The 282,956-nt window shown below is 40.4% G+C and overlaps 3 protein-coding genes across 3 annotated transcripts in view; all 3 read left to right on the top strand.

Moving 5' to 3' along the window:
* The first annotated feature begins 3,188 nt into the window (after positions 1 to 3,188).
* Positions 3,189 to 114,253, top strand: VPS41 (VPS41 subunit of HOPS complex). Its single transcript, XM_075704791.1, has 28 exons — positions 3,189 to 3,222; positions 18,617 to 18,724; positions 21,712 to 21,789; positions 43,852 to 43,926; positions 49,591 to 49,653; positions 50,794 to 50,859; positions 60,523 to 60,642; positions 63,824 to 63,970; positions 65,145 to 65,211; positions 74,079 to 74,176; positions 76,575 to 76,704; positions 78,432 to 78,547; positions 80,125 to 80,181; positions 82,510 to 82,571; positions 83,223 to 83,304; positions 87,513 to 87,605; positions 88,110 to 88,237; positions 89,146 to 89,290; positions 94,053 to 94,094; positions 94,224 to 94,274; positions 95,529 to 95,666; positions 98,629 to 98,683; positions 99,806 to 99,946; positions 101,465 to 101,601; positions 109,268 to 109,367; positions 110,204 to 110,248; positions 111,707 to 111,786; positions 113,921 to 114,253. Exons 2-28 carry the CDS (start codon positions 18,707 to 18,709, stop codon positions 113,999 to 114,001), a joined length of 2,415 nt encoding a protein of 804 aa, XP_075560906.1. The 5' UTR covers positions 3,189 to 3,222; positions 18,617 to 18,706; the 3' UTR covers positions 114,002 to 114,253.
* Positions 114,254 to 141,496: 27,243 nt separating this feature from the next.
* Positions 141,497 to 264,505, top strand: AMPH (amphiphysin). The gene is made up of 22 exons (XM_075705120.1): positions 141,497 to 141,565; positions 200,425 to 200,505; positions 211,780 to 211,834; positions 218,552 to 218,646; positions 221,222 to 221,317; positions 222,696 to 222,803; positions 223,190 to 223,275; positions 225,177 to 225,252; positions 226,152 to 226,234; positions 228,895 to 229,033; positions 230,552 to 230,680; positions 236,151 to 236,258; positions 239,525 to 239,548; positions 241,216 to 241,239; positions 243,853 to 243,885; positions 245,288 to 245,338; positions 247,410 to 247,526; positions 253,935 to 253,991; positions 258,075 to 258,224; positions 259,479 to 259,745; positions 261,550 to 261,651; positions 264,398 to 264,505. Exons 1-22 carry the CDS (start codon positions 141,497 to 141,499, stop codon positions 264,503 to 264,505), a joined length of 2,058 nt encoding a protein of 685 aa, XP_075561235.1.
* A 16,735-nt stretch (positions 264,506 to 281,240) lies between these two features.
* The window catches only part of TARP (TCR gamma alternate reading frame protein), a 46,982-nt gene continuing 45,266 nt past the window's right edge, over positions 281,241 to 282,956 (top strand). Inside the window, exons 1-2 of the mRNA XM_075706336.1 lie at positions 281,241 to 281,283; positions 281,394 to 281,699. Of these exons, the coding sequence (XP_075562451.1) occupies positions 281,241 to 281,283; positions 281,394 to 281,699 (349 nt within the window). The remainder of the gene's footprint in view (positions 281,284 to 281,393; positions 281,700 to 282,956) is intronic.

The following is a 282,956-nucleotide window of genomic DNA, read 5'->3' as shown; positions in this document are numbered from 1 at the left end:
ATTAAAATGAAAGCAAGAAGTGAAGTGCCCAGTCCTTTCAGATACTTTCTCAATGTGTCTTTGCTGAGCCAGCACTTTGGTGCGCAGCTAAACCGTGTGATGTTCTTCTGTCTCAAGTGCCTGAAGGTGGGAGAGTCTTAGAATTACCTCAAGGGAGTTGGCCTGAATTGGAGATGGGCACCTGGTTTCCACCTTCCCAGCTGTCAGGGGTTTTGTTGGGAGGGACTGGCTTCTATGGGGGAGGCTTCACCCCCTGGTGTGGTGAGTTTTTAACTGTGGCAGCATTTGAAAGGGTTCTTGGGCTAAAACTCTGACAAGTCGTCTTATCTTCTCTAATAATATAAGAATAATAAGCAGCCTGTGTTTTGCTCTCTTTGGACTATGATAGGAAAGTTACCTTATTAATTTATATTTATTTCCCATGGGGAGATGCACACCCCTACTGAAAGGGATCTGTGTGTTCTGCATGTAGGTGAGTGGTGGCAGTTTCTTTGAAACCCAATTTTCATGGTTTTCCCTTCCCAGCAGCTTTAAATTATGGGCCGAAACATATAGTGGATAGCATCTCATGTTTGTAAAGGCAGGGCAGGGAAAACCCTATATCCATCATAAAGCCCTATATCCATCATATTGGAAAGCCAGTTTAAGACTTCATTGAGAACTTATGTTGGATCTGCTAAGCGAGAGATTATAATGGCAAGAGATTACTTCACATTTCTGTGGCTTCCTCATCTGTGTTCCCTTCCTCTGTTCTAAGGCTACTTGAGCAACAGCATTTGCCGGGTGGCTTAAGTGTATAGCTGATTTTCCCCTAGAGCCTGAGACCTACCAATGACAGCTATTCCTACATGATTTGGGATTCTGTTCATCTACAAATCCCTTTGGAGGGATTTCCTTTTCACAGTTACAAGGCTTCTAAAAAGTAGATGTGGGGGATAATCCTGTCGGTTCATGCATTTGGAGGGAGGGGAGAGGAACCTAACAAAACCCCAGGGCAGTCATAACTGCAGTTTGCCCTTCCAGTTTGCCTGTGGAGTGGGGAACTCGGGCAAAAAGCTTTTCATAGTAAGTTGCTAGCAGAGTGAGTTAGTAGGTAAGGTCAATTCTAAGCACCTTCAGCTAAGTTCTTGTCAGGGAGCAAATACAGTTTCTGTATTTCTTTTCTAAGCCAAGACTCTCTGAGTTTTTGTGTGTTATTTTCTGCAGTAAAACATAAAGGCCATGGAGCATTTGCCTGAATTTGTGTGCTGTTTATGAAATTTAGTAGCTGCAGTTGCAGTGGCTTGTGAATACAGTAAGGATACCAGGGTACATGTCCCAAATCAAAACAGATTCTTGTCACTGGCTTTCCCTACATTTATGTTCTCCTGAATAGCCAAAGCAATTAGAACTGTGGGGGGAAAAAATGTAAGTGGTATAGCGCACTAGAAAGCGTTGTGTGTACCAGAAAAAATGTCACTTGCTGTAATTCTTTATTTTGTTTGGAGAACAGATTTTTTTTTTTTTTTTAACCAAATTCTCCTGTTGGTGCAAACCATGTGAATTGTATCAAAATGGCACTGCTAGTAGTTTTGATCTGTAAAGGAGCTGAGTAGGCAACTCTTGGTATTCAGGAGAGAAAGGCATTTTTTTATTAGGAATCTGGTGATATTTTGCATTGGACTTCCTGTGTTGCTCTAGCTTGTCCAATAGGCTGACAGTGTTACACCACAATATTTTAGTTCTGTCCTCATTTGATTATTGTTAAGTAGAATTCAAGATGCACAAAGATTATATGTAATAAAATTGTTATGAGTAGAGCCTGTGAGACTGATGGACAAAGAGTTGTACTTGCAAAGTCAAACCTAAGCTTGAAAGGATGCCAGGATTTTACTCCCTCTTCATTTTCCCTTGACTCCCATGTTCTTTCTACTTGTGATTTCCTAACTTATGTCATGAATATAGACGAGACGGATAACCCTTCTATGGGATGTGTGTTCTAGAGGTGGACTTGGCTGTAGTAAGTAAAATGAAGGAAATGGATGGCAGTAATCATGGTAACACCTTGCACTGAGTTTCAAGTAGCAAGTAGAAATGCTGCTTTTCTTCTCCCCCATCCGTATCTCTAGTCTGTTGTGATGGTCACTGTGGTCACTGAAGGTAAACCTCCACTAATGCAAAGGAGGCATTTGGTTTTTGCCTAGAGGTCACAATCAGTGCATTTTATAAACATGGAAAATAAATAAATGTGAAACTAAAAGTGACACTGGTTGTCAGTGCATTAAATTTTCTTCCCTTTTCTCTTTAAACTGTTGGTAACTGTCTCTTTTTGCCTTCTCTGGTGAAATTCTGTACCTATTTATCTTACTGTCCAAATACTACTTCATAAGATTTGAAATGCTGCCTTTTCTCTTGCTTGTTCTTTGTTTATATCATATTTTGTTGTTAAAATCCTTACATTCACTGTCAGCGTATTAGTTGTAACCTTTTATTGCTGTTGATAACGATAAATACGTTAAGTAAATCTTCATTTTGCTGACCTCTTTGAGGAGGCATTGCATCAGCAGATTTTCTCAGTGGACAGGTGAGAGATTAGCAGGAGTTGACTTACAAAATTTTTTTTGTAGGACAGTAAGAATCATTGTCTTGCCAGAGAGAGGTGTTTTAAAGGTACAGTTGCTTCAAAGGCAAGAGCAAGCCACATGGCTTGCACTGGTATGGGATGGGAAGGAGAAAGTTGTTAAATGCTGGATTTCTGTGGAAAAAGGTTTGGAATTATTTAAGTTTAAAATAAGCCTATATTAACAGTTGAATACCAAAGTTAGTTTGTGGATAACTTGAGAATGCTATTCTGCCTTGCAAGCCAAGACATGGGCAGTTGCTTTGCAAGACTTGCTACCACTTCTGGAAGGAGGGAAAATTTCACAGGGGCAAATTGTCAGATGATCCAATCACTCTCTCTTTTAGGGTAGCTGACAATAGTATCACAGTCAACTGGTGCCACTGAGTGTCAGTGTGGCCCTAGATTGCAAGTGCAAGCACAAGTTGGGTATGAATGGAAAGGACGGGAACGCTGAACTTGAGTTGCTTCCACTTTGTCTTTTGTCTTTTAATAAAGCTTAAAAAAGTACTTCAAAAGGGAAATGCTGCTCAGTTATGTATGTGCTTAGCTAATTTTCCCTTTGTTCTTTGTGTCATTTTCAGGAAACCAGGTCTAACGAGGAATCAACTGATGAATCTGAGGTAAGCCTGCTTAAAATGCTTCGTACTTGGATCTGTGTCAGTGCCAGTTCTTTGCCAGTATGGAGGGAAAAATACTACCTCATTGGTTGTTTTTAGAAGCTTTGCCGGTATTATGTAGCAAGGAATGTTAAGCTGGGCTTAAATTATGAAGAAGGAGCTGTGATTTGCTATTAGAAGCTTCTTTATATATTAAAAAACCACAATCGCCCCATTATAGTAAAATGAATTCTGTTGGGAGACAAAGTCAAGTGCATGCATTTCTGTTTTCATCAAATGAAAATTTAATTGTCAGTATAATCATAGATGCAGTAATACTACATTTGAGTAATTACTGTGTTATTAAAATAACTTCACAGTCTAGATTTAATCATATTCTGTAGAGTCTCTGTTCTTGAGATGACATTTTGTCATCAATTGTCTCACGTTCTGGAGAGGTCTGCCTACCCTGCTGTAGGTGCTGAAGAAAGTGGTCCGGGCGCGAGGAGAGAAAGGGAGCTACAGAGGGTTCAAGAATTTGTCCCTGAATAGTAGTGTACTAGCTCCAAACTTGCTGTCATTGAAGGAACCATAAGAGATCTGGAAAGAGATACTTGACTGTAGTGTGGTCTAGGATGGCTACAGGAAGGAAGAAATAAGGGTAGTTGAGCAGCTTCAGTTGTGGCCAGCAGCAAGGAGAGATGATACAGGGCAGGGTATTACCTTGACCATTATGTATCTAAATGGAAGTGGCTTCTAGACTTCCGAAACGTTAATGGGTTTGCTGTTAGGAAGATTTTCTGTTCTTTACATAGGGAGAAATCTTCATGCTTGGGATCTGGGTTTAAGCACTAAGCAGGCAGAAATCCTAATTTCGAAGACAGTGGCTACTGCAGAGACTGCAGTGGTGGATTTTGAAAAAATTTTTTTGCAGAGGATGGTGGCTTTGTCTCTTGTGGGATATTTTTTTTCCTTCTCTGCCAGTGGCTGTCTGCAGTGGCATCATAGGGCCTTCCTGGTGAGCAGCTGGGATTTCTTTGGCCCTTTAACGTTGCTTTGTGAACAGCTGCCTGGACCAGACTTTTTGCCCAGTGTGAAATGGTTTCCTTCTGGATGTTGCTTTGTGATATGAAGCACACATAGACAACGACTGGGCAACGACTCAGTATTTAGTAGAATAGTAATCCTCTCAAGGGTTGACATTAACAGCATAGTGAACACAAATACTTACCTGGCTGGGCATGTTTGTGGGTTTTTTTTTTTTTTTTTTCTTCTTTAAAGCCTGTTGCAAGCGAGAGCTTGTTTTAGTGGCCTTTTTAATGGCCTTTCAACATTTCAGCCCATAGTAAATAAGTTTTTACAGCAGAATTAATCATAAATGGGTTGCCAGGTTGTCGGGGTTTTGTTTGGTTTTACCTTAAGTAAAAATAGGCATCATGCAGCTTTCACAAAATTGAAAGTCATACAATTTCAACAAGACCGTTGTTAAAGTTGATGTCTATTTTTAACGTTAATTTCACATGCACAGAGAAGTGAAAAGGAATTTTTCATATTGAGAATGTAGATGTTGGATCTAAACAACACTCCATTTGTTATTCTAATGCCTATGAAAGCACTTTTCATAAGTTGTCTTTGAATAGTAAGTCCAGTTTGTAGTGTCTTGACACTATACAGGTAGCTCATGAAATGAAACTTTGAAACCATGTTTAGAAAGTACTTAAAGGAAGTAGTGAACAGTTTTCACAGTCTTAGTGTTGACATCACTTATTAGGCTATTTCTAATGATCATTCAGATAGAAAACAAAGATAGTTGTAGAATCACAAAGTCTAAATGTTGTCAGTGCTTGCTTATATTATTTGAAGTATAGTCAGAGATAAGATTGAACTGATGGCTTCACTCAGCTCTTGTGATCATAAAATTGTATGATTTCTTTTGGGTGGCTCATAGTTTGAATAATCAAGGATGGATTTTATGGTGGCTAGAATCTGAGACTCTAATCCTTGCAGCCTGTGTCCTGTTTTACCCATTAAAAAAATATAATATTTATGGCATGGACTTTGTAGACATCATCATAGTAATAAAGATTTTTGCATATACAATCAGTCTTGCACTTAATTTAAATTCTTCCCATAAAATTGAAAATTATTACTATTGGTTTCAGAGGGTACATGACACATATCCAAGTTATACTATAGAATTCTTTTCTATTATGGAGGAAGTTAATTTTTAAATTCCTGATTTTGAGTAACTGATGTCCTTGTCTGAACTGGATGTGTAAACAAACATGGATTTCCCACCCCCCCCTTATTTGTTACACTGCTGTGCCATTATTTTAGTAAAGAATCAAACATATAGTGATTCCCTTTTATGCAGCAACTCTCTTAGTATCATTCCTTTAGTAGCTCCTGGTAAATAAGATGCTAATTCTAACTTGCTACCTGCTTGGTTTGGTTTGAATGACAGGCTCTTTAACAAATGCCAGGGTGCTTATTTGCACAGAGTTGGTGGTAGAGCTTTATAATAGGCCTCAAATGTGTGAGTCTGCAAAAATTGACTGTCTTGAATGTACGTCAGCTAAGAGCCCTTCATTGTAAATTTGGTTCCAACTCTTGCTTCCCAGGAAATTGAGTTCCTAAGGCTGCTTAAGTGTTTAATACTTTCACCTGTTTAAATCAGAATGTGTAAAATTCAAAGGTGTTAATTAGCAGAGATGGTGCGTATGTTCAGATGTTAAGCAGACCTTTTGGTGTGGAGATAGTGGTAGTTACTTGTGTCAGTGCTTGTAGAAATGTAATAGATCTTTCCCGTTAACTACAGTACAACTTACACTTTTATTTCATATCCTTATATATGATATGGGGTATTATAAGCTTTTTCTTTTCCTATAGACAGACTGCTATATATTATACCATGATATGATGAGGAAGCAGTGTATCTAACAGAGTCTTTTAATTCTCAATAGAATAGAATAGAAAAAACCTACTTGGTTTGCTAAGTAATTCTACTGCAGTCTTGAAGCACAATTATTTTCTTTTTGTATCTTCAGGTTTTGGTTGTTTGGTTTTGGTTTTTTTAATTGTGCTTGTGAAGTATATTTGCTTTACTTCTCCCAACTCTGTCTAATCATCAAATATGCTGCATTTAGGACTGAGCCTGAGCAGGTTGGTTTGGCTGAAAAGTCCTAGTGCAGTGTGGTTTCATTGGCATATTTAATTTTATTTTACAGCACCTGGAGCTATGTGTTTGGACTGTCACATTTGATGAGATCTTAAAAATAGACAACAAAGTAATCTGACTTTTGGCTGTTTGTAAACTGTGGAGGAAAAAAGTCTGCATAAATATATAAATACAGCCTGAATCTGATTTTCTGTTTACAAATTAATTTTCTTCCATGCATTGTGTCTGTTTCTGTAAAAACTTACTTTTCTCGGTTGAGCTGTTTTCTGTCAGGCAGATACTTGTATTTTGCCAGCTAATTAGCAAAAGATGACGTTAATAAATGGCTAAGTAGATAGTTAAGCTTTTTTCAGTAGCAGTGCAATGTGGTGGTAAGGTGAGATGCACAATGGTATTTTTTCTTGCATTTAACTTGATGCTGCTTCTCAGCTTGTAATTTTGTCTTTGAAAGTTTTGCTTTTAGTGAGAGAATCCTATTATATTACATAATGGACTGTTGTGGAGTGATTTAAACAGAATTTTATTTTAATTTAAAACAAGTGATCTTTAATTTAAAACAAGGAATAATTAGAGTACAGTAGCGCACACAACAGTATGCATTGTGAAATACACCCATGAGCCACTTGCATTCTGTGAAGAGAGGAACTGGTTTTGTATCTTTTAGTTCAAAAGAAAGCTTATTAAAGAGCCAACTGCAGTCTCCCTAAACCTCCATGCTGCTCTACACTGTATTGCTATAGAGTGTGTTTATTTACAGTGTGTTGTAGTTGCACAGTATGGCAGAGTCACCATTCATTATGTTACACTATGTTATGCAGTGCACAAAACATTCCTGTTGAGATTTAATTTGTACTGATAAAAGCATCTATTGTGCCCTGGAAAATTGCTGGTCTGCATAAATTAGTAACAGTTACTTCAGGTAACTTGCATGTAGCAGCAAAATGTTTGGAACCATGCCTTGCGGTCCTGGGACCTACGGCTTCTGTCCCAACCTTAGACTTCATGTGCAGGTTAATTATGTTTTTAATTATTTTTTCCCCCCCTTATGAAATGGAGCAATAGTTTCCTACCTCTGAGAAGTAAAGAGAAGGTTTCAAACCATTTGTGAGTGTGAGGTACTGATAAAATTAAGTCATGATGTATCAAAAACCAGAACCTTCCTACTTGATGAGGAAATCAAAGCTAAGTTATCATCCTGGAATTTGGTTAGTTGTTTGTTAAAGTTTTCTTCTCCTTTCTAATTTACTGCTGGGGCTATGAGCAGATTGCCCTGTATCTTCTTTACAGGGAGCATCTTTTCAAGAGCAAGTGTCACTGGAATCATAAAATGAGTGCTATCTCCCATGAAATGATCCTGTGATTATGTAAGGGGTTTCGCTGATTTTTTTTTTTTTGGGGGGGAGGTGCTGCTGCACTACAGGCTAAATGTTTTGTTTTGTATTGTTGGCCTGTTAAAGGAAATCACCAAAAAAAAAAAAAAAAAAGGCAGGTGGGTGCAGATGTTCATTTTCTGCAAAAAGTTATTATAAATAATATTTTTTTTTCAAAGTTGCGTTCATATGTGCATTGCTGTTTTTTCACTAGGTACTTGTGTGTGTTAGTCATCAGTGTTGCATGTGTTTCCATTCTAGCACTTCCATTTTTATATCATCGGGTCTTAATTTTTTTGGCCTGTTTTCTGATCTTTGATCACTGGTACCCTGTGAAACAGATATGTTTGTTCATTTAGTTTATTCTTTTAGGTATTTAAACACTATATTAATAAACTCTATGAGAGTTTGTAGAGAGGAAGGTATTGTAGAAATTCTTGGTTAACTCAGTGCTCAAACAATTTATGGTGGCTTAGAAATATCCCTCACTGACACACTTCTACCACTGAAATTGATAGTGGTTTTGTTCTTTAAGGTTTTGAAAACTGCTCAGAGCAGGAACACAGTTAGGAAAAACGTAAGCCTTAAAAAGAGGCAACTAAAAAGCCTTGATGTTTTCTTTTCCTTTTCAGTGCACTCCAGATCTTAGTCTTGTAGGTTGGGTCTGGATTAGGTCAAAGCAATTAAATCATTTCAGGTAAATAAAGCATCTGGTAAAAAAGACTCCTTGTCATACTCTGTTTCCATCAAAATGTTCTCTTAACATGGAGTGTGGAGCATTGGGCTGGAAGAGGTGAGCTTTTCTGTGGCTAGTAGCTTTTGAAGGGGCATCACTATTGCAACAAAAAATGGATGGTTGAAATGCAGATTTGGCTACTGTACCTCAGTCCAACTTGCCTTTTTTTTGTCTTTTGTCTGACCTTTGGCAAAGTACTTCTTTTCCTCATGCCTCTTTTCCTCATTAGGGAATAGCTCTACACTAGGTTGCCATTTTTCTATTCCAGTTGTTTTAAAAATATAAAACGGGAGAAAAATGCTCAAAAAGCATATTCTGTTTCATATACCTGAGCAATCTGAAGAGAAATTGCTTCCCCCTGCATGGCTTTAAGTGAAATTGGCCTTTTAAATGGGGAGAATGGAAGGAAAAGATATATAAATTCCAAATAGAAAGTTCTCCTTATTAATGAGAAAATGTATCATGCAAATAATTTATCAATTTGAGTCAGTAGGATGAGCATAGTAAATTATTTATTGAAGTTTAAATGGAATCTTTTCATACATTAATTTGAAAAACAAGTTTGCAGTGACTAGTAACTAACATTATAATATACATCGTTAGAGGATTGACTTGCAGGAAAAATGGATTATTGCTATATTCTTTTAATATCTTCTGGTTTTGAGTGAAAATTAGATACTTCATTTAATGAGCTATTAATATTAACCAGAAGTGCCTGTTCTATCTGTGTGTTGTGGAATACATAAAAAGTAAAAATGCTGCTGTGTGTGCAACATAAATTAAATGGCAATTGCAAAGCTAGTGTGTTAACAGAGTATGCAGATGTGGATTTTCCAAAATACTAAATGTATTCATGTAGGTGGAATAACACTCTGGGCTGGAAAAAGGAAAGTAGCAGGGAAATTAATCTATTTACCATCTAACTCTTCCACGGTGGTGAGTGGGTGAACTTTAAATACTACAGTTCCCAAAACTGCACTGTAGGGTTTTCATATGCAGTACATCACAAGGTGGCAACTAGGCTGCTTGAGTAGTGTTCACAGGGGAAACAAATGTTTGCCCAAGTTCCTTACTCAGCAAAAGGAAAATACAAGTAGAAATGCTTAGTTTCATTGAGATTTGAACTGTGTTTGGATTTTTCAGTGTTGGAATTGGATTTGGGCATGGAAGATAAAGCAGCCTAGCATGTGCTGCCTCTGTATGGTGTACTTGATGTGGATGGACTGATCCTGTGCTTTTGAGCACTGAAGTGGATTTGAAAGTTTTCACATGTTCTTTGCTATGCACAAAACTGCCAGTAAAACAAATTGATGGAAGTTGAAGTGAAACCAAATTGTACTATCTGCACTTTTTACTACGATTTTTTTTTTTAACATGCCATTTATGATTGCTCATGTGCAGTATGTCATCTGTGTGTTACTTCTGCTTCACAACTTGGCTGGTGCCCAGCTCCTTCAAACCTGTAGGAGTGAATCTTCAATTCATGTTCTGCAAATATAGTGTGACATTCTGTATACCACAACAGTTTTGCGAAGAAATAAAATGCTCTCTGCTTTGCCTTTCATCTGTGTGTCATTTCATACTGTGAATGCAGCCCATTTTGATACATATTCAAAGGCAGCCATATCATTTTAATTTCTTGCTCCTGGTGTGTATCTGCATTTTCCCAAAGAGGTCAAGGTATTAAATAAATCCCTGTGGAAAATGCATGGGGAGAACAGAAAACTGCTGTGTGAAATTTTACCATCCTAATCCATGTTTGCCAATTTTACAGCCAGATACTGGGAACGTATTGGTGATTTGCCTTATGAGGAATCATAAAGGAACTGGGTGGGAGGTTATTCACTTCACTTCCTTCACTGAGCTAACAATACTGTTTTTTCACCGTAGAATTAGGGGAAAATATTTTTAGCAGCATAAGTCACAGATGTGTGTTCATGGTTTAGAAATTTCAGTCTCCATGCCTTTTGTCATCTTGCGTAGCAATATTTGCAGAATAAAAACTAATTCTCATACAGGTTGGAAACTTGAATAAGTTTTTAGTATTTATTCTTACTGATTGTAACATTTATTCCAAACTATATTACTTCTCACAAAACCTGTGTTTATAATAGTGTTCAAAGTACAGCAGCCTGTGCTCTTTTGCACTGTCCTGCAAGTGTTCTACAAAACTTGAGTAAGTAATCAGTTTTTTTACAAAGATAATGATATGTCCTCCATGCCCACCTCAGTAATTTGCATCTTTGTTGAAATTACTACCCACGTTGTCCCTTGAGATCAGTAATTTTATAGTATTGCTCTCTTTTTATAGGAAATAGTTTGAGGGATTTTTTCCTTCCCCCCCCACCCTGCCCCCCAAATTTTGGCTAAGCAGGCTAATAAACAACACCATGGATGTTTCTAGCTTTTATTCCCTGTTGCTCTACCAGTGACTTCAAGATGAAATGCTCTTTGCTGTTCTTATTCTTAAACCAACTAATATTTTTTGCTTTGTTAAAATTTTCTTGTAGGAACAAACTTTTTAATATGAAAGTAACAGAAGGAAAGAGATTTATGTTCTCTCAGTAAGTTTTAGTCTCCAGAGGGTCTGGTAAAGTGCTCCATATTTAAATTCAGCACAGTAAATAAAACAACAACTTGCAATAAAATTGTGTTCCAATTTGTGCACTACCGAGCAAACTGAGCTTTTGAAGGTTAAAGGCCTTAGTCTGAGTTTTTCTTGGCAACCCTTTTAGTGTTAAAGATTTGATTGCATTGAGAGAAATTGAGTCAGGATCCTAATCCTGAAAATAGCATAGGTAGTCCCTTTATCATTGAGACAGGAACACAAGTCTGGAAACTCTGTCCTAGGGATGGAGAAACAGTAATGATGAAGCTGCACTTTGCAATAGTTATGTATTCTTCTACTATAATTCTCCTTGTTTGCTCTGTGTCACTTGTTTCTTCAGCACAAGTGGATATATCTGCCAAAACTGCAGAGGACGGAGTGCTTTTTCCTGGTTTGCTTTTGGCTTTCTTTTTTCTTTTAAAAGTAGGCAGGGTAAGACCTAGAAGTGGGCAGCAGGGAAGGTGTGGTGTTTGCATCATTTTAGAACACAGGAATCTTTTTAAAAAGCAAATATGGCCAGATCTACTTGAAGATCTTCAATACATGACTTTGAGGTGTTTATCTTTTTAAGGACTGAATGGGCTTTTAAATTGCACTTCATGTGTTTCTTGATTATACAAAGTAACAATCCACTACTGTTTTTGCAATAATGAAAACATAAATTTTGGCAAATCTTTGTATTGTGAATTGCCAGCTATTTTTATCAGAAATAATGATTCTTTCAATTATTTTTCAAAACCAGTGTTGAGGTTCCAGTTGTTGTGAGAAGAAACCTGAGCTGGGCTAGGCGTTTTTCTGACTCCTATGTCAGAATGGTGGGCAATAGGTTGTCCTGTGGGCAGTTTCCTTCAAAAATGTCAGAGGCAAACACTGAAGAAGTCAGGTGTTAAAATGCAAGAAATTTGAGTAAATAACTACATCTTTTACAAAGATAGTGATATGTCCTCTTTGCCTGCCTCAGTAATTTGCATCTTTTGACAAATTTGACGTCTAAAAATTTCCAAAGGCAAACCTCCCTCCTCCCACCATTTGTAACCAGGACTAGCCATCATCTTCAAGTAAGGTGAGCTTTCCAAATGGTGCTGAGGAAGAGTAAGATGCGACTGGCATGCGCACTCAATGCAGCACGTGTTAATGGCAGGTCAGGTTACTCAAAGTTGCTGTAAGGAAGCAAAAAGCGTGTTTGCTTTTGGGGTAAAGGGAAGTGGACAAATGTCCAAAAATATTCTTGGATCCCTTCTTATATCAAATAGAAGATACACCAATTCCAGTTTCATATATACGGTTCAAAGCTTTTACCTCTCATCGTTAAAGTACAAGTGATAATCTGATGCCTGCAATCATAAGGCAAGAGTAGGATTTATGAAGACTGAGTGTTTTGTGACTGTTAAATGGGAGTATAACAAGGAAGAGGGAGAGAAGGCTGATTACCCCGTCACAGATATAACCAAGGTGGTGTTATACTTTAAATTATCATACTTAAAATTATGAGCATAATAAGCCATTTAGTAGATAAATCTTAGGAGTTTTTCTTCATTTTTGTGTTCTCAAAAAACAAAACAAAAAACCTATTCATTGTTATTACCAAATAATACAGGGACTTTAAAACATGATCTGGGATAGAAGTTGAAGGGATCTCCAAACTGTGTTGCGACATTATGATGTTACTTCCTTAAATTCATCAACAGACATTAACAATTTGTTACAACTTGCCTTTTAATATTTTCTAAAACAGCTTTAAGAAAATTAATCCTCCTGCATGTGTTATGTCATGTGTTGCTCCCATGTGATGTTTTCACTTGTGGCAGATATTTTGCTTAATTTTTTAATTCACTAGCCATATTTGTACAAACATAGGTACAAAAAATACGGGAAGTCTCAGTGTTTTAGCATGCAGATATTAGAAAAAGTAAATATCTCTGTGTGAAATGTGGTAAAGCAGGAAGGGAGAAATGATGCACATGAGTATTCCTGGGGTGGTACTGGGAATATGAGACTGAAAATAATCATCATTTCTTTACCAGGCCAAAGGAGGCATTATGACCCATGGGGTCCAATTCCCAGGTGTGGTAATGAGGTCAAGGTTAAATAAAAAATTTTAGCTGTATCGTTTTTTGGGTAGTACTTGCTTCCTCGTGGAAATCTTGCGACAATTATCCTAAAGTTTGTAAGGGGCTTGTTGGGCCCCCTTGTCCAAACTGAGGTTTGCACAGCCTCCCTGGTGCAGTCCTGCCCTCCCAGGCAATGCTGGTGATAGGAAGGGTTTGCAGATGGCCTGGGGGTCAGGGGGTAAATCCCCACTGATGATGCATCTTTCGTAGCAGTGTGCTTAGAAGTCACCCGTTCCGCTTCTCAGCGGGGTACCAGCCACTCGGGTTAAGTTCTCATTGCTCCCATGTCAATTAGGGGATTTGTAGAGGAAGGATCCTTCCCAGTCCACTGCCCCATAAGCCCTCAAAAACAAAGCCGAGACAACCAGTCCAACCCCCTGATTAAGACATCATTTCCATAAAAAAAACCTAACGGTTGGAGATGGTTACGCTTTGGACCAAGTCAAGATGCCGAGACCAAAAAGGTAGTACATGATCTTGGCAACTGAGTTCTGCTGGGTATTTTGCTGCACTTTGTGCTTCTGTACGTATAGAAGAGAAGTAATTCTCCCTGGAGACAGCATTCTGGGGCTTGAAGGCTTTTTATGTTTTGTTTTGTTTGGTTTTTTTTTTAATATATTTGTTGCTGAACTTCTGTAATAAGTGAAGTGGCCCCCAGCAGAGCACTGAGGATGTGTTTATTCATTTTTGCATAACTGAGGATGTTCTGTGAACCTTTATTTTAACTCAAAAATAATTGGACTTGGTTTCTTTGGTTCTACTGGAGATTTTCACATTATTGTAAATTAATAATTCTGGAGCTCTAACTAGTTACTTAAACTTTTTCTTCTGCGTGATAGTGATGACTTTAAATAAATAAAAATGCTGATTTCTTAGTAAGTTCTATGTGGGTTTCCAAAGATCTGGCCTGTATTAAATGTCAAGGAGAGTCACTCTCACAAATTGCTAAGTAGCCTCTTCACACTTTTTAGCAATAATGTTGGGTATGCACTTTGGCAGCGGAGTGTTTTTCTTTTCTTTTTTTTTTAACATGAGGTTTTAGAATGTGTCCTAAACATTAACTATTCAGATACACAGAGGTAGAGCACTTCTAATGGCCTTTAAGCTAGGAGGAAATGAGCAAATCTAACATTTTCCTTCTAATCTCTGAAGTTGAGTGAACTTGAAAGAAAGAACGAAAAAATTGAAAATGAGCTGTGTGTGTTTGTTTGTTTTGTCTTTTTTCAAGACATGGCCTTTTAGGAGGGCCCGTGACACCGAGGCCTTGTTGCAGTAGGGTATGAGTGTAGCTCCTTTGAAATTGCTTGAGTGATGGACCTCAGGTATCTTTATATTTGAATTTAAATGCTTTGCAGGGTCAAAACTTGCAGGCCTAAACAAGGCTGGAATGGCCGTCTATAGTAATTGGAATTCTAGCTGGGACTGGACAGAAGATGTGCGGCAAAGAGGAAGGGCACTTGCCTTACAATGTATGCATCATTTATTTCCATAAAGGCTTTGAAAAACTTTGAGGGCAAATTGTGCGGGAAGGATGACAATTTGCCATCAGTGCCCGTAACGTAATTAAGAGTATCTGCAATGAGTAGAGCATGTAGTTCATGTGACAGACTCTCTGCTTGGTGCAGGAGCAAATGGGGGGTAATGGAGTAACTCCAGGAACTGCCCACAGGTTCCTTCTGGAAATTTTTTTCGTGAGGACTGATTTCAGATTCTGCCCGCCCCACCCCCCCATGATTCCACCGCAGTTGTTCCTGTAGGCAAAGCTGGGGAAGACGGGGCAGAATATCTGAAGGCGGCTGCAAACCTGCGTTCAGAAAGGCAGACGAGCATCCCCCACAGTAGCACTGGCCTTTTGAGAGCTTCTTGCACACTTGCAGCTCTCCTCAGTTTTGTAAATCTGCTCCGGAAGAAGAGTTGGTAGTGAGTTTCAGACTAGTGTTAGGTGTGGCAAGAGGAATTTGTTTTCAATTCAGGAGTTCAGCAATGACAAATGGAAGAGCTCTTGATAGAAAGGGGATTGTATTAGTCTTACTGGTTAATTTAGACTATTTCATTCAATTGGAAATACGCTTTCAATGGGAAATGTTTATGGATACCTGTTCTTTACAGGTTCTTTACAACGTATTTTTAGCAATTTGACTGCTAGCTTCAGCAGTAGAAGGCAAGTAGAAAACTAACTGGAATATGAGTTTCAAATTAGCATTCCTGTGGTTGAAAAATAGTCATTATTTATTTTACAACACCACAAAGGTAGCTTCCTCCTGTCAGCCCCGTGGGTCTCCGTCCCTTTCAGAATTTAAGGCTGCCATGTGTGGAGCACTTTACACATTTTGTGCAGTATATATTTCTTTTTCTTTTAATACATTTGATGAAAATTTCAAAATTCAGTGTTGTTGGGCTTGTTTTGCTTTGGTTTTTTTTAGGCATAAAATACAGAAGTATTAAGCGGTGGTACAAGAAGCAGCGCTATAAAATTTCTTTTCAAATGTTTAGAATCCTCCAGGATGATTTAAAGGAGTTCTCTTTAATTAAAAGTGCCATACACTTAGTAAAAATCCATGTTAGTTGAGAAATTGATATCCGTCCACCCCCCCCACCCCCAATAAAAAGGAAAGCTGTGAGTTTTCTTGTATGGGGTAAATGTCACTCTGTTTATATCTTAGCTTTGCTGCAAGTCAGGACTTGTACTATTCCTCTAGGTTGTCATAGAAACGCAGCTAACTGTCATCTCAACTCAGGCTGCTGATGGTTTTATTTGTAGGTTTTCAGGATTATTAAAATTTAACAAAAATTATTGATTTGCTTTTTATTAACACTGGCTTGTGTTTACTTTAGAAGTTCAGACTGCATAAAAGCTTTTCCTGATAGACAAATACCTTTAAAATTATTAAACTCTGATACTCTGAATAAGAGATCATCAGATGCATTTAATATATGAGGTAGAGTCTGAAGCAGTAGACAAATCTTGCATTTTTGCAAATCACCTTTTTCATTTCCTTTTGTTTACAGCAAGGTCCCCCCCACCCTATTTCAATTCACCTTTTAGCTTGACTTTTACTTAACATAAAAGATACCTGTCAAGAAAGCGTGAAATGGGTACATCATCGTGCCTATAGTTTGAAGTTTTCATTTTATTTACTTTTTTGAAGCCTGGCAGAATGCTTCGGTGCACTGACTTTTGAAAGTGTATATTTTTGTGTATGCATGTGCAGGAAAAATGACTTAGTTTTCACTCATAAATAAGACAGGCAAAACTTATTTACAGTAACTTTATCTAATGGTCCATGGATGAATGCTTTTATGCAAACTACTCAAGAGACTAGAATTAACTTTTCACGTTGGTTGCACATTTGATGTCCAGACTCCAGCAACATGTGGGATCTTATAAAAACTAGATGACTGGAGTTCAATTTTTGCTTTTGTGAATTTATTCAATGATTACCCATGCATTTCAAGTGTAATATTTGTAAGCAATATATAAAATGCCATAATGTATTAATTGCTGTAAAATGGACACATACTTCCTTACGTCCTCCTTCCATCATGTGTATGCTTTTTTCTTTGACTTTTCCTCCTCCCTCTACTCTGTAGTCATTTATTAGGGATCTCTAGGTGCAAGGAATTTGGCTGATTTATACACAGCCAGGTAATTTGACATTGTCATTCTGTCTAGTAACAACTTTGTTCAGTGTTAGATTTACTGAATAAAATTGTTTCTTGGTGGACACTTTGACACCTCACTTCAGACTGCTGCGTCATGGACTGCTGACATCCCTATATTAATCTCATTTGTATTCTGTCATAAAACTCTCAAATAACATTTTAAAAGGGCCTCTCTTTTCAGCATGTTTATGTAAGCATGGGGCTAAATACTGAATGTTTCCATAGGTCCGTGTGGCTTTTATGTGTTTTGTATGAGGGTATGTACATACTACAGTGTGTGGTGGTAGCACACACGGTAAATGGCTGTAATATTGAACTTGGGAAAGACTGGCTCTAGTACTTCAAAGGCAGTTTAAACAAACTATGTTTTATTAACATGTTAACATGTCTCTTTTCCAAATTTATTTTTCACGTCATTGGCTACAAGAAAATGTTGCACAAATATAGTTCTTCTGTTATAGGCTGACACTGTGCATTTTTATTTTCTGTTCTCGGGACTGGAAAGCAGTGGTTGGTGGAAAGTAAAGGTGCTCCTTTACTAGAGCACTGCACTGGTATATTCTGGTTGCTTAGGAGTGAAAGACATGTTTTATGTGGGGAAACACACTCAATGTTGATGTGTTCATTGGAGCTAATAGTGGGTGTAGGAGACTATTATTGCAGATATACTGTTTCCCAGTGAGGACCAAGGGATGTATGTGGGTTTGTGTATGTCTATGCATGTATAGTATTAACTGAAGCTTACGAAATCTATCTCTGGCATTGTACTTCAGTAGACCGTCTGTTACAGGTAGATGCCTATGACCAGAGAGCTGTTTTGCACCTTGGATTTTCTTTTCCTAAGAGAGGAACGTGTTGGGTGTTCTTTGATCAATGAATTTGCTGCTTGTGTTTTTTTAGCTCGGTCTCGTTCCTTTTCACACTGTGCCACTTGATGCATCATCTTTCTTTGCATCTAAGTAGTGATTGGGTGATAATACCTAACATGCTTGAAAAGAAAAGGAGAGGAAAGCTTTGGTATTTACCAGAAAAAGTTTCTAACATGCAGATGATATGGGTGATCCATAGGAATACACTGTGTCCAGATCCTTTTCCCAGACAGTTTCGCAACAACATATTTATACTCTTTTTTTTTTTTTTCTTTTAACCATAAACCCATTGGTGTGTTTTACACAATTAACTCATTTCTAGTGGATTCTTTTTATTTTTGTTCACAGCATTTTGCCTCTATCCTTTCTACAGAGGTGCAGCATCTTGTAAAGGTCTTGAAGTTTCTTGTAATCTGCGTGCTTCAGCTTAGAGCTAATTGTAGCTACAGAGGCACACTTTATTTTATCATTCGTTTTTCCATATCCATCCCTTTTATATTTTTCTTCTACATTGGGAGTGACTAACTTTATGTTACAAAGTACACATGTATGTTTTTTTCCTGCTTTTTAGATATCAACTAAGTGCCTCTTACAGCTGAATTGATATGCTGCTATACGGTCGTTGTTTGCACCCAGAACTTTGGAGTAAAAAGAGAAATCAGTAACAAAAAAGCACAACTGAAGCCCCCTCCAACGATTAAAACATGGAAGTTTGGCTTTTGACTGTAATGGCTGTTGTTAAGATATAATAGTGATCCATCTTTGCCTGTTGCTGTGTGATAGTTTTGGGGTGTCTTTTAATTTGTTTGTATTTAATATAAACTTCTAAACATTTGTTCGTGTTTTCTCTTGCTCCCTTTTCCTTACACTCTTAAAAATTTAGGAAGATGAGAGTGAAGAAGAACCTAAGCTGAAGTATGAACGGCTTTCTAATGGAGTGACTGAAATTCTCCAGAAGGATGCAGCCAGCTGCATGACGGTGCATGAAAAGGTATTGTGTGACTTTGTGACAAAGATGGAACTTCTGCTTGGTTTTATGTATTTATCTGTGCTTATAATGCATCAGTATATTTCTGCGTAGAAGTGCTGCCAAATCTAGAGGTGCAGTGCAAGCCAACACTAACATAAACAAAATTCATGGTAAACTTGTGCTGCACAGTGCATACTTTCTCAGTGAGAAAGTGAGGTGAGAATTCAAGGTGCAGGGATTCGTTAGATGGGATGTTTACATAAGCTACTGGGAAAATGCTCACTCGATTTTAATTATGGACAGTATTATGAACCAGAATTGGGATACAGTTGCGACTTTCCTTTATTCAGAAAGGAAATTGGCATCTACTGTGCTCATTTGTAGAGCCTGAATCACTGAAGACAGCCTTGATCATGCTAGGGGCCAGCTTAGCATACGTTCAGCTGTGGAAGACAGCCGAGTTTCTGTTAATACAGTGTAGAAGAAAGTAATTACAATATTACTTTTTTCTTTGGTCCTTTATTTTTGGGGGGGGTGTCATACTAACACTTCTCTGTTCCACTTCCCTGATTCATTATGTTAAAAACAAGAAGAGGGAATGCACATGCTCTAGTACTGGTAAGGTTTGAGACATGCAAGAGAATGAAAGGGAGAAAGTGATGGACAATGCAAAGTAAAGAAATTTTACGAAGAATCATTCCTTTGTTCTTACAAGGAAGGAACTTCATATGTTTCTTTAGTGATTTAAACAATTGCTTTTTTATTTTCTGAGTTTTCTTCTCTTTTATAAATACTAAGTAACATTTTTAAAATATTGAGGAATGTTGAAGAGCATCTGAAATTATGAGTTAATGATTTGTCAAGTAACTATTAGTATCTAAAACATAATAGCTGTTTTCTGAATGCATAATTTTTCACAGCCGGTAATAGCTTCTTAACAGTTATTGTTGAGGGATCTATCTCTATTATTTGGCTATATTTTTAGATTGACTTGTGCTGTGTTTCTTTTCCTCAAAGGACTGTTGCCATGGCTCAAGAGGCTCTTAAGATGAAGCTTGTATTTTAACTGTGCGAATGAAAACAATAAGTCTTTTTAAAATGTTTTTGACAACTTAGAATTACACAGATATTTGGAAAATTGGCAAACATTTCCTCCTGGTCTGTGGCCTGTTTGTGTTACCTTTTTTTTCCCTGAGACTCAGGTAAATTTTGAAAGGCAGGAGATGAACAGAATTTTTCTGTAAGGATGTGCACAGATGCAGCTTTAACTATAGTGTCACAAAGAGTGACAATACAGGAAAGCTGTTTAAGTATCCCAGCACTTTTAGGTTTTCAGCAAACTAGACACACTATTTATGAGAAGGATCAATATTGTTAGAAGCCAGGTACTGGAGTCTTTTAGGAATAGGTCTCTTACAACAGAGAGCTTAAAAATGAAGCTGGGTTATACGTTTTGCAAGAGTGTTTTCTGTTTTGCTCTGGTTTGTTGTGTCCGTTCCTCCCCCCAACATCAAGAGGAGGAAAAGCCCTGCTAAAGAGTCATCATTAGCAAAATTATACAGTACTATGTAAAGTATGCCTCTGATTAAAGCAGTTTAACTTTGCTGGGAGTCCTGAAAATCTGGCTTCTGTATTCAGACTAATTTCCCTCCAGAATTATTTTTTTCTTCTTTTCACTGCTAAAGCATCATATTTTCACCAGGCTTGCTGTCTGCACTGGATGACTAATCGTCATGGCATCTGGTGCATTCAAGCAGGCCTGTGCAGTGGAATAGTCATACCTAGTTATGTCTGCACACCTGATGTTTTATTAACCAGTATTGATTTTTTTACCCGGGGGACTTTTTTCTTCCTGAAAAAAGGCAACCTTGCAGGAGTGAAAGGCATTGCAGGGGATGAATTTCTAATGAACCCCTTCTTTCCCTTTTTTGACTCCTTTTAATGTAGCTTCATATTTTAAGTGCCTGAACTGAAATTTCATTTTAAGCAATTCCATTTTGATAAATCCTTTTAAACCTTGACTTTCTGTAAGGTTATTTTTTAAAGATTGTGCTGCCTGACTGACACGCTTAGCAGTGCCTGTAAATTTGAGCATTTCATTATAGGTTGCAATGAAGCATGCTCACATGCAGTGAAATACAGAGAATTGAGGAGCCTAGACTATTTGAGTAATGCTGAAAGGAGGGGGGGGAATGAAAGAAACCTCTGTCATAAATCAAGTAGTATCGAAGTTCTTCCTTTTCTGTTTAGGTGTAGTTCACACGGTTCAATTAACAGCAGATCTCTCAGAATCAATTCCCTTCTTGTTTGTATCAAAATAAGTTTGTGATAGCATGCATTTGTGTGGAGATTTCTTTATTTTGCTACTATTTTTTAGAATGAAACTCCCAAGATTTCTGAGGAAAAGTGTATTTGTCTTGAGAGTGTTCAATGTAGGAGTGTTACTATGTAAAGGAAAACAGACCCAGTGGTTATCTGTGTGCTCAAATGCACTGTCAGAGACCTTCCATAATTCAGCAGTATTTTACCAGTGGCTTACCGGTGGCCTTTTGCTGCGCTTGAATGTTTTGGTTTTATGTTAACAATGAAGAAGAATTAAAAATAAAGCCCAAAGGAAACCATTATGATTGAAAGAAAGCTGTGGAAAGGATCTAGGAACTATTTCGGATCTGTGTTGGTCCTTGCTTTCATGCTGCATTTTTAATTTGCTGCCACAGTCCATCAGGCAGTGTGTACGGACTGCAGACACACCATTAGTTGTCAGTGGATGAGGGTCCTCATGACTCATTCTGACAGCTAACTTGCACTATCACAGTAATATGGGCTTGAAGCCCTGTTTTATTCTTTAGGTGCAGTTAAAATAAGCTTTGTCTATAGAAGGTGGTGGGTTGTTTTTCCCCAGTGCTGCTAATCATTAATCTGTTAAACATCCCGGAGTTCATTTAGCGTTGCTGTAGTTTTGGTTGCAGTGTCTTTGTGTTTATGTAATCAGTCTCTTTCTTTTACAGTTTTTGGCACTGGGAACGCATTATGGCAAAGTTTATTTACTTGATGTCCAGGGGAACATAACACAGAAGTTTGATGTCGTAAGTATGGCATTATTCAGAACACATCTACTGGGATGTAAAAATGCTGCAATGTACTAAGTAATAAATAAGTTAATGCTCTTGCTAAACCTGAAATTTTACTAATGCATTTCATGAACTCCCTCCCCGTACATAAGAGGTAGTGTATGGTCCTTGCAAAAAGAAGTTACACGGGATGGTTTTGTGATGAGCACATCTCAGTTTACGTATAATAAAATTTCTTTATGAAGGCAGAAGAAGAAATACATATTTATGATTGTAAAAGGCTATTATTAATTATGTAACCCAGAGGCTCGTGACTTCCAGAAGGCATGAGCCTGCTCATTAGGTGACTATTGTCAGTTGTTAATGTGTGCGCTATCATCTTATCTAGTTGCTACAAGTAATTGAAAATTGATTGATTGCCTTGCTGGTTGAGTTTATCTACTGCAAATATATAACGCTAATATTTTATGTGAATGTTTTGAAGCTTGGACTCTTAAGGGATTGTATTGATTGAAGGAGAAGCAGCAGACTTTTTCCTTATTGTGGTTCCTGATATTAGAGGATGAATGAAATGCTAAATGTAAAGCTCTGTTCTAGAGTATTAAATGTTCCTTTTAATTGTGAATACTTATTGATTATTTTTTTGGTTTGCTTTTTAGTATCTCATTTTCAAATTCCCTGTCTTCCACAGGAAGTGGAAGGAAGAGAATTAGCAATTTTTTTTTCCCTGTCATTGTCACAAAATCTAGTAGCCAAGCATTGGTTTTTCATAGCAGTGTCAGCACTTGTCAGAGTATCCATCACAAGATGTTGGCATGTTTGCAAAGAGAACGTATGTTCTAAAGCTGACACAGCTAGCTGCATGGGAGGGGTGAAAGGTTTTGTTTGTATTTTTGAAAAATCTAATTATGCAATTGTGCAAGGGAGTGGAAAAAGTCACAGCCAAAACCTAGACTCCTAGGCACAACCTTTGGAGGAAATTTTATATATAGCATTGGTCAGATTGACAATGACCTTACTGGGTATTAACAAGTGTCAAGCTAATTATGTTTTTCTGTTTCTTTTAACTTCGTATGTTCATCAGTCCCACAGATGAGATGCTGACTGCATTTCAAAAGCAGAAAACCTTTGGGTGTCTCCCTTACAGTTCTGATTACTTTACATGTGTGCTACCTGCTAAAGATACAGCTTTGTTGTCTCTGAAGTAATCCATTTGGGGCAGGCTGGATTAAAGTGTACCCGAATTCTTCTCTTCCATCTCTGCAGTAAGAGACTGACTCAAAAGACGCATTCTAATGAAGTGAATATTTTCTAATGAGTCAGGCATTAAGTGTCTTAGACTTGTATTCATTCCACTCTGTGTCAGGTACTTGGAAGAGTTCATTTGTAGAACTGCCATTTGTTTTCCTAAGTGCATCACCAACACCCTGTTCTCCCACACTGGTTCTGAAAAGTGAAATCCTCCTCTTGCTGTAAAGACTTAGAGCACTGCCTAGGTGTAGAGCAAGGAACAAGGGGAACTGTTGTCTACTAAAGACTATAAAACCAAATCCCTGCATCGTCTTTATACCCACCCACCCAAACCTGTTATTCTTTGCTTTTCCTTAATAAAAAGTCCTACCAGTGCCTGCTGGCAGGGTGGTTTCTTATGATGAAGTTAGGGTTGGGCTATATAAACCACTTTCTACTCTTGAGTGCTTACTTGGTTATCCCTTTTCCAAACTTGACCTGCTTCAGGATGAAGATTTTTGTGCTGTGTCTTCTTAGAGATGGCAATGATTTATTTTTAAACTATTGTTTGAGTACAAAGTGCTTTTTGAGATGGAGAATAGGAAAAAGAAACGTTTCTTGGATTCTATTCTTAATGTTTCCGTCTCTTTTTGTAATGTACGTGTCTTCAGTGCAACAGACAAATTATATCATGGATCAGGTGGAAAGGGTGCTTTTTTTACTTTTTTTTGTAGTTTGAAGAAAAATTATTTTGATCTAGGACCACTGGTCTTTAAAAGAAAAGTTTTCCAAGGAACTACTAGGTGTTGCAGAAAAACAAAGCAGCTCTGACATCCTTGGCTGCTTAAACGGAGAAGTTTTCTGAATGAATGTTGTTGGCTGTTGAACCAATAGACAGTTTATTCTGAACTGGCTGCTGTATGTCAGAGTGTTTTCCTTCTGACTGAACTTTTCAAGATCTTGGCTGCAGACTACAGGCATCTCTGTCGAAACATTTGGTGGGGTCTTCCTTCTGTTCTCTCCTACCAACATCTATTTACTGTCTCTCCTGGGGGATTTGCATTAGAGCATTGCCATGTTGTAAATCCCAAATAAAACCTAACCCTTTCTTGAGAATAGAGTGAGTCACTTCCAGAAGTCCTATAGATGCGAAGCATTCCTTGTAAATGTGCTGGGGCAAAGAGTATTTTCCCTAGTGGTATTTTCTCTGGTTCTTTGTTGGGTCCAGAATGAGCAAATTCCTTCTGAGAAGCGTTTCCACTAGTGGAATGACAGATATGGTTTTACCTTGAAGTTGTAAGTAGGAGAAGTATCAGTTGTTACTAACTGCTGGAAATTAGTAGTATACAAAAACTGTTCCAAGTAAATAAAATAGTCTCTCATTAAAGAGCAAGCAATATTACCACTGAAATTTTGTAATTGTTTGCAGTAAACAGTGTACCTGGGGAGTGACTTCTACGTATTTTTCTTTTTGAAAGAATCTTTTCAGCAGATGTTTTCTGTCTTATGAGATGGCAGAAATGAACAGTAAGGATAGCAATGTGAAGCCCTTTGTCTGGAAGAAATCAGTTATGTAATTCAAAGAATTGTTCTGCATTTGAGTCTTTATCTGTATTTTTCAGGTGTGGTTTTTTTTTTTTAAAGCCAAGTTGGGAAATAAAAAAATTAATTACATTTCTATACATCTAAGTCTGTTAAATGTGTAAATAGAAAAAAACCAAACCATACACAGGAAACTTTAAAAGTCACTGGATCTGAAGTAGTGTTAGTATGTGAATATATGTGAATTATATGTGAAATAAACCAGAATGGAGAGAGGGGTTTTTATTTTACTCTTTTTTAAAAATTTATTTTAATGGCAAGCTCATATTAAGTATATGTAGGAAATCACATTACTGCTACCATAGTCCTCTTGATTTCCTTTTTTCTTTCCTAACCTCAGGTAACCATGTTCAATAATATAAATGGACTTGGAAATTGAAGAAATAAGAATTTTGTTTTTATAATAAATAATGTATTTTCCATACTGGCTCACATCTGGATTTGAGCCAAATTGTAAAACAGAAATAGGGACTGATCTCAGAGGATTTGTAGCATAATTACTTTATCATGTCTCCAGCCCCTGTGAACTTTGAGGGAGAAAGCTCACAGGTATGTTGCATAATCTCCAAAATGGCTAATTTTTGAATGATGGCCCTCCTGTTGAAGGCTGAATGCATTTAGCATTTTAAATTGCTAAAAACAGCTGTAACAAACACAAAAATGTAAATCCTAGCATCCCTAGAAGTTCTGCTATTGTAACATGCTTTTTTGTTTGGTTGTTGTTTAAAAAAAACGTGTAGGACTTCACTCTGTGACATCTGTAGCAGCAAAACAATGTGGGTATCCTGAATTGCAAATACTGGCCCTAGTGCTGCAAAGACTTAATCATGTGCTCTACTTTGATCCATAAATATTCAGAGAGGCTTCTGTGGAACTAACAGAGACAACTAAAAAGTCATTTCAGAAGAGAGTCTTGCTCTCATCCTGCCCTTAAAATATCTGATGCTGGATCCTGTGCCAGGTGGATGACTAGTCTTTTCAGGTTTGCAACTCCTCTTGTCAACAGCAGTGAAAATATGTGCTTTGAAACTGGTGTGGGAGACTTTTGGTTTGGGGAGAATTGAGAGACAGGAATTTAGGGGCTTTGGCCTTGCATAGTGCTGGTTTCTCAGCAGGCACGCTTGTGCTCTCACATGATCCCCCTTTCCTCCTTGTGGGTTTTTAGCTCTCGCCAGCATGGCTGTCTTTGGCAATGTCAGCTGCCTAAGATTAACTGATATGCATCCTGAAATAACGTATGTTTGACAAACCGGTGTTCTCTTGTATTAGGGTTCAGTGCATTGAGTGAGATGAAATGTGTCAAACGCACTGAAAATTATTACTAAAAGGCAACAAGAAGGGGGGAAAAAAAGCCTGCTAATGCCACTGACAAAGGATGATGCAGGACTGATTCACAGCATGTTAATTCCAAGTGCCTCTCCATCTTTCTTTTCTTTTTAGACTGTCTACAATTTATTAATATAATTATTGCCTCAACTGACATCTTGTGGATTAAGGACTTGTAGATATGAAGAAAGCTGTACAAACATGTTTAGTTAAGTAACAAATCAAAAACCTTTCAAAGGGCAAGAAAACCTGCCCCCATTCTGGTCTTCTAATAAACATCAAGCTTAAAGCAAAAATGGTAAGAAGTCTTGGCTGGTGCCAGTGATATTCTGTGAGAATGGGAAACATCACCTATTTTACAAGTAGGGGGATTTAAATGTTAAATGCATTCAGAGGTGTTTCAGAGACGATGCATGAGCCTAGAAAACAATGTAAATAGCATTTTAAAGCCTCTATTAGTGCAAAGAAATTGAAGTCCTTTTAGCATGCAACATTTGTGAGCTATTCAAGACTGCTGGAGTTTCAGAAAGAATGAAACTTTACGTAGAGGCCCCTTCTGGCAGCATTTCTTTTTAGCACATATTTGTTTCCTGGCCTCACCTTTTTTTTTTTTTTCTAATTGTCTCACATTGCGTAGCACTAAACATTTCTTTATGTTTTTTTTAATTGGAGTGGCAGAAATCCAAAATCATTAGGTCATCTCTTCTACCTTGAAAAATTAAAGGGGAGTTCCTTCTGTGGTGGTATTGTTGCCCTTGGGTGTATTGAAGTTACAGCACTCGCCAGCCTCTGGAGCAAGTGTGTTGCTTGCTTGAAGGTCAGTCAGTGGCCTGTTGGTTTTGCTGATAACTCAGCACGTTGCAAACAAAATGTCAGAGGTTTCTGTTGACTTGATGTGCTTTTGAAAGAGTTTAATTGCTAACGAGAAAAGCATATTTCCGATGAAGAAACAGCTGTTGTTAAGCACGGAATGCTGTTGCTGGAAATGATGTGGAGCCCACTAACTGCTGTGAGAGATAATGCAGCATCTTTCAATGGGGAAGGTAACTTTTAGCATTTGATTGTATAATGAAGAAGTTACTTTGAATGCAACTTTACATGAGAGTTTAAGATGATATAAATGTCACTTATTTTGACAGGCTACTTAAAATTCCCTGTTTATTACTTTAACGACATCATTTTAGTTGTCACTGTCAGACTATGAAAGAAGACTTAGTTGGGAAATGAAATGAAGCAAGAGAATTTAGAGTAAAGATCTGGGTAGCTGTGTGTTAGTATTTGCAGGGTGTCATTGTGCCTGTTAAATTTGAAGCTGAAATCGTGTGTTTTCTACCAAACCAAGCGGGCTGCTATAAATGTAGCTCCAAAAATTAAGGTTTTGATAGGAGTGAGTGTCTATGCAGGGGATAGGTTTCCTTCCCCTCCGTGGGACCTCCCACCCAAATGGGTGGTGCAGTCCTACAGCTTAAATGCTTTAAGTTAACCCCTAGTTCTGCCCAATGGAAAAACTGGAGAAAAGTTACATACTTTGGGATTTTGCTGTTAAGACTTGGATCTCTACACCCAATTTAATAGCCCTTCTTTTGTTTCTGTCTACCTGTCTTTTCATTTTAACTGCAGATGATTTGGAAATCCAGAGGTTTTTACAGTAGTTGTGGGAGTAACTCAGATGGCCTTTTGAGTCTGGCTTTTTGGTTGTTATAAAAGCTTGGAAAGTATGTCTTATGATGTTTGTTCTGATACTGTGCTTATTAGGTTGTTTGTGACCTGGAGTGTTTCCAATGGGAACTGTGGAACTATTGAAGATTAGGACCCTTCCTTGGCTGGAATCATGGTGTACCTGGGTGTCTGTCACTGGATGAGGTAGCTTGCCTAGAACAGCGAAAATTGTGGTGTCAGTGCTGTTAGTCCACAGGTCTAGAAAAGTTTCTTGTCTGATGCAACTGAAACAAAAAAAACCCCTGTCATAGATGTTTTGCACATATATCCGCTGCATGTAATTTTGCTTTGAAGGGAATGTTGCTTAAATTTTTACTTAAAGAGATCAGATGGATGTGGAAGGCATTCATTGTTACTAGAAATGTTGCTTGGAGTATGGATGAAATATGGGAGTTTTAAACAATTGTAGTATCATGTATGATTAATTTTTATAAGCTTGAAACTGAGGAAAGCACAACCATTTCATTCAATTATTCTTTCAAGCTTGTAGCTTGCAATAACTGTAGCTTAGTGCAGAATAATGTGAAAAGTTTAGTTGGAAGTATGGGTTCAGCCACAGAAAGTCGTGTATGGTCCAGCCATGTATTTCTTGAATGCTGTTAGCTCATAGAAGTCAAATGTGTGCTTGTGCAGTCACAAACAGTAACATGTATGCTGTAGATGAAATTTATTTCAGTTAAAGTATAAAGCCTATGTACTTTATCAGCTGTTTCTGGGACTGCAATTGTTTCTGCCTTCTCTTTTGAACTTGTCACTAGCAGCTATGTTGCCCATGTGCCTTCTTTTGAGAAGGATGTCAGCCCCATCGTTAGACTGAATGATCTTTCTACAACTTGATTACTCTCCAAATGCATATTGTTTTTCCTCTGTTTTTTGACGTTGTGGTTTAGCCCCAGCCAGCAACTAAGCACCACGCAGCCACTCGCTCACTCCCCCTACCCTGATGGGATGAGGGAGAGAATCAGAGGAGTAAGAGTGAGAAAAACTCCTGGCTTGAGATAACAGTTTAATAATTGAAATAAAGTAAAATGGTAATGATAATAATAACAATACAATAATTATAATAATAATATACAAAGCAAGTGATGCACAATGCAATTGCTTACCACCCGCCGACCGATACCCAGACAGTTCCTGAGCAGTGATCACTGCCCCCCAGCCAACTCCCCCCAGTTTATATACTGAGCATGACATCATATGGTATGGAATAGCCCTTTGGTCAGTTTGGATCAACTATTCTGGCTGTGCCCCCTCCCAGTTTCTTGTGCACCTGGCAGAGCATGGGAAGCTGAAAAGTCCTTGAGTAGCATAAGCAGTACTTAGCAACAACTAAAAACATCAGTGTGTTATCAACATTCTTCTCATCCTAAATCCAAAACACAGCACTATGCCAGCTACTAGGAAGAAAATTAACTCTATCCCAGCCGAAACCAGGACAGATGTAGAAGCATAGGAAGAAGTTTCCTTTTTGTTCTCTAGTATCAATCACTTTTCTACAGAGTAAGTATCCTGTTGTCTGTCAGTTGCATTTCATGACCAACTCTAAAGGTATTACATTTAAGGTACCTTAACAGCCCTCTTTAATGTCACTGATTTCAGGAAGAGTTTGGTAATGTCACCTCTTAATGAGACAAAGGGCTGTGACCGAATACGGTTTTGTCACAGTCATCTAGACAGCAAATAGTGCACTTTCTTTTGACTTGGTAGGGTCCTATCATATTCTGCTTGTTTTCTCACCAAAAAAAAAAAAAAAAAAAAAAAAAAAAAAAAAAAAAAATCTGGAAAATTCTAGGGGAAAAATATCTCATTAAGGGAGAATGCTAAACATGAAGGACATTACTACTATAGTATTTAATACAGCACTGTTGGTCAATGAAAGGGCAAAGTCCCCAATGTATTTTTAAATTTTTTTTCACCAGACCTTGTAGGAACTCTGATTCTATTTTTGTGAAAGATCAAGTAGAGTACCTTACTGTAATTCTGCTAAGTGAATTTACATGTGGCATTTTCAAACATTTGTGAACAAAATTATTTGTGACATTATGCAGAAATATCAAAATCATCAAAACAATTCTTTTTTTTTTTTTTTTTTTTTCTTCTAACTCTTTCACCATCAGGTTTGGTAACATTTGCTGTTCGAATGCATACTACATCTTGTGATTATTTAGAAAATGTAATTTGTGTTTGCAGCTATTACTGACCTTTTCTCTAAAAAATTGCCCTATGCACCATAATTTGACAACAATATTAGGCAATGAAGTTTATTTGCTTTTAAGAAAAACACAGAAACGTCGTTTCTAATTTCAAAGACATATTAAACAACCATGCACAATAATATTTTTTCATCTCTGATTTAAGCAAAAGATTACTTTTCTAGAGTGTAATTAGCTCTTAAAAGAAAGCCTCAAAAGACTTCCAACAAATTTCAAACAACTGCTAAAAAAGGGACATACTTTTCTGTACCTTCCAGAGGCTTAGTCCCTGACAAGAAAGACTAGGTGCTGCTAGGTTGTTCTGTCTTTAACTACTTCTAGGTATTTGAAGAACCACAGATTCTCACCATCAGGGATGTCCCTGCCCTGCTGGGAACTTTCTGGTTTGACCAGGTGATGTTGACTGGCATGAGACATATGTTCAGTGATTCACCGCTTCCTTTTTTCAGTCATCCCAGAAGTGTATTGTGCCACATCTGTCTCATAGTCTCCCTAAATGCTCTTTGCTGATATATAGCTGGACCACTGGGCTAAGTTGCTCTAGAGTTTTTATTAGCAGCAATGAAACAGCTAGTTTCAGGTAGCACTGATGAAGGCTTTTCATAAAAGACTGATAACACAGATGTGCATTTTCTAAACCCTAACAACCTTTAAAAGCATAGGGAGTATTTGGAAAGGTTTGATTCCTAAGAAGCTAGTACACTGCTGATTCCTAGAGCTGTTTTCTTTTCAAATGGCATATTATACCTGGATGGCATTTTCCTCTATATGGAAGGCAGGCACTTGCGTGCGCGTATACAAAATAATAGCAGTTTGCTTGTCAGAATTATTCAGAGTTCTGGCATTAATAAAATATTACTTGCATTAGAAAATGTTTTCCTAGTTAGAAAGTCCAAAGCAACTGAGTTCTGGAAGACAATGGTTTTTATACAAGTTGACATTAATGATAGAGCTACAGCCCTTTGTTTCTATTAACAATAAAAATGCAGCACTATTAAAAACACAGAATGACATAACAGGGGCATAATATGATGAACAAAACATGAAAGCAAAACTAAGTATTTTTTCCCATAGGGGGTAAGATATTATTGATAATGAACTTTGTAAATCTAATAAAGATTCCTTTCTGAAGGATGAGACTTATTTGTTTTAAAAGACATGACAGTGAGTATAGCAGTTGTTCACTGCACTCCTGATGGAATGCTAAACATGGCCAGTCCAGATTTGACCAGTCTTGGGTATTAATACCCTCAGAGTAGCTGCTGACAAAAGTAGCCACTTTCAAGCTGGCCATCTCCACTGTGATGCTGCTGAAGAAGCTAGTTCCACTCGGTGTCCTGTGACACAGAAAAATAGGAGTATAAGAAATTTCAGAAATCAGTATTTTGGTGTTGGAAGGTTCACCACTGTAACCCTAAACTGGCTGCTAATTGAAGTCTGTAGTTGCTGCAGGTCTTGGCAGTTTTGAAGATAGAGGCTGTGAAATGTGAGCAGTGTAAAAAGATGGAGGAATGAATTAATGTGTTTGCTTTTTTGATCTACTTTATTTAAAGGTTATTATAAGCAATCGTCTACACTTCACTGGTATTGAAATAGAGCCTCTTTGTATGTAAATGCATTGAGGAAGTTGCACAGGATCAATTAATCTTCACATTTAGCTTTCCCTGTGTTACTGTCACAGTGAGGGTATGGCATACAGTATGCTACTTACGGTAAGTTACAGTGCACTTCATGATCCATAGTTTCTACTTGTGTGAGTACTCTCCTCCCTCTCCCCCCATCTTTTTGATTTGCAGATGATTTTAGGATCCTGTCAAGAATCAGACACCCAACATCGGTCATTGTTGAGTATCTCTGATGGGTTTGTGAGACTTTCCCAGATGATATAATTGCAAATAAAGGAAGTTCCAGAGTTGGTGTCCAAAGAGAATACAATGCTTTCAGTAAGCAGGAAATGTATTTATTATTGCATATAGCTCTGACTTATGCCAATCTGTACCGGTGTTGATAACGGAATGTTTACATGGAAAATGGCACTTGAGCTCTAGCTATTGGATGAACTTCAGCACTGATCACCCAGTCTAATAGTTAACTATGCCAGGAATACGACTAGTTATGTCAGTTTCAACCAGGAAAAGGAATTCCTTCCCTTTTAATATTTCTGCTTCTGTCTAATTCCAACAGTGAAAGATCTTTTCACTGATTTCAGTAGCCATCAGTTTGGGATAGAATCATAGAATGCTTTGGGTTGGAAGGGACCTTTAGAGGTCATCTAGCCCAACCCCCCTGCAGTAAGCAGGGACAGCTTTAACTAGATCAGGTTGCTCAGAGCCCCATCCAACCTGACCTTGAATGTTGCCAGGGATGGGGCCTCTACCACCTCTCTGGGCAACCTGTTCCAGTGCCTGACCACCCTCATTGTAAAAAATTTCTTTCTTATGTCTAGTCTAAATCTATTCTTCTTTAGTTTAAATCCGTTATTCCTTGTCCTGTCACAACAGGCCTTGCTAAAAAGATTCTCCCCATCTTTCCTGTAGGCCCCCTTCAAGTACTGGAAGGCTGCAATAAGGTCTCCTTGCAGCCTTCTCTTCTCTGGGCTGAACAATCCCAACTCTCTCAGCCTGGCCTCGTAGGAGAGGTGTTCCAGCCCTGGGATCATTTTGGTGGCCCTCTTCTGCACCTGCTCCAGCAGGTCCATGTCCTTCTTGTGCTGAGGGCCCCAGAGCTGGACGCAGTGCTCCAGATGAGGTCTTACCAGAGCAGAGTAGAGGGGCAGAATCACCTCCCTCGACCTGCTGGCCACGCTTCTTTTGATGCAGCCCAGGATACGGTTGGCTTTCTGGGCTGCAAGCGCACATTGCTGGCTCATGTCCAGCTTTTCATCCACCAGTACCCCCAAGTCCTTCTCCGCAGGGCTGCTCTCAATCTCTTCATCCCCCAGCCTGTACTGATATTGGGGGTTGCCCCGTCCCAGGTGCAGGACCTTGCACTTGGCCTTGTTGAACCTCATGAGGTTCACAGAGGCCCACCTCTCCAGCTTGTCCAGGTCCCTCTGGATGGCATCTCGTCCTCCTGGTGTGTCAACCGCACCACTCAGCTTGGTGCTGTCTGCAAACTTGCTGAGGGTGCACTCGATCCCACTGTCTATGTCATTGATGAAGATGTTAAATAGCACCGGTGCCAGTACGGACCCCTGAGGGACTCCGCTTGTCACCGGTCTCCAAGTGGACATCGAGCCGTTGACCACTACCCTCTGGATGTGACCATCCAGCCAATTCCTTATCCATCGAACAGTTCACCCATCAAACCCATATCTCTCCAATTTAGAGAGCAGGATGTTGTGGGGGACTGTGTCGAACGCTTTACAGAAATCCAAGTAGATGACATCCATTGCTTTTCCCTTGTCCACCGATGCAGTCACTCCTTCATAGAAAGCCACTAGGTTGGTCAGGCAGGACTTGCCCTTGGTGAATCCGTGCTGGCTGTCTCGAATCACCTCTCTGTCCTCCATGTGCTTGAGCATATCTTCTAGGAGGATCTGTTCCATGATCTTCCCAGGCACAGAGGTGAGGCCGACAGGTCGATAGTTCCCAGGGTCCTCCTTTCTTCGCTTTTTAAAAATGGGCACAACATTCCCCTTTTTCCAGTCAGCAGGGACTTCACTTGACTGCCATGACTTTTGAAATATCATGGAGAGTGGCTTGGCAACTACATCAGCCAATTCCCTCAGGACTCTGGGATGCATCTCATCAGGTCCCATAGACTTGTGTACATTGAGATTCTTCAGGTGGTCTCGAACCTGATCTTCCCTTACAGTGGGAGGGGCTTTACCCCCCTGGTCCGCATCTTTTGGTCCATCGATTCGGGAGGGGTGAGGAGAGAAGTTGCCGGTGAAGACTGAGGCAAAGAAGTTGCTGAATACCTCAGCCTTCTCCTCGTCCATTGATACAAGGTTGCCTTTCTTGTTCATCAAGGGGGGTACGCTTTCTTTAACCTTCCTTTTCTGGTTGATATACCTGTAGAAGCCCTTCTTGTTATTCTTTACGTCCCTTGCCAAATTCAGCTCCATCCTCGCCTTGGCCTTCCTGACCTCCTCCCTACACAACCGGGCCGTTTCCCTGTATTCCCCCCAGGACACCTGTCCCTGCTTCCACTGCCTGTGCAGTTCCCTCTTACTCTTTAGTTTGACCAGCAGGTCTCGACTCAGCCATGCTGGTCTCTTCCCTTTCTTGCCTGATTTTTTACACTTGGGGACTGATAGCTCTTGTGCTCTATGGAAGGTGTCCTTAAAGATCTGCCAGCTCTGTTCCGTTCCCCTGTCCCTGAGGACTGTCTCCCAGGGGGTCCTTCTGACTAACTCCTTGAAGAGCTGGAAGTTTGCTTTCCTAAAATTTAGGGTCCTGACTGTACTCCTCGCTTTTCCCATGTCCCTCAGGAGCGTGAACTCCACCAATGCGTGATCACTGCAGCCCAGGCTGCCTCCAGTCTTGACATCACTGATGAGCTCAGTTGCATTGGTGACCATCAGATCCAGTATCGGCGTCCCCTCGGGTAGGTGTGTCTATTACCTGGCTTAGGAAGTTGTCATCTGTGCATTCCAGGAATCTCCTGGATTGCCTACAGCTCGCCGTGTTGCTTTTCCAGCAAATGTCGGGGTGGTTGAAGTCCCCCAGCACGACAAGAGTCTGCAAGCGCGAAGCCTCCCGGAGCTGGAGGAAGAAGGCTTCGTCAGCAGGCTCCCCTTGATCAGGCAGCCTGTAGTAGACACCAACCACAAGGTTCCCTTTGTTGCCTCTGTCTCTGACTCTTACCCGTAAGCTTTCGACCTGCTCGTGGCTATTCTTCAGGGACAGCTCTTCACACTGTATTGATTTCTTTATGTAGAGGGCAACGCCTCCGCCCCTCCTTCCTCGCCTGTCCCTTCTGAAGAGCCTGTGGCCATCAATAGCCGCATTCCAGTCGTGGGATTCGTCCCGCCAGGTTTCGGTTATGGCAATCAGGTCGTAGCTGTCTAGTAGCACAGCAGCTTCCAGCTCCTCCTGTTCGTTCCCCATGCTGCGTGTGTTCGTGTAGAGGCATTTCATCTGGGCTGTTGGCCGTGTCACCTTCTTAGTGGAACATCCCTTGTTTCCCTCGGGTGTTTCACGAAGGTTTCCTTGTGAGCTCTAACTATCTCAGGAGCCCCCGGCTCATCTCTGCCAGATCAGTCTGTAGTGGAGTGGCTGACAGGCTAAGATAACTGGAAAAAATACTTAGTGCAGTTTTTCACTATAGGAGCTGATAGAAGGAAGAAAACCATGTAGTTGTGGAGAAAATAATGGCTACGTAATGGAAATGGAGAAGCAGGAATGCTAGGATCCATGTGGTTATGTCCTCTGTCCTGTCTTAGGTCAGGGAGGGGGATGAGCGTCATGGCTGTTGTGAAAACTTTCCTGGAAATGATGTTGGCACAACAATGCGTGACCCCTGAGAAGAATAGCCAAGAGCCTCTGCTTCTTTAAAAGTTGTTTGGTCAAAGCACCAGTAAAATAATGTCTAAAAAGAAAACCTGTGCTGGCAAGAACTTGCGCTGTATAACCTGGTTGGCCTCTCATCAGTCACCTCTCTGAAACGTGGCTTATCAAAAAATGGAGAAAAGTCTCATACTTTCTACTTTGGGGCTAGAATTCTACAAAAGCCTGTTAAATACGTTAATGGTGGTGGTGGTGGTACTGGTGGTGGTACTGTGTTAGAAACAAGCTGTGAAAGTGCCCCACTAAGTTTCATCCTCAGAGGTCTGGTTATGGGTTTTTTTGGATTGTTCTTCAAAGCCCACTTTATAATTCAGTAGCCTGTGTGGAAGGTTAATGCTCAATGATGAGCAAGTTCATTGTGCTTGGGGAGCTGTTCTGAAAAGAAAGCAGTTAGAGAAATCAGTGAGGTGAACCTCCAGATTGCCTGGTACAGTCTTCTCCCACGCTGTGTTGGGCCTTCTGAGGAAGGTGTGTGTAGTCATTGCCTGCAGCCCGCCCTTAGTCCCTGACCTGTACTTCAGCCCTCCCCATGGGTGTGTGATGGGGAACTGCTTCATGTTCTCAGATGACTTTAATACGCAGATAGCAACAAAGAAGTAGAGGCAGGCTTAGGACATACCATCGTTGAAGCCCTGCAGTTATACAGCAGATAGCAAAAGGGAGCCTGGGGAGAGAAGGAATCATGGAATCATTTAGGTTGGAAAAGACCTTTTAAGATCATGGAGTCCAACCACAAACCTAACACTGCCAAGTCCACCACTAAACCATGTCCCTAAGCACCACATCTACATGTCTTTTAAATACCTCCGGGGATGGTGACTCAGCCACTTCCCTGGGCAGCCTGTTCCAATGCTTGGCAACCCTTTCCGTGAAGAAATTTTTTCCTAATATCCGATCTAAACCTCCCCTGGTGCAACTTGAAGCCATTTCCTCTTGTCCTATTGCTTGTTACTTGGGAGAAGAGACCGACAACCACCTCGCTACAACCTCCTTTCAGGTAGTTGTAGAGAGCGATAAGGTCTCCCCTCGGCCTCCTTTTCTCCAGGCTAAACAACCCCAGTTCCCTCAGCTGGTGCTCATAAGACTTGTGCTCTAGACCCTTCACCAGCTTTGTTGCCCTTCTCTGAATACACTCCAGCACCTCAATGTCCTTCTTGTACTGAGGGATCCAAAACTGGACACAGTATTCGTGTGGCCTCACCAGGAAATGGGAGTAATTTGTTTACTTTGGTACAGAGCTCCCAGGAGGGTATCTCCTTACACACCAGTGTTTTAATAGAAAAGAGATTCTACTGTGGATCTGTCAGGAATTAGCTAACAGTTAAACTCTGCTCAGAAGCAGTGTAGGCTTTCAGTATAGATTTGTTTTCAGTAATAGTTCCATCATTCCTAGACAAGTATTCTGATTATCTAGCAACTATTGCAGATTTAGGGAGATCCCTTGTTAATATTTTTTCCCTTGGATTTTTTTTTTTTCCCCCCTTAGTCCCTGTAGTTGACAAACAAGATTAAGGGATTCACTGATGTGGAAAATATTGAAATCACTGTAGGCTTTTTGGTCTTTCTCACTTTCTCAGACTATATATGAGAGATTCCTTGTCCTCGTATTCCCTTAATTTTAGACAAGATTTTGAGATCTTTCTTTTGTAGGCAAGGTCTGCCTTCCTGCAGACAAAATAAAAGTTAATGTTGTTATTGTTCTGTGTCCCAGACCTTGTCACTCTCCTCAGCTTTGCCTCCTCCCTTTTTTCTAACCAATATAATCTCCCATTTTTCATTTGGAGAATGACAGATTCAAGAGTGTTATAGGAAAAGCACTGGAGCAGGAATCCTCACTTACTTACCAGAATTTGGCTGCCAGTATTGTTGAACAAAACCGTGTTGGTGTGGATATTAGTAAATTTTCATCAAATGAAGATTTAAGTGTTGTAAATTCAGAGTGTACTACTTCTATTGCAGGCAGTGGTGAACAGCTTATTCTGTAACATTTAAAGCTGCCTTTTCAATTTAAACCTTTGTGTTATTACATTATGTTCCTCAGTTGTGTATAAACATAAGTATGTGTGTACTTTTGCCTGGTAAACCATGATACAGCATCACAATTTGCTTTTCTGAGTTGCTTTTCCTTCTATTGTATCAGTAAAACTCTACAAATATGCAAAATATGTGTAAGCCAGTGCAGCACTGCAGCACCTGGGGCAAGAAAAGTGCATGGGTTCAATTTCTTCCTTTTAAATGTAGTTCCTCAGTACAAGAGATCTCTGGGCATCCGTGTTCTGAAGTCAAAACAGATGGGACAAACAACATGTAATATGCTTGTGCTTAGCTGTTGCATGCCTTCCTTTTTTTTTTTTAAAAAAACAAACAAACAAACAAAAACAAACAGTTGAAGACTCTTTCACTATCTAGTTTATTTGCTGTCACCTCCTATCGCTTCCCAAAAGGAAAAGACCCTGAAATTAGAACTCCTTTTTTGACAAATTAGGTAAATTAGGCTTTCTTCTAGGTGGGCTGAGGGTATCATTTTGGGTTGGAAAGGCACCCTTGGAGAAATAGAATATTTAGTACTTGCCTAGGTTTTTTTTTCCCTCCCAGTAGTCTTTGCCTCATAATTCATTGGTGTCGATGCATATAGAAAGTCTTAATTTATGGATGTAAAAGCTGAAGAGCTAGGGCTCTATTTAAAGTAAGTTCCTCATCCTACCTAGAGCAAGGCTTGTATTTTGAGAGGATCTTAGCTTAGTTATGACAATAACTGAGGCAGTTTCTGTTTACAGATCAGAATTTTGTACTTGGATACCTCCACCATGGTGGAAATAATACAAACATAAAAATGGTAGTCCTTACTCCAGTTGGCTAGCTTTTTAAGCAGTGGGTTGATTGGTCATATTGCTGTATGTTGGAGCTTTAAATGCTTGTTTTATGTGAAAGTCCTGCAGATAGGAACACATGAATAAATGAAAAGTAGGCACTTGTAGGAGACAATTTTTTTTTTTTTTTAATTACAATTCAAACTCTGTGTACATATGATTTGCCTTAGTATAGAGCAGCTACGTAGTGGTTATGTAGATCTAGATTCATATTAATGTAGCAGAAAAGACCTATGGGTGTTTTTCTTCTTTGGGTATATGTGTGTGTGTGTGTATAGAGAGATAAATAAAAATGTTTGGGATAATTTAGAAGAAGTTTTTGAAAATTCTTTTTAAAGAATGGATGAAAACACTGCTTAAGGGGGTTGTATTAGCGATGGGAACCTCTTGAAGTAAAATGAGCTTTGCTGTAAGTATGATTGAACACTGCTTTGCTTTTCACACTCCTAATGTGTGTGTTGCTTGCCTGCTAACCATGGCTAAAAGGCATGAAGTCACAGGCAACTATTAAAACGTTTAGATTCCTAGCTTGTAAATATTGTATTTCTCACAGAATTGGAGTGAAACCCAGTCTTATGTTTCTTGTCCATTCACTTCATATCCATTGGGATGCAGCATTTGTGAAAGAATCAATTATCCATTTGTTAGTCAGAGGAGCTTTACAAATTATACATTAGCAGATTGATTTCTCAGGGTCACCACTGGGGGACTCATAGTATAAGGTGGGTTGATGATGAGCGTCAGGGGAGAAGATGCCACAAAGAACACCATTAAAAGAAGCTTTCTGAGTGGCCGTGAATTTACTCCTAATTGAAGAGCTGACATAATCCATAGTAAGTGCGTTTATTTCAAGCATTTTACATTAGGTAATTGATTATCACATGAGGTACATTTGTTGGAAGATACTTGATTTTATTTTCATTTAAATTTAGGATTTTGCAAAAGCCTGCATTTAGATCTTTATGTGCAAGGTGCTTGCTAGCTTTTTCTCCCTCCCCCTAAACTTTTCTTTCTTCCATTAAGGTAACATTTTTTTGTTCTATAGTGTCAGCTTGACATTATTGATTTTGAACAGTCAAACTTACTTATGTTGTCCAGAATTCCAAACTTGTCTCCATCAGAAAGAAAACTGCAGCTAATGGAAATTCAGCTGAAGGCATTTCTTCCTTCTTTGCCAGAACTTCCACACTTTATGAAATTTTGAAGCTGTTCCCAGGTTAATTATTTCAGTGTATTTCCCTCCCTAACTAACAGGATCCTCCTTATTGCCAGATTTGAATTATGTTGCTTTAGAAATACTATGTGTGTTACTATTATTTATACAGTACTGGAAGTATCATTGTGACCACAAAGAAGTTGTGTGTTTTTACTTGTTTGGCCTAAAGCTAGGGGTCCTGATTAGGTTAAAAAAAGACTATCCAGTGTAGTGCTAATTAAATCATTATTAATAATTTCCTCAACATTTTATATGCAGCTGCCTGTGGTTTTATAGCATGGGGTTTAAAATTAGATCATCTCTTACTTGAGTAATATTTACATAGATGATATGTTCCTAGCTTTTAGATTGACACTTTGACTTCAGATAGCTGTTGTAATTCTTAATTTTTTTTTTTTTTTTAAAATATGATGCCTGTAAATTTGGACAGGTTTTTTTCCCCACCCGTTTAAAATACTTTTAAAACAGTCAACTGACCAAACCCCAGAGCGTGTCCGAATTCCAACTGTATCAAGTGATCAGTCCTCCAGATTGTGATGAGTTAGTGACTACCTGTGTCCTCTTTAACCTTGAGTGATTCTTCATCTTTTGCAACCTGTAAAGGGGGATGTTACAGGAAGGGCATTTATTCTGTACTGTAAAAACCAAAATCTATTTTCTTTTGCTAGGCAAATTAAACTCTTCAGTGGGTTAGCTGGAATAAGGTTTAAAAAACCACAAGGGAAGCACAGTTGTAACTCCATGGCTGAGTTGATAAAGTTTAATTAATTAAAAAAAAAAAGCAGGGTGAGGGAGGGTAACCCACAAAATTATCTGTGCTCCTCTTTTCTGAAATATCAAAATTATCCACAGGGTGTTGGCAGGGTGTAAATAGAACTAAATTTTAAATGGTAAGTAACTTTGCTGACTGGCACAGCAGTACATTTATAAAAATAATTTATATGAAAAGATGAATTGGAGCTGATTCTAGAAGAAACACTTTGGTTTAGATAACACACGTACCAATTTTATCTGTGGTCTTTCATTTCTGATTTTGTGGATAGTTTTAGATACAAATCTTAAACAGCTTTCCAGTGGAATGCACTTCTGGAAATGGCAGGCTTGACTGTTACTTAGCTCTGAACAAGAAGATCCTGGCATTGGCTATTCTTGCTGGAACTTTATTTTTAAATGCATTTAGTATTCAGCCTTGACTGTTTTTAAGTTCATGGTCTGTCATCACTTTCTGAGCTCCATAGAAAGTTCTGACTGGTAAAGTCAGTGAACAGGCTAGTAGCCAACAGTGCCAATTCAACTTGAGAGCTGAAAAAACTTTGTGTTTGCTTTGCCTTGTGTACGTCATCTAGAGTAGTGCCGTTTGTTGGAAGTTAGCTGGAGGTTTGTGTAAGTGAGCAAGTCTGCTTTTAGTTGAATTTCTGTCTTCCTTGATTGTCATCTGTGTATAGTGCAGACAACAGGAAAAAAAGAATCGGAGAATGGAGAAGTTGAAAACAATTGATAGAGGTGTTGGGCATACAGAAGGCTTGTAACAAGTTGCCAGTTATATACAGTGTTATGAAATACCATATAATCAAATTTCTACTTAACAAACAATTCTGAAGTATCATGCGCAATTTTGAATGTGGGAAAAATGCAAATACTGTGGAATCACCTATTCTCCCATCGACAACATTCTGTGTGTATATAACGAGAGGTTTTGCCTTGCTAGGCCCTCTTCAGTTACCTGAGTGCAATCACACATTTAATCTCCAAAGTATGCCATGTGGCTTTCAAACCACAGCTTAACAGATACAATTCTATTATCCTGCACTTCGTCTTCAACTCTTATGTGAAGGTAACTTACATAGTCTGCCTTGCCTACCTCCTGCACTTCATTTTTTCAGTGTCAAACTTTATCGAAGCCATTTTGCAGCAAAATGGGAACAGTGTGGACTGTAGGATTGAGCTGTTGACTCTTCTAGTGAGTCCTGTTTTGTTTATTTTTGCCTTGGGCTTTGTTGTAGTAGAGTATCTCCAAGAACGCCCATCACACAGGACTGCTCCTAGGTCTACTGTTGCTGTCTTGTCAGCCCTGATGGCAGATGTAGGTGCTGGAGAGATGAAAAGAACGTGGCCAACTGAACACTGTAACTTAGCATATGATCCTGTGTCAAGGTGGGGCTAATCAAGATGGACTTTTTGCCTTTCCAATTGTAGAGTAATAAAAGAAGAGAAGAACCTTCGTGAGAAAGTTGTGGCAATGGCAACTTAAGATGCAGCCCAGAACAAAAAAACATGTCACTTCCATGATTAACTCAGTTGAACTTTCTGTGCTTGTCCTTTCAGAGGGCCAGAGTTGTTTCTCATTATAGAGGGAATAGTGGAGATGTGCTGGCATTTCTTTTTTTTTTTTTTTTTTTTTTTTTTTCCCTCGACAAAATATTCTTTTACACCTTGATGAGCAAAACAGAAGTTTAGAAAGGCATTTTCAAGGTAAGGCTGGAATAAAAGTGCATGCTAGCAATTTTTATGAAGCTTCTAGAAAGTGAGACTGACAACTGACATTTCTTGCCTTACTCAGCATACTCAGCCCTGTAGTTAGCCAGCTGTGTGTGTAGCATCTGAGAATCAGAGCTTTCACAAGGCTGTTGACCACACCAGCAGGCTGATGGGCTTGAGCTGTGCTCCTCAGCTGACACCCTCAAGACATGTTGGGAGGAACGCAGCTAGGGAATGTGCATCAGCTGCCTGCACTGCCAGTGATGCGCTCGCTTCTGATTTTGAAACACAGCAAGTCAGTGCAACCGCTCTGTGGCGAATGAAAGTATGTCTGGAGCATGTAAGGAAAGTTGGTTTGACTTCTTCCTTGGCAGTGCACTTTTTGACAAACAATGCACAGCGGAAGGACACTTTGTGATGGGCAGTAATTGTGATGTTTCCATGTAGCATGTTGTGGTGACGCAAAGTGAGACCAAGAGTGGTGTCTCCTGCACGCAAGGAAGCGGGAGAGCAAAAGGGCTGGCAGCATCCTTTTCCCAGCTTATCAGGCAACTGTTGCAGTGCAGGGCTCAGTTGTTCAACCTTGATTAGAAAGAAACTTCTAAAAAATGAAATGTGATTTGGGCATATATTCTTTTCAAGGTGGAAGAGAGGAAAACTTCATTTTCCTGAGTTGGAATTTTTTGGTGTGTGAAAGATGATGGGGAAAAGCTTTCCAAAGGCTGTGAGAAGACCTCAGTTTATCTCCTGTAGATAGTCCATCTGGACAGTGTGTTTTTATATAACTTTTTATGATCTACTCTTTATGTAATTCCAGCTTCCCTAGCATATATAAGGACTTGTGATATTTCAGACACAGTTGTGTAACATCTAATATGACCCCACGGCTCCAGCACTGTTCCAGTGACACTTTCTTTTCACACAAACATACGATGGATTTCTCTTCTATCATGCTCATAACCACAGAAGCGATCTGTTTTGTGGTTCAATCCGTTCAAAATTTTATGAGAGTAAGAAAAGTTGTTCTTGAATGTGTAAGAGAGACTTACTTGGGTGAAGATCCTTCAATGATGCTTGAAATGATGAGATATTTGTTACAGAGGGTGAAATCAGGATCATGGTACATAAGAAGGTTCTTGGTACTTGAGTATAATTGGATGGGGTTTTGTATGGGAGAGGATATGCATTGCGTTACCCAAATGATGTTATAAGTTAGTCCTCAGTACTTAAGGTAAGGATAGATGTTTAAGCTAAAGTAAACAGTAACAGGTGCCGTATAACCCTGTAGATGAGAACCACAAGTATATCTGGATAGGGAAAGGAAAATTTATTAAATTGGGGCAGTCTTCAGGCTTTTCTCAGCATTTGTCTAAGAATGAGTATACCTATGTTGCACTTCAGTACCTTCTAATACTCGCTTCCAAGAACACTATTAGAGGCTAAAATGAAAGCAAGAGAAGGGATTTGAAGGAAGAAATAATTACCAGTGTAGTCATCAGACCAAACCAGAAGAATTTTCAGTTGCCTTGATGCCTGTGTGGTCAGTGTGTTTTATGCTGAGTTTTGGTAGTGGGAGAGGTTCTTAACGAACAGCTGTGTTGTGCAGGTGCAGATGCTCAAGGTCTGGGAGCCTGGTACTTCATGAGAGCTCCAGAGCCCTGAAGTGTGTAACTGCAAAAAATGTCAAATTTCAGTGTTAGGCAGAAGGCTGGAAAGAAGGCTGTCTTTTGGCATTGCCGTAGAAATACCTATTCTGTGGGGGTTTTTTTTGATTCATGCAAATAAACATTACACAACCGTTAACACATAAATCTCAGGAAGTGTGGGGGGTGTTAAAGCATGTGATTGGTGATTTAACTTTAAAGTCAACTTTAAAAGTCTTTTTTCTTTCTTTTCTTTTCTTTCTCTAGAGCCCAGTGAAGATAAATCAGATCAGCCTGGATGAAAGTGGAGAACACATGGGTGTTTGCTCAGAAGATGGCAAGGTACAACAAACCCATTTATATATTTAATGAGGTAGCAGGCAGTCCTCACTATTACACTTGAGATAATTGTGATACCTGTGGAGTTAAATCCTGCATTTAGCACCACCACTTTGACCATCCATTTTGAGAACTGAGCTCACCTTTGAATACTCAAAATTAAAGTCAAATATATTTTGCACAAATGTGCCGTAGGAAAAGTAATTACAAGAATGTCAATAATGTAACTGGTATTAAGCTGATTAACAGCTGTGGCAGGAGGACATGTCACCTTAATCATTACTGCTATGCCAGTTATACTTCAGTGACTACTCTGCTGTTCCTGCAAGACAGTAGTTTAATGCCTTTCTGCTATAAATCCACAAAATTGGATTTTGTGGGCATGATTTCTGTGGGCTGGTGGTTTTCATTTTCACACACGTTATGAATGTTTCTCTTGAATTATAGAATCTTTTGATAAGCAATCATAGTTTATCAGAAGAATAAAGTGTCTTACAACAGCCACATTAAATAAATGTAAAATCAATATATGTACAGTTTCCTAAAAAACTGGCACCTACTTCCTTGACTGAGGACATATATCATTTGTGCAGTGTATAACTAACAATTATCAGTGCTTCTCTGGAATGTTGAGCTGTGACATTTAGTGGTTTTGGTGATTGATTTTCCACTTATAAGAATGTCTTTTTTGTTTTTAAGTCGATGGCAGTCTTTTCTAATGTTGGTTTGCAATGATAAAATTCTAATGCACAGGGTGTATTTAAGCTTCTTTTTTAATATAATGCTCATATACAAATGCAGTGCATTAAAAATCATTTAAATCATTTCTCAATATCTGTCTGACTTACTGAGGAGGACGTTTCTTACAAAGTAGATTTGGGGGGAGGAGGAATGTAGGTGATCCTAATGGATACATCCCATTCAGTAGAAGTTCTAGAAATTAAAAATAAAATTGGATTTTGCAGTAGGCAAAATGGGGAAACAACTCCTTTAGACTGTATGTGCTTGGGTTTTTTCCTTCCAAATAGGTGGGTTTTTTTCCTCAACAGGCAGGCAGCCAGTTTATGTATCCAAGCCTTTTGTTTCTCAGAGATATCTTGATGTCAGTATCTTGACACAGTAATTGGGATACTAGTGCCTATCAAAGTGGGTTGTAGAATTTTACAGCCTGTGAGAAACACAGCAAGAGTGTCCTAATTGTCTAAGCAAGATAAGGGAAGGGTCAGTAATTGTGCAAGGTAATAAAAATGTTGAGCTAGCATTGTTGGTTCGGGTGTTTTGAGTGCTGGGGGGAAGCAAGCACTTGCTGTAAGGGCTCCTCAGATGTGACTGTAGATTACTGACTTGAAATACGTATGTTGCAGTGAGACTACAAGCCACAGACATTTTTCATATATTAAATTAATATTAAAAATACATATTTGATTTCAGAAATGTTCAAAAATCCATAATCCCTACCCTGGTGTGGCTGTATTTAAAAAGACTCCAATACTTTAAATGGTGAATTTAGTGAAATAGCTATTGTGGATCCTGTAAGTGATGTTACATGCTATACAAGGCAGTCTAAACTATGGTCTCCAATCTAGGGCTAATTCTGGTAATGTTTTTAACACAGGACTGGAGTATCACAAGTACAATATTCATCATATTTGTGTTCATAGAGTCCAGGGACATTGATGCTTTACCACATTCTACACTGGAAAGCTCATCTGGAGATTTGAAAGATCTGGATGTTTTAGAAGTTAGACTTTCCACTTGACCCAGAAAGGTGTGTGTCTATGAAAGAATCCACCCCTAAAATGGGTGAAAACAATACTTGTATGTTGTGCTACTGTATAAGAAAATGGCAGAAATTCCTGGCCAGATAATGTAACACTTCTAGGTTCTGGGTCAGAATAAAACTGTAACTTTACACTCCTTATAGCTCTTTCCTTACGACAGTGGAAGTGTTCATATTGTAAGAGGTTAAACACTTGTACAAGTGGTTGCAAAGTCTTCATTAACTCAGATAAGTAAGTAAAAATAGTGAAATCCTTTTTTTAGAAAAAAGAGTGAAACAGCTTAATTTTTTTAAATCAGTTTTAAACAAAAAAAATTAGTATAATAGACACCTGTGAATTTTGGGCTAGCTGGGTTGATGCAAGTATTTTCTGCCAATTAATGAAGATACGTCCTCTAGACCACTGCAGAAGATTTTCGCAGTAGGCAGGGAGTGCGTTTTCCCATATCAAAGTGGATCCAATTTGAGGGAGATAGAAACCATTTGTCTTCTTGAAGGAAGGCCTTATGATGAGAACCCCCTTCTCATATCTGTATTGCTGTCTGATGTATTTTATTTTACTACTTTTTTCTTTCTTTTCCCACTCTCAAACTAGATTTGGACTAGCTACATTGAGTGGGCGGGGGGCATAGCAGCACAGTGCAATTCTCTAACCCTCATCTTGTCGGGCGGCATCCAGACCTCATGTCAAAACCTGGCACCTGTATGTCATACATGGCCAACAAGTGCTTTGGGAGCCACTTGCAACTTTTCTGTACTGCATGTTTGGTTCTTTGAAAATCTTCCTTGCCAATGGACTCAACTGCAGCTGGTTACCAGTGGCATGGAAAGGAACAGATATCAAAACCACCACTGTTCTAGGCTGGCCAGTGGCTGGGGAAAATGGCTGGGTGTTGAAATATTAGGGTATAAGAGGAGAATTTTGGTGCTGGAATAAATAGGAGGGGAAGCAGGCTTGCAGCTTTAGAATTGTGGAGGTTTTTTAGGTTAGTTTTTTCCCTACTGTATGCTGTCTTGAAAAACCTGGATCTGACTCCCAGTTTTGCTAAAGCGCTCTTATGTCATTACATAACAGTGATATAATTTGTACCCTTACTGGCTTGTAACTTTTTTCATATGAAGAAATATAAATTATATTGAAAACCCATATACTTACATGTTTTAGTGTCATGTTTAATGCCTGTAGCAACATTTATGTTAAGAATATCCGTGAAGTATTACATTGATAATTTTTCAATAAATGTGGCTTGTAGATAAAATGTGTTTCTTTTCCTGCCTTTTGATCACTGAAGGTTGGCTGCTGCTTCCACATGTAGAAGCAAAGAAACAGCTAGCTAAGTCTGGATGCACTGGAGTGGTGGGTTCTGGATATTTAAAATTGGACGGGACTGGCAAAATGTAGTGGACTTCCGTCATGAAATCCATTTTCCAGCTACCCAAAACCATCATGAGCTGAGTGGGGATAGAAAGTAGAAATAGATAAATCCAATATAGGTTTGTAATATCAAAAGAATCACTTTCTCTCTGAAGAATAAAAGACGTTAAGAAGTAATAAACTGTTATACTGTGTCCCTAGAGTAAACATGATAACATGTATTTTATGCTGAGTCGTTTTTTCCTCTTTAGTTAATTGGCTCCATTTTGTTTTCATACTCTTCGAGGAATATCATATTGCCATGTTCGATGCAGTGTTATGAAAATGTTGAAGACACTGTTGCTAATGTTAATTTTGATTAATTAGTTTTAATTTGAGAGGGATGTTTTGTTGTTTTTGAGGATTCTGCTTCCATGGAATTTGCAGTGCTGTGTTTTAACCACGTCTGTTCTTTTTCTTCCTCATTTTTTCTGTCTTATTTTCTCTTTCCTCTGTTTCTTATTTTGTTTAGTCTGTTGCATTGGATATGCTGCGCCAACTGATGAAAACAAAAACACAGAAAACAAAATCCTCTAGACATCAGCCCGAAGGTTTTCTAGGCTTACAGCCAGGCCCAACTCAAATACAACAACCCTTTGGTTGGCTTACATAATCACAGCTTTGCGATACATCTCACTGTCTCCAAATATTGATTTTCCGATCCTTTGGAGCAGTAGCTCAGCCCTACACAGTGCATGCAGCAGTATTTTTAAAGCGTGTTGTTAGAGGCAGTATATTCGCTAATGAGTAATGGACAGAGCTGATAATGCTGCTTAGGAGATGTATCCAGGAGACAAGCTTGAAAGGGAGATGAGGTGGTTTGAGATGTTTTTAACTTCACTGAGACTGCTAAACTTCGAGCCACTCTGAGGATGGCTTAGTTCCTCTTGTAGTTTACCTAAGTCTAATTTTTTTACTCTGTCTCCTTGACTGTCTGCAGGAATTTTGGGGGTTCTTGTCCTCTGAACTTACCTTTTTAGAGCCATTAAGCCTCACTTTTTGTGACCCATTACTGGTATTTACTGGCTTTGTCCTGCAGATTTTTGTCTAGTGGCTTTTTTATTTTTTGTTACTATTATTTTTTTGTTTTCCCCTGAAGGAATCAGAATGGGGATGGGGAGAGAGAAAGAAAGAAGGTTAAAAGATCTCCTAGGTCTTTGAGTCCAACTTGTTGAATGTGCAGAGCAGAGTTTCTGAAGGGATTACCTTTTCCAGAAAATAAGGATGAATGAGTAAACCTGCCTGAGAACCTTCTAAAGTAGATTTGCTGTCAGATACAGTTTTCCACTGATCACTCCATGGGATGTTCTTTTCTCTCCCTTCTCCCATCAGCAGTGTGCATCCCTGCTGGGGTGATTTTATTCCAACAGCTTCTGGCAGTGGGAGGAAACTTCTTAAAATCATAATGAAAAAGCAAGCCAGTTATTATTCTTTGTGGAAATTGTGATTAGTAAATCAATTACTAATTCCTGGCCATAAGTCTTCAACCCTATTTTACTCTTAAGTTCTGCAGAAACTGAGTTGTCAACTGTCTCATCTGAGAATTGGGGAAGGGAATGTTGCATGTTGGATGAAGACACATGAGCCCAGAAGAGGGCTGTACTTACTAAAAGCTTGAGAAACCCTATTCTGTAGCCACAGCATCTAAGTCTAATAATATTTCTTAACACTTGATACCTCTGTACCTGTTCTGTAAGTAAAGGGAAGAAAACATTTAAAAATCTCTAATTCTCTTGACAGTAGAAACATACTTTATTGGTTTTGGTTTTTTTTATGTTGAGCTGTCTTCAGATGGATTAATTCTGATAGATATTCTGATGGCCTATGGTTACAGCTTCAGTGCTGACTATTAAATGTACTGAGACATCAACATAGTTAAGAAGGGAGGAATCTTCAGAGAAAGATATTTCCAGTGGTCATGGAATAAAACAAAGTAGCACTGAATGCACTTGGGAGGAGGAGAGGATGCCGAGAAACATATGGGATTTGATTTTCAGGCTGGTTTTGCTTTATTGTCACAAATTTCTTTTTTCTTATGTAAACCCTGTATTGCTTGGAGGGGAAAAAATCCTACAGTTCTTTCTCAGAGAGGAAGAGTTTTTAATTTATCTTCCCCGAATGTTATTATGTTGCTCTTACCTTACTTAGATCAGTATCTGTTAAACAGATTTGATCAGCCTAAAGCAAAAGGAACTTGTAGGTTTTGCTGTGTTTGTAACAAAAAAAAAAAAAAGAGAAAAAGAGTCAAGTAAGTACTTTCGCACTGCTGCAGATATTTAGAGATATGCCATAATAGAAGCCCAAGATGTCTCAATTAACTCTGAATTGTTAAATATGACTTTTTTTCTTTAGGAAAAAAGGTGTAACTGTTAGTATTCAAATTAATCTTCTAGTTGTTAGTGATTTGCATTCACCTTTAATTGTCAAGTGGTTATTAGGTAAATATTTTTTGGTTTTTTATATACTTCTTCAGGTGCAGGTGTTTGGATTGTATTCAGCAGAAGAGTTTCATGAGACGTTTGACTGTCCTATTAAAGTAAGTGCTTGTTTTAATCTTTAGTAATTGTGTTTTTGTCGTCTTTAATAACAGAAAGGTCACATTGAATCTAAATGAGAGAGAAGAATATCACTTCCTTGTAATGTTATTCAAGTCACTAGAAAACAGCTATCTATCTCAATATAAAAGCTTTTGATCTGGTTAGGCAGGAAGAAAGCCGATCTTGGTTTTGTAAGAAGTATTATTGAGTTTTTCAAATACAAAAGGCAAAGTGAAAGAGAAATTGTCCTGTTTCAGCTGTTACCTGTCTCAACATATTTCTTTCTTTGTAGATCTGTGATACAAATTCTGAGGGTTCTGCTAACTGTGAGGTCAATATTTTGCAACCAATTCATATCTGTTAAACCTACCTTGGGATAAGGCAATGGGTGGCAATGCTGATGTACCCTGTTTGAAGGGAAAACTTCAGTTATGCTCTGCTTAGAGACATGTGGCTGCCTGGCTGTTGAAAAAGCACCTCTAGTAGGTGTATGGGAAGATCTAGCTTTTTTTAACAAGAAATGTTTCTTGCAGGAGGAAAAGTGGTGTGGTCAAATGATTGCGTTTTTCTGCTTGGGGTCTTCCATGTTGCAGCTGCTCTTGGGAGGGGGAAGGAATGGGGTCATTAAGGTTTTACACACATCAGATGCAACTCGCTTGCCTCCTAGGGCCTTACCGCTCTTACTGCTGGAATTCCCACACTTGACACGTAACACGTAAGGCAAAGAAGCTGTTTAAGGTGTGTTGATGCTACACAAGGTTGTTCTGCGACAGGGCTGAGGTGTGTGTGCCCTCTAGGCAAGCCCCAAACAAGACTTAATTGGGGCAACCCTTGCTCATGGCAGTCCTGTGCTGCACGGTCCTAGTTCTGCTGCCTGCTGTGCAAAAATGTTGAGTGTAACGTGGCCCTCAGTGTCAGGCATGTGACATGTCACATGCCATATAATATGGAGAATTTCCTTCTTTTCTAGGAAAAACAGAGATGTCTGAAACAACTAGGCTCTACTTCAGAGAAAGAACTTGGCTGTAATACTTGATACTTGGAAAAGGGCTATCTAGTTTAAAAAGTGATGTGGTGCTCCCTGTAAACTCTTACTTAAGCCACAACTGTCTCTTTTTCTCCCGTCTCCCGCCCCCCAGATTGTTGCTGTTCATCCTCATTTTGTAAGATCCCACTTCAAGCAATTTGTAACAGGAGGGAAAAAGGTAAGCAGTCATAGTGTAATGAACTTGGGCTATCTTTAAACAGCTTTTAAAAATAGCTCAGAAGGCTGTGTATGTGATTTTTTTTTTTTAACACTTAGAGCAAAGAATTCTGCTTTTTCTTTCTCTTTATGCATTGTATTCCAAAACATTCTTACTTAATTAAGACTAATTCCAGGGAGAAGAAAAGTGCATTTTTTATGTTAAAACCACGTTGCAACAAGCTGAGCTTCAGAGCAGAAATATTTCTATCTACATAGTCTGAAAAAAAAGTCATTTACATTTCCTAGGCCAGATTTTCTCCATTCATTTTAATTTGTTGAAGTGGGAGCAGAAATTAGACCTTAATACTGATCTTCTACAATGCATGTTAGTCTTGGTGTTTGGTATTTTTCTTTTGCTTTACCAGTGGGTGATTTTTTTGGGTTTTGTGTTGGGGTTTTTTTTGTGTTTTTCTTTTTTTTTTTTCTTTAGTAAACAAACCCAACTATCTTCATCATTTCTTGTTCATACTGTGGGGTTTTTTAATTTGTTTTTAGAGTAATTCAGGGGAGCTCTTGGTAGAGTAGAGCTCCCACTTTTTGGAATACTCTTATCTGTGTAGTTTGATTCTTCTGCTTGGGGCAGTTGTTATTTTAAATGTGCATTAGGTGTCTTATTGGTGTGGGGTGCAATTCTGACTTCCAGATTACAGCTGTTTCCAGGTCCTACAAGTATCTTGTATCATATTATATATTTTCAAAATATGAAAAGTTTAATTTGGAACAGTTTCTTGAATTCATGGAATTTTCTTGTTGCCTTCTCTTATGAATTAAGGATGAACAATCCTCACTTATAGATGCATCAAACTGAATGCCATGGTTCTCCCTTACCAGCATGTAAGAAATACAGACTTCTAGGGCTGAATACAACATAATTTTCATTAACAGTTCAATCTGTTTCAAAGCACAGCTGTGTTTTATTTTGCTTTTTAAGTAGCATGTGTGCTTGACAGCTTTTGCTGGCTAGTCGGAGTTGGTGTTGTCCTTAAAATAATGCACAGTCAGTGTATGTCTTTGTCAGCCACCAGTTTGTGAAGCTTTTTAGTGCTGATAAAAGGGGTATGGAAGGAGAGATGCAGGGAATTAATAGAACAGGGCTCCGTCAGGTGGTAAAAGAGCTTGCATTCACCTGATGCTGAACAGAAAAAAACATCAGGGAGTTAACACATTCTCTTTGGTTATCTTTGATTACTTGACAGGTTGTTTTATATTCTGTCCTCTGGGGAATGGTATACTCGTTCTTAATGCATTCATTTTTTGCTGAGGAACTTTCCTCTTCAGGAAAACTTTAATTGACATCTTAACATAAGGTATTTAGCATTGAAATAAATGTCCCTCGACACCTGTAATTTGATTTTATTGATACATAAAACTAACAAATAAAACCTCTTGGCCTTGTGGTAGAAACCCTTCCCCTTTTCTCCCTTCCTTATATAAAGCCAACAACAAAATGCTCTGTGAAAATTCAGAAAGTTAAATTCCACCTACTTATTTATCGAAGGTTTTTTTTTTTCTTTTTCTGAAAAGAAAAAGGCCTTGAAAAACTTTCCTGCTTTTTATTTACACCTCTCCTTAAGTGTAGAGCCAAAGAGCTGTATGGGAGCAGCAGGCAACGGAGAGTTGGTCCACAAGAGCGAGGAGAAGCAGGCTGAAGCATACCACCTCAGGCTGCGGACCTCGCACCTCTCTCCCTGTGTCTGGAGGTTGTGTAGTTGGGTGAGCTCCTTCGGGGAGGGGGACGGGACCTCCTGTGGCTCCTGAGGTCTCTGCGCTTTTAGCCTTTGCATGGACGCAGCAAGTTCACAGCTGATAGCTGGCGGTGGTGGGAGGCATGCTGCCTGTCTTCCCCACCCTCACCAAGGCAGGGATAGCAGTACGGATAGAGGTAAGGCTATCCTCATTTAGGATCAAGCCTAAGAGAAAAGCTTTGCTTAAAGCCCTCATGCTATGCTCCTTGCCTGAGCTGCATTCAAAAACATGGTGTGAAGTGTGTGAACTCTTTGTTCAAGGGGTTGCAGGGTCTGTCTTTGTTTTTTGTTGTTCTGGGAGATGGTGACATAATATATATTAGCATTTTAAATATTGTTTTTTTTAAAAAATTGTTTGCTAAGGTAATTTGAGCAGATAAAAGGGCCCAGAAAGAAATTTGGTCTCTCCTCAAACCCCTCTAGTTACATTACGAACATTGTTGTCTCAAAATATGAGAAGGAAGTTCTTGATGTCCTACTTAGATTTCATGCTGATTTTGGTTTACAGTGAAACAAAATAAAGAAGCCAAGCCACACGTGCACACAGGAAGCAAGAAATTGCCCCCCTGACCTTAACACTCTGTTTTGTCTCATCTCAAAAAAACACTTTAAGATCTGCTTAAATTTATTAATTTTATAGCCAAGCATCTGCCTCAGTAGGATCCTTAATGAATGGGGTGGGAGGTCTATAACTCTAAATTGCCACCTGCTTAATTTTTTGAGAAATACACAGTTCTTCATAACAATCTGAAATGTATTAAAAATACACTTTTCAGTTCAAAGACCCACTGCAGAGCATTCTGCAAATGTTCAAGGTGAGCAACAATCTCCTTAAAAAAAAAAAAAAGTAGAGAGAGAGGGGGAAAAAAAGCTAAGTGACATGCTTCAGGGGTGCACAGTGCAGGTCCTCAGTTCCCAACACAGGTGGACATTTGGAACTTGGGTGAATTGTTGTGTGATGCTGGGATTTGCCATGTCTTTGAAGATCAGCTTGACCTAAAGCCGACTTAAGAGCAGTGCTCCCTCGGGTAACTGTTTAAATCATTGCAGATTATTGGAAGCTTAACTCTACTGTGCATGTGTTTATACAGTTGCTTAACTAGGCATGTACTAGTGTCCTTTAAGAGTGTTTTTTCTCTAAATTGTATTATGAACTAATTAACCAATTAAATTGTTTGCTTACTAAAGCACTAGTTTTCAAAAGTAAAGAACTTTCATTAAGCTTGGGATAATGTCATTGCCTTCTATTTTGGGCTAGAAAAGCTTTTTGTCACCCCCTTTTTTCAATGAATGAATGTTATCTGTGCCTAGAAACAAGGCAGGTTCTGTGGAAATGTTGACAGGATTGCAGTGAGAAGCAATAGGTACCATACTAAATAGACGCACTTCCCTGCTCCCCTCCCCTTTATCTCTGCAATTAACTACAGCACCATCGTGATGACTTGGCAGGTGATGGTAACCCTGTAATAATAATACTGTATATTGTAAATAACAGGGCATTCCTGTCCAGAGCAGACAGCAGAGCTTCAAAGCAAGGGAAAAGACAAATACTGTGCTATTGAAGGCCATAACCTTCTACCTTTTAAAAAAGGGTCTAATCTTAAAAAATAACAGGGTGAAAGCCAACTAAATGAGGGTGGTAAAGCTGAAAACAAGGTGTTCTTTATTTAACCGTTAGAGTGCTGGTCTTTCCCAACACAGCAACTAAATGAACGTTATTGCAAAGTTTGAGTTTCCATTATACCCAGAGGGTTAAAGAGGCAGAACTAACAAAGAGAGAGGACTGAATGATATTTCAGTTCCAAAGTCAAGGTATCAGCTACCGCATCTTATGTAAAGGTAACTTAGGAGAGCAGGACAACTTGAGGTTTCTTTCTTGGCAGAGGCATTTATGAGACTCCCTATTTCATGTTTTGATTAACATCAGTGACCAGACACGAAGGTTTTTGTACTGAAATTCCTAGGAGAGTGAATCCTCTGGAGTAATTGAATCACTCTGCTGTATTCTATGATGTGTTAGTAATTAAGGTGGTTTTGGAGGGGGGGGGGGGGTGGTGTCTACCCAGCATGGTAGTGGGGACCCAGCACAATTAAGCAAATGAATTCTAAAGCCAGTATGGAGTAGGATATTCAGTATCTTAAAGAATTGGGCTCCTCATTTGCCTAGGACATGCATTTTGTATAATAAATGTTGATTTGAGTATGCAATCTGAAACATTTTAAGGGCTAGGGAACCAAAATAAAACTGGAAATTTACCCTGTGACTGTCAGCAGTCACATCTTTATATCTATCTGTGTCTATATCTACAGAATATATTTATATTTTTTATATATATATGGTTGAAATAGATATAAAAACATTTTTAATGGGATCTGTATTTCTTTTGCTGGAGAAGATACACTATAAAAACTGTTCTTCAAATGCAGGTGTGTCTGAACATGTTTGTCCCATTTATCCTCACAGAATTAGCATCTGAGCATATCGATGCCCATGCTTAAACATTAGACTCTCTTTTCTTAGTCTGTTATAAAAGCAGAGAGAACTTTCTGTTACCTGGGACAACTTTCTCATTATTAAAAAAATACTGTTTCAGTGTTAGAGTCCTGGGCTGGACCCATGGTGTCTCCTGCCTGAGACGTGAACCAAGGTGATCTGAATTCCTTTCCACTCCAGGTGGAGCAATGTCGTATACAGAGAAAGGATAGCTATTGTGAACAATGCACAGGCAGAAAGAGAAATAGCATTCTTGGGGATTTGCAACTGCTGTTATGGGTAGTGGAATTTGGATGTTAAAATCAAGTCTGCCAGGGAATGTCTCAGATTCAGATTTTTTTTTAATTGTCTGCTTTTTAGTGTCAGCAGATGCACTTTGCTTTGTGAGTAAGTAGATGACCTTTACCTCTGAACCCTATGATATGTAGTTCATAATAACTGGTTGGACTACTTTGACAAATTATTAAATTGTCAGGATGCTGTTTGCAGCACAGTCCATTTTTAGAAAGCAGATAGTCAGCTGTTTGGCATTATGTTGGGTAGAAGAGTAGCAGACAAGAAAGGCAGATTGCTTTGTAAGCTATAAAATGTCAGTCAGTAAATACTATGGCAATTTCTGTACATGCATTGGATAATTTACCATAACTAGGAAACAAACTGTAGGAGCAAGCAAGCCACAATAATACAGGTCTGCGATTTGCTTGTTGTGATGTATAATGCCCGGATGTTTCCCATATTACTGAGCAGATGAGACTTTGATATGTAGTGATGTGCTGTTTACTTAATAAGCGGATTATTTGGCTTACATTTCTTCTTTATTATTATTTGGATGTGCATTTCTTCTTTATCACGAAAAACAAAACAGTCTCCTTGTGCTGTAACAAACAAATTTGGTTTGCGTAAAGGGAGGATGGATCATAGTCCTGTGTGCATGTAATCTATAGTTGTGTGTTTTGCAAATGGTTGCATAGAAAACTTTTTTCATTGCCTGAGGTGGCAAGCAAAGAGGATCTAAATATATGAAATGTGTGAGAGCTTGTGCTCTGCCTGCAAGGCTGCAGGACTCGCTTTCCAAGGTGTTAATTCTGTAGCTCTTCGTGAATAGGCGACAGCTGGAATCTAGCAGTTGAGTTATTAAAAGTACAGCCTAATACAAGTCCTATGGCATTTGTTTGTATTAAACATCTCAAAATTTCTAGCTTCTCTGTCCATGAGCTACAGCAGCAGCTCCTGTTTCGTATCTCACCATTGCCATCACTTACCTCCCAATGCTGCTGTTGTCTGCCACTGCCTCCTTGCTTGATTTCCCTTGACTGCACCTCCTGCCTTCCCTTCCATCCACACCCCAAATCCTTGGACAACAGTGTTTTGTGACGATGTTTTGAAAACTCAACTTCAGTTGAAAACGTGAGGCTTACATTATTCTCTGCCTTGTTTGAGCTCATCCAGTCCATCGCTGTTCCAAACAGAAGTGATAATTTTTTATTGTTGCTATATATTTTCCTAGGGGTGCACGATTAAACAGTAAGTCTTCATGTGGCATGCTGTTCTGTGTTACTCTCAGATATCTGTTAATCTTGGCTGTGCCTGTAAATGTTTTTATGCTGAAAACAATAAATACCTATAGTGATCACTTGTAACCATGGCAGTAGCATTTTAGGTTTTTGTGATCTTGCCTGGCTGAGGGCAGAGCTGGTGACACAGGTGCCAAAAACCAGAACAAATGCCACAGGTAGGCACATCTTCACACTCGGGCAAACAAAGAACAGGACAAGGAAAATACAGGGAGATTTTCCTAATTTTTATTCTGTGAAATAAAAACTATTCCAATACTGCTGCAATAGGGAAGGGAAGGGTGGCTCTTCAGTTACAAATTTAAGTCTCAGCCCTTTTCTTCTGTGAAACTCCTCCAGATCTTTACGGAGAAGGCAGTATGTTGAAACAAAGCAGTGATGCTGTGCATAGTGCATCAGTAAAAGTGTGTTTCCTTTGAACTTTTCACTGCGTGAGAATAGGCATATTTTATTTCAGTGTTTTAAAGGTGGTATTTGGTAGTGGGATGAAATTGAATTGAATGACTTCACCGTATTGATACTACCAAAGCTACAATCACTGGGCTCTTTGTTCAGAGGATTGAGAATTCCTGTACGTAGTTTAAAGACTGGGATTACATGTAATTAGTGTTAATGCTAATTGCATGATAAGCTCCATTAAATCCAAACACTAGTCTCTTCTCTTTAGCGATGCACTCTAAAACAGAGTTCTGAGCTTGTTTTGGAGGAGGTTAATCTCCTGGTAGCAAAAGATGCAGAGAGATGTATTCACTAATCCAAGAGAATTATATCAACTTGTTTTTAAAACCAAAGCGTCCTGCACCATCCTTGTCTCATGCATTTCAGTGTGTCTTTTTTTCTTAATGATCCAGTGGATAAGCATAAGCAGTTAAGAAGACTCACAAAATAATAAGTAGGGAACTATCAGAAGATTGCAATGTACTATGAAGGAGTGTGGGTGGGGACCCTTGAAGTCAAAGTTTATTTTATTTTCTTTTAGCTGTATTACCATGTCACGGTACATGCAAGAGGTGCTGGAAGTGCATTCTAAGCACTACTATATTGTAACAAAGGACTAGAAAGATTTACCAGATCAAATAAAAAAGGGGAAAATATAAACTATATTGCAGAGAATGCAAGAAAGTTATTTTTGTGGCTGCTGTTGAAATATAAGTACTGTGAATGCTGACTGCCAACATACGGGATTTATGGGAAATAAAGCCCTAAAATATTTTTGCCCTACCAAAAAGAGAGGGAGGTGGTAGGAGGAGCCCCTCCAGAAATGGTAGATATTTGCTATGTGTCTAGTTTCTCTTGAAGTTTTAAATGGCTTTCTGGTGTGATAAACATTATGAAGACAGAAGGGAAGACTAAGGAATAAATTAGGCTGCTTATTTTAAGAGCGATGCATTCAGTAGATAGCAGTTCCAAAACGTATAGCAAAGTTCTGGGTTCAGTAACTCAGTTTTCAGGTGTCATTGCTGTAAGAAATAATAAATCAATCATGTCATTTTATTGATAAAATGCAGATAATTCCATTGCAGATAAATTAGCAAAGCATGTTTTGAGATGAAAATCTTTGGTTTTTTGAAGCCAGTGTTGCATATCCTTTGTCCTCAGTGTTGGACCTATTGCACTTGCTGATATGAAATGGGAAATTCTGGGTGCTGCAGTGATTCAGATTTACTTCCCATCTTTATTACAGGCAATATCAGACTGTTGTCTTCTACTGCCTTGGTCTGAGAATTTAATTAAGCATGTGCTTAGAGTTGAGCAGGATTTTTTTTTTTTTTCTTTTCTCCTCACCAGTTCTGTATCTCATAATTTATTTTCTTGCAGCTTCTTACTTGGGTAGACAGTCATGAAAAGGATGATGTTCACAAACCATGGACAGTAACAAAATAGCTGCAAAGTGTCATTCCAAGCTCGCTCTGGATCTTGTGTGTAATAAATAAACTTAAATCACAATTCACTCACAAGCAGAAAAGATTCAAAGTTCAGTTAATATAATTGACATCAGCTAGTTTTAACCTTTCACATCATGCACATCAGTTTTCGCAGCCTTGTCCAGTAAGTTCAGATGAAAATACTATGTTCTTGCTGCTGTCTTTGTTGGACTGTATTGAAAGAAGCATCCGAGTGAGTTCTTTTTCCATCGAGCCTCTCCTTAGGAGTTTGTGAACTAGGAAAAAAGTAATTTTCAAGTCTGGATCAGCACAGAACTTAGTTTCTGATGACGTCCTTAGCTTCAGAGTGGAGCTGATTAGTTTGGGCTGAGGACTGCTCCTGTGTTTCACATCCACCTACCAGCCTGCTAAGGCACATTCCTCTGTATGGCACTGTCGTATGAACATAGATGTATCAGACTGTTGGTTGCTGTAAAATAGCATATTCTGTAAGAGATTGAGTAGCCTTTTTGTAGGTGGGGGAAAAAAAAAAACCCTAGACTTTCTAAAAGGTAGGTCTTCATGTGAGCTATGTGAAGGACACGGAGTCATTTTGGGTGGGGTTAAAGTGGCAAGTTACCCTTGAGTGAGAAGTTTGATGTCTGCAGTGCACTTCACGCAAAAATATCTTGATAGACTCTCCTAGGCAGTGACTGGTTTAAACTTTTGGAGACAATACTTGTCATTTGGTGCCATCTTGTGGCTTTAGGAGAGTGAGGCAGTCTGTGCAATTGCTGTTAAAAATCCCTTATTTGTTAAAAGATCTTATTTTAAACAACTAGTCTCTTACCATTTGATGTATTTATGCAACTATGGGCAGGGGGAAACCACGTATAAAAAAAAGTATGTACAACTGGATCTTAGAAAGGAAATATTAGCAACATAGGTACTTGATTTAGGTTTTAGCATGGTAAAAGTCCTTGCAGGTAGCAACTTTACACCTCTTAATGGCCATTGTGCACTCATGTGAGCTCAGGTTCAGGTTGTGCACGTGCCTATACGTGGGTGTACTCATGCAAAAGTTGGCGGGACTGCTGGTACCTTAGAGTATGATCTTCGTAGATGCTTCACCTTCTTACTTGGGGTATCCCTCCAAGCGCTGCACTTTGCATTACTCAAAGCGGTTCCGTGTTATAATCCTATTAAATAACTTCCTAAGACCATACAGGAACTGGTAAAAGAGGTGGACTGTCATGCAAACTGTCTGCATGTAGCTGGGTTTTTCTTTGCTGCTGCTGCAAAGCATTTCATAATGTCTCCTATGCATTTAGATATTCTAACATACCCCATTTGCAGAACCTGGGATTCCCAATCACACGAGTTTTACAACCAGCAGCACTTGTGGTACAGTGCAGTTTGCATGTGTGGGACTAACATACAGCATCTCTAGAGCCCTGTGGAAGGCCATGTAGTTCCACATGGGGTCAAGCAAAAGGCCAAAGCCTTGTGGGTCTTTGAATACACCAGGCATATGGGAGGCTTTTCCTATCTGCTGTTTTTTGGAGGGAAGAAGGACCCTATCACCAGATCAGCGGATAGGTGTGAGGTGGCCTGGTTCCTTTACTGGCTTTCTGAAGTGTTGTCACTAGTGCTGTAGGCTTAGGTTCTCAAATGCCTTAATTTCTTTATCCTTAAAATGGAAATAATTATTCTTACTGTTCTCTGGAAAAACTTGAAGGAAGGCGTGCTAGTTAATACTATTATTAAAGTAACTTGAATTCTGTAGTATGCAAGATTCTCAATGTATATGTACTATATGAAAATGTTTGATTGTATTTGATTTTGTTTTGTGATAGGTGTGTATTTTTTGTTGCCCTTGATAATGAAGCAAAAAATACCTCCTGTGTTTACATACAGCATATTTCTTGTTGCACTCCTTCATAGTTGCTGTTATATGAGAGAGGCTGGATGAATAGGTGGAAGCCTTCGGTTTTACATGAAGGGGAAGGAAATATAAGAAATGTAAAATGGAGAGGACACTTAATTGCTTGGGCCAATAATATGGTAAGTATTTGTTACCTTTGTTAAATGAACAAAAATACTGCTGTGTTACACTGTTTGAAATGTTTCAATGTTAATTGCCAAAATATTCCATTGAAAAATGGTACATTTGAAGAATCAAGTATAAAAGGCATTGAAGGATAGTGTTTTAGATCCCATTTCTTTGTTGACATTTCTTCTGGCGTTTCCTGCTGGCTAGTCAGTGTTCTCCATACTATTGCCACTTCTGAGGAAATTAAGAAAAGTAGCTCTACATACCACTGTTGGGGGTGGTTGCTACTGTACATTATTGTCTAGCAGAGTTTTGACCAGTGTGATGTTTCAAAGCAAACTGTCTGAGGAAGGAATGTCAATGTAACTCCTCTTTCAAACAACAACAAAAAAACCCACCCAAAAAACCCCCCAAACCCCCCAAAAACCCAAAACTTCACCATCCTCACCATCCCAAACCTGTCTGGATTTTGTAGTTTGTACTGAAGTGACATTATCATATGCACTTAATGTTGCAGATTATAAAAAGTGATAGTTACAATTTCTCATTTTGGTGGTAGGCTGCTAGAAAAGGCTTAAGAGAAAATAGGCCCTTTTTCCTCTAAGTGTAGTTCATATTTTAAAGGGAACCATTGCATTCATGCTGAGTGTTGCATTTCACCTATCACTGTATATCTAATTGATGGGTCAAGGTCTGTGTTTTAAAGCTCAGCAGTGAGGGATATGTTAAGTGAGTATTATGTCTAAATTCCAAAGTCTTATTTTAAAATGTGGGGAAAGTACTTCTGAAACACTAGCTTTTTTCCTTCTGTTGTTTTTCTCTGCTGAAGGGAAGTATTTATTAAAATATTTTAAGGCTATTGTTCCTTTATTCCTTTCAAAACCAGTTTGATATGAAATTGTTAGAGGTGGACTTTTGTTGATTTACTCCCCTTTAATATCTGCATTAGAATTGAAACTTCACTGAGTGCTTGATTGTCATAACATTAGCCCTTTTGAAGGTTTTGTTCTTTTCAGAGCTGTACAATTAAAATATATATTCTTGGTGAATCTGCTGGGAATAGATAGGACAGTTGAGGAGAGCTATCCCTAGAGACGATGTGCCACATCAGAACACAGAATACTAATAAAATGTTGAGAGCCATCTGTCAGAGACAAAAAGTCATGGTCAGGGCCTATCTTTCAATGAAAAATGAAATGACACTTGCCCTCCAAAAGATTAATATATTTGGTTATTGGCCTTTCCCTTCCCCCTTTACCTTTTTAAAAATTTCTCCATCCTCTAGCAAGGTTTTGTGTTCCATTTTTTCCTTTCAAAGTCAGCAAAGTCAGAGATAATCTTTATAGCCTTGTTTCTCAGTGTCTGTGTGTGGCTCCCTAATGTTTATTTTCTTACGCTTTTTTTTTTTTTTTTGGACACACTGTATGTGAGCTTGTTAGACGTTGGTGTTCTGAGATGAGCTTCAGGTTATTTAGGCAAGGTCTAATTCTGCTTGTCAGATGCTCAGGTAACCCATGTTTGCTGCTGTGCACTCTTGTCCTTCCTCCGTGGCCAAGAGTGTAAGTCTTACAAACTGAGACACCTGAGGACCAAATCCTTAGAGGCATTAGGCTAGGCTCCTTGATGATAGGAAGTTGACTCTGGAAGTCCTTTTGGTTCATGATGCAGATGGCATACTTTTAACTATAGAGGATCCTATGCTATTGCTTTGAAAGGCACTTGAAACGTAAGCTAGCCTATCCCATATAGGATTTGCTGCCTTGCAGAAAAACAGAAGGTGTGATATGGGTCACTTTTATTTGAAAATCATCCTTGAAGACAAAGTGGTAGGATTAATAAGACACAACTTTATTAAAATGCACTTCAAGCAGGATTGCAAATGTTATCAGATGAGCTTAGAAAACACAAAGCGTAAGCTCCTTGTTTATGTTACCCAGAGATCTGGGCTCTGTATGTTGCAGATGCTGTGTGTAAGGTTGTTTTTATTTTTTCTGAAGCCTTGATGGCTGTTAACCTAAGAGATGCCAATAGGAGTGTGTTCCATGCTCACAGTTCTTCGGTGACAAAGATCACTGAAAAAAAAACCCCAGCCCACCCACATACCACTTACTGCTTCTTGTGATTCTTTCTTTTTAAAAAAAAAAAAAAAAAAGAGGCAAAACCTGGCTTAGACCATGACCCCCATGTTTAGACTCTTTGACTTACAAACAGTTGAATCTGTACAGCTGGGGACAGAGAAACTCGCAGTGGGGGGGAACAGAAACAGGCAGGGGGATCTTTTAAATCATTTTTCTCACTAGAAAAATCCTAACATGGAATGGCATCCTGGACGCTGACCTTTCAAGGTCTCTTCCATCCCCTTTTCTGTGATTATGAGAGTTATTTTTTCTGCTCACTGAGCTTAAAGGAAATAACTATTCAAATGCTTTGTTTTATTTTGGGGACTTTTGTTTTTAAATCACTAAGATCAAGTCATTACTTAACATGAAATTTATCTCCATTTTGCTATTGGAAAGGTTATACCTCACCTTTTCTAAAGTGGCATGGAAAAATCTGATTAATGGCTCCTTATTTTTTTTTTCTCTCTCTCTCTCTCAAATTACTTTAATCTTCCTTCTTTAAACTTCTTGTTCTGTTAGTTTAGGATATTTCCTGAGGAGGCAGAGAAAAATTTCAGCATACAAAACCAAGCATCATTTAAATATGCTTGCTTTTCTGTTTTAATGTAAACGTAGAAATGCATTTCTGGAGAAGTACAGATTGGCCTCATTTATCTTAATGAGCTGTTTCTTCACATCTTTTCTTTTTCCAAGATGGAAATTTCTGCTTCTCTGCAGGGGCTGTTGTAGAAAAGCTGGGATTTTTTCATTTCTCCAGTAGTAGCAGCAGCCCAACAAGCTGAACTGACTCATGATTGGAGTTGCTAATCTGTCACTCATTCACTTATTATATCTTTTCATTTGGTGTGCGAATTTAAAATATCTAACTTACTCTAATCCCTTCATTCCTTCTGTCACCTCCTGGGTTAGATGGGTCTTTGTATCAACCACTTTTTTTTGTTGGCACGCTCAGCCGTACCCTGAAACTTAGGCCATAAACTGCTATGACTGCCTTAGTGTTCAAAGTAATATGGGATGTGGTGAGTAGGAGTTTGTCATACTGAATGAAGTTCTCTTGTATTTAAACTTTCAGGGCGTGAAGATACTTGACATGATCTCCAAGCAAAGAATTACCAATGTGCCTAGAGATGACATAAGCCTTCGCCCAGATATGTATCCCTGCAGCCTTTGCTGGAAGGATAATTTAACACTGATTATTGGCTGGGGAAATTCAGTAAAGGTGCAATTACCTGTCTTTGTAATAAATGCTTTCTGTTATCACAGACAAACAGAGGATTATTTCTGAAAAGCAAAGACAATCGAAAAAAATAGAATTTGGTTTGACTACAGTGTGCAGAACTCCTGCTGCCATAGAAATGTCATTGAACTGACCCTCATGAGGAGGAGGAGTGATAGACACCCAGCGGTCAGACAGATCTCTGTGTGTGAGCACACAGCAAATGTAATCCTCAGGGACACTTCTCTCCTCTGTGCCTTGGAGAGATTTCCTCTTTTGAAAGCTTTTAGTGGGCTGTTGAATTCATTTCTTTTGATTAGCATTAAGGAAGAACAACTTACCATGAGGTATTTTTGAAGGGGATTGTTTTGGGGGCTGAGGAGGTTTTTCACATGGCTGAAACAGCCACATAATTTCGGTGAACCATGGCGGGGGGGACAGGCTGCTTGGGGTTTTGGTGTGCTTTCAACAGGGAACTGGCATTTCGAACTTGTGTGATGCAGACTGACTATGATTTGCTCAGACCAGCACCCGACATGAGTTTGTTACAAGCCTGTTAGCTGTTTTCTAATAACAGACTGCTGCATCACTGCACAGTGGGAAATTAAAAGTGCTCGGGAGGCGTAGGTGGAAGGGGAGGGTAAAGTGAGATAGGTGAAGCATAAAAAGTTTTTGGAGCATTAAACTTAGAGTTTTACAAATGAAGAAGTTTGTCCTAAGTTTGGCATCTGTCTTCTCCCTTGTATTGTGTGTGTTTCACAACATTTCTTTATATGTACATACTCTCCTCCTGTTATTGGGAGTTGCAATAGAATATTCTTATTGAAACTGTAAGGTAATGAGATGCAAAGTGTGAGAAGATACCAAAACCAAACCCACATATATGCTACTATGAAGAAATCATAGTGGGCAGACGTTGTCAGGTTTCTCTCGTGTGGTCCATCTTCTTTCTCATCTCCCAGCATATTTATAAGGCTGTGGACTACAGCTACAACTTTCCTGTCTGGTTTTCTTCTTCAGTGATGCATTGTCACTGTTTTACAGCCTGCGTTTTTTAAAATAACAGCAATGCATGTCCAAGAATGCCTCAATCAGAAAAGGAATTTCTGGGAAAAGTTAGTATCATTTTAGGAATTACAGTTTGTTCATCATAATGATCCAAATTTCTGTTTCCTAGATTTGCTCAGTAAAAGAACGGCATGCCAGTGAAATGCGTGACCTTCCAAACCGCTATGTGGAAATAGGTATGATTGTATAAATGCGGTCTTTTTCAAAATTATATAAGCTTTAAAGGTCTGTTTTCACATTCTAGCCTGAAAAAGCTGTTACAGTTCAGAGGCGACATGTAGTCATAACATAAATGTCTCCTCATTTTTAGTTGATGAGGTTGTCATAATGTCCTCCTGTATAGTGGCTGGGTTTTTTTTTTTCGTATTCATAGAGAGCTTAAATTTTGTGATCATCTAAAATCAGAGATCCTTGTGTGAAAATTGGATGTCTTAACTTTTCCTTCACACAGATTCCTGTGGAGAACTTGGTTTTTCATCTTGGTTAAATGATGATCAGTGTAGTAGTAAGGAGAAAATAGACACAACTTTATTTGATTATGTGTTGTGTGACTACACTTCTCATAACTTTCCTCTCTCTCTTTTTTTTAATACATCTCTGGTATAGTGCTAGAAAATTGACTTGAATTTCATTTTGTTGCCTTCTTTGCTTCTGCATTTTAGGTTCTCCTTTGCTTTCTTATTTGTGTATTTTAGGTGATGTGAATAAATTTCATTGTTGCTGATGAATGGAAAAGGTCTTGACAAAATGTGTGTATTAAGTAAAGCTTGAAGTGGAATCCAAAGGAAATTTGGAGAGGAAGAGGGGATGTAAACAAAAAGTCACAAGTGTACCCAGACATATTTCTGGGGAAAGGAAGTATCTATGAAGAGGTGGTGCTGGGAGGATAAACAGGCCCTCTGGGACTCTGCAGATCAGAGTGGACAACAGTTTGTAAACTTTGGTAGTTCCTTGTCTTGACTATAATGACATGAGATTGTAGAAAAGAGTGTTCAAGCAAGATCCTGACTTAAGTCAGATTAGAATGGTACATGGCATAGGTATATACTCTGCTTTCTGATTTCAGGAAAGAACCATTTTAAAACAGTTTCTGAAAATCAACTAGGGGTCTTGTTAAATTCTGTAGGAATTCTGGATACTGAGAGACAGCGGCATGCCTGACGATAACTGAGAGCTGAAAGCTATTTGTTTAAGATTACATAGTCCCAACAGAATAATTAACTATGGAATTCTAGGATATTTGGGAGAACATTGTCGAGGAGAAGTTCAGTCTTGAGTTTTAGCCTCAGATCTTTTATATATCTTTTCTGTACCTGTAAGTAGCTTTTAGAAAATAATTAAATGGGGTTGTTTCCATATGACAAGTGAACAGAGGCAACGTCTACTTCAGCTATAATGTGTCTATGTGGAGGGAGCTAGTCTTACGTGACTATTGGAACTTCATTTATTTAAAAAACCCACAAAAGACCCTGTCATCAGACTATTTAGGTGCAGACCTGAAGGTTAGAGATTTTTGCGGAAGTAACTTTTTCATCTTACAATTTTTAGCCTAAAATCTTCTCTGTATTCTTGAGGACTGGTGTTTTAGCTCACTTAACCTGTTAACAATGTGCTTGAGATTTTTCTTTGTGGTTTCAGGTCAAAGCACTGAAACAGCTCTGCCAAATGCTGTCAGCAGCACTCATTGGAACGTGGATATTAGATTGGGAGGGAAAAGAGGGAGACATTATTTGTTCAACTCTCGATATAAATTACAATAGCTTTTGATGTAATCACATAGAAGGTCTTCTTGAGAGCTGTGTGTCATGCCATAGCATCTATTTCAATTTTGTTTCAACTTCACTTTTCAAAGGCATAGCTGGAAGGTCTGTTGTTGTTATTAATGGGCAGACTAGCAGCCAGTATAGTTTTTTTTGCAAGACCACTAATATCCTAAGTGGATGCGTATGCTGATACACTCTCATAATGTAAAGAATTTACACAAGGCAAGAATATCCTTCAGTGGCAGGATAGCTGAATATCCTTTAGAAGTTTTGGCTCATAATATCTTGGCATCATACTTACGAAAAATGAAACCCATAGCAGTATAACTTTTGTCATGTTTAATGGGATTTTTTGTTTGTTTGTTTGGGTTTTGTTTCTTTCTTCCTGCTCTTGCAGTTTTGCAAAATCAGAGGTGAAGTAGCATACTCTGTTCTCTGCTCATCAGGATAATACCTATGGAGGCTATGACAATATAGTGTTTTCTCATATCTCAAAGGTTTCAGATTTACACTCTTTTAGAGCCATTCTGAGGGCCTCAAAGTTCCACAGTAATATCATAGTAAACCATGATGACATCAGTAGATTGTAAATGTTTCTTCAGTGGTTTGCAGCCAAGTGAATAAGGAAACAGAGCATTTCCTGCATTGCAAGTTAGGTACATAGGGTCCTGTGTAACAAGGTCCTCCTTATCTTCTGATTCTGTCTTGACACATAGCCATATGAATTCTGAGGCAGGAAATAAATATGGTATCTACTGTGATGCTAAACGAGATGGCCCATAATGTGGGAAAGTAACACCACTGAACTGTTCTAGCTGTTTTATTTTAAAGAAGATAATGTGATTACATTTAAGAGAAACTAGATGAATCGTACAGGTCTCATGCACTGAGATCTGCATGGCATTGCTAATTTTATTTAAATCTTTCAGTATATTAATGGTGCTTTATCTTCAGTAATCGTTTCCATTGTCTGTGGTTATATGCAGTTCATTGCCTACGTGGGTCTTCATTCAGTGTCAAGGATAAAGTCCAGTGAAATGTTTCTATTTAGTTTTAAATGTATGTTAGCTGAGCAGATGCTATCAGTTTAGCTCTGTCAGCTACCGCTGTGAAGTAGTGTATTGATTAGAAAGTATTGGTATTGAATTACAGGCTTAACGTGGACTAAATGCCATTGTGATCCTTCTTAAAGAGTGCTTGACCTCTGTGCTTGCTCCTGATGTTGTGTACAAAAGCTGTAATACTGGACAACTTCTGGTCTGAACAGGGAACCCTTCCTCAGCTGAAGCCTGTGAGAAGGATGGTTGCTAAAGAACTAATTTAGATGCCTTTTCAAAGTGAAATGGGGCATCTAGTCTTCAATGGCCCTGTCGAGTAGCTGGGAATTTTACATATTTTTATAGAGAAGTACTTCAACCCTGCCTCAGTTACTCAGGTCGTTAGTGATAGTGGAAAATAGAGATTAACACCGGAAGTCAGTACAGGACTTGAAGTCGATTAGTCAGTTTATTTTAGCCCAAATTTTATCTGAGGAATATCAGCTTAATTCCAGGTGTCAACCAGCCAGCAATGCCTCTTGAGCAGTTGTCTGCCCTCTGCATTCCCGCAAATTCCCCACAAAGTAGAGTTCTGGTTTAAAAATTACATGTGTTGTGGATATGCTTGTGTAACAACACATCTATATGTTTTGTGAGGGAATAGCTGTATAACTGCACAGCAAGTTACCATCAAGCATTGAGATTGCACATTTTTATCTGGAAAGAAAACATGGGAATATTTTTTTTTTTGGTTTGTAAAGTGAGATATTGGAATCTACTATACAAGCATTTTTCTCTTTATATACATGGAATTTAAAGCTTAATTAATGAATGTGTTGAGTGGGAAATTAACTGTGACTAAATGTCATCAATTTTATATGCTGATTTATGGAAGTGTTTCATTGGAGCAAGTCTGCTACACTCTGAGAAGCAAACTGACCAAAAAAAAAAAGAAGGAAAAAACCCAACCAATTTATATAGCTATAGCACTTAGACTTCTGCTGATCTTGTTTTGCCACAAGCCAAATGGATCATTCATAAATTTCTTGATAAAATTAGTCAAGACTGTCAGACTCCTGAATATTTTCCCTGTTGGTTAACAAAGTTTTCTCAGTTCAATGTGTAATGGGAAAAAGTTTTTCAGAAAATCAACTTTGAAGCTTTGAAACTTAAGCTCCTGACTTTACAGTTGTCATCAAGGATTCCACGGAATTTTCTTAAAGGTTGTATTTGTCTGTAGCTAGAGAGTTGTACAGGCAATGCCATATTTCTAAAGATGATTTTTATTGCTTTGTGAGGTGGAATAGGGGTAAGATGATTTCAGCACCACGGTAGCATTTCTGTTTCACACAACCTGTCTGCAGGTAAAATAGCAAATTGTAATGCTGCTTACAGTAGACAAAACATTTTTCTAATTTAATTGAAAGAGTAGACCTCACCAGATGGATGATTACTGGCATGATGAGGTAGTGGGCTTTTTTCCTGATGTTTCTGATTAGTATGATACTGTAATTGAGAGAAATTGTTTTGTTTTAGTAGCAAAATTCTTGCTCATTTCCATTCTGTGCTGGTAGCAAGAAGTAAGGCAACAGCTTTCAGTGACAGAGGCTTTACAGAGTTTTCGTTTTAAGCCTAGGTGGTGGTTTTGGTTTTTTTTTCCAGTGATCATATTCAATTAACAGTATCGTTTTCATTGCCCTGCTTTGCTGTAATGAAAATGCTCATCCTCTTTGCCGTGTGGCATTCGAAGTTATATATAGAATGATTGATTAATGGTTGCTAAACTTTCTCTAAAGCTTTTCTGAACCTTCAACATTCGAACAAAAATAAATTTGAATATGACCTTTTCAACCATTTTTATTACAAATAAATAGTAGAGGGTGTGAATTCTGGAAGCAGGAGTTTTTTGCTAATCATTGATGTATAGGACCTGCCATCGTTAGTCTTACCCTACTGCTCTTCCTTCTGAAATTCAAGAAAAAGGATGGTCCATTAAAATGCCAAAATATGTACATGATTAGGTAAATAGTTGCTTGATTTCACATATAGTGGTATGGTTAGAAAATTTTCAGGCAGTTCTAAGGATATTCAAGCCCAAATAAAGGACCTTCATGTGGGTTACTTCACTGCTCCTCCTCAGAAATTTACAGTTCCTTTTGAGTCGCAGTTGACATTTCTTTAACTGGGCACATCATAGAATGCTTTGGGTTGGAAGGGACCTTTAGAGCTCATCTAGCCCAACCCCCCTGCAGTGAGCAGGGACATCTTTAACTAGATCAGGTTGCTCAGAGCCCCATCCAACCTGACCTTGAATGTTTCTAGGGATGAGCTTTCTGCTCAGGCTTCTAGTTAGAGGTAGATCTGCCCTGGAAATTTGATTATATGAAGGCTGTTGCAGAGTCTTATGGGAGATAGAAACCGTTTGTAAGGATTTCCTAGCACTTAAATGCTAGGACAGGTGTTCATATATGAAGATTTTCAGAGAAAAATACGAATGTTAAAAAAAAAAAAAAAAGAGTTTTGTATTTTCTTCAAGGATTATGTTGGATAGTACACCTAAGAGTAAGAGTATTCTTTCGTTTCAATAAAAATATACTATATATATGTTTATGCTTTGTGATTTGTGATTTGCTTCTATTCATCTAAGACAGCTTAAGTGATACTTAGAATCATAGAATCGTTTAGGTTGGAAAAGACCTTTAAGATCAACCAGTCCAACCATTAACCTAACATTACCAAGTCCACCACTAAACCAATTAAGGGTAGAGTAGCAACCCCACGCCTCCTGGCTTGGTGGCTGGATCATTTATAATGAAAGTAAAAACTAGGAATCATTAAGATTGGAAAGGGCCTCTAAGATCATCCTTCCAATCATCAACCCAACATCACCATGCCCACTAAACCATGTCCCAAAGTGCCACGTCTGCCTGTTTTTTGAACACTTCCAGGGATGGTGACTCCACCACCTAGGCAGCCTGTTCCAATGCTTGATTACTCTTTCCGTGAAGAAATTTTTCCTAATATCCAATCTAAACCTCCCCTGGCGCAGCTTGAGCCCATTTCCTCTTGTCCTATTGCTAGCTACTTGGGAGAAGGGACCAACACCCACCTCGCTACTTATATGGGACCTTTTCTGGTCCTCTAGCTGGAACTGAATGCACATACCATGGAAGAAAACAAAGAAGTCTTTTTATATTTTATATCAAATGCAACTGCGTGACCATGACCATAGCTAATTAAAACATGCCATTTTGTATACTATTTTGTTTTGCATAAATAACCTAGCTCAGTAAAAACACTGGTGGTAGAGGTACCATCTTGAAAAGACTGAAGGGTGTGCTGTACTGTGGCCTACAACAATGACTGCAGATTTTGCAGATGTGCCTGAAGTAGTTGGTTAAAAGGTAATTTGGGAATGCATAGCAGCATTACTCCAGCAGCTAACAGTGCACCAGAGTTCTAGGTAAGCTGGGCCAGTTCATGGTGCTTTGTGGCTCTGCTCCTGTTGATATACTAGTGGGCTATCTAAAAATTAGCTTGTGTGTTGGCTTTTCCATTTCTTTCATATATCATACGGAATTAAAAAAACAAAAAAAATCTTTCTTTTTCTCTACATATTAAGTTTCATGTTAATTCTCTGCATGCTAGTTCAGCCTCCTGCTTACTTTCCCAAAAGATAATGTTGAAACCTTGGCCCCATTGAAATCAATGGCCAAAACCTCTGACTGTAACCAGAATTTCACTCTATAAATCTGCAGTGGAAAAGCAGGAGCTGCTTTTTGAGAGCTGATTGAACGAAATAGACTCCTTTTAGTTTCAGTCCAGTCTGTGGATCTTTAAATTCCAGAGAAAGTTTGGGTAAATAATGTAGCATATATTGGTTTGTTTCTGTAGTGTGGTATATTTCATACGTTTTGTTTAATGAACAGGCAAAAAAGATTTACAGGTTTCTTCGTTTTGCTTCCTGGTAATTTGTTTGACAGCTGTACATAGATGCTGAACATAGAGTAGATCCACTGTCAGCATATCTTCCATCTTCTCTTATGACAGGCATAAACACATATGACACATGGCCATACCTCGGTCATTCCCATTTACTTCAATACTATGTTTGTTTTAATTGTTTTGGATCCTTTTCAAATTAACAGCATTTCTGCAATACCTGTATGTTGGATTTTTTTTGCCCCCCCCTTTGTCACAACAAAGTGTCCAGAGAGTAAGTCAAATTAACCTATTAGTGTTCTCTGCAGCTGTAACTTCTATAATTTTTTTCAGTAAAACTTTTTTGATTAGCTGCATCAAAGGTTTTTATCAGGTCAAGAAGCACTGTCTATGCCAGCTATTCTTTGTTCAAGGCTGTAGCAGCAGAGCTAGAGCATTGTGTTTCAACAAGGCCTCTTGAGGAGGATGAGCTGAGAGAAAGCTGGAAGTGAAACAAGGGAACTAAACTCTACTTAAAAACAAAACTTGAAGTGATGATTTTTATTTGTTTATTTTTGTCTCGCAGAACAGTACTACCGCTTGACCCTAAATACACCATCACGTGGACGTTACAAACATTTTCACTGGCAAAGGAACTGAAGTTCCAGTGAAAGTCAAACACACATGTTTTTTTAAAACTGTCCCCATAATCTTTATAAAGGTACCATTCACCATGCTGTTTTCCTCTCCAAATTCAAACCACAATATTTTATATGCCTTTGATAGCCTTCTCTTGACAATTTTTAAAGCTGAAATTTAAGTTTCTTTGCTTGCCCCTTCTAGCCAACATTAAGGATTTGTCTTTTTTTTTTCCATTTCCATGTTTTTCCTCCTGCCTTCCATATTCTTTTAAAATGCCAAATACTAAATTGTGGACTGGGAAATGAGATATATTATGTAGATGTTTCTGACATGGTTTGTTTAAAATCATCACTCAGAGCAACATGTGACACAGTCGAAGTAATATCAGTCTTGCAGGCTAGAACAAAATAATTATGTACAGGATTACAAATGTGAACCTATTCTCTCCTAGAATAGATTGAGTGTTCTACCCTTGTGCCGTGCTTTGGTCCCCCAGTGATGTCGAAGTGTCAACAGTCATTAAGAGAAAAACAGTATTTGCTTATTCATTGAGAGACAGGTGTCAAATCTGTACTGTACTTGACAGTATTTTTTTCTTCTTTAGCAGGAGGATGATTATTTCTTCTGTTCCTCCTTATTACCTTAGCTAAAGAAAATTAGCTTTTTTTTTTTTTGGTGTCATTATACTGCGTTTTCTCTTTGCTTTACTAAAATAATTAGTAACTATTTTAGTAAATAGTGGATATTAGTAATGTAGCATGCTAAGCAGTAAGCAAGGAAACTTTGTTTCCACTTATGCTTAGGTTCTCCTTAAACCATGTTTTAAGAGAAAATGATGATACATCCGATGTTTCTGTAAAAGCTTATAGGTGTAAGTTTTTCTAATATAAGCACTTGGATGATTCCTGTTTTGAGCCCCTTGAGAGAGGAGCCCACAGGAAGGGCTTCCCAGATTTTGGATGCCTGCACTGTAAATCCAGTAGAATAAAACTAAATAGCTATTTCTGTGGCAGAGGTCTGCTTTAATGAGCATTTGTGTCAATACAGTTCAGCTCTCTTTTTCTTTCTCTTTCTCAAAATAGCCATCACATAACTGTCTCGATTTTTAGGAAATTACATTTTCAGTTTTATGAACAAGAAAAGGGACTATTTAACTGTATGTTTTCTTTGTGATGAGGGTATCTGTAAATCTTCCTGTGATGTTTAAAGTGATGATAAATAAATAATGATCTTTGTGTTTTCATATATAATACCAATAGGTGTAGCAGGTGTGATTCTCTTATGGCCACATGAACTTGCTGCGAATATGCAAACCATTGAAGATGTTCTATTTATTGCCTATATTATTGTGTTTGGTTTTGCTTTTGCTTCCTTTTTTTCAGTGTGATTACTGAAAATCAGGCTGTCCGTTCATTTCAAATGTTTCATCTCTAGCATGTCCTGGAGCACAAACATTTCTTCTTGCAAGCTTTAATGGAATTTAATCTGTTAAATGTAATTTTTCATCTTGCTGATCCAGGTGGGAAGTCTGTACGTTTGTTATATGTATTCAGTCTTCATTTCTCTGAAGCGCTACTGCATGCTGTTGATTGCCACTGAAAATCAGTTGGGTGTTTTTCTTAGGGAGTAGTTCATTCACATTCATTTATTTAACAATCTGTTGTCTTTCCTGTATTTCAGTTTTCCAGTTTGACACCGAATTCTATATCAGTGGACTTGCACCTCTCTGTGACCAGCTTGTTATACTTTCATATGTAAAGGAGATTTCAGAAAAAACGGTAATTGTTTTTATGTTACAGTTTCTTCACAGCACTAAACTGCACTGTGAGTTGAGGCTTAAATTAGTCACATAGATCTGATTATCTGTGAAAGAATTTGCAGTCCGCTGGTAGTGAACAGAAACTTCTCTGACCTATAAAATAAGGTCAGTGGAGGTGATGTTGAAGACTGGTGTACTTACCTTTCAGAAGTCCTGTCTGGGTTCCTTTGTTTCTTGCAGGAAGTAGAGAAGGGCTCTAGATAGTCTTTCTCTCTCCTTTTTAAATCATTTTAATCCCTCTCTCTTTTTCTCTCATTTTTTCTCTCTCTCTTTGTGCTATTTCTACACCAGATGAAATAAAGAACCTTTTTTAGCTGTAAGAGGGGCTTGCTGACACTGCATCTTAGAAGAAATGAGAGTAGTGAAGTTGATCAACTCAAGCAATAGGAGTCACTGTGGTGGGGGTTGAATGCATCATTGCAAACAAGTGGCATCATTGTCTCCCTTGCTTCCAAGACCTTTAGTTGTGTATAGCCAGATATGTGTCTACACATAGGTAGAAATTAGAATTCATGTCAGCCGTTTTTACTGCACACAGGCGAGTGCCGTGTCTGTCTCCGACATTTATTTCGTATTGCCAAATAAAAGGCGAGGCAGTGGAGGAAATCCTTGAAGTTGCGGTGTGAGAATGGCAGATGCTCTTGATCATCTCTTTGATAGTATGTCTGCATTAGACAACCATCACCATAGTAACCCTAAGCAACTGGGTGCACAAGTTGCTAGGCAATGAAATGCTGTAGGTTCAAACAAATGCTCAAGCCTGCTGAAATCAATAGGGTTAGCTCCTAGCTCTGCTGCAGGATGTCAGATTATTATTTCTTTATTTATATTAAGGAGAAAAATAATGTCACAGCAGTGTTTCCCTAGAGAGCCAGTACAGTAGTCCTCTAGTGTGAGAGAGTTGGTGAAAGAAAAGGAGGCAAACAAATGGGATAAGGAAGGGGGAAGAAAAGGTGGGTTGAAATGCTAGGGAGCAAGGAAATTGGGAAGCCGCTGTTAATGAAGAAGTAGCATGGGAAAGGAGCGAGTATAAAGGAGAGGTAGTGACTGATAAAGGTTAAAGTCATTCTAACTGAGAATTTCAGGTGGTATAATGGTAATAGAACATAGGAAAGAGATTTTTTTTTCATGTATTTGCTTTTAATTATCCTTTTAAACAAACTCTGAATGCTGGACTTGGATAACTTCTCAGTCCTCTGGGTAACCCTAGCAAGGAGACAAAAGTACTCTTGTCCCTGACACATGTCTGTGCCCTCCTGTGGTGGGAAGCCCTCTGTTAGTGTCTTGGCTCCATGGAGCCCAAGCTGCCTGAGCTTGCAGCAGAAGTGATGCTCACTACAAATGCTGTTGGGTTGTGAGGAACACTGTTCTTCCTACGCTTGATTTCACAGCTTTCAGATGACAGCTTCCTGCTTGTTACAAATTGGATCAGAATTGAACTCATGGCTTGCTTTGATTTCCTGCCTCCACCCCCTCACCCCTCCCCCTTGCACTGGAACAGTTAAAGTGAGAAAAGACCCAAGTGGTGCTGCTGCCAAAAGGGTAGGCTACAGCTGTGTAAATCCACTTTATATGTCTCCTCGCTCTTTCATTCTGTATTTTGTTATAATTCACAGCCAGAAGTAGAAAATAAGGGATTGTCTTGGACCTTGACTCAATTAGAAATACAGCTAGTTGAAGACAGCGGTTTCCCTTGGATAGAAGATGAAAATCCATGATGTCGTTTTACCAGAATCACCTACATTGCACTTGAAAGTTCACGTTACTCTAAGATCATCAGCACAGCAAGGTTTTTAGATTATTCTCAGATTAATTTTTTCCCTGCTGCTGCTGGACGCTTAAAAGTGCAAACTTAAACACCAGCTAAAAATACCCCAAGTTCATCTTTGTGCCAGAATATCATTCATTCGTAGAGCTCTGTCCTTTGGGGCCTGAGCCCAGCTGAGAATGTGTCTTAAATTGTTCGGTTGCTTGTTGAATGCAATGGTTGATGATCATCTATGATAACCCTGAAAACTTCTGGGACCAAGAGCAGAAAAATAGTGAGCAAACTCAGGGGAAGGGTTAGACCTGTGTCTTGTCTAAACCTCCTTCTCTGCACTGATCTGGCCAGGGAAGCAAGCCATGAGTAGGAATAACTTTCCTTTGTGTTTCAGATGCAATTACAGCTACTTTGCTACTTTGTGGAGCACAACTTTGCAACTTGTATGGTTCGCAACTGAGTACCCAGGGCAAAGTACTGGACCTTTGGGAACGTTTGCAGCTGTTGAATTTCAGCCTTGTTTGTAGATGACCATCAGTTGGCATTGCTAAGGTAAATCGTGTAGGATGCAACTAAGAGGTTTGTGTTTTCCTAGGAGGTGGAATGTTGTGCAAGGCCTAGACTGGATATTGTACAACCCCTACCCGAGTCCTGTGAAGAGATCTCTTCTGATGCACTAACAGTACGAGGATTTCAGGAAAATGAATGTAGAGATTATCATTTAGGTAGGTGTTCTTTCATACTGTTTTGTTTTATTTTCATAACTTGGTTAAAAAAAACCTTGATTTGAGAAGACTCGGCCTCCTTTTTCATTTTTATGTCATCTCCTTGAATAACTAACTGTAACTGCTTATGACACTGAAGTGTAAAGTGGAAATCCACAAGAACCAGTCACATGAAAGAAAACAAGCGTGCATATTTAAACATCAGGATTTGTAATGCCATCATTAAGGCAGACATACTGGGGAAGGCAGAAATATAGATCTCATGTAATGTCCAGTATCATGGAAGGCAGTATCTTTGATGGAGATGTATTCAACATACAATCTGTAGGAGCTCTTGTGTCTCTTTGGACATAAAGGGCTTCAGGAATAGTGAAATGAGTGATACAGTGTCTGGAAAAGCTGCTTTAGAGACAAAGATGAAATAAACGTCATTTCAATGGTAAGATGCACCTGGATCAACTTAAAAGGGGCACACTGATATTTAGCTTCCCTGTACTGACAAAGCTGTCGGTGTATAACAGACCCCAGAATGGTAAAATGTAATGAATAGAAACTGGAGTTTGGTAAGTTCAGCATAGAAGATAGGTTTAATTATGTAACAGGCAGGGAGGTTAAGCCCTGGCACAATATATACCAGTCTTTTAAATGAGATGGGATGCGTTTCTGATATATGTGTGGTAGTTCAGAAAGATGCATGGTAAAGGTGATGCAGAATTCCTTGGTGAAGATTATATAGCCTGTGTTATACAGAAATACTCCTTCTGGCTTTTAAAATCCATGAATCTGATTTTTAAGCATCTTGTCTGGCAGCATGCTTCAAATCATAGGCTTGGCAGGCCTCTTTGTGTACATCAATGCCCTTAAGCCACTAGAAATATAGTATATCTCCTCCTGATCTCCAAAACATCTCTGCTGCTATCAATAGAATTGGGATTTCTTTATACCTGTCCCTAAGCAGAACATTGATACCCACAGTTGTACTTTTATGCTTAATGAATATTCCAGTTAATCTGACAAGTCTAAATTTTTGGGTGGCTTTAAAGCAAGCATTATTTTGTGATTTGCTTATCAGTTCAGGAGTGTATTTGTATGCATGTATAGACACAGATAAAGGATGGGGGATGGTTTTCTTTCCTGTACCTACAAAATATTGATGGTGTTTCTTCATGGGTTCTGTGGAAACAATAACTATTCTGAACAGTCATCTTCTGTGTTTGATTTTACCTTTAAGTACATTTTTACTTTGAGCTTGCTCAAAAATAAAGGCTTATGGTATAAGCAAATGCATTATACATATAACCTTAACTTATAGCATTGCAAATGCATTGCTGTAATGATGTGCTGTGTCCCCAGGGGTTATGGCATCTATCATTTATGCCTTTGATGGCCTTGACCTTGATGGGGAGGATAAGTTTATTGCAGGCTATGGAGTGTAATAGTCCTCTAAAAGTATAATAATGTGTTCTAAACCATCATAAAGTTTACACATAGTGGATGAATCAGAATTTGCAATAAGCTGTAGTCATTTTTTTTTGAAAGCTATTTTGCCATTTAAACCAGTTTTAATTTATTGGAGAATACAGCTTCCCAAACAAGCATGTTCTGCAGGAGTAGCCTTGCTGTCTTGCTTGCATCTCCTCTTTTTAAATTCCCCTCAAGGGTGTACTAAAAGCAGGGCTTTACTTAAGGAAAATATAATAATAATAAAACTGTGTATGCATTTACAGAGTATTCGGAAGGTGAATCACTTTTTTATATCATCAGCCCAAGAGATGTGGTTGTGGCTAAAGAGCGGGACCAAGATGACCACATTGACTGGCTTCTTGAAAAGAAGAAATACGAAGTAATTTTTACAACATTTTTTCCTTCAGGCTTTCCTGGTTTGGAAATTGGGGTGGGATGATGAACTTTACTAGGTAATTTGGATTGGATAGTTTCTGTTCCTACAGTCATTGACTAAATGCTTGTAAAGGGTAGGAGTTGACTATACATCTTTCCATATCCCTTGAGGGTTAGTCTTCCTACTGAAACAACTCACCCGAATTTCACCCAGGTGAGGTAGCTGAATTAGATGCTCTGAATACTGCTGTCAGCATCAGAAATGTATTAGCTGTCACTGAAAATCATTAAAGCTGGGTTTTGGTTTTAAAGCAGCAGAACAGTTAACTAATAAGCTACATGGATATTTTTCTAGATCTATCCCAACTAAAGAGGAAAGGGAAGTGGACTTGGTGGGCAATACTAGATTTTTCCCATTCTATATTGCTTCCACTATAGAACAAAAAGGTTGTGTTAGGATACTGTGCATTGTTCCACGTTACTTACTGTCAGTGTTGAGGCTTTTAGAAGAAACAATATGGGCTCGAACTGTAGGTATTGGTGCTGAAAGTAGTGTTACAAAAACGCAGAGCCAATACTAAAAAACAAAGGTATGTAGCTCCCTTGGAAAAAAGCAGCTCAGTATTTGGTTGCATTAATATTGGTGTGTTTAAGCATGTATTATCTAATCACCTAAAACAATAATAATAAATTCTTACAGACAATATCAACATGCACCCCATGTTCTGGATTCTGATGTCCTGCAGTTAATGACCTAGAACACTTGTTACGATGCATGAAGTAATTTGCAAATTCTATTTACTTGTTATTTGTTGGATGCCCGTTATAAGAAAAAAAAAATGTGGGAAAACCATTCAGCACTTACTCTTTTTGTTAATGCAATCATGATATTCTTCATGCAGATTTGTTTAAATCCTTGTGAATGCTTTTGCATCTGAATAGCAAACTCATATGATGAGTGCAGTTTTGCAGTTTATGTAAATCACAGCATTTGGTCCCTGAAGACTTCAGTAATTTGCAAGTGACAGCTGTGCGTGTGCTTTTGTGAAAGCCATTCAAGGTAGTAGATAGCTTGTGTGTTACGATGTATGCGAAAGGTTTAATTTTGTTTGTAAAAGTGCCAGCTTTGTTTCTGTACAGTTGAAAGAAGTAGAAGAATGGCAAATGACACTTAAATATAAATCAGTCTGACTGGATAAGACTTTTGGGCTGGGGAAGTGAAAGGTAGCCTTCCCCCACCCCCTTTCCTGATGATTTTTTTCGCAGGTTTTGGTAGTGAAGCGTTCTCATTTGAAAATGATCCAATGCGATTGCATTGTCTGTTTCGTTGTAATCTTGCGATTTGATCCTAATACAGTAATGTGGAGTGAACCCAGATGGAAACAAAAGTAGTTTTCTCTTTGGTTGACTGCTTTTGTTTGAGTATGAATTCAAAGCTGTTCATCCAACCATGGCATTAAAAATTCTAGTGCTTCAAACACCCTGCTCTGAAAAATAGTTGATTTATGCAGTTCTAGAGCTTTCTGTATTGAAAGTTTGTGTATTTGGCTAGTATCTCAGTTTTCTACTTTTTGAATATAGGAAGCTTTGATGGCGGCTGAGATAAGTCAGAAAACCATAAAAAAGCACAAGATTTTGGTAAGTCTCAAAACTTATTTTAAAAACAAAATGTCTGACACTGTGAGGTGCTACAGATACATTCCAGTATTTGTATGGCACCAGACAATGCTGTTAGGCATACTCCAGCTAGCATTCAATTTGCTGGTTTTGGCTGCAGAACAGGAATGTTAGTGTGTGAAACACGAAAGGATCTGAAGGTGCTATTGACATTAAAAAGAAGAGAATTGTGCTTCTCTGATTGCTGATGGGGTGGGTTTTTTGCTTTTACTTTTGTATTAAATTTGCTGCTGTTTCAAGTAACACACAGTATTACACTATTAGATGTTTGGGGAGGGGGGTGGGGTGACACATTGCTCTAACTTTTACCTTGTACATGTGACAGGGTTTTGGCAGGAGTTTAAAAGGTGCGATTGGAAGACCTTTTAAAAGCTATTGAAATTCAGTTGCAGTTTCACATCTAGCTCTTTCATGTTGCTTTGCAATTCTCATTATTTTACATAGTTAAGCTCCTTTTCTCCTGTATAGTTATTTCCCATGTTTATAGTCCCTTCACAGAGCAGCAAAGGGCATCAATGTTTAAGACGAAAGGCAGAGATAATGTAATAGCCACAAAAGCATCACAAATTTTAGCTCTTTTTTTGTTTGTTTAAACTGACCTCAGTGTGAACACATTGGTATTTCACTAATACTGCTGCTTCTTTAAATGGAAGTTTGTATTTAAGTACAAAGTGTTAGAAGATGTGTTTAATTTTTAGCCAGAGTACTGCTATAATATGCACACTGTATATGTCTTAAAAATTCTTTTCTTCTTGTGTAGTCCAGAAGTTGAATCAAGACCTAATGGCATGCCATCACCTATCACAGAGTTTGTATGATTTGGCTGCTCTGTGATGCTTGCAAAAGTTGTAAAGAATTCTTAAAGGAGGTCCTGGAGATACAAGTGGGCAGGGGAAGCGGGGGGAGCTTTTCTCTCTTGGTTTGCAAAAATGTGCTCTGCTAGGATGAAATTCATTGTGGGTATATACACACAGAGCTGTTGAGTGTTTGGTCTCTAATGCAAAGCCCATGGAATGTGTTGAGGGAAAAAATGTTGACGTCAAGCTCTAAGTGAAGCAGTAGTGGTACAGGGATTTAAAACAACTCATGCTCTCACTGCCTGGCAGCAATCAGACCAATGATACCACACTCACACCACCTGACAAGTCTGGTGGTCTTGGGGATTTTTTAGGTTGCAGTAATAATCACTGCCCCTCTGCACCTCTTGAGCAGAATGCAAGGGTCCTAAACAGCCACGGGTGTACGGCTCCTTTCCTTATACTGTCTTCTCTGCTCACTGGGGAGCTGGCCTACAGGAGAAAGAGACTGCCACAAATCTTCATTCTTGAGAACAGTGAAGTTGAAAGTACAAAGGTGGTTCCTATAGTGGAATGAAATCCTAAAATCTGGTGTATGTGCATGAATTTTTTTTTTTTAACTTTGTAGTAGATTGAACAATTGAAGTTGTTAGGTACCTCAGTTTATATTCTGCTCTACTCGGTACTGTCCTTGATTTTGATCAAAAAAATTATGTTGTACCTCAGAAGACTCAAATGGGTTTTTTTGCAAGAAACAAGGACTTTTTTTTTTTTTTTCCCCCCATTGTACAACCCTCTTTTTTTGCTGGAAACAGTGTGCTTTTAGTGATATGCTTCTTAAGTTATGCAGTGGGTACACTAGGCTGCATTGACCTTGACACCAGCATTGGGATTACAGCAGAGGGCATGATTGTTTCACCAAAATTTTAATATATTAAATGCCTACTAAAATAATTTTACTGCTGACCTGTGTGATAAATGCTTGAGAGGGGAATTTAGTCTGTAATACTATGTAATAATCTTGCTAAATTCTTGGTAATTACTTTACCTTGTGGAGCAGCACTAGGATTTATATTCTCAAGCAACGTTTTTCTCTTCTGCAAACTTTGTGTTGGCAAAGAATCTCATACAATGTGTCTCATACAATGACTGGTGGTTTTAGTTTTGAGATAACTAATGCAGGCACTGACTGATCAGCTATGTGTTTTGAACAATCCTTAATGCGTAGAGGTGGCAGAGTCCTCCCAGTGTCAATGTCATTATGAGAATTATTTAAAAGAGCATCTTAATTTGAACCTCTGAGTGGTCTAGGCAAGTATTTTGCGTTGACCGGTCTGTGGGCCCTACATCTAAAGGAGAATTGGGGGTATCCACTTAGGGCCTGGTGCTTGACCTAACAACGGTGCATATGGCTGAAATGATGGCTATTGTGGCAGTCAAGTGTTTGACTTCCAAACTTTTATAACTAATTCCTTATTTTTATTTCCTCTAGGACATTGGCTTAGCCTATATAAATCACCTAGTAGAGAAAGGAGAGTATGACCTGGCTGCTCGGTAACATATTAAAGATTTTCTTTGCTGGCTGAAGTGTATCTGTGTGAGGAAAAAGTGAAAGCAAATTACTGATTCTGAAGTATTTTGTGATGTTGATTTTTCTGTGTGTTCTGGAGTTTCTGAAGATGCAAAACATACAGATGTGTTACTGCATCCTATATTTTCTTGCCTGGAGTGACCCAAAAGTTTAATTAGAATTGAGAAATACATATTTTTGAAAGTAAGCCTTGATTTTTTTCAGTCACACTAGATTTTCAAAATTGAGGTTTTCTTTGGATGTTGATAAGTTTATTAGTGTGTCACTATATGTAAGACCATCAGAAAATAATTTGTGGTTAAGTGGGTGTAAACAAAAATGTCAAATTTGGGTATCTAAAATAGGGATCAGAAACTACCTAAGATTTGTGTTTTCATGTATAAGTATGTGTAAGCATAGTAAGCAGTCAAGTCCTCTTGGATGAAAAGAAATTCTAAGATCTAAAAGGAGGAGTACCTGGCATACTCTGCTTGAAGCAATGGTTGCCAAAATAAGTGATCTTTGAAAGTGTCTTGGTGAGAAGAAAGGAGAAAGAAATCCTTGCAATAATGCTGTCACATTTCTGTTATTCCGTGTACCTACTTTTGTTTTCTCCCCTTTCACCTTTCTTCCAGAAAGTGCCAGAAAATTCTTGGCAAAAACACAGAACTCTGGGAATTTGAAGTTTACAAGTTTAAAGAAATAGGTCAGCTTAAGGTAAGTTAATTTGTATCTCTGAATTCAAGTAATTGGCATGCTATTTTTCCTGCATATTTTGACCAGCTATCTAAAGGATCACATTTAATGGCACTAGTGTGGTGGCAGGATATAACACTGCCCTCAGAATTCCTGCCCCAGATCTCTAGTTGTACATGTGTTGTTCAGATTGATGTGTATATGTTAACAAGCCTCAAAACAAGGTTGGAGGTACAGCATATCCAGCTACTCGGCTACCTATTTTTAACTTGTTGACAGCCCACAGGTAGTAAAAGACCCACCCCCAAGGCCTTTACTTTCAAATATGTTCACAGTTAAATATGTCTTTCCCATGTACTTTTCACTCCCTTCCAGTATGTCCTGAAAAATCCTACCCCAACTCTTACAGAAAACAGCCTCTGTGGGTGCCAGCCTTTCCTGAAGATTCCAAGTCCCTTGCAATAAAGCCACAGCTTTAAGTGTCAAAGAATAGTTAAATTACAAAGCAACAGGGTAAACCTATGCTGTGTGCTAGAAATGGTGGCAAGAAAGAAGAGCAGTCTGCCCTGTCTTGTGTTTTCCCTGGTTGCAAGCCAGCTACCATAACGGTACAGGTTTAATGTGAGATTCTCAGTTAATAAATTGCCCAGGACATGAGGCTATAGTGCTATCACTGCCAAACCAGTAGAAAACATTATGCACACTCCCTTTGGTAACGCATGTACATTTATTTCTGAATTTTATGTCTTCCTATTCAAACTCAATGAGCCAAAAAGGACATATTATTAAGATCTCACAGCATGCAGTCCCTTGCTGGTTTTGAGCTGTTTAATTCTGTTCAAAGAGTGAAAGTGCTTCAGCATTACGGTTTTCAGAAATGTCTGGCTTTTGTTTTAGAGCCACACCAGTGCAAGAACAGCCTTGCCTTTTGTATGAGTTCTTAGTGTTTCAGTGCACTCCTTGCCACCTTAGAAGATGAAATCTCATGTTTCTGTCTCTTTATTTCAGTCCAATAAAGGACCTGAGTGCAGGTACAGGTGAAATTTTGATACACTGCTTCTTAGTCCTTTTGGGTTTATTTTGTGTTTTTGGATGCAAGTGTCTGGAATGGATGTTTTTCTTGTCTCCACTTATGTCATCCAGCAGACTGTAAAATATAAAAATATTTGCAGGTTTGCTGCAAAAACATCTCTGCTAAATTACTGCCTTTCTAAACAGTTGGTTGTTTTCAGCCCCTTGAAAGCTGACTTAGAAAAACATAAGAGGCAGTCCGTTACATTATTCAGCTTCAAGCTGCAGTTCTAGAAGATTCCTTTCTTATTTTACTATTTTGATTGCATATAACTTTTCCCAAGTTCCTAAAGATACCTGAATATCGTAAAGGGTGAACTAAGTTAAGTCAGATCTAAATGAAGTGGTTCTTGAAATGGTTGGGGTCACTTGTATGCTATTTGGAATTTTTACCTATTTATCCAACCAGCAGGTATTAAACACGATAGTGTAACTGGAATGTAATGGCTTTAAGCCCTGATGAGGAGACTCTATTTAAGATTTGGACACAAAGTGTATTTCGAAAGGGAAGTTTCTTAAAGAATTTGTATTGCATATAAGTGGTTGCCTGAAATCTGACGTTCCTAATATAACGTGATTTGACAATAACTAAGGTGGCAGTAAAACTAAAGGTTTAAACTTCCCTTCCTGCAGAGGGACTAATTAGCGATACCTCAATGTAAAGCCTGTGGGATGTATCTGTTGTTTGTTTGCTTGTGGGTTTAGGGGGTTTTTGAGTGTTCTGTACACTCTGAGGTCTGTTCTGTAGACTCTGAGGTCTTGTTTGGCTACCAGAGACTGCATTTTGGTATATTGATGTCTCTTCTGTCTTCAGTGAATGTCCTCTAGCAAACCTTGTTATGGCAGTTTCAAGATTTTAGAGCTTTTCAATGATCTGCTCCTCTCTTCCTCCAGCAGCAGTGGCTTGATGGGGTTACATGCTTGTGCTCGAGTTACTTCAGTGTAAAATCCAATATCTCAGTTCAAACAGCTGAGGAAGGTGGATTTGGAGGAAGATGCCAAACTGTGCGAGTGCTGGCCATTGTGGCATGAGGGTTATGCTCCATTCTGTTGACTCTGCTGCAACACCAGTGACTTTCAGCAGGGGTACAGGATGATCAGCTAGCAGCAGCAGTACTTTAATGACCAAATGTTGGCTAGACGACACATGAAAGACTTCACCTGGCTGTGGTGGGTAGAGCATAGAGCAGCATTATCCAGACAGCCTCTTTCATCTCGTAGGTATCCTCTGAGGAATAGATAATTGTGTTTTGGGCTTATTGGTGAGATGTTTTAGGCTATCTTGTGTCAACTTTTATGTGGACTTTCTTGTGTATACCCCACCTTTATACCTGTTGATCAAAAGTCTGAAAGCAGGTCTTAAGAAGAAACAAAGGAAGAAAATATTTCTGTGTATAGTATCCTCTTTTTATTTAAAGTGACTTTCACCATGTGGATCAGGAATTGATACAAAGGCATCCTGATTCTGGAGCTTTTCATCTGACCACACTCCTTAACTACGGCTTAAAAATAAAATAGGAAAAGTTTGCAACCTCCAGGACAGGTCTTAGTTCACCTTTGTGCCTAGGCTTAAAAATAACTTGGATGCTTCTGCTGGGCATGGGGGCCAAACTGCAGGAGGTGGTTGTGCTTTTCCTTCAAAGCAGTGGGACTTGGGGCAGGAGAGATTTCCTTCCTGAGGCAGCCTGGCCCCCACACGACGAGGCAGCGGCCCCACTCCACAGCTCGCTGTGAGGCCGAACTGCAGCCAAGACTTGCAGCAAAGCCTGTCGAGCAAGGCTGTTCATTTAGGAGGTGGCAGGAATGCAGAATGTGGGTATGAAAACGGCGTTGGAGAGTGTCCTCTGTCTTTGAGTGTCCAGCTGATGTCCAGCTTGCTTTATCGTCAGAACAGGCTTTTTTGAGGAGGAATATGATTCCCCAGGGCAGCTGGCAAGACCGTGCCCTGAGTTAGCTATTAAATTCTGTGACAGACGGTGGGAGCTGATGTTGGCAGTGTGCTATGTTTCAAAGATTGGCCAAGCTCAAACAGTGTGGGGAGAGAAGAGGTCTCCTGTGAGCAATGAACTCTAAATTTTTGCACAGTCATTAACAATGCTTTTTTAATTGGTCTTATTTTTACCTCCTTTTTCACCTACAGATGGAAGACTTTAATGAAATATGTAACTTTGGCAATTGTTTTGATTTAAATACTAGAATAATTTGTTCTGAATAGTCATTGCTGTCTGCACAACTGTAAAAAAAAAAAAAAAAGATGTAGTGAGATGTTATTTCTCCTGCTTTGTTCATGCAACTTCAACAACAAAATGCTACTGCACCATGTGCCATTAGTGGGCAACAGGCAACATCTCTGAGTGTTTGGAGGAATTTCATCAGTGTTGAGCCTTCATCTACAAACCCCAAAGTCCCCACACAGCTGGCAGCGGTCGGTTTATTTTGGCAGGCAGTAATAACCTTGGCCTCTAGTTGCATGGAATAATAGTGCTAATAAGATGCTGTGCTGAAATTCCAGGGTATGAGCTGATGTATTCTGGCAGGTTCTCGTCTCCTGCCTGCCAGAATTCAGTTCCTTAACACCTCTTATAGAGCAACAGATCACACACCTTCACCCTTTCTGTGGAGAGAGATAGTCTCAGATTAATTTTCATTTGGGTATGTAAAAATAGCTGGCGAAACAGAACTCTTCATAAAATGTAGTGACCTCACCGTAAGTCCTAAATCAAAAGTACACATTTTTCAGCTAATGAATGCTTACACATTTTTACAAGATACAAGACCAAGACTGGACAAAATGGATTTTGAAAATTTTCTTCTGAGGGGTCTTTTGTGGGTTTTATTTTCTAGATTGCTAGCAGTAAATATTCAGACTTCTCTAAGTGCAATGGCTGATACTCCCATTCTAACTAGTATCTTATCACTATCTTTCTAATGAAAAATCTTTCAGACAGGTAATACAATTCCAATGTGTGCAATCCTAAAGTAAATAACTTTAGGATACTTGTTACAAATATGAATATACAGTGCTTCCAGTGTTTACCAAGAGCCATGTTTTGCACGTAGCTTTTTTTGTTTCACAACAATTCTTTTTTCTATTATCAGTGTACCAGGATATTACATGTCATCCCCCTTCTGATGCTTTCTTTTCTTTATTCCTATAGGCAATTAGTCGTTACTTGCCCAGACGGGATCCAGTTTTGAAACCTCTCATCTATGAGATGGTCCTGCATGAATTTTTGGAGAGTGACTATGAGGTACTGCAGCCTGACGCGTCCACATGTAATAGCTGTTGCCAGCAAACCACCCTCAGCAATGTGGGATTCTGATAGCAAATTCTCTGTTGTATTCAAGCAGATTTTCAATGGAAAATTTAACAATAATGAAAAGATTAAAAAGATGAATTTTGGTTTAGATTTTAAAAGAATAGGTAGAATGTTCCTTCAGAGTATGCAAATACTGTGAGATTGGTTACTTATTATAAATACTATTATTTTTAGTTTGTTTAATGTAGCAGAAGTGGTTGAGGTGCTGCACAAAGCATACAGCACCTGAAAGAGACCCAGCTTCATGAATCTTAATAACATTGCCCTAAGAAGGAAAACCTGTGTTCTGCACTGTACACATCTGTGGGCACGTAAAAGTGGCTTAGAGGTGAAGCACAGCAGGTATCATCTCAGAGGCTTAGCTGAAGCTTTGATGTTTTGAAATGTTCCTTAGGCAGTCCTTTCTATTTCTGTTACAATCTCTTATACTTTTAGGGGTTTGCAACCCTAATAAAAGAGTGGCCTGGAGATCTCTACAACAACACAATCATAGTTCAAGCTGTAGTGGATCACCTGAAGAAAGATCCACAGAACAGGACTTTGCTACAAACACTTGCAGAATTGTGAGTACAATTTTAAACTCCTGTTACAAAACATAAGCTTGAAATAGTATACTATAGTTTATAAATATTTGCCTAACTCTCTTAACAGAAATATCTGCTTTGCGGCAGTCTACAGAGTATCGGCTTTCTCTGCTCTCCACTCTGCTGATTGCACAGCTTAGCAATTCTTTTCCCTTCCTTACAGAGTGTATGATGAGTATGAAAGCAAAGAGTTTAGTGTAAGATTGGATTTGCTACTCCTCTTTCCAAAGCAAATAGCTAGCATTCCTCTTTATCCTGTCAGAGGAGGCCTCTTTTGTGAAGTGTGCGTTTCAGAATTACCCACAGGAAAATAAAATGGTGTTTTCCCCCACTATTTCAAAAGTAGTATATTTAGGTTTACTGTGTGGCTGGAAATACGCGACTGGAAAATGTGCCAAAACTATGCTATATCGTACAGGGCTGAAGCTCTTTGGTTTTCTCAGCCTGATTCCTATGTTAAGTTCTTTTCATACTGCTGCTTTGAAGAAAGCAGAGCTACTGTCTATTACTGTGTTACAGTCTGTCCCAAATTTTTAAGAGAACAATGTTTTTTAGCTCTGAAGAGAGTTCCAATTAGTTTCCAAAAATATGGAAAAGCTAGTGTTTTTTTGTGGCTTCCCCTGTGCTGTGAAAATGGGAAAATGAAAACGCAGAGAACCACAATCAGAACACAGATGAGGTGGCTGATATAAATAGAGTTGAAATTAATGTTGCCCAGTGTTTTATTTCCTTTCAACAAAAGTGAATCACAGCAACTATTTAGATATTCATCAAATCAAGTAGCATCCAATAGGCTTTACATCCTAGAGTATATTTTCCCTCATAGGTAATGTTCCTACACTTAGATATGTAAAGATCACATGTATTATAACATTGTTTTTTATCAGATATACTTATGACCAGCGCTATGGCAAAGCCCTAGAAATTTACCTAACTCTGAGGCATAAGGACGTCTTCCAGTTGATCCACAAGCACAATCTTTTCAGTTCCATCAGAGACAAAATTGTTCTGCTCATGGATTTTGATTCAGAGGTATGGTGATCTTAATGATTTTATATTCATTTTCCTCTAGAGATATTTTAACAGATTCAAAATAAATGAGCTAAAGATAGTGTTGGGGCAGAGAGTGTGTTTGCTGTGTCTGGATACATTCTGAGGTCAGAAAGAAGGTGTTTGCCTAGACTGCAAAATAATTGGCCAAAGGATGATTTTTTTCTGTTTGTATTCCCATTTGAGTATCACTCATAGTGAGAAGAGTGCCAGATCAGACATCATTGTTGTGATTCTCAAGTAGACTTTCACCATGATATTCTTTCTGCATTTCTAATCAAATAATGCTATTAATAAGCCAAAGAAAGGAGGCAGTGAATTTGTTGTGAGGCATATGTTAAATGTACTTGCCATTTTTCTTTCACTGCAGTCAATTAATAGAATAGAATAGACTATTTCACTTGGAAGGGACCTGCAACGATCATCTAGTCCAACTGCCTCGGCGCTTCAGGGCTGACCAGAAGTTCAAGCATGGCATTAAGGGCATTATCCAAATGCCTCTTAAATACTGACAGGCTTGCGGCATCAACCACCTCTCCAGGAAGCCTCTTCCAGGGTTTGACCACCCTCTTGGTAAAGAAATGTTTCCTCATGTCAAGTCTGAACCTCCCCTGAGGGACGCAGCTTTGAGCCATTTCCACGCATCCTGGCACTGGGTACCAGGGAGCAGAGATCAGCACCTCCCTCTCCACGTCCCCTCCTCAGGAAGCCGGGGAGAGCAGTAAGGTCGCCCCTCAGCCTCCTTCTCTCCAACCTAGACAAACCCTGTGTCCTCAGCCGCTCCTCAGAGGACATGCCTTCCAGCCCCTTCACCACCTTTGGTGCCTTCCTTGGGATGCGTTCAAGGACCTTAACATCCTTTTAAAATGGTGGGGCCCAGAACTGCACACTAGACTCAAGGTGTGGCTGCACCAGCATTAAATACAGCAGGATAATCACCTCTTTTGACTTGCTGGTTATGCTGTGTTTGATGCACCCCAGGATGCCATTTGCCCTCTTGGCTGCCAGGGCACACTGCTGGCTCCTGTTGAGCCTGCTGTCGACCAGCACCCCCAGACCCCTTTCCTCAGGGCTGCTCTCCAGCCACTCCTCTTCCAATTTATACTTGTGCCCGGCATTACTCTGTCCTAGGCACAGATTCCGGCATTGGTCTTGGTAAATTTCATTCCATTAATCAAAGCCCAATGCTCCAATCTATGCAGATCCCTCTGCAAGGCCTCTTGTCCCTTGAGAGAGCCAACAGCACCTCCCAGTTCAGTATCAGCAGCAAACTTAGTAACTGTGCATTCAGCTCCTCCATCCAGATCGTTGATAAAAATATTGAACAGAACTGGCTCTAGAATTGAGCCCTGAGAAGCACTGCTCGTGACCGGTTGCCAGCCAGATGTAGCCCTGTTCACAACAACCCTTTGAGCTCTGCCATTCAGCCAGGTCTTCACCCAGCACACCGTGAACCTTGCCACCCACAGCTAGACAACTTGTCTGGGAGGATGCTGTGAGGGACAGGATCAAAAGCCTTACTAAAATCCAGAAAAACTACATCCATTGCCTTCCCTTCACCCACTAAGTGGGTGACCTTATCGTAGAAGGATATTAAATTAGTTAATCAGGACTTTCCCTTTATGAACCCATATTGACTGTGCCTGATGATTGCCTTGTCCTTTAAATGCCTTTCAGTAGCACCCAGTATGACCTTCTCCATAATTTTTCCTGGTCGTGGGGTTAGACTAGCAGGTCTATAGTCTCCTGGGTCTTCCTTCATGCCCTTCTTATAAATTGGAACGTTGGCTTAGCTTCCAGTCAGCAGGGACCTCCCCAGACTCCCAAGACCTTTGGTAGATGAATAAGAGGGGTCCTGCCATAACATCTGCTACCTCCTTCGGTACTCTGGGATGAATCACATCAGGCCCCATGGAGTTATGAACATGCAGCTGATACAACTGGTGCCTTACAGGTTCAGCGTCCATAAATGAAAAGTCACTATTCCTGCGGTTGTGGCCCTCTGACTCAGGGGACCGGGCAGCCCAAGGTCTGTCAGTATTATTAAAGACTTGAGGCAAAAAACACATTGAATGCCTCTGCTTTTTCTTCATCCCTATTAGTCAGATGACCGTCTTCAACAAGTATCAGTCCAATATTTTCTTTAGACCTCCTCTTGCTATTAACATACTTTAAAAAGTCCTTCTTGTTTCAACCCTAATTGAGCTGGTCTTTCATGTCTCCTCTCTGCATATACGAACCACAGCTCTGTACTCTTCCTGCAAAGTCTGACCTTGCTTCCAGAGATCATACAATTTCTTTTTCCTCTTGAGCTCCACAAGGAGTTCCCTGTTCAGCCAAGGTGGTCTTCTGCACTTGCTTGACTTTAGGACACAGTGGAATCGTGGGCTCCTGTGCTTCTAGAAGGTGGTTCTTAAAGACTGTCCAGCACTCATGGACTCCTAAGCCCTCAAAAGCAGATTCCCAGGGTACTCTGCGAAATAACTCCCAGAATAGCTTAAAGTTTGCTCTCCTGAAGTCCAGAGTAGCAACTCTGCTGTCCTTTTTTCTTATTGCACTGAAAATTTTAAACTCGACCATTTCGTGATCGCTGTGGCCTTATAAGCCACCTACCATCACATCTCCCATGAGTCCTTCTCTCTTCACAAAGAGCAAGTCTAGGAGGGGGCATCTTTCCTAATTGGCTCACTGAGTACCTGTGACAAGAAATTATCTCCTACAGACTTCAGGAATTTCCAAGACCTGCTTGTCACAGCAGTATGATATTCCCAGTTCATGTCTGGGAAGTTGAAATCTCCCATAAGGACAAGGGCTACCGATCCAGAAATTTCTCCTAATTGCCTATAGAATAACTTATCAGTGCTTACATTCTGGCTGGGCGATTGGTAGTAGACATCCACTACTACAACATCACCTTTGTTTTCTATCCCCCTAATCCTCACCCAGAGGCTCTCAACCACATCATCACTAACTGTAAGGGCTGTACAATCAAACCTCTCCCTTATGTATAGTGTAACACCTCCACCTGGCCTGCCCTGCCTATCGCTCCTGAACAGCCTGTAGCCCTCCATCCCAGCACTCCAATCCACTCATTCTACCAAGTCTCACTAATACCAATGATATTGTAGCTCTGCGAGCTGACCAACACTTCCAGTTCATCCTGTTTGTTTCTCATACTGTATGCGTTGTGTACAAGCATTTCATAGAATCATAGAATCGTTTAGATTGGAAAAGACCTTTAAGATCATCCAGTCCAACCATTAACCTAACATTACCAAGTCCACCACTAAACCAATTAAGGGTAGAGTAGCAACCCCACGCCTCCTGGCTTGGTGGCTGGATCACTTATAATGAAAGTAAAAACTAGGAATCATTAAGATTGGAAAGGGCCTCTAAGATCATCCTTCCAATCATCAACCCAACACCACCATGCCCACTAAACCATGTCCCAGAGTGCCACGTCTGCCTGTTTTTTGAACACTTCCAGGTATGCTCCTGAGCCCTCCATGCTCCCAGTTGTAGTGTAAATGTTCTCACTAGCATTGCCACCCTCAGGCGATGCCATGCCAACCCTTGGCTTACCTACTGCAATCCTGTTGGTATCCCTTTCCCCCACTGATTCTAATTGAAAGCGCTCTCGATCAGTCCTGCCAGCTTATGCCCAAAGACCCATTTTCCCCATTGGGACAGGTGGATCCCGTCAGGCCCCGGCATACCTTGTCTCTCGAAGGCTCTTCCCTGGTTTAAAAACCCAAAGTTTTGGCATAGGCACCAGTCCTGGAGCCAGGTATTGATATCCTGGGCTCACCTGTTTCTTCCAAAGTCTCCCCCCATTACTGGGAGGATTGAGGAAAATAGTACCTGTGCTCATGATTTTTTTTTTTTTTTTTTTTTTTTTGCTTCTGAAAGTTTGCAAATTTATTAACCTAAATTCCAAAAATAGGAATTATGTGCTTTGTGCTGAATTCAATCTTCTTTCTTCCCAGCTGGCTAGAAAACCTCAGCAAATGAGTTTTGGTGTGATCCTTGCAGGGAAACCAAGTAGATCTGCTCTTTCAGTGCAGTGGTTGGTTAAGCACTGGAGCTAAAATGTGGAGCCATCTGTACCAAAGATGATAATCTTTGGTAGGCCCATTCTAAACTACATAGGGGGGAAAAAAGAGTATAATTCTTCTTTATTAAAGAGAGTAAATCATATTAGGAATCCGTGGGTTTGTATTTTTTGAATGTGAAGCAAAGTTTGCTCTTCTAAGAGGAAGCAGAACTAGAATCCCAGTGGCCACTTTACTTACATGATCTTGTCTGCTTGTGTTACGGTATCGGTGTGCAGATAGTTTGGAGGAATCCAGTTGTAAGACAAGTTGAGTCATGTGTTTCCTATACGGCCATCACCCTGCAGTTCCCTTTTGCAGTGGGACAAATGGTATTTCTACATCATTTGACAGTGGCCTTCTGTGACCCATGATTTGCTGGGCATACTTCACCTGCAATATAAGTGCACAGTATTGATTGCTATTAGTGTGGAAACGTAGGAGAAGTATTCTGGAAGAATATATGATGTGTTCTCCTGTAATCCTGTGCTGTCAGGGAATGCTGATGTTACACAAACTGCTCTCTGAATTACTGGAAAGAGTATGTCTGCAATATCCATCTGATACCCATCAGTGAGCAAGCATAATACTATACAGAGTGTGAGAAAATGTGTGTACCTGTTTCTTAACTGGGTTCTCTTTCTTTACTTTAGAAAGCAGTAGACATGCTTTTGGATAACGAAGATAAAATTTCTGTGAGTATAACAAGTTCATGGCATGGCAGTCCAATGCTTGCTTGTTTTACCTGTCCTTCTTTCAGTCCTGTAAATGTGATGTTCATCATGGATTTGCTAATCTGTTGGGTTTTATTTGTTTTCTTTCAGATTGACAGAGTTGTTGAAGAATTAGAAAACAGGCCTGAGCTACAGCATGTGGTAAATATTTCTATATTCTGTTGGTTTCAAGCTGAGCTGAATAAACTTTTTGCTGGGCACATCTTTTACAGGTGTGGTTATCCTGTCAAAGTGCACATGACACTAAAATGTCATAAAGCATCAGAGCCAAAGTGGCTATTTTGCTAATCCATTTTTTAACATGGCTGTAGCTTTTTTACAATAGTAAAATAGTTTTTAAATGTGTACCTGTGAGAACTTGATACTGATTATTTGTTAACATACCGTGAGGTACTCCTTACAGCATTGCAGACTCTTGTCTTCTCTGGTCAAATACTTCTTGCATGTATCCCTCCTCTTTCTCTACACAAAAATGGCATTGGATGTTGGGTGCAACTCCGAAGCACATTTTGCTGATCGATAGAGACAGTGAACTGCTTGTCTTTCTAGAGCTGTAACCTCCATATGCTGCAGGATTGTTCTTGTTTGTGTGGAATTACAATATCACTGTGAGGCTGTGGCTCCACATTGCTATTCCAAAAGCACCTCTTTGGTTTGAACGTGCTGTCAGTGGAATATGTAACCTGTAACCATGGGCTTAGGCTGTATTAGGGAGGGAAGTTTAACTTGCGGCTGCGTATAGGTGGGGCTCAGGGCATTGATCTGGTAGAGAGCAGGTTTATGTGTGATCTGATTATAGAAAGCAGCTCTATGAAGTGTGCAGCCTGCAGCTCAAGAGCTTTGCAAAGACAACTGACTGACTGTCAGTTTATGGAAGGGATGCATCCATTTCGAAGTGTGAAGCCTGCTTCCCTTTATGTAAAAGTGACTCTCCAGATGATTCTCAAGGCTTTTTTGTGCTCATATAGAGACAAGGAGCTTTTCCCCAGTATCTATAGTTTGAGGTACTTTGGTTAAAACATTTCATGTGGTAAAAATTTGATCTATAGTTATCTGTAATCATCAAGCATATCTAGATAACCAAAATGCTTAATTTGACATATTTGTCCAAAGTTTTCTGTAAAATTCAAAATCCAGTAGTTTCATTGAAGGTTAAAGGACAGTTTCTTAACTGTTGCTGAAAACCTCCTTTATAGAGCTGGGTTTGGAGATTGCTGTGATGAGGGTACTTCAGAAAAATGTAAAATTAGTCTTTTGAATCAGGATTTCATCTCTGTGCCTTTTAAGTATGTGTTAGCATGTTCCTGAGGAAATTAGGAGGAGTTTTTTATTGGCAGGGAACAAATAATATTGCCTAAGTGGTTTTGAGTTCTGATTCTCTCTTTTGTTTCCTAGTATTTGCACAAGCTTTTCAAGAGAGACCACCATAAAGGCCAGCGATATCATGAGAAACAGATCAGCCTTTATGCTGAATACGATCGTCCAAACTTACTACCATTTCTCAGAGACAGCACACACTGTCCACTCGAGAAGGTAAGCCCCCAAAACCTAAACACAGGTCCTCAGTTTTTATGTCTGCAGCTTGTAGTGTTGTGAATTTATAACTGTGTCTGGTACTGCCCTCTACTGCCAAGAGGAGGAGATCCTGTGGGTTTGTGACCATCACCTTTATAAGTTTGGTTTGCAGAGCTGGCTGACAGCTGAGACCTTCCTCTCTCAGCTCATAGGGCGGCATTTGGTGGGGATTTTTAGTGCAGAAGTTCTGAATTCACACCTGATGCGTGCCTACAGCATATCTACGCATCAGTGGATCATATCTACGCCTGACTGGACAGCAGGTTGTGGTTGCAAGAAATCAACAATCATTTTGCCAAATCTAGGACTAGTCAGTGTTAGATCTTGAAAAATTAGTAGCTGTAACTGGCGTTTTTCTAGCTTTGTGTTCTAAGGTCCTAAGTTGTTTTCAAATAATATACACAATATAACAGTCACTGAACTAGCAGAGCTAAAAGTATTTTGTCTTTGTACTTCTGCTAGTAGACTTGGGATTTTAGAGTACTATGTTTCCACCTTCTTTAACCTTTTTAGATTTTCCTTCCTTGCTCTTTCTCGTGAAATTAAAAAATAAAGAAATAAAGTTAAGGGCAGTCTTGTTTTTTCCCCCCGCTTGAATTAAAGCAAATTGAATGGAAATTTAAGTTTTCCTCTTTAGTTGGGTCAGTATTTTATTATTTGTATTTGCTGTTTAATAGCCAAGCAGAGCAGACTTTGTGAAAGGATGCCTCTCTGTATGCAGCTATGATGATGACACCAGTGGAGTAGTTTTAAATGTAATATTGAATATTGCATTTTACATGGTTGACATTCTAAAGAGAACTAGTCCTGTTGCTGGCACCTCTCTTGTTTTGCATGCTTTTGTCAACTTTACTGTGCAACAGCAGGAAACGCTGGAAAATATTTTGTTAGGATTGCAGACTTGGTCTTTGTGAAACTGTCACATGAAGCTAAGTTGTCTCAGTGATCTTTTTAGGCTTTGAGCCTGAGAGGTTTCCAGCCAGAGACTTTTGTCTACAATGTTGGTTTATTTGTTTTTAACTCTCTGATTCTGCCTTAGTTTTTGCCTTATGTATTATTTGCGTGATCATGATTTTATGTATAAAACCTTACCTGTGCTTCTTTTTTTTCTTTTTGTGCAAATTAGTTTGAGTTATTGCAGGTCTAGCCACCTATCTTCAGTGATGGGTGGTGCAGAAAAGTGCTGTGTGTAAACGATGCAAGCACATTGCTGGCACTGCTTTCCTGAAGTTATGGGCTGTGAGCAAGAATATGTCAGAGACCTGTGGACCTTTGGAAGCGTGTGGTGCAATAATCACCAAAGCGAGAGAAAAGGATGTTAGAAAAAGTGTCATTCTAACCTTACCTTAAAATCCTACTGTGTTTCAGTAAGAAGCTAAGGATGAGAGGAAAGATACCAACACTGTATAAAGCTTAGTTGAATTTACTGTCACTGCTAATTCTGTAGTTACACTTCTTACCATACATATCATTTAGTAACACTTTTTGCCACATACAAATCTTTGTTCTAAGGAAATAAAAAGGGGACCAAGAATTTCCCAGTTACCAATATTTCCAGTTCCTGTTAAGCAAATTCCAGTGCAGTGTACAAATTGCAAAAAACCCCATGATATTTGAACAAATTATTATTTGTTATATTATTATTAAACACACTTATTATTGCTTTAAAGAAATTCTAAAACGGGCAGGAGGAAATAATTCTTGTTCTTTAAAAGTAAGCCACTTTTATTCAAGTGCAGTTTAGCAAATGTTTTATAAAATGAACTGTAAGAGAAGTGTGACTGTTCCCTGTTTTCCTCTAGAGGGAGCATGACAGTCAATAAACGTGCAGCGTCTAGAAATACTGAATACCTGGTACTTTGTAGTTTAACTTCTAAGTGGAGAGAAAAAAGGCTGTCAGCTGTGTTTATAACGTATTAGTATTATTCATACGTTCATTCCCTTGAAGTATCTGGTTGGTAATTCACTTACCTCTACCCTGAAATTCATTGTCCCTATCTCTATCTTCATAGTAACCCATCTGAAAGCATGGAAGGAAAAGTTAATTCCCACCTGCATCTTTAGCTGTAGCTGTATCTTGTGCATTTATAGTTTTGATTTCCAAATACGAAAGTCTTTATTGGTGAACAGTTGTCTTCACAGGAATGCCATGAATCTTGACGTTTCTGCTTCCAAATTGAAAACAGACATGGCATCGTTTATGGCATACCACCCCTGCCAATTTTCTGTTACTAAAAAGTTGTTGGTGATCAGTTTGGTAATTTTGATAATTGTGCTCAGTGTTTGTCAGCTACACACAGAATCAGTAACTGCTCATGCTGTTTAGCCCTCAGGTCTTTAAACCAAATTTACAAGAAATGCTTCCTCCTTATTCTTTCATACTTGGGTTGGATTATTTTTGTATTGTCGTCTCAGAGGTCACTGGTACAAAATTCGGAGGGCACTCTGTACTTCCCAAAACCATTTTGGTTACCCTGAGGAGATCTACAAGCTTGTATTATGAATGAATGTCAAGTAGATGTCCATCAGTAGAGACTTCATAAGTACACCCACAGGAAGCAAGTCTTTACAGCAGATAACCTTAATGCTTTTGGATTAACCAATTTTTGGAAGCAGAAGAAAGAAGTTGCCAGTAGATGTAAAGGTAAAGACTGGCATAATCCAGACTGAAATACCTGTCCTGTCCGCAGATTTATTTAATCTTGTAGAAAAATCAAGAAAATGCTATTGAGTTTCTCCTCTTAATTAATGCCAGAGGACCTGACCGTGCATATTAAGGGAGCTGTATTCCTATCAAAATGAGTAATGCAACTTCATGGAAAGGTATCTTTAAGTCTCTTGCAGCATTTGTGATCAATAAAATACCATGTTACATGGTTCCCTGTATTCTCTTTCCCTCCTCCCTTCCCTTAAATTCAAGGCTCTTGAGATCTGCCAACAAAGGAACTTTGTAGAAGAGACAGTCTATCTTCTGAGTAAGTAACACTTAGTGTGATAAATTACAACATGCTTTTAATCTTGTCAAAGTTTACACTGCAAAAACGTATGATGTATTGTCTAATATCGTTTAACACGCTTTCCCAGAGACAAAGTTCAAAGTTGGTATACAGTCAGTTGGACCACATAACATGATTTAGAAAATAAAACAAAGCACTGGAGTATTCATATGATGTCTTAACTCCATATATTGTGTTATTGCTTTTCTGATTTGGTGTTATTCTGGGGTTTTGGAGGTGTTGGGCGGCTATGGGGAACAGGTTGGGGCAGGGGGCGTATTTTTGAGACAATCTCCAAGAGAAGAGTAATACTGTCAGTTTGAGGAGAGGGGAGAAATAAAACAAATGTTTTATTCTGAATACATCTCAGAAGCTTAATATTATCTTTTGCTGAGGAGGAAGATTTGCTTCTGTTGCCTCTTTCCTTTTTTATTTTTTTCTTCTCTTTTTAATTAAATTAATTGTAAATTAACTCCCCCAGCAGGCCAAGGTATTTACCTCTGAACGGGAGGCATTGTAAGACTTAAGATTTTTATGTATGTTTATGTGTTAGTCCTGAACAAAATGGAAAGCATTTTTTAATCAATCTTTGTTTTAGTAAGAAAAATGTTTTGTGGACCACTTGAAAACAGAATAGGATTTACTCATAGGTGTACTTAAAGAATAGTTCAGTGTTTCTACTATTTCTTCCTCTTCCTCTAATTTTCCATGGGTGTAAACTGTGCTATACTTACTGCAAATTAAGAGTGTCCATGCAGGCCCTTAAAGGGGGTATTCCATGTCATAGCTTACATGCATACACATACACATGCTCCCCCTTACATTAGATATTGCTGCAGTTCAGAACCCCTAATATGACCCAACACATCCTTAAGAAAGGCTCCAGGTCCCAGTCCAGCAAAATGCTCAAGCACTTGTTCATGTTATACTGATTGCTCTGGGAGTTGCATTCCTACATCGGATTGGATTAGATGTGGTCTTGGTTGAATTAGTCTGAGGCAACTTCACACTTACAAAATTCATATTGAAGAGCTTCTTAAAGCACTGAGCATTGGTAAGCATTTAGGATTTATAATGTCTTTACTTATGTTTTCCTTTTAGGCAGAATGGGTAATAGCCGCAGTGCCTTGAAGATGATAATGGAAGAACTGCAAGATGTAGATAAAGCTATTGAATTTGCCAAGGAACAAGATGATGGAGAACTTTGGGAAGACCTCATTTTATATTCTATCGACAAACCACGTAAGTGGGATAATTTCTCAGAAGCCTTGCATGTGTGTTTTTTTTTTTTTTTGTGGAATGCTATTACAATTGAAGGATTGAATTATCCACGTGCATGTTAGAGAAAGTGTTTATGGATGGCCAGGGAGGTGTTCTGGTTTGTGGAGCACAACATAGCTGTCCTATTGTGCATAAAACTTCCAGTAAGGTAGCATGTGGGCATGCTACAAAATGATTACTTAGGGATTTAACATTTGACTAAGCTCTGCATAGTTATGTCCTTAATGACGAATTAAGGGAAGAATGGTGCTTTTAATTTGGCAGAATGAGGCTTTATTTTTAGACAACCTCAAAACACAGTCTGTTGGCTTGATGAGGATGTTGTGTAGTGTGTTTATCACAGCTGCTTCCCTTTGAAATTCTGAAAATGAAGAACCTACTCCTTTCTGCCCCTCAGTAGAATAACTATTTGTTTTGTTTCTGTGGCACAAAGGTAAGATCTGTAATAATGACTGCATTTTGCCTTTCGTCCATTATATGAATAGCTACTCAAGTTGAAGTTTAGATGGAATCAGAAACTGTCAGAATCTCATAAGCAACATCAGTTTTGGTCAGGAGGCAGATTCAGCGGAGTTCATATGACTGAGAAAATAGAGAATTATTTTAACTATCTACTCCATTAGTTTTGCAACCTCTTCTGGGGCTTTAAATCAAGGCTGGAAAAGAGATCCCAAGAGAGACTTTAAAAAGGATTGAATATCTTATAGAATTAGTGTCAGAATACGTATCTTTTCATCTCTTGGCTGCTAATTCTGACACGAAGAATCAAACAAAATCTGTTACTCCTTTAGAAGAATGGCATTCTCAAGTTACCCATACTTAAATGCAGTTCGTCGCTAAAAATGTTGCTACAATCAGTGACATCTTTAGAGCAAAAGGGATTCAAAGCATATAGAATTCTCTCAGTTCCATCTGCCCATATGCTGAGCAACTCCAGTGATATTCTTCAGTTTTGGGGATTGAAGAAAAAACACAGCCTTGAGGTTCATCCTTCTAATGTTTCATTTAGCCAGATGAAATTCAAAAAACAAAAGACTCCTTTTGTGTCACTCTCGCCAATGTTTAGAAACACGTTTGAGTTAGGTTAAGTGCTTGAAAATTTGTTTTTAAACCCTGGAACTGGGAATGGAATAGTCACATAATGTAGTTAATTTGCTGGCTCTGTTTCTTGAGTGCCCTTTTTATTGAATTGACATGCATCATTTGGTTGTGGCTTTGTGCTGGATACTCTGTTACATCTTTCCTGCATACCCTAGAAGTTCTGTCAATTGCCAATGTCTTCCTCTCTTACCCAAAGGCATGTATTCAAATACAGCTGCAAGAAACATATGAAGGCTATGTAAAAGACGCTTAGCGTTCTCTCTTAGGAGACAACTGTCACAGAATCAGCCAAAGCCTGTAGCTTGTCACCAAAGCATCCTTTAACCAGGTATTTTGCTGGACTTTTTTCTTAATTTCTTTGCCTCTTGGTTTTCACAGCTTTTATTACTGGTTTGTTGAACAATATTGGAACCCATGTGGATCCCATTCTTTTGATCCACCGCATTAAGGAAGGCATGGAGATTCCTAATTTGAGAGACTCATTAGTGAAAATTCTTCAGGACTACAACTTGCAGGTAAATGTTGCATGCTTCCTGTGATACTCATTTTCAGACAGAGAGCAAAACAGCTTTGCTACTGAACGGCACAAGAAACGGCTATCATGAAGGTGTGTTCATTTTCTTCAGACATCTGCAGTTGACACTGTGGGTCAGTACAAAACTATGACAAAAAGGGTAGAAATTTGTCAAGATGAATAGCTTCTTCTCTTGATGGCTTTTAGGACTTCTAAATCTTTCCCATGCTGTCATAAGCCTGGGGGGTAAGTAGAAGTGGAAGAATCTTGGGTGATTCAGACTATTTTATACTGCCTGACTGTCCGATATTGGAAAGTCTCGTGACCACTGCTTTTCATTCTGTTTCATATATGAGGAAGCAGAACACAACATACACGCACTAAAACATTCACCAGGTATTAGAGCCGTATGTTAAGTGTCATACTAACTAAAGGAAGATGAACTTGTAAAATTAAATTCATGTCTTGTGCAGAATGTGTTGATGTCTATGCATTTAAAAAAAAAAGACTGCTCATTGGATTATGGGAGTTCTTATCCCAGCATAATTATACAGATATGTGCAGTTTCCTATATGACTGGTTTCTGATGCATGTTTGTAAAAACTTACAAGAAGCATACCCTTCAGTGTTCCTGAGAGTTGCGTTGAATACTTTAAATCTACCTGCTACAAAAGGAGGCTGAAACTTGAGTTCTCTGTGATGCTGCTCTGCACCTTTCTACTGAGAGACGTAAGGACATAGAGCAGTTTGAATGTCTCTGGTGTGACTATGCAGAGTCCAAGAAAACATAGCCCAGTGAGCAGCTGAAACTCCAATTTTCTGAACTTCATAAATATTTGTTTCCCATCTGCTATTACTCTTTGGACATCTCTAGCAAATAGATGAGCTTGACAGTTTTCAGTAAGGTCACAGTTGGTCTCTTACCAGGCCAGATAAAGCCTGTATCTGCTAGAACCTTCAATGATGTCAGAAGACCTTTTAAAAAGGAAGGGTTTAAGCCTTTCCAAGGCTTTTCCATTATTTTATTATCATACGGGCTTTAGATTAGGACTTTCAGTATTTCAAAGAAGCATTTTATGTCTCTTGTTCTCCTGACATTCATTATGTGCAGGGAGGTACCCCAGATAAACAGATACATGTTTGCATATCATGCATGTGTTGTAACATTAGTTCCAGTTTTTAATTGACTTGACGAGATACTAATATACTTCCAAAATTATACTAGCTAAATACTATGCTGCATTTAAACAGTTGCATGTTGATCTTGCTGCTGTCGGTACCCTGCTGCTTGCACTGGTGATCCTCCTGTTTCTGCATTCTATTGAAATCAAAATGTAATTTTTGGTGTGTCTGCAGACGGGCTGAGAAAGTGCTGTGTGCATAGCTGCAGCTTTAGACATATGCAAAGTATATTGCATGGCTTCAGACAAAGCTGATGACATTGTTTGGTCATGTTTTGTGGAGAGAAGAATCATTTTGTCTTCAAATACCCTTTAACAAAATTACTTTGGGATTAAAAGGATGTATTTAACCTTCAGAGCGATATCTAAAACTATTTGCTGTTAGCATTGAAATGCTTCATGGATTTCAAATTAATTCATTCTGAAGTAGCTCTAGGGGTAAAATTTAGATCTCATAGGAATAATAGAAATTAGGGAAGCTTAATGTAATTTGAGTGTGGCTTGCTTCTACAATAGCAAAACAATATAGTCAAAAATAAAGGGGGACTATTTTTCTTTAGAGAAATGTAAACTACAGCTTAAAATAAGGCTGTTCCTGAAGTGTTACAGGCACTGTAAAGTGCACTGTTATGAACAGATGGTGTGTCTACACTGAAATTTAGAGATGTGATTCGCAGCTCTTGCACACTCACCTAAGTAGCCTTAGATTGGCAAGCTCAATTTTTTTATAGCAGGACTGTTTCTGCATTCAGCATGTGCTTCAGGACATGGCTGGGACTTCCCAGTAAATGTCTAAGCAGCCTCTCATTGCTGAGGGCAGTTCTGCCCTAGCTTCATCATTACTGCTGCCTCATTAGCTGTTTTAAAGCTAGCTTTGGTGTGTTTGTATGATGCCTGGTTACACCTTCACATCATGTTGTGTAGGTTCATGGTGAGAAGTCCATGTCCTCTATTCTAGCCTGGCACAACTCTTTGGATATTGTAAAAACTTCCTGAATTGTGTCACCTAACATACCAGACATTTTGAACTCGTACAGAAATCCAAATTTCATTGGCTAGGACTTTCTATAATTTAATCTCTTCGGATCTCAAGCTCTGTATGCACTTAAGTTTTATCGTTCGCATTTTCAAAGGCAAAAAAGAAAATCTTGTGCCAAGATCCACAAAGGAGGTGCACAGGTGAAGTTAGAACCTGTTGCTTGGCTTGCAAGTCACTGCCTAAAACAAAAACTTTGCTAATCTTTTCATAACACTGGCTCCCCAAAAGGTATTACAGCTGTGCCATTATATTATTTAATTGTGGCCTCCTTTTGCAAGCCCTGATAAGATTGTTTTATGCTTATGTAAGTATGTGGATGCAAATTTCCTATTATGCTCCTAAATTTCCTTAGCAGTAAACTTTACATTAGATGTGATTTGAAATATGGGTAGGAGCTAAATAAAAGCAGTGCCTTTGACAGACTTTGTCTTTTTGAAAACAAGTCTTTATATCCCAGCAAAACCAAGTGAATCAAATCGAGTGGCTGCCAAAGCATGCTGTATGTAGCTTACAGTGTGCGTTAGAGAATCCAACAAGGAGGTCTACTAATGCAGCAAAATTTTGTTGTAGCTTTTTTTAATCAGGGATCTTCCCTGAATAAGTTTTTATTAATGTTGGCATATCGCGGACTGATTGCTTCACTTAAACTAATTACCACCCATTAGATGAACCGCTGCAACTGTTCTATGTGCTACTCTAAGCTCACCTCAGCTCTAAAGTAGTGTGGTTAACTTACACCTTTGAAAAGGAGTTAGTATCTGCTTGCTATCAACCAACCAAGCATGGCGCTAAGGATTAGGTATTCTATTGGGTAAAAATAGAATGTAGATCACATGAGACTTTGTTCTTAGGCTACAACTTCAATTGAGTACTTCTAATTTGCTTTTGCTCTGGTGTTACAGCTCTGCTTTACAAGTAGGGATCTATTAAGCTGCCTGATTATTCTTCAGGAATACCCATTTTTATTTTCCAACTTCAGGAAATGCAGTTCTTCCATGAACTTAAAGCTGCGCACACACTCAAGTATTTTCCTAAACAGGAGAAGGTTTAAAAACTTGTTTAAGTGGTTTTCTGAATTGCAATTAAAACTCCAAGTGATTATTTTTGTTTGTTTTTTCACTCCTGAGAATCATTTATTATAATGTTTTCTCTTTGGCATCATCTGAGTTAATGTATTAAAACCATAGTATGTAATCAAGTGGCACTGATTTATTGTAGTGATGAAAGTTTATTTACTGCTGAAATAATACTGATTTTAGTGTTGATATACAGTAACATTCATAGACAACAAAGTTATGAAGACATAAGCAACAAAGACAAAGTTATAGTTGTCTGAATTTTAACAGGAGTATTTATCAAGTAAAGTGTAGTCTAAACCTTTTTTATTATATTTTATATCTAACTCCTGAAATCTAGTTCTTTGGTGCCATAAATTTATAGATAAAATAGACCACAGACTACTTTCTTTGAATTTATAAACTCCTGAAGATGTGGTGTCTTAAGGAGAAACCTGCTTATTTATTATAAATGACATTTTCCTAGCGCATTTTTTTTAAATGGCAAATAAATCACCATTCTTCCATCAATGTTTTCAACATAACTAGTGCTTTCGAAGACACAGAATGAAAACTCAACTTTATCCCCATACAACTGAAAAGTTGTTGTCAGTGTAACTTTGATTTGGTTTCCACACATAGGTATTGCTTCCCTGAGACTCATACAGAACCTCTGTTCCCATTAGGAATTTACCAGTGCAATTATTTTTAAAACCTCCCTTAGCCAACCCAGTTAGGGCAGTAATGCTCTTATTTGAAAATTGTAGCAAAATCAGCATTTAGTAGTATTGATATGCAAAACAGAAATTCAAACTACTATTTTTTTCAGTGAAAACAGTGCTGCTGATGTTGTTTTTATACAACTTCTTTGGACTGAAACTCATCAGTCATATAACGGTTTGATCTTAACAAAGGCCTTCTTTCTTTAATGTACACTTGAACTATCTATTTGCCTTTTATATTCAGTTCCCTGGAAAATGAAAAACTGTTTAAGTCTCTGGCATCTGATTACACAGTGGTGTTAACTTATGAATGATGAATGCAGGAGCCTTTCTTAAAATAAGTCACATAACCATGCTCCAGGTTTCTGAAGCACCGTATCCCACTTAAATCTCTCAGAGAAGGCTGATGGAAAAATCCCCCTATTTGGCAACTTTTGAGTTCATTATAAGCCTGTTACATTTTCCAAATGTATAAAGTAGGTATCTTTGCAGCTTTGGTCTATACCTGAGTGAAATTTTGGAAATGCTTGTGTTGTTGGTAAAGTTTTAAATACCACCCCCTCATTTCAGAAAGAAACACCTAATTTCTCACCCTTTGTATAGCAATTGTTAGAAGAAGACTTGAAAAGATGTTGGTATTCGAAGATTTGTTTTCCCTCATTTTACAATATAAAAGCAATTTCATTAGATGCACTACATAGAGGTTTTGTGGATTAGCCATTTTACGCAAACGTTGACTTACTAGTTTAAACTTCGGTTGAACCTGCAGTAACTCCGATGGATAACAAAGGTTCATCCATTCATAACATTCATGTCCATGCATTCACAACAGAGGTTATAAACTAACAGACCCCAATGATAACCTAAGAATGCTGCTTGAAACAGCATCTGGAAAAATTGTTGGGTTTTGCTCCTGAACGTGAATAAGCTGCTGTTCAGATACCTTGGAGGCACTAGGGGGCAGGTGGCAGCTTGCACAGAGGGACATCTGCCTTTCTGTTGTAAAGACTGGAAATAACGTGCTTTTAATTGTGGTTGTGACACAGTTTGGAAGCATTTGGTTAATTGGCCTTGAGAAACTTGGACTTGTTTGAGTGCTAAGCTGAATCCAGGCCTGCATTTATTCCCTTTGCTTTGAGTATACCCTTCAAATTAACTGCATACTGCAGTGTTTTCCCTTACAGATAATGTTATGCATTTGTAAATCAGGAGTTTTTTAATTAAATAGATGTTTTTATGGCTTCTGATTTTAATTATGCCGTAGTATCTTCCCTAATACAGATAGAAAATGAACTAGGATTCTTTTTTGCAATAAATGTTTTGGTTTTAGTAGTTTTCATTCATTTAGTAAAAAGCATTTTATCTGCTTAAAACTTCTTTCTGTAGGTCTACCATGCTGTCCTGCTTGTGCTTACAATCATATGCTTTTAAAGGGTAAAAAAAGTTCAGTTTCATCCTCTCTGAATCCTATTGCTTCTCCTTGGAAGGTGGTTTCATTACAGATTTATGCCTGATGTCAATTTTAACTAGTTTAGCCTAATCTTAGGGTGCACAGTTATATACTTCTCCCTCCTTTAAACGTAAAGAAGTTAATTCAAACATACATTCTTGCTCTTTCTCACCTACAAATTCCCTCTCCTGCTTCTCTTTCTATAACTCTTAAATTATCCATGTCATCTTTGAGCTTTTCAAATCTGTTTCTGCAGAAGTGTTGAGGTTTATTACCTTGAGATTTGACATTTGACATTCTTAATTGTGACTCTTCCTTTTACATAAAAACAGCTGCCTACTGTATTCCATTTCTAGCAAAATAAGGTCTGACAAACAGTCATTGAATGTGGTATGGAAAAATCTTAGTGGAGTTTAAATAATGGGGGAAAGATAGTGCATGAGTTTTACAAGATATGTCATAAGATATTTCTGTTACTTCTATTTTTAAGGCATCAAACAGTATTGAGGTTTTCCTGTGACCTAATGCTGTCTACTGTTTCCCTCTTTATTTTTCTTTTTTTAAAATAAGGTTTCCTATTGGCACACTGTATGTTAAGTAGAAAATAGTAAATCATGCTCCTTTCTTCCCATTGTATCTCTGTTCCTCCCCTCTCATTTAACATGCTTACTTTGCTCCTTTTATTTAAACATGGGATTTTTCATCTGCTTATGCTGAGTGCAGCTAGCAAAGATGCCAGTATATAGCCAAGACCTCATCTGCTCTAAGTTATTTACCTATCTTTGGGATATAATTTGCTGATTGAGAATAATTTGAATCAGGCAAACACTCTTTCTGAAATGTAGTGTCATTCAATTGTCCTTGCAAAGTTTCTAGTATTTTTTTCCAAACCTAGTGACATTTTTCTATATTGAAAACAAAATTTACCATTCTCTGTTGCCCTTGGATAAAGTTAGAAGGGGAAAGAGATACTTGGTTCCTGAGATTATCACAGATAAATATGATTAATTTTCTAAGTCTTTGGATTGTAGAGCTGCATTCAGTTGCTGGTGCTCTGAAATGTTTTATAGCTCAATGTGTCTAGTACTGGAGAATTTCATTTACTCGCTGACATGTCCAGCTTGAAATCCTTAAAGACTTGCTCAAATTTAATTTTTTTTAATGTATTTCACATTTGCAGTCTTAACTGCATATCATTCTTGGCAGTGCATCCTTCACAACGTGTATGTGAAAAGATAGGGCTTTGGACAGTGTTCACCTGGCTGTAAAATCTACTATTATACTTCCTTTTAGGTATTTGCATTAGCTGTATCTTTTTAGATGTTTTAGAACGCTCAGTGTCTCCTGTAATGCAAATAATCAGGAGAAAGGAATGGACATTGCCTTTTTATACCACTTTTTTGGTAGGGTTCAGCTTGAAATTGACTGTAAGACTCTTCTGAAAGCACTTTTCAGAGGAATTGTTGTCTTGGAAAACGAATTTCCAAACATCAGCTTGGGAGGAGGAAGAAAAATGCCACAAGACTTACTTGGATTTGTCGTATTTTCATACTTGCTTCATTAAGTACTGCGAAATAAGGCTCTGTATAATTTTGATGCCCTTGATTCCCTTTTGTGTTTCACAACATTGTCAGGCAATGACATGTCAATCTAATAAAAAATATTAAATAAGTAGAAAGGGGGCTGAGACGTTTGCTAAGGAAGAATGGACTCTGGACCTTTGGTTAGTTGAATGGCCATTTAATACTGCTTACTAAATGACACCTCAGCAGGAACTACGTTTGAACAAAATAAATTTTGAATCGCTGTGTTTACAAAGGTTTTATGATTATCAAATGCCTTTCCTAAAGAAGAAAGGAAAGATATGGATAGAAGAAGTCTTGAAATGGTTTGGAAACCAATTGTGGGGGGCACTGTAAAAAACCCTCTCCATTGTATTTTGTTAAGACAAGCTCATAGGAAAAAGATCATAAATTATGACAATAGTATATTTGTAAAGGATTTTTTTTTTTTTTTTTTAATTTTTAAAATAATGTAGGTTTTTCATTTAGGTAGAGGGTGGTGGTAACAAGAGGTTCCTCCTTTCCTTTATAATAGCTTGAAATGTCTTAGACATTCTTTGTGCTCTCTGTGGCAGCAGAAACCAGTGGAGACTTGCCAAGGTAGTTGATATGCCCATCTATTCAACAACCACTGTATTTTGTGTTCTTTGCACAACAGATCTTGCTGCGGGAAGGTTGCAAGAAGATACTTGTTGCCGATTCTCTTTCATTATTGAAGAAAATGCATCGAACTCAGATGAAGGGTGTTCTAGTAGATGGTGGGTACAGAGGAAATGTGATGACTGTCAAGGTTTTGAAGTCTTTTACTTGGTTTATAGACCCAAGCCCCATGACAGTCCACTTTGGAAGCTGCCCAAAAGCCTGAATATTGTACCTTATTTGTAGGGTGTAGTAGGATACTAGCTGCTTCCCCCTTTGCAGAGGAACTATTCATATCTTAAAAACTACAAGACCCAGCATGCAGCTTTTTCTCTTCATCAGTCTCTGCATAGCCAGTAATGTATTATGTCCTGCAGTTTGTCTATGAAGGTGAGAAACGCTGTTCAGTGCCAACACGGATAGTCAGATAATAATAATCTGCAACCAAAGCAAAAGCTACGAAATAGTTTTCAGAAATAGTTGAAAATATTTTGCAGGGTGCTAATGATGCATGTGAGCAGTGCTGTAATTCACACCAGCTGAGTGTTAATACCAAGAGGCAAAAACTGGCGGAAGATCAAAGGATCAGAGCTTCTGCTACAAAATGCTACCGAGAAGTCAGGCACCCATCCTATGCTCCTTTTTTTCAGTTTGCCTTGTGCCTCTGCAGTGCTTATCCTAGACAGCCTCACTCCTGCAGTTCTGCCATCATCGGAATCAGAAGATCTAAACATTTCTCGTGCTGTTAGTAGAAATGCTGCTCCGGTATTGCTCTTCAATTTTTAATAGACTGTTAGGCATCTTAAGTAAAGACTCTGTTAGGCATCTTAAGTAAATACTTTAAGACCAAGCTCCATTTCTGTAATAGCACTATGTTCATGCCTGCTTTATAAAAAAGTAAATATGGAGTTTGTTAACAAAGCTGTTACAAGTTTGTTTTGTTTTGTTTTTCTAGAGGAGAATATCTGCGAATCATGCCTGTCTCCAATACTTCCTTCAGGTAGGATGCTTTTCTAGAAGAGAAGGAGGTTGTTTGTTTGGGTTTTTTTTATTTTTAGAGGAACTACTGTTTGCTTTTATTCATAGAAATGTGTAGTAGTCTCTCTTGGTAATCACTATATAAACTTCAGTCTCCTGTGCAAAGCTCGCTTATGCATTCTGACATGGGAGCAGAGTCTAATTTGAACACTTTGTTGCAGTAAACCCAGATTTTCTTTCTTATTCATCTTTGACTTTCTTATTTTCTGTTTTGAATTACATGGAATGGAAGGCAACTTTAATTCCATCAGCATACGTATTCTCAAAGATTATTAGAACCACAAAACTAAGCTGTTGCCACCAAATCTCGTCCAACTCTGTGGAACGATTTTAGACTGAACTTGTAGATTATAAAGTTTTATGGAATATACTTCTTGTCGGAGTGGTGGAAAACTCTTGGCTTCAGTCACTGCTGTTATTTGAAACAACTTATAACAGACTGTAGTTTTAAAACATCTTCTAAAGTTAGTCTTGAAACTAGAAATGCAGGATATTATTTTGAAGATGTACATCCTCCAAGGCAACTGTAGTTCAGAAATACCAATATAGTTGTTGGGCATCTTAAGAAGAAACAGTTTTACTAGGAGAATATCTGTTGTGGCATCTTCAAACAAGACTACGTAAGACAAAGTATATGAATAGTCCTATATTTTTTTTGTTTGCTGAGTGTGCATAACCCAGTGGAATCACTTACAGTTTTTTAATCTGGTTTCTACCATTTTTCACTTAAATAAATAAAACCAACTATACTATGATCACATGCACCAGCATACAGACCAGAGCAGTCACATGGTGATAGAAAACCTGTGAGAGCTGAATGTGCTAGTGCCTTGAGGTGTGTGTGTCAAGGGAATGGGAGCCAAGGAATAGAATGTGGATGATGCTGATGAGTGAGATGGTTATTCTTTGAATATGTGGATGTTGTATGTAGGCTTCTAATTGGGCTAAATATTCATGTGGGAATTGAAAGGTATATCATGCACTTAGACAGCTTCTTGCCAAATTTCAAGATCATGGTGTACAGTGTAGGCGCTAGAACTGCTTAGTGTTCTGGTTCTCCCCACACTAGAGCAAGAATTTTTTTTGCTAACAAAAAATTCTCTTCAAAATGGCTGAATTATTTGGTGGTAGTTTACTCTTCTCCCTCCTCAAATTTAGCATGTAGCACATACTGACATGAAAAATTTCTAGTGAAAAGGTATACAGCAAATTGTCTTGTAATTCCATCACTGGGACACATTACCTGAAACCATCACTCTGCATGGTTTCTATAAATGAGCCGGAATAATTTGGAAGTTAATTTGATAGATATTACTTGGTGTTTCTATGCGCATAATAGAATGCAGACATATACTGCTGTAGCCGCTGAATCATTTGTTTCATTGCCCTGTTGTAATGAATTTACTTTTCTCTTTCCCAGATGCATCCAAGTCCTTCAATGTGGTAGTGTTCCACTGCAGACATATGTTTCACAAAGAGTGCCTCCCAGTATCCAACACAGTAAGGAACTAGCTTAATCTCTTCGACACCTTTGCCAAAGATAAAAGGACAAATTATTTCCTTTTGTTAACTGTGGAAAAGGGCATGGGTCTATCAGGAATTATAATATGATTACAGTAATTATTTGTGATGATACCCCATAGTAGTATGTGACTAGGGAAAGGGTGTTTAGGGCAACTGCAACTGAAGTGCATCCAATTTAGAAAGAAATAGCTGCTGTTTGAGGAGTATTTTATCACTTCTGTAATCTGAATGTCCAGTGCAACTTTGAGACATACAGGGAATATGACCTGTTTGATTTTTTTTTTTAATTAATTCTTTTCTCTTGCAGCTCTCACTTTAGGTATGTTTAATTAAAGACAAGAATAAAGATATTTTCTCAAGTGGACCATGTTAAATTATTCTGATCTGGAAGAAAAATACCCACTCATTTCAGAGTGAATATTTAAATATGTTTGTAATCATCTTTACGCTCAGAATATGTTTTTCTTCATTGGGGATCTTTTTTTTTTTTTTTCCCCTCCAGTGAAAACAAACCAAAAAAGTAACTTCTAGATATAACCAGTTTTGAATTTAGGAATGAAAGCATGAGAATGGTAACAAAATCGCAAAGAAAATGGAATTGAAGCTTTTCTGATCCTGTATCTGTCTCTGAAAATGAACATCTAGTGAAAAAATAACTTTGGTGAATCACTTAATCTGCAAGTAACCAAGCAAAGTGCTTGTAGCCATATGGTACAGCATGTATACTTAAGTATGTTATGAAAATCTTAATGAATTGGATTATTTGCAGAGGAAAGCCCAACAACTAGTAAATATTTATTCAAACAATATTTACCACAAATTTGATTATTTGAGAAATAATCTAAAATATATCTAGCATTCTCAATTTGCTGGGACAGTGGTAGAACTGGGTAACTTGTCAGATGGGATTTTTAAATGTGACATGGATATTACATGTTATATTTTCTATAGTATGTATGAATATACAGGTATCTGCATATCTGAGCCAAATTCTTCACTGCTATAATATTTCTGGGCCTTAAGTAATCAGTTGTGTTACTCATTGGTTACTGGTGACATACTGAAAGGAAAGTAATACATGCATAAAGCATCGCACAGAGCTAAACACAGGAGTAACAATAAACACATATTTGATGTCAGATGGACAGTATTCAGGACATATTCTCAGCTGTTCAAAATCTGTGGAGCAATATCCAAAGACAGAGCTGTAACTAAGACATCCAGTGGTCAGTGGAGCCGACCAAGTGACTTGCTCTCTTTTTTATCTATGAAGATAATCAGCAACATGTTTTACTCTGTGTTTTTCATTTTTGTTTGGAGGAAATTTGACCTTACCCTCCTGGAGGGTGGTGGTAATACACTTGGAGTGGGTGGTGAGGTGTATTGCTCTCTGACTCCAGACTAGCCTGCTTTATTGTGTTCCACTATATCACCTTCCTACACCTAACCGTGAATGTGTCTGTCCTGGTTTTGGCTGGGATAGGGTTAATTTTCTTCCTAGTAGCTGGTATAGTGCTGTGTTTTTGATTTAGGATGAGAATAATGTTGATAACACACGGATGTTTTAACTGTTGCTGAGCAGTGCTGACACTAAGTCAGACTTTTCAGCTTCTTGTACTGCCCTGCCAGTGAGGAGGCTGGGGGTGCACAAGAAGCTGGGAGGGGACACAACCAGGACAGCCGACCCAAACTGGCCAAAGGGATATTCCATACCATATAATGTCATGCTGAACAAAAAAACTGGGGGGAGTTGGCCAGGGGGGCGCATCCGCTGCTCAGGAACTGGCTAGGCATTTGTCAGTGGGTGGTGAGCAATTGCACTGTGCATCACTTCTATTGCATATTCTTTTACCATTATTATTATTTTCACTTCCTTTTCTCAGCCCACAAGTTTTACCTTTGTTCCCAATTCTCTCCCCCATCCCACTGAGGGGGAGTGAGCAAAGAGCTGTGTGGTATTTAGCTGCCTACCAGGTTAAACCACGACAGTCTATAGGGAACAGCCTGACTGTGAATGGTAACGTTGCGAGAGGCATTTTTCATTCATTTTCCCACATTCTAACATGGCTACATCTCTCTAAGAGATTCTTGTTGTCTTTTTAATTTCTAGGTATCTCCTGTCCAGTTCTGCAACATATGCAGTGCCAAACACCGAGGGCCAGGAAATGCAATCCTGGAGATGAAGAAATAGCAGTCCTCTAGTTCTCCATGCCAGTCTGTGACACCAACCCTGTTAGGACCATGCAGAGCAGCTGTAATTTCTGTTAGTCATCATTTCTGTATATAATGCTGATTGTGATTTAAAACTGGTTTCTATAAGTTATCCAGCTTAATGAATGTTTTCAGGAAAGAGAAAACATGAAAATATTTCCCTAATAAGTCTTTGTTACACAATTCGTATGTCACTGTTCCTTTGCTGAGCTTGTTACTTAACTCTGGAACAGAAAAGAGAAATAAAATGGGAAGAAAAAAAAAACAGTTTGGAGATTTGTGGTTGCTATCAGTTAATGTGCTTTACAGTTTGGAGCCATATCAGGCTCATAGAATCATAGAATCGTTTAGGCTGGAAAAGACCTTTAAGATCATCCAGTCCATCCAACCATTACCTACACAGCCAAATCCACACTAAACCAATCAAGGGTAGACTAGACTAAACCATGTCCCAAAGTGCCACATCTCCCGTTTTTTGAACACTTCCAGGGATGGGGACTCCACCACCTCTCTGGGCAGCCTGTTCCAATGCTTGACCACCCTTTCCGTGAAGAAGTTTTTCCTAATTTCCAACCTAAACCTCCCCTGGTGCAGCTTGAGCCCGTTTCCTCTCATCCTATCGCTAACTACATGGGAGAAGAGACCAGCACCCACCTCACTACACCCTCCTTTCAGGTAGTTGTAGAGAGTGATAAGGTCTCCCCTCAGCCTCCTCTTCTCCAGGCTAAACAGCCCCAGTTCCCTCAGCCGCTCCTCATAAGGCCTGTGCTCCAGACCCTTCACCAGCTTTGTTGCCCTTCTCTGGACACGCTCCAGCACCTCAATGTCTTTCTTGTACTGAGGGGCCCAAAACTGGACACAGTATTCCAGGTGCGGCCTCACCAGCGCCGAGTACAGGGGGACAATCACCTCCCTGCTGCTGCTGGCCACACTGTTCCTGATACATGGTTAGATATTGTAAAGAAAGATGAATTGCTGTGAATTCAGCTCACCAAAATACTTTAGTCCTGATTTAGTCTATTAGTGAACGGTTTAACTTGAGACCCACAGGAGTCTGACTGCTTTCAGCAGAACTGCTTCAGGACTTGAAGCTGGCTGTGTGCTGACTCGTACATTAAATTAACAAACTCATTAAGTGTTAATTCCACACATTGGCAATTTACCTTGGTTGTATGGTTACACATTCATAGTTTGTTATAGATTGAAGCTGGCTGTGTGCTGACTCGTACATTAAATTAACAAACTCATTAAGTGTTAATTCCACACATTGGCAATTTACCTTGGTTGTATGGTTACACATTCATAGTTTGTTATAGACTGGTTATTTTCTCAATTGTTCTTCAGAATGCAGTAGTTTCAGGTGGGCTTTTCTCATGTTAAGCTCATCCAGAAACTTTATTTTTAACTGTTAGCAGTAGGTCTTTACACATATTTTATGTGTGGTTGTAGTGTATGATTTCATTTAAGCCCGGGGGGGGCGTGGAAATCTCACCTTTCAAAGATAAGATCTGTAGGAGTTTCTTCTGGCCTTAACAATTTAATAGCTAAGTTAAATAAGTCTATTTGGATGTTAACAAAAACCATATTTATTTTTAATTTCAAGTGTTCTGTTTTGTTGATCCAAAGGAGGTGATCTTTCAGAATGTCTTCACAGTAATGTAATCTCTTTATAATGGTCTCTGATTAAGTTAGATATAAGCATCTTTTTCCTAAGAAAAGTCATTTTTCAGAACTCCCAAGATATTTTTCCTCTTTTTAATAACTGGAGTTTGAAAGTAAAAATACATTGTTTTACCATCAAATTGTGAGGTTTAAACAAGTAGGTAACATCATAAGTTCTGAAACAATGGTACAGTGATACTGCAGTGTATCTGTACAACTGGAAAATGTAACACCTCTGAGTTCTTCTGTACCTTACTCCCATGTAGGTACACCTTAAAATAATTTATATTGTAGAAACCTGGATTTCGAGTTCATGTAAATTCATTATACTCTTTCGATATCCTCCAGGCAGTTGGCTGAGCTGGTCTATTAATCTGAAGAATGATTTTTGTTGTCCACTGTGTAGATCTGTATAATACTGGAATAAAATTTTAAGTGTATCAGAAATGATAGGATTTACTCTGCATGGTTACAGAGATAAAATTAACATTAAAAGGACAGATCTCTCAAAAACATATTTTAAAAAACATTTAATATATTCTATTGTGATAATACAGACAGCAGAGGAAATAAAAAATGGTGAAAATAAAAAATAATAATGAAAATAAAAAATGGTGCAGATTATTTATGGACATGCAGTAGATGAAATAACAGAAGGATAGGAGCTTTGTAGTGCAGGCATAGTCCACATATGTCAAGCTTCACCCATAAGAATTACTGCCTGGCTCTGCAGCAGTTCATTTTCAGTGGCTAGTACACATTCTCAGGTATATTGTTCATTTATCCATTCTTTACTACACTCATCAGGAAAGCTGCTTTGATTCCTAGTAAATTAAATGCTCCGGTGAGCTCAAAGGCTGTTTCACCATGATATTTGAGCTATTGCATGCCTGTAGACAAGTTTAGAAACTTTTTTAAAAACCTCTTCCTCGGTAGCTCTAAGCAGCTTTTCTATATTATACCCTAAGAATGCACTGTGCAATGCCATAAGCTGTCAGCTTGCAGGAGGAAAAAGTCAAATTACTCCTTATGCCACAAAGTATTCTGTAGCTCAGAGTTACATGATAATTTAAAGCAAGTATATTGTTTACTTCAGCTTGGCCTTAAATTCCCTAAAGCATTTGAGCATTCAGTGACTCAGTTTGCTAGCCTGCCATCACTGGCAATGATATTGCATTATACCCTGGCATATTCTTTGCATTATGTGAGTGGTTTTAAATCACTGTATGAAAATCTAATAAAAATCTTCTCTAAATCCAAAGCTTCTTTCATTTGGGCTTCAGGGACTACCCTTTTCATGTTCCTGAATTCTAAATTTGCTTATTAAGATTCAGCAAGAAATGTACAGTCCTGACTTTGATTCACTTTTCTTCCTAAGAAACCTTCACATCATAAAAGATGTCTGAGGTTGGAGTCTAAAATATTCAGCTACCCAAGAGCTTTTCTTCTGGAGAACAGTTCTGCCCAAGAAGTAGCCTTAGAGTTGCATAACCCTTCAGAAAAGTACAGAATAGCACTTACCCAGTTTCACCAGAGCTTATTTAAGATGTCAATCCACTTATCAAAGTGCTTGTGCTTCTAACTAAGGTAAACTTAAGGCAAATTTAATAAGGGAAATACTGTTTTTTCACCATCCAGTTTGGTGTGATTTCTTCAATAGGGACCAATAAAGCTAACTGAAAGGATATGTGATGGAACAAGAAAGAACGTATTGGTCTGCCATATCAAAGAGACAAAAGTATTTTGGTTGTAATGAGTCTTTGGATGATTTTTCTCATCTGTCTTTATTATTTTGACAATGCAGTGTGATAGGCTTGGTGGCAATGTTGGACTACACTGAAGATTTTGGTGGGCCCAAAAGAGTGAGGAGCTAGTGGTACTTGGTGAGCAGGAGGCTATTTAGTCCTGCTGACAGTGTCAGGATAAAGGTTTACTTCTGCAAAAGGAGGAGTTAATCTGTTCCTAGCAGACCTGTGAGGACTGGGAAGGACCTGCCAGGAGTAAAGCTCTAGTCAGCAATTTCTGGGGCAAGTAAGAGGTGCCTGTTGCTCTTGGAATAAATTAATTATTTATTGGGTGAGCTCTTTATGGCTGATAGACAATGTCTGAAAGGGACTGGGACAGGCTGTGCAGGTCTTTTGGGTCTCATTGAAGTTGAGAGGTGCACAACTGGCTTTTGCCATCTCCTGCTACAGCTGAATCTCATGTGTTTAACTGGCTAGTAGCTGTGTCTCAGTGGGCTTGAGGCAGCTCCTCTACCAGATCAGTGATGTATTGAATCAGCTGTGTTTGGTGCTTGGGCAAGCGTCTGCTGCCCAGCATTACATGAATCAGTGGGCCAGTTAATGCTTGAAAGAGTCATTCGATAAACAAGGTATGCTGTCTAGCTGTAGCTGCATCAGACAGCTGCTCGCCTGTGGGAAACCTTGAACACAGCAGGTATTGTGTATGGGAACAGGAGTAAGTTGTTCAGTGTCTGAAACTGATCTTGTGTTGCAGAGCCAGAGCAAAAAGAAAATGAGTTGTTTGCCCATTTTTAGATCCACATCATATTCCTATTTGAAGTAAGTGTTTTCATGGGCAGTTGCTGCCAAGGACTTGACTGCAGATTTGTCAAGGACTACTGTAAAGCAAAGAACAAGAAATACCCCCTTGTCCGCTATGTTTTGTAATGTATTTTTAGTAGACTATGCTGCAGCTTCTTTTTCTAAATTTTGGCTGATAGCTGGATAGAGGCTGTCAATATTCTGTATAGACTGCACAGGTTGGCTTATCAAGTTTTCATCTTAGGAAATTTAATCACTTCCTACCTTAGAGTTAATGGGTATTCAGCTAGTCTTTTAAGCAGGCACCATTTTACTCTTTGCAGTTGTGTACACTACCACAGTGGTTTTCTGCTTCGTGGGTAGAGTTCCTGACGGCAATTCAAGGGAACTGGAATTACAAATAACCTCTTAAATGAAGAGCTCACATTGGATTTCCCATCTCTGAAATGTGATTTAGCATTCAAGTATTGTATGTCTCAGTCACCTTGGAAAATACAGTGTCATCTCTGCAGGTTGGTTGGACTGTTCCCTGCCTGTGTCATTTCATAGCAGTTTGAAAAAATACTTGCAGGAAAATTCTTACCTAATGCTGAACAAGGAACATTATCTGAATGAGGAAAAATCTCTCTGAGAAGCCTGTTTTCCCGCTTTCATGTTCTATTGTACACTTCTGACTTCATATCCATGCAGCATAACTTTTACCTGTGTTTAGAAATGCTAGACACAACATCAGGGTCCCTACCTCTCTAGAACAGCTTCCCCCTCGAGCAGATCTTTGCCAAATACTAGCTCTAAATCAATTGCTGTACTCTCAAAACAATTTCAACAAGACTTGTAAGAAACAAAGTACCCCATTTAGAGAATGATTCTGTATACTTTTGGGACTGTCGTCTTACTCCACTGTGCCATGAAAGATTAATTTTCTCTTGGCATTAGAGAAAACCCTAGATGATGTTTTTTCTGTTTTTCAAGACAATATGTGCTTTCTTTTACTATAATCAAATATTAAATTATGCAGAAAACAGGACATCTGAAGTGTCTGAGACATCAAACACGCAAGAGAATAGGATGTGTGAGAAGTTCTAAGAGAAGTCAATGAGTCACAGTGGGAACGACCTAAATTTAGTCTTAGAAGGCTTCAATAAATGATGATTGTAATAAGCTTTTGCAACAGAGCAGGTCTTAGAAGCTCTGATGGGTTTAGGCTGTGACATTCCCCCAGGAGCCTGCAATCTGAATGGACAAGGCTGCCAGTGGCTTCTACTGCTGCACTGTGCTTATGACCAGTTGTGTTGCTGCAGCAGCAGGAGTCAAAAACCTGTTGAGTGGAGGTTGGTACCCCTCCAGCCTGGAGGAACTGCCAGAGGTGGAGGTGTGCTAGAGTAATTAAGGCCTAGAAAGTGGCAGGAGCTGCAGAGGGCAGTTGAATTGTTGGTTGTTTTGGGTTTTTTTCCCCCCTTGCTTTTAGTCCAATCCCAGTAGGATTTAAGTCCAATTAGGTTGACAAGGTAATGGTATCTTGGTGTCTGATGGCTGCAAAACACCGTTTAGCAAGATGTCAGCTGGATGATGTGTCCCAAATAGCATTCACATAGGATGCAGATTTGTCTGTCTCTGGTGGCAGTGAGGGACAAGAGCCACAATAAGCAGTTGTGGATTTTTTTTTTAAATCAGATTAAGGGAAATGTGTTAAAACGTGAGCAACTGTCTCACATATTACCATGTCTTGCACACAATAAAGTAGTAGCACTGGAAGGTGCAGGTGACAACAGTATTTTTACTCTAGGACCCATTCAGTAGCAACTATTTTTGCACATTCTGGCACAAGAGTCACTGAAGCACTTTTCAGTCTGTCCAACACCAGCTACTAAGAGTCTTCATCCAGAATTTCTGCAAAGTAACAGAGATTTTTAGTTAAATAAAACCAAAGTTGGGAAGCATTTTCTCTGTGCAATCTGTAAAGTTGAGCCAAGAATATATTTCTGGCATAATTCAGTTGTGTGCTATGCAGACTTTCATTCTCTCTGCAGTATCCAAAAACTTTCTGGTGATGCTCAGGGGACTATGTTCTGTTTACATTATCCCATATTCACTCTCTCTCCTCCTCACTCCACACCCCCCCCAAAGTACATGCATCGGAGTGAGGGCCTTGTTCAGAATTGAGTAGTGATTTCCAGTCAGTATCTGCAAACGCAGACACTGTGCTGTGTATGTGTTAAGGTGGCCAAGATCAAAATCATGCTTTGTGTGTCATGTGGAAGGTAGCCAGATCTTTGTTCATCCTTGGTTCCTGGGGGAGTTTGTTCCCCAGTGTGAAGCCAAGGAAAACATTTTCCTTCAGAGGTGAACTTTCTAGAATCACTGAGGTAGGAAGGAACCTCTCAAGATCATCTAGGCCAGTCCCCCTGCTCCAGCACTGGTTGCTCCATCACCTTCCCAGGAATTGAGATGAGGCTGATGAGCCTGTGGTTCCCCAGATCGTACTTCTTGCCCTTCTTAAAGATGATGATATCCCAAAGGATCAGTTTAAAACAAGGACTACAGCCTTGAAGAGTGACACTTGCTTTCTTCTGGTCTTCAGGAAGCTCTTCTGATTGACATGGCCTTTCAAAGACAATCAAGAATTTTTTCTTCATGCTGAAGGCTTTGTGCATGGATATTTTATAATACCGCAGTCCTGTCCAGAGATGCAGCCGGTATAAATTACTGTGGGGTTAAATCATGCCCAACAAAAGGGCAGATGTTCCTAAGCGCCTGGCTTGGCAGAAGTATTATTCAGTATTTACAATCATTATTCACAAAAACACCACCAACTTACTTAGCAGTGGTAAAAATGCAGTTGCATTTAAGCACATTTCTGGCATCCAAATTTTTCTTTGCTGCCTCTTTCTTTCACAGGTAGCTGCTGCTTGTCTTGCTCACTTCCATAATCAACAACTGCCCTTGCAGCTCTCGCTGCCTGGGAATTGCAGTGGAAATCCTCTGTTCCTCCATTGTCTGTACCAAGAGCTGTGTCAGGCTGCTTTGAAGCTGTTAATCTTGCATCAGCTCAACAAGCGGATGTAACACCTTCTCATTACTGATGAATGAAGGATGAAGCTGGATACTTACTTGTCTCTAAGTACCAAGGAGGAATGAATGAAAATACATTGCATGTGGTAGGAAAAGGAAAAAATGGCAGGCCCTTTTTTGGGGAAGGGTGGGAGAAATTTTATTTCTTTAGCAGAATCACTATAGAGGATTAGGTACTGTTTTCATTTTAAAAAAACAGATTTTTTGGTTAACTATGCCTAAAGCAGGCAGTAATGCCTATGCTAGATGGCAGAGATCAGAGGTGATGGGCTCAAGTCAGGCATCAGCATATACAAAATCTTCTGCAGCTATTTTAGAGCTTAATGAAAGTTCTGCTCTTACAGGGTGTGTTGTATTCACTGCTGTTCCCTCTGGTTTACTTTTCATGATAGGACTCGCTCACCTTTAACAGGCTGAAAAGCGGGTAGCCTGGATGCACATCTCTTCCATGCTCAACAGCCATGCTTCATATCTATAGATCCAGGCAGGTCGGCGGTCACAGGCTCCAAGGCCACAAACTGGTGTCAGGAGGACCTTTGATTGCTGAAGTCTGTATTGGAGCTTTGGAAACACGAGACAGGTTTTGTTCCTGCTGAAACTGATGACAGATTTGCCTCGACTTAAATGAGGGCAGCATCTGACTCTCCTTCAATAGCAGTTTGCATTATGAATAAATACTATAAAATCAAGTAGATCAGGAACTTTTCCTTTTGAGCTGGCTGTGATAGTCTGTAACTGTTGCCAGCACATGATCATGTATGAGAAATAACCTAAAAGGGGTTAGGAATATAAAACAGTTAAACAATTAAGTCTATTAAAATCCTCATGGATTTTGAAATATTCCCACTAGCTGAAGCATGAAAAGTAGGAAGACAGGAGAAAAGGGATTTAAGATTATAAGGAAGTGGGTTCCACCTAAGCTGGTATGGAATTAAGTTTCTAGCACTGAAATAAGTTAGAGATGTTTTAAACCAAAGACTAACAAGAAATTTTGTTAGTCTTCACCCGGAAGACTCCAAGGGTGCAGTTACAAAAACTCTGTAAGGCAAAAAGACAGCTTTTAATATATTTTGGGTAAGGAACAGTAAAAAAAAAATTTATAAAAAGTAAACCTTAAAACCTGTAATTGGGTAACATAAAACTCAGAGCAAGATGTAATGTATATCATAGAAGTGCTGTTTAGAAGGGATCTCTGGAGGTCATCTAGTCCAGGCTTGAGGTTTTGCTGAGAAGAAGGTATCACTAAGACACCATGATACCAACATTCAAATTATGTAGAAGTATCAGAGAAAACCTTGTGAGTGAAAGGCAGGCACTGTACATTTAAGGAAAATTAAAATCAAAGGGGGTAAATAAATTAATACTATCAACAGGTAATAGAGACTCAGTAATGACCTGAAATATGCCTGCATATAAAGCATAATAATATTAGGGATATACTGTCAGCCACTCAACCAATATGGTAGCATGGAGTGCAAGGATTCAAGGACAGGAAGAGTAGTAACACTGGCAGCCTTCAGCCATGCCTGTGTAAGTCACAATGAGGCATCACGAGAAAACTACATTTTCAGTGCTCCAAATGACTACCCCTCGAGGACCTCATCGGAGAGCACAAAAGAAGCAGCAGTCCTTGATTTTTGCCCTGGGAACTGCACAGAACCTGAATGCTTCAATGGAAAGGCACTTAGTAAGAGAGTCCTTTGATCAAATTCAATGTCCTTGTAAGATGTAGAAGCAAGAAAGTAATCTGTCACAGTAAAGTTTAACTGTTCAAAAAAAACAAAACCAAAAAAAAGAACTCTACAAAAATGAGGGAGCAAATTAAAAGCAGTAGTTAAGTGTTTACAAGTGGTGTGAAAAATGCTAAATTCACGAGTGGACTTTTTTTAAAAGCATTTCCCCTTTTCAAAGGAAGCCTTGATAAACAGCAAAGTAAAGAGAGTGCTTAGATGTAAACAGACCTCCTTCAAAAAATACACATTGTGTCTAGAGACAGAAAGCAGAAAAGAACATTACATTCTGGCAAGTTAATGTCAAGCCACAATAAAGTAGGCCAAGAGACTCAATGAGAAGCAATATGCTAAAACTGGCAAAGCGAACAATAAAAACCCCATCAGCAAGCTCTATGTAAGGCCACCTGTAGAAAATGGAAGCAAAAAAGGGTTTCAACAAAGAGAGACCCCAGCAGGAAAAATGAATTAGTTCTTTGACGTATTGAATAAGTATATGAAATTGTTCAGCGAAAGCCTAGAGTGGAGCCTTTTTTAACATGGAAACTTCTGAAATTAAACTGTTTGTAGAAAACGTAGGAAAAAATCAATAAATAGTATGAAACCACATGCATCAGTAGGTATTCACCTAAAACTCTGGCGGATCTCAAAACAGGATATTGCTATATGATTAACTGTGATGTATAAATTGTCTTTAAAGTAAGTCCTAATACTAGAACGGAAAGTAGTAAATATGACACTAATATATTCGGAACACTCCATGACAAATCCATAGAACTACAGACCAGTAATTCTTACTTCTTTACTGGATAAATCAATAGAAGTGCTATTAAAAAAAAAAAAAAAAAAAAAAGACACATGGATATATCTATTTTATATCTTATATTGGGAAAAGTGAACATGGATTATGGAGATGGAGGTTATGCCTCCCATTTATCTGAGTTTCTAGAAGGACTTGATGAACCTGTCAATAACTGATTCAGATGGTATAGTGTTTTTCCACTTGAAAAAAACCCCAAAGCTCATGTTAAAATCCTTCAACAGGATTTAAAAAAAAAAAAAATCGGCCTTGAAACAAGAACAAAAGGGTTTCTAATAGATTTAAATCTCTTTAAAATGAAACTTGATATACTGTCAGCTTTCACAAGGGAGGAGTGATTGCTGGTAAAGTTCCACAGGGACAGGTGTTGGGGCTCAGGGTGTTCAGCATAATCAGTGGTCATCTGGAAAAGGGCTGGATAGCAAAACCAAAAATATTTCCCAACAATATAAAAGTAGCCAGAGTCAAAACTGAAAGCTCTGAGAATGTTTTCTATCAATGATCTGCATGCAGGAGTTGAATGCATGGTTAGTAAGTTTGCTGGAGATACTGAACCAGGAGATGCTGTTGGCTCTCTCAAGGGACAAGAGGCCTTGCAGAGGGATCTGCATAGATTGGAGCATTGGGCAGTCATCAATGGCATGAAATTGAACAAGATCAAATACCAGATTTTGCACCTGGGTTGGAGTAATGCTGGACACAAGTCTAAACTGGTGGAGGAGTGCCTGGAAAGCAGCCCTGCAGAAAGGATTTTGGGGATGTTGACTGACAGGAGGCTCGACAGGAGCCAGCAGTGTGCCCTGGCAGCCAAGAGGGCAAATGGCATCCTGGGGTGCATCAAACACAGCATAACCAGCAGGTCAAAAGAGGTGATTATCCTGCTGTATTTAATGCTGGTGCAGCCACACCTTGAGTCTAGTGTGCAGTTCTGGGCCCCACCATTTTAAAAGGATGTTAAGGTCCTTGAACGCATCCCAAGGAGGGCACCAAAGGTGGTGAAGGGGCTGGAAGGCATGTCCTCTGAGGAGCTGCTGAAGACACGGGGTTTGTCTAGGTTGGAGAGAAGAAGGCTGAGGGGTGACCCCACTGCTCTCCCCGGCTTCCTGAGGAGGGGACGTGGAGAGGGAGGTGCTGATCTCTGCTCCCTGGTACCCAGTGCCAGGATGGGTGGGAATGGCTCAAAGCTGCGTCCGTCAGGGGAGGTTTGGACTTGACATGAGGAAACATTTCTTTACCGAGAGGGTGGTCAAACCCTGGAAGAGGCTTCCTGGAGAGGTGGTTGATGCCGCAAGCCTGTCAGTGTTTAAGAGGCATTTGGACAATGCCCTTTATGCCATGCTTGAACTTGTGGTCAGCCCTGAAGTGCTCAGGCAGTTGGATGCAATGATCATTCAAGCTGAATTCAACCCTTCCCTTCCCTTCCCTTCCCTTCCCTTCCCTTCCCTTCCCTTCCCTTCCCTTCCCTTCCCTTCCCTTCCCTTCCCTTCCCTTCCCTTCCCTTCCCTTCCCTTCCCTTTTCCCTTCCCTTTTCCCTTCCCTTTTCCCTTCCCTTTTCCCTTCCCTCTTCCCTTCCCTTCCCTTCCCTTCCCTTCCCTTCCCTTCCCTTCCCTTCCCTTCCCTTCCCTTCCCTTCCCTTCCCTTCCCTTCCCTTCCCTTCCCTTCCCTTCCCTTCCCTTCCCTTCCCTTCCCTTCCCTTCCCAAGATCTTGTCCAGTGACTGGGAAATATTTCAATTTTCATCTAATTTCATTAATAGAAAAGGAAATAAAATAAAAAACAAAACAGCAACTCAAAGACAATGATAGATTTTACATTAGGTCTTTGAGGGTGGAGACCTGGGAGTCACTATATGCAGTTCTAAAAAAGATGTCTCCCTGACAGCCTGTGGCAGCCAAAGAGCAAGGTGATTGGGGAAATTATTAGGAAGAGCAGAGTGAATACGCAACAAAATATTGCTCTACTGCACATTTCCTTGGTGTCTCCACTTGTTGAATTCCATATGAAATCCTGATTTCCATCTCCTCCATCTGAAAAGGCCATAGTAAATTCTAACAAGGCTTCATGGACCTGATGTGGTGTGGTAATTCTTCATGTCTTATATTAAAGTGTGTATTAGAAGGAAAGGGAAACAAAAGACAGGATTGTGGGAGAATACAAACAAGTAATTGAAGGGCAAATTGTAATGCAGACAATACCTTTGGGAAAGCAGATGACAACTTCCAAACTCCAGGGAAAGTCTTCACTATTTTTATACCATTTTGTCAGATGTGAGAAGCATCTTTCCAAAAATACTTCATCTGTGGCCAAAATGTTTCCCTACCACAACTTATAGTAATTTAGAGGTGAAGAAACATTAAGTCACTTAATCCTCCCTCCTGCTCCCTACAGGACTAGCATATTGTCTAGAGGTATAGAATCTGCTTTTAGATATTTCCAAGCAATCCCATATCCTACAGGTCCCTTGAAGGTCTACACGTAAGGTCTAATAGATCATACCATTTAAAACTTACACTGGGCATGTGAATTTCTTTTCTTCTTTTGCTTCTCACCTGATACAAAGACAGTTGTTCCAGAAAAGGTTGAGCTGTGCAGCTGAAATTGCTGTGGACATGAGATAGCTACAGTATTTACTTCCTCTAATTGTAGCCTCTTTTTTGTGCTACTGCTCCGCTCTACTGCTTCTTCACAAAAAAATCTTTGGCTAACTTTAATGCAAGCTTCACAAACAAAAGAGAAATGATGTTGTGATTATAATGGCTCCATGCAAAGGTTCATTCAGTCCTCGATGAATCTCCTCTCCTGATGTGCATTCATCAGGTACACAGTCAGTTTTCCCATTATGCCTGCAATGAGAGAAAGAGGATTCCAGGTTAATGAACCAGAGTAAACATTTTTCCATTCAGATCTGTTCTAAGGTAGCAAATCTATTTTGAAGTCAATTTAAAGCCAGTTAAAATGTTTGGAAGAAGCAGGAAGGAGCTTTGAAAAAACCCTTCCGCGGAACCCCAGTGATTTCTGGCACAGGGGTAAGCATCCTGTGTCCAGGCATGGAGCCCGCAGGGTAACGCTCTGTGGCAGCGACTGGTGGCAGGTCGGTGTGTCAGCAGAAAACCCGTGTTTGTGGGTGTCTCTGGCAGGTTCTGCATGAGCGCACTGTAACAGGCTTCCCGTCCCTCCCCCTGGTGTCAGATGCTGCCCCACCTACCACGGTGGCAGCTCACTTAAGGGAAATGTGCCAGCCTTTGCCATGCGCGAGGTCCCCTACCCTCGGCCATCTGATCTGCTTCATTTGGCACAAGCTGCGCCGGGATGCTAAACTCTCCCTGGTGAAGGAGCCAGCAAAAGCAATTTAGTGTTCCTCCTCTAAGCGTGAAGGAGAAGTGAGCCAGGATCCCTCATGTCATTAGCTCAACGTAGCAAATTTGGATCCTTCTTTCTCTCAAGCCAGGACTTGTCCCAGCATTTGTCTCTTTTCTCCCCTTCCACTGCATCTCACCACAGCAGGCTTCTGGCTGGCTGCTGCTTGTGATTTGGCATGGGGAGTGGAGGTGACGTACTAGAAGGGAGCATTACAGTCCTTCTGAGGTGGCCGTTACTGCTCTGCTGTTACTAATTTCTCTTAAAAGGGTCATTGGCATGAAAGCAAATAGAATCAATGATTTCACTCAGCCAAAATTTGTCACTGAGAATGTCACACTGCAACACTTTCAGCTCCTCAGGCTACTGGGTGGTACAACAGAAGCCTGTACCCAAGGTAGCGGCGATCCCGGGAATGCAACAGTTCAATTCCTGCTTCACTTCAAATGGCCAATAAATCTCACTGAATGACAGACGGTTAGGTTTCAGAAGGACGATGAAGGAGAAAATTCATAGCTGGTGCTATTCTGAGAACCCTGAGCACCACAATGACTTGATACATGCATAAAGGTCAAGATGAGCCTGTAAATGAGAATGAGATGGCTCACTGTTTGGGTTAAAATAAATAAATACATGAAAAGGTGCACAGGGTCCAGCAAGTGCATAGGCTTCCTCTATGTCCTCTTCATGTGTTTTTTGCAAAGAAATGAACATAATGCTTCGCAACTTTATTTATGTGTTGTGAATATTTCCGTTGTGTGATTGAACTGTAAAAACAAAACCAGAAAAAAACTCAAAAAAAAAAAAAGAAAAAACACCAAGAGAAAAAAAAAAGATGGGCAAAAATACCTAACACAAAACCTTCCTGTGAGGAAAGCAAAATGTCTGTCTTGCACTCTGACCTTGGTGCAACCTTAACAGAGTGAGGTGGCATAAATCCATATTCTGGAGTGATTTCTTGGTACTGAAAAACAGAGAAAAGTGATCTCTGGCTATGTTGGCATCAGCGAGCAGCATGGTGCGAGAGGAGCTGGTCTGTGGAGCAAAGCAACTAGTGCTGAGGATTCAGTGTGTGCGTAACAGATGCTTTACCTGCCTTGCTTCAGATTCTGTCTAGTTTGGTCCCGTGGGCTGTGCACCTGCAAGCAACTGGAGCAAACAAGATCAACTCTGGGAGCACATTTTCTGGTTTAGCTTCATCCAAAAGGAATATGGTTTGAATGTTGTGACTGCTCTGGGGTGTGAATTGAAGCACAGCGAGTGGGGATGGTTCAAGGATGGCCTGAACCGCAAGGCCAACATAGATGAGTGACAGTCTGTGGTTGTGATCTCCACCTATGACAACAGGATAGGATAACAAAACTCAGCCAGAATTGTATGGAGACTCAGTTTGGCAGATGTTCAATGGTGCTTATGAAGAAAAAGGTAAGGGTAGATTTATACTATATGTGATAACATAGTTAATTAGGTTTTACAGATGCTATGCCTCAGATTTATTCAGTTTTATGTCTGCAATGCTTTGTTATTCTGGACTCCATTTGGATCAACTGTGTAAAGCAAGAATTACGAAAGCAGAACCTCAGCACACTGATAGTTAAAATCACTGCAGTAATTTTAATTATACCCAAGCATTCATCCTTCTTTTCAGTACAACATTTAAGCCTAATTTACCTACGAAAAGCAAGAGAAAAAATGGTGCTATCTTATTCAACATATATTCTGGCTGTTTGTTCTCAGTTGTATATTTTAAGAAGTGAGAGGGTGGTGTGTAAGCAGCTACAGAACCTCCTCTTAATGTTGCGTTAATCTGTTTATAAGATTGCTTCTTTGTGTCTGCAATAGACTTACACTTCAAGCTGTTGGTAAGTATTCTGTCGGAGTGCAGAAATAGCCCTGCTTTGCAAATTAAATCAGTTTCACTTGAATATTTTAGAGAGCACCTTGGAGAAAAAAAAAGGGGGGGTGGGGAGTAAGAATGTTCTGGTTGGGCATCTTTCATGTATTTTGATGTGCACCTGGCAGAGCATGGGAAGCTAAAAAGTCCTTGACTAGTATAAAAACTACTTAGCAACAACTAAAACACACCTAAATATATTTTTCATTTAATCACTTTTCAACTTCATAAATAAAGCAGAAATGGGTGAGAAAAATTTCATAGTACAGGCATGATCTTTGTTTCCAGAGTTTTAATTGTATTTTATATTTCTCAATGCTCAGTAAAATTCAGGTTGAAACCAAATGTCCAGACCTGGAGATCCTCCCTGAAATGGTAGTTCCAACTTCTGCAGTTTTAGCTATTAGCACTAATGAATATATAACATGCTCTTTTTAGAGCAAATGGTTTGTTCCAAGGTGAGCCTGTTTTCTCTAGCTTATCCTGTCATTAGCCACCCCTCCTCTGTTACCTGCTGATGAGTGCTACAATGCACTAAATATATTCCCATCACTAGCAGTTATCAGCGCATGCCCTGTGTCCTCATCGGCACATTACTCAAAAAACTCACTGGATTGTAGATTTTGACACATAGCTCATACAGGACAGTTGAAGGAGTCTCATTGCCCTCAGTAAACCTCAGACCAAATTCACAGAAGCTGGCTAATACAATCTTTCTGATCATTCAACTTTTCAATTTCTCCATAGGCAGATGATTTAGCAAAGACCGGTAAGAAGATTTTCCTAAGGAAGTTAATTATGCATTTTAGAAGGATCTCTGTAGGTGTAGGAAAAAAACCCAGTAGTGGTCTGCGTGTTGCCTTTTGTTGTCTTGTCTATTTTGAAATTACATCAGCTGTTGTGCAGCTGCCTTTCCTTGCTTTGTGATGACTTATACACCGCATTTCTTAGGATTAATAAATGACTGTTTCTAATATGTTCCTCTCACAACAAACGTTCCAGTAAAGTGCATGACCTGATTTATTAAGATATTACAGTAAAATATTGGGACTGATGCTATGAAGACCTCACAAGGGATGTACATCTGGAATTTATGAATGCAGTGGTGTAACAGCCATGTACACAACGGATCACCAGTGTAAATATTATGGCATCAAAATGATGTTGTGATCCTGGGACAGTGAAAAGTATTTTAAAAATTTAGAACTTCTGAACTGATGGTCTTGAGCAATATTTGTATGGTTTCATGTTGACACCAGCATTACTTCTGCTTCCATTACAATTCACCTGCCACATCTCTTTAAATATTCATCGTGGCCATCTGCCTGAGCCATGCTTGGCTGAACTAGATACCACAGCATCATTTGATACACACCCCAACCTCTTCTCCTTCTCCCCTTTCCAGCCTCTGGCCTTTCAGGCACTAAGCAGCATCTACCTGGCTAGACTTTTACTTCAGTCGTCTTTGTGGCTTTTCTTGCTGATGACTTTGATTCATCAGTACAAATTTTATCCATTTAAAAATGTTAGCTTTAAAGTTCATAGCATGTGGGCCATAGGCATTTGCTGTCATTTGCCTGAGGAGGAGAGTGCTTCCATCCATTTGTCTAAATAGAGCCTAATTTCTATTCAGAGGTCTAACTTGTAGAGGGCTGCAGGAAGGGGAGATGAAACCCACCCTTAATAATTACTGTAAAGTCTTACAAAGGAATTTGATTTCTTCTACGATCTTAAACGCTGGCCTCATGCTTTAATTTTGTTCCCTCCAGGATGCGATACAATTAGAGGGTTTAGGCTTGGAGTTTTTCCATTTCAAAAGGAGCAGGTTTTCACTTTCATCTAATGACACTGCCTCACTAAGAAAAATGTGTGCCTTGAAACTCACATTAAAAACAAATTAAAAGTAACAGCTGCACTGAAAATTCAGAGCAAAACTGTTCATTGTCTTTGCACAGACAACTGCACATTAAGGTTGGGTAGTACCAAAGCCTACATTGCAGTTAAAGTTGGTTTGTGCTGCACAGAGCCAAAACACGTGGATAGATGCATCCTCTGCCTCAGAGTATGAAATCCTAAGCCAAAGCTTATTCCAGTCAAACGAAAGTTTTATTGACTTTGACGGTAGCTGGGACAGGCCTCGAAGCCCCAGAACTTCAAAGGAGCTTTGTAGTTCCCTATGACTGTAATTAAAAATCCATGAAAAATGTAAGCAATTCCACCTGCTCCTCTACCAAGGGCTGTTTCTTGATCACATCAGATTACAAGGGAAACCAACATTAATTGGGCATTGATCTGTTTGTGGGAACCAGGCAATAGGTTTGACACTGTTATGGTCATTCATGTGGTCCTTTACCTCTCACTCCCTGTAAAGACCGAAAGCTTTTGTCCAAGTTATTTTCCCCTCTTCTTGCTTACTTCTAAAACCATTCTCATAGTGTACCTAAATGTGTTCTATCTTAGTTATAAAGATGATAATCAATATGGAAAGCAGATTCTGTTCATTTGCAACATGATATGCTTCAATATGAGCATAGACAACTTCTCCCTCTCTCTTGCCGAGTGCTGTTTACCTTTTCCAAATTCTTTATATAGGGGAGTTTTTCAAAGTAATGAATGTTGCAAAAGATGATGTCAACAGAGGGCTCTTGTTGGTTCGTGCTGTTGAATGATCCCATCTTACTGCCCTTCTGACATCTGCAGGCTAATTTTGGAGCCCAGGAATTGGCAGCACTGCTCTTTTGGATCAAGGTTTTGAGTTATATCTCAAAGCATGTGGAAATGTGTCATGTAAACTCTACATGTTAAGCAATATTTTGATGACTCATGTAATATAATGCATGACTTAAAATATCTTTTCACATCTACACTACAACAATCTGGTTCAGCCTGCTTTTGCTCATCTTTATCACATCCCATTGCTCCCTGCTCACCCCTGCATCTCCATATGTCGCCATCGCCTTTCGTCTCCTACCTAGGTCATTAGGCCCAGATGCAAATAAAAAGCTCAGCAGCTTAGTCCTGCAAAGCCTACACTGCATTGCAAAGTTGGGTCTAGAGGGGCTAAGATAGTTTGCAAAGTTTCCTGAGTTCTGAGGAGTGGGAGAGGGAGAAAAGACTCATTAACTGTACAACCCAGTCTTCCTCAGTCACTTTGTTCAGGCAACTTTTATTATGAGCAGATGGAAACTAATAGCAGGGTTTACACAGTATATCCCACATACACAAGATGTAAAATTGCAAAGCAGTTTGCTATTGCCTGAAAGCTAAGACTGGTGAGGTGCTGAGCTAATACGCCACCACCCCAGCGAGGCACTGTCTTGGCAGGTCAAAGGCTGGCCTCCATTCCTCCTTGCAACGGGGCTGAACCTTCACGTTGCTCTTCCTAGTCTTTGTTTTTCCCTTATATTTTAATGCCTTTTCAGGTCACAGTCTTTTCCTGTGAAATTTCCTCAATTTGCTGTCTATCCCAGTCTCAACGAATTTGTCTCTGCCTGCTGTTTTGTTTTCCACGCTTTGCAGTTTTTAGCCAGCATGCTTTCTCACAGTGTCTCCTCACGTCTCAGCCATTATCTCAGGAGCCTGAGCCCGAGCTGTGCAGCTGGGCCGTATCAAAACCAGCCTTTGGCTCACACACAGCCACAACCTGGGGAGGAGGACTGCAAAGGGGCTCCTCGGAGCAACTCCATCTGCAGACACACCTCTGCCAGTTGCTATGAAATGCTGAAGACAGGGGATGTTTTTCTCACGTGAACGTAGGTGTAGCTAGGCATCTTTGTGAAACCGGGACTCAGTGCCTGACTTAAATCATGATTTTTCTTCTCTGGGTGGGAAGGGTAGGAGGTGAGATTGTTACCACCCACTTGTCTAGTAATAGTCTGGCATTTGGAGCATCTACTCGGCAAAGGGAGACATGTTTTGGGCCTCGCTTAAAGTCTCATCTCTCAAATCCCAGAGCTTGGGAGAGGCTTTGCAGCAGCCCACACCCCAGCACAGCTCTCTAAAGGGCTACTGGGGAGGCTACGAGGGAGTTTCCCGGTGTTAGGTGGACCTTACTTCCCTAGAGTCCCAGTGAAACCCTGCAAACAAACCAAAAATGTGGAGCCAGGCTGGAACCTCTTGAGTTTTACAGTTTGCCTCAGAAATACGGGTCTGTTGGCACCCGGCTCTTTTTGACGAGGGATGGAGGGATCATGTGGGGGAAAACTCGACATGAATGATTAATATGTCTGCTCCTCATGAAGCAAACTAGTATCCCTAGCCTCCCCACTAACTCTTGAGACATCATGCCATCTCCTCTGAGTTTTTCATCTCATTCCTGCCCCGGGGTTAAACTGAAGGGGCAGAAGGCACATGCCTGCTGATGCTGTGGATCTGCTCCCACAAGCACCACCAACATAGGTGTCATGGCAGGGTCAGGCACAGAGCTGGACTTCCACCAGTCAGGTAGAGCCCCAGACATCTCACCTCAGCTCTCCCTGCTGCCAGCAAGGTGGTGTGAAATTAAGTCAACCTCACTCCAAATCTGAGGTGGTGTAACGAGAAAAAAAAACGCTTTCCAGGAAGACTCGTCTTCTTCCTTCCCAAAAATATCTTTTAATCTTGGTTTTGGATTTTAGAAACATTTTAGCAGATGCTGGCTAACAGGAAAAAGGGTTTTTTTTTTGGCAGAGGTGAAGAGAAGAATCAGAAGCAACTTGTTTCACGCTTGACATACAGAAGCAGTGGAGGCTTCAAAGATTTGTTCACGGGTAGATACCAGCTATACCGAAATAATTAGCTTTGTGTGTGTCACTGCTCTGACCCATGCCTCCGCACCATTTCTCAGCAGCCCCCTTGAGGTCCTTGTTAAGGTGCACGTCAGCTCTGGTGCAGTGGAACTACTGACACCTGCACGTACGCTACTAACACTCTTAAATTTATTTAGTGCTCATCTACTATTCTATTAACCTTGATCAGAAATTCTTCCCTTGATGTTGAAGGGACATGACTGGATCTTTTGCTTCAAAAGAAAAGTAGGAGGGTATCTGAAAATACTGTTTTTGAACAATGCTACACTGAGGTGAAGAGAAATCAGTGCACAGTGAAAAAATATTCACCACCAGGTTCTACTCATCTCCTTTCTGCAAATCCTTGCCCTATCCACTAAAAACCTTTATTCTAGTACAGCACCAAGAGGCCTGAGCCTTCAGTCTGCTCTCTGACCCTGTTCCTCATTTTCCTTAGTATGACAATTTTTATTTTATCTCCCTGTTTTACAGGTGTTCAGGAAATACAGAGAAGTATATGAAGTCCATGATGTCTCTCTATAGAGCAATTCCTTTGTCATTGATAATACACGATGTATTCGTCTAAAGGCATTTGCCGTTTTTTAAAATTTAATTGATATGTAATAGTCATTATTCATTGGCAATTAAGATTTACTAAAGGTTTTCCTTTGAAAAGCACTGTTTTTAAGAGACATACAGTTAGAAGATACCATTACTGTGTAGTTAGCTCTCTCATCTTGCTGCGTGCTGTTTCTGAGATACAACAGGGAGAAGAGTAGCAATGTGTGAACATATCTCAATACCGTTTTGAAGAGGGGAAAGAGAAGGGAGAAGGTGTTAAAATTTAATTTGGGTGATGTATAACTTTAACTTTTACCAAGGCTGCCTCTGATAAAAGATGCAAAAAGCTGCAAAAAGATGCTTCTAAAATAAGACTAGCATAACATTATTAGCTAAAGACTTTTTTTTTCCCCCCACAGTGTGAGAAAAATCAGTCTCACATGCCAAGGACTAGGAAGCCTGCAACACTTAGAGCGTTTGGTTCCTATAGTGACTGTTATAGCAACTGTTAGCATCCAAAGTGTCTTTTCATCTAATGATTGAAATAGTTCAGAAAAATATCCTTCCAGAGACAGTTGCTGGATGACTGAAGTGTTTATTATCATGCATACATCTATAACAAGGTGATACAGATCAGAAATGGAGTCTGGGGAAGGGCCAAAGAAAGTTTTGCTGGGGTCTGGATGTGAAGGCTATCTTGCCTCCAATCCCTGCTGTTTATTCATAGCTCTTTCAAATGCTGCAGAGATATGTTTCGGGGCGGGGGGGGGAATGGACGGACGACGACAACAACCCAAAACCAAACAAACCTGGAACACAACTTTTCAAATATGCTGAAGAATGCATTAGCCACAGCTAAATAACAACCTCTTAAGCCAGTCAGGCCATTTACAGGTAGGACTGTTTTGACTCCAGGGACTGCTTCCCCCTGCATCTGTCCAGGACACCTTTGGGATGAATAATAATGTAAATGGAGCCGTTGTAAACAAAAGATTTTCTTCCTGCAAATAGAAATGTATGTTGCAACTTTTCAGTGTGCTGCTCTTACTAATTTTGATGAGGGAAGCGCTGGCATTCCCAAAGCTCTGATGCGGAGCACAGGCATGAAATTCAGTTTGGGATTCCTTGGAACAATTTACAAATTATGGTAAGAGAAGTCAGGACCAATCTAGATCATTTAAGAACAAAGCATGTATTAGAAAGAAGAGTGGAGAGATTTGAATAAGGATCCTTGATAATCAAGAGCTAGGGGTGTCTTCAGAGAGTCCATAGGTTTGAAACCTGACTTTCGACTCCATGATTTAAAGCAGCAGATGCTACAATTTGACAGAGTCTCGAGAGGGGGTGCCTTTTTGAAGTTTGGATTAATCCTTTGCTATGGTGTACGGTTCTCATTATTAAAGAGGTCACATCATTCCCTGCAGACCCTGGTGGGTCTAGGGCTAGTAGCAACAGCTGGGCAGAGCTGCTCTCACAGGTGATCTTCTGTATCCCTCCAAGCAGATCCCTGGTTGCTCTAAATTGTTATTGCTTCCTTGAAAACAGTGGGTGTCAGGAGAAGAAGATCTGCTGCAGGAGAGGAGGCTTCCAACCTCCATAGCCCTGCTCCAGGTGGCTAGGAGGAAATATCTATTGATATTTACAAAACGCTGTGTCAGATATTAAACCAGCACAATTAGTCCACAATGGTTTACATACATCTGTCTTCCTGAAGAAAAACAAATCCTATGACCTTCATAATAAAATAAATGTATATGTTATTTTGCATGTATACATTGTCTTGCATTTCATGGCCTTTCTAAATTAGGGGCACACACAATCAGAATAGTTATGGCTAGTCATCTTTCCCCAAATTTTAAACATTTCAGGGTTAAGATTACACATCTCTCACTACACCCCTCCTCCTAGCCCACATGAATGGTGGGAGCGACGGCACTGTGTAAATGTGCATCAGCACCAGGAATAAAAACGGAGAGGCTAGATGATGCTATAATGTGCTCACAATGGCACTATCAGCCCATTCATGAGCAGAGAGCCATTTATGGAATCAAATTGATGCCATGCAGCTGCTCCCTTTACAAGTGCCTAACTTGTGAGAGGAACTCACCACTGGTGAGGCACTCCCCAAAGAAGGCAAGATTGTGGTAGAATGGCTTTTAAAAAAAGGAAAAAAGAGAGAGACTGTCACAATATTCATCTTTATTGTTATGCAAATGAAAAGTGCAATATTCTAGATTCTCACTGTAAAGACTAGCAATATCATAAATACATTTGATGGGAAAGTGAAGAGGAGGGGTGTGGAAAATTGCGTGTGGAGGAATGCACTTTTTAAGCAAAGAGGCTGGCTTTGCTTTCAGGAGAGATCCAAAGGATGTCCTGCAGAAAGCCTTTCTGTCCTTTTTACCTGCCAGTTAAAAGGGCAGATATTTCTGGTTCTGGCCTGTGACCTTCTGACTGAGAAGATGAGATGTGTCAAGCACATCTATGCCCAGATGTTTCAAAAGCATTTTTCAATGACCTCTGAATGCTGACCTCAGATAGACTAAGGGAGCCTGAATTTTGGCTAAGAGTGGTTGGTACTTTTCAGAAAAATTACATGCTTCTAAAGAGTCTTAGCTTGGGAACCTCCTTTTTTTTTTTTTTTCTTTTTTTTAATTGTTATGGGAGTCTTTCCTACTTAGGTGGGAAAGTTCATATGGTGGGAAAGCTCATATGTTTTCAGCATGATTCTCCAAAATTCATGTTCTGTACCATTCCCTGTGTTTTTAAAACCTGACACATCAGGATGAGGCCAACCAGAGCATGAGTATCCTACTCAGCATTCATTGCTAATGCTGGAATCAGTACTGTATATACTGCCTATGAAGATGCTGTTGCTGCCTAAATGATACATCTTAAAGCCAGTTTCTTTGTGGAGCCCCTTTTGCAATGGGTCCAGGTTGGCAGTTATCCTCACCGAGGGAGGGAGCTGGGGATCCCTGCAGCTCTGGCCCCACAGAAACTTGTTCTTGGACCCCAAGAAAGCTTGTCCTTCTTATCACCCTAGTCTTTTCCTCAAGTTTGTGTTTTATTGACGCTCCAGCTGTGTAAAAAGTAAAAATGCCTGGTATTAACTAACTGATACTTAATTACTCACTCCTACCCCCATCTGCTAACCCTAAAGGATTTTGGATTTCTTGTCATGTCTTCTTATCTACTTGCACATCCTCAAACCTGGAAAGAATCACCCAAAGGCAGCAGTAATTCCAGGTATTCTCTCTCTAGCATACTTTTTTCCCCGCTATTTGAAGCTCAATTCTCGAATTCCTTCTTCTTCAGGGAACAGGACTTGGAGGAGGGAAGGAACACACGTCCCCCTGCAGAAGTCCAGCACAGACACCCGTGTCCCACGGGTGCTACCCAGGAGCAAATTTCATACAGAAGCGTCACTGGTGCTCTGCAGGCTCCTCATTGGTGCCACTTTCCCACGTAAGGCTCATTTTGGGGGGTTTCAGAGCCTGGGGTGTCAACCAAGCTGTTCGCTGATTGAAGTCAGCAGCAGGACAGACCTTCAGGGGAACAAAGCGAGGCCAGTGCCCAGCACTGCCTGCCTATATGTAGCTCTGTGAAGCCATATAGGTTCAAATAATGAAGCTGAAATCGAAGGGCACCTTTCAGGTAAAATGTTTCCCAGTGATGGAACTGGTATTTTGTGCCAGAATGTAAGTACAGGTTCAACATATGTTAGCATGTTAATGACTGAGAGAGAGGTGTTAATCTGAAGTTATGGCAGTGAAGGAAAATGTAAAAAAAAAAAATTCTGTATTTGACTTTAATAAGAACTTTAATTAAAAATAAATACCTAAGGGTTTAGCACCACATTTATTTTATGGAGTATTTTTTCTTTTGATGTGTATTTTCCACTGTGTTCCTTACTTTCCTTGTCTTACGATTCTGACAGGCAGCTCTCCTCTCTGTGACCCACATCCAAAGAGCAGCAAGACCTACAGAAACTGCCCTGATAATTCAGCTAGATTTTTACTGTCCACTATATGCTGACCTAAACTGCAAGTATAGTACCAAGCTGTCGTTTGTAAAAGGAGATTTAAAATTCAGGTCCTGTACACCTGAAATCATTTAACTTCTCATGTTGCTTTCCCAGGATTGCTAATCTGTTTGTCTCAATTGGCATTGAATTTGGGTCCATACATTCTGCCTCCCCAAATCCGCAATTACAGCGTGATTTCAACTCCCAGGCTGTCCTGCAGCTTCATTTGAATAATCTTCATTTCCAACTCCAATTTGCCACTGCCGTGACTATTAAAGTGGTGTGCATATGACAGGGATGTCTTTTATCTGCCATGTCTGGGGTGTCAGTTGTGATTCTCCGTACGCTGCTGTTTGTAGAGCTCTGTGAGGTGAAAGATGCTGTGTTACCCTGAAGCAGTTGATACCTATACTGTAATTACCATTGCCGTGGAGATGGCTGCAAGACACCTGCCAATTTTTTCCTCTTACTGATACTGTAAAATTGAGTCCAATGGACCAGTGTCTTCTAATTTTATTGCTTCACATGAATGAAGAGTGCTCAGAAAAGCCGAAATGTGTGATGAGAAACCATACTGTTGATGAGTCAGAAGAGATGCAGATTTCTTCTCATCCTGACTAACATTTTGGGTGAACAGGGTTTATCATCTAGCAAAAGTGGCGACGTAGCAGTAGAGGTAATACTAACCTTCTCCCTTCCCCTTAAGGATTTTATGTTCAAAAATCACCACTGCATTAGGAGTATTTTTCTATGAATGACTGATCATCCCTGCTATTCAAGAGTGAAACTGAAGTGAAAGCTTATTTTAAAATAACACCAGATAAACAGTAACACAACAAATGTAAGAAAACAAGCAGGGTAAATTGTAGTAAATGATTCTGCTTTTTTAAACATCATCTATTTCAGACTAAGGTATCAGCAACACAGAGAAAGAGATTTGCTTTAGAATACATCTTAATGGGGAAGTTTTCTCTTAAGAGAGATTAACCATAAATGTTATGTCCGACAGACGGGGAGTATAGGGAGACCAGCCTGATTGTTTGCTGATAATTACTTTCCAAAACCTAGCTGATGGAGAGTAACACGCACATTGATAAACCGGCCAGTGAAAAAGCCATTTCTGGCTGCTGTCCAAGGCCATTAAATGGGGAAAAGCCAGCGCAGGTCGACTGAGTGAGGAGGAAGAGAACAGCTGTATGACTGAGTACAGCCCACGCATCTTCATGCTCCTCATCCACCAGCATGAAAAAGCATTTTCGGGCTTGGCGGTGAGGGATGTACTATTGTTATATCAGACAACCGGGGACAAAAAGGCATGGGAGGATGTCTTCCCTCCCCCTAATAGCCCAAATGCAGTAACATACTCCGCTGGTGATACGCGCTACTTTGGTTATCCTTTGGTGAAGAAAATGTGTGAGTAATCAAAGTCAAGACTGCCTATTTTCATTATTTTTTCATTATTAAAGTGGTGTGATCCTTTTGGAATCTGATGCCAAACTGGCCAGAAAGGAAAACTCTGAAGATGATATGAAAAATTACTTCAAAGAATTTGGGAGCCCTGTGCACACTGGGATTTTGTTTTGATCTTTCATCAGCCTAACAAGAGACTGCCTGTGATCTTTTGGATGAAATAGTTTCCTTGGTTGCAATGATGTGTTTTCTATGTTTTTCTCCTTTTGTTTTGTTTTTCTTTTCTTTTTAAAAGATGCTTATATGAGAACTGAGTAAGCACCTACCTTTATATAGGTCACAATTTCGTAATAAACCTTGTTACTGCTGCAGTCAGTATGTTAAATCTGCTTCCTAATATTACAGGAAAATGTGTCATGCAGGTCGGGAGCCAGACGGACGTCAGAAATATAAGATCTCTGGAAACATAGCCAGACTTACAAGGTGTATGAGACATTTTCCTTCGGCAGGTGCAAGACCTTCTGGCTTGTGTTTTGCACCAATCCTAAAACTCAATGAAAAGCATTACAAACCTAGAACACCTCCCTGTAGAAGAATATGAGTGCAGGCTCAGAGCCTGGAGCTTCAGTGTTTTGCTTTGTATTGCTTTGTGGTGTTTGCTGCTGGGTTTCTGCCCTTCAGATCGGGGAGCTCCATGCTTGGCCAAACAGCAGAAACAAAACCCAGAAGTAAATTTGGGGCCACAGTATCGAGGAAGGCTGACTTTGCTAACCTTGAGTGACCAGTGCTGAGTGATTCTGTATTTGGAAGATTTTGGGGTGCTTGAGTGTCAAGGGAGGATGAAGAGTTTTATTGCGACTGCCCTCTAGTTTTGACTGCAAGTTGTAATTTCAGGAACGAGATCAAAAACCTGAAACCAGGCTGGAGCCAGTTTATTGCTGTTGGCTGCTACACCGAGATAGGAGTGAGCGATGGATAGGAGGAGGATGTCGAGAGCAGCGCAACGGCAAGTCAACGCGTATCGCTTGCATTCAGCAGCGTGGGTGCCGTGAGCCCAACACGGCCGCCGGCCGTGCCAGCAAGCCCCACTTGGGCCCAGCCAGGGGTGCAGGTCCCCCAGCCGCAGCGCCCAACTTCTGCGCTGGAGGCCTGTGATGCTGCAGCCCTGAAACCAGACAGAAAGGCGTCGAAGGAGCTTGGAAACCGGGAGCGACTCTGACTCGGTGGAAATTTCTTGGGAAATAAGTGGGTGCCTGGCACTCTCCGGCTGTACAAGGGGGGCTTGTGCCGGTAGCGGACGTGGCCATCAGCCTCTGCAGCGCCGGCAGCTTCTGGAAATCTTCACCCCCGTTCTCTCTCTTGCTGTTTTTTTATTTTCTAGAGGAATTGCCTCAGCTCCAGGGGACCACGCTGCCTCCCCGGGGGGCCGGGGGCGGGCCGCGGCGGGGCGGGGGGGCCCGCGGCTCACCTGAGGCGGCGGCCCCGCCTCTCCCCGCTGTGTCTTTAAGGCCCTCCTCCTCTTCCTCGCCCGTCCTCCCTCCCTCCATCCCTGCCTCGTCGCCGCTCGCCGCCGCCGGGCTCTGCCTCGCCCGCCTTTCCCCCCTCACCCTCCCCATCCCCGCCGCTCAGCCATGGCCGACATGAAGACCGGCATCTTCGCCAAAAACGTCCAGAAACGCCTCAACCGCGCCCAGGAGAAGGTGCGCAGCGGGGCGGGAAGGGAGGCTGGGGGGGAAACGGCCTCGCCCCGGCGGGCAGCGGCAGCAGCAGGCGGAGGAGGAGGAGGACAGCGGCGGCGGTGCCCGGGGTCCGGGAGGGGAGGCGGCCCCGCTCGGCCCCCCGCCTCCGCCGTTATGTAACCGGCCCCCCCTCACCGCCCCGCCCGGCCCTGCCGCTGCCCCCCGCGTCCCGGCGGCGGCGGTCGCTCCCCTCTGGGAGGCGGCGGTGCGGGCGGTGCCGCTGTCCGACCCGCCGCAGGCCCGGGCGAGCCGCTGCTTTCCTCGCCCTTCACGCAGAGCGGGGCTCCCGGGGTGGCGGTGGCGGGGCGGGGACGGACGGACACAGGCCGAGCGGCTGCGCACCGCACCGCGGCGGGGTGGCCGGGCTGCCGCCCCGGCCCGCGCGGGGAAGCGGGCGTTTGCCTCGCCTCGCCGGCAGCCCTCAGCCCGCCTAAGAGGATTGCGTTTCCTTTAATATCCGCGCCGGCTCATCCCCGGCTGAAGCGATCCTCCTCGCTCGGCAGCTGAGCCAGCCGGCCCCCTCGGCGTGACAGAAAGCCCCCTCGGCGTGACAGAAGCCCGCGGGTGGGGAGGGGGGCCGGAGCGGGGAGCGCTGGCTGAGGCCCACGCGTTCGTTAGCAGCCGCTTCAGTTTTGGGGAGCTTCTCAAGATGTCGTGAGGCTGGTGAAAATGCGGTGCAGCTGATGGTGTGCGTTGCTTAGAAAACTCGGTGCCGATTCTTGCGTTACTGTGAGCCTGGACGTGAACAACCGGCAAAGTCGGGGAGAATTTGCAGGAGTTTTTGGTAAAAGACGAGGGCCTTGTCGGTTTTGGTTTATTTTGTTCAGCTTCGCTAATAAAAGCCAATAGGTATAGATGTTCCACACAAGTAACTCCTGCTCCGCTGTTGGGTGTCGCAGAACAGGACCACAGATACAGACATTAAAACAAGCAGAAAAGCATTTGTGTGTGACTATATATAGCACCCGTATCAGCTATTAGTACGGTTTGTTATAAAGCTGTTCTCTGCATGAATTTGGGAGGCACAGTTGTCAGCAAGCATTGCAAGCCCTCTCTTTCGAGGGCTAATAAAACCTTTATACCCCTCTAGCATGTATCCTGTGTTGTTACATGCTCTGTGTAATAGGGCTCCGGAGAATTAAAAGAGATTATTTTATGACCACTATTTCTCATACTTCACTGTCTGTGAGTCCCCACTTCCTTTTCACCACACGTTGGACTCTGTGGAGCTCTAAGGGAACAAAAATTGCAAAAATTAATATGTAGAAAAGTCTCATATGTAATCATGTCATTATTTAAGAGTCTAATAGTTGAGGCTGTCACAGGCAAGTGGTAGGTTTTCCCTTTCAAATATTCCTATATAGCTCACAGGGTCATAAAGTACTAGACTCTTCTATACCAAAGTCATAATGCATTTCCATTCTTGCAGGTTTGGACTGCACCTGATTTTGAGTAAAACACATAATATATTCTTCAATAGTTTGAAGAGATCTGATGACTTTATAGTGTGAGTTGAGCTGGGTTGGTAGCTGGAGTAGAAGCCTGAAAATACTGTTTGTTTCCTTGTGTCCTTGTTAGTGTTGTTACGATTAACTGTTGTTAAAGCATTGGTGTAAGTCTTAAAAATCAGATGTACTGCTTCTGGGTGTGTCTGTTCCAACGTGGGAGATCTTGTTTGCAGAAATGTGTGGGCATACCAGAGCACATCTTAATCTGAGTACCTGAGGTCCTGGTGTCGTGGCAAAGATGGCTCATGCACCTGCCCCCCGGGTAGCTGTGTTGAGCCCGATGGACACCTTGGGATGCTGGTGGGCTCTGACAGCTGGGCTGCTCTACCTTTGCTTTGGTGATCAGCCACACTAAGAAGGGGAAAATTTGTCTGGTTTGATCTGCACGTATTGCAGTTGGGCACCTGGTAATTTTGGCCTCATTATGGTATCTGTGGTGGTTGTTTCTTATGCCAGTGGGTCTAAACATTGCTTATTTAAAGGGAATAAAAGCTGTTAGGGGCCTCACAGAGTAGGTCAGTACCATGTAGCTTTGTATCCTTGGCTTCCCTCTTCATGGCATGCGTGTGTAGTTATTGCGTGAGCTGTGCACATCTATTCTCTTGTGTTTACACTTCTGGTTAGCTTTGAGTTCCTTTATGGTTATACAACAAAAAATCATTATTTTTGCTAAAACTTTACTTTAAAAAAAAAAAAAAAAAAGACGACCCCCCAGATGGGAATGATACAGAATGATTGGTTTTGTTTGTTTTCTTTGGGTACTTGATGACAACAAGTAAATTAAACCAGACTTTTAAACTCCTAGATACATCTGATTTCTGATGGTGTGAATAGGATGGCATTGTGGCAGGTGTGTAATACCACACTGGCTTAAAGAGATTTTAAATACATTTTCAGTTGTTTTATCTTGTTGCTTATATTGGATTTGGGCACCTTCAGTTTACTTAATGTGTCCTTATAGTCAATTGTGTTTAAAAAAGAATTTATACATAGTTTTCTATTATACGTTGCTGGTGTAATATATGTATTAAAAACATGGAGTAGCTGTACAACATAAGCCTTCATCTATGGAGAGTATTTTTCTAATGATGCTATCATTCTCTTCAGTTCCTTGCAGTCTAGGAGAAATTTTAGTTCTATGGTGTAGGTAGTGCATATGCCCACGTACATGTGTGTCTAGTCACTATTTATATGACAAAAGCTAAATAACTGACATGAAAACATCTCATATTGTGCAAATCTATCTATCTTGCATTAGAAGCATTAAATCTGAGCATTACATGAACACATCTTTTGATGCTATTTCCTAGTTTAAACAAAAGCAATCATCCATCTGTGATAGAGCAGACTTGATAACATAAATAATATTGTTTTTCCTTATAAGATTCCAGAAATATTTAGATTACTCTACACTGTGGAAATGGGTGAGGTAAATGTGTCAATGGCTTGATATGGCAAATGACATTAAAGTAAGAAATCATATGCTTATTCATGAACTGAAGTGCTAATGAGGGGAACAAGGCAATTGTCCAAAATGGGCTGTTCCAGGCTAGTACTCAAAATGAAACACAATTTTAACCAACCAGCAGTAATAATGGGTCACTCCATTTTTCACATCATCCAGAAGATGGTACTTTTGGTGGTAGCACGTGTGCCCTAGTACCCTGACTTTAAAGCAATGAGTGTCCCATGTACTAAATTACACTGCTCTTCACTGCATTTCTTCAACAACTTTCCCCCAAAATTCAGGAAACGTGGATGTGCTGAGCTTGCAGCATCTGCTGGAAGTTGCCAGCAGTCAGCTGAAGAATCTGGATTAAAGTTTTAAAAGCATCAGAGCAACTTAGGAGCCTACATCCCAGTCATAAAAGTAAATGAAACACTGACGCACTAAAATATCTGTACTGAAACCTGAACAGACGTATTGGTAACTGAGGCTGGCTGAGTCAGTTTGGAGGACAAGATTACTTGGATGAAGAGGCTGAGTTGTATCCCTAACTTTCTCTGAAAATTTGAATTTAAGCTGCTAACCCAATTTGTAATACTAGTTATCTCCTTGTTTTCCCCTTTGTAACCCAACGCCTCTAAGTGAATCGAATAGCATAGTTCAGCTGAAAGGAACTTCAATGATCATCTAGTCCAACTGCCTGACCACTCCAGGGCTGACCAAAAGTTCAAGCATGGCATTAGGGCATTGTCCAAATGCCTCTTAAACACTGACAGGCTTGGGGCATCAACCACCTCTCCAGGAAGCCTCTTCCAGGGTTTGACCACCCTCTCGGTAAAGAAATGTTTCCTCATGTCAAGTCCAAACCTCCCCTGACGGACGCAGCTTTGAGCCATTCCCACACATCCTGGCACTGGGTACCAGGGAGCAGAGATCAGCACCTCCCTCTCCACGTCCCCTCCTCAGGAAGCTGGGGAGAGCAGTGGGGTCACCCCTCAGCCTCCTTCTCTCCAACCTAGACAAACCCCGTGTCCTCAGCCGCTCCTCAGAGGACATGCCTTCCAGCCCCTTCACCACCTTTGGTGCCCTCCTTGGGATGCGTTCAAGGACCTTAACATCCTTTTAAAATGGTGGGGCCCAGAACTGCACACTAGACTCAAGGTGTGGCTGCACCAGCATTAAATACAGCAGGATAATCACCTCTTTTGACCTGCTGGTTATGCTGTGTTTGATGCACCCCAGGATGCCATTTGCCCTCTTGGCTGCCAGGGCACACTGCTGGCTCCTGTTGAGCCTGCTGTCGACCAGCACCCCCAGACCCCTTTCCTCAGGGCTGCTCTCCAGCCACTCCTCTTCCAATTTATACTTGTGTCTGGTGTTACTCCATCCCAGGTGCAGAATTCAGCTTTTGGTCTTGTTCAATTTCATGCCATTGGTGATTGCCCAATGCTCCAATCTATGCAGATCCCTCTGCAAGGCCTCTTGTCCCTCGAGAGAGTCAACAGCACCTCCTGGTTCATTATCATCATCAAACTTACTAAATCCTGCATCTGGATCATTGATAAAAATATTGAACAGAACTGGCTCTAGAATTGAGCCCTGATGAACACTGCTGGTGACTGGTCACCAGCCAGATGTAGGCATGTTCACTGTAGCCCTTTGAGCCCTGCTGTCCAGCCAGTTCTTCACCCAGCGCACCACGTAGCGGCCTATCCCACAGTCGGACAACTTGTCCGGAAGGATGCTGTGAGGGACAGTATCAAAACCTTACTAAAATGCAGAGAACTACATCCACTGCCTTCCCTTCATCCACTAGGTGGGTGACCTTATCGTAGAAGGATATTAAATTAAATATATTTTTAATATATCGTAGAAGGATGTAAAATTAAAATCAGGACTTTCCCTTTGTGAATCCATGTTGACTGTGCCTGGTAATTTTCTTGTCCTTTAAATGCCTTTCAGTAGCACCCGGTATGACCTTCTCCATAATTTTTCCTGGTCGTGGGGTTAGACTACCAGGTCTATAGTCTCCTGGGTCTTCCTTCATGCCCTTCTTATAAATTGGAACGTTGGCTTAGCTTCCAGTCAGCAGGGACCTCCCCAGACTCCCAAGACCTTTGGTAGATGAGTAAGAGGGGTCCTTCAGTAACATCTGCTACCTCCTTCAGTGCTCTGGGATGAATCACATCAGGCCCCATGGAGTTATGAACATGCAGCTGATACAACTGGTCCCTTGCAGTTTCAGTGTCCGCAAATGGGAAGTTACTGTTCCTAGAGTCGCAGTCTTCCAAGTCATAGGACCGGACAGCACAAGGTAGCCTCATGGATGTTAGCTCTGGCACAGAGAGGGGACAGGTAACGGTGCTGGCCTTGGCTGCAGGGTTGGTTTCTGCCATGGCCTGAGAGAAGAGGTTTGTGGCAGAGGCGGCATCAGGGACACACCGCAGCTGTGCCCAGTGCACAGCCACCAAGGGCAGGGACAGCCCCCTGGGCCTCCTGGGCACAGGGACTGCCTCGGGGCCAGCACCCCAAAGGCCTTCCTCCAAAGGATGCTGGGCGGAGGGGCGGTGGGCGGGGCTGCGCATGGGGGCCCCGTCACCCCCATGTCACAGTGCCACCACCCGGCAACGCAGCAGTCACAATGCCCTGGGGCAGGATAAAAGGCAGCGTCTCCCGTGCCCCGCTGCCAGAGATGGCCCGGGGACAGGCCTGAAGACATCCAAGAGCAAGTCCTTGAGGAGCTGATGGAATTATTTGGAGGGGGCTAAGGGAGGAAGACTGGAGACTGGACAAGGCTGCTGAAGGTTCTCTGCTGCAAGGCCAGCTCCTGGCAGGGCCATGATCAAAGCTCATCTGAGGGACAGAAATACTTTTCAGCTGGATAGCAGTGGCCAGAGCAAGGGAATACCTTCTTGAGGAGCGCTGCAGAGCTCATCGTCCTCATCCCCTGTGGAGCCAGGGGCAGCAGACGTAAGAAATGGGATGCAGAGATGTTGTCAGGGGTCCCAATGCTTTGGAGCACCCACTGGTGCCCTGCCAGGCGTGGGAAGGATTCTTGCCCCCAAGGACCATCAGGCCCTTGTCGGGGGCCTTTTGCCACTCTCGGAAGCCCCTGAGATGGCTCTAGGTGGAGGGAGAGTAGGGCTTGGGCATCTCCCGGGAGGCGTGACCAGCCTGCGGGACGAGGAGGCAGGTCTTGCTCGTGTGCTCAGGGAATAGCCGATCGCCAGCGCTGGGGTCAGGAAGGAATTTTCCCCCGGGGCAGATTGGCCCTGGTCCCCGGGGGTTTTTTGCCTTCCTCTGCAGCACTGAGCATGACCACTTGTCAGGGCTCCTCTCGTCCCTTTTGGCTAGGTTACTGCCTGCTGCTCATGCACCACGAAGATGGCCTCTCGTGCCCTGCAGCTGGGGGGAGGAAGGCTTTTTTTTTCCCCCACGGTGGGCTAGCAAGTGTCCCCGGGGGTTTTTTGCCTGCCTCTGCAGCACTGAGCACACGGCCCCTTGCCAGGGCTTCTTTGGGCCATTTTGGCTAGGTGCTTGCTGCTCCTGCTCCACGAAGGTGGCCCTCGTGCCCCGCATCCGGGGGGAGGAAGCTTACCAGACTCCCTGGGTGGGCCCCCAGGGTGGCCCGCCGAGGGTTGCTTCTTGTCCTCTGTAGCATTGAGCACAGCCCCTTGTCAGGGCTCCTCTGAGCCCTTTGGGTTCAGTTCTCGCCTGCTGCTCTTGCACCTCCAGGGCACCACTCGTGCCCTGGCTCTTTCTGGCTCTCTTGCCCATCGCAAGTTTGGAGCGGGAGCAAGCTCTGCTCTTCCCTTGGCTCCATTTCCCCAGGGGTTCTTGCTCGTGCAAAGCAGCCTGGCCTTGCAAGGGCTCCAGGCTTGCTGCACCACCCGCAGCTGCCACTTGTCAGCTCTCCCTGCATGCAATACAAGCGCAGGGCAGGCACGAGAGCGCTTTTCATGCATCACTGGCCAAGAAGCACAGCGATGGAGCAAGTTTTGGAAGACAAAAAGTGGGCTTGTCATCGATATGGGTCACAGTTTGGAAAATACCCCACGGTACCACACACATCATCATCATCATCATCTTCATCTTCATCATCATCATCATCTTCTTCATCATCTTCATCATCTTTTGTGTGTGGTCAGTCCTGATCCTCATTCTTCACATTCTCACTCTTCAGGAAACAGGGACTGCTTGGCCTGTATTCCTGCTGCTACTTGCCATAGCTCTGTGGCTTTGCCTTTGCAAGGGATGTTTTTTCAAGCCAAACTGAAGAACGCATCAGCCTGCTCTGGGCTACACATGGGCATTGTGTTAATGCTTGTGAGCCATCGGCTCTGAAATGGATTCAGCAAACTCAAATAAAACCCTGTTTCTACTTCTAACCTTTGTGTTATGTGTCCTTGAAAGTGTTTTTGGAGCTGAAAAACCCATGGCATTTCAGGCAAATAACAGTCTCATCGTTATTTGACTCAATGGTGAGCACAGGGAATAGAACAGAAGAGTTGTGCTATGTCATGCCTCGAGTTCTGCATGACAAGCCGTGACCTAGGCCTGAGGGCTGCCCCCAGGAGAGCAGCTCTCTGCAGTGCCGGTCCCAGGCCCAGCCAGCAGACAGGGGCAGAGACGGGCACACCTACAACGTGGCTCGGGCAGGGACTCAAGGCCCCGGGCTGAGCTGAGACACGTCCCCGGGGCCCTTGGCAGGAGGCGGTGTGGGTGGGGGTCCCAGGGGAGAGGCCGGTCCCAGCCATTGAGGTCTGTGAGCACCCCCAGGACCCTGGCAGAAGTAGGCTTGCACTGCTCATGTGCCCTCCTACAGACATTGGTGGGTGGCCACTTGGGAGACAAGGGTATTGGGCCAGATGGACCTTTGCTCTGAGGGGGTACTGGTGTTCTCAGGCTCTTGTGGTTTTAGCATATTTTTCCATGGGAAACAGCTCAGGTATTTCTAAAAATTGAGTACAAGGAGCAAAAAAAAATCCACATGAAATGAACGGATATTGCTTGCCTGAAAAAGTTTTGCAACCATTTAGTTGAGGAGCGTGTCCTGTTTCAGACTGAGGGCTTGATCTTTGAGCCTCGCTAGCGTCAGAGATGTGGGGTTTTGCCATCCTGTGGAAACCCGGATAAACTGGATGAACACAGAAGATGTTAAAAAACTGTGCTTCACACTTGCTTTTTTGCAAATTTGTGCAGATGGTCCAATTATCTCGAGATTATCTGCAGCTGTCACCCCCATCAGAAGGTACATGCCTCCTTCCCACAATGTGACAGAGCCAGTGCCTAGGCTGGGGCGGGCATGGTTACCTGTTCAATGCCTTCTGCTAGTGCAGGGCTGGGAAGCGGCATCAGATACTTCCTCAGCAGGTACTGGTAGAGAAAGAAGAAGGTAAGAAGAAGAATAGCATAGCATAGCACAGCTTATTTTAGCTGGAAGGGTCCTACAGTGATCATCTAGTCTAACTGCCTGAGCACTTCAGGGCTGACCAAAAGTTCAAGCTCGGCATTAAGGGCACTGTCCAAATGCCTTTTAAACACTGACAGGCTTGGGGCATCGACCACCTCTCCAGGAAGCCTGTCCCAGGGTTTGAGCACGCTCTCATAGTAAACACAGTTGGTGCTTTCCTAACACTTCTGAAACTCAGGTTCAGTAAGGCTTGTTCCTGGACTTTTCTTGAGTAGCTCTTGAAAATCTAAGTAATGTGGTTTTTGATGTTGAGCTTCTAGTTGGTAATATATTTGGTTTCATCCAGAAGTTAAAGCAGTAAATGCTGGAGTTTATGAGAACTTTGAAGGCGTAACTAGTGTTCAAAGTGTTGTAAAGGTGGAGATTCTATAAAGGAAAAAGATGCTTCCCCCCTGGAAAGGAATTTCATGATTCTGTACATGTTATGTGTTCCATAACTGATGACATCAGGTCTGAGGAGATGGGTATCTGCATGCAAGAATGTATTTGTGAAAGGCACGTTACATACATTGTTCCTGTGCTGACCTGCCTGCCATGTGATGATATGGTTCTAGCAACCTCAGGTTCATAAAAGCCAGTTACTGTCTAACGATTTAAAACATTAACCCCACAGATGTTATAACATCTAGTTGTACTGAAGTCATTACAGTATTATGACAGACCTCAACACTTAGGGCCCTGCTGGCTAAGTACACACAATGAAGAGGCAACTTCATCTCTGAAGAGCTAATTGTTAATCTCTGAGTTTGCAAACAAAACCAATTAGAACTCAATAACTTCTCATGTGAATGGTATGGTCTAAACTATGCAGCTCAGATTCTTCTAGCTTCAGGTTCCAGTATAATAAAAACTTGAACTTCCCCTTTTTTAATTTCTTTTTTCATAGAAATTGTAGAAAAGAGGGAGTGCAAGTGGTCATCTGGCCCATTCTTCTAAAGCAAAGCAGAATCAGCTGTACTTAAAATTATTCTTTAGGAGTGATTTTCTTGTCGGCTTTAAGTATGTAATGGTGGAGATTTTGCAGCTTCCCTAAAATGATTTATGCCATTGCTTAAGCACATCCAGTCAGAAAGTTCTCACTTAATATAAATGTTGTTTTTTGCAGTTCACGCCCGTTGTTCCTTGTTCTAGCTTTCCTTGATGTAGAGGAGTGTGTTCTTTTTTCTTGCATGAAAATTTACAAGTGGTTTTCCTTGCTTGCCAGCATTCCCTATGATCTAACTGGAATTACCGTATGACCCTCCCATCCAGGCCAAATAGTAGCTATTATTAAAATATTGATTGCTTTCAATGGTTTTCATTTCTAATGTGCAGGTTAAAAGGTAGAGGTAGATTCTGGATGTCTGGGTGCCAAGTGTGGAAGAAAGGGGAGAGAAAACCCCCGGGCCTCCTTCCTGTTAGGTTCTCATGTGATGATTTCCCTGCTACCTGAGGGAAGGTAATCTGTTTCTCCTGTTCCAGTTTTCTCCCCATATGCAATGTTAACCGTGATCCTGTGAGTTACTATGTAATAGACTCTTCATCATTGTCACTTTCTTCCATCAAGTCAGGAGAGTGCTGTTCCTTCAGTTTTACAGGGATCCATATCTCCATGTTCGCTGGCCAAAGCATTATTAATATCAAGCTGACCTCCTCCTCTGTTCTTGCTTGACAATTTCATTTTTTCACTTTTATTCTTTCCCATTTCCTTTTTAGTTCTTGAACATGTGTCCATTCCTCTACCGTTCTCTCTACACTTCACTTAGACCGTGTCTTTAAAATAAAATAAATTTTTAAAAAATCTGCCGCTAATTTGTTGGGCTTGGCTCTGGACTCTCTTCTTCACTACACCTTGCTCCTCTAGCAGATACTCTCTCTTGCAATGTTGTATTGTCTAAGACCCAATGTTTCTGACCCAAGGTGTGCCCATGCTCACCGTTAGTGAGGCTGTCATCAGGGGTCCGCAGCCACTCCACAATGAAGTGCCACCTTCCTGTTGTGGCACAATTCAGAGTGTGACTTTACAGGCACATAGTGGAGAGATGTTGGGGTGGTGATAACCTGTGTATATGGAAAATACAGGAATTCCTGGTCAGGGTTGATCACAATGCCTTCCTTCTAGAATAGGATGTGCTACTGGCCCCTGGTCCAACCAGCTGCTGTAGATGGTGAGGGTGAGAGCAGTGAATGAGGGCAGGAAAGGAGAATACACTTTGCCTTTCATCTCAATAGCCCAAGTTTCCTGCGCTGGCTAGGAGGAACTGTGAAGGAGACTGCTCAGCATCTGTCATAGTGGGATATTTCAGTGGGGATAAATGGCAGAGGAAAAAAAAGTAGGGGTAAGTATGAGATGGGGGAGAGCAGCATGCCTGTGCCCACCCTGCCTGCAGCAACTCAGCACAGCTGGCTGTGGGGAGCCCCTCTTATGGGCTTGCCAGGTAATAAAAGCAAGCGTGGGATGCCAGACTACTGAGTTTGGGAGAAAATGAAAATAAAGAGTGAAAGATGCCTTTTAGCACTTTTTTTGCAGTTGCCCACATGAAGAGGACCATAGATCCCTGAGCTCGCCTGGAGATGGCAGGGGGATTTTTTCACCTGCCTAAAATATGCACAGTGGGATTCACCTCCACCAAAACCTCTGATCAGGCAGCAGTCACTGCCTGCTATGCCAGGCTTCCCACTCACCTCAGGGACTGTGGAGTGGGGGGAGAAGGGGTAGCAGATGGCTCTGCTGCTTCAAGATGGAGAGCATTTTCCCTAGGGAACTGTTACTTGGTTTAGTTCATTGGGCTCTGCTGCAAACTCAGCTGCTTGGAGCCTCCAATCCAAAGTGTTTCAAGTGCTGGGTCCCTCTTCCCTGAATGTTCTGCAGCATCAGTGCTGTGCATCTCTGAGCCTTTGCTGTTCTCGAATACAAGATAATTTGTTCTTGACCTAATGAGTAGCTAGTTAGTCAACAGTTGCCAGAATCGTAAGCCAATGACCAACTTGGAAAAGCAATTTTGCCATTTTGTTATGTTGAGTCTCTGCTAATTGGAGTTCATTAATTTGTTTAAGAGAGTAATGTAAAACACAGGCCTGCAGTAAAGATACCTATAACACATTTCTGAAGTGTCCATTTGTGCTATGAGGAAGCTAATGCAGGAAATAGCCTGTTCCTCTTCCTGGCTGCTCTACCTTTCTTTCTGTTTTCTCAGTAATTATTCTTCATTATCTGTAGGACAGGAACACCTGTGAGACTCTGCAGAATTGGGGACTGGTGTGGACAAGCACTTAGTTGTTAAAATTCTGTTTAGATATTTTCTAAGAAGGTTGGTGGGGCAATGGGAGAGGAGTTCATCAGCCTTTCCATGGGTGGGGGCACAGAGAAGTCAGGGGCTGGACCACCCTTCAAGTCTTTGGTCTCTGACTCTCAGTGCCCTGCTCCTACTTCTCAGTTGTTTCTGTTCCTTCTTTTTCTTACCACCTCTTTTCTGACAAAAAGCTCCTGCTTACTCCCAGAAAAGATACTCTGCTTTGTTCTCCCTTTCTCTGTAGCAGATTAATTCCTTTGATGCTCCCTTGAAGTCACAGCTTGGAGTCACTTTCACCCCACTTTTTTGTACCCACAAGATTGTTAAATCTGTGCTTTGTAGTGATATAGAGGCCAGTGCTACAGTCCCTGAACTGCAATCAATCCTCTTTATCTATGATACAAAAGAGGAGAGGAAAGCCTGCCAAAGTCTTGGGCTGTCACTAAAACAACCATTTGAAAAACAATTTTGTAGTCTAGATTAGCAAACAAACCCCTATTATTTTTTCCTAGAAACATTTCACAAAATGCCATCTTTATAGTGTGTACACACGTGCCTGCACTTGCTTACAAGAAACTGTCAATCCTACTTTTCCCAGTTTTCAATTTGAAAAACACCGTAAGAATAGACTGATGTCTTATTTTTAACAAAATAGGGGTTTGAGAAAATAAAAATTGCCTAAAAACACAAAGAATCTGAATTTCCTTTCTAGACTGTGATCATCAGTAAGCATTTGCTTGTGTCCTTACAGACAGTGTAGGGGGTTAGTGGTATGTAGCTGAGGTAGGTAATGGTCTGCAGTGCCATGGGAACACAGTTATTTCTGTGGATGATTCACACTTTATGTCTCAGCAAAGCCCAGTTAAGTGACCCACATGTATGAGGGTTAATACACATTAAGCACAAAGTAGAAGCAGATGAAACACCGCATACAGAGAAGCAGCTTGACTGAATAAAGGCGATCCATTTTCTATGGAGAATGAGCAGTCTTTGAGATCTGAGAAATGACTGATTTTTTCACATAAAATGCATATATAAGGTTTGGCTTCAGGGAGTTGTTTAAAAGACTTATTTGCACGCAGGGCATGTAGAGGAATAAACAAAATTGTGATACTGTTATTAAACCTGTACAGATCTGTGTGTGGATGCTGTTGCTTATATTTAAACTAGGCTTCCAGTTGTTCAGCTTGCCATTGCCACCTAAATCCTTGTTGGTTTATGTGGGTGCTATTTTTTTCACACTGGTGTAGCTGCTTTATGCAGTTTGGATGAACTTTTTAAATACATAAGGCATACTGCTGAAATGGATCAGCTGTGAGCATGAAATAATTTTTTCAAAATCAAATTGTCAGTAATTTTAAGTATAGGACAAATTTTACTCCCGTAAAAATCATAAGGAATGGTTCATGAGGCTAATGAGAGAGGAAAGAATTTAATTGATTGCCTCACATTTTTCAGATCTGTACTAACCACATTCTTATCACAGGGGAAATGGAAGTGCTAGGATCGAAGGCAGAACAAAGGAAAAGAAAAATCCATGGGTGTACTCAGGCCTCAAGAGAGACGGGAGCACAGCTCAGTCCAGAGGCAGGCTGGTCTGGTGCAGGCTTAGGGCAGATGTCTCCACGGCTGACCTTGCTGAGGGAAGAAATGCATAGGGAGAAAAGTGCATGGTAGTAACCGAAGGGACCCCAGGCAGGCAGGGGACAGCTAGCTGCTGCAACCACAGCACGGTCACTGTAGGACCACGTTCAAGAAGCGGTAAATGAGCGGATTCATTATATGTGAAGCGGTAAGTGGAAAACCACCAGAACAGAATGAGGTTAATGTCCAGGTGAGAAGATGGCTGGTTGAAGTCCAAAAACAAGCCAGACATTTGCAGATGAGATATGAATTTGAAATACGTAATTTGGATTTCAAGAAATGTGGAAGTATAACAGTGCAGGGAAATTTCTTTGATTTTAAAAAATAGTACAGCCCTCCCTCTGTATTCTCAAATAGTTTCTGAATTAATTAGTGGAGAAATGAATATATTCCTTATGATGTGACAGTCTTGCAAACTGCCAAAATATAACTTGATAGCACATCTCTAAATGTCCTACTTAATTCTCAGCAAAAATGTGTGGGCAGAGCTAGTATCAGGACAGTTGTATCTTCCTTCATGTTTGTTCATCTCCCCGCTTCCTTCTTCGTCCCTCTCTTCTCCTGTCATCCTCTCCTTGCTGCTTTCTGTTTCCCTTCCTCTCTTCTAGTACGTCTAACCAAACAAGTTGTTGCAGACTTAACCACCAAAGCCATTTAGAAAATTAATTGACTTCTGTTGCACCATCTGGTTAGTTGATAGGTGAGCACAGCTGCACACTTCAGAGATGATTACGCGTTTAAAAATCAGTAGTGAGCCTCCAAACGTTGCAGGCTTTCAGAAGGTACTGAATGTTCATTTTGTTTCATTTGCCTCCTGTTGTGCATGAGAAGAGGGACAGATGGTACTGCTGGAACCGGGCTATTCCCTCAGGGTCTGCAGGGCTGACCAAGGTCCTCCCTGTGTGGTGGGAAGCTGGGGATAAAGTGACAGCACCCTACGTAGGCAGTGCTGAGTACCTGCGGAAACGCTGAAACACAGGGAAGGTGAAACAGAGAGCAAAGTTGCCTAGTAATTAAGACAGTAGCGCATGAAGTGCAAACGTGCAAGCTGAAGGAGTCCACAGTGGGCTCCATTCACAACCTTTGTTTTTATCAGGAGCTCCAGATGAGTCCACAGGAACTTCGCCCAGCTGGTCGCCTTAGGGTTTAGCCCAGCAGTGCTGTCACTCCAGATTCAGTGAAGTCAAGGTGCTATGTGTACCCCAGGGCTTTTGAACTTACTTCTGCCCTCTGTTCTTTTACTAAAAAAAACCCCTCCTATGAAATCTGTACTTCCAGGGTCTGAAAAGCATGTTTCAGAGAAGGCAAACCTCGCTGACGCTTTGCAGAGCTGAAGAGGGTTTTATTCTTAACACCACCCTGGCATCATGTTTTCCTGTAGCACCAATCCAAGATCGTATTTGTTGCAAGCATAGTGCCAGCATCTTTTGTGCGAAGTTTTGTATTAGGGTAAAAATAAATGGTAATTTAGAAGTTGACTGAGAATTTGGGTTGATTTAACAGTCAAACTGAGAAACAAATCGGGAAGGAACTTAGGCAACCATTAGCTGACAAACACACGTGCCATTATGGCATCTTAACTCTTTAAGGAGTCACATCTCCAAGAGTCATGGCATAGCAGTGTAGCAGGAAAGGGAGGAACAAGCTCTGACTGACAAATATTTTGGATCAAGAACATGTGTTTGCAGACTACAGGATGTATGCAAGTTTGAGTACGGTGTGTTTTGCTCTGTTTCAACTTGGATTGTGCTGTTCAGTTCTGGTTTCTATCGTGAGGGCTGTTTTCTATATGCAGTATTTATCTGGAAAAGAATTTAAAAACATTGGACCCCATTAAAAAGTGTATTTTAAAGACGGTGCTGTACAGTATTGAGGTTGCTAAGTCACATCTCTGAAGGATCTATTTTTGTGAGCAATAAATCATTTTTTCCTCCTTCTAGTATCCAATTTCCAGTTTGACTCAAAGCACCAATGTCTGTTTGCTAATGGCCACCAGTAGCCCATCCTACTGAAGGCTTACCACAACTACTAACTGTTAGTAGTGGTTTGCTCAGTAGTATCTGTTATCAGAAGTGTTTGCAGGATTGAAGTAGTAATATAAACCCAGCACAGACTTTTCCCTCCTCTGGCCCAAAGGAAGATGTTTTTACACTCCATTATACAGAAGGATTCCTTACTTGTGTGAAAGCAGTAGCCAATCAAGCAAATTTTATTACACATTAATGCATCTTGGAATATTTGCACATGGATCTGAAAAGAAAAGGCAGTGAAAAGTCATTCTCAAATGCAAAGCACTTGTAATTCCTCCTCTCTCTCTCTGAAGCTCAGGGTATTTTCAGTTCTGCTTCAGGGGAGGTGTTATCGTTAAGTGTTGACAGAAACCCACCTCTGGTGGATTGTGATGGATTTCTGTCCTTTTTATTAAGTCTTATAAAAGCAAATAAAAAGTGGAAATAGCAGAAAGGTAGGGAAAGGCTTTCTACAAAGAGTCACAAACTCTAAGATACGTACGCCAACAGGTTATGTCTACATCTAAACCAGCTTTAGCTGGTAGTAGTGAGCAGGTGGTTTCCTATCAGGTCAAAATGACCTGCTGTACTACTGAAAAGTATTAAATAGAGAGTATGTTTCATTGAAGGTTTTTAGCTTTGGGACTTTCAAAAAAGCTCTGTTCCCACTGACCTTCCCCATTTAATTTAGGGTTGTTGATAACTCAGTTCCTTACTCCTCAACGCGCCTTTCTGTGCTGCTAGTGCCTGCTTAAGTGTTATATGGAGGGTTTCCACCTTGTACCGCTCAGTTGTCTAGAAATGGTGACTCTGGGGAGACGCAGAGAGTGCAGGTTTTGGTTACTCTCTGAAAGCATGGTGCACTGTCTGCATCCTCACCCCCATCCAGTGTCTCCCCTAGCAAAACAGGAGTTCTCCAAGCCTTCGTTTGTTGTGGCTTGAGGCAAGGTCTCACCTGAAGGTGTAAAGCCCCATGCCAGGGCAGGGGGGTATCTCTGTGCATTGCAGGAGAGAGGGATTGCATTCGTGTTCACCCAGGAAAAAATAGGGTCTGTGTCCTAAAGTGGTTAGTCTGGTCCTTATGCTATGAGCAAAATAAGTTGTGAGAGCACGTTGTTTTCTTATCCCTAATCTAATGCTTTTGTGCACAAAGAGAAGACTTTAGGGCCAGACTAGTTTGATGCACAACAATGAAGTTGCTGAACAGTTGCAAAACAGACACATGTGAAAGGTGTACACTTGACACCGATACATGGTGAGACTGGGCATCCATTGAAGTGAATGGGAGTAATCATTGGGAAGTTTAACTGAATATTGGTCTGCTGTGGGATGCTGGGTGCAATGGGAAGCTGGTAGATAACTGATGTTTGGTCACGATAAAAAGTTGCTAGCTAAGTTCCCCTGCTTTACCACTTTTGCTGTAATGGTCTGTCTGTCCTGAATGGGATACATGTAGATTTTCTTTGTAGATCTCGTCCCAGAACAAAATGTGGCTCCTATCCAAAGTTTTAGGAAAATCTCATACCTTCTCTACAATGTCCTTTTTCATGTTCCTTAGGAACTGAGATAAAAAATTGTCTTTCACATATGACGTATTAACAGAATTTTGTCATAACATAATGTGGATATGGAGAGCAAGCACACTCATGTTAATATAAATTGAACCCAAGCAGATGGCTGGATAAGTTTTGTGTGATGCATGATGCTATGAGAATTAAAGAACTCAGCCTTAAAGCATTTACAATTTAGTAAACAATGAAGAAGCTGGGTCTAATACCCACAAGGTAGTGCTGATATAGGACTAAAGTGACACAATGGTTAACAAAGGCCAAAACCTCCAGGTGAGAATTCACGTTTTAGTGGGGCTACCTATTTAAAACTAAAGGGAAAATTGGTACCTTCTTAATATCTTCCCATGTACTAAAAAATAAGAAAAGAGAGGGGTTCAAATATGGACAAAAGAGGGGTTCAAATATGGACAAAAATCAAAACTGATGTGACTGGCATAAAATGTTTTTATAGCTGTATTAGAAAAAAAAATGTTAAATTGTTAAGATTTACTATTAATACCTCATATTTTCCAGAAGAGTGTATGTGTTGTAGAATATCAAATCCAGTTACTCTTTGTGTTATGTAAACCTGAGCTATAGTAAAGAGCATAATAATTTCAAAGCGACGGGTTGTTTTCTAACCCTGGATGTGTGGGTGTGTATTGTTGCTTTGTCTGTAAAATCTGCAGTAGCTAATTTTACCAGAGACATGAGAAAATGCCTGTACTCCCATCTGGGATCTGACCGACCCTTTGGTCTCTGACAAATGTAGGAGTGACAGAGCTCTTCCTTCCTCACCCCCCGCAAAAGAAAAGGCAGTGGTTGATTTGTATGGGATAAATAAGGGGAATCGTCCTTCATCGACATGAAGGAAATCTAATACACTATGCAGATTACTCCCAGGTACATATAGCAGGAAGAAATGTGCAAAAATACAGTGTCAACCAGCTTTCCACCTGGGGTCCATTTATTCCCTTTGTCTTTTCCTAATGTTTTGAGTTGTTATAATACAAAACCTGATCTTGAATTGAATTGTGTGGGAGTTTAATCTGAATAAAAGAATTAAGATCAGAGCCACGCATTAAGAAACACCGATTACATCCATCACAGTATTTAGGCTTTATGCCTATTACAAATTGTGATGAACTTGATATCAAATCCCTGTAGTATCTATCCTTTAAAGACTTGATTCTGCTCATGCTGATTTTAATCGCAGCAGGTTAAGGCTCTATGGGTTAAATATAATCCAGTTCACTATGCTAGTACAAGATTTAATGCTGCGTGTACTCTCTGTACTTGCTCTGCATGGGACAGAATTTAAGTCGTAGGTGGTTGCACAGCTTTCTGCAAATCACACCTGTGCTTATAGCTGTAGTAGTGTGTATACATCTATTCTGAGGCAAGAGGAATTTTTACTTTGAGGATCCCTTCAATATCAGAAGCCATGTTGTGAAGTCTTGAGCAGTTATAAACTGGGGTTTCTCCTTGCTCTGAGGGAGTTTGCCTGGCTATGCCAGCAGCAAATCTGTCCTGGGATCATAAAATTCCTGGTTGACCTTCCTGGGTTGACTTACCCATGGCCTGCATAAATCAATACTTCCAATTCACTGATACTGTGAGTTTTGTGGCTAATTATAACTGTTTCCGCAAACTTGAGTAAACCTGCACAAGCTACTACATCCAGCTGGGGGGAAATGCCTGACAGTGGCTTTGTGCTAATGTTTTGCAAGGGTGCATGCACGTTCACTTGCTTAAGCCTTTTGCTTGCTCCCCTTGCAACTAACGCCTACGCACAAATACAGAGGGCTTAATAGATTGGTCTGGGGCCGTCTGTCACTGTTTTTAATCTTGATAATTTTTCCTTGCCTGTTTGTACCAATCAGTTGATGATACTTGGAACATGTGTGCAGTTTGACTGCTCCCTTTTCTTTTTGTACACATCAACACCTTATTTTACTACTTTCACTTCACTTGAGGCCTGGCTGAAGGTGTGCAATGTGTAAGCTCAACCCAAAGAATTACTGACCTAAAAGACAGTTGTCCTTCCCCTCATTTGATTTTTGCAGAATAAATACAAACTGTTTATGTTGATTTGTTTGATTAAAAAAACCCCAGCAAACCAGAAAACAACAAAAAAAACCAGGATTGTCACAAGAAACAGGAAAGGGCAGTGTACCAGGCTGTTTTCTTCATATTTTGGAAAAAGGATAAGATTGGATTTTTTTGTCTTATAAAAGAAAAAGACCTAACATGGGTTTACTAAAAATGGGAACAAACGTTTCCCCCTCCTTTCCCTTTGATTAGCGTTTCTTAATGCATTTCTCAATCACATACATAGCCTGCAGAGTCCCCGTTCCCATCCCTTCCTCTTCCTCTCTCTCTGTCAGACCAGTGACGGATCCTTCATTTAAGTTTGGATTTAGAATTGTAGAATAATGTAGGTTGGAAGAGACCTGTGGATGCCGACTTGTTCACCTCCAGCTCAGAGCAGGGACAACTTCAAAGCCGGGTCAGGTTGCTCAGGACTGTGTCCAGTTGTGTCTTGAATATCTCCAAGGTTGGTGATTGCCCAGCATCTCTGAGCAGCCTGTTGCAGCACTTCACCATCCCGTGATGGTTTCTTTTACCCTCTTATCTGCTCAAAATTTCCCTTGTTGTGACTATTGCTCTATCCCTTTCTTTGTGAGCCTCTGGGTAGGGCTTGGCTTGGTCTTCTCTGTAGTGGCTAGTTAGGTATTTGGAAATAGAAAACAGGTTTCCTTCCCTTAGCTTTGTCTTTTCCTGGCTGAACAAGACCAGCTTCCTACTTACGCCCAGTGCTCCAGCCTGCTGAGTATCTCAGAGGTCCTCCACTGGCCTCTTTCTAGTTTTTCCACATCTTTCTTTCACTGAGTAGCCCAGAAGCAGCACTCCTGGTGCAGACTCATGAACTTCAAAGAGTGAAAAACAATTGTTCCCCTTGACCGTGTCTCCACTGCAGTCCTGGGCTTTGTCCCTGCAAGGGAGCACATGGCTTTCGCGGTGCAGATCCTCAGCGGTGGAGATCAGCAGCAGTCTTCTTTGGTTGGAAGAACTGTAGAGTTATGGAGGGAGGAACTGGGAGGAGGGAAAAAACTACTGGGCACCTCAATAACTCTTGTCATTCATGGGTTTAGGGCTGACTTCCTCAGACAGGTCCCTGAAATGCATAAGTGAAATTCAAGAACTGCTGTGCCCCTTTACCAGCATTTGGCTTGTGTATGTGAGTCCTCTGGAATCGGTGGAAATGTATTCAGTGTAGCTGAGTGTTTCTGGGTTTTGGTTTTTTTGGGTTTTGTTTTTTTTAAATATGTAGATTCACCTCCACAACAGCGTTTGCTTAATGAGGTCCTGAGTTGCTCCTTCGCTGTTACGTAGCCTCGTGAACAGTTCTGTTGAGCAGCAAAGCAATGGCAGTGCCTCTGTGGAGAAGGTCAGGATTCAGTCCCAGACTGCCTATTAGCCTGTGGGCCAAATTGCTAAGTGGAGGGACCGTGTGGAGTGGGTTAGTAAATACAGGAACCCCACTTTGCAAACTGACTAGGAAAACTTAGGAATTACTTCAACGTATTTAGCTTCAGCCTATCTATGTGATGCACTCAGAGTGCCATTCTGTCACTGTTAAATGCTTTTGTTTACAGCAGTAGCCAAAATATCACAATTATTAAATTGCAGCACCTATCAACTTTCTGGTGTCTGTGCTCTGCTGTTAACTTGCTCTCATAATGTTTCTGGAGAGTCCAATAACAAGAAATAACATCCTTACACATGCAATATACCAGGTGGAAATGTTTTTGTTTCCCATAGCAGGGAGGAAAGGCTCTCCTCAGACACCCTCCTTTTCCACACAGACGTACTTTATGTAGAGAGGTGGAGATTTTTCTACATTTTACTTGATGCTTCCTGGATGCATTTATTGTGTGGGAGTAGTTTCAGGCTAGACTTTTTTGCATGTGTGCTGTATGGTTGATTGCTAAGCGTATGCTGTATTGATGTATTCAACACAGGAGCACATACTTCCCTGCCTAAGAACCCTGGACCCAGGAAGATTAAGAATGTTTCTTTATATCTTGTCCTTACCTGCTGTGATGTCAGGTTTATGCTATGGAAACTTCTCCTGTGTATGATATATATCAAAATTACTAATTTGAAGGTATCATGGTATAACCTGAAGTGGAAATGCAGGGATATATTCTCAGGTGCTGTAAGCTCATGTCAGCCTGCTGCCTTCACTGGCTTTACGTTGATTATCTTACACCAGGTGAAAAGCTGGCCAACTGCTGGTGACTCTACTTATGCTAAATGTAACGTTCTTGCTGCATCAGCTTCTGTGCTCTGGAAGAGTCCCAAGTAAACGTGGAGCCTTGTTGAAAATGTATTTGAGGATCACACATGCAAATATAGGAAGTGTCGTCATATGTATGACAGATCTTGCCTGTTTGCTGAAGGTTATGCTGTCCTGAGAGGTGGACAAAGATGTTCAGTTAGTCGAGGGAAGAGCCGTCCTTGCTTCCATTATCAAGGATGAACCTGAGGCAGCAACTGCTAACCAAAAATTCATATTCCTCTGGTTTCTTATATGGGTCCTGAGCATAGCCTTAGTAAGATGTGCTTTGCTTCATCCCCGCTTAGGAATAATAAACCAAAAAACTAAAAAAACCACCAAAAAAGCCCAAACAGTTAATCTGTGCTCACATCTGATTAGTTTAAAGCTAAGCAAAAACTGAAGGGTTTGAACCAAGACCTTGTGGCTCACAGTACGTGTGTCTTTCAGAGGATCTTGCTTCCTGAGCAAACATATGCCGAGGGCAGTAGAAGGCTTGTACTTCCCCTTCCACCATTCCCCTTTGCCAGACAGTATAATTTCATGTTTAATAGCCTTTGATAGATTTTTCTCTATGTATATGCTTAGATTTTTAATATATTCATGCTTTTGCAGCATATTTTGCTCTCAATTCTGTTATGTTCCTTTATTTTATTTTTTTTCCTGACAAAACAGATACTCTGAAGCACAGGATAGACCCCATATGTTCTTTACCTAATAATTTTTTACTAACTGATTTTGCAGGCAGCGTGTATTTTGCAGTTTTTGGTCTGTGTTTAATAGGCAGTTAACATAGTGAATGCCAAAATGCAGACCAACTGTAAATCCACTGGTAAAGCTCTGTTCTGCTGCAGGCTAGAGATCTAGAGATCTGCATTAAGTAGTCTGTAACATCCTTTCACCTTTAGAATGTTTACAAATAAAAATGTCTATACGTCATCTGTGAAACTGTTCCAAGGATTTGTGAACTATTGGTGTTTTTGCAATATTAAGTGCATGCAATAGATATTTTTGTCCCTTCAATCAAAGCACAAAACAGAATGTAGCATTTCTTTTATTTTTCCTGGATAGGTCATATTTATCTTATATTTTTTCTCCACCCCCAAATGGGGATGGGAAAGAGTGGGCACAAGACCCTTAAGGCTAGGGCAGCTCAGAAAATGACGTTTCAAACCTCTTTTATCTCTTCTGTTCAGTAATGCCATCAATCCTTCTCTGAAGTTTCATATGAAAAGCTCAGGTTGAGTCCAGTGACAGTCAAAAAACACCTCTGGCATTGTGTGCTTGCATGCATTTTTCATTAGGGGTCATTGTTTTTCTCTGTGGACAGAACAAAAGAGGCAACAGAAAGCTGTTAACCTTACACAGCCCAGATGATAAAATGCTAGTGTCAGCAATTCTGCCCTTACAGTGGAAGGATGTCAGGAAATCTTTAGATCTCACCAACTTTAAAGACTTTCATCTTTATCACTTGTCTAATTTTTCTAGCTCTGAGCTTTTGTAGTGTTCTGTAGGTCATCTTTTTTGGGATGTGTGAAACTTTTCTGTGTTATTTTTCATTGCAGTTGCAAATCACAGCACAATGACAAAGTAATTTGAATATTCTACAAGTGATTCCTCTGGTATAAATTGTGAGGAACATGAACACAATTATTATGGGTGGTAGGAATTTTCCCATTGAAACTCTTTTCTGAGTTGAGAACAAAATGAAGTTTTGACTGAAAAGTGCCTCTTAGTGTATAAAATTTGGAGTATACTTTGTCAATTGTTTTCATCCTGTCCTGAAATTATTTTCATTATACTTCTAATTCACAGCAAAATCAACAAAACTAATTTTACTTCTTGCCATTCCATGAGCCCCTTATTTAAAAAGTCAGAGTCTCCAGCATAAAGTTAGGGCATCTCATTTTTTTAACTTTTATTGAACATATCTACTGGAAGTTCATTTTCCATTTAACTTCTGTGAATTAAACAAAATACTTTGGCAGCCTAATTGACATAAAACCAGAATAACATCTGTTTTCAAAACTAACAAAAATGTTATTTTCCCCTATTAAGTCAGAAAGTTTTGGGGAAAAGCTTCTGATTTTTTCAAATAACATACATTTTTAGGTAAGTGGTAGAAGGTCAACAAATGACTATTTCAAAATATAAGTAGCTCGCTCTTCTTTGCTATCTTATGTGATACTGTGAAACAAGGTCTGCCATTCTGCCCCTATTGATTTTTTTTCTCACATTTTTAAAAACAAAATTTCCATGTTTCTTTTGCGATTTTGCCAGCTCTTTGGTCTTTACTATTGTGTGACACTTCCAATGAAACGCTGGAGTGCTTGGCTCAGGGGATTGTTTTCAGTAGTGTTCAGACAGGAGACTTGCTCATCACAGCTGCTGTATAGAGGAATCCAGCTACAACCTCAAGGGAAGTTCATAAAAAGTGTAGGTATGATGAGGGAGTTCCAAGCAGAAAAAAAGATTAACCAAATGCTGAGCTGCAATGTTGTGAATCAAATATCTTAATGTATGCTGGGATGGAGAGCATATAGCTTAGATAAGGTATCTTGGGCAACTACACATGCTTCTTCTAGAGCTCTTTTTCTGTGAAGACAACCTTAAATTACTTCAACTTATGAGTTATGGGGGACAGGTGGGGTAGCGGAGGGGAGCAGAGCTTGAATAGTCACCCCAGTATCTCTGAAATCCACCTACGTATAGAAGTATTGAAAATACCTCAAAACAGCTGACCAAGAAGTTGGGTTTGTGTAAATACAACAGCCTGATGAGAGAAACAAACATAATTTCCATCCCGCACATATGAAAAGGAGTCCTAAAAGGGCAGATGAAAGTGTGATGGCTACTGAACTGGTAGAGAAGACATCAAGAGTGTTACAGGGAGGTGGGTAAATCCAGGGATGTGAGAAAGTCCTGGTTTTAGTGGGGAAAGAGTGAGCAGAATCAAGGAGGACATCTGTATAGAGAGGATTGCTTGGTGCAAATATTATCACTTCTGATAACAAGCAGATAGAGAAGAAAGACTCTGGTTAATGTCTCCAACATCATGCTAACTTGGCCTCGTGGCTATCACTGCTTGATGGAATAGACAATGTGTTTGACTGACTTCAGACTGGTGCAGGTTTCCCAAGGCAGAATGGAGGATGGGATGATAATCCAAAATAATCTGGCAAACAGAACCAACAAGCTGAAATTCAGTAAAAATTAACCAAAGCCAACAAACAGTACAAGGCCAGTCCAAGGAAGGAGAACTAGAACTTCGCTTTGGTGTGATCAGAGCTAGTGGAGAAATGTTTATGAAAATGCAGAATGTAAAGTACTGAAGCCAGAGGTGTTAAGACCTCAGCTGGTGTCCTTTGTATAGCTTTGGGCAACAATTCCTTGAAAAATACATAGAAGATTTACACAGAGGCTCAGGGAGAAAAATGACATGTAATAAGGGTTTGAGGAAATTGAGTTTTCTTAGTCTAGAACAGAAAACGTTAAGCACACATATTGATTAAGTCTTCTCATGTGTAACTACTTGCTTTTGCTCACCTTTAAAGATAATGGTGATCAACTATCTTCTCTGATGACTGGCTGTAGGACAAGGTGCAAACGGCTTAACGTGAAGAAAGAAACATTTGGGCTGCTTGTTAGGGAAAATGTTGTCTTTAATGATAATGAAGCACTGAAATTTGCTACCAAGTCATGGAATCTCTTATGCTGTATTTTATTTACTTCTGTTTTATAGAACAAGTCTGACCAACGTGTCAGAGTTGGTGTGGATATGTGTACCCTGTTTCAGTGCAGAAGTATGGAAAAATGATGTCTTGAGGTCTATTACTCCTTACAGTTCTGTGGTATAAGTTAATCTTTATCTAACTGGTGGGAGAAGTCAAAAGGCAGTAAGAGTAATTTAAACATAAGTCTTTCCACAGCTTTATGCTATTTAATTTAAAGGATCAAACCTTTCTTATGGCCTGTCAAGATGGATCAGGGTCCTGCATAGGAAGGTAGATCAGAACCTTTTTCAAAGTGAGTCTCACTAAAGGCTTGAACCCACTAAATAGTATTAAGGATAAAAAACAGCAGTGAAACCTGATATTTCATACTTGCCAAGGGTAAGCAAATGAGGCTAAGTGTGCAGTGCTTACATGAGGGATCCTTGGGCACTCTGCCTCAACTCAGAACAAGATTTGGGAAGTGGGTCAAAGGCTTTGAATTCTGTATGTGTACGTTTTTATTTAGGAGAATAATTTTTATTTATTTAAGTATTTTTCTTGCTGCCTTATGTTGATCTTGTTCTTTACTTGAAATATCAGTATTGTTCAGTGTTGAGGAAGCAGTTGTGGGGCCAAGTCATAGTTTAGGACAAATGTGCTCTGGCAGCCTGCTATTTTATTTTCATCAAAGCAGCATACCTGCAAACTCTGAGACACCTAGATGACATGAAACAGAAGCGAGTTACGTATTACTGGGTATGATGTATGAAAATTTCATTAAAACATAGATAGTTTTCCCTGGGAAGGGAGAGTTGTCTGAAAATACTTCATTTGGCAAAGCAGGGAGAAAAGCAAAATAATGTCAGTAGGGTAAAATTAACCATTTAGGGGGTTTCAGGCACAGATGTGTTCCATCATAATCCCACAGATGGTAGCCTGCCCTAGTGGCTTCTCAGCTCTGCACGTGCATCAAATGTTTATGTATATATATATTTATATATAGACAGAGGAGGAAAATCAAATTATGGATTAATTATTGCCTAATAGTGTATGACATGGTAATAATGAAGCCTGAAGAAGTGCATATTCATCACGCAGGTGGGATCAAAGCTGCTTAGCGAGCATCTAATGCATGTGGAAACTTAACATTTTCATTATGAAGTTATTGGACATGTGAGGTCTTATGATCACCAGAAATACTGAAGCCTGGTTTAATGGGTTTCTGTCTCTTGTTCCAGTTGTCTGTGTTGTGATTCAAAGATGGATTATGTCAAGGTTCAGCCTGCAAGAACACCTTCAATTACACCACCCAGGACTCCAGAGAGTCCACATGTGGAAAATACTGTGACTGAGAAAGGAATTACTCTATTGTCTGAAGTAAGATTCATGGTTAGGGCATTGATAACAATGCTTTTTTTTGGTGAGTGTCGATTCTCTGCTGTCTGTTTCTAAGAAGCACGTTTGCATGTGTTCTTTACTCCATTAGGAGTGCTGTAAGGTTTGTGTCTTCTGTCATGTGGAAGAATCGTAATATGATAATGAGTTTGGAAATACTTTCATTTTATGTGTAGTATTTCTATTTCTGGTGATTGTGCTTTCTCAGAAGTTTTCTGGTTTTCTTCTGGAAATAATTTTTAAACCAGAATAGAAATTACAGACCTATGCTCCCCAAAGTTTGGCACCTTGAGTACACTTTTTATGGGCTTAATTAGGATGGCTGAAGAGAGCTCAGTGTCCGTTCAACTCATGGAACTCTTTTCTAGATTATAATTTATTTAAGAGTGTATATGTAAAATTTAGTCACCACACAGCTTTAAAATTTTAGTCCGTAAGTTCTGGTTTGACTTGAAGGGTATCTATATAAGGACTGTGAATTCACTAAGGTGGTTTTAAATGGGGATGAATTAAATCTCACCAATATGAGACTGAAGTAAGACTGGAATTCAGCCCAAAATATGAACAGTTGTGCGCATTTGATGTATTTAAAATGCAAAATAGAGCAACCCCCACGTTAATGGAGGGGGATTGCTGTATCTGCTGAAGCTTTGGGCTTTTCTTTCCCTAAACGAGTCATGGTTTGCTAATGAAAATCTGTGCTAGAATGTGACAAGTTGCAAAAGCCAGTCTATAAATACTTACCTTGCACAGTCTTGAATCTGAATGCTGGCATGAACTTGTTTATGAATGAGATTAAATTTTTTGCTGCTTTTAGGTAAAATATGAGCCATTGGAATCATTAATGCCTGCAGGGAAACCTTATTAAATATTTTTAAGTTCTTTGACTTTTGCTGAGCTGACAGTCTTTCCTTCTTTAGCTGGAATGCTCTTTCGTGCTAGACCAGATTTGTGAGCATCCGCAGGGAGACTGTAGCTTCCCCTGTTACTGTGGAGGGAGGAGAGATAAAACAGTAACATAAAATACCCTGTCATTTAGGATATATTTAGACTGTAATAACACTTATTTCTCCCTAAATTTTGCTCCGTTAGCAATATTAATGCGTCTCGCTACTTGTCGCCATGGAAAGCAAGAGGACATGTCACAGAAGTTGTTCTGTTGTGACATGGTATTATAAGGATGTCAAGGTTTGACCTTTGGGACCTCTTTAGGGCACTGGGAGGATCCAAATGGAAATTTTCAACCTTAATATGTTGTATGCCAGAAGTGCTATCTTCAGTTATGTACCGGCCTGGGTAGTGTGCAGGTAGCGTACGCTTCATTTCCTTTTCACAGGGCAGTGTGGCACTGCTAATGGCAGGCTGTTTGCAGTATCTGGACTGTGAGTGAGATTCTAGCTTACAGATCAATTACAAGGAGAAAAGGACTTCTTCAAGCCTGGTATCATCTTGCCCTGTTCTGACAGTCCTCCGGAGGCTGCAGAAGGCACCGGGTGTGGTGGTATATATGAGCTACTCCCAGGATAGAGCTCTACCTCAAAGGCAAAATACAACCCTTAATTTTTTATTTTGAGCATGAATTATTTCTTGACTTGAACACTATTGTCTTCTGCCAAGGCTGGAATGACTTAATGTGTTGATTGCTCACAGTTTTGCTCTCAAGCCTTGATTGTGATGTCTGAATCCAGGGAACATATTTTAATTTTGATGAATGTGTAACTCCCAGAGAGCAGTGTGTAGGCATCAGGAACAGGATGCACCTAAATGCATAAGCTATAAGACACCGCCAGCTGAGTGAGACATTTATTGAGCAAATACTCCCTTTGTTGTAAAGACCATGAAACAAGCTGAGGAAAACTTTGGGCTGGGTTACTAAATACATGTCTGTAATGAGTCTTGCATTGCTCTGATGTACCTGTGCCACTTCACTAAACTACAGTGGACTGACATGGTTACAGGGAGCCAGCCCAGCAAGGTAATGACCCCATGTTGAAATTTGCTAAATGGCTGTGATCTCCACTAGCAAAAGTGCTCCAGACATTAAACTAACATGTTTTCCCAGTACCAGCTTGGTGCAGGACTAGGCATGCTTGCTTGCTGACCCCAGTATGGTCTTGGTAACTCATGCCCCCTACAAATGAGGTTCATTTCCCAGATCCTTGTTACTCATATGATACTTCTAGCTTTCCTGCAATCCTGTTGACCTCTTCCTGCATGGGAGAAGAGTTTGAATAAAAATACTGTGATAGAAATCGGGTGGAAATAGTAAATATAACTGGAACAATTACGTATGGAGCAATGGTTTGTGTAGAAACACTGTGAGTCTTAGGTTACTGTGGGGTGAAATATAATCAGCAGTGTTAATATACACTGTAGATTACAGTACTTGCTGCTTTCTCCCCCCTTCTTTTTGACATCAAAGGGAAGCGAGTCAAACTGAAAGAGCTCATCTGAATAAATTTAATCTTGAAACAACTATCTATATCGATATTTTCAAACGAAGATACATTTGCCAGTAGTTTGGAAAATATTGTATGCCTCTCTTCAAATGTCCAGGTCTTTATTGATTTGGTTCATCTGAGTTTTCCTTCTAGTTTTAACCAAAAATATTAAGATTTCAATAGAAGCTAAGCAGGAATAACAGGTCATTGGCAGGATGCATTTTAAGGTACAGACATGCAGTCTTGTGTCAGCACTGAGCCTCCAATGAGTCCTGACTGCGGTGTCTAGCTCTACCTGGGGTATTGTGGCTAAAATCGGAGGTGTAAAACACCAAGACTAGAGCTGGTGTCTGTGGAGATAAACAGAAGAGGAGAGTGTCACCTTCTACGCTCTCCTTGTGTTGTGTGTTCTTTCCACCTGGCATCACAAAGTTGAAGTATCTGGCACCTTGCCATCAGTATTTTTCCAGAAGCTTAAAACCATCCAAGGTTCTGCATGTGTCGAAGCATCTCTAGTAGGTTTATGGCTGGAAATACAACTTTTGAAACTGTATGAAACAGATGATTTCATGGCAGTCTTTGTTCAACATCCACGTGCTTACTCATTACCGGAACGGGTGGTCCAAGGTGGCCCTTGGTGATACGTGTGTACCAAACATTGGAGTCCAAGCATGGTATTTCAGGAGTGCCCTCCTAATACCTGCTTGGGATTGCATTTCAGTTTGTTTGCTTGTTTTTTCTTAAGGTCTTTGACACATTGTTTTATGAGTTTTAATCCAAAGCAGTGATTTTAGCTCAAGGTTTCTTTTGAAGAAGCAACTGCACTGGGAGAGCAGGTGAACTGGGCCATTTGGTTGTATCTGCTCAGCGCTGTGCAGCATTGCACGGTGGTGTCCAGCTCCCTGAACATCTGTCTGGGCCCCTGCAGCGCTGTGGGGATGAGACCCCGTGCTTCTGGTCGCTAGGTTTGCTGAAATGCTTTCACACGGCTCTGCATCGTACTTGGTAGGTTCACCCTTTCTGTACACAGAGGAAACATGCTGTTAGGCAAATAAGAAAACTGAAACTGAAATTCATCTCTTTGAGCAATTCTTACAACTTGTGGCTGAACAGATCAGAGTGGAGTTACACAGCTGCTGGTATATTCTGGTTAGTATAATTCTTCACTGCTGAGAAAAGGCTTAAATTTTTACAGTACTGGCTCACATCCTCAATAAATTCCCCGAGACCAAAACTCTTATCTGAAAGTATATAAATTTGAGTCATGGGTCTGATTGTCTTCCCTACCCTCTCTTCCATACTGCCTCAAAGCTTCGGACTCCAATGTGCACTGCCCTGTGAGACACTCCTCTCACCTTGCTGTGTTCCTGTTGCGTAGCTTTTTTGTTGAATTTTGGCTTACATGAAGGAATAAGACATGTCAAGGAACCGTATATGCATTCCTCAAAAAAGATCAATCACTTATACTCTAAATGTAATTATATGTAAAATGTTTATAACAATACAGTATATGAAAAGCTAATGCATAGATGCATTAGTCACATTACCAATGAACAGCAGTATTTTTATATTCTATTTTAAATAGGTTTAGATAATCCTCTGTGTTTACTTTAGGTTGCAGTTATATTTAAAGAAATAAATGCTTTTTGAGGAGCAATTTAGGCTATTTAAAGGCGAGATAGTAAAATGTTGATATAAACAAGGGGAAATGATGTAAGTTAATAGGAGCATTTTTTATTTATTGCGAGTTACTTTTTCCAAGCTGCTACTGACTGATTTGTACACTGCTAATAAGCATTTCATGCGATTAACTAGCAATTAGTGCTTCATAACTTGTTAATGAAGAATAGAAGCTGTACGTTGCTACCAAGGATTTGAAAGTGTGTTGAACAGCCAACATTGATCATTCTGAGGTCTGCTAAATTCAGATAAAGAGCCTCAAGCCCTGATTTTATTTATTCATAGCCCCATCTTCAGAGGAGGAAAATAATGGAATAGCACAGGAAATAAAAAATAATGCAAATCAATTCTTTGATTAAAGTTTTCACCACAGTTTCTAATGCAATTTCCAGATCAGGCAGTTGTTACTATTATTTGCTGCTGTTAGGAATAATGGTAATATTGGATACTGATAGTTTAGGGGGATGAACACTGAAGCCATTTTCTTTTATAGTTGTCTTCATGGTCCTACCCAAAAATCTGTTGGTTGTTTGACCATATGGCAAGAGATGCACAGCAAGAAAGGCACTAAACCAGGATCTTCCTCCTGCAAGTTAACCAGATCAAACAGTACCAGGCTATTCCTGCAAAAATACAAGCCTCCTGTGACTTATTCCCAAGAGAGGCCTTACGAATATGAAACTGTTCACCTCTGTTGCATAAACATGGGAGTGATTCCGAGGCTGGCTAGTGCTGCTGTGACTGCACAGAGAGGTCTCCGGGTAGCTGGAGATGACAATACCAAAGCATGAGCGGGTGTCCAGTTACAGCTGAAGGAATTATTCTTGTGGAAATAATATATATTTCTGAATTTGATCTGATTTTCTTCTTCTTTTATGTTTTCGAACAGATTGCAATTTCTTCAAGTTAGTTATCGCTCTAGTGCACTTTTAAAATAGCTCTTCAATTATTTTTCTTTTGGGTTTGCTAACCTCCAAATTGAATTTCTCTTAATTGTTGTATTGCGTGGTCACTCACTGCCTTGTCTTATATACAGGCTGTATTTTTTAAGAACAAATTAAAAAAATAATAATAGTTGAACTAGTCATGCAGGTATATTTTTATCATTATAATGTAGTTTAAATAAATTATTAGTACAAAACAAAGTATACTTGATTTAAACTGGAAAGAGAAGCTCATTGAGCTGCATGTGTAACTAAGAGCTAAAAAATTTCATGTCTGGTCATGAGCGTAGCTTCTGTTTAATTGAGGCAATGGATCTTAGAGGTAGTGCCAAAGTAGATTGTGCAGTGAGGTTTTTAGTTGGAGGTGAGGAGCACCTGTCCTAAAAGAAAAGGTGATCACAAAGAGGGCGAGGGGAAAACGAGTGGAGAAGAAAACATCTTGAGAGAGAAAGGAATGAGACTTGGACTAAGGACAGAGCAAGAAATCAGAAACCTTGGAGATGCTGGTACAGAATAAAAGGGCAAAACAAAGAATAAAAGAGAAAACCAAAAGGAACATTTCAAAGGAAATGGGTGGTGACAGTGGAGCTGTAGGTGGAGAGAAAGGGGCAAAAAGCAGTTTTTAGCATCTGGGTAAGGTTGCCCTTAATTTTATGGCTGCCAGTCTTTTCTTCAAGTACTTCTATTGCTAACATTCAACCAAATTTATAGCCAAGTGTGCCTGTGTGGTAAAATAAAAGACAGTGCAGTGATACCAAAGATATGTCTCCAAGAGCTGTACAGCCATGTTAGTGTGCCCACCAGAGTTGAAGAGGGGTTTCATTAGCCAAGATGGAGCTGCTAGTCTAGCAAAGCCATGCAAACCCACCCAAGCCTCGTGTCTCTTCACACCCCTACGCTTATGCTTTTTGATAAGCCATCTGGTACTCATTTAGCTGTCGTATCTGCCTCCTTCCTTTGCTGTAACAGCTTCCAAATCCTTTAAGTCAAACAACAACTTCAGACATTTGACAGCAGGATAATTAAAATATCAAATTGTAAGAAATTAAAAAAAAAAAAGAGAGATCTTTTTTGGATTGTAATTTTCTGCAACAATCTGGTCTTTCCAATAGCAGAAATGAGTTTTGGGGTTTTTTTAATAAGAAAACCAAGGGCTCAGTTAATGGGCGAGTATACACTGAATACTGCATATTGCTAACAGTACAGCCAGTACATTTTTTCAGGAAGAAAATACACCATGTTCTTGCCAAAAGTCAATGCAAATATTCCACCCCATGGGTCACTGGTATGCCTGTGTGCATGGAGGCTCTGAATATATGTCTGTCTTGGTGCTCCCCTGTGCTATATTAAATAAAGCTAAGAAGCAGGTAACCTTCAGCGAGGGCTTCCAGCTAAGCTCAGCTGCTCTAAGTTTTCTTTCTGGCAGCATCCTCTTTCCCACAGCTTCCTCAAGCGGTGACAGTGAGTGTGTATTTCCATTCCCATGCTCAGCCTTTTCCTGAGCTGGCAGCGACGGGACTCACCTTGCCCAGGGACGCGGTGAGTCAGCAGAGCAGCTCCGTGCAGGGGAGCTCAAGCAGAGCAGCAGACTCTCGATGAGCATGGTTGTGAAAAATGTTTGTTTACAAAAAGCCCTTTTCTTTTTCAAGAAGAAAAAACAACTGAACAGATGCTTCAGTCCCACAAAGTTTCTTTTCCAAGAGTACATTTTTCTTAGAGAAGTGACAGCATCTTCCTATCAGAGACTGTATTATCATCTGGGAAGCGTTCATCTGATCTCTAAGGAAACGATTAAGAAAATGAAGATACACTGTTCTGACACCAGCTGAACCACTACAGAAATATCAGAGGATCCTTCTAATCTGATGACTGCAAACAAGGTCATGTAAATTACCCCATAAATGTTGAGAAGACATAACAGAGGTTTTATTGTATACCCAGATGTGCTTTCAGTTTTTCAGTAATATTCTCCAATATGTATTTTTCGCCTTTTATTGTGGAAAAAATCCTAAATTTGGGATAGTCTGGAGAAGAAAGAAATTCTAGAAATGGCACAGTTATTCACCATACTACTCAAGGGTAAAGTGTCTCAATTTACAATTAAAAAAACCAAAACCCCACAAAAGCTTTCCTGGTCTAATATCTTGGCATACACAACCCAAAATGTAGAAATTAAATTAAGTTCTTGCTGTCATACTCATTGACGATAAAATAAAGTTTTCAACCAGAATTTCTTTCTCAAAGTCTGTGGGTGAATTTAATGTAAAATACAATCCAGTTCTCTGTTGGCACAGCAATTCAACAAAATGAGGTATAATAATTGTATTTTAAAGGCCAACATTAGACACGCTTCTTGAAAGGCACTGGAAATTGTTCTGCTAAGTAAGGAGGTATTTTTATATAATGGGTTTTAATCACACAGGAGCTGTACTTCTCGAATAAAAGGTCAGTGTAAGCAGAAGTGGACTTCAAAAGGGCAAACCTTGTAGATAGACAAGAAAAAAATAATTTCTGGCTTTGAATAGGGAATCCTGATTCTCCTTAGTTATGGAATCTTGCTCAGTTTCTTGTGCAGATTACTAAACTGTATGAAAGTGGTTGACTGAGCAGATTAGTTGTTCTCAAAAGAATTTAATCTCTGAATTGCTTAGCTCTCACCTCAAATTTCAGTTAAAATTTGGAGATGTCAATGTAGTGGCCTCTTTGTGCAGCACACAAAGATCAGACTCTCTGGATCCCACAGAAGAAGATTAAAACCCAGAACAATGAAGCAGTGTGGGTTGGGACTGCAGGGCAGCACTGTGTCCATCATGTGTCTTTCACTTAATGAAAATTGTTCCATCCTTGTGTTTTAGAGACAGAGAAAGCTTTTTTCTTTGCCTGTGATTTGCTTGATATGTGACAGCATATTTATATTTGATCTATGCTCTGCCATAGTACTCCACAAAAAGAGAAAGGAGGAATTCTGGCTCCAAAAGGATATCTAGGACCTGCAAGCTGGGAAGAAATCTCAGCACCATCAGTGTACAAGGGGCAAGATAGAGGTTCTGCTGCCTTGTCCCTTGCTACATGAAGATACAATGCTTTCTGCCGACATGGAGCCTATCTACTATCTTGAGGAATATATATTTCCTTTAAGTTAGGCCAGGTACAAAGTGGCAACTCTAAAGAGTTGAATACTCATTGCCTTTCATATCACAGCTGTTGCCAAGGCTCTTCAGCTATTTGAAAGCTGTTTATGAGTTTCCACATTTGTGATTTGGAATGATAGAGTACGGAGGGAAGTTTCTCAAATAGTAGTTTTTTTGACGGAAGTGTTTAGAATGGCCCTGTTGGGTTCAGATTAACCCTTGTTAAAAATCTGTGCTCACAGACTATTAACTTTTAGTTAATAGTTATTAACTAATACTACAATTATATAATTATAATAATTATTTAATAATATTTATGTTAGAATTATATACAATATTATATATAATAACGTATAATACTTATATATAATAATTATTATAATATAATTATTAATACCCCGGTTATCTACAGTAAGTCTTACTGCAGTATGTTCTGAATTGAAACTGGTAGAAAAATCCTTTTGAGGGTGATTTACCTGATGACATAGGAAACTGGCAAAAGATGTTAGAGCTTTTGGACAGGCTAAAGGGTTCCAGCTTATCCAAAGATGAGGTTTTTCTGTCCATAACTCAACACTGAGGTACCTTGCAATTTAATTTCTAAATATTTTTTTAATGCAACTCAACTTTAGGGTCATTGAACTGTGGCCATATGAGTGTCTAATTATTGTCTCATCTCTTTCTGTTGGCATCTTTACTCTAATGGCATCTTTGTGGAATGTAAAATCTGCTCAGAGGAGAAATAATTGCACTGAAGTTAACTGACAGTGATGGCATGGTTGTTTGGGCAGAAATCAGATTTCTTAGGTTTATGGGTAAATGCTGTGAAGTTAAAGCCTTACATTTTATGGCATGTTAAGGAAAACACATTGCATTCCTCTTACACGTGTATAGTAATCCCTCCAGTACTTCCTGGGCTGTCTATCCTGTACAAGGTAAGAGGGTAAATTCCACTGTGGCTACTTAAAATTCTTCTCTAAGTTAACCTGGCAGCAGACTTAGATGTTGCATTCTTATTCTTAATCTCTTTGATTACTTGATCTATTCCCTTCTGATATCCCTTCAATTTAATAGTGATGGCTTTCCAAGTTGTCCTCACTTGGAGGTGAAATTTTGCAGGGTCCCCTCTACGCTAAAAATTGGCTTGCTTTTTTTTGTGTGTGTGTTTTAAGTTTAAACAATATCCCTTTGAGATTTTTTTCCCTTTTTTTTGTTCTTTAATCAAATGGACAGACTCACTACTATGAAGAAACAAATATTCTTTATTTTTTTCTTTCATCAGAAAAGGTATATCAAGAAGAGCAGAACTCCTAAGCATAAAATAGTGTTGAACATGCACTGCGTACTGATGAGGGGAGATGTAGGAATGATGGGAAAATCTACTCTGACCAGAGACTAGCAGATTTCTTAGGGGTTATTCAGCATATCCGTGAATATACCCAGCACTTTCCAGCTGCTCCTGACCAGCATGGGCTGGGAGGTGGGACAGCACAAGAGCTGTTTCTCTCCAGAAAGAGCCCCTCTGGGCGACAGGGCTCAGGCTCAGCCTGAGACATGTAATTGCAGGAGTAACTATGACTCTCTTAAGACGGGATCATAGTTACTAACTGGGCATAGCTGCAGAGGTCACACCTCTTCGTGGTCCCACTGGATACCCTTCGGGGTAACTGGGGTGACCTCTGCCCCAGTGTGAGGGAGTTCTAGTTCCTGCCTCCCTATCGACTGGCTTTGCCGACCACTCAATAGTATCTATAAAGGCAAAACAAATTCCGTCATCGAGTGTGTTTTGTTGCCCAGAGCCTGTGCCCATGGGTATAGGTGGGCCCGCTCTGACAGCCTTGGACGGTGTTGCTGTCTGGCTTTAGCCCACCCTCATATTAAATTGGCAAAATGGGTTGGCCAGTGCGGGTTATGTTCGTATCAGTGGCCACACAAACATGTCCTATGGACTTGTGTGATAAAGTGGTCACTAAAAACATCAAAGACCACAATAAGTTGGTGGAAGAGAGATTAAATTTGTATGGATTTGAGTTTATTAACTCGAAGATTGATGGATTGGAATGGTGTCGTCCTTCCACCTGGACCTGATAGGTTGGCCATATTTCCAGAGGTGTATGAGGTAACATGTATTTGGTAGTCAAGCAAGGACTATTTTAAGATCTTAATGAATTAATGAATTGCAATTGTAATAATTAATGAATTCTATCTATCTAGAATTTAAGAATTTCTATCTATCTACCTAAGGTGGGAGCCGGACCCCCCAGGAGTGTCAAGGGCGAAAGGTGGAAGGGCAAGCGCAACAAAAGCTTTTTAGAGGGTATTGATAATATATAGGGGCGTTAACAGGCTCGGAGTCATGATGCATCATCTATCCTGCCAAAAGACATTAATTACGGCTCTTTACCTAGGTGGATGAGCCACCTTTACTTAACCTGGAAAAGGAACATGTATAATCTTATATATGTTCGATGAATAGTCTAGGTGCTCTGGATGTTGAGCATATTTTGTAACCCAAATACAGTATGAAGACTAGGATCTATCTTTAATTATTAAAATTTTTGCATCGATCACACATACTGCATTTGAAGTGCAAATTCTTGTGGTATTGCAAAATCTCACTGTGATTCCTCATATATTTGAGGCTGCTTAATGCTATCTAGGATGCAGGGTCCTGCATTCTGCAGTAAGTTGTTCTCATCTCCACGCTTCTTTTCTCGCACTGTTTCTCAATGAATGTGATTTACTTGCAGTGATTTTTATGCAATTGCACAGTTGTGAGTTCTTCATCTGTCTAAGAGTTCTGCATTGAAGAAAAGAGAAGAAAAAAGAAAAGAAGGAAAAATAAAAAGAAAAGAGAAAGGAAGTTTAAAAAAAAAAAAAGGTAAAAACTGAAAAAGAAAAGGCAGCAGCTCTTGGGATCTCTTTTATATTTCTGTGTGTTCCACTGATTCGTTCTACTGTTTCAGGCTATTAATACTTGAGTGTGGGTGCTGTGATGAGGTGGTCCTGCTCAGCAGGGTGAGGAGGAGCGGGTGGCGATGGGAAGGTCGCTGGATGCCTTACGTAAGGCTCTGAGCCCGCAGCGATTTTTGCGTGGCAAAGCTGACTCTGACTTATGCCATGTGAAGGAGGAGCCCAGAGTGGTGCCTGGCGTTGCCTGCAGCAGCAACGTAACCTTTTAGTGAACCATCAGTGTTTTCCCACTGTGTGGACAGTGGATGTAGGAAGGTGGTTGTAAGAAAAAAATCACTTTTTGAGTGATCAAGCTTGACCCCTGCTAAGGATAACTGGTTTTTAGAAGGATACTGCTTTGAGCAGTATATGTTTGTTTACTTGATTTCTGAACACCCAAGCTGGATTCTTCCCCATCTTTCTCCGGGGGTTGAGAAATTCTTCATCTGGTCTGTGAATTTTTAATAGATTTCATATACTCTCAAATACTACTTTCATACCTGATAATGAAAAAACTTCCTTGTCCATATTCATAAGGGGTCTTGTATCACTGTGGTAAAGCTGTCTATTTTTTTCTTACCCAAACATGGCCCTGAAATCTCTGAAACATTTATATTTAGACCAGTGTTGTAATCCATGTGCAGCGATTCCCCAGGAATCTGCTACCGTGACACTGACAGATCTTCAGGCATTCACAGATGCGTATTTATTCTGAAACAAAATAGTAAATAGCTGAAGGTTAGAATGAGAAATGCTGTACCAACATGGTACTTTGAATCTGAAAACCTTGCTTTAAATAGTGTCATCCTAATTTCAGAGCAGATTTAGAATCAATTAAGTTAATTATGGAAAGAGAAAGCAGAGGACTCATATGTTGTAGCCCTGTTAATCACGCTGACTTGCACTTAATCACGCAGTCTTACATTAATCACACAGCTTTACATTTATATTGTTTTATCATCCGTGAGGACCACAGTGTTTTATGCGGAAATCATTTCAGGCACTACTGAAATGCAGCTTCCTTTTGAAGGATGTGGCAAATATATTGCAGCCCATAGCAGTGCTGACAACAGCTGAGGACAGGAAGAGGAGAACAGGAGAAAGGAGAAAGTTAAGAAAGGTAGAACATAACAACTTGAACGGTTTTATTCTTACTGCTGTGAAAAATATGCTGTGATCAATACCTGGGACTAACAAGATTTAGCTTTGCTACTTTTATGAAAATGTAGCATCCCTGATGGCCTCCTAGCAACCTGCTGAGGTGCTGGGATTAATTTAAGTTTGAGGAAGCAAAGGCATCTGCTGAATAACTAACATGATTTCTTGCAGCATCCAGGATTTCCATTGTGGTTATCAATCTTAGTAGATATCTACTGCATAAAATTAATCTCCCAAAGCAGAAAAGATAAAAGTTATAAAAAGGCACAAAGCTAAGAATAATAACTCTGTCCTGTTATTACTTTGCATATTATGAGCTTTTGATGTAGAGCCCTGGGTCTTTATAAAGAGGAGCATGTGGGTAACTTGGTAAGAACTAACCTCAGAGGAGTAGCATCATTATTCAGGCAACCTTTCCTTTAGGTTGCATCTTGTCAGCTTCCGTTGCCTTAACATTGTCACAGTTCAGGAATACATCACATAATCATGTGCCCTTATTTTCATCAATTTACCTGCAGGCCTACAGGAATCATAGCAGTCAAGAGCATTGCATGGATTAAATTAGCATGAGTCACATTGAAATTACAATAGAGGGGGCATAAATAGACCCAGGAGTGCTGATATAAAAGTTTTGTCCTAAAGTTTTATTACTCAGCATGACATGAAGTCTAAAAGAGGCATCAGATTTTAATGTGCATAATTTAGATCGCAGTAGGATAGGTCATAAGTCAATTTAAGGTTTCTGTCTCCTAGCTCTGGGATCGTTATTAAGAATTAGGAAATTACATCTATAAAGTTACACTTACTAACAGCTGATTCCTTGAGTTTATAATGTGCATTAAATAAAGCTTTTCCTGCTTTATTTTCCCACAGCATTCTAATTTATTAATGGAGTCAGAAGAGGTTTGTGTGTGGTACTTGGTGATGTTACATTTCCTTAATGTCATGGTTCAGATTTCAGTACAAATGGGAGTTCTTTGCTTTGTAAAAGGAAGTCTGATAAACGTGACAAATATAGACAGATTTAAAAAAAAAGTTTTGCTCAATTTAGTGTATTGACTTGCACCTTTATGTATATATTTGTGGAATTTTTTTTAGAAATTATGTATTTCAAGGAGTCTTGAAAGTGTAGTTTTAAGAGTTAATTATTTTATAATTATGCAATTTTAATCTTTATATTTTTATTTAAACTATTTCATATCAGTTGCAACATAAAGGATGAAGAAAAAAATAGTCTTCTATAGAACCTTTGAAAACAGGTGAACAGCAGAATTGTGGTTGCATGATCCACACTCATTTGTGATTCCTTATTGCTTTTTTTAAAAAAAAACCCACCACCAAAACTCCAAAATTGGACATTCCTGGAGTACATGAGACCTGAATGGGGCTATAGCATCTACTTGTAGCCAGAGGTGCTATGTAAGCTGGGGTTAAGTTATGCCACACCACCCAGATGTGCCCACCTGAGGGAGAGATTGGCCCCAAGACTCTCCCATCCAGGATAAAATGGCACACAGTGCAATTGGTTTTTTCTTTATCGGTTCCCTGGAGGCCAGGACACATGGGCTGTGTCTACATTAGGATTGTGAACTGATGATGGTCTATCTCTAGATCAAAACAGTAGGTGTTGAGGAACTGGCACTCTACACGTTTCTAGGGTTTTTTTAAACTTGGATTAACTCTAGTACCATGGGTTGAATGCCTGTTGGAGGCTGGAGTGTACTGGAGAGGAGATATACAGGTATGGGGGGGGATGTGTGTGTACATAGATGTAGATATATATGTGTGTATGTATATATGTGCTGCTGGACAAACACACACATACATATATATGTATGTATACATATATACATATATCTACACACATATATACATACACACATATATATATGCGCCATATATATATATGGCTGTGTGTATGTATGTATATTCCTGGGCAGGCTTACTCATGGCTGCCTCATTTCCTGCAGTCTTTGCAGGATTATAGGGTTGCGGTTACAGTGGGCATCCCACATGCAAGATCAGAGCAGTGGTAATACTAGTAGCTTGCTCTAGAATAAGGATTTGCATTAAAGTACAAATTGACTGTTTAATGTTAAACTGCTCCTGTGACAGGAGATCAGTGTAATGGCCCCATTCTAAAGTTTGCAAACATGTATGTGGCTAAAGTACCTATTGTTTTGCTGAGGAGAAAAGATAGTCTCTGCTTAAAGGCAGCAAATGTTGCTTATTTAGAAGGAAACTGGGTGCCAGAGTACTGCTGCAATAGTTGCATTTCGTGAACAAGGCAGGGGTTAGTTAATCTGGGAAAGTTCAATCTAAGTACAACACTAACAGCTTGGTACCTTTTCCCTCATGGGGAAAAAGCTGGCCTGACAGCTTTTTAAAATCTCGTGTCCATAGTCTAAGGATGTAAACTGCCTGCAGAGGAAGCAACTTGGTCACTGCCAATACCTGGATTTCCCCATAAACAGGATTGGACAAAGGATATGCCATGATCCTGTTGATTGATGGATTGAGGAGGCTTTTAAAGACTTTTGTTTCTAAAAATTCATAGATGTGGGTACCATCATTCTTTTTTTTTTTTTTTTTTTTTTTTTTTGCCTCCCATAGTCCCTATGGAGAACTGTAGTTATTTTAGCTCTATCGGCAATCTCACTATCTGTGCAGACATAAGCATTGGGCAAAATTTAATAGACTGTATCTTATAGTATGTAATCTAATACTCAGAGATAAATTATAAAATAAACAAAGTATTGACCAACTTCCACAACTTCTAGATGTCAGCTATTATGGGACGTCTTGCTGTGGAATGCATTAAATCTTTCTATTAAAGTATTTTGTTACTCTTATAGTAGATAAGAGGATTCTGAAAATAATCATCTATTTCCCTGGAAACCATAGTCTTTCTGGGAGCTGCTGCCTTCAAGTACCATCCTAATCATCTTATAAGAAAGGAGCGAGGAGGTCGAATTCAGCAACAGGGAGTTGCTGAGACTCAGACTGAAGTACAAGTACTTCTTCATAGGTGTGTAGGATCAAGAGGGATCTATAATACTCCTCTCCTGTATTATAATAATTTGGAATCACGTGCAGAAAAAGGGGTTGCACACCATGGAGTGTACATCTCCTTCCTTTTCAGCCTTTTTGTAGCCATCCCTTCTTTTGCATACCTCAACAGCCAGCCATCAATACCTTCTACCACTGAGCAGAAAGCTGGCTTTCTAGGGACAGCTCTGATGACCAACGATGGTATGTACTTTGCTGCCTTGAGTTGGATGTCATACAGATATTTCAGATAAAAATGAGACTGACTCAGTAGCAGTCTTCACCTTGACATTTAAAAAACATTTCATCAAACTTCTCACAGATCTGCTTGATACTATGCTTCATAGCATCTGGTTAACAGAGTAAATACCAGATAAAGACAGCAACTATATTTGGTTATAAAGAGTGATGCTTCCATCCAAGCTGAAGGGGACCTCTAGAGATCAGGGACTCCAAACACATTTTAGGGTGCAAACTGAAGAGCTTTCTGCACCATACAGGCAGGCCAGAGACAGTCACAAGTGTAGATCGCTTCCATCTGGTTTCAGTCTGTATTTTGCAGGTTTTAGAAGGCAAGTTCCTTCCTTTTATATAGAGTTGTTGTTTGGATCCATTTTCATTGCAATACTCAAAGTCCTAGATGTTGTTTTCCTGTTATCTTGCAACAGCATAAGGCATCAAGTAATCAGAATATTCAGCCTCAGTGTAAATGCTAGCAAGTCTTTGGTGTCAGGCTGGATTTTCTGGAAGTCCTCCAGTGAGACTGGCAGGCTTTGATTCTGCTACACGTGGGCCAAGGCCTAAACACGACAGTAGAGTTCCCCCTATGTGATTAATCCCATTGGCTTTGAGGGGATTTACATCATTAAAGCTGTGATCTTGCTCAGTCAAGGGAATCCTGAAGATACTTGAGATAAATATGCCTGGACAGACAATTTATCCCTGCAACTTTAATTATTCCATTGAACAGGCTTCTGTGCTATTACAATGCATGGAACAATCCTCCTTAGTCAGAAACAATGTCTCTATACATTTAAATAAAAACCCCAGTATTTCTTTAAAGACACCTAATAACATCATGTGTTTCCTAACGTACTCCTGTCTAATCCTTCAGTACCTGTGGGTGACAAATACTTCTGTATTCCTAGAAAAACTCCATTATATTCCTATAAATGAACAAAATGCTATGACTGTGGTGCATTTCTATCTGTTAGTAGCTGCCAGAGGTTAAATTTATGTTTATGAATGCCTACAGTTCTGGTTGCCTTTTAAAGCCATTATGGTTCATTATGTGAAAAGCATATTTTATGAAAGCATATAATCAAAATCACTTTAAAAGTGTCTTTATTAAGAAATTACTTGCTGCAGAAGCTATTTTACACAGCTGAAAATTTCAGGGACTGCATTTGACACAAAGGAAAAAAAATCAAATCAGGCTTTACACTTAGAGAAATATTCCCAGTAAGCTTTGATTTACTTGTTTTTGCACCAGTATCTTTAACTTTTTTGCTACAAGAAATATGACAGCTTGAGTAGGTATGATAGACAATATGAAGCAATCATTGCCATATGTATCCCTTTATTTTGAGGAGTGATAGCGAAACTAATCCTGCTCATCTTTCTCACAAATTCAGATCCACAAATCTAATTACCTGATTGAAATAATCAAGATTTGGACCTTTTGATATACTTGTACTCTGTTACACGTGCTTTTTAGTTCTTTGTGTTGCTTGATAGTTGTTGAGAGAGGATTCTATAGGCACAGTGTTGATGCACAACATCTACATGTTCAGTTTAAAGCTTTTTTTTGGCATATTACATGATAAATTACAGGCTGGCAAAGCTGCTTACTCAACTCCTGTGCCTCAGTTTCCTCCCCTTAGAAATGGAGGTGTTATAATCCAATCCCTGAGTGATTGGATTTTAAGAGGTGCTTGGGAGACAGTAACTTACTGTGGTGATCATGGTGGATAGGAGTATTTTGACTGACTGTACATTTGAGTTCCAAATATAGTGAAGCACTGAAGAATGGATATCTTTGTCATGAGAGATGATGTGCAAAGTGTTTGATTTAGCCCTGAATATCAGCTTGTTGTAGTTTAATCTCCTTTGCTGCTTTTTCATGTTTGATACCATTTTCAGATCTGTTTTCACATGTAAGCTGATTTTCAGTGCTTAACACATTGCTTTCTACCACAGATTTTAAAATACATCGAGTGTTTTTCTAATTATTTTCCTGCATATGACTGATTTTCAAAGCTGCTGAAAGGATGGGAAAATCAAAGGACCTGGAGTAATTTAAGGACATTCAGACATATTATTGCTAGAGAAGAAAGTTACCTACAAGCTGGAGAGAGTCTAGAGAAAAACCAAGAGAGTAGTTGAACATTAGAAAACTTGACCGCAAGGGAAGGTTGAAGTTGTGGTATTTGCGCAATGTAGAAAAGAGTAGACTGAAGGCAGGAATGATATCAGTCTTGCAATTTATTTAAATAAATAAGTTTTTAAAAAAGTTATTTTGAGGCGAATGGTGATAATTTTTTCCATCTTTGCCATTGGATGCAGGACACCAGCACAGCTGATCTTCAAAAGAAAGATTAGAGTTGTTTGCCACTGTCCCGTGCTGTTCCATGACACTTAAGGTGTGAAAGACTATTAACTTAGTGTCCGCTTCCCTCCAGTTGTACCAGCTGAATTCAGCTATGTACTGTATTCCCGGTGATTTTCATTAGTAGCTAGCCTGTGCCTGTTTCCTGGGGAGTAAGTTCCTTCCATGTTATTTGTGATGATGAAGATTTCTGTTGAGCTGTTCACTGAAGCATGGCTTCAGCCTCAGTGCAAACAGTTTGCTTCTGAAGAGTTTGAGAGGCCTCACAGCATAGGACTTGCTGGTGAAGGTCACTCCAGCTTGTCTTTGCAGCTGCTGTTTCTCCAGCAAGCCTTGGTGACTACGCTAACAGGTCATATGGCCACAGCATCGCACTGTTATTTTAATTTGTCTCAATTCTGGAAGTGCTGTTTTCTAAATTTCCTTACACTTACAGAGTTTGTGATATGTTTTCTTACCTGTTTTAAACCTCTCTCTGTACTGAAAATGTTCTTTATCCAGAACCTGAGTTCTCTCTGCTTGGTAATTGTGCTCTCACTGTGGTACATTCCTCTGACTTGGTGTTTGTCTAAGTAAGGACCGTTGAAAGGTGTCAGAATGTGACTCCAGATGAGCAGTCACCCCAGAAGAACATGGCATCTCTCACAGTAAAGCAGTGCTTGCATGCCAGTTTTCTTCCAGCATCGGCAGATAGGCTCCTTTTCCAGACACCTTTTTGCCTGGAAACTGTGACTGTTACAGAGCTCTTAATTTTTTTTTTTTTTTTTAAACAGAAGCACATTTTGTAGAACAGGACTGCTGTTTCCTCAGCAAAGAAGGGACTTCCCTGAAAAGTGGGCCCTACCTGTGCTCTGCATGCTGCTGATCTGAGCAACACCACATCTGTTTCCATGTTCAGCAGCTCTGAGCTGTGTCCAGAAAGGGCTAATTCTGAAGTCTCATCCCCAGGCCCTACGGAAGAGGATGAAACCCTATCTGCCTGCAGCGTCTCGTGCAAAATCTAGGTGTCAAAGCTTGAGCACTGACACTACCACTGCTGGTAGTCCTTGCTGACCTCAGCTTCAGTTCAGAGCTTTTTTTTATCATCCTAAAGTCCTGTTTCATTTGTGTTGTTCCCCCCACCTCGGGTGTCTGCATGAATGTCATTCGTTTTTCCTTGCTTTTGAAATAACTTCTAAACGATTTCTTCAAAAACTAGAAGACCATGACCTGGGTTGAATGTGAAGAAATTATGCACATAAACTCCTGAGAACAGGCAGGAATCCTTAGCAGCAAGTAATGAGAAAAGTAGAAATATGCTGTGTTAGCTGACCAGCTGTAGAATTCTTTAGTGTTGTGAGGTAGTTTGACCTTCAGTAATGCAAAAATGCTGAATAATTCTAAAAAGCAATGAGAAGGAAAACTGGTAACTTTCTTCAGAAACATCTGACTAGCACATAATGCTAGCCATATTATGCTGGTTTAGTTATTCCTTTATAGATCTGGTCTTGGGGAATTTGTGGTTGTAACAAGATTATGCCTTCACAAATTCTTCCAATAAGTCAGAAATAAATCTCTTGTGGATCAGTAAATTTTTAAAAGCTATATTTTTAAAAAAGACAGAGAGACCTGGGTGGTTCAAAGATTGCCTGACTTGTTAAATTAGTTGAACAAAGTGTATATTCTCTCTCTAGTTTTTCATACTGTTGGGAGAGAATTTCCTTAATATTTTGAAACAAACTTATTTATCTTTCCATCTAGAGAGGAGTGAATTCACCTGGAAGTGTTAAGTCAGTGTCACTGTCTTGCTCTGGATGAGGAGAGAGGAGAAAGGTCTAGAGCACCCCAAAGGTGAAGAGTAGCTCATCAGCAAGTGTTGCTATGTCAGGCACCTCACTGATATTTAGTATGCACAGATCACAAATATATCAATGATCTGTGAAGAAGCAGTAAATTCGTCCACAGATGAACATCAATCTGGAAAATGTTTTGCAAAGTACTAGACTAAGTTATCTTCGTGTTCTGCGTTGCTATGTGCGGCATGACATGAGAATGTCTTAACAGGTGGTGAAATATTCTGTTGGCAAGTCTTCAAACCATGCTGGGAACTTTTGGGTTTGTTTCCCCAGGACTCCACTGTCAGTCCTGTAATGTAGATTGCCCTGAGTCTGCAGAGAGAAATCCCATCCTTGCTGGATGTAAAGGAGCCTCAGGCTGGGCAGCATCCGCACCTCGGTGCTTGCTGGACCAAATGTGGGTGTCTATAGCCTCAGCCAACACCTTTCTCAAGAAGTAAAAGTATCTGTGGAAATGTCACAGCTCAGACTGGAGCAGGCAGTCAAGATTAGGCATCTGTATTGCTACTTTGAGCATATGGATTAAATTAGAAGCCAAACTGATAAAATACAAAAACACTAGTAGCCTGTCTTGTAGATGTAATGGTGAGGGGGAGGGAAAGTAAATTCACCTGTTAACTCTTTGAGGCCATGCAATGAGAAATGTATGAGCTCTGTTAATTACCCATGTCAGGAATGGCTGAACTCGTATCTGTCATCATCTCTGCATGGTTACTGATGTAACTGTAATTTTGGGTCTAAGGATGTGGATTATAATCTCACAGGCAACCATTCGAAAAACGTATTATATCAAATCAAACCATCTCTTTTAAATCTGATTTTTTTTTTTTCCTCCCCAGCAATTCTGATTTTTTTTTTTTTTTTTAAAAACTTTTATCAGGTTCTTCCTCCAGGCTGAGGAAATTACTTTCATTTGTAAATTACCTTTTGTCTGCCTTTTGTGATGAGAAGTAACCTAGAGATATATATACTGCTATCAAATGAGACTTACCAACTTCATATCATTGTACTGTGGGGATATTATATTTTACCACTAACACTCTTTATCTACTTAGTGCCAAAATCCATAACTTTTATTATAAATTGGTTCAGTTTGAGTTTAATCAAAACCAGTAGGAAATATTGTCACTGGATCTTGGAACTGAGTACAGAAAATCAGGTACCGCAATGTGAATGTAAGGGGAAATAGCCTGAAAAGCATCACTACTTAAAGTGAAAGGCAGATTTCCTTAAGTTCTTTGATCCACTGAGAGCATATCATCAGAGCTAAATAAAGTGAACAAGAGCCTGCTATATATATCCTGTGGAACTAGACAGTAGGAGAATGCATGTGCATTTTAAATTCAAGGTCTGTTATATTGAATGTGATCTTTATGTTGGCCTTGTGACTGAAAAGCTTTTTGCTTGATTGTTTCTTAGTTGACTCCCAGCAGACAGGAAGAATATCACATACTTGCTGTGATAAATCCAGAGAGACAGTCTGTAAAGGACAAAGTTGTCTTTTTCCAGGTAGAATTTAAATGCTTAATGAAGAAAGTGAAACTGTTGTAGCCACAGGTAAATTACAATTTTACATTTGATATCGGTCTTCTTGGCCCAGGAAACACTTGATTAATTTAGAGATAACAGATTGCCTGTCAGGTATCACTGCTGAGGACTTTGGTAGGATAAATTATATTCAGTTCCTTGTGCAAGGATGAGCTTTAGTAGCCCTTCTGTACAGGAGACGGATTTGTTTATTGAGTTGTGGCTGCTTCCAGCTTAAAAGATTTTTGTGCTAAATGTCTTTGTAGTTGATTTTAATGTTCTATTTACAAGATCTCAGAAGTTAGTTTTGAAGAAAGTTCTATATAGGCAATTTACTCAATTTTTTTAATAATTACCCAAATCTAATGTGAATAATTAAAGTTTTGTGAATGGTAATTATGTTGCAGTTAGTTCTATGCAACTTTTTTTGCATTGAAAATACGGTGAAAAAAGTTTTTCAAATGGCTGCTTTAACCTATTTTTCCTAGTTTGTAAGGACGAGGAGTATCAAGTAGATAGACAGCAAAAGAGCTAGTTGGTCACCAGGTGAATGGAAACATCAGAAGAGAAAGCATTATTAATCGTGGCTTTTTGGTAGGATCTTCAGAAAAATCGAGACGATGGTCCCCTTTTCTTTGGTGCTGTACATAGGTAAAGGATCAGATGGTCTCTCCTTTGAAAAGTTCACAGCCCAAATAGGGCCAAAAGTTTGGTAAATGAAGCTGTCACATGAACACAGCAAAACGTTATCAGGGCAGTAAACAACATATTTCTTTCATTGTTGTGATTTTTTAGAGGGAGCAGTGTTAAGGAAAGTGTCTGCTCAACAGAAAGTGTAGAGGACAAACCAAAAGGGAGTAGGCAAGTGGAGGAACTGGTAAGAAAGAGGGAAAAAAAGTGATGAGGAGAGTGTAAGTGAGCCTGGATGCACAGCAGTTTCTACAAGTTTGATATGCTCTGGTCACTACTAGAAAGATATCCAGGTACTTTTCAGCTAGATAAGTAAGTTGAGTATAGGCAGAAACAACAGCAGCTGGTGGGATTTTTGATTAATTCAGCAGAGTAGCTTTTTTATTTATTTGGGATTCAGTAAAGGACACAGAAATTCTGCCAAGGATATTATTGCTAATTGTGCAGGCAGTTAAATTTAGTTCTTGTTCAACCAAAAGAAGTGATCAATCTTTTCAAGAAGTGTGAGAGCAACAAGAGCCAGAGAAGGGCAAACAGATTGTCTTTCCAGTTCTTTAAGATGCCCTGTTGTTCACTCTTCCTCTTCTGTATAGCTCTGATACAGATAATCTGAACACAGCAGATTTCTGTACTATGAATCTCCTTTTAACAGGAGGATAGCCCAGAGGTTAAGATGCTAATCTAGAATAATCAGATTTGGTACCCTGCTTGTGATTAAATTCCTCTGAACTTGGTGTAGAAGTTACTTGCCTTTCCTGTACCTTGTTTCCCCAATGGTAAAGTGAGCAAGGAAGGAACTATTATTGCTTTAAGAGATTTTGTGAGGAAAAAGAATACTCAAAAATTTGAGGATTGTAGATGTTGCTATGATATTAATAGCTCAATTCAGCTGCCCACACGTAGGCTGCTTGAGTTGTATCCTGCCTCGCCTCAAGCTGCTATACCAGAAGACACTTCCATAGGTCCTGTGTCATGTTTGCCACCTGCACAGAGATGTTTGAGACATCCTGTGCCATCTGAGATGCCTACAGGAAGGCAAATGAATCAAACCCACGGTTTCTCAACGTTGATTCTTTGCTTTTAGCTTGGTCCTTATTCTCTCTTAATGGTTCTTCTCCCTCTTAATGCTTTCTTTGATTTCTCTTTTTTCCCACTCTACATATAAGCTTGGCCTATGTTGTTTCTTGTTTCTTTCCACTTTGTTTTCCTCTTTAAGCTACATCCCATGAAAATCACCTGCCATGCACCATTCCAGCATCTCTACCTGGATGCTGTCCGCTATTACATGGGCTAGTTATACAGAGCAGACTGGGGAAAGCTGGTCTAACAGCTTGCCTCTCTGTGGTTTATTTTTTGAAGTACATGGTGGTTCTTTGAAGCTGTGCCAAGCTTTCACATCCACTGCGGATAAGCACCTTTCAGATTACATGCAGAGAGTGTCTGATGAGCCACCTTACCATGTGGGAGAGCCCCATAGCATTAAACCCTGTGAAAGTTCCCAGAGCCAAGCAGAAGTCCCTAGCAGTACATTGTCATAGCTGTTAGTATTCCTTCCCTTCTCAGCAGCCAAGCAAGGCCTTGCAAACTCCAAAGCTCATCCTTCAGTCTCCTTAAATTCATACTGCCCAGCTCAGATTTACTGCTGGACCTCTTAGGATCTCACTTACACAGAATGATAGCCCCAGCTACTATTATGTTAAATTTTGCAAGGGTGGCTACAGTAGACCAAATTTGCTGGATGTTACAAGGAAAGGGTGGGGAATGGTCTATGCATTGTGGTGCCCTGACATGTGCGAGTCAGTGCTCTCTGTAAAGTACTTTCTGGTTTTAACCAAATGACCAAGGACTAATGTAGAAGTCTGTGGCTTCATTCTGAGAGGAGTCTTAATCTTGTTTATTTTGTGGATCTCTCTAGAGCATTTTTACATCATCTGGGCAATGATGTACAATTAGATTCTGTAATTTGCAGAAAGGTTATTATACTCATCTCTCATAGCATAATGTTCACGCTTGTCATTTGGGCTGTGTAGAAAGACCTCATTTCCCTCTTTCAGTTTTGATTAAGAGAACATATTTTATCATAGTATTTTATGCTTGTCTGGATATTATTCAGCACTCTTCTCATTTGTTAGCAAACTCTTCCCAGGCATCATGGTATTTTACAATACTCAAAGCACCAGCAAACGAAAGCTGACAAAAAATTAACAAAAGAAAAGCAGCCATGAGGAAAGTGAACCATCATGTTTCTTGAAACAGCAAACACCTTACCAGAGCTTCACAAGCACCAGGACAATCCATCAATAAGAAAAATCCAACAGGGCTATCAAATGTAAAGAGATCATGTCAGGATTCATTGAAAAGCAGTTTGTTAGGGGTTGGGAGAGGCTTCTGCAGGAGTGTCACTGCACACTTGTGTATCTTCCCTAGGCCTCTTCTTTGGGAGGGGGTGGAGAGAGGTTGGTAGATTATATGGACAATTAGTCTGACGTGTAGAGTAATTTTTACACTCTTACATTCTGGAGAGTGCCTGGTACCTAGCAGCTGCCCTCTTCCATTGCTTGGGCCGTATTTCATGCGTTAAAGGAATTCAGGATATGACTTCTTGTTTGCTTTGTGACCCTGTGCAGCACAAATTGCCTCTGTCATATGTTAGGGTAGCCGTTGTGGAATTGCAGTCCTCCACTAAATGGTACATTCCCAAATTGCAGTTTACTCTGATGGACTTTTTCCTAGTATATGATCCAGTGTGTCAAACTTCAGCAGTGAAATTCGGCTATAAATGGTGGGCAAATGTGGATTATTTTGCCCAGTTTAAGAGAAGACCTAAATGGGAGGCTGGGGAACAAATACCGGTACAATAATAGAGCTATAAGATACATTATGTGACAATGAAAGTTGGCTGTAATTTACTGAATGCTCAGGAGTTCTCTATATCATTAATACTGCAGGTGTGCACAGAAAAAAGGGGTGGTAACAACAGATCACCTAATGTTAGTCTGAAAACGTTAGCTAAGTTTAGTCATTTCTTAAGATCAGTAACAGAAACAATCCAGACTGCAGATTCTGCTGAAGATGAAGAGAGAGTGGTCAGAGGAGGGTGAGAGCATAGGTGTTTCTTGCAAGTCTAATGTTTCCTTCTGTGTCTGATTGTGCTCTTGTAAATTTATTTGCCATCTCCACAGCAATTCTTTCTTTTAAAAAAGTGTTGCATGTTCTGGGTTGGAGAGTCATTGAAAGCATATTTTCTTAAGTTGTCATCTCTGGTTTTTATGCAACAGTGGACCTTCTTGAGACTTCAAAAACAGGCCACAGCATCACCCTTCTTGAGTCAACTCCCATCTCTGCCTGGTGACCAGCTACAGTCCTCGGGATGCCTGGAGTGGTTCTGCGATAAACCAGCACCACACAAAGCCATTACTTATCAGTGAAGAGCTTTACTGTAGTGTCTTTCTGCATTTTCTATAGCCTTTTAGTAAAATGCTCAGTGTACTGTTTTAAACAGGTTTTCAGGCTTTTGAGAGTCTGTCAAATGACAAAAGGATTTTTTCCACAACCCTCCAGCAGATATTAATGAGAATGGAGGCTTGGGCAAACATTTGTCACCGTCAGCTGTTGTTTCTGCAGCAATGCAATGGTGGAATAGCAGCAGCAGCAGCAGTACAAAGGCAAGCCTGAGTTCTTGGAAAGTGTATAGGCTGTGTACCATGGAAAGTATGAAGTTCAGTCAGCCTCTTGGAAAAGTGAAGCAATTGAGCCTGTTGTATTGGAGCTATGTTGGGATCAAAATATTCATAGCAGAATTGAAACTGAGCAATACATGGTGCTATTTCAGACATGTATCTTAACTCTGTGATAAAATGGTAATTTATAGTTATTGGGTATGTTCTGGTTGCTGATCTACTTACGTTACAAAATCCTAATAATGTTAAGTATGGTATGGTTTCTGGCTAGGCCAAAAGAATGAGCTTGTTTGGAAAGCCAAGGTTTTGACCCTAAAAAGAAAGTGTTAAATACTGGGATTTTTCTCCCTAAAGTGCTCAGCTGCCTAACTTATTAGCGCAAGAGCCAAACAATGTTGATCTTTTGCTCTGTTTAGTCAGAAACTTACTCCAGCACTCTCAAATGGAAATTCTGGGAGCAAAAAAACCCCATCAAACCCCAAACAAAACCTACCTTGTTTATCCCATGACTCAGTTTCCCCCCATCTTTGCACGGGAATGGCTGAGTAACATCCGTGTAATGATTCTCCCTCTGGTTTTGCTTCAGTTACCCATGTACTAATGGTGAGGAGGTGGGAATCTTCTGTGGCATCAGTGAGTCTTGAGTTTTTGTTCTGTTCCTTGTTCTTAACACCCTGCTCTAATGCTTGAGTGAGAGTTGGTAGATACATTTTGGAATTAGTTCTGTTGCAGATTTCATACTTCGATATGTTGTCTTCCAAACCACCTTTTATTTCTGAAACAAACAGGGTTTTTTCAACTTCCTTCCTACACTTCTTAAATGCCAGCTGGGTATCATGGATCATGCTTAGCTTTTCTAATGTGACACTTTTTTAATGGTTTTGTAGCACTGGATGGTTTGTGTAGCATTGCATCACGTGAAAAACTTTGTCTTTTTAAACTTGGAGGTGCCTTGGAGATGGGGGGTTTTTTGGAGGGGAGAGGGTTGGGTTTTGCAGGGGTGGGTTTTTTTTAGTTTGCCTGGAATTACTGCCAGGCTGTGGTAAGCTTGGGGTCATGATATGTTTGCCGTATGAGTTGTCGTATACTATTTTGTAGTTGGGTAAGTTGAAATACAGTCATGTTTACTTCAAGCTTATCCTATCGTGTTTCTTTTTTTTCACCTCAGATAAGTGTTCTTGTATAACATAAGCAGCTTCTTTCAAAGCTTCTGTTTTGTATTGAGCAAATACTTTCAGTTTGCTGAAATCCATATAATGTTTTGCACATAGATAACTCTACAATGATTTCTCCTGAATGGTCTGCTTTCATTTTAACCAATTTCTGCCCAGAAGTACCATATTGAAACTCCTTTGGAAATCTGCACATATTACTCATGCAGCCCTGTCATGGTTTTGGCTGGGATAGAGTTAATTTTCTTCCTGGTAGCTGTATAGTGCTGTGTTTTGGATTTAGCATGTGAATAATGTGATAACAGGCTAATGTTTTGGTTGCTAAGCAGTGTTTATACTAAGTCAAGGACTTACAAGAAACTGGGAGGGGAGCATAGCCAGGACAGCTGACTCAAACTGGCCAAAGAGATATTCCATACCATATGACATAATGCTCAGTATGTAAGCTGAGGGGAGTTGGTCCAGGGGGGCAGTGAATGCTGCTCCGGGACTGGCTGGGTGTCAGTCAGCGGGTGGTGAGCGGTTGCATCACTTGTTTTTCCTGAGTTTTGTTTCTCTTCATAGCAACAAGAATAATAATAATTTTTCATTTTTATTTTAATTTATATACTTATATTATTGTTTTATTTCAATTTATTATTAAACTGTTCTTATCTCAACCCATAAGTGTTCTCACTTTTACTCTTGAGTGAGTGGCTGTGTGGTGCTTAGTTGCCAGCTGGGGTTAAACCACGACAAGCCCTAGTATTTCTTTTACAGGTTGAAGAAGAGAGTACAGTATTAGAAAAAAGTGTTGTGGAACAGTGTTGTAGGTGCATGAGTTTGCATCTGTTGAGATCTGGAGCACTTTGCTGTTCTCAAAAGATTTTGGACAGTTGAGTCCGTGACAATAGTTTTGGACTCTCACAAGTGTTTGTCTTGCTTTTCATACTGGGGTTATGCTGTAATATCCTTAAATAGTGCTACCTGTGGTGAGTTAGATTAGCTTAGCTTTTTCAGTGTTTTAACAGTCCTGGGAATTTCTGATAAAGCCTTGCCCTGAGTAGTCCTGTCTGATCAGTCATGTCTTCCTGCCCTGAGTGACTTTGAATGTGTTGGTTGTTCTTTTAGAATACTGATGCATAGCTGAGGATGCCGCACATTGGGATGTCTGATGAGGTTACTGTCAAGTCCTGTCCACCCTGCTGCTCCTGCTGTCTAGGGAGCTGAGCTGCTCTGAGGCAGCTCCTGGGTGGCCACAGTTTACATCAGAGAATCAGTTTCTTTAGTTTGTTTTCTTTTTTCCCCCTTTTTTTGTTTTCATTTTTTTCTTTCTTCCTTGAATTGTCATAGTCTTGGAAACTTTTTTAGGGGAGGATGGGTAGGCCTGTCAGGGTGGTAGTCTCAGCAGCTATTACAACACTCTCATCCTTGCTACAAGATGAGTTTTCAATATAATCAAGCTTACTCAAGCTCATCTGTAATTTTTTTCTATTATATTCCTTTCCTTTCTTTGGCATGTTGCAGACATTTAACAACATTCACTTCACAGTCATTGTAAAACTGATCATTTTAATTCAAGATCAGCAAACTACTGACTTTTTCTTCCTAACACTTCAGATCCTCATAGAACTTAAATGTATTATTTGGTAAGTGAAGGTACTTAGATGACTTTAAAGGGGAGCTGTTTAGTCTTATGTCTTCCAGAAGGGTTACTGAAGATACAACATCCCCAAATGGAAATATTCTTTCATTTTGTGTCTAGACATGTACTATTGATGACATCTATGAATGATATCAGACATGCTTGATGTCCTTGCTCAAATTTTATGTGTTTGTGTAGAATGTGTCATTTATTTATCCAGTACCACATTGCCAGATGATTTGTCTATACATTCACCAGCATCTAGGTTTACTGTCAGGTCAAATTTAGCTTTTACTGCTTTCTCAATGCTAATTGGACTTAATTATTTAGTTCATATATTCTTAGTGACATGCTGGGTCAACACTGATACTCATTTTAGATTGTTAACATAATTCAGTGCATTAAGCAAATAGTGCACTATCACATTTGGAGACCACAGTTATATCAAGAAAAAAATAAAGCAGCTGTTTCAAATTCTTGTCCCTTTTTTTTTTTTTTTTTTTGGTCTTTTTATGACATTTTGAGAGAAGACTTACTGGTAGTTGATTTAGTCTAATTGTATGAAATGGGATAGCTTTTTGCCTATTTCTTTTTTGGATAGGGTGATCATGTTCACCGACTATTTCATGCACTCTTCAGAAGACTACAGAGTACTTGACTGCAGAATATTTCCTGAAATTCATTTCATGTCTGTTTCTTTAATTTTTTAAAAAAATATTTTATTTTAAATGCTATAGGCTGTTCGTACACACTGGTAGATATTCCTAACCCTAACCCCAAATATTATTTCTCTGTGTGGGCATGCTAAGAAGAAAGAAAAAAAAAAAAGAAATGCTAGCCACCTGCCATCTCTGAATCCAGGCCTCATTCTAGCCCTATGGACCATTGAATGTTCAGCAACAGCTTTGGTTCCTCTGCTCTTTCTGATGCCTGAATCCAAATCCACAATATGGGTTAACCTACCACATGGACCTAAAATAAAATATTAGCCACTTATCCATCCAGATCTCCTTCCTTTGGCATGTTGTAGAGTGTACTCTAAGGCTGTTGTAAAACACTGTCCATTTACCCTTCTGTCCTCAGGGGCCACCAATAAACTTAGCTATGCCTGTTACTAAATCTGATCCTTATCTACAAGGGTGGTTGAACTGAGGCTTAAGGGGGAGGTTAGGCACTTGCTGCTCCTGACTGAGCATAGCCTTCATTTTACCATCAGATGCTTTCCAGTAACCTGGGCATTTTAAGTTTACTTTCTCTTGACCAATATTTAAATCTAATGCTAGTAGGCTGTCTACTTTCCTTCTCCTAACCTAAATCAGACCCTGACTCTAATCTTGACCCGGCCACTCTATATAACAAGATGAACAATGTGTCTAAACCTTATTTCAGCCTGTCCACAAGAGGGGTTGGAGTTAGAGGAACCTGTGTGTAGCATAGACAAGCCTTCATCTGTCCTTAAGCCTATGCCAAAGACACCCTATAGGCAAGAACCAAATTGAGCAAAAATAAACTACAGACTTCTGTTGACAAGAGACTTCCACTTTGAGACAGAGGTGCACAAATAAGTGCTGAAAGGCAGATCAGTTTCTAAGACTTACCCCCAGTCTAGTCACCTCTCTATTTAGACTACCAGTGGTAAAAGTTGTGCTTACAATTAGGAAAAGGTTGGTTGTAAAAGGCTGTGCTACATGTTGGACCACTGTCCATGGGGCTACATGGATGGGATCAAAAGGGGCCTGTGAGGAATAGTTTATTGTAGCCCGAGTCTGCTCAGCTGTCTCTATATAGGTTTGTGGGGTTAGTGTTAGGATTAGGATTGCATTTAGGAAAAGGGTGAGTGAACCCCAGTTATCTGTGTGTGTTGTACGGGCTGCAGGAATTCCATGAGGGTGAGTATCATTAGCTGATGCCAAGCCCCTGGCTTGGAACTTACAGTTCTAAACACATGGCATATCTATAGTGAATATTTACATTCTGGTTTGAGTTAGGATTAGGAAAATTGGGAAGCTATGATATTAGTGGTTATTTAATGTAACCCTGGATTAAGATCAAGGTTGGTGTTTGCAGAGGCCAAATTCTAACCCTGCATTTTAGTCTCAGCTAAATACCTGTAGAGAAATTGAAAGTTGGAGATAGGATTAAAAAAACCCAAACCGTAGGAGGTAAGTGCTGTGAGAGGTGGGTTGTTCCCCTCTGAACCTTGTGCTATTGGACCTGAGTGCACATCTGGAGACATGGATATGTGCCATTAATATTTTGGGAAAGCGAAAAGAGTTTGTCATGACAACCTTTCTTGCTGTGGCTTGTTACCTCTGTTATGAATTTCTCAGACTCCAATTAACTATTGGAGTAATTGCCTGCTACTTGTTCCTGTGAACATGGCTTGAATGTATTGCTGTGGTCAGGAGGCTTACCTGGCAGCCACCTCTTTGAAAAGAAGATGTTGGATTTTCAGAGAGCCGCCTGGTATAGATGAAAGTCATGCCGCAGTCGTGGGTAGACTGGCTTGTTGGTGACAAGGAGCAATGTGAAGGCCTGTGATGAGTCAAAATGTTAAATTAAAATGATTCCTCTGTAAAACCATCTGTAATACTTTTTAATGTTTCATTAAGAGATTGGTGATGAGAGCATATGAGGTCTTTGGGAGTAGTCAGCAGGCTTAAAAGCAACCCAAAATACCCAAATGAGTCAGGGGAATGAAAAGCTAAAACACAGCTATAGGCAGCAAAAGGCTAGTCTTTGTCTCTTTTTCCTCTCTGGTATCATTCTTTCTGTCTCCCTCCTGTACATACGTCAAAACTTCCATGAAGTGTCCCATGCCAGGTCCACAGGTAGAGTTGCATCACCTTCATGGTCATCCTGACCCCTGGTTTCTACTGTGGCAATGCTTGCCCAACCTTTGTGCAGCCTAGTTTTATGGTGTGGGGCTGGCTGGGGTTGGGAGAGGCAGGCGGTCAGAGAGAGAACATGCTAGGACTGTTTGGAGAAGAATAGGAGGGGATGTTTATATGTTTGTTTGTAGTATCAGCTAATTGCTACCGTTTTGATTTTCTGGGTTTTTTTTCATTTGTTTTTGTTTTTTCCTGTGAAAATGGAAAGTTTGGACACTGTGATGGGAGAGCAATCCTAACATCACTGTGTGAGATGGTTCATCTGCCATACAGCACTCCATAAAGATTTGGGGGTTGCTTGACAAGAAGGGTGAAGCCTATTTGAAGCTACGTATAAGTCTTCAATGTTAAACTGGATAGTGCTGGGATTTAATAATAGTATGCATTTATTGTAGTTAAATACAGTGTAAAGTGTAGCTGTGTCAAATTATTTTTGAGATTGCTATCACATGAATAGCCCTTACTGCTGACATATTGCAGTATATTTATCATCTAGTGGATGACAATCCACTGCTGAATTAATGAGGGGAGCAAATATGAACACCAATAGAAATTTTAAATAAGCATCAGCTGTAACAATTTCTCATGCAGCCTTACAGTTCTTTATTTTCACTGTATGACTTCATGTTGAAAATCATGCAGATAAGGATAATGTTAACACCATTTGATGTAATGAGCCATAAACAGAAGAAAAACCTAAAGAAATGTGATTTTTTTTTTTCTTTCTTTCTCTGTCTGAACAGGAGGACAACTTGCAGTGCCAGCAAATTTCTCTCATTCTTCCTTGCTTTGAAATTGCTAAAAGAAAAGTTGATTCATTAAAAAAAACCCCACATACCCCCCGCCAAAAGACTCCATACTTTGAAGTGTATTTCCACACATGTACACACACCATACTGCTTTTATCCTTTTTTATTTTGACAAAGTGGTTTCCCGTGTGAACTTCAGAAACAGTAGTGCACGCAACACCCACAAAAATAAAATGCTATTTAAGCCTAACTGCAAGAACAGAAGTGTTGAAAGTAGCAGCGCTTTTGTTTTGTGACGTAAATACTAAGTTCCTTTTTCTTTTTATTTTCAATATAGGTACTTCAAAAACTAGGAAAAGCAGATGAAACAAAAGATGAACAGTTTGAAGAATACGTTCAAAATTTCAAACGGCAAGAGGTCAGTTACTTTTTCAGTTTCTTTAATTGTGTCTTAAGAAAAATGCAGTGAACTTGTCCAATTTTGCAGAAGATGTTACAGGGTAACAGGTAAAAAGATTTTTTTTTTGGGGGGGTGGGGTATAAGATTTTGTTCTGCTATTTTCTAACAGAAAGAACAGTTGAATTTGTGCATGCAGAGGGCTAAGAAATGCGATCATAATAAAAGGACATATTGTAATCATACATAACACCATCATGCTCGAACTGCTTGGGATCAGTGGAGAGATGGCACATTTTCAACAGCGTAATTGAGAGCAGAACCCAATGCCAACTAAATACAGCTTTGTAGTTGCCTTCTTACAAAGAAGAGATGTATTTCCTTGGTTTCATCTTGTGGGTTGTTTTCATCAGTGGGATATAATAATACCGGTTTTATACAAAGTGAATAGATGAACAGTTTCAGACTGCTGCGTGCTGTTACGCTCCCTGTCAGTGCTGGGGGCTGTGGTGGCAGTGCTGATGGAGCACTACTGGGAAGCAGCGCTCAATTGCTCTTAGTGTTGTAAACACAAGACGTGAAAACAAAGGTGCCCTGAAGAGTTTATAATCTACTCCCAATGCAATCCTAAATTCTAACCTCAATTACTCCTTGCTTTGTTAGACTTTTTGGCTCCAAGGTGATTAATTGCGATTAATTATATAGTAGCTTTCTAGTGCAAATTAATGCCTACCACGAGCTGCATTAATGCCACCAAGAAAATAGTCTTGTTATGTAAGTATGAACTGAGGTATCTGTCGTTTTTATGAGCTATCATTTAGAGCTCATACAGAAAGGCACTGGAGGGTGAAAGAACTACTCCCACGTGTTTTACACGATGTAAAAATTGGCTCATGTCAGTGTTTGCAATTTCTGCCCTGAATCAGTCCTATCTACCACATGCATTTCTGTCCTTTCCATGTAAATACAAACCCTGCATCCTGACTGCTGGGATGCTTATTAACTCTTTTGCATCTTATGGTCACTTAGCCTTTATTTTCCTCTCTCAGTGTAGAAGGGAGGGAGGTTTCAGGAGCCACTGGGCTGTTGTGTAGATCTTTGCTCTTCCCCAAAGATGACAATAATGGGAAGTAAAAGAACCTGTTACTTTGAGGAGGGTGGTTCCCCCCTCAAATTTCTTGAGATCAGGAAGATGGTGGGATTTAATAGGCCAGAAGCTCTCAGAAGTTTTGAAACGCTGCAGAGATGTTATATTTTCCCTTTTCTTCCCCTTCCTCTTTTACAAGTACACTGGGATATCAGTGGAGCATTTCTTTCTTCTTGATTGTCCTTATGTTGCTGCTTATCCTTGCTGTTAATATCGCAGCTGTTTGCACTGCTAGTAACTGTGTTACTAGAAATAAGGTGCATCTGTGAGGTTCTTATGGGGTGCAGAAGGAGCAGGTGGAACATGCCCATGAAGCAACAGAGTTTTGTGGGATATTTTTTAGCTAAAAATTCTGAGTGAAATTTAAAAAAAGTGATGAAAGAGAAAAAAAATTCTTTTTAAGCAAAATTATGTCTCAAGTGTTTGGTTTTTTTTGTCCTTTACCAAGAACTTTCCATAATGGTGATTTTCAGCTGAAAGTCTTGCTAAGGGCTAAGGAGGATCTTAGCATTTCTTCCTTTTTATTTCCTCCTCCTTTGATGTGCAGAGAGGCAGTAATAAGCAGTCAAGGACTCTGCAGGAACTGCATGATGCTAAATCCGGATGCGAATGTGACTTGGGGCCAGGGGAGGAACTGCGTAGGGAGGGGTGAGTGCAGAGGGAACTACTACGACTCTCTTGAGGGGCACATGCAAGTTAGATGAGGTCCACTGGCACACCAAATGAGAGAGACTGTATATTTATTAAACCAATCACATGTGCTTACTGTGCCCTGCTGGGTTTACTCTCAAAGAGTTCTGTTGTGCTCAGTTCTTCAACTACAAGGTGAAAAAATACTGCAGAAGTGCTGTTTCTGCCATGTTCACCAATATGAAGCGTGTAAATTGCTTAGATTTTCTTCATTTTGTCCATGCTTTGATCTACAACTTACTAGCAATGCAAAGAAACGAAGCATTACAATGTGCATCTGAATTATCACTCCTACTGATTAATACCTTGCAGAACTGCTGTCTTCTGTAAACTCAGGCAGCCATACCTTCTTGGCTTACATTCAGTCCTGCTTTCAAGATTACCTCTGCAACTCTAGAGCCTTTAGAAAAAGAAAAATTAAATTCTAGGTGTTAAAGAATAAAAAGGCAGTCTGGGTGATTGATCCTTGTGCTGACGTCCACCGTACTGTTGATGTGGGCCATTCAGGTGACTTGCAAGCAGAACCTTCCCTGTTAGAGGCTGTCCCATCTTTTGCAGTTCCCTCCAGGATTATTTGTCTCCATGGTGGTTGCTGACCTAACTGGGCCTTTCTATGGCAGAGGCAGTTTGAGAGAAGGTCCAGACTTTACTTTTCTTCTTGCAGTCTTGTTTAGCAGTGATTTGGCTGTTTTCTGGCCATCTCATCTATCTACATTTGGTTTTGAGGAAGGCTGTCACTTCAGTTCTGTGTCTCTTTGTAAGCTATTTGTAGCAGCTGGTGTCATGTGGGCTCTGGGAATCCTAGTAAGCTGAAAGCTGTGAAAATGGTCTATTTTTCTTATTTCCCTACCTTATTGAGCCTGCAACACTTGGGAGGTCAACTGGTCTCATGGATAGAATGATCTTTTTATTAAAACTCTCCAAAGATAATAAATGAGGACTCCCAGTTCAGCTTAGGGAAAGGAAAGAGCATAGTGCTCATTACCCAGGAAACAGATAATTGAAAAACTGAAATCTTAACATGCTATTCCTTGCCTGAATAGCAGATTGGATGGTGGGTATGTAACAAACTCAGCAGAAGGCTCTGTGTAAGGATATGTCCAGCAGACCTATCTGTAGGAAAAGCTCATTTAGGCTCCCCAGTGATCCGTTCCCATCTTTTTCTGAATACAGCTGGATAAGAGCCCCTTCTGGACTTGACAACCCAGAGTTGAATTATCCAGATGAATCACCATGGAGAAACTGAGTCATCCCATGTCTGGAGAGAACAGAGCACAGTGGCTTTGCAGAGCCTCAGGACTTTCCCTATCAGAAGCTGCTGCAGCTGAAACCAACAGGAAAACATTTTGCTTTTTAACAGTGAATACAGCTGTTATTCACCTTCCACTTAAGCTGTAAACTGGAAATTGCCACTCTAAATCAAAACTTGTGGAACAAACAAAACATATATAAACTCATATATGACACAGATACTCAGTGTATTGCAAGAAATTTCTTGAGGCTCAGACGTTTCTCTTTGCACAGCTAATTGTGGATGTGCTCAGCCTTTTAATCGACCCTGAAGTTCAGAGAGAGGGAAAAAAGAGACAATTCCTGCGTATTTCTCCACTGTGAAAATATCAAGTCCGTTGGGGTTTTACGTGAAATTCCATCTCTATTCTGTTGTTCAAGCAACTGTATCTTACACTTTCTTTTTTTGACAGGAAGTAAAGTAGCAATTCCCTTATCCGCAAGTATATCTTAAGGACTCTCAGTGCTTGCTTCATTTTTGTAAAAGGTCAATATTCTATTTCATGTCTATGCATATTTATATCTTTTTTTTCCCATATGTAGTTATGAGACTTCTTTTATTTTACAGACTACAATTAAAATGTATTTTAATGTTTAAAACCATTAGGTATTGTATATGTACACTGTACACACAGATACACCAGTTGCTACTACAAAAGCAGCTGCCCATGACGTGTTGTCAGAATAAAGTAAAATGTCAAGTGCTGTTGTTACTAGTTTATAGAATAAGGTGAAAATGAAGAGCCTTTTTTTTTTTTTTTTTTTTTTCTGTTGTTGAGTAAGCAGAACTTGCTTCTGTGGACTGCTTTACTTAATGTGTGCCTCGCAGTAAGAGCTGCTTATTGGGTGTAATTTTTAGGGGTCCTGAAAAGTATCAGCCTGGCTAGGTCTTCATGTCACACAAACATGCTTACCTGCCTTACAGCTGTGGCATGACATTGACTTAAAGTTGTTCTGTGGGACAATTAACATTCATTGAAGTGCTCTTTTTGTGTCAGACAGGCCACTGATTTCTTACAATTCATTAACGACCTAAGACACCAAAGATGAGATTCACCACCTACACATAGGCACCAGATGAGCCTCGCAATGCCTCACCTGGCCCCCAGGGGTTTCTCCAAACAGAAGCACATGGCTCTGCCTGCAGTCCGCGTCATACCTGCTGGCTCCCTGGTCCTCTTGAGCACGACACAGCATCTCCAGAGGCAACAGACACATGTTTTGGAATCTGAACCCTGCCCCTGGAGGGTCATCTGGTTCCAGATTGCAACACCTGAACGAGGGTGTCTGTGTTTCAGTTGGGTGTTTCCAGATGCTTGTGCTGAACTGGGCAGTGTGGTCTGGCAGGCCAAGACAGGAACCCATCAGTCACCTGGGGGCATCTGTAGGCCTTAATGGCTCTGATCAGCCCCATCTGGGACCCTTAACCCTGCACATGGGCCTAGGAGTCCCATTTTAGCTCAGCCCTGGGCACGCAGTCCCTCCCTGAGCCATGTCATAGGTGTGCAGGTCTGCATGCCTAGGGGACCCATGCTTCAGCTGCATCTCCTGCTGCTCCCATCTGGATCTCCCAGACAGACCCTGGACCTGGTTCAAACCCTTGCGAAGTCAGGGGATGTCGGTGAAGCCCTAAACCAGCCCCCGGCTCTGCCTGCCTGGCACAGATCCTGCAGGGTGGCACCCGTCAGTGAGGGCATGGCTTGTGCTGTGGTCGCTCGTGGCTCCTGGCACAGCCCCACCAACTGAGCTGAGCAGCTGCTGTGAGGGTTGTGAGTCAGTTGTCTAAATGTTGGCATCTGTTGCCACTTGTGAGGCCCTCGTGTGTCCTCCCCAGCTTCCAAACGCCATTCAACAGAGCTGGCAGGTCCCTTACGACAGGTTGTGTTTGCCATTTGTGGATGTCTTGCAGGGTATCACAAAAAGCACTAGACAGCTGTGCCAAGTGAATGGTTTTGGCTTTAGAGTTTTCTTAATTGCCCTTCTGACTCCACAGGTTGCACTGAAGAGATCTACATTGGCTCTAAGAGAAGGAGAGGCACCCAAGTCATGTAGATGGTCATAGGTGTCTTAATCTGGAGTTGAATGAAGGACATGATGAAGAAGGGGAGCTTCAATATGTATTGTAATCCCGTGAAATTCAATGTGTTTTGCAACACCTTCTTTCCTATGGGAATTCTTAGGTCACATATCTATGTGACCATCTTTAAACCTACCTTACGTCCTCCCCTTAGACCCCTTATTTTACTGATCTTGTGGATAGGCTTGAGATGGAGAAAAGAATCCAGGCAATAAACAAAAAGTGTGAGCATTAAAATTACTCTGACTGGGAGACACTGTTTTCCCTTAGCTGATACCCAGATTTCCTTGGTTGTCTGTGAAATCCCATACTAAACTGCAGGGGATTCTTGAAGCTTGTGAGACTTCTTTAACTAAACAAAGTTGATGCCACACGCTGTCCCTGATAGATACTCTGAAGTAAGCCAGACACAGGAAAGCACAATCGAGCCTAGGGGGAGGGAGCTTCTTTTCTGCACGCCACGAAGCAGTTGCATTCAGAGGGACTACATCTGACAGGCATCTTTTCAGGGGCAGTCCCAAAGCATACTTCAGATACTGGATGACCCCTAAGCCAAATACAAGCAATACAATGTGCAGAGTATTCTGGAGGCTATGGGAGGGGGTTCTCTGCTGATTACCATTTCATCCTGAAATGTATGTTTAATAATTATCTTATGTCTGAGGGGCCATTTTTCCCAGAATTAGAAGAGACAGTGTGCCTTTATATCTCATCCGAACCTCACTGATTTCCAATCAGGCAGGATACCCAGGAAGGTGAGGTCCTCTCTTTTATGCTACAAAATTATCTCTGCAGAAACAGCCCAGATCCATTCCAATTAATTCCTCAATTCGAAGGAGAGAGCACTGATCCGATGTTTTGCTTTTTTGATTCTACCCATTGATCGCTCCAAATATAAAGTCTAAACTGTTGTCACACTGGGCTGGTTTTGATTGCCCCTTGGATATAAACTATTATGTCTCTGCAGCTTTAGTAACTGTGCTAATTGTTTTCTCCTGGGCAGTGCAGTTGAATGATCAAGTTATTTCTGACTATTTTTAAAGCAAACAGGTATATGTTTCTTCAGGAGCCCTTTGGGATAACTGGCCCTGGGTATAGTTCCCAGGCCAGGTCTGGAATTTAACACACGGACTGAACATGACCCAGCTCACAACAAACAGTTCTGGACAGTTTTCTACCAGACCTGTTAATACATGGCTTATATATGTTACTTAAGAATATAGTTATGAATATGCAGCTATAGGCATAAACAGAGGCCAAGTATATGTTCAGAAATTCTAGCTTCACACTTAATATGTATAGATTACTTTTAGCCATAGACTTGTAGACTCTGCACTTGCTGTCTTTGCAAACCCCAAATTTTCATTAAAATCATTAGTCTGGGCCCTACTTTGAGGACATGAGTGTTCTTGTAGGAAGATGTAATAGGTAATGAAGGTAGGATCCTAGCTTGGGGAGAGAGGTTTAGTTGTGAGGCAATAAGGTTGGGATTTCGTTTAAGGAGGGTGCCAAGTATTTTCTGTTCAGTCCTTATCTGAAACAGAGACTGTTGGTTCAGTAAAAGGGTTAGTTAGTTAAGCATTGCTGCAGGCGCAGAGCTTTCTGATCCGGCTACTGGGAGTCACTACTAATGTGGGGCAGAGCTTGCTGCTCTTACTTTTAGAGTTCGTACTTTTTGGATTAGTCGAAATTGTCTGAGGAGCCTGTTTGATTTGATGCAGTTTACTTGAACTCATCACATTACTTAATAACCAGAGCGATGACATTCTTACTCTTGAGCCTTCTTAGTGGCTGGACTACCAATCTGGTGCTCTCTTGGTAGGTACTGGGATGCCAAAAACCTCTGTGTTTCCAGAGAAGGTTGCAAACCCAATTTCTTTCAAGTGAGGCACTAGACAACTAATTCAAAACCCAAGTCTCTTGCAGCTTGTAGAAAGAGAAAAGAAGAAATGTATTTCTTTAAGAAAAAGATTCCAAAATTTGGGAGACAGTTCTAGGAACTATAAGGAGACTGAGAAATGGTAAAATAGGGTACTCTGGTACGCAGCTCTATTTCATACTGAATTATGGATTTGTCCCAATAGCCTCTTCACTTAATGCAGTAGTCTTATGCATTCATACTTCTGAGTTCCCTAAAAGACCTACCAGTAAATACTACCTAAAGTGTTTGCAAACAGAGAGACAGTGCTGCTTTACATTGTGGCTAATAACTGCACATTACAATAAAGGATGTCTTCCAGGTGACACAGAAAATGCTTTATTTTGAGCTATTTCCCTGATGCGTTAGTGATGGAATGACAAAATTCCAGTATTAGACTTAGAGCTGCATTAATAATTATCTGGTTTGCATTTCTATGGGGCAGGTTATTAATTAACCTGTGCTCGGGGTTCAGCATTGACAGTGCTCTTGACTCTCGCAAAAGCAGAGTGATTTATTTGTTTTTGGTATCAAGCACATGCTGTGCTGACCTTTCCTATGAAGATGTATTGTATTTACATCCTGTATGTGATGTGACAGAAAAATCAAACTCTTCTGTTCTTCCTGGAAAGCTGTGAATAAATGATGCCTGGCAAATAGGTCATCCAGTTCCAGCTTTCATAGAGGCAAGGTGGCCTTTAATTTCTGAGTGGAAGCAATGATTTTTCTAATGCATCAGGAAGCAAAAGCTGGTAAGACACAAACTATGTTTTTTATGGTTTTAATCATTAAGTTTTTGTAGGTCACGTCAGTCTTCCAGCCAACTGTGATCTCTTTGTCTTAATTCCAGTGCTAAGACATGCTTAAATACTATTCTTTAAAAAGAAAACCAAAACTAACCATACACAAGAATCAGTAGTACTGAAAAGACTTAATGCTGCTGTAAAGGTGTGTAAGACCTGTGTCTGTAGATGACAAGATCCTGAAACACTGAGTCTCCTTATCTCACTGGGTGCATATGTCTTTACTGGCTACATAATGCTGACCATGTAGTAAGACCAGAAAATATAAAAGGGGAGCCGACAGAGGCACTGACTGTCTGCTACAGTGTTCAGAGTAACTCGTTGTTGTTTGGGACATCACTGTGGAGACCTGTACCAATTTTCCTAGTGAGGGATGTTGTTTTGGGTTGTTAGCATGCCTCCTTGCTCTTATGTGCAGTTTAACAGGATTGCCTGACAGATTTCTGGAAATTTGGATGTTAAGTTTGGCCAGGTGAGCTAAGAGAGTGATTTCTGGTGCTGGAGTCTGCTGAGAACATGTCCGCTGTTACCAAACAACCTGATTGCGAGAAGTTTGCTATTAAGTATGCTGTTGAGATTTCTCTCTGGAATTTTCTTGCATATTATGAAACTCTGACTCATTTTGCTGCCTCATGTAGAACAAATAAAAGAAATTATGAAATGATAAAGGAAGCATCAGTGCTCTCTTGGGAAATCTCATTTCAGAGGAGCACAACATCTGCAAAATGACAGCTACTTTTCATTCTCCTTCAAGAAGTTGCATCTCAATTAACCAAATTGATGGCCTTAATAAAGATACTTGGAGCAGTGGTTTCAGAGCCACCAGATGCTTTCACCTGATAGACCAGAAAGGAGAAAAAGTGTATCAATAAGCATCGAGAAGGGGGAATATTAAATATATGGCAATCTTAAAAGCAGTGCTTTTTAAAACCACTATGACTTGCCGTGGTTTACAAGGTGTGCGGAGCCAGCAATGCTGCTTCTGAAATACCAGAAATTCTTCAGTAACTAAAAATTGTTATTATATGGGCACCTGTTCAGCTAGACCACAATGAAGAATTGAGTTGCTGTGAGTATCTACTTCCCATTTTCACTACAAGCTAAGAGGCTGTACTAAGCACTCAGGCCAAAGAAGACATGAATTGGAAAGATAATTTCTATACCTTCATGTAGCTTCTCAGAGTACAAGGGATCCTCCCAGGAGGAGACTGGCATACATAGAAGGGGAACTTCCCTCCTTTTTCTGCTGCATGTTTACCGGTACTCCTCTTCAGATCTTAGAGTGAGAAATTCTGCCCCGGGTTCAATCTCCTTTCCTCTGTGGCAGTGTGGTTCACTTAATGCCTTGCTCCATGGAAAGCTGGCAACTTCTGTCATCTCTCTACCTCCCATTCTAGCATGGAAAGAAGTAGAAAAAGTTGGCTTCTGAAGTGTTAGGATGCTACTGTGTTATGTAGGACAATAAAATGTGTTGTTATGATGTGTTAGGGTGGTACTTTGTACTAAATAGTATGAAGATGTACATGTATATATTTTCTTAGGGGACACAACATCAAGCTACCACTACTTTCAGAACTTTCTATTGTGTTGTAAGTAATTAAGTCTGAGGTTTAATCCACTGATTACTCAACCGGTGCCTGTCTGGCTCCTGTTTTGATATGTAACTTTGATACTGAACCAAGGGAAGGATTTGCCTTTCCCTGGAGCATCAGATATGGTCCCAAACCAGAGACAAATTGGTGGTCTAATGCTGCCGTGCTCTTGCTGTTGCTCAGCAGCTTCTCAGGTATCACCCTGGTGGGTCTATTCCTGTGCTCAGAATTTAGTTGATTAACGGATTTAGGTTCAAAAAGGAGTTTTGCTTCAGATCAAATTAGTGCCAAAGCAACCTTCAGGTCATTGAATCCATAAAGTGAATTCAGTCTGCCCACTCAGGCATTTTTACCTTCTAAATTCTTTAATATTTCCAGGACCTTAAAACAGTTATTCTCTTCTTATGGTGCATTGCAATTTGGGGGCTTTTGATCCAGTTCTAAAAGCCTCCTGTTCCCTGCAGGGAGCTGCGAGAGGCAGGTGAGTTTGATGGATGTAATCTGCAAGTGTGTGTACTGGGGAGGCAAGTGAGTATTTTTTGAGAACCACTGTTTGGATTTAACGTGGCTGCAGGTAGATGGATTCTAAGCTCCAGATGGTCCCTTTCAACCTGAATTTCTTGTGATCCTCAGTGTCTGAATGCTCTGAACATCACTGCTGCTGATGGCAAATCCTTTGCTGACATCAGAAGTCCTTTGACTTAAGTGGAGTTACAACAGCTTATACCAGTTGAGACTGCCTTCTAAAGTATTCACACATGCAGCCTTTTGGGGTCTAACTTTCACATGAAAAATATGAGAAAAACTCTAAAGCAGTCAGTCATATTTTGCAGCTGATTTTTCCATATGGTGTAGCTGTATGTGAGAAAATGTGACTGCAAGCTGATATTCCTATAGTTTCCAACTGCTTAAATAAGTAATTTGAAGGATATTTGGAACTGATAAATGTGGAGTGTTTCCAAAATCTTCAGGCTATTGAAAGTGTCCTGGACAACAGCTTTTTAGCAATAAGGTATGTGCTGTAGTATAGCACAGATTTTATTGCAAATCCTAGGGGCTGTGAAGTCCAACTTGTGATACAGTCAGAGGTAAAGCAAAGCAACCTGTTTTGTTTTGTCTGTCCTGAGTTTTTCAAAGGCTGTTGGTATAAGATATAAAGAAAGATCATTTTGATGTATTTGCCAAAGAAACAGTTGAGATTTCACAGCAGACTGCAAGATGCACTAGCCAAGCTAAACAAAATAACTAATGCTATTGGTTTTTAGAAGTTATTTGCTTGCAAAATATTAAAATGTTAAAATACTTGGGAAAATGTTTGCAAAAGTAGTAAGCCATTTATGTAAGGGCATGGATTTTCTGTAAGACTAGACTGGCCTCATTTGAGTGGTTTTAAGTGGAGATGATTTTACTTCTTTGTCTTTCAGGTTAGGACATTGGCCAGGCTGACTTGAACTGGACCTTGGCTGTAAAATATACCTGTCTTTCTTTGGCTGGAATTCTTCCCTGTGCAGTTGACTGATAAAATAAAACCAGAAATTTTAGCCTAGAGAGTACACTTACGCATAGCATCTTGGCCAGGCCAACTTTTCTGTATGAACCTGGGCATGCTTGCAACATGTGACGCTATAAATAAGATAGCTCCTGAAATAGCTTTTTGTTGTTAAGTTTGACATACTGTATGCATGTTTTAAGGCATAAAATATAACTGAAATGTGTTTTCAATAACGTAACTGAAATGTGTTTTCACTTCCTTGCTTTTTTTTTATTTTCTTTTCCAGGCAGAGGGTTCCAGGCTCCAGAGAGAACTGAGAGGATATTTAGCAGCCATCAAAGGTGATTTTTAAGTTTTACGTCATGTTTTCATAAAGCAAACTTTTTTAAAAAATTGAGACAAGTAGGCTTGTTTAAAGTATACAAAGACAAATACAAGTAATTCTGCTTTTGTCATTAGTACTCCACATTTTTGCTTTGGATCTGGCATAGGATCTTTGAGCCTGTTTGTAGGGGTTCCGCACCTTCGATGTCAACTCATGTGTGTACAGTCTTGCATGCACAGTTCATCCTTGGCTGTCCTTCGTGTGCAGGACTGCTGCCCAGATTCTCACATTGCATGCATTTTGAGCACCCACAAAATCTACTCATCTTGTTACTTGTCTTTGCAAATACTAGAATATGAAATACCCCATGCAAGGCAAGGGATTGCTTGACCTCCACAACTGTAACATTCCAGGTATTACTAGCTGGACGATGATTTCCTCCCTCCAAAACCACACTCCCTGCGATGACGTGATTTCTCGTGTATTTCTGCCTGCTTAATCCATTTTTTTTTAAGTTTAAAACTCAAATGTGATCTGTTTCAATACTACATTGAAAATCCAAGTAGCAGAAGCTCACTGGTCAGCGCTTAAATATCAGAGATTAAGTGAACAGCTATTTAAATCCTACTGGATATTTGTAAATCCAGCACCCTCAACTTAGCACCATACACAGAATGTTCTCTTTCTCATGCAGCTCTCTTTGGAGGAGCTGGAGGCCAGGTGCTAAGGGGAAGGGAATAAGAGTTGGCGACTGGCAGAGAGACAGTAATGGCTTCTTGAGATAAATATGCATATATGTGATAAATATATATATATGTGATAAATATATAATGTGTGTGTGTGTGTATACGTGTGTATGTTTTTAACCTGGCTCCAGTCCAGTAGGGAAAATGTTACAAACCAGTATTAACATCCCTGGAAATCACTGTGTCAATTAATAAAGCTTCAGCAGCTGTTGACAGGCAGGAAAGAAACCTCTTTTTGATGGGAATTATAAAATAGTGAGCAAAGCAGTAGCTTAATGTCTTTGACTATCTATTATTTGCTGGATGGGCTGGGCAAGGAAAATCCTGTACCAGACAAGAGGTATTTTTCCTTTTAGGGATTTGAACAATGTCTTTTGTTCTTAAAGGAAATTTCAACATTGGTCATTTTTTGGGGATCCATTGGATGCTGATTTTACATTCTTATTTTTCAGTCATCCCTTCCCCACACCCATTATCAGATGGATACTCAGAAGCAGCGTGATGAGGCTGTTTGTTGGCCAGATGGCTTTTCTGTCACGTAGGCTGACTGTTTACATGCTGCTTTGATTTCTGTGTTGGTGACAACAATCCTCCTCTCCATGTTTCATTTTCTTTCTCTCTTTCTCTCTTTCCTTTTCCTAGTACTTTGTGCATTTGTGGTCCTTTTGCTGGTTTATTGTCTAGTGGGCTACTCTTTGCACTGAGTTTTGTTTTTAACTTGGTGTGAAATTTTTCATTGTGCAACTTTTGGCTTTTTAGCCATGGTTTTCTGTTCAGCGTCTTTGTCTTGTTGCAGCCTGTGAGTCCATATTTGAAAATAATTTGGACTGACTTTCTTACTGAGAATGAAAAGTGTTTGCTAACACCTCAGTATCTTCATGTCTCAAAAAAGACCCAGTCATAAGCAGCTTGCAAAAGCCTTAAAAATGTTATTCTCCAAAGCTAGCAAGCCACCAGTGGGCATCATTGGCACATCTGTTGGCACACCTTCATGCTGTGGAGTGGGAGGACAGCCCAAGACAGTAGTCCACAAACACAGCTCTGGCTGGTGCTTCCCCAAAGCTGACAAGCTCAGCAGTGGCAAACGCCCTTCCAGGTTTTGAACGGTAGAAGCAAATCCAGTAACTGCTACAGCCTCTTTGTTGCTATTCTTTGAAGGACTGCCATTGTTAAAACATTTTGTGGTGGCTATGCACAAAACGGTGGGAACCCCTGAATTTAGCCACTGGAGTGGGATTTCTGCACCTAGGACGTGTGAGCCTCAGAGGCATGCTGTCATCAGGGGCTCATTTTGCAGGGAAAAAGGGTGGTCATATCATTGGAAAATAATGCACTTGACATCCTTGTACTCTTACAGGTATGAGAAAAGCAGTTCATTTTAAAGGGTTTCAGGAATTGGCAAGATAGCTAACTTTAACTGAAAGCATTATATGAAGCTGGTGTGTTGTGAACTCTAGTAATAAGTTTCATTTTGCTGCATGACTTTTGAGTGACTGGATATTGGAAGTTGGAAGTACAAGATCTGGGCACTATTTAAGCAAGGAATGGTCAATTGAGCCTTCTTATGACCCTCTATCCCTTCATTTTAATATATTTGACAGTTTGAGGTTTAGTATCACACATTCTTAATATAAAAGATTTTTTGCTGTATTCAGACTCCTCTGTTTGCTCAGGGGTGCTTCTTAGTCTTAGATGGATCTTGATCTTTACTGCTGGTTACTCAAGGACTCAGAGGAACCATGTCGTAAAGCTGTTGAACTTGTGAATGGTTTTTATGTGCTGTTTTATTTCACCTGCGTGATAGTTTAATGTCTGGTATGTATCAGTGGTGTTTGTACTGACGAGACTGTGTGCTATTCCCCCTAGCTATAATCATCTCACGCCTCTCTCTTCTGTCTCTTGCAGTCTCCTTGGCAACATGTGTCTGGGTTCTCTGCTTCGTGATTTACCTTTTTATGCTTTTGAGAGCTGTAGGTGACTTAAACAAGTTTATAGGTCAATTGTTAAAGAAACCCTAAATCAGCCTCCCATTCTCTACCCTGAACTCTTTGCAAGTACCAGTGAGATAGGGAGATACAGACCTGGATCTGCACGCAGGTGGCAAGGTGGCAGAGGCAAAAAGGAATCCTGCATCATGAAAAAGAAGCACCATACTTTTCATGTGGCTTAATGTAGTGACAAGTAATAACTGGTCTACAGGAAGGGAAGGGGAGGGTTTGGAGGTCTGTAAGCAGTTTTGCTGCCTAGTTATCATTCTGTGACTGACAGAACTGCACATACCCTCCAGACACACAAACCTTAGAACCAATCATGTAATTTCTTAGAAGCAATAAAACTATTCATCATCTTTCTGTAAAATTTAGCAATGAATTACGAAATTATTGAAATATGCCAGTGGAAACTCTAATGGATAACTAGCAATACCAGATACCACCGTTATGGCAGGATAGGTAATTTCCCTGGACAACCTTCCATGAAGCTCTCTTCCCCACTCAAATAATTACATATCAGGAGCCAGACCAAGGTGCCTCACTCCATCAGGAAAATGGAATTTTCTCCATAATTCAGTCTAGATTTCCCTGCCAGGGAGTAAGGAAATCGCATGGTATATGGGTCCTACAGCTGACATGGAGTCCCAGGCCAGCCTCAATCTCCATGAGAGCTTAAGTACATTGGAATTGTGATGGCAAATGGTCACCTACCCTCTGCCATCTCTAGGGCACTGTAATGGGATTGTCTCTGCACCACCACTCCCAGGATCCCTACAACCTGGGGGCCTCTAGCAGTCCTTTGGGGTTCCAGGGACAGGGGCTGTTTCCCACAGAGGGATGATTTCATGCAAGAGCCTCAAACTTCATTACTGGATTATTTAGCATCATTTTTTCCTAAGAGATTAAATTATTTTGGCATTTGTAGTTATTAAATAAGTGACCCAATTACCAAGAAGCAGCAGTACTAAATGAAACAATTCAAATTAAATATAAATGTCTAACTGTTCATCAGCAGTAAAAATTCTTTTCACATTTTGTAGTACTTTAGTGACTTGCTTTAAACAATTAATCTTTCTCAGTGATAGCAGTTAAAAACAGCAGAGAGACAGCCTGCAGTCTGTGGCTGACACTAATCCTCTTAACTTTAGTGCTGAATAATGCATAAAAGGTATCAGTGCATAAGAAATTATTCTATGTGAAAACCAGCCAAATAAAAAATCATTGGACATTGTAAGTTTATGCCCAGAGGCATGAAAAAGAATGGGAAGCCACCAGATTGGTGTTTACCTATGCACTCATTTGGAATATTGCAGTAAAGCCAATATAGCTGCAGTATTAGGGGAGTAGGACGGATGATCTTGGTCTGTGGAAATTTCAGACTGAAGCCCCTGATGGAGGAAGCCAAGTACTGTAATGTCCACTTGCCTCATGTTGCAGCTGGATTTGATTGATGTTTTTTACCGGGTTGTGGTAGAATGAAGGATTACCAGATTCTCAGAACTGAAACAATTGTAAAAGTTGGCGCAACTTTGATATGACTCAAATGTGGGATATTGTGTCTTTTACTTATTCTCTTAAGCAGATATATGCCTGAGTCCTGTAGTATTTAAAAAAGAAAGGCTGCATAGGAAAAGGCGCTCTACCCAAGCCTGGTCTGACTGAGCTGAATGCAAGCTGCAGGAGGGATTAGGGAGCAGCTGTGCTAGCGTGCCTGCCACAGGAATTTATGTGGGAGGTTTAGCACGTGGCATGCTTAAGGACAGAAGTTCAGGTATCAGAAAGGATCAAGCATGAGCTGGGATGTGCAGACCTTCCTGGTCTGTGTGTTCGCCCTGAGTGGACAGAAGCAGCCTTCTTGAGCATGGTGATACTGTGCTGGTTTTACCTTACCTCCTGAGTTGATGAATTTGCAGTGGCATTAAAGATTTTAAGTGAGTCCTGCCTTGAAAAATATGTGAAGATCATCTGTATTTTACTGTAATCTGGCATATTCTAGGCAAAAAAAAAGCTCCTTTATTCAGAAATTCTTTCTTAGCTAATGATACATCATCCTAAGCATTGACCACAAAGGAGAAAAGGAAGAAATGCGTTCTTGTGGTATACCGGAGCTGAGCTCTGCCATTAAAAAACACCCCGAAGACAATCCCTGAAGAGATAAGATAAATTATTCTGGTTTAGCCCAGCACCTTTGAATTTAAGGGTGAAAGCTTGTACCCTCTGAACACCAGGGTTTCCTTTGTACTTATTCTCTCCCTTGAACCCAAGGTCTGAGAACAGCCATCTACTTTCAGGTTTTTTCAGTATCGTTTTTCCTATCCTACCCATTCCATAGACCACCATTTTTATATTAGGAAGTGTGCATTATTGCATTTATTTTCCTATCATATCTCAAGTGTGTGACTTGAAGTGCATCATGGCATAGCTACTGACTAGGTCAAGTCTGCTCTTCTAGACATTTAAGTTTCAAGTGAATTCTCCTCTTCTACTCCTAAACATTTCTTTGTACAGAAAACAGAAATATTGATGTTATTCCTAAACTAAGCCACCGAGCAGTTAAATCTGAAGATCACGCTAGAGGTATTTTCAAGACAGCACAGATATGCTGCAGCAAACAGACTTTGGCTGGAGAAAAAATGTGTTTTTTTAAAAAAAAAGTTAACACTAGGTAAAAAAATTAGCAGTCAGTGTTGTTCAGATTTTGCAAAGAAGTTGAAATAAAGCTGTCATTTTAAAATTACTGATTATGAACTGACTCTTAGCATGTTAAGCGAGATCAGTTTTGTTTTCACTGGATTCGGACCTGTATTCAACATCTAATACATTTGTGCTCCATTAAAATGGAAAGGCAAACTCCGGTGCCTTCACTGAGGGCAGTAGTTTATTCACTGGGGTCAAACTGATCTCACTGAAGATAGATTTAGGCTGTTTCTTGTAATATCATTGAAGCTACTTTACATTTAAGCCAGCTCCTCTGTGCATTACAGAGTGATAACCATCAATAGTCCCCGTTCTTGTTTCATCTGTGGTAGCAAGAGCTCCAAAGGTGACTGATGCAGTTTGGCTCAGTCCTCTTCTCTGTAGACACCACCCTGCTGCAAGTGTAAATAAGTGCTGGGCTCCACATATTCTAAACCTACTGGGTGAGCATACAAGATAATCATTCTTCATAAAACCAGGTCTGTTACAGCACTCTCCCCAGGTTCAGACATTTCTTTTCCCTAGACTTGTGGACACTGCCTCAGCTCTTGCCAGTCCTTTGCTTCATTATTTGCATACCTTTAGGTCACCATCATTATTGTGGGCACAAGAATAACAAGTTTCTTTTTCTTAACCACTCACTTTACATGTGAAAGCTCCCACGACTTAAATATCTTTGAAAACAAGGAAACTGAGAAATCCTGAGATATGTTTTGCCTGTGTGCGACCTCCCCCGTTCTTTGGTTAGCACAAATCCATTCTAGCTTTTCTCCTAAGTCCACTTTTATAGCCAGCAATCCCCATAATTCTCTACTATTATAACCGTGCCACCCTGGAGATGCCTCCTCTTCCACACAGGTGGGCATGGTACTCATTATGGACAAGGTAGGAAACTGTTCTGTAGGGTGCAAGAGCTGAGAATAACCAAAGGCAGGTTTCTATTTGATCGCCTTCTCAGTGATAGTCTTTCAGTTAGGTATTAAATGTCTTTAGTGGGCAGGACTACCCTCTGAGATGTTATTAATGTTCAGATATGTTTAGCTCAGAATAGAAAATGGAATCCCTAATCTGATAGAAACTTTTTTCCTGCATATAAATATGGGTTAATCCTTCTGTGAGGGACATTTCTTGTTAACCTGGGGGAGCTGGATGAAAATAAACGTTTTGTTTCAGCTCTTGAAAACAATATTCTAAACATGCCAGAGGGAATCGTATAGTGGGTACATGTGGGTCAAAATAAAGATATTTAGCAACTGTTTCTTGTAGTTTGCAGTTATATGTTCCTCTGTCTAATTACAGGGATGCAGGATGCCTCAAAGAAGCTTACAGAGTCTCTTCATGAAGTGTATGAGCCAGATTGGTACGGACGAGAAGATGTGAAAATGATCGGAGAGGTAAGATGTGCGGCAAGAGGAAAAAGGTATTTTGGCTGCAAATGGATTAATCTGAGCTGTTGAGGAGAAGTGTACATCTGAAATTTCCCTTAATTCTTTGTTGCCTGTTAAATCCTGTTTTCTGAGCATAGAAATTATTGGTCTTGTGAAATGCACCTTCTGCTGACCAGGTGCCACATTTGCAATGTCTATTTTATGAACTAGCTGATGTAAGCTCCCACTGAGGTCAGCGTCAGTGTGAGCAGAATTCATCCTGATAGCAACTGATTGACAAGTGTGTACAAGTATCTCACATGCAGTTTTACAGTTGGGATTCTCAATTTAATTGAATGTTGAAAATTATCAAATCTGCTTATCCTTGTGTGCTATATAACAACTGTTGAGCCAGTGGCACTAAACAGGATATCCTAAACAGGATATCTGATGGGGTACTTGTCTCTTTCTGACAAGAATCTGGAATTTCGGGGCAAATTAGGCTGCAGGGAACTATTCATTTTAGCCTTTTTAGCTTCCTCCAGTGATTAGAGAAGAATAGGCTTTTCTCGAGGACACTGCAGGACTTTGACTTGAGGTGCTATGAATTGCCTGCTTAAAGAGCCTTATTTCTGGGGGAAGTCTGTCAGCAAATGTGCTGGTGGTGCAAACTGTTATCAGTGCAGCTTTTAACCACCTGGCATTCAGTTTGCAAGACCTCCTGGATAATAAAACTAACAAGAAACTGGAAGACAGAGCAGTCTTCCCAAATCTGTGTAATGATTGCTTTTCTTCTCTATGGCTGCCTTCCTCTACCCTTCCCTGCTTCATTTTAAAAGCCCCCAACTTCCAAACTGTATAAGTTAAGATACCATACCATTTATATTGTTTTAGGTTAAACAGCTGGAAGATCTCCTGCTGCATCTCGTTGTAGCACCTCATCTTGTATCTGTAGAGTATTAGATTTTACACTTGGAAATTTGTAATTGTGTGTGAAAGGACCAAAATTTGGCTCTTAATCTCTGTCAGATATAGGGATAAATGTTAGATATGTCTTTGTAATAAGGGACTCGTGGGCAACATTATGAAATCTCTGCTCTTTTTCCCTATATAATCACAAATGTAGATTTATGCATCCCTCAACACAGAGTAAAAAAGAATGATATATTTGTGCAGTCCAGGATATAAATGATCGTTCCAAAAGGGATCCACCTATATGACCTTATTCTGTATGGTAGGAAAGATGATGACTTAAAGACCTCTTCAGCAATGTTTTTTGAGCCCATTAGCTTTCAGAAAACCTCCATGATTTTAATTTGCCCAAAACATGTATCAGCAAGATACAAAGGCAAATGCACAAGACTGGCAGTTGCAATGCTGTGCTGCTCTGCAGACCTCTGTGATTAAATATTGTGTTAATAAATGAGGTATTTCTTTTAAGCATGAGTAATAGATTATAATAATTCATTAGGGACTCTGTTAGGGTAGGAAATGAATGAACTGAATGCTGGCATCACACAGCATTTATAATATGCCCTATAGTAGCTCATGATAGTATAAACACTTAGGGAATAGCTTTCCGGACTTCCCGGTGAGGGTAACAGGCCTGCAAAGCAGTGCTTGCCCCCTTTAGCTTCCCTCGCATCAAAGAAGGGAGTTCAGTGATTTTTGAAATGTGCAAAGAAAAGGGGAATCAGGATGTTTAACACATGCTAATGACTCATTCAGTTGAGAACCTGGGACCTTGAGCGCTGTATTTCTATGTAACAGGATTTGCTTCTGGCTAGGAATATCACCCTGCTCCCCATGGGGCCCTTGTCACATCAGCATCATTAATATGTTCTTAAAAAATGGAAAACTTCAAGGGGTGTCCCCAGAGCTGCTAAGGGAACTGGGAAAAAGCACTGCAGCTCCTGGGGCAGGGTGGATTTTGTTTATTTTGCCTGCTGATGTTGGCATGTTTCATATCTGGCATCCCAGTTCTCTAGCAGTGTGAGGCAGAGTTCTTGTCTGCACATCGGCCATTTCATCAAGTGTACCTTAATGGCACAAAAAGTATGGGATGGAAAGACCTTTCTTAGGGTCGGTCTCCACAGTTTTTATTTTAAAAATGACCAAGCAGAGCTAAGCTTACAAATCCTTGTAATTGATGGGAAACCTGCTTTACTTTTTCCTTTATTTTATTCACTCTTCTATTTTTAGTTTTACTTCTTTTCTCTGTAAGGAAGGTTCATCATCAGTGAACATACTTAGGCCTAAGAACTAGGGCAGCTTCAGATTCTGCACTGTTGACCCTCAGGGACCTGAAACCCTGAGGAAGACCTTGAATCCGTGATATCCTTATTTTCACATAGCAGGTACTTTTTGAAAGAATGAAAACACAAACTAGTTATTAAGCTAAATCTTCTTTTGTTGTGAATTAAAACTTGCAATGTTAAGGTATACCTTTTCATTTACCTTATAAGTGCACTCTAATTTCTTGCCATGAAGAACATTTTAAAACTTCAGAGAGATTAATCTTTACCAATTACCTTTCTACTTCTCCTAGGTTTGGAGTGGAATTAAAATATTAAGAGCATTTTTCTCTTTTCTACTTTTACAGAAATGTGATGAACTTTGGGAAGACTTCCATCAAAAACTGGTGGATGGGTCGTTGTTGACCTTGGATACATATCTAGGGCAATTTCCTGATATCAAAGTACAGTAATGATTTCCTATAAAGTACAATTTGTAAAATTACTTTTGAGTCATCAGATAAATAGAAAATGAGATTACAAGCAAAGAAAAATAAAAAAGGGGGGGAGGTGGAAGTCATTCTTTTCTGCAATGTAAAAGATGTTGGTCTGTAAGTAAATCTCTGACATCAGGCTGCACTGATTTTCCAAGTGAACAAAAATACTTTTCATGCAGTAGTACTTGGAAGTAAATTCGCCTTTGCAGATAAAACTTCTATGTTTTATTTATTTATTTATTTATTTATTTATTCTATTTATTTGGTATACGATAATTCTCACTGAATTCGACAGGGACACATTAAGCTCTTCAGCTGTTAAAATGCCAGACAAATTACAACATGAAAAGAGGCCTTTTGTTATTGGCTAGATGCACCTGTGGGTATCCAAGTATCTTTCTCTTAAGTAAGCCATGGTTTCTGTCTTTTAATTAGTTATAAAAAGATTTTGTAATACATGTCAGGAGAGACTGTTATGCAGATTCTGGCCTCTCCCAAATGCCCATCCAGTGTACAGTCCAGGGAGATGGTTGCTAAATGAAATGTGTGGGAATAAAGAATCATTACAGGTGAGAGGTAGATACTTTTATATTTGAATGTGACGTTATGGACATAGCTGGAAACTCTTTGTGATGGTTTGTAATTGAGTAGGTATCATGCAGTCATCCCCTTTGTCATTTATATCAGGGACTAACAGAAAAATAATAAAAAAATCCCAACGTCACTGATGTTCAGTCTCAAACTTGCTTGTAAATCAGACTGCACTTATGCTCTCTTAGCATCTGGAATTTACATATAATATATAGCTTTGTAAAGTCAGTATATATCAAAGGATGTTTGTTTTGTTTTAGAAGAATTATGGCAGGTAAATTAGAATTCCTATTGTATGTTTAACTCCAGTTATTTTAGTTATGTGTCAGAGCAACTATACTGAGAAGTATATTTTAAGGATTTTTCCAACTCTAGAAAAAATTACGTTAATTATTTATTAAATTTGCACACTATATATAAGGGAAAAAGATGCTGTTACCATGAGTTTAACAGGTCCACTTATTCTGGAGAATGAGACAAGACTTGCATAACATTGATATCTCAATTCTAAGGCCTGTAAGCCCTACATCCACAAAAATCCTTCCAAACCATCTGTAAATGGATTCCTTATTTAAAATAAGGTGATTAGTTTGTCCTTTTTACCATGTCCATGTTCCTGCATGATATAGTAATTCAGATATGAACAGCAGATAAGGGAGAATAAAAATATGTCAAAAACTTAAATGACAACATAGGTAAAATAGCTTTTAAAAAAGTGCTATTTGTGCTGACTTTCATTTCTACCCCTGTACAGACTCGCATTGCAAAACGAAGCAGAAAGTTAGTGGACTACGACAGTGCAAGGCATCATCTAGAAGCCCTGCAGAGCTCAAAAAGAAAAGACGAAGGCAGAATTACCAAGGTAGCACAATTGGAAGGATGCTGGCAGAAGACTTTAGGGAGCTTGGGTGGCATTTGTTTCTGTGCAGAGACAGAGCACAAAGTTTCGTTTCTTTTTCCTCTCTCAAAAATGGAAATAATGATATCCTTAAGCATAAACGTGTATTGAGTCTGTTGGTGCATGTGGAAGGCATGCTCAGCCTCTTTTAGGAATAAGTCCTGTTTGAGCCCTAACTTTCTCTCATGATAAAAATGAGGGGACAGGAAGTCCTGTGTTGGCCTGCATGGTGTGAGACTTTCTTAACAAAAATGGTAAAAGACCCACAAAAAAACCCCACAAAACCGATTTTGGCAGGTTTTGTTATGTCATAGGGATTGCAGAAGTCACCCTGTTTCATTTTTTTTTAGGCAGAAGAAGAATTTCAAAAAGCGCAGAAGGTGTTTGAAGAGTTTAACACTGATTTACAAGAAGAGTTGCCATCTCTGTGGTCACGGTAAGCCTAGGCAGATATTGTCTGGAAGGCCAAAAGGAGGAGTAAGGAAAGGGAACCAGGGGATTTTATTGAGTCCATAGAAAACGGTTTGATGGCTCCTTGAAGTTCCCATCCGTTATCTTTTTGAAATAATAAAAAGGAAAATGTCTGCAAATAATCCAAAATTATACTTGCTGTAAGTGCATTTATGCTTATTTCTTTCAGTGTATCTTGGCACTTAAGATTTGTTATCATATCTACATTCTGAGGTGCAAAAAGGTCTCCATTTTATGGGTAAAGAACTGTGTCAGAGCACAGAATGGCAGATCGTGACTACAACCCACTGCTTCCATAACCTTTCTCAGATACCTTGGTGGTGGATACTTGATCCTTTCAAGAAAAAGAAAGCCATTTGTTAATAAAAAGGATCAGATGTTTCCATTGTCAGAAGTAACTGTACAGAGCAGCCACATGCTTTTCTAGATTTGCAACCTTACAAATGTATAAAGATTTTATGGCAATTGTTGTTTCCAAGTTCCTGTAAGGTACTACCAAAGCAGTAGAAGAAGGGAAAAACAACAATATAACTACATCAGAATACACATTTCATAGTTTTGCACTATGTCTGGGATGTAAAAGCATTTGATGGCATAGATCATTCATTTGAGATGTTTAATCATGAGTAGTGTTTATACAGAAAATGGAGACAAAATGAATGGGAGAACAAAGGCAGTAGAAAAATAAGCATCTCATTAGTGTGCTATATTCTTTAACAAATGACAGTCTGGAGTGGAAATGTATTGTGAGTCACTGGAGTATCCTTTGTCTTCTCTGCCTTCTAAATTAATTCCTGTTAAATTTCAGATCAATAGAGGGTTTTCCTGCTGTGTTTCTGCCTATTTTGTTTGAAAAGCTTCTTAGCATTTCAAGATATTTATTTATGGGCTTACTAAAAGTAAAACTGCATATGAATGATTTAGAGTAAGGGCCCTTTTATTTCAGTATGTGTGTTGGCCACTAGCTAGTCTCAGGGAAAGGTAGAATTTAGTTTGAGCAATAGGCATAACGGAGAAAGCAATTGCATTCAGAGTCCTCCTTTTTTAGTTATTACAATTCTTCATGAAGAAAATAATCCATTGAGTTGACATTTTGCAGGCTTATTCTTATGCTAAAGATTATTTTTGTTAATAAAAGTTTGGAGAACTTGCATGTGAAAGTTTTAAATAGGAAAAATTCAAAACCTAAGAAGACACCTTCTATTTTTGAAGTGTACCAGAAGTATGTAATCACTCACCCCAACCAAGCAGATTTTTGACTGCATGCGCAAAAATGTCTAGTCTATATTAGAAATTATTTTCTCTTACATACATATGCATGTATTTCAGGGCTGATTTCTTTAAGGAGGGCTGAGCATGGGACACCTACCCCCAGGCCATATGGAGCTGTGTACCTTAAAGATGCCTCCAGACGCACCTGTGACACCTAGGTGCCGCGATAGCAGCTAGGGCGCAGGCACTCACAATGCCAGGGTGGTACCTCTCTCCTTCCAGTCAATGGTTGCCTGCTGTGCGGTGGGAGAGGCTGCCCAGAGCACCTTGCCTTCCGTGTGCTTGTGCCGCACTCCTGCCAATCATTTTCCAATCTTCCTCTTCTCTAAAACAAGCTGAAGCCCCCCACTGTGGAGTAGTCTCAACTTGGTTCATTCTGTGCAGTGTGAAATATGATGGTTCTTAACACAAACAGAAATAATCATGAACAAACTAGTCTGAAATTTTGACATTTGATCCAATTATTTGCTTTGCTGAGAATAATAGTCAAGAATGTTGCTTGTAGTCTGGAAAAAAATTAATTAATTTGCCTTTGTGGCCCTCTCACCACTATCTTTTATTCTTTTTTTCCTTTCTTTGTGCCATCCTCTGCAGACGAGTTGGCTTCTATGTGAACACCTTCAAAAATGTATCCAGCCTTGAAGCCAAGTTTCACAAGGAAATAGCATTAGTGAGTAAAAATTAATATCAATATAATGGATTATGTGATATGCATAACAGCAAGCAAATGTCTTGTAATGCAGCAGTGAAAATCTAGCAGAGGCACGTATTAGAATTTGCCCTAGATCCAGTTTTGTAGTATAACCTTTGTATTCGTTTCTACTTGCCATTTTTGTACTCTCCTTAAGGAACGAGCAGCCTGTGCAATTTTGGATTACAGTGCGTTATCAATTGTAGCACTAAATTCACTTTCTATTTTGATAACTTCTCCATTCTTTTTAGCATACGGTTGCCTTCAGTATTTTTTCCATGTCCAATTGCTAAGCGTCTCATTGCTTTAATCAGTACAAGAAAAACACGTCAAGTATTCCCTTCAAGACTGCTATATACATTGTCAGCAATGCAACATTATATCTGTGACTGTTAGGCAAATCGAGCAGTTTCAGTGAGGATCTCTTGAATGTACCTTGCTAAGTGGTAGTGTGTTATCTATAGTAACCTACTAATAGGAACCAAAATTGTTTGGAAAACTCGCTTGACTAAAGTCCCACATAAATTGGGATTAGGTTTTTGAGGGGAAAATGTGAATCTTCGCGGCTACCCATGTTGCTTTAAACTTTAGGCCACCTCCTTCATCAGGCAGCAGTCAGTCACACTTATAAGCTTGTTCTCTGAAAACCAGCTTATGTTTTTGTAGAACTGCTGTTGTCTTTGATTCTACAGATTTTGATAGGTTTCCACTTAGGCTTTTGATATATGTGGCACTGAGTGTTTCTGGAATTTGCCATTTTAAAGTTATCAGATTATATATTATCAGGTTATCAGTTATCAGACCAGATTTATCACCTGTGTTTTTAATCATGACTATAGTGCTTCATATAAACTCAGGCAAGTGTTTTGTTTTCTCAGCTATGTCATAAACTATATGAAGTGATGACGAAGCTGGGAGACCAGCATGCAGACAAGGCCTTCACCATTCAAGGGGCACCAAGGTGAATTTACTGCTTTTTTAATGAACTGCATTGCAGTAGGCTTTGTGGGTTTCAGCATATGTAGTAATCACCTACACCATGTGTAGTGATTGCTACACAACAGGGTCACTGCGTCTGTTCGTTCAGGATGGTAGATGAAGGTGCCTTGGATGAAGTTCTTCTCAACATGAGTAAAGGTGCAAAACTTCCTGCGTCACCCACTTATTTTTCCTTTCAAAAAAAAGAATATGGGCCAGATTCTCAGCTGTTGCAATTTAGCCTAGTTCATTGTAGACTGTTACACCAATTTGCACCAGCTAAGTATATAGCTCATTTATTCTTAGGTGCTTAGTTTACAGCAATGTTGCTAACTCTCATAATTTTTTTAAAGCCTTGAAATATTTAGATTTGTTTTTAGCTCCTAAAGGCATATGATTAGGTGGGAATCCCAACCTTTGTAAGTCAGCCTTTATCTCTTCTGCTCATGGGGAAAAGTCAAGAAATGTGATCTGGGAATGCATCGTAAAAGCTGAAAAGCTGAAGTAAAAAGAATGTCACAAAATACCCTATTTTAATGACTTTGAAGAGAAATCTTGTCTTAAAATAAAAACAAAAGCAAAAAAAGTTTAAAATCAGATGGTGCTTTCTAAGGTCAGTGGATGTCAGTGCGATATTTCTGATTTTTTACTTGCAACAAAGGTAGCTTTTCTGCCATAATTTAATCTCTCAGTACTGTAATAGTGATAGGCAGAAGAGGTTGAAATTATAAAACAGTGAGACTTATCAAAACAGAATGATATTTAGAGTGAATACATAAATCCTGAATTTTCAGCCAATCCCAGCTCATCAGGAGTGGTCAGAACAATGTTATAGCTACTGTTAATTTGCCCTCAAACTGGACTCAGATTAGCAACAATTAAGACTGACCAAACAACATAGCATCTGCCTCAAACATATGGCTGATATTTCTGCATTTGTTTTGATCTCACTTTGGAAGAACAAAGAATGAAATATTCAACCTTCTGACCTAATGCAAAAGTCAGGACTAAGTTATTAAGAATGTGTCCAAAATTTTTGTTTTGGATTAGTTCAGTGTTAATCCATGCTCATATATACTTACACGCTGCCCCCAGAGCTGTTAGCTCATGCATCACCACTTCCAGCCCCTTTAGGATGGACTCACTAGCTGGACTACGTTTCCATAAAGGATTTGTAAAATACTATGATGGGGTGAAAAATAATGTAGTGTTGGAAAACTTCAAGCAGTTTTTGTAATAAACAGGTATTTTGTCCACCAGTGTCTCCTAGACCATGTCCAGCATGCACATGCTCGTTCCCACTGAATTACTTGTTCCATCAACAAGAGAAAAGAATAATTATTATTGCTGCGCATGAGTAGACATAGGTTAATATGGTGTGATGATCTTATTTTAAAAATGCTTTTTAAAAATACATTTTTCTTTTTTAGTTACCACGTTACTCTGTTTTGCTGTACTGTTCACAGAATATTGTGCGAAAATCTGGATAGATTTTTACTTCCATTATTAGTTATGATACTCTAAAAGACTACTCAGGAGTGGGTCTTTGTTAGATAAAACAGCTTTCCTTTTTAGATGCATGAGAAATAGATACTAGACAAGTACAGTACCTAATCTTTCTTTTAAAGAACAGTATAGAAAGAAACATCTTAAAAACTTTTATGCTACTGAATATTCTATCCTGAAGGCAAATATTGTACCTGGGAAAGAAATTTCTTAATAACTGCTTGTGTTTTCTTTTTTAATATTTCCACAGAAAGAGGTGGTGAGTGTGAGCTAAGTCTGTCCTTTCCAAAGGACGAATTTTTCTTGTGTTAGCATTAGGAACATGTTTACGGTGTGGTCTCCTCAATCAGGTAGCGCTTCTGTTCTCCCTGAAGATGTGTAGGAGTCGCTCTTCTCTTACCGAGTACTGTGGTCGTTGAGTGCTGTAGTTTATAGCCTCCCTGAGTTGTAAGCTTTCAGCATTTCTAGGTAGCTGAATATGTCTCAGTGTTTGCACGAGGTCCTTTCATGGGTCCTTTCTCAGGACTTCATCAGATCTTTTCTTAGTATCAGCAGAGCTCTGTTGAAGTTACTTGACTACTGTTTGTTTATAGTCGTGTTGAGTTGTCCCTCTAAATAGTGATATCCTTATAATAATCTTGGCTGTATTTTGTTTCATTGGAACCTTTCTGAAGTTGCTGAGCTTTTAAAATTATTTGCATTATTCATTGTTATGCCTTCCTCTGGGATTTTTATCTTTAGAGCCTTTTATTCTGAGAACTGTGTGAAATGAAAACAATAATTTTATGATAGTTATAAACTTACACATGAAACATTATTTCAAATACAGAATCTGAAAAAATGCAGGTACTCTGTTTCCCTCAAGTTATAATGATCAGGTAAACAGATGTTCCAAAAATCAAGATCACTCAAAAATAAAACTTCCTTTGATGCTATGTATCGCTGAATTTTAATTTAATTGAGTTGCGGTTTTGGTTTTAGTCATTATATAATGGCTCAGTTCGTCTTCAGTGCGTACTGCGTTTTGTGGTCACTGGTATTACAGCAGAGATGCAGTTCAACAATTGCATCAAACTGTCAAGGTAGTAAGTCAAGCATGATATGTATTATCCTCGCCATTGCTTTGTTTCTGCCTAGTGATTCAGGTCCACTCCGCATTGCAAAAACACCGTCACCGCCAGAGGAGGTCTCTCCCCTGCCTAGCCCTACTGCTAGTCCCAATCATATGCTGGCACCAGCATCTCCGGCTCCAGCCCGGCCTAAGTCACCCACACAGGTAAGTAGAAACCTAACAGGAGAAACTGGGCTGTTGTGCAGTAAAAGATGCTGAGATGATGTATATGGTGGATTTTTCATCTAGGCTGTGACTGAGAAATGACAGGGAGGCCACTGGCTCTGTTGCACTCTGTTCTGTTCATAGGTTGTTCATTCCTGTGTCACAAGCATGGGTGGAAAGCTGTTTTTACATAAGGGGGAATGAAGAAAATTTAAGGTGCCCAGTGAACTGGGGGGACTTGTGACAAAGCAAAACACTTCTTAAAAGGTTGCATAGTCTCTAAGGTCCCATATCCGAGCAGTGATAGTTTGAAAAACCTATTTCTAAAACCTCCTCGTGAATTTCAGTACGTTATATATTTCTGTTCTTCAATTCATCCTCAAATTTATGGTTACCCTGGAAAAAAATTAGCCAGTGAGTATCACCAGTCTGGCCAACCTCTAAAACAGTAAATAGTAGAGCTAGCTTAAATAATGCTATGATAATTACTGATAATTAAAGGCTTATTGGTTGTTATTAACACTGGATTGAGAAGTTTGACACTGTTGAAGTCACTGGAGGCATTTCTATTCTCACCAGTATTGGTGAAATAAGAATCCGTTTCATGCATCAGTTTCATCTGTAGCATAAGAGTTGTATGTGATACTTTGAACATACCAAAGACTTGTGTTGATGTTACTGATATTTTCAGAATTGGGATGGCTTCTGTGCTGATTGCTCTTTCTATGGTGGGAGAGTATCGGAAGAAATTTAATTTTGCATTTAGTTACATATGAGCACAGTTGTTTTCTCTGGTCTCCCAAAATGTGACACCTCACTGCCTGAATATTCATCTGGTAGGACTAAACTGTCTTACTGGTGCCAGTGGTGTTATGTCACTATACTACCTGAGGATTTTTTTGTGGATTTTTTTCCTTGGTATTTTGAAATATTTTAAAATTATCCAGTAGTATTTGGTGTTATTCCAAGCAATTAGTTTGTCATAGTTATGTGAATCTCTGGAGAGCCGGGGGAATTAGTAACCTAAGCACCTTTGAGGTGCTGTGGTTCCCAGAGATGATACGGTTTTAGCATTAAGTAGGCTTTAAAGGTAGCAAGAGGTGGGCAAGGGCAAAATCCCAAAGCTAAACAGGAATGAACTTAAGAAGCCAAAAAGCTGCAGAGGCCTGGTTCTGTGCGGCATTACCTTTCCAACTATGGGCTGCATAGGAGATGAAGCGCCTAGCAATGTGTGCCTGTCTCAGCAGAAAAAAGTGAGCCAAGGAATGCTTTTGTATGAAATATTAAACCTTGAGTTGGAATGAGTTTGAAACGTAGAGTTCTTCTGCTTTTCCTGCAATGTTTATTTCAAGGCATTTGGTGGTGAACAACCAAACAGTTCCTTTCAACCCATGGCTTATTCCCACATTTAAGATGAAGCAGCAGAGATAAAAACCTAACACAAATTGTTTAGGCCTAGCTTAAAGCTCGCTCTTTTATCCCTGAACTAGTCTGTGACATTTTTTGCTGTCTGCCTAGCTGAGGAAAGGTCCGCCAGTCCCACCACTGCCTAAGCTCACACCCACGAAGGAGTTGCAACAGGAGAACATCATTAACTTCTTTGATGACAACTTTGTCCCAGAAATCAATGTGACGACCCCATCACAGGTAAGCTTTAGAGGATGGTGTATGGGTCCAACTTTGCAATCACCCTAAGTTCTCCAAGATAGTGGCCTTGAGGCTGATCTCTGTGGGGAGGGAGAGGAAGGTGCAGGTGGAAGGCAGAGGCACAATTACTGGTTTATGTTATCTTGAAAGGATCACTCACACAGTGTTCTATCTTTGAATAGGCCACACATAATCACACAAAAGGGCTAACATTGCTAACATATTGAGAAAAGTTAGAGATTTCCTGAGAGGCCTGGCTAAAAATACTGTGAAGCAGCCGTGTTTGAGATTTAATTGCTCCCAGGTTGCATTACAGGCTAAGAGTTCATCTAAGATGTTTTTTTCTAATCCTAAGCATCTCAGGTGGCACTTCACAGTGATCCTTCATTATTTCTGTTTCTTCCATCAAAATAATAAAAAGTATTCCTTTTTTCTTTTGAGTGATTTAAAAAAAATGGAACTTGGGTGTTGTAATCAACTTTTTGCAGGTATAAAAGGCTGCTCCAGCTAGATTATTCATTCACTTGGTTTTGACTCATAAAAACATTACTTAAACAGCAGAGAAGGGATCAACAATACTTTTGTCTCATTATTATGAAATGATGAAATTTTTAAAAATTGCATATAACAAACAGAAAAGCCAGAGTTGTGTAAAGTAAGTCTGTATAATCTGTATTCAGTTATTCAGCTTTTATGCAGTTATGGTAACTGCTGGTTGTTCAACAATGGACCCTTTCTATTATGGTAATTGCAACTCTGAAATCTGAGCCTGTGTCTGGTAGACTGGGGAGAAATATGCAGATCTGAAGCTTATGCAGAATGTTTATGAATTTTTGTTTTCATGTGAATTATTGTTTTTGTACTAATTCATTTGACAACATAGGAGAATGTAGGCATAGCAATGAAAACCAAAATTATTTTCAAGAATTTGAATGTGTGATGTTTTGTTTTCTTGTGGAGGGGAGAAAAAGGCATTGCCGTCCATAGGGTTCTATTTGGAAGAGAAAAGCGTTATTTATAGTTAAGTCCCCATGCAATTAAAGCATTAATGGCAGCTGCCAGTATGCAGCCGCTGCTGGGTCCTTCTGCTGAAGGGAAATTGCAGGTCTGTTGCGTCAGTGTACCCTGACTTCATGGGAGTTACCACTCTGGCAGCATAAGCCTTGGCATCAGTGGTAAGAGTCGGTGTAACCTGTGCTAGACATGGCCCCCTGCATTAAATGCTGTATCCACCTCACCTTCACCTGTCAGGCCAGCCAGGGAAGCTGAAATGGAACCGGTTTGCTTTTCCATTAAGAGCTGACACTGGAATGGGCCTTTAAATGAGTGTAAGTCACATTTCCAGAATCTTTACATCCTTTCTATGAGAGATTGGTATAAAGATGGAGTGGCATAATAAAGGTGAGGCGTGCTCCTGAGAATTGAAATCTTGCCCTTTTCTCTTAAGGAAAAATTGATCTCCCTTAGTGACTGATTTATGTCCCTCCCTTCCCCACAGTCAATGACCTGGGAATGACCCAAGCTATTCCCTGGCCACCTTCTCATGAATCATCTGCACTTCTCCCTCCACAAAACCCACCCCCATCACTAAAGCATCCTTACTGTGTCTGAGATCTCTTGGCATACAGGCATACCCAAATCATGTGATGTATAGGTTTTATATCCTTCTGTAAGAGAACCAGTTATTGAAAATATACTGCATGAAATCCACAGGAAACATAGACTTATTCCTCTTGGTGCTTATGGCACCTCCTGTACCCCCAGAGCCCTTGTTGGGCGGTATGGAGGAAGCTATTGAGCCTGCAGAGCCCTCTAATGGTGCAGGACTTCCCAAAGGACCACCTAGTGTCCCTGGTACCATGATCACGCAGAGGCACAAAACCAACAGGCTGATGAATAGAGCTTTGCTGCTTTAATCCCATGTTTCAGAGAGGATTACGAACAGGCCAAACACTTTCCTCCTCTGGAACACAAATAGCCTATAATTGTTGTTCATCTGTCTTTACCAAGCCGTACTAATGTATTTGGTGTTGTGCAAGATGCTGACAGTTCTGCTTGATGCTGTTGAATATTTTGGCCCTGATTCAACAAGCAGCTCACACTTCCAGTTTATTCATTGTCAAGAATGGATTTAATTACTGTTAAGTAAAAGACAGAGGTGAGAAGATGTGATATCTGGGTGACTGGGTGAAAGGATCATTTAGAAATGTGAGTTCCTTGCTTTACTACTTGTTTTCTTCACATCACATTGCTCCCTAGTGTCCAGTTACTAGTTTGGATGTTGTAGGCCTTTATAATATGCCCCTCCAGGTACTTAACGTGTCTGAGTGTGTCCGACAGCTCTGAAGTGAACAACCTATATCGCCTAGGGCTATTTTAAGGCTTGTACAGACTGCATGCAGAGATAGGGTGGCAGTTCTGGTGGTCCTTGCAGGTTTCTTGTGCCTTCTGCATCCCTTCTGCATACATGTCCTCTGAGAGGTACAGCCTTGCTTCTGACAGAGCCACCTTTCAAATGTGGCATTTATTCATGCTTCGTCATGCTGTGGTAGAAATAACACAGGATGATTGACAGGCCTTCCTGTCACCAGCTTTGTCCCTTATCGAAGGATTCCCTGAGGTTCCTGTTTCTCCTAAATCTCCATCTAACGTGATATCTCAGTTGCTCTATATGTTTATTTGGGCCTTTGTTCCTAAAGTTACGAAAATGTTCTCTTCATTTTGGTCTGAGGGTAACGGGTAATGGTAATTTTTGCAGTCCACGGTCAGTACCCTGTCACCACAGATGCCTTAAAGCTGTCATCACACATGGCCTAAGTGAGACTCCTATTCATTTGATTCAGTCCTCATAAATAACGACTTCATTCTCAAATGTCACTGAAAGATAATTAACTTTTCCATCTCCATCCATTTCTGATTAAATGCTAGATAATGCTGTGTTGTTTCATCAAGCTGTATGACCGTATGAGTACTAGTGGCTCAAGGGCATATGTGATTAAATACATCAGATGAAAGGCATGACAGAATGAGCGTAATGCTGGTTACTGGTGGGGAGGGCTGTTTTGGTTTTGACTTCTTGAAGTGTGAGACCATAACACTGGCTTCAGTGTGTCAGACCAGTTATCCAGTTATCTGTCATCATCAGTGGCTGTCGTGGTTTAGCCCCAGCCAGCAACTAAACACCACGCAGCCGCTCGCTCACTCCCCCTACCCCGATGGGATGGGGGAGAGAATTGGAGAAGAGTGAGAAACACTCCTGGGTTGAGATAAGAACAGTTTAAGAATTGAAATAAAGTAAAATAGTAATGATAATAATAACAATATAATAATGATAATAGTAATAATAATATACAAAGCAAGTGATGCACAGTGCAATTGCTCACCACCCGCCGACCGATACCCAGACAGTTCCCGAGTAGCGATCGCTGCTCCCCAGCCAACCCCCCCCAGTTTATATACTAAGCATGATGTCACATGGTATGGAATAGCCCTTTGGTCAGTTTGGATCAACTATTCTGGCTGTGCCCCCTCCCAGTTTCTTGTGCACCTGGCAGAGCATGGGAAGCTGAAAAGTCCTTGAGTAGCATAAGCAGTACTTAGCAACAACTAAAAACATCAGTGTGTTATCAACATGCTTCTCCTACTAAATCCAAAACACAGCACTATGCGTGCTACTAGGAAGAAAATTAACTCTATCCCAGCCGAAACCAGGACAGTGGCCAAAAGTAGAGGCCAAAGGAAGAATATAAAACAAGGCAAGCAAAGCTGATACTCTTTACATCCCCTACTCCTATAATCTCCCAGCCTCCAGCTGTTTGCAGCTCAGGGGCTTCCTCAACATAATTTCTACGTATTTAGTAATCCTCAACAGACTACTTTGCCACAAGCTTGTTCAGTCTTTCAGCACGTGTAAACTTTTCTCATTCACACTACCCGATGGCAAGGGAGGTCCCTAGCTGAACTCTGCCACATGGAGCACCACCACCTTTTCTTTATTCCACATCTGCCCCCATCAACTTCGCTGCCACCTACCTTCCTGCTTTGGAGGACCCATGGAGCAGCCAAAACCCTGTGCCTCTCATGCTGGTATAGACCCTGCTCAGATCACCTCTAGCACTCCTCTTCCAGACTGAAGAGTTCCACGTCACTCTGTCATTCCTAGCATGGGAGCTGAGGAGCTATTTTGATCATGTTTTCAGGTGACACAGAGAGCTCAGATGTCTTGTGGCATATGGAAGCCATTAGTTAACTATATTTAAACATCTGTTTACCAATAGTAACACTAGTTTGGAAAGTTTACACTCTTAGACGTTTTAATAATAGAAAGGGCTTGTTTGTTTATTTTATTGTTATTACCATCATCATAATTTTTATTATTATTATCTCCTAGTTTTGCTGTTCTTATGACTGCGCTGTTCTAGTAGACTTACTCTGGTGTACACCTTGGTCACAGTCAGGAACAGGACATTGGGCTATGTGGTCTGACTCTGTTACTGTTCTCACATAATATTATATGTGAATGTATGTGTACAAATAATTTTCTGTGGTATCATTTCTAATCTGAACGCTTTTCAAATTAGCATTCTAAAGATTACTTTACTATCTATATATTCTGTACATCAAAAGACAAACTTTTAATAAACACTGAACAACTGGCAGTAGGCAATAGTAGCCTTGTTACCAAATCCAAGATGCTTGCCTAGAATATTTATCATTAGCGATAATTAAATCTCAGCTACAGTTTCAGACTAATGTTGAGGCACACTAGTTATTTGTTCGTGTTACTTTACAAAGGGAAAGACCTGTAACCCATTGAACCAATCTATATATTTACAGTGACCTCAGAGGCCTTGGCTAATTCATTAATTGCAAACAAAAAAGGGCTCTACCATGTAATCCAGTTTTGTAAGAGCAGATCAGTGTAGCAAGATTTAGTTAGTGTTATGTAAGATGTTTCCTAAAGTTTAGAGCTAAAGACAGCATTAAATGTTAATTGATATTCATGTTCAGAATTGAAATTTAATTCAAATGCATTTATGTCTTTCTATATTGTCTTTTTACTAATGTTTGTGTCTGGGGAGAGATTCACTTATTAGAATGTATAGACATTGGGTGCCATTTATGTGGTTTTTAATTTTGGTGTTGCACTCAAAGCACTTTAAAAGGGCCTTCACAGTCAAACAGTGAACACTCAGCGCTTTTTCAAAAGGGCTGCAATTTGTTTAGCCTGAAAAGGCAAAGCTACACTACACAGAAAACAAAGGCACCATAACAAGTAAGCTCGTAAAAATAAAATTAAAAGTTACACTGAAGCTCAGTGAAGTGTTCAGACCTTCCTCTCCTCCTGGCTTGCACTGTAGCTAGAAAGTCTGTGATGTAATTTTTTTTTTCTTGGGCCTCTTAATATTTTGCTGCCCAGGGCAGCTTTTGAAAGATGAGTTTTTCAAGAGTTATGTTTCTTTTCTAACAGAATGAAGTTCCTGAAGCTAAGAAAGTGGAGTCTTTGCTAGATCTAGACTTTGACCCTTTCAAGCCAGAAGTTGTATCAACAGGAGTTACTCATTCACCCATGTCTCAGGTATTTCTTTGCCTTGAGGTAGGTGAAGTGTATAAATGCAACGTGCTGTTTGGTAGAAAAGATTTGCCTCATGTACCAATGAGCAGTGTATCTGCAGTGTCTGAAAAACTTGATCTTCCTGAGCAGCTCTTGTCAGCCATCTATCTTTCCCCTTCGGAAACTCCGTAGTTGATATACTGGAGGGAGAAGAAATTGTCAGGTGGTAAAATGAGATGTCTGCCAATGAGAATGGTTGCTGGTACCCTGGCCTTGACTTTGGCATGCTGTTATTTTCCATCTTTAGAATAACTCCTACTGCCAACATTATAATTCTCCAGTGCCTGTTTTTCTGACAATTTTTCTGAGCTGGCTTTGATTCTTCATATCTGGAAAGATGCCTCAGGGGACCTAGGTCTCGTGGAGTCAGCATGCAATTGCTTTTCTGTGATGCAGTTTCTGTACCAAGCAGGGAATATGATCTGAGTGGTTTTACTTTTTAAATGTATTTTAGACCTATCTCAAGGAAAATGAGAGGATGGAGTAGGATGTTTCCTTGCAGGATGCTGTGTTAAAGAAATTCGGCATTCTATGGTAATACTTGCATGGTAGTTTCTTGCAGCAATATGAAAAAAAGAGGAAAAGGGAAAAAAAGGCTCATATATCAAGTTGCTGATTTTCATTGACTTGCCATAGGGGACCTGCTATTTTAAGATCCAGAATTCGCTCTCACTACCCATAGTACAGTAGGGAAGTTCTCCTTGCCAGCAGAGCTGGAGCTCTGTGTTGTACACTGAGAAGGAAACAATATTAACACACTGTCAGCAAAATCTTTTGTCCCTGTGGCTATCACTAACCTGGCTTGTACTGTGAGACATGAGAGGACTAATCAGTAACTCAGGAATGCAATGCTGGGAAAGGAGTGAGAAGACAAGAAGCTTTAAGGCTGAGGTAGTCCTGGTTCTCTGCTGCTGTCTTCCTCAGTTAATTAATTTCTTATTTGGTGTCCAGTCCTAGTTATATAATGAGATCTGTAGTGATCTCTGGGTTATGCACTGTCAGATAAACAGTGTATTGTCAGCACTTTGAACATTAGCTGAAATTTCTCATTGTGGTTTGCTAGGAGGAGTGTTTAATTATAGCAGAGGCTTTGTGTATCTTGTTACTTTTCTTGCTCCCTCTAAACAGGGAAGAAAGGAAATTCCTTGACATTCAGTATGACAGAAGACTCTAGCTGTGACTTTGCCAACGCTACACTTTCAGCTTGTCTTGTAGTAACACTGATTAGAGCAGTGGGATCATTAAACCAAAGAAGTAACTTTTGTGGCAGAGCACATTTGTCCTGACATCATATTGTACAGACTGTAAAAGAGTTTATTACTTCTATGGAAAGGAGTTGGTTTAGATTCAGCTGTACCATGAAATACAGAATATAATTCAGTGTAGAAAAGTACATTGTATTTTTTCATCTGGGTGCATAGAAAGCATTCACTGAGCACCTTCAGTCTCTCCTCTCCTTTCAGCTTTCCTCCTGACATATATATATGAGAAAGGATGGTCCATAGCCATAAGAGCATGTGGATGAGTTGGAGCACCGTGTTTTTAGAAGAAGGGAAGATAGCCCTGCAGTCTGGGTCTCAGTCTCACTGGATGTGGCATGGTCATTGCTGTGGCAGCACGGACAGAATGAAGTCCCTGGTTGCAGTCTTTGAAGAGCCCTGTGCTACTTTGCAGGGATATTAAGAGAGCCTTAAGTGGTCTTTCTGTATGGGTATAGTTTTTGCCTCAGTCACGGATATTTTCCCTTCAGCAAATTGTGCTGAAGTAGTGATGTAAAGACAGGAGTAGTCATCTGTGCCGTGATGCCTCGGGAGGCCTGGCATGACTTCCTTATTGATCATTTAATTAATTACCTCACTTCACTGCTCTGCCAGGGTGATCAGATCACAGTAAGTGAGCCCCAGTCTGCCCTTCCTCACTTGCTTTTCTGTTTCTATGACTGCTTCAGAAGTGGCCTTGCTAACCATGCCTGGCCCTCGCCTCTGCTAGCTGTGGTCTGTCTCACCTTTCCCTCAGTATGTTCCTTCCCCCTCATGCTCAAAGCCTTATCAGCAATGAAAGGAAAATTAAAAAATGAAAAATGAGCAATCTCTCCTTCCATGGAAGTCTGCACCAGTTAGCGCTATAAGAAGAGACCTATCATTTTTCCTTAAAGTTTCAATGTTCAGCTAATAATGTTACAGTGGAGTAAGCAGGTACACTGCTGAATTACATCCACTGAAGAAGCAGGTACCTCGACTTAAACAAAATTAAACTGATTGAGAAATGGCTGTTGATGTTAATTTGCTGTAAATCTGAGTAGTGAGTTATTACTGTATCTTTTGTTTAAGAAAGCAGAAGTTGTTCAGAGAGCCATTCTGTGCTTGTAAAATAAGAATCAGGAAAGAAGCTAAATGCAGCAATCCTTTCTCTTAAGCAAATGTTAGATGCCACACTTAACATTTGCAAATATTTCAGGAACAGTGTTACATTGTACTTTATGAACGTCTCTAGTTTTTGTTTTTCATGGACTTCATGTGTGAATATAGTAGATATGTTTTGAAACATCACAGACAGCTTTTGAGACCAACCAGCAGAGTTGGTTTCCTCTCGTGTGCGGAGGACTGTTAATATTTGGCACGAAGTCTGCTGCTTTTCTTTCATCTGTCCATTCAGCTCTTCTGCTGAGAGGTCACTAACATTCATTACTTAACAGACTGATCGAGAAAATTAAAACTTTCATCAACTTTCTTGTTTTCTTTCCCAAAAAGTATGCAATTTTCCTTCTTGGTGTCAGAGTTACGAGAAAACCCACTTGTTCTCAGTGGATAGCTGGACCATTTTTTACCTGACTATAAACCTGACCCATGTAAGCTCTTTAAAGCTTACACTTGGCAGAGACTCCTGGTACCCGTGCAAAGTCATTCAGTCACCAGCTCAGAAGCTGGCTATTACTCAAGCACGCAGCACTATGAGTTTGCTGGAAAGCAACAACTGCTTTGAAGTGGGCAATACCACAATCCATCGCATACTGCCCATCCCATGTGACCATAAAGCGTATTATGCAGATATGTACACACACACACGTGCGCACACACACATGTGCTAATATATAAAATAAGTATGTATTATAAATATGCATATAAATAATTTATCTCTTTTTAGTTAATGCACACAGTTAGTAGCATGTTGAACATACAGTATATGAACAGTATTTTTCTAAAGCCTCTTTTTTCCACTCCTTTTTTCAGACATTGCCATGGGATCTATGGACGGTAAGACTGACATTTATCATTGCAAATTGGGATATTTCTGTGCCTCTGATTTTGTTACACTCTAAACTCAGATTTATAATGTTTTTACCAAAAGCTAAGATAAAGAATTTACAGACCGTCACAGACACTTTCAAGTATATGAAGCCACTGGGGATCTTTTAAAACACACAACAAAAAAAAAAAAAAAAATCTCTGTTGCTTGGCCTACAAATCCAAAATTATGTCAGAAGTCTAGGCTAATAAGATTCACAATCATTATAGCTAAGTGTGTGTTCCTTTATTCTCATGCCTGAATTATAGCTATTAGAGGGTAGGAATGGATGCTAGTCACCTGTTTTAATTGTCTGAAGGTGTAGTTCCTCAGGACTTTAACCCAGCGGACAACCATTTTCTCAAAATTCAGGAGGGAAGAGAGAATTTAACTTGTCTTTGTGGGCATACAGTGAACTAGAGTTATTCACAAAAGAAGCTGCTACTTTAGGAAACTGCATGCATCCTTCCTTCTTCCTCCTGGTGCCAAATCAGATACAATAATCTGCAGGAAGAAAGCAACTCATTTTTGTGAGTCTTCTCTTGACTTTATGTCATGGAGATAGCTGGGTTGACCAGACATGGAGCCTGATACGCTCGTTTTTGACCTTTTGCAGCTTTAGCCAGGAGAGAAATCTGTGGATGCTTCTCATGCATTCAGATTTGCAGCACTATTTTGTGAACACATGGTGTATGTGATGTATATTAAATGCGCATCTATTTCTATTGGGAAAGGTTAAATAAAGCCTGAAAAAACAGTCATGTGTGTTAGCTAGCCAAAATTTCAAGGCTGCCAATATCTAGACCAGCTAAAATAACCCTGAAATGTTTCAAATTTATTGCTCTAAACTTATATTAGATAGCTTTATCAATGTCTTCCTTTCACAGTTTTATTTATAGCTTGTTAATACTATATATGTATTCTGTATTATAATTATTTTCCTCCTTGCTCTAGGTTAAAAACAAAAAAAAAGAGTAGTGAGCTTCACAGCTAAATGTTTGAAATTAGGGATAGTCAACGTTTTACTGAGTTTATCTTAATAAGTTGAATGCAGACTAGTTGTTGAACTTCCTTGCAGCATGTGTATCTGTTCAAAGTGGCAGTGTAGATAGCAGGCTTTGTGACTTGATGCCTTAGTCTGTGTGGGTGTAAATGCTTCTGCATGGCACAGGGTGATAGAGAATCAGAGCTGCACGCTCAGGGCCCTCTGCACTGCCTGAGTGATGCAGCGATGCCTTAGTGTAAATACAAGTAAGCTCTTCTGCCACTTGGGTTGCTTCCTTCCTTGTTGACCGTCTCACAGAGCAACCCCTCTTGTTGTTTGAGATGTAATAGGGTACCTGTGATAAAAATGTCAGTGGCTTACAGAGGAAAGCAAGGTGTGATGAATATTCAACATACATCTAGAACTTCTTTTATAATGTAGTCCAGACAGAGTCTGGGAAGTGTGGCTTAAATGCAGGGGCCTGTGATTAGTCTTCAATAGAGTGGCAGGAGAGGACCCGCTGCTTCTTCCCCATGCCAATTTGGTAACTGCTGCTGGTTAGAGAACTGCTAATTCAAGAACTGCTGCTGTAACAAAGTACATTGTGTTCTTATTTTCTGTCTTTTATACGTATGATTTTCTTCTATACAGACAAGCAGCGAATTGGTGCAGCCGGTAAGCAAACCTCCCCCCAAAATCACAAACTCTCTAGAGACATGCTTTAATCAGTGTGGTGTAATATATAGTTTTCTGGTTTTGTCTATCGGTGCTGCTATTTTACATTGCAATCTACTGCCTCCAAATGTTGCAAACCACATAACTTTTCCTTAAATGGCTTACTTTAGTCACTTTCATTCTTTAAATTAAAATTGCTCTAGTAAAATATAAATTTTGTGTTTTCTCATCAAGTCCGCCTTTATCTTTTTCATCTTGTGTTTTTTCTTTGCTTTTCTGTCTGCTTAAAGCCTGATTCTTCAAAAAGTCTTTCCCTGTGTAACCTGGTCATGGAGGAAACCCCAAACAGTGGGTCATCAGAAGATATTAACAGATCTCAAACTAATCTAGGTTCACTCAACTGGGGCCTAGATGTTAGCACAGCCAGTGTCAACCAGGAAATTGCTGCAGGCGGTTCTTTGCTTTTCCTTGAGGCAGGGCAAACCTCAAGCAAATCCACGGGTACTCTGCCTGCTAGTGTTTGGCCTGCTGTAGGTGATGCTGCACCAGGGTCAGCTTCTGTAAATGAAAACCAGAGGACTTCACTGGAGGACCAGTTGGATGCCAAAAATGTCCCATGGGAAGAAGTGGTGACCAATCAGTCTTTAGAGAACATAAGCAGTTTTGAGACACCCATCCTGGGAACCGATAGCTTGTTGGATGAACCCCTCCCATGTGATGTGCAAAAGGCAGAGGCAGAGCAGGAGGAAGAAGAGTGGGCAGGTGTCAAACCAAGTGAAAAGGTAGAGACCAGAGCTGTTAACTACAAGGATGGAGAAGGTACAGAGGAACTGGAAGAGCAAGGTTGCGAAACCAAAGGAAACAGTTACACAGAACTTCATAAGGGTTTAGCAAAACCAGATCTTGAAATTTTAGTCAGCACAGACATAGAAAATGTATGTGAATTGGAAGATAATGATGGGGATGCTGGGAGAGCTAGTGGTGCTAACCTAGAAGACCCTAGGGAAGAAGAATTCAAAGGGGTCAATGTCACTGAGGAGGCAGATGGAGAAATACCATTGTTGAGCACAGGGCTGGAAGGTGGGGACAAAATAGTAGTGGACAACTGTAAAACTATAGAAAAGTCTGGCACTGAACCTGAAAGAGTCTTTGGTATCTGGGATCAGGACCATGAAAGGACATGTGAGGATGGCTTAGACCAAACTGACAGTGGTACTGGAGAGAGTACATCCATTAAGTGTATAAACATGGTGGCACATGTTGACCTAGAGGTAACTGACGACACAGAAAAGGACCCTACAAATACTGGAAATGTTTTGTGTGATGCTGAATTACTCAGTGCAGAAGAGTCTGGTAAAGGAACCGAAGACAATAGCATCAGCCTCCTCCCAAATGGTAGTGCTGCTGCAGAAGGTCAAGCTGCTGCAGAAAAAGAGTGGGCATTGCTGCCCGAGACAGCTGATGTTGCTAGCACAAGCTGCAGTAATCCTTGCCTAGATAAGGCAGAAGACCAAGTGACAGGTAGGGCGGCAGCAGCAGTCACTGAAGAGCATCCTAGTAGCAGTGGTGTTCCTGAAGCCTTGGAAACAGACCCCTGGCTGGCAAACTGGGATCCAACAGTTACTAATGATTCCTGGGGGTTTTCTAATCAGTCAGATAGCCAAGCCAATGGACTGGATAATTGGCCCTTTTTCCCCAGGCAGCAAGACTCAGAGGAAGGTAACATGGAAAATGTTTGGTTAGGCATTAGTGATAAATGGTCTACACAAGACCTGGGAGGGCCTGATAACAGCTGGGGAGAACTAGGTGCGAGCACAAGCAATAAAAGTCAGGAGGCACCAGTAAAACAAGGCTGGCCTGGGGAGCAGGCAGGCATTAGCAATCCTGGACCGAGCAAGGAGATAGCTAGACCCTTGGCTCTGTTTCAAATGGGAAATTCCAGAAATGCTAGCACCGAGAGTTCAACTAGTCCTAAAGACAATGAGACCAACAACTCAGATTTATCTGAAGATGAAATTGCTAACCGGAGATATGGATTGTTGTACCAGGAAAATGAGGCTGATAAAGAAGAGGTACCTACCCCAGTGTGTAGCCTAGTCTAGACAAAGAGTTCTGTAGGCCACGCGTAACCTTGTTGTTTAAAACCAATCCATTTGTGTGTTTCCCACTGCCCCTCCTAAGCCTGTGCTATTCTTTTTTTGAAGAATTGCCATGCAACTGTTCATAATGTGGTGCCCTTCAGCCATGTAATGAAGCAGGCTGACAAAAATGCATTTCAAAATGGTGAATGAAGCTTTGAACTGTGAAGGCACGTGTCTCACAGGTTTTGTGTTTTATACATACAGCTTTCAATGGACCGAGTCTCTTTTTTTATTATTTTATAAAAATACTTAAGTTACTCTGCTTTCTTGTTTTGGTTTTGTTGTTTTCTTTAAGCCTGTGACACCTGTTATCAAATAGCACTGTTGTCAAATTTCTTGCTGCCTTACCCTTTTTTTTTTTTTTTTTTTTAATGTCTGGCCTACATTTTTATTTTGCAAATAAAAATGTTTTTACTCGTGTTCTGATTCAGTATACAAATGATAATTTGTTCTGATCTTCACTTCTACTTAGGCATCCAGCACAGCATTTAATGGATTTGCACAGGTAAGAAATAAACATGTTCTGAGATTTTTTTTTTTTTTCTGTGCTGTTCGGAAGGGATTAGGACTGGCTGTACAATTTCAGGAAATCTGTTCTACAGACAAGCTGCACAACAATGTCATATTGACTCAAATCCAAACCTTGTCTGTTCTCAGAAATTATTCCTAGATGTTACTAGAATGATGCTAATAGTCTTGCTACTCTTGGCCTGACTCAATTTAATAGCAAAAATCCGACTACCTTAGTGGGACTGATTTTTTCCTCCTAAAAGTATTGGTTTAGCTTTTTTTTGTGCTCTTTTGTGGATTTTTCTCACAATCTCCAAATCCTGTAAAGCGTGCTTTCCTCAGTTTCCAATATTTTCCATGACTCCGTGTGTGTATATGTAAAATGTTTTATTTGTTTCTGCATCTTTATTTTCATTTAAGATATATTTTAATGTGAAAGTTAAACCTAAATTATTTGTTTGCTGCTGTGCTGATGGTGAGGGTCTATGTTAGGCATCGCAGAGATACAGCACATGAAGATACCATGTTTATGCTTTCAAATTCCAGGGCTGTGAAAAGATCCGAAGTTTCAGGTGGATAACCTGGGGCCTCATTTATCTCCAGCATCCTTGTAGAGACTGGCTCATCCACAACACACCCTGTACACCATTTTTTAAAAGCACCCAAAGGGCTGAGCTTATAAAAGGATGGAAATGAGTCTTCCAGTACTTAACCATTCTGCTACAGGATGTTTAAATTAGTAAAGGATCCAGAAGGAAGGGGCAAAGCACAAGTCTACCACCTCTCATAATTAAGGCAAAATGTTTTCCCTGAGGAAATCAAAATTTGATGTCCCCACTGCAGTAGGAAAAGGATTTGGCCCATCAATATTTTGCAGATTAATTGGTTCTGAATGAGTAAGATGTTGGAAAACATCTCTATTTTTGTACCTTCTTAAAGCAGGTAAAATTTTGTATCTGTAATTACTGTAGTTACTATTCAAATAAAAGCCCAGAATCAAGAGGATGTGAAAATAGCTTAGAGCTAGGGTACTCCCTAAGCATGGGCACATGTAGTCCACAGAAAAGATTCTGAGTTTCACAGCTTAGAAGTGCATTGTGCCTGAAACAAAGTCCTTGCAATTCGCATGTATTTAATGAAGGGTTTTTCACTGCCTTTAATAGCATTGCACGGTTTAGAAGCATAGTATATATAATTGAAAAAAGTTTTTTTAATAGTGCTTAACTGATAATTATTATTGATACCTATTTAGATTATCTATTTGTCATCTTATTCTATGTGCATTTACTTATGACTTTACCTGAATAAACCATTAAAAAAATCAGGTCTTCTATAGACACCTGCAAACATCCCATCTCAAATATTTCTGCATCATTGTTTTTCATTTCTATATCTAGGATACCTCTGCATTTACAGTGCAATCAAATGAGAATGTGACAGAGCCTTTGGTAAGTGGTGGCTTTTGCTTCCTTTTTAAATGCTTTGTAAAAAATGGCACCATTTTTCCTTTGTACAAAGATATTTTTTCCTTTTTTGTGTTTTCCGTCCTCTAAATCACAAAACCTTAACCTGGAAGAGTTGGTGGGTGATGTCATTGTAGTTGTAAATCTTTACTCACTGAAACCGTCTTTCACAAGGATAGCACAGAGAAAAAGAAAAGAAAACCAGGATATTCTAAGATGTGTTTACTTTTCAAAGGTGTAGTCAGTTTGTTCATTTATTGCATTTAAAACATGACAAGAATGAGTACTATGGTCCAGTGTACAGTAAGCAGGTGATAATACATGACGCCTATTTAAATATCTCCAGTGTTGTTGTAGTTTTGTCCACTCTCCACGTATTAATAGTAGACACAGTCTACTTCTAAGGGGTGGAGAATCTTTTTGGAAGTATTCATACTTGGGCAGTTTCTTAGTTTCTCGTACAGTTGTTGGTTAGCCTGGAGTAAGGATGTGGAATAGCAGCATTGCTGGGTGAGTGTTATAGCTACTTAATAGCAGCAGACTGGTACTCAGTATTATTTAATGTGACTTTTGTATAATGCCTCTGGTGGTGCTTGTGTTCATAATGGTTACTGAACACAGTGAGAGTATTTTTACTTGTAGCTGAAATGTGGTAACTGGTCTGAAGACTGCTTGTCCACAAGTGACTTGAAGCACATTAATGCAATCTGCATTATAATGTTACCTGTGATTTTAAGGCTGAAAGTTTCTTCCAGCATTAAATCTCAGGAAACTCATTAGTCATCTTACCTGGGATCAATCTACTTTGTGTTTCTCATTTCAGTCCTATTTCTTCTTTGTGAAATTCCCTAGAGCTGGCATTAATACACCACAGAGAAAGATTTCTGCACAGCATGGTATAATATAATGAATGTTTGTTTATGCTATGCCAAATCCTGAAGGTCTTGCTTATGCAGACTTCTCTGTACTTCATTAAAAATCAGTCTGCTTAAGGAATATGTGAGAAAAAAAGTGAGAGGCTATGGCTTTTTTCCTGAAAAATATTATAGAGGGGAAGATTTTAGTATCTTTAAGAATTTCATGGAAGCTGTCTCTTCATCACAAGAGACCTTCTAGCCAGCTGCCTGTTATCAACTGCAAAGCAGCTAAATAGCTTTTGAGCTTCGTATTATGCTGAGCAATTTGTTCATGGCAAATTAATCTACTGGGGTTATTTTATCTGGTTGAGTCAGCCATCTTTATAAATGGAATATGCTGAGCACAGCTTGCAGCCCTCCCCTTGTATGCCTGTGTATTTGCAAAGTGATATCTCCATTGGAGATCGCACTTTTGCTGTGAGCTATTTTGCCACAGCACTCAGCGTGTTGCAGGGCTGGTGATATTTGCTAGATCCTCTTGCTAAAAAACAAGCTTAGGCCAGAATTTAAAAGGGTGGAAATCCCAATAGTGGGTTGACAAATGGGTGCCTTGTAGGTGATTGAGAGCTCAAGAGGGAATGCATTTCAATAAGAAACCAGGGATGTTTTTCACAGTGGCAGAATTCAAGCAGTCAGTGGTTGCCCTTGTGCATATAAAAAGTGAGTCTCTGCTAATTGTTTCTTATCTTCACTGGAGAAGGGACTATATTGTCTGGGAACAGACAGAACTAGGGAGTAGGACATAATTTAAAAACCTCATATTTGAAGCCCAGGATTGGTATATGCAAGTGCCAATTTCAACTCCTGGCCTTGCCATCAGTTTCTGGAGCATTTCTGAACAGAGTGCCTTCCCCCCACTTCCATCGCCCTTTGCTGTAGCTCAGGAAGCTGATGCTTGCTTTCATTGCGAGGGAGGGATGTAGAGCTGGCTCAGTTTACGTATAGAACATGCAGGATGAAGATGCCCTTTAGGTGCTGTAAGGCCAAGCACTGCTGTCCTCTGTCCGGCAAAGCCTGGCAGAATTGAGCCTGAAGCAGCACTGTGCCAGGCACAGCTCCCATTCCCCTCCTCCCTCCCCACTATCATGTGCTCCCCAACAATTTTTCCACTGTCTACTTAAAAATCAATAAAACAAAAGACTGAGGCCGAAGAAGCTCCACCTGGGGAACCCAAGGTTGAGGAAACCCCTGCGGCTGCTGTTGTGGAAAAGGAGGCTGTCCCTGCTGAGCCCGCTGAACCAGCAGAGCAGGCTGTGGTGAGTGACCTGTCCCCCATGCCACCTCCCGGGCCTCATCTGAGCCACCTTTCGTCATGGTGAATGTGCCTGCTGCATTTCAGCCATCCTTTCCACTCTTCACCATCCATCCATGGCTGGTTTCCCCAGCTGTGTCACAGCATGCCTCTCCAGCACATGTCCTCCTTTCAGTCCTAAAATGTCATTCCTCTTACGTTTGCCATTTTAGACTGAAGTTCAGCTGATTGCGGTTTCACAGGTTGTTTGATTCCAGATGAACTTCAGAAGGGGAAAGAATTGATGCCATTTTTACGTGACCTTATTAGCAGTTTTCAAATCTCGTTTCAAGCTGAGCTGTAAGCACTAAGCCAATGTACATCTTGTGTGGTCCTTGCTAGAGCATGAAAATACCAGAAAAAAGTGATTGTAATATAAACATCTACAAGGCTCATGGTTTTAGAAGTCAGCTGTGAGTGGAAGAGGGAACTCCAAGGGCCAGTTTGGAGATTTTTACATGTCAGCATTCAGGAAACAGTGGGAGAAGTGACAACTCTGCGAGAAGAACAAAGCAGGGCACCCAATATCACTACAAATTAAGAGGTGGTCTGAGATGGTAGGCATGGGGTTTTTCTGCTGACTAGCATCCCTTTTTATAACAGGTATCCTTTTTATCCAGCTGAGGTTCCTCTTCTACATACTGCTGTCAGGAGGTCTTGGAGGTGGGTTATACCCACAGGCTAAGAAACCCTGGAGGAAAAATGCATCTGTTTTTGTAGGCTGACAGTTTTCATGATTTCCTTGAGACAATAACATGTTCAAAGTCTGTAATGAGTGTTTGTCACTGTTAGCATATGCAGATTACTACTGCAAAACTGGACAGAAAAAGGAGTTGTTTTGTGGGTCTGTTCCTCTGTCACAGAGGCCAGTGGAAGCTGTATAGCTGTGCTTTTGGACCATCAAGCATAGTTTGGTGCTGTAAGTGTTCCCAGAAGAACAAGGTTCAGCTTGCTGAACTGCTCTTGGCCTTGGGTGAGTCCCTGTGTATCTTCATCGGTTAAGTAGGGATGATGATACCCAATTCATCATAAAATTGGATGTTTTTCAGTAAGCATTTGATACACTGCCACATCGGAAGCCATACTGAGTAGGCTGATGTAGATGCAAATTAGCTGAAGAAAGTGGAAGTAGCTGGCATCTATAGACGTGGCAGCACAGAGCATGGACAGAAGACTTATCAGATATGCAGCTACCATAGCGTCTCACGGAACTGTCTTTGGAGCTGGTCTTGTTTAATATTTTTATTAATGGCAATGGCTCAGACTCTACAAGCCTGATGGTGCCATTTATTGATGACTCCAGGTTGGGTAGTGTCATCAACTTACGGGGATAGCATTAGGCCCACTAGCTCTACCCCCAAGGACAGGCTGGTTATCTGCTGGCAGTGTTAGACCCATGCAAAAGCCACGGGTGATAATGAGCAAACTGCCTTCAGCAGAAAGAAGGAAGTACGAGTGTTGGTGTGCAAGGCTCTGGAGTACAAATGTAGCTTAATTAAAGACCTTCTTAAAGACGGATTGATGAGTTTGCCTGGGTGGTTCCAGCTGTCTGTACCATGGGATTAAAAAATGGTATCCGGCATGAAAAATACAAAGAGGCAAGTTGAGCTTTAGCTGTAGCACCTGCCTAGTTATCACTCCTTCCTTAATCCCATCTTCCTAAGAGAGAAAAAATAATTTATTGTGGAAGGAAAGGAGGGTAGTGCTGGATGGGCTGTTCCGGAGGACTTCGGGGGAAAGGGAAGGTGACCCCTGTCTCTGTCTAACCCTACCCGTTCTCCATGGACTCTAAGCAGCGTTGTAGCTATGGAGGGAAGCAGTCTTAGTGTGTTCTCCAGAACTATGTTTAGAGTTTAATTCTGATTACAATTCCATGACTTTTGAGTAGTTATTTCATTTTTTTTAAATTCACTTTTTGTTTGGTTCCGTGGTACACACTGAAGCAAATGACTTCAGGATCATCCCCTTATAATAACATAACCAGACTAAGAAAGCTCCATGGTCTGTGGAGACCAGGCTCTTCCCCTCCTGTGTGTCTTCTTTTCAGTTGATATAAATCACAGTAATAACTTGTCAAGTCTATGGTAAGGCAAACAATGAAATTGCCTGTCTGTTCCTTTTGTCAAACTCTTGTCCAGAATGCCTCACGTCTAGTCATAGAGTAAATCAGATAGTTTGGAATAAAGAAGGAGGGAGGGAAGGTGGAGAGAGGAGGGATGGGGAATCAGTCATCGGTCTGGAGCTCTCCTCTTCCCATGACTGAATGGCAGGAAATAATGTGGAAGACCAGATATTAATGAAGCTGAAAAGGTTATTTCTAGATGGTTTTATTTTGATTATCTGTAAGGATTTAATGAAGAAAAAAACTGTAAAAGAAGTTCACCATTTTTCTAAAAGGAAGCCAGCTCTTTTTTGCCTCACACTAAGACAAAGCAACGCTCTGAAGCCTGTTGCACGTCTTCAGCGCTAATTAAATGACAGGCTGTGGCTGCAGCATCACACATCCGCTTGTTGGCTGGCACAACATTTTCAGATTATCTGTTTTGCTGCCTGACTGTCCGTGAAGAATTCTGGGTCTGTGGTCTGTTGGCAGCTGCTCTAGCTGAGGCACAGGACTGCAGAACTGTTGGGAGAAAGGCAGAGAGAAACATAGTGCAAGAGCCAGGCAATTTAAAAGCAATCCAGGAGGAAGACCATAGGCATTAAATAAAGTTAAACAGTTTTGATTAGGTTTGTGCTTGGTTTTTTGTTACTTTTTGAATATGAAGTTGTCCTTGCTAATTTGGGAAAATAAGCTAAAAGCGTTGATTTTAAAAATGTCCAAATTGGAGTCATTCTGCATTTGGCTCTGAGGGGTTGTTATTTCAGGAAGGTCTTTCCAGGACTTACAAAGAAGAGTTCTGAAGATTAGGATTAATGACAAACATGATCAAAGCTAAGGAGAAGTACACTGAGTTGCAAAAAATGAAAACATGCCATTTCTTGACAGCAGTTCTGCATTCATTTGCTTTATGAGTGAGTTTACTTTAAAAGTGAAGTTGTAAAATATTGATAGATACTTTCTTATTTGGTATCTTTTATCAAGTTTAGTAACTTCCAGTCTGGAGTGACAGCCACTAGTCAGTTTAATTTTTCTGTGGTAAGTTGCCTGTCACATCCCATTAATCTAGAAAATTTATGGCATGCATTCTTCACTGTAGGAGCTTCACAGTAAATTTTCTGGTAGGGTTTTCATTTAAATTAGGGAGAAAATGGTCCAGGGGTTGGTGTACCACTTGCTGCTCAGGGAGCTTTGGATTCAGTTACTTGCTGTTTCGTAGTCTGCGTGAACAAGATTGCCAAGACTTCATTACAAGAGCTCATCAGAGGTGCTGCCTGGGATCTCATTACATATTTTTGTCTCAGTCCTTCTGGTCTCAAATGCCATAGAACACATTAGTAGCTGTCAACAGTTGATCCTTTTTGGGGAGGGGATAAAATGTTCGGTAATTAAAGGGACAGAATGACCATGTGCACCAACAGAGGCAAAGTTAACCATGGTAAAAAGTCCTTGCATGGACTTCTGGACACCGGAACAGTTGTTTCCCTATTTCGATAGCATCCCCAAAGGCAGCTGTAAAATCCAAAGGATACAGTCTAAAGGATATAATGCATTAATTGCTGATTTATTTCTCTTTCAAATAATACTATGCCTCTCACCACATCAATTTTTCACATTCAAAGATGACATGAGGACATTATAATAAAGTGAAAGCTTATGAAATCTTGTTATTTCCCTTTCTTCTCCTCCTACATGTGAGGCATAGTGCTTGGAGTTGAGAGCACTGCTCAGAGATCAGCTTTTTGACTTCGTTATGCTCATTAGTTTGGAAAGAGCCTTTCAGTGCTTTGGATCTGATGCCTGTCTGGACTCTGATGTTCTCCCATTAAAGCAGTCAGACATTCAGCTAAATACTGGAGTTTTCAAAGCTGTGTGTAAGCATATGTGAAACTACCTCCTGCTAAGCTCTTTGCAGACACTGAGCAAGTACAGCAAAGACCAGGAAACAGCCTGGAGCTTTGAGGGTATCTAATTATGGTTGAATCCCACTGTAGCTACAGTTCATGGTGCCCAAATGGCAGAGCATGTCATTTGGGAGAGCAGTACAATGGTTAGATACAGAATAGCAGTCAACTGTGTACAAATTCTGAGCGTGCAGCTAAGTACAGGTATAAAGTTGGAGCATGAAGCCATTAAAAATATATCTCTCTCATATACGGGAGAGAACTGATGTAGAATATTGTCATACTGTTGAAATCTGCAGAAGCAGATTTTTCTCTGTTTATGGAACCAGGGTGTTGCTTTACTCAGATGTTATTTCAGTCATCCTTTTTACTAGGCTTTCATGCCCTAGGTACAGTTCATGCTACCATGCTGCTCTTCTCAAACCCCACCATCCACAAAAACCCAACTTCCAGCTAATCAAAAAAGCAAAAGCAAAATGCTACTAATTGGACTAGTGCACAATAGTCACATTACCTTTGGGAAGTCCCAAGCTTTGGGAAGCAAGGGGAGCTCTCCTTACTTTCCCCTTTCCCAGCAAAACTGTACTTTCAGTAAGCCTGGAAAACAGTCCTCATTTAAAAATATGTATATGTATATGTTTGATTCTTCTGCAAAGCTGCCCAAAGCTGGGCTGATGGGCTTCTTACCAGAGAATATTTCCAGGTTATTATTAAGAGAAGGGCAGAGGCTGGCGCGTTCCTGGCTACCAACTTGCAGTTGTACATAAAGCTTTTACAGGTAATAGAAGCATTTGTGTACATCTCTTCTGTTAAAAAAAAAAAAAAAAAGACTTCTGTGGGTGGCTGTGTGCATCTGTGCATTGCTGGAGTAAGAAATAATTATATTTTGCTGTTGATACTTGTTTTTTCTTTTTAAGACCCTCTACAGTCTCCTCAAACTTACTATAAAATTGAGGACTCCATGGCAGAGGCTTGGCAGCTTCCAAAAAAAGAAGAATTAATCATAAAAAAAAAGGTTATATAACACTGTAATTTTAATGGGATAAAGCTGTGAGAGGTTTCTATGGTAACGCCACTGTCAGCAGCTGCCTTGCCCTGGCATCTGGACATGTTTGGGGCTTATGAGGTGACTGCAGGCAATACTAGAAGATTAGATTAGAAAAAACATGAGTGATATGAAGTTTGGATATAACTCAGCATCCTTTTATTAAAAAAGAAACATGCAACCATTTCAGCTGAAACTTGTAGAAATCTTGGAGTGACAGTTGTGGGGGTGTGAAGGCAGTTAGCTGGAGCCTGAGTACTTGAGGTCTCCCAATTTCTGATTGCTAAAGCAGATGGTCCAATCTACTATGCCCTCACATAGGTTTGCATAATATGTCTTCATCCTTACAGCTTTTTTGAAAAATCTGACCTAGCTGTCTTTGCAAAGCAGCCTCAAAATTTATTAGCAAAGTGGATTTCCATAATGGGCCTTTGATTTGCTTTTCCTCAGTGGAGTGTCTTTAGAAATAGCCTGTGTCCACAGGGAGTCAAACCTGAACAGAAAAAAAGCACTTCCAACTGTTCCAAACCAGGCCTGAATTTTAGCGATTTTGACTGTTGACCTTCTGTAGAAAAGGACCTAGTGTTAGATGGCATCTGTGCTGTAAAAAGTACTGTTTGGGGGGAACCCATTACCGTTGAGTGCATTCAATCCCTTGAACACCTAAATGGGTGTCAGATTTGGAAAATCACTGACACATGTCTAATTTTTTAAATGTCAGGCACCTGCTGCATGTACCACTGAATATGGACCTAGAGAAAGGTGATTCTGCAAAAAAATGATGAACTTTGTGACCCACCTCTTTTGAACAGCCCCTTTAAATGAGTTGCAGTCCAACATGAGTGGAAGAAGTAAGTGTTTTAGAAAGTTTACCTTGAAATGCTGGTGAGTTGCAGGGGCAGCAGCAGGTTGTAATGGGAACAGTTTGAGTCTTGGGTGGGAGAAATTTGAGCTTGCTGGAAACTGCAAGGTCAACAGTGTTGTGGGTTGTTGCTTACTAAAAAATTCTTCAAAGCTGGTGCTGTTATGAGAATACTGATAATAAAAGTAAATAAAATTGTCCTTAGCACTTACAGTGTGATGATGATGACATATGTAAAAGGTTTTATTCGTTGTTTTTTAGCCTGTAACTACTTTTATTTCAGATTGTATGTGGCAGCAAGAATCCTTCTGCTTGCTATATACTACCCCATTTAGTTCCAGCCATTCATTTCATTGCATCCCATACATGCCATGCTTCCATTAAGCTTGATTAATACCAATTTCTCTGCAGCCATTGCCTCAGCATGAGTAAGGTGATGACCATATTTCCTCTTTATACAGGACAGTGTCGAGGCAGGGGATAAGGAGACAACTGGAGTTGCTGAGAAAGAAAGCGAGGTACATATGAACAGCCTCAAGAGTGTGGTTGTGCTTTAATATCTTCAAGAGAGTCGTGGCAAAAAATATATTTGTCATTTGCATGTCGTCAAAATGCAGGCCAATACGATGCAACTGTGACCTAGCTGCGGTATCTATTCTAACACTGCGCAGATATATCTATATTTGCGGTATATATTGTAATACCAGAGCACCTCTCATTCAATGCAGGACCTGCCTTAGAAACTGCCTGTTGCAGCCGTATAGTGTGATAAATATCTCAGGGCAGCAAACAAAGCAGCTCCGTGGTAGAAGGAGGTATAATACTGTTTCCATTGACATTTGGAAATGTGTTGCTTAGATTCCCAGTAGCTTTTACACTTCCCATAAATTTGTTTGCCTAGCCTTCCTGCAAGCATCTTTATAAAAAGAAAAAAACTTTGATTAATCATGTATTTTTCCTAGCATAATATGCCCTGAACTAAAACAGATATTTGAAAATAATCGTGTTATGAGTTTGTTTGCTAAAGCACAAATCCGGCATCAAGTTAGATACAGTTAAAATCAAATTACAAAGCAACTGAAAAGCTCAATGACATACTTTAAGCTGTGCATGTGTGGACTCAAATGATTGTATTTTGCTTATATTTCTTCAGAGGCGGTAAAACTACTTACCCTGAATCCTTCTATACCAAAGTGAAACTGTAATGAGTTCAAACGTGCACAGAGAGCAGCACAAGAGGAATGGCTACATATTGAATGCAGGGATAGAAGTAGGGACTAAGAAAGAGATTGTAACTCCTACTTATTAATCACTTAGGATTTGTATCTGACAATGTCCCTTGTTGTTCTTACTCATTTTGGTGCCACAATGTATACAAAAAGATCATGACCTGGTCTCCATTCACTTTGGTTTCAGAACATGGTAAGTCCAGCTGTCCAAGCTTGGGTTTGTTACCCTGCTGTAAAACAGCATTAGCTCTGCTAGAGTCAAAGATGTATCTGTGGCTCCAAGGGTATCCCAGTGTCACTGGGAAGTGAGTTTGGCAGTCACCGGTGCCGTGCTTCTCACCAGTGCTGCCACATCCGTGTAAAAATCAAGGGATTACACTAGCAAGAAATTACAGGATGGGAGTGGTAGATCAAGCCCAGCTTGGTGTTGACACAGTGCAAGAGAGTGTTGCGTGGCTTCTCTAGCGTTGGCTTGTCACTCCCAAGTCTGGTCCAAGAAGAAACACGCAAGAAATTCCTCACTGTCCTGTGAGCATCAAGGCTAATTCTTTGAAGTCTTTCTCCTTTTTCCTAATACCACTTGTCCTTATAAAGCTGAGGTCTTTTATCTGGTGAGTTTGACCCTGTGTTCTATTTAAAATAGCAGTATTACTGTATGCAGAAGAGCTGCCATAAGAGATCAAGCTATTTGCTAAGCTGATACCTGGCCTTCTGTGGAGGGTGGTCCCTTTGATACTGTAATGTGCATAACAAATTTTTCAGTACTACCCGAAAGGTCTTCCAAGACTTTGCAAGCAATTGATGTATTCCGTAAAGCATGATGATTAGTTCCTCTTGATGTTATGTTAGCTAGCTTAGCTGCCATTATAACCATCATAAAAATTACCCAGTCCCTTTCTAAATCCAGCCATGGGGCGAGATCTTCACCTCTGGAAAGCCGGCATAGCTCAGGGAGCTCCTCTGGCGGCAGGCTCAGTACCCCTCCTTCTCCTCTCCCTGGGCTGCTTCTTCCCGCTGCTGAATCTGTGGCATTGTGTTGAGCTGACAGCAGTGTTAATGAGAGGAGGGTGCATCTCTATGAATCAGCTGATCCTAGGTAAAGAAGCATTCACTTCTGCTGCAATTAAAAGTCAAGTGGTTCTTCTATCACAGCCCTTGTTATACTGGATGACCCTTTCTTTGTCCCCTGTGTGGTTGCTATAGTGGGACAACTGTCCAAATTTCAATAATACTGCTAGAGATAGCTAATTGGGAATACTATTAAGACTGCCTAATATTATTGATGACCTATGGAAAAGAGGTTTGTAGGATTGGTTTTCAATATGAAGTAAGGTAACACAGGTAACTGTATCTGCAAGTATGTGGTTCGCTGTAGCTGGGTATGAATTCAGTGAGACGAGCCTCCGTCTTTTTTTTTTTTTTTCTGTACTAATCAAATATATTTGAGGCTGATAGTGAGGTTCATTCTGTGCTACCTCACGTGCGTTTTTGTAAAAGCTTTTTTTAATCATCTAGCTTGCATTGGTTTTGTACTCTAAGGCACAAGAACAAATGGTTACGCAGTTGTGAGCTGTGGTATACATTCAGTGAGTCATGGCTACAGGCTGTGAGAGGGTCACCCTTTCAGAGCAGGGCATTTGAGAGCTGATTCATGTAAATTAGTATTCTCCTCCTTAGTGAAATAAAATGGGCTATACAAATCCAATAAATAGAAAAGAACTGTTGATCCTAATCACAACAGACAGCAAGATCAATTTCTGCAGCATGCTGTTAGAAGCACATGGTATAAAATCAATCCAATATGCACTCTGTTCCCCCTTTTTACTAGCCTCTTCCAGGGCTTTTACACTCAGAATTTATTTGAATATCTTCTTGCATCAAGGCAGCTAAAATTGGTAATACTATGAGTGGCAGGCTTGCATGTTTTACAAGTCACAGGAGAAGATGTCAACATCTGCCCATGTCTTTTGATGTTACTTCGTTTTACGATAGGGCATCCTTTGTAAGCAGCATTTTCAATTTAAACTAAAGCTTCTCCAGTGATTTCTACAAAACCCTATACTATTTTCTGCCTTCAAGGACTCCAGAAGAATTTCTTTATCACATCAATTAACAGCAGCAAATAGGAGTGGTGCTGAATATTAGATATTGCTAAAAAACAATGCCTGAAAAGTACCCATGAACAATTGCAGGTAGTTCAAGTTGAGTTCAGGTAGATGAGTCAGCCTCATCTGTGGAGGAAAATCAAACTGAGGAAACAAAGAGTATCAGGCTGTTAACTGGAGATAAGAGATATTTCTGCTAACTGTAGCTTGACATTGGTACATAGAAAACAATTTTTCTTCCTGGTGCTATCTGCTGTACGTTAAAAATGCCATATTGAAATTAATTGGATTAGCAGAATGAGTTTTGTCATTTACCTTCCACCCTCCAACCCTTAAGATTAATCCACTGTAAGTATATATCCAATATGCTACTGTAAGCATATATCAGTATATACCAATACAAAAATTACGGTGATACATAGATTACAGCAACAGTCTCTGCTGGATGAAGGATTCAACACTGATCTATAGGCAGGTACTTTTCTATCCACCTTTCCAGGACTGGAACAAAACATATTGACTTTTCAACATGGACTGATTACAAATGGTTTAGTCATATCCAGACTGAATGGGCTTTTATGTATGTTTCTTTTTTTTATACTGACCTAGCTACAGATCTTTACATTTATATTTTTTTCTGATATCTGATGGTATCTGAAGATTTCTGATCTTTATCCAGCTGTAGAATATATTTGCTTGCTGATATAGCCCGATTTGCAAGTCTCTCTATTAGAAAGGAGTGTGTAATTAAGGCAATATTTTTGAAGCCAGCCCAGGTCTAGAGGTAGGTGACAGTAGCTATAGAACGTTTGGAGCCTCTTCCCAAGAACAGACTTCACTAGCAGGGTCCTGTGGACCCCTTGCAAGCTCCTTCTCCTCAGCAGAAACCTGTGGTGAATTTCTTCCATGATACAGCTTGAAGGCAAGAGAAGGAAAAAATACTAGAGCCTTGGCAAACTGTTACTCCACTGGTAACACCCAAGGACTCTGCTAAATGTGCCTAGTGAAGTTTGGTAAATGTCTCTCTCCCACCTGCTAATCATCTCCACTGTGCAAGCTTACCCCTACGCTCCCTGCGTGGTGCATTGGGGCAGGACGGCAGCCTCCAGTGCTGCTCCCATCCACAAATCAGGAGAAACCCCAGTGAAACCAAGGCCATGGGTTGGCATGACCCAGGGAGGTCGCAGAACAGAGGCTGGTCCATGGTGTCTCCAGCAGATATCCAGAACTCATGTCCTGAAAGGTCCTTCCCTTCTGTTGTTTGTAGGGGGTACCTGCCACCGAGGGGACTGCGGCAGCAGAAGACGGTGCGGCTGTGACAGCAGGAGCTGGTGACAGCGCTGGTACCACTGAGCAGGAGAGTGTTGCTGAAGGTGACAAAGCTCAGGGAGAAGAAAAGGAGGCTGATGTGTCTCAGGTAACTCATGTCGGTGCACGGGAGAGTGTGTTAGGGGAATTGGGACATATCCAGCAGCCCGAGAGAGGCGAGGCTGCTGCAGCTCTGTGCCCCCAGCTCCAACCAGTAGCAAGGGTGAGGCTCTCCTGGGAAAGGCCCACACAGGATGTCCTTTCTTCAGAGTCCTTAATTTGGGTTGTGCCTGTCTCTCTGCCCCTGTGTTCCCCTGTGCTTGAGGAGACAGGACTTGATGGGCTGATGGCTTGTGTGATGGGCGTGGGAGCAGCATGGGCAGGGTATTGTTTGGGCTTCCCCTCCTGCTGTTGTCTCTCTGTGCTGCCCTGTGGACATGAGCTTTATCACATAACCTAACAGGGCTTTCTGGAGAAATAGGCAGAGAAAGTAATGGATTTTTCTTGTCTCCTGGCACAATGTCCTATCAATAGCATTACTTTGTTTTATTAAGTCACTGTGGTCAAGCTATGTATCTGCATCTGGCCTGCTGCCTTTTCTTCTGCGACCTCTGAGGAGCTGGGGAACTGCTGCTAGAGCAGACCCTGCAGCTGGGCAGCCCGTTGCCACCTCCTGTCATTGCATGTTGTATTTCTTCTGTGCGCTAGAACAGGATGGTCTGGCAGAGGATCGGTGAACATGTTCTTTTCTGGTTGGATGCTCCAAGTTTCATTAAATGCTTTTTGTCCTAGGTTTCATTATTGGTCAGATGCTACCTACTTAGTCTTTTTGCTTTCTCTGCTCCCAGTTACATTACTGTAAATCAAGAGAAATCCCCTCAATCAGTCAAAGAAATAGGTCATGTTTCCTTCTTTCATCACCTTTATATCATTATTATCCTGCTGACTTGAATTCCCAAAGAAATATAGGACAGTGACTCCTGGAACTTGTGGCTTTACCCAAACCCACCCAAAGTTAAGAGCAGTGTGGAGGAGAAAGGTCTGTTAATTTTCATGCACATTGAAAATGAAACCCAAACTACCTGCAGAGCATTCTTATTATTTACTGCAATAATTTGTGGTAATATAGAAAGTAGACTTAGGAGGACTAAGGAGAACAACAAAAACAGGGAAGTGATTACTCCTTTACATTCTTGCACAAGTACTGTTTTCTGTCTTAATGTAAGAATCCACTGTGGAGAAGAAAGAAATCCCCATTCCCATATTTGCCCTGTGCAATAAAGAAGCAATTGTGTTTTCCTGCTTGAAATAAAGTACTAAATACTCTTACAGTGCTTTTGTGGTTTGTTTTTTTTTCCCCCAGGAAAAGGTCAGCAGCATCCCCTCAGTAGTAATAGAGCCAGCATCAAACAATGAGGGGGAGGGAGAAGAACACGAAGTCGTCATGAATGAATCCAAAGATGCTGCAGCAGAGATGGGCATTCAGGGCACTGACACTTATCCCAGTGAAACTTTGCAAGTTGGAAGTGAGCAGAAACCCCCTGAAGAAATGCAGGCTGCACCTTCTCAAGATCAGCCTGTTTCAGCAGAAGACACAGCTTCTGCGATGCCACCTGGCTTTCTCTTTAAGGTCTGCTTCTTCATTCTTCTTTCAGACATACCTTCAGATCTAGCTTCTGTGGATGTGTCTGTTTGCGCAGGCAGTGTAATGATTTCTTGAGGCCAAAGGACGCTTAGTTTAACAGCCAGACATATGCACACACATACACACACAAACAGAACTTTGACATTGTGTTGTTGCTTCATACATGAAGTCTGAGAAGATACATTTTCTGCACACCATTGTTGCTGTGCATATCCTTACGTAGCTGTAAGACTCACTGAAGTACGAGAACCCTTTCATCTCAGCAAATTACTGCTGCCAATGAATATATTGAGTAAAACTGCACTGCCGCAGAGTTAGTCAGCAATATTGTATGATATATGCTAACTATATCTGATATACTAACAATACGTTTGATCTTTAAGGTCCCTTCCAACCCAAACCATTCTATGTTTCTGTCATTCTATGAATATTAAAACCCAGCATTTTTCTGGCCTGAAAATCTGTAGTGGAAGTTTTGGTTCTATTGAAACCCATGGGACTTCTACAGTTTACGGTAACGAAGCTAAAATGTCATTCTGTGACTTTAGTAATATTATAGTTATAAACTGTTAGGGTAACCAAACAGAAAAGTTTAATGAGGTATAGCAGAAATTCTCTCTTTGGCTGGCAAGACCCATAGGGTTTCCTGGTTCACAAGATTCTTTGATAATGCTTCTCACTTCAGAATCACTGAGCAGCAGAAAACCTTGAGGATGATGAACTTTACATGCTTCCTATTATAATTTGCATAGTTCAGACTAATTAGTCCCATAGCACTCCATAAGTATGCCATTCTTCTTGGTCTATTCTCATTGCTCAATATTTTCAGCAAATTTTGAGAAGAACATTAAGAGGGGTGGTGAACAGTATCATGCAACTCTGACTCAGACATGCTGACATAGTTCATCTTTTGTTTTTCATCACACTCTCTTGGGTCAGACATAAATAAGGAGAAGCAGAATATTTGTCTGCCATCTGTTTCTTGATGCTGTTTTCTTATCGAAGAGTTACCATGGAACTGGCTGTGCTTTGAGAAAATTAGAATAGCATATCTCTTAAGGAGGTAGAACCATTTAGTTAAAATGGTCTGTTCACAATGGCATGCTGATCCTGCCAATGGTTTAGTAATCACCCCTTTGAAAGACACATACTTTTGGCATGCCAATCTGCCAGTAAATGGGGGGCTCTTTCCAGGGCAAACATAAAGTAGGGTTACCATTACTCGCCTCCTTGATCGCCTGTTGAAACTGGTGCTGTATGTCCCACTCAAATTTCCATGGATATTTACTGCAAGAATAATACCCAGTGGCCACGACAGGAGAATGAGTGAGAGTCTGAAATACCAGTTCCTGGGAGTCTTTCCCAAGTTTATTTGCAAAATTCTGCCATCCCTCTCTCAGAACTAGTAATGATGGTGGGGAATGAAAGCAAATTCTTCACACAGAAGAAATAAGGGTGGTAGGACTTGTCTGAGAGCCAGGACTTGTGCGGTGTTGCAGTATCACCTGTCCTTGAGATCCTTTAATCTTGGGAAAGGATCTTAGGTTTCCTTCAGTAGTTTCAGGAAGACTTACTTAAGCTGTCCCTGCTTCCAAGGATATGGACAGAAAACATTGACATGAATCAATGTCAACATTAACGATTTGAATGTACCTACCTACAGCCATGTGTTTGCATAAAGAAAGGCACATTATTCTTTTTTTTTTGCAATAAAGGTTTAACAGAGAGTTTTGTTCAGAAAATGTCTCCATTTAGATCATGTCTATATGTTTGGTGTTATTTTCTTCAGGTTGAAGTTCTACACGATTTCGAGGCAGCTAACAGTGATGAGCTTAATTTAAAACGAGGAGATATTGTACTAGTAATTCCTTCTGAGACCACAGCTGATCAGGTAAAAACATGTGGTTCTTTCTTTTGTTGACATTTTTCTTTGTTACATTTTATTTCTCACAGATTATAGTTAATGGGAAATGTGTATTCAAAATGTCCTTACTGTTAGAAAATATGAAGATTCTAATTTTATCTTTGTACTACTTGGTTCCATTTGAGACTAAATGGCACAGTTGGCTACAGCTGAAGTCCTGGATATACGCTACTAACAGGATCTGCCCTCAGCATATTTTCTAGGGCTTTTTTTATGCTACTTTGTAGTGGATTTTATACAGGCATACATGCACACAAAGACAATATGGAAAATTAATTACAAATTGTTCATTATGTTGCTATATATCATCTTGTCTTAACATTGCAGCAGAACTAGGTGTTCAGAGCTTTTACATGTGGATTTGGAGAAATAATACAAATTCACCCACAGAGAGCACTGAGACTGCACACAAATTGTGGTGTCCTACAGCTGCTGTGTGTGCTGCATGCCTCTAAAACTAACTCTGCCCTCTGGAATCCTGAACCTGAATTAAACAAAGGTTTAATTTCATCTAAGACATCTAATTTTGTTTTAACTAATGCATTTCACGTGAATTTTTAAACAATTTTATTCGATGTGTTAAATTGATTTGCACTGAGGTGAATTGATTTTTGGCCACTGCTTTGAAAGGGAAGACCATCCTGTACACTGTTAGCACCAGCCGCTTCATGGGCATCTGTTAGTGCCCGTAGTGTTGGTGAAAAGTCTTCAGTTGATTTGTGGGTTGAGGGGTGGGGGACTGGAACCCGCCTAGTGAGGTAGCTAAGAGCAGTGCTCTGAATGAAGAATATTTCTTAAAATAAGTCTAAATACTAACGCCCTAAGCACATATGAGTGCTGGGGACTGTATTTGAAATTGTTTCGGAGGTTGATGTTGTCCAAAGGTAGGTAATAACAGTATTCGTCATCTCAGCTGAGCTTTCTTTTAATACAGGAGACAAGTAACTGGTTTGGGTTTTTTTTTTGGGAGGGGGGGAGGAGGGTTAATTTCAGAATACAAAATTTTTCTTTCAGCAGGGCACTTTGACCTTTTTATAGGGATAGATTCTGTTATCCTTACTCAAATTATGCTGCATCTTACCTCATGGGCAGTTCAACTGATTTCATTATCAGTATTTGCAGAATAGGACACTGGTGTAAGGATAGCAAAATCTGCTCTCTGTCTTCAGTCTGTTTTTCTTAGGATGTTATGTATTAAATATGTTTAATCTTCACTTGGTGAATCCATGAAGTATATTCTTCTCTTGTGGTGGTAATCGAAATTCCATTAGCATTAATTGGAGTAAATTGTGTGCAATGATGGAGAAAATAAATCTTTATGTATTCATGTTTCTGAAACCATTCTGGTCATATCTTTATTACTCAGTACATATTTGCCCTTCATGTTTAACATCACCATAAAGCTTAATCTTTTTGTCTTTTGCCAGGTACTTTGTTGATTTATATAGTCTTTTTATCTTTGTTATTCTTTATTCTCCTTCAAAATTGACCTGTCTAAAACCATAATTCTAATATAGCTGGTAACATCAGCCCGTGTTCCCCATTTAAAGCAAACTAGTCCCACCCAGGGGCTTCAATTTTTCCATTAGCCATGAGCAGAACTTATTATCCAGTAAAACTGTTAATTCCTTCATACAATCTGTTCTGCCTGTGCTAGAAAGCTGTAGTTCCTCTCTCCTTTCTCTCAGGTATTCCACATGCTTCAAAAATGTGTCCCCAGTTACATGTACCCGGCCAATGCCATACATAAGCTGTATCTGCTTTAATGATGCTTATTTTGGGGCAGAGAGCCAGTGCACCACCACATGCAGCCACTGAGCAATCATGGCTTGGTGTTGCGTGTGAAGATCCATTCATATGACTCTTATCTCCTTGTGTAGTCTCTGTGCAATAATAATATGGCAGCATTAGAAATTCCTTGTTCACCATGGCTTTGCTCTGGCTCCTGTTCTTAAAAGGAACAAAGCACAGAGTTAGTGTGATGAGAACAGGTTGATGATTTTAAAAAAAATACTGAATTGATTTTATTCCACGTATAATTGATAACACTTAAGAGAACCCAGCACTTTCCAATAAGAAGTCTCTCTTTCAATTGCTTCGGCTGTGGGTTTGGTTTGCAATTTTGCATGTCAAATTCTGGTTTAGGCTTCCAGGAATTTTTTGAAAAATAGTTGAATATCAACGAAGTTTGAGTTTCTAGAGACAGTAACTCCAGAGGATGCAAGAACTGTTATTTCTTTTGACTGATGATACATGAATGAGACAAAAGAACTCTCAGGAAAAAAAAATTCAGATTAAAAACTATTTTTTCCCCCATCTGTGGTATTGTGTAATGTTTCTGGCCCACTGCTATGCTCTTACTGCACAAGTGCACCAATATTATTTTGGGAACTTTGAAAAAGTTTCAACAGAGATTTGCACAAATGCAGATCTGGTATAATACTGGATGACCTGGAAGACTGATTATCCAGTTTTGAGTTCAGCAAGAGGTTAGATGGGCTAAAGGCCGTACAATATGCTCACAGTCATGCAGTCTCACAAAACTGTGATCTGGCAGAACAAAGAAAACAGTCTATGCAAAACCAGAGGCTGCTTTTTAACCAAAGCACCAAATCTTTTAGCCATGTGACTCTGAAATGTCTTCAGGTCTGAATCTCATAGCAAGGAACAGGGGAGACCTGAAGTTTAAGAGACTATGTCTTTTTCCTTGCAGGAGGCTGGCTGGTTGACAGGCATTAAGGAATCCGAGTGGCTTCAGTACAGAGATGCAAATAGTTACAAAGGACTTTTCCCAGAGAACTTCACACGCCATCTGGAGTAGTTCTCCGCTCAGGCAGACAAACGTGGTACTAAGCTCAGTCAGTAGGTTTTTAACCTCTTTGAAACACAGAAGCCCACCTTTTTGTAGTTTAAGCTGTTAATGGTTTACAGACTGGTGCCAGACAAAGCTTGTTGAAACATATCAAAATGAGCATGAATGCAAACAGTTAAGCTAGCAATTTCTGAAGCAGTACATGAAAAAAAAATCAAATAAAAAAGAAATGTCCTTATTTGTTCACATGTACGTGGCAACAGGTTTGTTTGTGCTTTGTCAGAGCTATGGTGATCCTGTATTTGGTCCTTTCCCATGAGATCTGAAATTAGCCTCCTCAATACCAAAACCTTAACTTCTCTGCACTAAGTGTATTGTATTGAGTTGCACTGCAGAAGATTTAATTAGTTATCCTGTAGTATGAGATCAAACTATTATAAGTTTCATGTGTTTAAAAAAATACTTAACTGCTGCAACGTTTTTCAATGTTATTTTTGGACATGCATAATATATATACACACAAGAACTTATATGTGTATATATAAGTGCATATGGATATATATGCATTTTCACAACTTCATCGTAGTTCTTTGACTGTGTAGTATCATCAGCACATGCATTGCTCTTTCACTGTCTGGCATTACAGGAAATGGTTTTGTTCCAAAGCAAAACTAGCTGCTCCATTGCCAAAACATGATACAGTATCTGTGTTTGTAATGTGAAATTTTCATTCTGAGATGATGAATACCATCATGTTCAAAGCTGCTAAACCTTTGAGAAGGCATGGCTCGGTCTCCCCTCCCAGCTGCAGTAGTTATAATGAGATAATCTGGAGGGGGAGCTGTTATGATGCTAATCTATACTTTTTTATTTAATTGGCTGAATAAATTAAAAAAAAAAAATAGAACTAATCTCAGAGAAGAAATAAACACAATATATTTTCACTATATGTATTTATGCAGCGTACCTTCACAGATCCTTTTAAAATAAGATATATAATGTATCCTGTATCAAAAAGTCATCTGTAACTTATGTTTTCCAGTGCTGTGTCATTAAAAATAAACCTTTGATCCAGAGAAGCTGTTTCATCTGTGGTGCTTTTGAAGTTTTGTGACACTGACGTTCATATAGTTTATATGTTGTATTAGAGAATCCGATCTTAATTTAGTACGTCTTTTTCCAAAGAAACATAGCATAACAGGTACACCATCTAAATCCTTGCTCTCAACCCTAGTCATGGCTAGAGCTCCAAGAGGTGTGAACCCCAGCTCAGCACATCTCCTAGCTGCTCCTCCTGTTCCAGACTCTGACTGCCAGCTAATACCTGCCTGCAAGTACCAAGGGAGCTTGTCTGTGCTTGACCATCACTCAGTTGAAGATTGCTACCTCTTAGTAATTTTTTGCTTGTCCATGTATTTTGTGTGGAAAGAAAGTTCTCCGTGAATCTGTCTATTGTGTTTGCTGATGCATGGAAGCTGCAAATATTTAGGAACATCTATATTTTCCTACCAATTCAGTTATTTTTCATGATATTTTGTTTGGGGGATTGTTTTGTGTGCACACAGTATCTGTTTCCACTTCAATTTGTCAGATTTCAGTTGAAGAAGGAGATTTTTTGTTGCTCTGGAAGAGGAGGAAAGTTGGTTTCTCTCTGTTTTTCAGAATACAGTAGCTTTCAAAAGCAAGTCTAATCATAGCTGTGTTTTGTGAAGAAGCTGAATGGCTCAACTGTGACAGCTGGGATTTTGGCTTTGAAATGTCACAATGAGCAATCAGAGTCTAAGGAGCCTGCGGGAAAACTCTTTCGTTTTCTATTCATTCTTTTAACAGGTTTGGCAGTCAGTAGTGATACAGGGCCAAGAATCTCACCAGGGAAACAACTTTCCTTTGGTTTTGGTGTGTTAAAATAAATTCCAGACTCCAATGCACCACTTTGAGGTGGTCATAATAACCTATTACACCCGATTTATGGTGATACGCTGATGACCTCCAGGCCAGTTTCCTGCTTAACTACATCTCAACACTTGCATTTCAGTAATAGCTGCTCTACAGATCACTGCAACAGACCAGCACTGGATGATGGAGCCTCAGTTTCCCTGTGGACGCCATTTGCCAGTTCTTTCACTAGGGCCTACAATCAAGTGAGACCGTCATGCGTGACAGCTGTAACACTAAGGAAGCAGAGGACACTATGATCAGCCCAAAGCATTTCTTTACCCAGTGCTGATTGTGTGCAGTTACCATTATGCCCTCTTGCTGCTAGAAGTACCCAAGCCAAAGTCAACACCCTTGGCCTTGATTTTTCTAATGTCCTTGGTACAGGCCTATGTGCCAAATCCACAGGTAAGGGGTTTGTAGCACACTTGAGGTTGTATGTAGATAGGAAGAGTCTCTGGTTTACAGCAAAGAGCTTTCACGGTTTCTTCTGAGATACTCTTCAGAAATACTGCTTGACTCTACTCTTCATTTCTTAATTCCACCTCAGTATAAAGAAAAATGTCATTTCAAAAACCATCAGGTGTCCACATCTCACTGCAAGGACTGTCATTATTTGCTGGCAATAAGATGTACTGATAATGCCCCAAAAGCTATGCTATTGCACATGATGCCTGTGTCATTTAAGCCCTGCAGTTTACTGTGGATACGCCATACCGGTCTGACATTAACTATGTCTTCATATCTCACACATGCACCCCAGAGACACAAAGCTGATAGATGTCTTGCAGGAAGAATGAGGACAATTATTAATGTTACATCTTTAAAATTCCTTGCAAAATTTCATATACTAAGATGATAGCTACTAAAGGAAGGACATTGATAGGTTAGCCAGAATGATAATTTTCATAATTTTCCCTTCTAACAGAAGGAGTTTATGAATATAAATGTATTTGTCATTTTGGGTTAACAACTGTTTCTCATATTTGATTTCTTCATACTCTAGTTCCATTAGACAATCAGACTTATCAGACACTTCCATGTCTGCAGCTCCTGAAATGAATAGTATAAAGTAAGTGTATGTCTCTGTGATAGATAGAAGCTTATTCTAGGTAAGCCAGGGAAATTCTTTCCAGCATGTACTGCTGTTACATACCAGTGTATGTACCCTCCCCTCTGGAGTTATATTGGCACAGAATTATTTCATACTTTTCTTGGATTTTTCTGATTAACGCACTACATTGGACTTGGCAAATTACTGAATTTCATGCTTTCAGAGTGATTGTAAAGCAATAACCCATTGTGTCTTGGTTTCTCTTAAGACTTATTTATGCCTAAGATGGCACATGCTACTAACCTTCTACAGCAGCTCTAATTTCTAATTCTACATTAAATAAACCCTTGAAAGATTTAGGGACCCAATCTCCTGATTCCATAGGCTGATTATGCACGGGGTGGCCTTGGAAGTAAGACAAAATAACTGAAGGTGGAGGAACATCTCATGTGAGTGAACTAATAAATTGTGTATTTGCAGCTCATCTATCTAGTTTATAACCTTTAATGAATAATGAAAAATGTATAAGCTGAATGACACTTCTGTCCCTTTTCTCCTCCTCTTCCTCCTCTCCCCACCTTGTTCCACCTCTTCCAGACCTCACAGCTGGGTACATCTGTCCCTGCCACAAGAAGAGGGAGGGGAGGCTCTGCAGATTGCATGGCATTTGATTTCAGGATGCCCTGATGACCTAATGCCAGAAAGACGTGAAGTAAATCATAGTCTCATTAAGCTCATGCCTAATGAAAATTTTTTAGTGTCTTGCTGACACAGGGAAAAATGCATCAAAAGAAAGTCACCGTGATGGGTATGTTGGATGGGGTTGGGAAAGAGCAGTCACTGGCTGTAGGAACAGTTTACAAGGCTGGCCCCTCTTGCACACTCATGTGCAGGCAGAGCATGAGTGTGTATTAGAGCTGTAGCAGCTAGAAGTACCACAGTAGCCTCCAGAACACCACAGTTTGCTGCTTGAAGGACAAAATCAGGCTTTATTGTTAGTTTTTAAAACATTTTAAAAATCTATCTTTTTGTATTTAAAACGCTAAGGTGACAGTTGATGAAACACCACCTTATAAGCCAATCCCCTGCTACAGAAACTAGTTAGTTCAATTAATTAAGCGAGGTCGCATTTCTGAAAGCAGCTCAGAAGAGCATGAAGGTGTTTCTCCAGCCAGCTGTCATCAGCAGTGTGACTGTTGGCTCTGATGTGCTCTCTGGTGGCGAGATATTTGCTGCAGATGAGGGGGCTGCAGTGGACTCGGTGCAAGAGAGTCGGTGAGGCTATGTGGCAGCCATGTTGCTTCTGTTTTAAACTCCAGCTCTTTCTAGAAAAAGAAATCCTGTTTAATTAGGAAGAGGAATTTTAGGAAATGGCACGTTCTCAGTCCAGATTCAGAATTAGAGACTATGAAGTGGGCTGTGGTTTTGGACTCAACGTCTCTCTAAATGTATTGACGTATAGATGTATGAAGAGATAGTAACTTTTCAAAGATTCCTCTCTTACTCTTCACCCGTGTGTTTTCAGCTCTGATGCTATCTATGTGTGTACTGTGCCTCCGGCAGCATTTTAAATATGTCTGTGTTTCTCTTGCATGGACATCTTCAGTATGACTTGTTTAATCAGCACAGAAGCACCATACAGGGAAAACTGCAGTGCTTTCCAAATGGTGTCTCCCATAACTGATAGGAAGGTCTCATAATTAATATTAATTTGGCAAAGCTGAAATCATCCCAAAGGGAATTGTGCTGTATATTCAGATGCTTAATAGCAGTTAAAGGAAACTTTAGTGAAAGAAAATACCTAGACAGTAGTAAAGTACCATTCCATGTGTATACAGGATTTCTGTCCAGCCACAGGCACTAAATGCAATGCAGAGAGCAAGAAAGCAGCATGTAGCCATCAGAAATAGAGTCTCCGGGAATCACTGAGACCCACACCTGCTGAAGAGGCTAAACAAATGTAAAAGTCCTATACATCCTCAGCCTGGCTTCAGAGGAGAAAACAGGCTGGGGTCTATTTTGGTGCTGTAGGAGCATCAGCTTTGGTGCAAGCCAGGCTAGTCCCAGGTGACTAATCGTGCCTCTATAGTTGTCTAGACAGACTGCTTGTAGTACAAGGTAAAATTGGACCAAGAACACCAAAACACTGTAAAGGTAAGTCGTTGTATACATAAATTATTATGTTTCCAGGTTACATGCTACAAAGGAGGTGAATGTACTCCAGGCTTCCTATATTTCATGTACTTCAGGTAATTATTTGAAAGAAGGTCAAATTCTATGTAAAAGTTTTTTTAATTTAAACACATTGAGCTCATTCATTTTATATGCATTCAAAAAACATTTTTATTCTGCCACCACCTACTTTGAAACATAATGAGCTTAATGAAATCAGTGCATATAATAATTTTATTTTATAAATAAAATGAATAAAATATAAAAAATGAGAGCTTATTACATGAAAACATTGAGCTGTAATGGAAGGAAGAATCTGACTGCGTGTCAGTGAATGAAAAAAACATGTAATCTTGAGGAATAAGCTGTGCAGGTCAAGACAAAATCGCCAGATGAGAAGGTTATACAAAATTCTCTCTCTCAGTGGCCAAAATCTGACAGATCCCATACCTGGCACAGTGCTGTCACTCCCAAAGTCTTGCAGAGATACCAATGAAAGTGGAAATTGTCCATAGTCTTCTGCAAGGATTCAGAACACCGTATTTTAAGCCTATAAGATGTGTGCTGTACAGGAGAGACTTTATAAATGCTGAGGATCTTCATGTACCTCGTGGCTCAAGAAAGAAAATCACACTGCTGTCCACTTAAAAGTGATTATGGAAATAAAAGTGACTAATGCATAACTGTTTTGCTTACAAATTTCAGAGTATTACAGGGAATTTTCAATGTCCATCCATGCCTATGGATGCTGGATAGAATCCACATAGCTGCTCAAAAAGGGCTTCTGAGGGTTTTACTCCTTCATGCCCAGCAGAGGGTGGTAAATGCTAGAATTTGCATTTGCCAAATTAGCTGTCATTTGGCTCAGTCTTCAGCTATGAGTTTGTTTCATTAATATTTCTCATTATCTGAAGTTGGCTCATACCTGCAGACACATGGGGCAAATTCAGTGCAATAACAGAAGCAAAATCAGTTTTATGTATGCAGTAACTGGCTACTTCAACCTGCAGGCAAACGAAGACAGAAAAGTACATTATTGAGCTGCACTGTAAATCATTACGACGACATATCCTTGCATCTCATACATATTAAAAACTCATGCTTATACCAACTATGGTAAATCTGCACCAAGTAACAAGTTACTCAGCTGATTCAATTCAAAGAGACAGTGTTGGTTTAAGAGGAAAAAATGATTTTGTACGCTACCTCTGCTTAAAATAATTTTATAGTCTACCTGTGTTTAAATAAATAGCTAAATTATTAACTATGGGAAAACGTTTTAAAATTTAAAAATGTCTTCATTTCTGTCTTCTTCACACTACTTTGACCTTAAAGCTAGTTTCCCTCCTAATTTTCTTATGTGTCTCCTACTGTCTCTGTCTCTCTCTGTCCAACCTACCCAGGGTTTGTCCTGGTTTCACTGGGGTGACTGAAAACCCTGCTCGACTTGTGGTTCTTAGGCGTTAGTGCTGCAGTATTTGACTTTCAGCCAAAACAGCACTGATAAATGAATATTTGCAGTCTTTTAATGTCGGAGTGCTCAAAACCAGCAAGCCAGTCCAGTCCTCAGTTGCCTGACACCGGCTTTTGAGGCTACAAAAATACTCCACCAAACCACCTCTCCCCAAAATGGAGTCCGCGGAACAGTAAAGGAGGTAGGGAGAGGGCACTTGTAGGGATAACAACAGTAAGTAAAATATTCTATCATTTTTCAATGCTGCCTGCTCGATTTAAGTCTGCGAAATAGCATACAAATTCATAGTATTCCTACCCTTTGCTTTTGCCCTTTTCTGAGAAGTTCTGGGGCGGGCGGGAAGGTACCGCCAGGAAATGTGAGGTGAGGGTTTCTACATAGATCTGATCGATGCAGGGTCTCTGGCCAAATGGTGCTGCCTATCCCATGATCGCTTCCCCCGCCCCAGCTTTTTCCTGGAATAAGGAAGAGCCCACACACGGTTCTCATCATTTTCATAGGGTTTCCTCTCCAAGACATAGGTGAGTTAAAGCTGGGAATGGATGTCAATAGGAGGCAATGCAGAAGTCCAATAGTGCAGTGTTGTGGGGGTCAGAAGTGAATTGAATGCAGTGGTCTCTTTGCATGCTTCTGATCTGCCTTTCAAGGAAATGCAATGCACAGTCTTTATGCTTTGAAGACTGTTTCACTCTTCTGATTTACCAATTGGGAACTAATCTGACATTTTGTCTAGGGTTTTTCCCTGCTCTCAAATACCAAACACTTTGTAGAGTTCCCTTTCAGTGGAAAGAGGTACCCCCTACCTTCACAGGCTTTCACACCATGATGACATGACCGCACATCCCCTCTTAGCCCTGGTGTGTGTCCACGTCCCCTTTCTTTCACTGTCAAAGCCTGAAACTTTCCAATAGGCTTGAAGCAACAGCAGCTGGTGAGTCTCCTTATTTTCTTATCAGAGGGTTTAGGACTTTGTCTCTCATCTTGCTCTTTCAGCCCTGGAGTACTCCTTGCCTGGGAGCGCACAACACTGCTGGCCCTTGAGGATCAGCATCAGGGTATGGAAGCCTCCTGGAAGCCTCCTCAGCTTGTCACTTTCTCTGTAAGTACACATTTCTTTCCATGTTTTTTAATGTTTTTAAAGGTCCTGGTCATTGTTTATACAGGGCTATGTGTCTGATGCCCGGCAAAGTAATGTTATTGGGTTTGCATGGCAAGGTTTTTGTAGCAGGGGGGTTACAGAGGTAGCTTCTGTGAGAAGCTGCTAGAAGCTTCGCCTGTGTCTGACAGAGCCAATGCCAGCTGGCTCCAAGATGGACCCACCACTGGCCAAGGCCAAGCCAATCAGTGACGGTGGTAGCACCTCTGGGATAAAGTATTTAAGAAGGGAAAAAAAACCAAAGAGAACACAAGCTGCAACTGGAGCGAGGAGTGAGAATATGTGAGAGGAATGACTTTGCAGACACCAAGGTCAGTGAAGAAGGAGGGGGATTAGGTGCTCCAGGCACCGGAGCAGAGATTCCCCTGCAGCCCGTGGTGCAGACCATGGTGAGGCAGGCTGTGCCCCGCAGCCCATGGAGGTACACGGGGGAGCAGATATCCACCTGCAGCCGGGGAGGACCCCACGCCAGAGCAGGGGGACGCCCGAAGGAGGCTGTGACCCTGTGGGAAGCCTGCACTGGAGCAGGCTCCTGGCAGGACCTGTGGACCCGTGGAGAGAGAGGAGCCCACGCTGGAGCAGGCTGCTCCTGAAGGACTGCACCCTGTGGAAGGGACCCACGCTGGAGCAGTTCATGGAGGACTGTCTCCTGTGGAAGGGACCCCACGCTGGAGCAGGGAAAGAGTGTGAAGAGTGCTCCCCTGAGGAGGAAGGAGCGGCAGAGACAGCGTGTGATGAACTGACCGCAACCCCCATTCCCCATGCCCCTGCACCACTCAGGGGGAGGAGGTAGAGAAAATTGGGAGTGAAGTTGAGCCCAGGAAGAAGGGGGGGGGGGGGGGGGAGGGGGTGTTTTAAGATTTAGTTTTTATTTCTCATTATCCTACTCTGATTTGACTGGTAATAAATTAAACTGATTTTCCCCAAGCTGAGTCTGTTTTGCCCATGACGGTAGTTGCTGAGTGATCTCCCTGTCCTTATCTCAACCCATGAGCTTTTTGTTCTATTTAATTTCCCCTGCCCAGTTGAGAAGGGGATTGATAGAATGGCTTTGGTGGGCACTTGGCATCCAGCCAGGGTCAACCCACCACAATTCCAGAGAGCAGAAATTGCTCTGCTGTGCAGAAACTAGGGAAGGAAAGAGAAAATGTTGGTTCACAGGTGGTCAGAGAAGTATGAATGCACAGCAAGCTCATGCACTGATTTGCCAAGGCTGCAGCATAGCTAGGTACTTCTCAGCAAGCGTAAGACATCAGTGTGAGAATTCTCTCCTCTGTACCATCAGCGATGTGCATTGCCCCAGAGACAGATTCACCTCCTGTGAACCCCAGCTGCACAGACCCAGCTTAGGGGTGGACATTGCTGCCCCAGGTAGGGGCATATTTCTAACTATGGCCTCCTCATCACCACTTTATTTTCATCTTCCAGATGTGCTGTGGGCTGTTAGCCTGGAACAGGACTGTGTGATAGACCAGGCACACAAGGACAGTAATGCTGAAGTCTCTTGCAATGTGATGGCCAGGTCAGAGGCAACCTGCATCCATTGGCACTGAGTCCTCCCAGGGAAGGCCCCAGAGAAGCGGCTCCACCTCCATCTCTCAGGCTCTGAGCTCACCAGTGGAACAGCCATCTCTATAGAGAAAAATCTCAGTCTCTGCACGAGAAGACACCTGTGTCCCCCTAGGATTCAAGTGGGAGAAGGAAGGCAGTGAGTGCTGCTTCTGTGCCATGTGGGAGTGGGCACCAAACCACAAGCCTCTTCTAGACTGCAAGTCCTACCTGCCAGGGATGGTTTGTGGGGCATCTTCCACCAGGTTTCCTTCCCCTCAGCCCTGGCCATTAGACTAGCTGCAAGAACCAATGTTGAGATCGAGCAGGAGGAATATCATTTCAAGATGGAGAAATAAACAATAAATGTTGACATGTCCCTGTAACAAAACAATATGCCCTCAGACAGAAGGTGACTGCAGCTATCTGTAAGATGTAATTCGATGGCAGCATATAAGAATAGAGGAGAAGAAATTAAGAAAATGTACATTATGCAACTGAAACTGAAGTGAATATAGGTAACCAAAATGACTAGACAATATGGAACGGTGAAGGCTGTATGGATATTAGTGAATGTTAAATGCCTGGACACACTCAGGCTCTAACTCTCATTATAATCACAAGTGATTATAAGCAAATCATCCTTCAGGATCTGCCTCTGCAAAAGGTCCCATGAATATTTATGCTTAAGTACACGAGGCCTGAATTGGTGTGCATTTTATAGAAGGAAATAAAGTGCAAGAGAGGGCCCGGGAGCCAGCAGAGAGCCCCCCAAACACACTCACAGGGGCTGGTTCAAAAAGGGGCACCTCTCCAGCCACCTGTGCATGTCTCCTCCTTCTCAGCAAAACCCAGCATCACCCTTAGCCTCGACGTGGCAGCCCCAGGCCCCCCACTTTCCCTCCCAGCTCTCAGCCTGTGTGTTGGGGCCGCAGCAAGGGATCAACGCTGCCGTCCCAACAGCCATCCCAGCTTCTCCTGAGCAGGCAAAGCCGTGGTGCTGAGACTGGTAGGAGGATGGGAGACTAAAAATGGATTTCCAGCTACCATCTCCTCACCACCACTCTCTCTCCCATTTGCCCCCAGACTTGTTGTTGGCCCTCCATGTGGATCAGCATCTGGCTTTTATCAGCTGGCAGCCACAGCAGAGCAGCATCGGCCAAGGGGCTGATGGCTCGAGCTCCAGCTGCATCCACTGGTACCAAGCCCTGGGCAATGGACCATCACTCTACCTCTCCTCGAACCCGGGTCCTATCCAGGACACTGTGAAGGTCGCAGCCTATTCCCCACCTAAAGACATGTGCACACTGAGAATATGTGGAGTGGGAAGCTATTGAGATGTAAGTCTGGCGCCAATCCAACTGCAGTTCTGTAGTATAAATATGTTTCTACCTATAACACAGGAAGTTCCTGTTAGCTCCAGGGGCTTCTGGCTCCCCTTAGGGGTGTCAGGCTTCTAGGTGTGGCCTGATATCAGTCCTCTTTGCTCTGCATCAGCCCTGGGGACATCACTGGTAGACAATGAGCAGCAAGTTTTATCAGCACAGGAGAGGATGCTCTGGTGAAGTAACCTGGTTTCCAGGGATAAATGTTCTTGGCAGAGCTTAGCAGGTTTAGTGGTTTGTGACACAGTACCATTTCTTGACAGATTTCAAACTCTTCCTAATAAAGAAAGAAAGGGGAATGAGTTTGAAGTTTTAATCTAATTATGTTTGCATCGTGATTGAACAGATGAACTGTTGTTCATCTGTTTTACATAACATTACTTTGGCTATTCAAAGATTTTACTCTTATAGGAACCTTCTTTTGAGCAAACCCTCATGCCCTGTGGAAGTACTGAATGGTTTATTTGCGTGGTCAGTTGCTTTGAGTCCATCGCCAGATGGCCACAAAATGCAATGACTCTAGAGGTAGATTCAAGAGTTATCATGTTAGGAAATATTGTGGTAGATTCTCATTAACATGACAGGTTTCCAAACTGATTATTTCCCTTCACCCCATTTGAATGCTTGAAGGCTGCAGAGGTTTGTGCTCACTTTGAAGAGGGCAGAGTTAAATATCTTTGCTTTCAGTGCTGATGGAGAAGCTGGCAGTGATGTTACAGTCCTGATTGCTATTAATGAGCCCAGATTAGCACAAGATGCCACCATCTTTCCTTCCAATGATGAACGTGACTGGAAATAAGTGCATATGCTTTTGGTACACCCTTTTGCATACTTTAAGGTGTAATGATATGTTTCCTACATCAAAGTGAGTAGCACATGTGCTGATCAGACATTTTGCCTTAGTCCTGAAAATGTCCAAACTTTCCCCTCCTAAACATTTTTTTCAGTCAATGAAGATAATGTTTGCTTTACATTCAATCTGACCCTTTCTCATTTACCTACTAGATACAATCTGATTACCAATACTTCAGGCAGGAACCAGGCTGCTCCTCCTCTCTGAACAAAACTCAGGACCACTCTCTTAATCAAGGTCCCCCATGCAGTAAAATGAATACATAACAGGAAATCAATACAGTTATTGTGATTGCTGTCATGGTTATATCTGGTTTGTGACTGACCCGTTGCTGTGTTAGGTGCTTCAGAAGAATGTTCTGTGAAACCGTCCCTACCCCTGGGGAGTTATGCTCTCAATCAATAAGCAGAACAGACAAAGACTAGGGAAAGGGTGAAGAATTACACTTGGTATTTTTCCAGTCAGGCACTTCAGCAGGGAGAGGTTTCTGGCTGAGTGGCATTGAGCGTTTACATGCCCAGCTGAGCTTGCTGCAGGTTTCAGCATTCCCCACCGCTGCAAGCCCAAGCCTTTGCAGCTGGCCTGAGAGCAGGCAGAGAGGGAGCGGGGGCTGAGGTCAGGCTCTGGCAGTACCCTTTCACCAGGCTGCTCATGGACATGCCTATGCCAGCAGAGACAAAACTGCTAGGGTGTGAAGCCATTCCTCAGGAGGAGGGACATGTCTGGAGGACCATCCCTACACGGCACATGCAGTGGTGAAACCACAGATACACAGCGTGTGTGACACCATCCACCCCCCAACCCTGTTTTTTTACAGGAGACTAAGCCTGCACAGTAAAACACCACCAATGTCTTCATTGGTTGATGGCCCAGACACTGGATGGTGCTGGGGTTTTATTGGGGTGGGGAGAAGCCCTACCTACTTATTGTGCTGTGCTTTATATGGCAAGATGGGAGGAGTATTAGCCACCTGGAGCTGTGTCCTCCCTGCCCATGAAGCAAAGCAGGGCACTGTGCACAGGAAGAGCTGAAATGCTTTTGTGGAAAAAGAGATCTTGGGCACAAAACATGTCTTACAGGGTATAAGGACATTGTTCCTGTTTTTATTTATGTTCTCCTAATCAAGTCCTGCTATGCTGAATGTTTTATCACTGTTATGTTGTCGCACTCGATTTTAGACTGACTGGCAAGTGTGTTAAGTACGTTAGAAAAAGCCCAGGCTAGCTGTCTATATGTCTGAGCAACCACAAGCTCAGAGCACAATGAGCAAAGGCTAGAGGAAAGGGAGGAGGATGGTGCTTGTACACGGGTGAGTGTAGCCAGCTTTGGCTTGGGGAGGTTTGGGGGCTGGGTGTCAGGAGGACAGAGCACATCTCTGCTCAGTGACACCCGTGTAGGTGCTCCCCAGCTCTCAAAAACCTGTGCCTTGGTCACTTGTCTGTGTTCATCCTGGGAGTCGCGTCGGGGCTCGGTATTAGCTGTACCCTGGCACAGAGAAAGGACCTGGTCCCTGCCAAGCAGGCCAACAGTGTGGTGACCTGGTCTGGTTAGAGGCTTGCAGGCATGGGCAACACTTGCCAATGGCATCACCAAGTTTTCACATCGACATACCCCTCTCTGCCTCTTTTTTAACAGGAAATTAAGCCAACAGTGTGAAAAAAACATCACTTGTCTCTTCACCAATTCATTTGCTTTTTTTGGAGGGGCAAGGTATCAGTATAGATATTTTTTAATTTCTTTGTCTCATTGGAGTTGAACTATCCCAGCATGTCTGAACTTCCTTTTCTGAGGAGCTATTGGCAGCACTAGAAAGAATTGTGGGCTTCTTGAAAACCCTCCAAGCTTGTCTCTTTTCTAGGAAGTAAGTTGTATGTATTAGTTCTTCTTAATGGTGTCAGAATATATTTCTTCTTGGTTTTATATCACACTTCCATTTGTCCCCCAGCCTAATTATGCAGTTTAGTATCTGCAATGTCCTATTACCCGAGTTCCAAGCTCAAATGACACTTTGCAGATAACTTGTGGACAAATGGCTCCATTCGCCTGTGTGATGGCTGACAAATGTGTGCAATACAACCCGCACACTGGAGATAAGGTTTTGCATTTCTCCCCCTCTTCACATTTTGCAGCCCTATGTGCCTTTGCCAGCAGAAGCCAGGAGTAAGGCTCAGTCCCTCTTCCTCATGGATAGGGTGCCTGTGGTTTGAGGATACCCCCATGACCCCATGGATGAGGATTTCTTGCTGTAGCCTCATCCCTGCTGCTTACTTCTGGTGAAGGCCCTAGAGCACAAGTCTTACGAGGAGTGGCTGAGGGAACTGGGATTGTTTAGCCTGCAGAAGAGGCTGAGGGGAGACCTTATCACTCTCTACAACTACCTGAAAGGTTTCCTCAGCCGCAGCCCGCAGTCCCTGCCAGGAGAGCTGTCGCCTTCCTCCCGGAGGCAGATGCCAGGACAGCCCTCGGGATGCTGCTGCTCCCGCTCCTGGCCCTGGCTGCAGCCTGGTCAATGGACACTATTTTGATATAGAAAATCGGATAGGAAATCATATGTGATGCATAGAAAGCATTTTCTCAAACTGGCTCTCTTGCAGGTTTAAGAACATAATAAGAATGGGAAAAGGAACGTAGAGCTACTGATCATAGAATCATAGAATGCTTTGGGTTGGAAGGGACCTTTAGAGGTCATCCAGCCCAACCCCCCTGCAGTGAGCAGGGACAGCTTTAACCAGATCAGGTTGCTCACAGCCCCATCCAACCTGACCTTGAATGTTGCCAGGGATGGGGCCTCTACCACCTCTCTGGGCAACCTGTTCCAGTGCTTGACCACCCTCATTGTAAAAAATTTCTTTCTTATGTCTAGTCTAAATCTATTCTTCTTTAGTTTAAATCCGTTATTCTTTGTCCTGTCACAACAGGCCTTATTAAAAAGATTCTCCCCATCTTTTCTGTAGGCCCCCTTCAAGTACTGGAAGGCCGCAATAAGGTCTCCTTGCAGCCTTCTCTTCTCCAGGCTGAACAACCCCAACTCTCTCAGCCTGGCCTCGTAGGAGAGGTGCTCCAGCCCTCCGATCATTTTGGTGGCCCTCTTCTGCACCTGGTCCAGCAGGTCCATGTCCTTCTTGTGCTGAGGGCCCCAGAGCTGGACGCAGTACTCCAGATGAGGTCTTACCAGAGCAGAGTAGAGGGGCAGAATCACCTCCCTCGACCTGCTGGCCATGCTTCTTTTGATGCAGCCCAGGATACGGTTGGCTTTCTGGGCTGCGAGTGCACATTGCCGGCTCATGTCCAGCTTTTCATCTACCAGTACCCCCAAGTCCTTCTCCGCAGGGCTGCTCTCAATCTCTTCATCCCCCAGCCTGTACTGATATCGGGGGTTGCCCCGTCCCAGGTGCAGGACCTTGCACTTGGCCTTGTTGAACCTCATGAGGTTCACAGAGGCCCACCTCTCCAGCTTGTCCAGGTCCCTCTGGATGGCATCTCGTCCTCCTGGTGTGTCAACCGCACCACTCAGCTTGGTGCTGTCTGCAAACTTGCTGAGGGTGCACTCGATCCCACTGTCTATGTCATTGATGAAGATGTTAAATAGCACCGGTGCCAGTACGGACCCCTGAGGGACTCCGCTTGTCACCGGTCTCCAAGTGGACATCGAGCCATTGACCACGACCCTCTGGATGCGACCATCCAGCCAATTCCTTATCCATCGAACAGTCCACCCATCAAACCCATATCTCTCCAATTTAGAGAGCAGGATGTTGTGGGGGACTGTGTCGAACGCTTTACAGAAATCCAAGTAGATGACATCCATTGCTTTTCCCTTGTCCACCGATGCAGTCACTCCTTCATAGAAAGCCACTAGGTTGGTCAGGCAGGACTTGCCCTTGGTGAATCCGTGCTGGCTGTCTCGAATCACCTCCCTGTCCTCCATGTGCTTGAGCATATCTTCTAGGAGGATCTGTTCCATGATCTTCCCAGGCACAGAGGTGAGACCAACAGGTCGATAGTTCCCACGGTCCTCCTTTCTTCACTTTTTAAAAATGGGCACAACATTCCCCTTTTTCCAGTCAGCAGGGACTTCACTTGACTGCCATGACTTTTGAAATATCATGGAGAGTGGCTTGGCAACTACATCAGCCAATTCCCTCAGGACTCTGGGATGCATCTCATCAGGTCCCATAGACTTGTGTACATTGAGATTCTTCAGGTGGTCTCGAACCTGATCTTCCCTTACAGTGGGAGGGGCTTTACCCCCCTGGTCACCATCTTTTGGTCCATCTTTTGGTCTTTTGACGTCCTGCAGATGTCACAAAAGTTTATGCTATAAAGCATCTCCATTTAAGCTAGAGAGCTAAACATAGATTCTTGCCTGCTGAATCTAGGCAAGGACCTGTTACACTGGGCAACTCCTGAAAAGGCGGCCGTGAGAAAGGATTGTGAAGACCATTTACAAGAGAAAGCTGCACACTAAAGCAGGGAATATATGGAAACGGTGACACAGCACTGCTCAGCCAGACAGCTGGGAGCAGACGCAGTGAAATTTCACTTATGCGGCAATGGTATTCACAACCCCATGGCCATGGGAATATTTCATGCGACTCAAAAAAAGCAGAGTTCAGAAAGCATCTGGCTGGGAGACATGCCTGCTTGCCCCTGCCTTCGCTTCACCGTGGCTGGGGTAGATGCCTAAGGCTGACCAGAGAGTCTGGAGCTGTTCTAAGTAAGAGTAAGAGATGACAGCTCACTGTGACTTAGCCCACTTGTGCTACCAAAGCAGGCAGCATGTTCTCGGAAAGGCTGGTGAAACGTGCTTCTGGGACAGCTTTGGGCTGTCTGAGGACAGCAGAACACCCTTGCGAAGGGCCACACTGAACAACTTGAGTTTTTATGTGTGAGCTCAGCAGGTAAGTCTGAGAGGAATGTAGCAGACAGATAGATGCAGAAAAATTATTTCACACTGAGTATTTTAGGCCCTTTCTACATGGTTACTGATGTGGTGGAGCTTGTCAGGAAATTTAAACCCCCTCCATGGTAGCGGCTTAAAGAATGACCATTGGATGTGCCAAATGAGTCATTTCCTCCTCCCACTTGGTTGATGCTTTCTCCGCCTCAAGGGCTTTATAACATTTTTGCCTCTATTTCATTTCCAGGTTTAACTCACACGGGCAGCATGTTGCTGCTTCCAGTCCTCCTTGTGACTTCGCTGTGCTCCCGTAAGCCCTTTTGCCTCTCCCCTCTCCTTCCCTTGTGCCAAGAACACGGTCCTGGCTCCAAACTCCAGCGGTTGCTTCCCCTCACACGATTTCTCTGCTTCCCCTTCCAGGTGGAGATGCACAAGCAGTGCCGGTGCAAACTCCAGCGCTGCGGAGGCAGGTGAGGGGCAGCTCTGCCAGCATGGAGTGCCGAATGAGCCGTGAAGACACCGTGCACTGGTACAAGCATCTTCCTGGAGAGCCGCCGAAGAGGATACTGTACGTGTCGGGACAGTCACCTACTTTTGATGACAGCAGCGATGCAAGGAGATTTCAAGTTAGGAAACACCCTTCTGAGCCCCTCTATGGTCTCACGATAGATTATTTAACCCCGAGAGATTCTGGCACTTACTACTGTGCATACTGGTATTATCAAGGTATCACAGTGCATGATGGGCAAAGATAAGCCGTACAAAAAGGTTTTCTGTGCTCTGAACCGCAAGATCTGAACTCTGCCAAAATGCAGATACTTCCCTATTCCACCCCTCCCTCATGATACTCTGCAACGGGATAAGAAAACCAGCAATTTACTGTGACAACACCTAAATACATGATGTTAATAATCAGTATATCATTTCAGTACTCACACATGTCGGTAACATCCAGAAACTGGAGAGTCAGAGAGAAGTATGCTACTTTGCACGATGCTGAGCATCTGGTCGTTCCTTGCTAGGTTGTTGACTCTTCCTTCCTGGGCTGTTGAGTGATGTGAGGGAAGCCACACAGCTGGTAAGCAGCTGGGAGGTGCTGCTAAGCTATGCTTTATTTATCAGGTAGAAGTCAAGCACCAACAAGAGCTATTTACAGAAATACGGTACTGAAATATACACTCTCAGCAGTCTTCATGAAGTTGGAGCAAAGGTTGCTAGAACTAGAAGTGACATTCTAAGACTCCTGTCAGATTCTGGAGTCCATCTTGTTCTCCATGTAGGATTATTTCTTAGATTGTTGCAATGCTCATCTAGCTTTAGCAGTCCCCAGAATGGAGCTGCCATCATCTCCAAGGGGAAATGATGGGCAACAGCCTGGCTTAGCTCAAGATCAGGACATGGTCTTGACTGAGAGCCTGAATTGGCTGTACCAGCAAGGGCTACTAACATTGAGCTCACTTCCTCTTCTATTACTCTATTGCATATTAGCTTTATAAAGCAAAGACTTAAGGAAAAACCATCAGTATTTGAGTCAGAGGGTGGATATTTTTCAGACGCTGAATTGCAAAGCGCTGCATTCCCAGGTTTACCCGGCGTTTGTGTACCGCTTCCAGGAGAAAGCCACAAACATTGTTTCCAATTGCAACAGGCCTTCACTTCTGCCTATTTGGCCTTTAAGACAGGAAACCAACAAAATGCTGTTGTTTAAAGATCTAATAGCTATGGGTGCCGAGTGCTACACCGTGAAAGCATAAACAGTTGTTTTGATGTTTCATTTGCACTTCTAGAAGGTACTTTTCCCACACTTGGTACTGGTAAGGGGATGTTCCCTGTTGGTGGGAGCTAGAGCCCCTTCTTGACTTGCCATCAGTGAGAGCGCTCCGCACTTTGCAGGTACAGAGAAAGAAAAGTGAAGGAAAAGACAAAGAAAAGAAAAAGAAAAGAAGGAAAGAGAAAGAAAAGGAAAGAGAAAGAAAAGGAAAG

Source organism: Pelecanus crispus, chromosome 2 (genome assembly GCF_030463565.1).
Source record: "Pelecanus crispus isolate bPelCri1 chromosome 2, bPelCri1.pri, whole genome shotgun sequence".
NCBI classification, from domain to species: Eukaryota; Metazoa; Chordata; class Aves; order Pelecaniformes; family Pelecanidae; genus Pelecanus; species Pelecanus crispus.
The sequence above is the reverse complement of the archived record's forward strand: the minus strand, read 5'-3'. Positions and strand labels throughout refer to the sequence as shown.

Bases quoted from the DNA above. Each gene is read 5' to 3' on its own strand.
- AMPH (XM_075705120.1), top strand. From the start codon at position 141,497: ATGGCCGACATGAAGACCGGCATCTTCGCCAAAAACGTCCAGAAACGC. The intron at 223,276-225,176 runs GTAAGCCTAGGC...CATCCTCTGCAG, and splicing joins TTGCCATCTCTGTGGTCACG to ACGAGTTGGCTTCTATGTGA. The intron at 258,225-259,478 runs GTAACTCATGTC...TTTTTCCCCCAG, and splicing joins AGGAGGCTGATGTGTCTCAG to GAAAAGGTCAGCAGCATCCC.
- VPS41 (XM_075704791.1), top strand. The intron at 60,643-63,823 runs GTAAGTATTTGT...TTAAACTTTCAG, and splicing joins TTGCTTGGGCCAATAATATG to GGCGTGAAGATACTTGACAT. The intron at 95,667-98,628 runs GTAAGCCCCCAA...CTTAAATTCAAG, and splicing joins CACACTGTCCACTCGAGAAG to GCTCTTGAGATCTGCCAACA.